Source organism: Talpa occidentalis, unplaced genomic scaffold, assembly GCF_014898055.3.
Source record: "Talpa occidentalis isolate TD23 unplaced genomic scaffold, MPIMG_talOcc4v2.1 talOcc4.10, whole genome shotgun sequence".
NCBI lineage: Eukaryota > Metazoa > Chordata > Mammalia > Eulipotyphla > Talpidae > Talpa > Talpa occidentalis.
The window spans coordinates 5,549,921-5,787,400 of NW_023600993.1; the positions used below are offsets into that span (position 1 = coordinate 5,549,921).

Consider the following 237,480-nt stretch of genomic DNA (forward strand, 5'->3'; position numbering starts at 1 on the left):
ATTCACTTTGCTCTTGTGGCCCAACTCAACAACACTCATTCCACCCCCTCCTTCCCCTGTCTTGCCTCCCTCCCCTCCTGTTCCGTTCCCACTGACCTAGAACCCTGGGTTTGTCCTCATGCAGTCATGGGGGGTGGGGACTTAGTTAAGCAGAGAGAGACAGCATCGATGCCTCTCAGTGACAGGCAGGCTGGCTGTGCTGTCCCCACAGGAAAGCACCAAGGCCGGGGACTCTCTCAGCCTCCTCAGATGGGTGCGAGGGTCGTGGAGGACAGGCACTGTGTCTCGGGTCCCCCATGAATATCTGTGACAAGTGTCCCCACAGAATAGAACCCCTTCTCTTTTCTGAAGCAAGTACCAAGCACTTTATGTCCCAGGCACTGTGTTCGGTGCCTCTTGCATTCTCATGAATCTCACAACCCTACCCACACAGGCGAACTGAGGCCATTTTTCAACGGCTGCTTCTATGTCCTCCGAATGAAACTAAGAATGAAAGAAGTCAGGCTCCATGGATAGAAGCTTCTAGTTCTGAACATTGTGGTGCGGATGGACTTGACACGCTCATTTTACAAATAGGGAAAAAAAGCCCAAAGAGGGGTCTGGGATACAGGAGAGGCAGCACTGGGGGGCCAGGGCCCCATCCTCTGCAAGCACATGGAGGAGGGGGCCGAGGAGGGGGCCGTGGCCCCATCATGCCTGGCCCCAAGAGGGGCACAGGGAAGGTGCTTCTATGTGGGAGACCCCTAGGACACCTGTGCCTGAGCAACATGAACCTGGGGCTTGGGAACTCAGTTCTGCTTCTTAATGGCGGCCTGAGTCCAGCCAAGCCCTCTGCACCCCGGTCTCCTCGTCCATATGCCTTCCTGCAGGGCTGCTGTCAGCACTGAGATAGCCCACTTAAGTGCCCAGCACAGTGCCTGACGCCCCGGCGCTGCCCACGGGTGCTGTGGGTGGCCGAGGAAGGCCCAGTGCTTCTGTACCAGCACGGATCAGAGCCAGTGCCTTCCAAGGACATTCAGGTCAATACGGATTTCTTCAGTTTAGAATCATCTTGGAACAACTTTGGAGGAACTTTGCTCTAAGGAGACTTAGTGAAAAAACAAAGAATTAAGTGATAAAATGATGGCAAGAAAAAGGTTCAAGGGACTCAAGACATCTGCCAGTTCCTAGCTGTGAGGGCCAGAAGGGGCATTAACGACAGCCAGGGGCCAAGATGTGCTGGCTCCTTCCTGTCTGCTGGGGGGTGGGGAGGGTGTGTGTGTGTGTGTGTGTGTGTGTGTGTGCGCGCGTGCGCACATGAGCACATATAAACACATGTATTCATTATCCAGAGTCAACCTCACACTCATCCCACATTGTGAGCCCTGTGAGGAAGGTAGAGGTTTTCTTCCCCACCTACTTATCCCAGCCTCAGTTTCTCCTGCTGTGAGAGGCCTGGGCACATGGCCCAGGCCGAGAGGTGATCGGGAACACCCTGAGGACAAGAGGTGAAGTGGCCCCTCAGATTTCTAGGAAGCAAGGTTGGGTCACTATTGCTGGAAGTCCGGGGTCTCTGACGAGACCCAGCCGCAGGGCCCAGTGGCCATGTGTGGGATGGACACCCCAATTCCCAGAGTTAGACCTGCTTCCTGGGAACCTACAGTCCACAGCTCCTGGAAGCACAAGCCTAGAACAAGGACACGTCCCTGCAGCCCGCACTCAACTCTGTCCTTTGTCTCAAAATCCTACTGTTCAAGATCCAAAGGGGAAACATTTTATTCAGAAATGAGTCTCAAGCCATTTTAGTTATAGATTTGTGTCTGCTGGCTTGGGCCAGATGACCCAGTTCTCCGAGAGCACCAGAGAAGGGAAATCGGCCCTCAGAGGGGAATGAAGGGAGGCACAGACCCTCTGGGCGGATAGACCCCCTGGCTGGACAGACCCCCTGGCTGGCGCCATCCCTCGCCAGGCCACCGTCCCCAACAGAAGCAGCCAAACCAGCAAAGTCCCTTTACAAAACCCACAAAGTGCTTATTCACCCAAACGCAGGCCATTAGCAACCCCTGGACGGGCAGGGGCAAGGTGGAGCCCTGGTCCAACCAGGATTGGGGGGGGGGGCAGCAGAGGGAGAAGGGACGTTTCCCTGGGAGCTTATGTGTGGGCCGCCATTTAGACACTCCTCAGACTCTCCTTTTGCTGAGGTGAAACCACCTGCACACCTGTCCCGCTGCTGTTAGTGAGGGACGGGGAAGGAGGCCAGGCCATGACTGTGGGAGGGGCCCCACTTCTGGGTAGGTGCTGGGGTTGGACCAACACTGAAAGCTTGGGTCTGAAGAGCCAAGCCTTCTCGCCATGAGTTAGCACCACTTTGCTAAAGGGTGACTGGGCCTCCCGGGGCCTAGAGAGGGAGCAGAGCCCCGAGCCACTGGCAGAAGTCGCAAACATCCCAAGAGGCCCACCCACCTTGACCATGCTGAGCTCTCTTGGAGTGGCCTGGGGCTGGGGGGCAGGGGAGGGCCTGGGCATGACTTAGAACAGGGCTTGACACTTGCCTTTGCCATTAGGAACTCAGGGGCAGCATCTCTTTGCACCTCCTTCTCTCATGCCTGCCCTGGGGACAACATTGTCTATTTTGCAGAATTGTTGCTAATGCTAATTAAGATGAGCACCTCCCCAGATAAGCTAACTCAGAGCTTCCCAGGCATAGGGATGTCCAGTAAAATTTAAAAAGCAAAGTAAAACCAACCAACTTGTCAACCAAAAAACATCAGGTAAATCAAGCTAGTTTTACTGAAATACAATGTAAAAAAAAAGATAAAAAAAGACCTCCAGCCACATCACAGAGGAAAGGTCATTTTAATATAGAAAGAGCAGGAAAGTCCGACTCTCAGAACAAAGGGTCTTCCTTTTCTCCTGGCTTTATGGAAAGTGCAACACCCCCTCCCACCTGGCCTTGGACGGCTGGGCCCACTGCGGGCCCAGCGCGGCTGCCAGTAAACAATGAAGACCATGTCCTCTGCACATAGGAGGCCCGGTGGCCATGAGCACCCTGCCCCATCGGCCACTCTCTGCCCTGCTGCTAAGGTATCCCTTGCACACTCTCCACCCTGCTGCCAGCTCTGTGTGGGCCGGGCCTAGAGGCCCCAAAGTAGGTGCTCAGTGAGGACAGGGAGGACAGGACAAGGAAAAGCATCCTAGAGACTGAGCAAAAGGCCAGCCCCAGAGATCACAGAGCGAGATCATAAGAGAAGGTGGGATCCTGCCTGCGGACACCAACACACCTGACCCCGCCTTGCCCTCACAGAGGACTCTGTCCTCACTCTGCGGAGCAGATAAAGGCTCAGGGGCACTTAAACTGCAGCAATTCAGTTCAGGGCAGGAGACTACGAGCCTGCATTCAAAAGTAGGAAGGGGATTGGAGGGAGCGAAGTCACAGCTGCAACTTTATTAATCCACTGGGACTGATGCAGAAGAGGCCAAGCCTGACTCTTGTATGGAGACCCTTTCAAGATCAACAAATTGACAGTCAATCCTCAGGGTGAGCTGGGGAACCTTGTGCCCCAGCACTCTTAACAGCTGACACTCAGCACTCACACATGCCAGATGCTCAAGTGAAAACGAGAGCCTTTCTTTTAAAACAAGAATGGAAACAGCACAGGTCTTGGGAAATGGGGGAGATCCTGGTCTAATCACCTGCTGGCTCTGTGAATTCTGGAATGTTCCTTAGCTTCTTGGGGCTCACCTGTAAAATGGGGCCATTGCATGACCACCAGGGACAATGCCCTGCAGGAGGCACCCTGGGCATGAGGACCCTGAAGAGGGCCACAGGGCCCCATCTTTATTACCCTCCCCAGCTGGTGTCCCGGGGCCAGCAGCTGCGGGGAACCAGACCACCGCATCTGGCCAAGAGCGGGCCCAGGCTCTTTGGGCCCAAAGCCAAAGACAGGCCTTCGGGTGTCCCCTCGTGGCACCCAGCTTAGTTTATTCTCAGGAGCTCCACCCCAGTCTCTGTCCTGAGCCTGACACAGCCCACCACCAGGAGGGAAATGTTCAGGTTTTCACCCATGAAAGCAAGTGGCTGATTTTTCAGAGCCTGCCCTGAACACAGGTCATTCTCTTTGTCAGTTGGGTGCAGTGCCCAAGGCCTGCAGCCGAAGATGCCAGAAGAGCCCCACGGTCTCGCGGAGCTGTCTCCGGAGGCGCTCGGCAACCTGTGAACGTCACATGGCCACTCCCCTCCCCAGACCCGAACACTGAGCTAGAGGAGGGAGATTTTCCATCCTCCCAGGCTTCAAGCAGATGAGGCCAGCAACCGTAAACTCCACCCTCGCACAGCGGCCCGCACCCAAACCTGGACGCCCCAAGCCCACGCTCTTCCTAGGGAGAAGGGGGTGGGGGAGGATGGGGTCTAACATCAACACAGGGGCTACAGGGCTGGGAACTTCCCTGTGCAGTATCTGGCTTCATCTTTCAACAGTGCTATGTACCAACCCCCATGTTACAGTAAAAAAAACCCCAAAGCCCAGGGAGGGACAGAAGGCAGGAGAGCCCACATGTGAACCCAGGTCACGCTGACTGCAGCCGACGTCCTGGCCGGCTCGGAGACGGCTGCGGTGAGTCATGCTAAGCGAGGAGAGTGGGAGAGGGAATGGGTCTCCACTGTAGCTGTTTTCTTTTTATTAATTCAAAATCTGCGTATCTCTACACGGCATAACACTCGAGGAGCTGGGAGCTGGCGAGCAAACAAAGTCAAGCCAACATGATTTCGATTTCTGCTCAAGCGATAGACAGTTAACGCAGAGGGAGCCCGAAACAGCAGCTGTCCTAGGCCTGCCTCTCCCCACCGTCATTCACTAATATCTGCTTCGTGGGCGCAGAGGCTCATGGGCTGCAGACGAGACAGCAGGCCCCACAGCCGCCTTCCGCAGTGGGAAAACGAATGTTCACAAGGACCTGACGGCAGGGACGCTGATGAGGGGACACCTCAGGGTCACGAGCACAGCCACCGATGCCGTGTTCAGGGGATTCCCTCGGTGACCCCAAGACCATCTTCATGTCTCACTGTCTCGGCCAGCACCTGGAAGGATGATTTATAGTCCTCTGCGGGGGGCAGCAAGGCGTCACATCAACTGTATTCTGCAGACACCCCCAGGATGTGGTTTCTGGAGACGACAGGGGAGTCGTGCGCCTGCTTCCTCAGCCAGGAGAGCGAGGGCCTAGGCCCAGACACCCGCCCAGGCCCAGACTCAGGCTGGCTCCACGCAGACCCTCGAGGCACTCACTGCACGAATGAGCAGGGGCGTGATGGAGCGAACTGCTCTGTGTCTCAGGGTCCTACTGGTTACGTCCAGATTATCTCTGCGGCGCTCGCTCTTCTTACTTTAAGAGCCATGTGCTGTACGAGTGCTGCTAGCGACTGCAAATTCAGTACTTGCCTTCTTAAAAAAATGCTACTCACATCAACTCAGCAAGCAGTTCCCAAGGTCTGTTCTGTGTTCCGTGCTAAGCCCCACCAAGGGGTGGGAGGAGAAGGGACTCAGGGTTTCGGGAGCCCCCCGCAGGGAGAGAGGAGCCCTCCCACCCCGTACATGATGGGTGAGCGCAGAGCAGAGAGATCGGGTGCTCACAGCAGCGCCCCAGTCACTCGCGCGGCTCCCAGACGTTTCTACGTGTCTCAACACGGATGCCTCTGCTTCCAGCCATCTGTCACAGGCCCAAAACCTCACTTGAGGCCTGTGGCCTGACAGCAGGTTTCTATCTGCTGGCAGAAGGATGAGGTGAGATGTGCGGCAGGTGAGCCTCACACAGCATCTCGGACCACGAAACCGTGAAACCAGCCCACACCAGCAGGGGCGAGAGGAGCAGGACCCGAGATCTGACCGTGTCAGCAAACCATCCCTCCCTTGCCTGACCTGGAGAGCAGGCACCATTTACTCATGCCTCCCAGCTTTTGAGGGATTGCTGGCTCTAGTCTGGGGGAACTGCCAGGACAAAATAGCCAAACATGAGCTGGTTGGCCTTCCGCGCCAGGGTGGTGGGCTGGCTCGATGGATGTAGTGAGGCCAGAGGCTGGTCTTGCCTTCACCTCACAGCGCATCTTTGTTCTTACAATACATGGCGTGCAGAGCGCCTGGTTCTTCTGCTTGCTCTCTGCTCGCTGTGAGAAGTTCTAGGGACGGAACCTATCAACGCACAGGAAGACGGTCTACCCCACTGTTTCCGCTCCATGGAATTCCTCAGTGCAGTGACTGTGGTTTCTTCACGCGCATGCCAACCCCACGGCGCCAAGGGCTCCAGCCACCTTGTGGCTGCACTGGACACACCAGGACACACGCTGGACACACCACTGCCACACGCACGCACCAGGCAGGAGGCTGGAGGAGGAGACATGCCTGGAGCAGAGATGCATCTCCCCTGCTGAGATCATCCAAGGCCAGTCCCGAGCCAGTCAACCCCCGGACATGTGAGCTGGCCCATGGCCATCCGCGGGGCTGCCTGCCTGACTCTGACATGGGAGGGAAGCTGGCCAGGCCGGGAAGAGCCTCCCAGCTGATCTGCACACGCGTCAGCACACTTAGTGACTGACGGCACCGAGCCCTGGGTTACACAGCATGAACGCACCGACACATCAGCGCCAGGGACACATCTCAAGCGTCGCTCCGCCAGCACGGGGACACCTGCTCAGGTGGGCCGGAGCCCCGGCCATGGATGTTCCAGCTATCTCTGCTCAATAGATGAAGTCCCAGACAAGTTCCCCCCTCCATCCCCAGCCCCCGGCCACCCACTCGGAGTAAGGAACTTTAACAACTTCTGTCAAAGACATGACAGTGGGTGAGAAACCCAAAGTGGAGAAGCTGCCTCCTCCCCAGTCTCACCCTAGGAAACACGGTGTTTGCAGTTAAAAATACGCCTTTCCCTCCTCTCCAACATGGAAGCTGTCCAGGGTCAGCCTCCCACACACTTCCACTCAATTTCTGACTCTGGTTATAAAACCTAGTGCCCAAAAATAGAATTTGAGGGGATTTCGTAGACATGTTCTCAGGCATAATTGCAGCGTTCCTGCAAACTTTGGAGAAATTCTGCTTCGGTCTTTGAACACACTCGTCAAAGCCTGCCCCCCAGGTACTAAATATCGGGCAGAGCGGTGATTGATCCCTCTCCTCCGGTTCTCCGGCGACCAGGGCGGGTCTCAGGCGCAGCTGTTCTCAACAGCTTCTGCCTCATTTGGTTCCAGACTGTGGCCTCCATGCCACCCCCAAATCGCCCAGCCCCAGGATCGCACACCTGCCTGGGCCTTGCTGGTTGCTGGGCCTCCTGTGGCTCCTCCTTACCCTTCCCTCCACCTCCGCCCTCCCTTAACCTTTGCCTCCCCGGAACAAAGGCACCCCAGACACTCCCTCTCGCAGTCCCTTGTCACTGTCGCCTTCCCTTTCACCTTGCCAAATGCAGGGTTTGCAAAGGAAGAGGGTGCTAGAAAGTAACCAGACCACCCCCTTCCTGTCCAGAGGGAGCCTGGAGGGCCAGTCTGGGAAGTCAAGGTCAAAGGTGGAAGCAGGGACCTGGCAGCTATGCAATGGTTATCATCACTCTATAGATGGGAGAAACTGAGGTACGGAGAAGAGAGGGTGCTGCTCAAGGTCACACAGCTATTAACTGGCTGAACAGAGAGCCAGGGTCCACGCCAAAGACCGGATACCCCAATCCAGCCTGAATCTTGCCGTAAATATCGCCACTATGGGCTGTCTGTGTGCGTTTCCACTGCACCAAGCCTACTTGGTGCCCTCCAGTGGGTTTCCAGACCCCCTCCCCACTGAGCCCTGCCCTCCACGGCCCCACGGCCCTGCAGCAGAGGGCAGCCAGCTCTTCAGAACAGATCTGCTTTCTCAGCCAAACTCTATCTTCTTGGCTTTGTAACATCAGGCAAGCAGCCTCACCCTCTGGGCCTCAGCGTCCCCATTTACAAAGTGGGGATGGAACAACCCACTTGCTCGAGACATGGGCAAGACGGGAGGAGCACGAGCATGGTGGCCAGCACAGAGCAGTCCCTGAGCAGCGGGCCCAGTGGCACCTCGACGCTTCAATCCCTCACACGCTCAACCACGCCGAGCACACCACTGCCGCCCCCTCCGCCTGCGCCCAGTCGCAGAATCTGTCCCTATGGAGCTCCAGCCTGTTTCTCGGGGCACTTACAGGCGTCACCTCCCGTGGCACATCCAGTCTGCGCCAGAGGCCACATCTTTTTTAGGTTACAGTGTTTTCTCCATGATCAGTGCAATGCTTTTGAGGGCAACGCTGCTCCCAGATCCGATGAAATACCCAAGTCCTCCCCCAGAGTGACAGAGCATGGTGGGGCTGGTGCACCGGAAATCCTAAAATCTGAAAGTTAGAGGTTTGATGGAGGCTCCAGAAACAGCTACTGAGTCATTTCATTTATCCAGTCAACCAGTATTTTCCTCACTACCTACCAGCACCAAACCCTGGGCCAGCCTGCAAGGACACCAGAAGGGGTGAGGCCCAATCCCATGTGCTCACATGGCCCAACCCAGGCAGGGTTAGGCAGACACAGGGCACCCTCCCAGTGGCCATTCCCTCCTCCTGCACTAGCCTTGTTGGGTGTCTACCTGTGTCCCCCAAATCACTCAGAGATAAGTTCTGGTTCTTTTAGACCCTGGGTCCCTTCCCCGGGCCGTGACTGGTTAGACCTGGCCATGTGACCCATCGTCAGCCTAGGAGGGGAAGCGGGCAGGGGACTTCTAGAAAGAACTCCTCCCTCATCAAAGAAAATCAGATACCCCTGACTTGTCTGGGCTTCCGAGGTCTGCAGGAGAGGGTCAGGACAGGGTGGTGGACAGAAGAGGGCAGTAAGATGTGGGTTTTCGATGGCATGAACCAACTCCCTCCCGTGGGTCACGTCAGAAGAATAGGTCTCACTTTTTGTCATCGAGTCAGGGAATCCAGTTCACTAAAGGCACAGCCGACTCCGGGCTCCACAGCTCCACAGCACAGCCAAGGCTGGGGTGGCTCACAGGACGCCCTTTCTGAGCCCTTGCTTTGGGAGTTGGTGGGGGGTGGTGAGCAAAGTTTCACAAAGCAGTCGCATGTGACCTATCTTCATTTCCGAGTCTGTCTTCATTTCCAAGACCTTTCAGAAGAGATGGTGTCTCCAAGGCTGGAGGGCCGGGGTGGCCAGGGGGTGCCAAGGAGCTGTCCTGGCTGGGAAGGAGCCACACGCTGGGAACGGATGAGGCCACCTCCTCTCCAGGCCTTACTTTGCTCCCCCGTGAAATGGGGACAGGGCCCTTCCTCAGAAGGAGCTGGTGAGGCGCCAGTGGGACCATGGCACAAAAGTGCCTGTGACCTTCGGGCTCGACACAAAACGCAACTGCCACCCGCAGCTGGCCTGCCCTGGGGAGGCTCATCTAAAACCAGCCCCCTCCACCGCCTCACCCCTCTCTTCTGCTCCCACCAGCCTCCCTGTCCAGCCGCAAGCTCCCTGTCATCTCTTTCTTCCTGTAGACTGACCCTTGAACATTGCCCTTAAGTCAAAAAAGATCTCTCTGCCTGATCATACCACAGCTCTCTTCTCCTCTTTCATTCCAAATAATTTTGCCTGATTCAGCGACTCCACTGCTAGGAATTCATCCTTGGGAGATGCCTGGACAGATGCCCAGGGGTCCCATACAAGAACACCACAGTGTGGATAATGGCAAAACTCTGGACACAACCTAAGTGCCCATCAGAAAGGGATCCATTAAATAAATGATGGCAGGGCTGCTTATAAAAGACAAGGCAGAGGTCTACTTGTTGATATTTAAGATGCCCACACTCTATTATTGAAAGAAAGGTACAGAAAAAAAAAATACCTATCTATTTACCTATTCATCATAGAGAAGCATCTGGAAGGACATTTGATAAAATGTTGATGGAGGTTAATGCCTGCATAGAAACAGATGGGCAGTGAGCTGTGTTTTGCCAAGGCAAAGGAGAACACTAAAATTTTGGTATCACACTTGAAGGAATGAAAAGACTAGAAAGCATCTCTGAGCAATAATCTTTTCAGCTCACCGTCTGCCTGCATCAGTCAGGACGGGCTAGGCTCTGCTACAGTAACAAGCCAGCCCCAGTGACAAATAAAGACCTTCTTCTCAGAGATGCTAAGCATCTACTGTGGGTTGGCTGGGACCCTGCTCTGCCTCATCTCACTTCAGACTCAGACATAGGGAGGCTCCGTTTCCATGTTGCCTCAACTGGTTGGGGAGGAAAAGGAGAAAGGGGCAAATACCATGTTGTTTATTAAATCTTCATCTCCTCTCCCGGTAACATGTCGCTTCTCAAAATGTGTTGGCCATAAAGTAGAGAAATGGGGGTGGGGAGCAAGAAAGGGACGATGGAGGGAGATGATATGTATGATCCAGTCTTCGCTGAACATAGTATATATTTACATATTTTAATTATTAAAACAATCCTATGCACTAGATTTGCTTTCCTTCTTTTACTGATGAGAAACTGAGGTGGTAAGCCACTTGCCCAAAATCACACAGCATACAGGCAGTTGTTCATAGGTACTCTTAACCATCATTTCAATACTGAATCATGAACTGTGAGTCGCTGTTGACAGAAACTTCCAGTTATTTCAGAATCCAGTGCCCTGAGTTGCTGAGAGATAATACCCCTGCCTCATGTTCTTATCTGCTCCTGATGGCAACATTTGGGAGATTCTGCTACATGTCAATCTCTATCTAATGCTGATACATCGCACGCTTATATCCCACCATTGTGTGAGCCTCCTTAACCCCACTGCTCCTGGCTCCCATGTCTGTAGTATGGGCACTGGGGGTTCATCTCCATGGTCCATCCCCTCAAATAGCATCAAAAATAGTAGATTTTTCTAGTTGGTCACATACTGAATACCCACAGTGAAAAGCAACCACTGCTTAAGCAAGGTGGGGTGCAGGAGGTGTGACTATTTGTATTTTATACGAAATCCACTCATTCAACACATTTATTAAGCCCCTACTATGCACCAGGGCCTGAGAATACAAAGTTGAAAATAAAAAATACCCAGCCATTTCCATCTTCAGAGAAGCATAGGGACAGCTGGGCCACAGATGTGGAGGACACTTCCTCTTGGGGGGCACACCTCCTTCCCCCTCAGTTCTCCCCTCCCAGGGCCTGACACTCCACTGCTCTCACATCCAAGAAACTGGGAAGCATCTGGCAGCAAGGTCTCTAGCTCAGTGTGCTTGCAGCCACCCAGAGCAGGTGCCACGCTAGAGGCAGTGCAGAACAGAAACCGGGGCATGGGGAGTGAGATGGGGCGGTTCCTGAATAACCACTGTGCGGGGAAAGGACACCATATTTGTTGAGCAGCTTGCCATGAAACTGACAGATACAAAGTAGGGAATGAGTGCTCTGTCAGTTACAGGTGACGATGGGAATGAGGCCAGCTGACATTTGTGAAGTGCCTACTGTGTGCCATGCCCTGTTCTAAGAACTTGGCCTCAGAAAATTGCCCACAGGTGTGCACTGCTGGACTCCTGTTTTCGAGAAGAACTAGAGCTGAAACCACCTCCCCCGGATCGCATGGACACAGCGAGAAATCTGGGTGCCAGGACCGCAGGCAGGGGGCTCGGCTGAAGGGCACAGGCTATTGTGTCCACTTGGCTGACTGCTCTCTAAACACGGGCTGAACACTTGTGGTTTCCTCCTGCTTAAAAACTTTTGATTCTTCAGAACTGGTGTTCACTTTGGGGGACAGGAGAGCTCATTCTTGCCTGAAATCATAAAGATTTACTCTCTCTTTGGGGTGCGCTGAAGGGTGTCCCCCGGTAGGTCTGCTGGAGTCCAAACCCCCGGAAGCTGTGAACGCGGGCTTCTTTGGAAATAGGGTCTTGGCAGATGCGATCAAGCCCCGGTGAGCTGTACTCAATGAAGGGGGGCCTGGCCTAACATGCCTGGAGTCCCCGAGGGAGGGAGGCTTGGGAACAGAGACAGAGACACTGAGAAGAGCAGACCCTGCAGTGATGGTGCCCCAGCGAGCCACGGCTGGGATCGCCGGCCACCACCAGCAGCTCAGAATTGGCCAGGAAGGAGCCTCCCTACAGGTATCCGAGGGAACGTGGCCCGGCTGACCCTGTGATTCCAGTTGTCTGGTCTCCCGAAGGGCGAGAGAATACACTTGTGTTGTTTGAAGTGGGTCCATGTGCGGTCCTTTGTTACAGTGGCCCCAGGAAACTGCTAGATCCAGGACTGCACATGTGCCATGTCCCAGACACACCCAGGACAGATGTTATAAATGACATGGGAACTGAGGCCCTAACAAGTTCGCAAGCTGGGGACCTGGCTTAGCCCTAACTTTTCTCTAGGATTAAAAAAAAAAAACAAAACCCATAAAAAAATAAACAAGCGGTGCAAAAGCCCCTTCCCTCCCTGGACCAATCTTCTCTACTTTTCTGCGAGATGGGAGTTGGTCCAGATACTCTTGCCAAGGGGCAACCTAACTGTAAAGTTCTGTGGCCTACTTGGGAGGAAGACGTGGACAAGGCTAGCTCACTTGCCCTCCCTCCTCTGGGAGGAGCTTGTCCGTGCTCCCTCTCCCTCCCCGAGTCTGACCTGGGCAGGACCTGTGTGTGGCCTCACTCAGCTGACCCACCTGACCCTCACCCAAACCCTAAACCACAACCTCCAGCTTGGCCTCTGTTCTGTAAGGGAGGGAGGGGATTCCATTTTGTTTCTCCGCCTGTCCTTCATTTGCTCTTCAAATGGGCAGAGGCCTGCAGAGGACAGGTGCGCTTTTGGGGTCATCACCCTGGTGCCCCACGTTGGCTGTGAACAACACAGCCCAGGGACTCCAGACGGGTCGCCCCCTTCAGCACGTAACCAGTTTATGCGCTGGTGTTGAGTGGGCAGTTTACACAGACCGCTCTGACTCCATTCCACATCTAAAAGTGGGGGATGTAATAACCAAGTTATCTAGTTTCCGTATCTGATGATCTGACCTCTGGAGCTTTTACTGGTGCTGGAGGGACAGACCCTCCGAGGGCTGGTCCTGAGTAGGGGACTTGGCTCCTGCGTGCCGTGATCAAGCAAACCAACCAACCCAGAGGGGTCCACACTACCTCCTCATCCCACCTTGATGGGCATTTACACCCTGGGTGCTATTCTGCAGGCTGAATCACCCCAGTTGGGTATCAGACTAAGGGCAGCGACTCTGCCCTAGAGTCACTGAAATGATTCAAACCAGCCCATCCTCACCTGCTTACACTGCCTGGCCCAGTCTTCACCCACACCTGCCATGCTCTCCTTCCTGCCAGCCTCCTGCCCCCACTGCTCCCCTGCCCACAGGGACAAGCCCCTCGGGTACCGGGGCTGCTCTCCAGTAAAGCAGCAGCCTCTCCTGATCTTCTGGTCTCATCATTATAAAACGTACAGTTTTAACACAGACAATATCCCCCATCTCATAGGATTCTCGTGAAGACGGAAATGGACAAACACGGGGAAGGGTCTCCCTGGCACGCAGCGGGGTGCTAACAACGCCTCCCCTCTCCACCCACCTCTTTTCCCTCCCCTCTTCCTCCCTGCGAAGACTGGCCACGTAATTTGTAGAACCCAGTGCAAAAACACAGTGTGGTGCCCTGTTAAAAATGATCAAGAATTTCAATATGGGGGGGGGCACAAAGCATAAATCAAGTGCGAGGCCTGTCTTGACGTGGAGCCCCGAGTGACAGCACTGTCACAGGCCCGCGGGGCTGGCCCTGCTCCCGCCTCCTTCACTACCTTCCAGCAAATTCTCTTCTGCTTCTTCAATCTTTCTAGCCTGAGTTTGCAATCCCAAGGCCCCACTGTTGCTCTCTATTAATGGATTCAAATGTTCAGCTCTCATGCAACCTTACTAATCCCCCTTCATCGGGGAGGGAGGGAAGCCATTCTGAATGAATGAAAAGTCTGAAAATTATGCCGTTTTATTACACTCAGACTTATACCGTGACAGAGGTGACATAATAAGGAGGGAAGAGAGGAGGAAGTGAGAGTTCCTTGGATGTGATTTAACAAATAGAAAAGACCTAATTTATAATGAACGTATGCCTTATTTGCAAATGACGCTACCAAAATATCCCTCTCCTTAAAGTAGGTTAATATTTCTCTTGCTGGCAATCAATTTGCTTGATGAAACCTTTTTGCTCCTATGGATGCTGGTAAAATTGTTCTGCAGCGATTCTATATAACAAAGTGATTTCTCTGACCTTGTGGGCAATCCATAGGATAGATCAGGTTATAGAAAACCCTCGTCAAAGGGAAACCCGGTGCAACAAATTCTCCCTCTGGCCCCTCCCCTTCAGAGCATCTAAAACACAGAGCCCACCATCCGCCACAGCACCCCAATCGTGGACTTGACCTTTGCCAATTTCCACTGTTTCAGATTTGACTCTTATCCTGTCACAATTAGAGCCATCTATTTTGGGGTGGCATTCCCAAACAGTCCACACACCCTATACCACCACGCCTTAGTATCCTGGACCTGGAACACCTTTCCCCAACCTGAAGAATATGTCAAAATCCCAACTTTTGTTTCAAGATCCAGCTCAAAGGTCTCCTCCTCCGGGAAGTCACCTCTGATTTTTCCAGGCAGAACCAGTGCCTCCATCTGGCCCCATGGCACATCTATACAGCATTTATGCTCCTACCTGTCACCCCTGGGTTTCTCTGAGAGGGTGAGGGTCCCCGCTCTCTCTGGGGAGACGGTGCAGCTCAACCGTTAAGGAACAGAGGCCATCCCAGCTCCACAACTAACCAGCTGCCTGCAGATGGTAACCCCAGCTTCACCATGTTGCGGGGATTAAACCAGATCACCCAAAAATGGTCAGTACAGAGCCTGACAAAAAGCTCAGAAAACATTACCAATTCTCCCTGAACTTGGGGGTATAAATTCCAGGAGGTCACAGGACGGCCACTCGTTCCAGTTTTACCAGACAATGCTGGTTCATGCCTGGGATCTTGACAACCTCTCTCTCTCTCAAAAGTGGCTCAGTTTGGATGACAAATTGTGTGGTGAACCTAAATAGTTGGAATCAGCTCTGTTTTATTTACCAGCGTGTCCCAGGCACATCAGTGTTCAGCCCCTATTCCGTACTTAATGAAATAACTGTCAGATAAATGAATGTCCCCGGTGCCTAGCTAGTGCTGGCACCTGCACCTGCAAGGGGCATCACGACTGCCAGATGATTTCTCTGTATTCCCAAGCACTTGACTCAGGCAGACATGACTCAAGACTTGGTGAGTGAGTGAGTGAGTGAATGGATGAATGAATACGCCTCCCCCCTCTCCTCTGTTGCCTGCAGTACCTCTGGGAGAAGAAACGACATCTCACGCAGGTCGGGAGAAGCGAGGGTCAGATGGAGGAGAGGCTGACGCTCCTACCACCAGCCTGGTGGGGAGGGGGTCTCAGATACAGTACTGGTGCCCATGACCACAGCCCAGGTGTGACCTGGCTAGAGGGTCCTGTGGACTGCAGAGGGTACCTTGAACCCTGATGCCACCAACTTTGCCACGTGGAACTGGGGGGCTCAGGGTTTCATCAAAGGCTGCCCCAGAGCCACAAGGGAGAAACCACCTAGATCTAGGTGCCAGAGGCGCAGGAAGAGCATAGGAATGATCTCTTCCCTTCCAGACTCAGAAAGAAAATGTCATGGGTTGGCAGCCAACATTTTTTGGACCCAGACCATACGCTAGGCATGAGGCTAAGAACTTTCAGAACATTAACCCCGCCATCAGAACAGCCCCGGCGGCAGGACTGCTATTTCACACACAGGTAAAGTGAGTCGGAGGGGGGAAGTGACTTGCAGTAGGTCACACAGCCAGTAACAGACCAAGCGTCCCAGAGTCCAAATCCCCCATATGCAGGAACCAAGCATGAGCGCCCTCCATCCCTCCCAACCTACTGTAAGAAAGCTCAGTTCTGTTCCTCCCAGGCTGGCTGTGTGACCTTGAGGCAGGCTCACCCTCTCTGGGCCTTGCTTCCCTTTTCCAAGGCCAAAGCTGTTCTAGAAAGCCAGGCGATACCTGATAGCCAGGATTGCTTCCTCCTGAGACCACAAGGCTTCAGGGTGACCAGGCTCTGGGTGAGTCCAGGGGTCCAGCACCTGTACTGCTCCCCCATGGGGCCTGGAGGTACCTGACCAAGCCCATTTTCTTTAGTCTTTGCTGATGGCTGAAAAATCAAGCCTCAGATTTGAGAGCCCAGCCGGCTATTGGGTCTTCGGTGCTCTCGGGTCACCAGACTGGGGACTCCTGCATCCTGCCTGGGGAAGGGCTGTGGGCAGGGCGAGAAGCCCCAGGAAAAGCCAAGGCCAAAGACGCAGAGAGCGCGGCGGACAGTGCTCAGCCTCGGCTCTCGGAGGCTCGGAAAGCGCCTTTGGGGAGGGGAGAAGCCCCCAGCTCTGGACCAGCGCCCGCCGGTCTGGCCATGTCCCCCGCTGTCAGGACCAGGGGCCTGGAGAAAGGGGGAGGGGAAAGGGGGGAAGCCAGGCGGAGAAGTCCGCGCCCGCCGGGAAGGAGGAAACAGAGGGGCGAGGACGGGGCTTCCAGCGCTCCGGCCGCCCCCTGTTTCCGAGCTTCGCTGAGCCCGGAAAGTTTGCGCGCGGCAGGCGCGACGCGCCCCTCCCCGGCCCGCAGGCGCCGGGTCCGCAGGCGCCCACCCCCGCCCGCCCGCGCCGGTGCCCGCTCAAGGTCACCGCTGACGGGCGCCGCCTCCGCGGGGCGAGGGGACCCCGGGCGCGCCCGGGCTGGGCCGCGGCTCCGGCGCCACGGGGGTCCCCGGGCCGGGCCGAGCGCCCGCGGGGGACGCCGGCGGGAGGAGACGGAGCCCGCGAGAGCGCGAGGAGGCCCCGAGCCCCGGCCCGGCCGCCCCTGCCTCACCTGCGCCGGCTCCGCGAGCGAGATGCTGCCGCTGCCGCTGCCGCTGCCGCTGGTGCGCGCCCGGCCCGGCCCGGCCCCGCTGCGGCTGCGGCTCCTGCGCCGCGGCTCCCCGCGCTCGCCTCGCCCCGCGGCCCCGCCGCCGCCCGCCGCCGCCCGCCGCCTCTGCCGCCTCTGCCGCCGCTGCACTGCGCTCCGCGCGCCGCCCCCGCCCGCCGCCGCCTCCCGCGCGCGCCCCGCGGCCCTCCCCAAACTCCGCGCGGAGAGCGCCCGCGGGACCGCAGCGCGCAGCCCGGCCCGGCCCCCTCCGCGCTCACGGGCGGGCCGGGGAGGGGTCCCGGCCTCTCTCCGGGCCCCGCCTCCAGGTGCCCGCGTCCGCCGCCCGTTCCCACCGGCCCGCCCTAGTCCTCGGCCGGGGAGGGACCCTCCCGCCGTCCCGAGCCAGGTGCCTCTGCTTCCCCAGCACGACTGGAACTGTGGTTGGGGTCACGCTGTGTGGGCAGAATTGAGGTGCAGGCGGGCACGGGCACTGGGAGGGGGTGAGGAGCAGCTGGGTCAGTCCTAGGGTGTTCAGCCCAAGAGCAGTCAGAACCCAGAAAGAGTGGGGTAGGTGAGGGGCACCTGTTGGCCCCTCACCTACAGCCTGCCAGGCCCAGGGCCTGGAGGACAGGCCAGAGGCTCTGCCCAAGGAGAAAGGCAGAAGAAAGCAGCGAAAGCACCTCTCCAAGGCAGGCTCCCCCCTTGGCACAGGCCCCCGGTCCCCAGAAGACTAGCCCCGCCGGGAAGCCGGCCACCTGACTCCCAGCGCCTCGGTCTGCTTCATGCCATCAATTAATCATGCCCGCTTGCTTATTTATTTATTGGCTTTATAAAAAGCCAAATGTGCTGCTCACAGGAAGAGAGATGTGCACCCACAGGGCTGTTCGGGAGGGAGGGCCTGACCCCCGAGGTCTCCCCAGGCCTTGGTTGGGTGTCTGAGGGCCAGGAGACCCCAGAGTTCTGCCGTCTGGAAATCTGCCCCCTGGGAAGGGCTGGGATCAGTCACCATGCCCGCGGCCAATATTCACATGGCCAGGGAGCTGCAGCCCTGGCCTGGGCAGAGGCTGTTCATTCTTGGGGGTCTGTGCCCTGCAGCCCCGGCCGGGGCAGGGACTGTTCACTCTTGAGCACTCAAGAATAGAAGGAAGAGAGAGGTCCGGAGGCCAGGAAGCCCAGCAGGTGTGAGAGGAGGTGTCTCTGGCCTCCTGTTGGCTGAGAGCACTGGTTCTCAGGCTCATACTCTCCTGGCAGGCTGCGTGGCAGCTCCAGCCATAGCTCCGCGCTAATTCTGGGGCGCCCAGAGGGCATCTCCCCATGGATGCCCCACCAACCCTGACCTCCCCCTACTTCATCTCAGCTAATGACACTCAGTGAGTCCAGGTGGCAGCTATGGGCTCCCCTCATCTCCAGGTTCTCATGAACGGGTCTTCTGTGGTCTCCTTGGATCTGCTTTCTGCCCTCTGTAGCAGGGCCTGCTCCTGGCCCCCAACACCTCTCTTCTGCAGTCTCACATGGCATCCTCTCAACTGCCATCCTCCTGCCCACTAGTCTTCAGGAAACCAGACAAGGAGTAGGACTGCTCCTGCTCTAAAACCTTCATGGCTCCCTAGTGCCCAAAGATGCCCCTGAGCCTCAGGCCACCTCTGAAGGCCTTTCATGTTCTGGTGCCCTCCCTGATACATATTTGGCAATAAGCCATGTATTTGTCTCTTCTGTTCCTTGGAAGGAAATGCCTTTCTCGCTTCCTCTCTGCCCAGTCGTAATCTCAGCTTTGGTTACTATCTCTCATGAAACCTTCAGAAACCAGCAGGCGAGTTGAGAAGGCAAAATGAATGGGCATGAAAAGTCACAGAATGTGAGGCAACTCAGTGTAAAAGTGATGCCACAAAAGTCTTAATGATATAACTCATGAGCTGTGTGACCTTGGGCATGCCCTTGACACCTCTGAGCCTGTTGGTTTGTCTGTTAAAAGAGCGATAAGTTCCATGATCTCCTCCAGGCTACGTACACCTAGTGGTGACTACAATTATTCTCAAGCACCTACTGTATGCAAAGGCTCTGGGACTTAAGGGATGATTTGGTAGGGGCTTGAAGGACAGCAGCGATTGCAAACGCAAATGCCTATAGGAACCTGGCAATCCTGAATGAGGTAAACCAGTTCTGACTCATGACTCTCTTTTGGAATCTCAGTAAGAAAAAGTGACACTGGGTGTGAGGTCACAGAGCAGCTGACACTGACTGTCTGGAGTGGTGGGGACTGTGGCATCTGCCCTGTGAAATGGGGCCAGTCACTGCTCAGTTCCACTCTCTCTGGCCAAGCAGGGATAAGTGCCTAGAGTGCCAGCTTTCTATTTTTTCGAGAGAAGTTGGACATCTGTATTTTTACATGAATACTCTTGATCTTTAAATGTCATCAACTAATTTAAAAAAATTTTTAAGCTCTTCAATGGAACAAATACACTACAGCTGTGCTAGGTTTTTTTGATCAGCAGGCTGGCAGTTTTGGGCTTTGGAGGAAGATCAAGGTTGTGTCCACCTCAGAGGCACACAGGGCCAGGGGAACGAAGCAAGGAGCGCCTCACGTGGCTGACAGGATGGTGGGTATCAGGTGAGGCACTGGGCTCAGGACCAGCGCATCAGGCCTGGCTCTGCCCCTCTTTCCCTAGGGACTCAGCTGAACCCCTTCTCTTGGTTGACCCTCACTTTCTTCCCCTGAGGCTGGGGGGCAAGGGAGGGGAAGAGCCAGCTGTGGCCACAGGTGTGTGAGGTGAGCACGGGAGATGTGTGGGCACAGGAGGTGCCACTGGCTATGTAGAAGGGGCTCTGGTAGTGAGGGAGTGGGACCACCCAGAGCTCCCAGCCACTAATAGAGCCCGATGCACTTGACACTGGAGGTTTTTCCAGGATAGCAAGTCCCCAGGGAAATGGCTGCTTCCCTCAGACACATGAAGAAGAAGAGGTGGATGCCTGGCCCTGGGGTAGTAGCACATCACCAAGTTCATAACAAGGGTGAGAGAAGAGGCAGCAGCCAGAAATGGGCAGAGCAAATGGAGATGGCACGGGTTCCCAGGGCCTGCGAGAGCGCCTTGGAGGTGGTTTTGATGGGACAGGATGAAAGCTGACTTTATTTTCCCATTCACCACAACTGACCATGTCTTATGACCTTAGTGGCAAAGCTATTAAATGCACCCACACCCCAGTGATAATCTTATGAAACAAAAGGAGAAACAGAAATCCATTGATGAGCAAGATGTTCATCTTGGAAGCCACTGCTAAGGCTTTCTTTAAGCTCCACCCTTCCCAACATACCTAAGAACCGGTCACCAGGATCTAGAGGGACTCCTGGGGCTGATGCAGGTCTCATGGTTGAATCTCCAGGATGGGACTGTCCAGCATGGACCTGACACCCACCTTGCCCCTACCCTCCGAGCGGGCAGGCAGGGGGAATGGGAATAACAGAGCTGGTCCCTCCTCTTTGGGAGGCAGGAAAGCCCACCCCCAAGACAAGGCAGGACCAAGTCACAAAGTGCCACCAAAGAAGATGAACATGGACACCCTCTGGGGAGGCCACAGAGCCGGAAGAACATTCTAGACAATGTATATCAGGCCCAATGTATATCAGGTGTATCCCAGCAAGAATGCTCCCATCTTCTACGTATGCGGTTTTAAAATTTAAGTGAGAAGAGAAACTGTCAAGAGCCGAGCAGCCTGGGGTGGGGGTGGGGGGTGGGGGTGGTAAGGGAGACAGGAGTGGTGGGTGTTAGTGAGTTTTAAAGAACGCACAAGTGACAGAAGCAATAGCCGGACTCCACGAAGTCTCCGTTACTCTTTCTAGCGTTTTAAATGCCTGTTGTCATCCTCCAGACAGAAGCTGCTGCTGGCCAGCCACAGCCCTGCGCCTGCAGCCCTACGGCCCCCTAATCTTCCAGCCCTGCCTGTAACTTCCCCCACGGTCCTGTCCTCAGCTGGTGGGAGCCACGAGGTGGCCACATCTCTAGGGTGAAATCACCCTCCGGTGCTCCCATGGGGCGGATCCAGGTGAGAGAGGACGCCTCCCCAGCCCATCCTTGCCCAGTGACTCCCCCTTCCCTGCCTGCCTCCCTCCTTCCCCTACAGCTTGTTCCCGAGCACACCCCCTCAACAAATTCCATGCACAAGGATGCCCGCCGCAAGCTCTAATTCTGGGAAACCAGACCCCAGATTATTTTCTGATCCCCATTTTGCACCTGAGATGCTGAGGGTGCTGATCTAGGAGAGGAGGCGTCACTGGTGCATCTCCACCCCGGAAGGAGCTCTCTCTGAGTACAGGGGAGCAGACACGGGGTAGAGGTGACAGGTGGGGGGTGAGGGGGCTGTGTGGCGAGGTTGTGGGTGTCAGAGGGAGATTTGGGGAGAAAGGCAGGGAGGCGATGGCCGTGCAGCCACAGAGGGTGTCAGACGCCCCTCAGGATTGACCATTTATGGGTTTGACATGGACGTGTCCATGGTGGGCCAGGCCCTAGCACGGTGTGTGAGCAGGCTTCAAAGATAAAAGTGGAGAAATTCTTTTCTTCAAGAGGGGGTGGTGGGGTAGCAAGGGGATAGGCCCACACAAGCTCAGGTTTGTCACAAACTCCAATATTGTTTTAGGGTGATTTCAGCTGGGTTCTGCAGTCAGCGGAGGGAAGGGCGAAACTGGTGTTTGAGCTCAAGGGTAGAAAGAGACAAAAAAGGCTGACTGCGCTGGACGCCACTTCCCCGTGAAAGAGAACGAGCCTGGCGCTGACCATAGGCCAGCCTGGCCAGAAGGGACAGGCCTGGCTCCTCCATCGACTGTGTTCATCCAGGTGAAGTTCAACCAGGACCAAGAGCCTGTCCTGCATGTGGTCCTAAAGATGCAAACCCTCGCGTTCTGATGGGGGACCGCAGCTTGACCTGGAGGCCTCGGACCTGATGGAGAAGCCCGGGAACAGAACTGGACGTGGCTGTGACAGAGGCCGGAGTTGGCTGCTGGGAAGGAGTGTGGCACACACGGGAAGCCTGCTGTGATAGGAGCTGCAGAGGACGCTGGGGAGGGCGTCCAGGCCGAGCGTGCATGGCAAGCAGCAGACCACACCGTCCTGTGAGCCAAGGGAGGGCAGGACAGAGCCAGCCAGGGAGCAGCCACAGCCCCGCCGGCTACCTGACCCGTGGAGCCCTGCTGAACCCTTCCCTGCGGGCAAAGGTGCCCGAGGGTTCTCTGGGGCTTCCTGGGCCTGGGGTGGGTTGTAAACCAGACCTTGATGTATATTAGGGGCCCCAAAAGTGAGAGGAAGGGAGTTTGGAGAGCTGCTGAGTCTGAGGAAGGGAGGAGGAAGGACTTGTCTCCTCTGAATATGTGGTCTTTAAATGTCATCTTTGGTGAAAATACAGCAACCTTTTAATGGTGAGAGTCTGTTTGGCTTCTCAAAAAGGCTGGGAGTGCCGCGCAACACTCCCTCGGCAGACGCGTGCAACTTCCTGCCCAAGAGTATGTCTGGGGGAGCAGCAGCCCACATGGGGGGCAAGCCAGACCTGCTAGCACTCACAGCACCCGGGAACAGCTGCGAGGGAGCAAGTTCTCCAACCCCTTTGCTCCTCGGGCAGGACAACTCCAGGGTGCTGTCTCCACCAGCCAGGGGCCCCAGGGGAGCTGACTTTGGTTGCCACACTGGAGAGCTGCGTGATGCTGCCCCCGGCCAGCCTCCTTCCCGCTCCCCTACTGGTATTCCCTGAATCATCTCCCAAATGAACTATCTGAGCTTGAATCTTGGTCTCAGGCTCTGTTTCTGGGGAGACCAAGTAAGGAGAGCATCACAATTCGGCCAATGGGCTTTGCCGTCAGGGGGTCACTCAACCCCAGTTCTAGCCTTTACCTGGACCAGGTACTTAAGCTCTCCCAACCTCCACCTCCTCTTGCTTAAAATGAGAGTGGGGTGACCATTGCATTTACTTCACTTCTTTCATGATCATTCGCTTGTTCTAAAATCCACTGAGCACCTACTATGTGCTGGGCACTGTTCTAGGCTAACGACACTAAATGTCTGAGCTTGTGACTTTACATTAGTGAGAAAATTCAGATAAGAAACAAACGTATCAGGCAGTGATTACAAAGTCAAGGGAAAAATACAGCTGGATAGAAAATGATTGAGGTTGTTTTAAATTTTAGCGAACTAAATGAAAGAACTCACACAAAGTGTTTAGCATATTGCACAGCACACGGTAAGTCTTTACCAGCATCCTCATCATCACCCTCTTTCCCCACCCACACCTGCCTATTGCATTTTTAATCAGTAGAGAAATATTTACTGGCCCCTCCTCAATGTCAGATCCTGTGCTAGGTGCCAGGGATACAAAATAAACATCTTTACCTTTGTGGTTTTATAGTCTGGTGGAGGAGAACAGTAACAAATAAAGGTAGATGTTGCCATACATTTGCATTCTGAAATAAGCACTTCTAAGGGAAATGAGCACTCCTATGAGCACTAGGAAGAAGAACCGTGAGCAGGTCTACAGGTCACAAAATCTTCTCAGGAAGGGAATGCCTGGGCTGAAGGCTAAAGGATGAGTAGCGTTAACAATGCAGGGTGAGAAATATCCAGGAAGAGGGAACTGCATGTGCAAAGGTCCTGTGGTGGAGAGGAGCAAAGGAGATGGAGAGACAGAAGGAAGGTAAATGTGGTTGAAGCAGAGACAGCAAGAGGGGGCTGTGGGCAGGGCCCAGACTTTATTCAGTGCCATTCAATGTTAGTCTCTGTTTTAAGGACTTTATAAATATCATCTCACGAAGCTTCAAGCAAACCTTGAGTATCTGAATGGTAAATTTGACACTCAAAGGGCTTGAGGCTCAGAAAGGCACATTAACTTGCCAAAGTCAGTCAGTGTGGGAAGCCGGGATTTGAACTCAGATCACTGTGATTCCAGGGCCAAACTATTACAATAACAACTGCAGTCTTCATCTTAAACCCTCAGGGGACAGTGTCTAAGATATTGCTATGGGGAGAAACTGGGTTTCAAAAGGCACACAGAACCTCTCTCCTTCTTGCCATTGCCTGCAAATTTACAGTTATTTCAAGATAAAAAGTTTAATTAAAAACTTATTATTTAAAAAATAAAATAAAATAAAATAACATGAGTCCCCCACTTGTCTCTAAAAAAAAAAAACAAAAACAAAAAACAAGCCATAGGGGGCCTCCCTTGGTGGCGCACGGTTGAGCGCTGGGCTGCGAGCCTGCCCGCAGCCTCTGCAGTGCCGGTTCGTTCCCCAGCTGCCGGCAAGAGTCCCACCAAAAAAACAAACAAACAAAAAAAAAACCCAAGCAATAGGGAGCCACTGAGAGTTACTCAGCAAGGCAGTGACCTGGTAAGAATGACCTTCAATAAAGAACCCACTGGCTTCCCCGAGGATCACAGAGGGAGCTGTGGGGAGGCGTTGATGCCATCTGGGTAAGAGAAGATGCTGGCTTGGCCCTGCAAGCGGCAGTGCAGTGGGTGGGAAAGACAGGGGACTGGGAGATTTGGGGTGCTGTGGTGACTGTTCACAGAGACGCTTTAGTTAGGCATGTTAAGAAGAGGTTCAGAGAAGCGGCCTCGAGTCTGGCTTCCTGGGGACCCAGGGTTGCCCCTTCTCTGACTCTCAGTGCTGCGACAGGTGAGAGGATGAGTCCAACAAGACAGACTCAAGGCACCCCAGCCGGAGAAAACGCCACGTGGCGCCAACTCTGCATCAAAAAGAGAGCTGGGGAACTAGGAGGCCACCCACATACCCCTCATCATATTAAATGCTGTGCTGGTGTCTTTTCTGCATCTGTCCAGGCTCCCAGCTAGAAACGCAGCTCTCTAAAGACAGAGGGACGCCGCCTCGCTGCCCTGGCCCCTGGCTCACGGCCTGGGGTGGAGGAGACACTCCTGCTCCGTCGGCCAAGCGCTGGGCAGGCAGCCCTTACAGTGTCCTGAGGTGAAAGAGCTGAGAGCCATGAACCAGTCCAGACTTGCAGGAACATCTCAAGGAACAACAGAAAAGGCTTTTGTCCACTGAGAGTCCCCGGGGTAGAGCAGACACCTGCAGCAGCACAAAGTGCCCTTCTGGTCACATCGACAGGAGAAAGAGAACAGGACTCCACCCCCGTGCTCTCCACAAAGAGAAACCCTCCTCTGCACACGGAAGCGCTGGGTTGGTCAGCAGGGTTTGACGTCTGGAAGAGGGGAGAGGTGAGCTCCTGGGGTTGTCCAGGGTCTGAAGAGGAGCCTCCAGCCCTGAAAAGACACCCACACTTACTGCAGGGCCACCCCCTGCGCCCCAGGTCCTGAGATGGCTGGGAGAAGTGCTGGAAACCTGGAGACAGGACAAGTGTTCTTGATTCCAAACAGGACAGATGTGATGTCCTGGGAGGTCCAGCGCAGCACGGCGGGCAGCTGTCATGGTGGGTGGTGATGAGTGGGGTGTCCGGAGCTTGTTTTTAAGAAGCCTGCAGTCTGTCGGGGGCAGAGACTACATACATGCAGAGAAGAGCTAAGGTTGTAATTGTTCAAGAATATCTCAGAAAACAACCTGGAGGAGGAACAAACTGGGTTTGTTCTAGAAAGCCCCCTCATGAAGGCAGGGTGGAAGGTTCACATCTCTGCAGGAAGTTGGTACACGATAAAAGCAGCATCTCAGATCGAGGGTATGACTGAGCATGATAGTAAATGGTGTTGAGACAAATGTAGTCATTTGGGAAAAGATGTGGTTGGATCCACATACAACCCTGTATGCTAAATAGTTCAAGTGGATCAAGATTCTGGTTTAATTGCAAAAGCATCAACTCATAAGTGATCAAAGTAAAGCTTGGGCAAGCTCCTTTAAAACTTCAGAGTGGATAAGATCTCTCTGGCATTCAAATCCAAAAGCCAAAAAAGATAAGATTAGTGAATTTCATAAAAGTAAAAAAAGAAATCTATTAACTTTCTGTTTGGGGAAAAAAAAAACACAAGAAAAATCATAAAAGCAAATAACCACCTGGGAGAAAATTATGTCATTTCAAAGAGGGTTATGTGCTGCAATATATAAAGAACTTCCAGAAATCAAGATGGTAAAGACCAGCAACAAATCAAAAACGGGAAAAGGCTGTGAAGAAGTTGTCTGCCCCACATTAACCCCAAAGTCTCTTCAATATGTGAAAACCTGCTCAACTTCACTAATTAGAGACATGTACTTTAAAACTGCATTTATAAGCCAAAAGGCTGAGACTAGCTGTCAGGGCAGCTTGGGGAAGTGGGTCCGCTCAGACATGGCTCCGGGAGTGCAGCTCTGGGAGGGGAGGGAGGCGCAAGAGCTGTCAAAATGATAAACGTGGCTACTCTTTGACCCAGCAACCCTCCCATGGAAATGTGTTCCAGGGATACACCAGCCTGCACACGGGGCATGTTATTCCTGTGGCTTTGTCCCCAAAGGGGTTGCGATGACCCCAAGCGACTGCCAGCCTCAGCCACGGTAAGTAAGAACGGGGCACTCTTACAATGCAGTGCCCTGAGCTGGGGGAAGAGGTGGGGAAGCTCTGTTCGCAGCGGTCCGGAGAGAGCTCCAGGTTACTGTGAAATGAAAAAAGCAAGATGGAAAACAGACAGCATCAGTTTACGTAGCACTCGACATTTTCTTAATGGATGTATTGAAATACAATTTGCCTGTCTTAAAATTCAGCTGCTTCAAGAGACCATTCCGCAGCTTTCAGTGTATTTACAGAGATGTGCAACCACTGCCATCATCTAATTTTGTAACATTTTCATCGTCCCCCAAAGAAAGAAATCTTAGTACTCTACCTTTCTTTTGTATGAGACAGGGGGAAACAAGAGAAGAGACACCCACACATGCATATATGGACTCTCACGCACACACGCACACTCCCATCCACACGCACACATGCGCCAAACATATTTGCAGGTGTTGCCGGAGCTCTGGAAGGGCACACCAGAGGCTCCCATGCTGCAACTGGGGATTGCAGAGCTGGTGACGTGGCTGCTGCTGAGTGGGCCTGGGGAACAAACGGATTCAGGGGAACAAATGGAGGCTGGACACAGTTGGAGGGGACGTTATCCAGACGGAGGGAACCCTGACCTGAAGGAGGGAACCCTGACCTAAAGCAGGGGCCTAGGGCTAGATACGAAAGGATGGGTTTGAGAAAATTCTAGAAGGGCATGTGGCTAGGGTTCCAGATAGTAAGGGTCAGGAATGAGTCGAGGATGACTTTGTAGTTGTATCTTGGGCAGCTAAGGGGATGAACATGAATGAAGGCGATCTTGGGGTGCATGGAGCAGGTGTGGGTGGGGCCCCTAATAAGCTCACATGGGTCTCCACAGTCTCAGAACAACTTGAGTGCATCCACATTTAGAACAGAGCCTCAGGTCCCCACGGGGCAGAGGAGAACTCCAAGGTCCAGCTACTACCATCCTTCTGAGCCCTCCCTTGCCAGCCGCATCTCCGTTGCCCAGTGCACAAAGCTCCCTCCTGCCTCCGGGTCTTTGCACTTGCCACCCCCGAGCCTGGACTCCCTTGTCCCCAGTCTCACATGACGGACATCAGATCTCAGCCGTGTCTCATCTCAAGGTAGCCATCCCTGGGCCTCCCCTGGTGGCACAGTGGTTGAGCGCTGGGTTGTGAGGCTGCCTGCAGCCTCTGCAGCACCAGTTCGATCCCCAGCCACCGGTGAGGGTCCCACCAAAAAAAAAACAAAACAAAAAAACAGAAACAAAGTAGCCCTCCCAGCCTCACCAGTGTCTTTTTCATACCCTACAGCTCTCATTCAGATTACCTTGCTTGGTCATGGGTTTGCTCACATGCTTACTGTCTCCTGTTAGGAGGGGATTTATGTTTTTTGTTTAGCTTCTGTATCCTTGTTTATTGCCAGGCCGGGGGCATAGCGGGGCTCAAAAATATTGGTGATGAATGAAGAAGACAAAAGGAAGGAAGGCCGAAGAAGGCCCTGGTCTCCCCAGCCTCTCCCAGCCAACAGCAGTGAAGATGTGGAAAGATCTGGAAAATCAAGCTGAGCTGACCTGCACACAGCCACCGCTGCTTGCTGTGGCTTCACAGTGAGACCCAAACTGCCACAGAAGCCTCAGGGAGAGAGCTGCGTGAGCACCGCATCCACCAGGGAGACTCTGGGTAAAGGGCCTGGCGGTGCCGGGCTCTGCTGCTGACGTCCCTGGTGTGTCTGCTGGCTACGCCTCCAGACAGCTGTGAGGTTGCAGACCTCAGCTTTCCCACCTGAAAACCAGTGGTAATACCCATTCTGCGGGGTGGGTGTTGGGAGTGGAGATGATGAATATAAAAGGTTTCTGGGAGAAGGTGAACTAGCGTTCAATCTTAGGGGACAGGCGGGAGTCTTCTAGAGGTGTGGCGTCCGTGTGCATGATATGGTGTATGAGGGGTGTGTGTGCACGTTTGGGGGCAGAGGGGCATACCTGGCTGCAGGTAGGACAGGAGCAAGGCAGGAGGTGGACTGCAGCAAGTACATAGTGGGGACTGGCTCGGCATTCTGAGCATGAAGGGCAGAGCGTGGGCATGTGGGTGCGAGGGCCAGGTTGGCAGATGTGGAGTCAAGAGAAAGATGAACATTCTCCCGATCAGAGCTGCCTAGTGGCCAAATTGGCCTCCTGAGTGGCTCAGCCAAGCTGTGCAGTGGAGCTGCTGGCCAGCCAGCCTGCATGGGCAAGTAGCTGGGCACCAAGGCATCAGAGGAAAGGATTTGATCGAGACCAGAGGGCTCCCTACATAAAAACCGACCCTTTCCTTCCCCAGTTCCACCGCTCTGCTCCTCCAAAGCTTGTCTCTATATTCAGAACAGAGCCCCTTAAAGGTTTGCTAAGAGCAGAGGAAGATCTGTTAACGATCTTGAATTGTTTGTTAAATGTAGCTGGTTGAAAACAGAAGCTGTTTTTATCTCTCTTCTTTTGTTTTGTTTCTACAGCCTGTATATATTGTCCCCTCTGGGAGTCAACCCGACCAAAAAGGAAGGTGATGGGAAAAAAAGGGGCTCTGAATAACGAGTTGTCCGTGGGGCAGACGAAATGTTCATTTCAAAAATAACCAGAGAGCACGGAGAGACAAGACTCATTTCTCAAAGAAGAGGCAAAATCTAAATGACTCTCTCGGGTGTTCAAGGGATTTTTGTGAGGCACTTAATAAATTGAGTCACATTTCTAAGGCCTCTCCTTCCTCCACTCTCATCACCAAAACAGCAGCTTCTCCCAGGCCAGGGCTTCCAGGCCAAAATGGCACACACTGGCCTCCGTTCCCAGCCGTGCTGGGCTCAGCCTTCAAGCCCTTCTCTCTCCAGCCATGTGCCACCCACTCCCAGGCCCCATCCCTTCTTTGTGTTGAAGCCCCTTGACCCTTTGTGTCCATGGGGCGGGGAAGCTCTGGCTGGGCATTAGAAGGCCAGCCTGCATGTGAGGCCTGGCTTTGCTACTTGGTGGCTGTAGAACTCGCGCAGGTGGCTGACTGCACTGGGCCCCAGGTTCCTTGTCGGCTAACTGGACCCAGTAACTTCTGCCTCCCACACGAGGGAGAAGTTGGAAAAGCCCCTCAGACACCAGGATGCCAGCTGCTCAGGCTGGACGACCATATGTGGTCAAGTCCTGGCCCCAGGCAGAGAGTCACCATGCTCCAGCTCGTCCAGAGGCTGCCTGCACTTGCCAGTCCCCCTCGCTGGTGGCGTGGGGCCGTTTGGCTGGCTCTGGTTGATGGGTTGTGATGCCATTTCTAGGCCAACACAGATAAGAGCCAGGGCACCTCCTCCCTGCAGGCCACAGAGACTGAGGGGGATATGCGTACAACGGCAGAGCCAGGTGTTCCTGAGTCACCACATGGAGAGGAGAGCCTGCATGAGCAGGCATGCACCTTGTAACCCCAAACCACTGTGATTCCAGGGGTTTGTCTGCTCATTTTACATCACGTATATCAAGAAACATTTATTGAGCAACTTCTATCTATCTTTGCATCTATCCATTCGTCCATCCATCCAGCGTCCTTCCATCCATCCATCCATCCATCTATCCATGCATCAATCCATCATCCCTGCATCCATCCAGCCGGCCAGCCATCATCCATCCATTCTCCTTCCATCCATCCATCCATCCATCCATCCACCCATCCATCTATCCATCCATCCATCTATCCATCCATGCATCCATCCATTCATTGGTACATGCATCCATCCATCCATCCATCCATCCATCCATCCATCCATCCATCCATCAATCATCTATCAGGCATGCCTTGTATAGACATCAAGGTCATAGTGGTGATCAGGGTGCCCAGTGTCACTGCACATACAGCAGTGATGGGGGCACAGAGACTAAGGTGGCCACATGAAGTACTCAAATTTTCCCTAGAAAACCTTCTCCATGACGATACTTTGGGGAGAGTTCTCCATGGGCTGCTCTTAGGTTGCTCGCTGGCAAAGCAGTGAGTCAGATGAGAGGAAGAAATGAAAGAGAAGTCTGTAGCCAGGGGTCTGGCCATTCCAAGGGATGGCAGGTGTAGTCCTTCCAAGAGGTGGCAGTTGTAGCCCCTGAGCTGGTGAGGGCCCATGTGCTGCTGCTGGGCTGGCCCTACTCCAACACAGCTGTGCCCCGCCCCGCCGCACCCCACCCTGCCCCATGCTTCTGGGGGAGGGGCTAGAGAGAGGGTGCGGCTTAAAGTCGCCTTAAGTTAATGAAATGTCAGTCACACCACTGTCCTTGCCCTGCAGGTGGAATGCGACTTATTTGGGAAGGTTCCAGCCAGTGAGCCTGCCCTGTAGGACTGGGGGGCAATCCAGTAGCATCGCTGCAACACGGCGCTCATCCCTCCAGTGGCCATTTTCTGAAAGCCTACTATGTGTCGCCCTGTCGCGGGCACCACGGGATAGAGAGAGGAGAGGGAGCATCTCTGACACTGAGATTCCCAAGTCAGCTGCTCGGGGCCCAGGGGAGGGGCTCAGAGCTCACTGGCGCCCATGTGCCCTCTTGGGGGGCTGGGGTATAGAGTTGGCCCCATGCAGGTTTATTCAGTGCGGAGTCTACCTACAAACCCAGAAGCTTGGTTTTGTAGGTAGAAGCCTGGGGCTCGCTTCTTGGGTCCCAAAGAGCTTTCCCCAGTGAGACTGGTGTCTCCATCTTACAAGCGGGAAGGCAAGCCTGGGAGAAGCCACACCGCCGGGTGGAGAGCATGTCGAGCCCACGCCCCTCACCCAGGCTTCCTTCCAGTTCACCAAGGAACAAGTGTTGAGATGCCCTGGAATGGGGAAGAGGAAGAGCCCTGTCCCCCCAACCCTGGCCAGTGCAGCAGTCTGTTTATACAGAGCCAGGGCCACGCCCCACGCATAGCAACTGGGACACAGCTCACCCCCGCCTCATGTTCCAAGGGCCTGGGGTCGCCTTCGCCCCGGTCTCCTGGAGGCCCCGGCATGGAAGGCGCTATTTGCAGCCCGATGCATTAATCATTTAGAGGCTGAGACCCAGTTGGGAGAGTGGCTGGGTGTCCACTCATCCATCCTCGAAAAGCACACCCCAGATCAATAATCGCCTCAGAGCCAAAATTGGAAACACAGCCAGCCTGGCCGGGCAGGCCATTACTGGGAGCAGCCGAGAGTGGAAGGATTCGTGGATTCGTAGATCGAGGGTTCTGGAGGGGGGCCAGCCTTCTTGATAATGCCCGATAATAGTACCCAGTGCCCACAAAGCACTCCAGTTTGCCCTGTCCCTTCACGCCCATTATCTGGTGCCACCCTCCCAGTACCTGCGGGGGGTGAGTCTACGGGGGAGGACGCGGAGGTTCAGAGAGGTTGAGTGACTGATGCCGGCACACAGCCCATCAGTGGAGCGGCTGTGAGGCACAGGGGGTCCACCCTCCCTCCCCACCTGCCACTGGCTTGGCCCCAGATGGGCCCCACAAAGGCCCTCCCCGCTCCCGCTGCCCCTGCCCTCACCCTTGGGTGGGCTCTGGCATCGTGAAGCTTCCTGGATCTCGGGCAGGCTGGCCGGTGCCCACCCAGGTCCAGGGACCTGACCACTCGTCCTTCCCATGAGCGAGAGCCATCTGCCCGAGGCTCCCAGGGAGGTGGCCTCACCCTCCCTGCTCTTCCCACTGCCTCCCCATGAACCTCTCCCCAGGGCCTATACTGCAGGAAAGGCTGGGGCAGGACTGGAGTGGGGGCTGGGATGCATGCGAGAGGTGCCACGGGCAGGCGTTGGGCTCTGGGCGAGGCCCATGCTGGTTCCAGGTTGGGGGAAGACCCCCGTGGCACTGTAGGGGCTGGGGTGGAAGGGAGGTGAGGGAGGGAGGGAGAGGCGTGCTCAGCTGGGTGGTGTGGCGGGAGGACGGAGGGCCCATTGGGCTGTCAACGGGACCGAGAGAGCATTTGGCCAGAGCTGGAGCCTGTGCCTGTGGGGCTGGTGGGCGGGGGGCAGGCTGCAACCATGCCGGCCTCGCCCAGCCGGGGCAGGAAGCCCATGGAAGCACATCCATTTAGCTGGCACATTTGCCGACACTGACTCTGGTGGCCCTGAGGTTGAGAATTTAGTCCAGAAGTAGAAGACAGGGTGGGGGAGGGGGCGGGCAGGTGAACAGTTCAAACCCACAGGCAGACACCGAGGTCAGAGAGGGGAGGAAGCTGACTCAAGTTCCCACCGCAAAGGCACTGAGCCAGGGGGCGCCGGTGTCTGGACGCCCAGCCCCAAGCCCTCAGTGCCGCCCAAAGGCGCCCTTCTCGAGAATGTGCCGGGACCCAGGCGCGTCCGCAAGGCATTGGGGCCTGGACCCAGCCAGCGGGCTCATCCTTTGTGTCAGTGAAGACTGAATGTTGGCAGACACATTTAACACCAGCATTCACCCTCCTGGGTGCAAGAGGTTGTTTTTTTTTTTTGGGGGGGGGGGTGTCGCAGAACATCCAGGGTCCCCGCCCAGCTCCCCTCTGCATTTTGGGGCTTTCCTGCTCTCTGCTGCATTTCAGATCTCCCTTGGAATAACCTCAGCGGTATTTCTCTTGAGATGACTGAGTTAAAGAAAAAAAAAGTTGGATATTTTGCAACCTGGCAAGAGGGTCACACCCAGTAGCCCCCAACACCCCGCCCCCGCCCTCCCCGCCACAGACTTAGCGCCTGTGTGTAAGAGGCCGGTCATATTTCCAGAGGCACAGAGCGGGCCGCGTGGAGAAGAAAGCCAGCTCTCTGGCCTGGTACGTCCCCTCCCACAGGCGCACACTACCTGGCTAGCTTGTCCCTGTCCTCCTGCCTTGATGCCCCCCATTACTCTCTCTCCAGTCTTCCAAGAGATTGCGCACCCCACCTTTAGCCCTTTCCTGGCTTCCGTCTGGAAGTCAAGAATGCCGACTGGAGGGGGAAGGACCCGGTGTCCTCTCAGGGAACAGGGAGAGGGATGCCGTCTCCCCTCCCCAAGGACCACAGGCCGTGGCTTAGGACAACATGAACTTATCCTTCCTCGCTTCTGGAGGACAGAAGCCCAAAATCAATGTGCAGGCTGGGCCGTGTTCTCTCTGAAACCTTCAGGAAGACTCCTCCCTGGCTCCTCCAGCGCCGCGGCTCGCCAGCACTCCTCGACGCTCCCTGGCCTGTCGCTCCAGCGCTTCGCTCTCCGCGGCTGGTGACGTGGCTCTGTCCCATGTGCTGTGTGCCGTGTCCCTCTTCATATTAGTTAAGGTCCCACCCTCCTGCAGTGTGACTGCACCTCCCCTCCCCAAGCGGTGACCCTATTTCTAAATCAGGCCATTCTGAGGTACACACTTTGAAGTACATGTTTTTGGGAGGACACAATTCAACCCACAATCGATGCCAGGAGCCAATACACAGAAGCTGCCATCTGCTCATCAAATGCTTATTGAATCAGTGGATGAGCAATGGTGACAAAGAGGGGCAGCTGGCCTCAGACTTGCAGTGGGCATGCAGATGTAGGCGTCGTCCATCCAAGCAACAGACACTCATTTGGGCACCTACGAAGTGCCAGGTGCAGTTCCAGGATCACTGCTTGGGGAGGGGAGGTGCAGTCACCCTGCAGGAGGGTAGGACCTTAACCAAAATGAAGAGGAGACCAGACATGTAACTGTCTGCAGACAGTGATGACCAAACCAAGAGGCCTGAGACAACAAACAAACAAAAAAAACCTGACCTAGCAGCGGGTACCAAGTGTTACCAAGAAAAATAAAGCAGGAAGGCAGAGTCACAGGACAGGATGGGGCAGGAAGGTCCCTCTCTGGAGGTGGCTCTTTCCTCCATCTAGGGCTTGTCCAGAGGGGGGCTCCCAATAGCACGGGGTGGGGGGGCAGGTGGAGAGGCAGGGACTGAGTTTCTGGAGCCAAAGGTTGGTCAACTGGAGGTGTGTGGGCAAGGGGACAGAAGGGTGTCACCACTAAGGCAGGTCGTGGCCCAAGAAGATGGATAAAGGGGAGACAGACCTTTCCTCTAGGTGAGATTGTCAAGTGGTGGATTTAAAAGTAATGGAGGACTCAGAAAACCGCCTTCTGGCCGGAATACTTGATACAGGCGCGAGCCATGAAAAATGCTAAACCCTGTGGGTGAAGGTTTGGTAGGGAATGGAACAGCCACATCAATCCAAAGTCCCTCTCCCCAAAATACTTATGAGTGACAAAGAGGAACTTTACTGCAGAGAAACTGCAGACACAGCCCTCATCAGTCCCCTGGTCCCCTGGTGGAAGTTAGCAGGGCCAGAAACAGGCAGAAAGCACATTACCTCTGGGCTGCAAGGAGCAGAAGCACCTTTTAGTCCTACCCCAGAAACAGGTGCTCTGGTCCCAGGAGTGGGAGACAGTGGCTCACGTGAGTTGTGGGACGAGCTACAAACATGTGACCTTCAGCAGTGTCAAGGTCGCACAGGCCTAGGGAAGATCGAGGAGTGTTCTAGAATGGAGGAGACCCAGGGCTCCAGAGCCATGACCCGGGACTAGATCCTTGCCATTCAGGGCAGCTTAGGCGGGGCCGCCAAAACCCAGGGAGCCCTGGGATTCCATGTCCTAATGCCCCATCTGAATTTCCTGATGGGGTGCTTGTGGTGAAGTAGAGAATGGCCTCACTTATAGGAAATACACACACAATGTTTGGGGTGATGGGTATTAAGTTACTTTCAATTGGTTCAGGGAGGAAAGAGCCCTTTGTTCTATTGCTGAAAAACTGTAAATTTGAAATGGATTCCGCCCCCCCCAAAACAAACAAGAAGCTACTTTGGGGGAACTTTTCTCGGGTTTTCACCTATGGGACTATAAAGGAAACAGTACAGGTATGGGGAGAGTCCTCAGAGGGAGGCTGACCAGTGCCCAGTAGACCCACAAGGACCCTGTCCCTTCTGACTGAAGCATCAGCCACCACGTTGCTCAGCCTCCCTACAGGGCTTTGCACTGATGGCGCCCCCTTGTGTCCACAGAAAGAGCTGCAGCTGTCTCCAGCCCAGATGCTTCCAGGGGACAGAAAGGCATCTCAGCTCATCACCCCCACCGCAAATTTACTCCCCCTTGAATCAGTCAGCCCATCTACTCTCATGGATCTAGTCATTCATTATTCATTTTATTTGCTTGTTCCTCTGTTTTACTCATTCAAACACAGACTGCATTCTAGGTAACTGTGTTTGACCCTGGAAGTTACAAAAATGGCTCCTTCCTAGGTTTTAACACCAAAGAGACCTACTACAGTGCCACAGGATCTGTGTCCCACTAAAGGTAAAGGTAGGACTTTGGGAGCACCAAAAACAATCTTGGAAGGCTTCCAGGAGGAGGTGACCACATTTCAGCTTCTTTCTGCTCCTTGCTTCCACCAGCCTGAGTTCTCCATAGATCATTACCCTCTCTTCCAGCCTTCCAGCTCTGTCCAGGCCTGGCTGATAGAAGGCTAACCTCTCAGGGTACTATCTGGCCATAACCAGGGAGGCATCAGTGCACCCCTCCAGGCAGCCCTGAGGCACAACTCCCCCTGTTGGTAATTGTACTGACGATGATGCCGATATTGATATTAATCAAAGCAGCCACCCTTCAGCGAGGCTTAGTTTGTTCCAGGCACCATGCTCAGATATGCATGGCAACAGATCACATCACGTAATCCTCACAACTACGCAGTGGGTACTGAGATTATTCCCCTTTTACAGATGAGGAAACGTAGTCTCAGCCAATCACCTTCCATTTACTGGGTCTATGGCTTCCTCTGGCTTGCACCCATCTTCCACATTCCCCCATTGAAGGTCAAAGGTCAGCTCTGGGACCCATCACCTCGCACATTCTAGTGGCTTGACCACTAGAATGCTAAACCCACGTGATCTAGCACCCCTCCCACCACAATGCTCATAAACAGCAGGGCCTGACTTGCACTTCGGTCTCCCCCAAGTTCATCACCCTGGACAGTCAATCAGTAACTTGTATGAAGAGAACTGCCTTCTGTTTTAACACCTGGTATTAGTCTCAAGCCATCAGAACTTTTATTTCCAACATTCAAGCAGATCCTGGACTTGACATATGGTTAGAGCCCTCTAGGAGATCACAGGGGCCACTGGGCAGGCCATGTTGGGACACGGGGACCATCTTGCTGGGGCCTGCTCTGTGCCCCAGGAAAAGGCTGCTCTGTCATCTCATCAATGGCTAGTTAAGGAGGAGTGACATCAGGCAGGTGAGACCCAAGGTGCCTGAATACCCTCCAGTCAGTTCTCCAGGCCTCCTGGCCCTCTCTGCTGCTCTCCCCCACCATGTTCACCTCGGCCTCCAGGTCTGAACACTGACTCTGCCCTCTGCCTGGCGTGTTCATTTTCCAAAATCTTCTCCTGGCTCGCTCCCACCACATAGGTCTCTGCCTACACAGTCACCTGCTCCACCCTCTCCCAGGCCACTCTCTGCCCCATCCTCCTGATCGTGCCTTGGCAGCCCTATTTCTTGGTTTATCTGTTCTCATTATCTTCCACAAGCACATGGGCCCCACCATCTGCAGCCCATGGCTGAGAATGGGGCCTGGTCCCCTGTGGGTCAAGTGGACCTCTGAAGCCCCTGCAACACCCAGCCCCACACCTCTCCCTGCTGCTTATTTGGCTGTGACCCCAGGAGATGATGTGCTCGAGCCACTCAGTTCCTAGTTGCCCCACAGTTGTGCCTTCGCGCCACAATGACATCCCGCCAGCGCCTCCTCGAGGGCATAGCCGTCATCACGATCGCTATGCCTCCTGCTTGAGGAAGAGTGCCAGCTTGCCGGAGTGCTAGACTAAAGTGCCCCCATCCCAAGGTTCTTCTCTCTCCCCCCTCCATTTTATAGCGGCGGTACAGAACCTGAGAGGGGTTAAGTGACCTGTCCACGTCCATGCAGAGGCTAAGGGGCAGGACTGGGATGTGAACCCCAGTCAGTGAATGCAAGGCTCTGCTCTCGGCAGCTGTGGGTTCAGTCGGCCTGGGCCGGGCCTGAGACGGTGTGGCCAGCAAGGTGCCGTCTCACACCACTGCCGTCTCACCGAGCACTGGTCTGGAGAAATGCACAGCCTCCAGGCAAGCGGGATTTGGTCTTCCGTTTCAGGGGTCACAGATGTTTTGCAGCCTCCCCCTGCATTTCATGGAGGGGGGTGCTCCATGGAGCTTAGTGGCTGAAAGGCCTCTGTTCAAAGAAACCGTGTCAGTTAGAGGGACGGTGTCCTGGGAGCTCTGTGCAGAGAGCTTCCACTAAGCGAGGGACACCCGCGTCTCAGTCCCTATTCCCTTCGCAAATCTGCTTCCTCCTTAATAAAGTTAATTATCTGACCTTGAAATGTGCCATAGCTGACACTCTGTGGAAAGGCCTCTGCTTGTCTTACGGACGCAAGTGATAAATATAGGGCCCAGAGCAATTTCTCGCAGAGATTTCGTGTCAGTATTTTAATAATCGTTGAGCAGAGCCTTGGGAACCAATTACAGAACTAGGACAGATTTTTTTTTTCTAAAATGACTTGGTTTCCAACTCCTAAAACTGTGGGTGTCTGATACTAACACGTCCAGACCGGCTTTGACATAGTTTCCCCCAAGAAGGAACGTGCAGGGGATTTAAAATGATCCAGGAAAAGCAGATGTACTGACGCGTCCCTCTCCAACCCTGTGCGCCCCCCCCACTCCCTCCTCCCCTGCTCCCGTGCTCCCCTCTCCTACTCCCCGCCTTTCCCTCCTTGTCCCCTCTCATCCCTCCTCTCCCCCTTCATTTTAACCCTCCCCTTTCACCAGCCTCCTCATCCAAACATGGTGCCCTAGGATCTGAATCTGGAGATGGGAAGCTGCTGGTCTGGGCACTGGAAACTTCCTTCTTGCTCTCCCTTTGTGGTCAGAGGCCAGGGGGGGCCTGGATTATCTGGCTACAGGGGCCTGGGGGCTTGAGCAGGACGAGCACCCTCTGGGGCTTGTCTTAGCTCTCCTGTCCACCTGTTGACTTTGTCATCCAGGTGCGGACCTGGCAGAGGTCAGTGCCCAAGTCTCCCAGGCCATCGCAGCAGCTGGGCGAGGCTGTGGCTGACGCTGGCACAGGTACCAGGTCTTCGTTGCCAGGCTACGAACACGTCAGTCAGATCCAGCTCTGCTCTTATACTTGCTCTCCACCGTCCACTGTCCCCGCTACACTTGCTGGAAACCCCAAACTCCCTCTCCATCCAGCCCCTACTGTCCTCACTTCCCGTCTTCCCTTCTCGCCCTTCCTCAGTCTGCCCCCAGACTGAGGGCTTTTCCTGTCTCAGGGCTTTTGCTCAGGGTTCCCTCCTCCCCAAAGACCTGCATTCCCCACATGGTTCAAGGTCAGCTTCCCTGACACCCCCAGCACTGACAGTGCCCCCTCCCCCACCCGTGCTGTAGCCTTTGCCTCACGTCTGTGCTGCTGTGGCTACTTACGGTGAGACTCTCACCGGAGTGCAAGGGCAGGAAGGCGAGGACCAGGCTTGGCCTTTGCCCACCACTGTGTTCCCAGCCAGTGCTGGGCTCACAGGAGGGTTTCCATAAATGCTGAATGAATGAATGAACAAACGAACACTAGCACTGATGGAGGAGACTGTGCTAGCTGGATGCCGCTGACCCTCCATCTATGGTGCCCATTGCCTGCCTTCCTTAACACAGTGATGGCCTGGCAAGGACAGGAGAATTCACAGGTGGGCGGGTTGGCCCCTGAGGCCCCTGCAGAACTGGGGCTCAAGTGTGGGCTCCTAAGCATTTCCAGGAGCCCATGCAGGCCAGGTCCCAGCGCCAGAGACTGCAGGCACAGGGGCTGTGAAGCTCGCCTCCGGGGTCCTGCAGCCTGGGGGAGGGGCCTTTCAAAGCAAGTCCCTTTGGATATTTTCAGGAAAAGCCAACCTTGGCCCCTCGGGCCCTGAATTCAATCCTTAACTACCTTCAGTTAGGAGGGCCAACGCAGAGGAGTAAGTGACCCAGCCAGGAAATCCTATAGCCCGCACAGGGCGGGGACTCGCCTGGGCTTCTCCCCCCATGCTGGGAAGTGCCCTGACTTCTACAGGCCTGGATCTCTTCTGCTGGGATGTGGGAACCTGGGCCTGTGTGAGGATGAAATGAGAGTCACTGAAGTGTGGCCTGTTCCCCCACCACCACCACCCCCCCCCCCCCCCCCCGCCCCCGGCATTTGCGGGATGGGGATGGGGGCTGTTATAATTCCTTTCTCATGCTGACAGGCTATGACCCCTGTGAGCCAGCCTGGAGGTGGGGGATCCCTTGGGGGAGCAGGGAAGGGCCTGGGAGGAGGAGGGCAGGGGCTCAGGCCAGTAGAGCCTCATCGTGTCCTGCGCTCTGGGCCTCAGGGTGGGGATACTGGAGTCCTTAAAAGTAGGACAAGCCTGCCCCCCAGTGCTGTCAGGTGCCACCACAGCCTCCAGAAAGCTGCAGCCATGTCCCAGCTTCACCCAGCAGCCCTGCCTGGGAACCCGGATGCCTCCCGGAGTGTGGAGTGTGGCTCCTTGAGGACTGCCTACTGCCACCCTTCTCCTCACCGGCAAGATCCCCTCACACCTGATCCTTCCATGGACTTGAGAGGAGGAGCATGAGACCTGGGAGGAAGCCCCACAGGCGCCAGGAAGGCCACATGGGCAGGAGTGACTCACAGCAGGGACATGACTGAAGAGCCAGGGGTCCTGGGGCTCCACGGAACACCAGGGCCCATGAACATGGTCCTCGGGAGGGATCAGGCGCTCTACTGGAAGAGAAAATAGCCCTAACTGCCTGGTCTTCTGGCCCCTTAGGCCATTCAGAGGGTTTGGATGGGGAGTAAGGACTGCTCGCCCCTTCCTCCGTATCTCAGTCTACCTGATGTTTCCATTGCATGGATTAAAATGTATATTATTTTTATACTCTTATTTTATTATTAATGCCACTCTGTGCCTAGCACAGTCCTAGGCAGTTAACGCACTTGAGCTCACTGATCCCAACGCCTGTCACCCAGGAACCCTCATCACCCCCACTGTACAAGTGAGGAAACCGAGGCACAGAGAAGGTGAGGTCGTGGGGCGGGTCACAGAGGCAGGCCGCACCAGAGGCTGGATGTGAACCGAGGTCTCCGGGTCCGGGGTCTAGGGCTCTGAGCCACGACCTCTGGGCCTCACAGTCTCACTGAGGGGACCCCGCAAAACCCAAAGATGCTGCCTCGGGAAAGTCAGTTCTCAACGTTCTGCCAGAAGACACTCACAGGTTCTCTTCAGCTGTGCTGTGTCGATGGTACTGTATTTTAGAGAAAAAGAGGGAAAATATCGCCCCCAACAGGGCTGCTCTGAGGCAATTTATGGAGGAAATCAATTCTGAGGTCTCTGCTCTCCGATCCTTCTTTACCTCACTCTCCCCTCAGGGGCCTCACCCTCAGCCCCTTCTCCTCCTAGTTTCTGGAACTTGCTCTTCTGCATGTCTGGGGCAAAGGATCTAAACAGAGTTTTAGGGGAGAAGGCTTTGATGGTGGGATTTCAGGCAGGAGGGTGGGGGGCAGGGGAGAGGCAGGACAGTGAAGAGGCACAGAGTGGGGCGGGGAGGCCCATTCCTGTGGAAAGATGACACCCCCTTTGAAAGATGAGGAGACTGAGGCTCCAGGGACTAGGGGGCTTGTCTGAGGCCACCCAGCTAAAAGGAGGCAGAACCAAGATTCACACCCAGTCTCCTGCCTTCAGGCGCCTGGGTCTCTGTCCCCTGAGCCCTGGAGAGAGCCCCACACGTGCTGGGACGAGGGGTGCCCGAGTGGCCATAGCCCAGCCCCTGGCCTCTAGCAGCTTGGGCTGATGGGACCTCCACTTCCAGTGGGGCTTGCGTGCACAGACCCATAATCCAGGCAGGGTCAATGGACAGTCAGTCTGAATATTACACACCCACTAAAAGACTCCTCGGGGAGACCACCTTCTCCCCTCAGACACTGTAGAGAAATCAAAGGGAGGGGAGAGCATGTGCTGGGAAAAGGCGAGGCCTGGCCTTGTAAGTGGTGCTGTCCCCGCCTAGCCGTGTGACCCTGGGCAGGTCACATGATTTCCCTGGTCTTCAGTTTCCTCACCTGTAAAATGGGTTGATGTCTGGTCTCAGGCTACCCGCAGTTTCCAGGAGTTTGGGGGGGTAACATAATGAGCGTGTAATCAATCTGTAAACTTAAAAGCATTTCACTCTGCAGACATTATGATGATATTAATAAAATAGCATCAATTGTTTTCTGACGTCTCCTGTCAGAGAAGCTGTTGCTAAAGCCCGGGTCTGGACTGCGAGGCTGAGAGCAGCCATGGCCGTGGGCGGCCCTCCAGGAGGCCCGGGAGCAGTGAAGGAGGGTCACCCCACTCCTGCTCCACAACTCCCATCATTAAAATACTGATAACTGCAACAACATGCAGCTCAGTGTGGGGGGAACCTCCCCATCTGCCTAACCAGTTCTGAAGCAGCAGGAGGCCGGGGGCTCCCCAGATTCTCAGTTCTTTCTATACCTCCCCCCACTCTTCCCACGCCCCTCCCCAGCCCCCACGCAGAGGCGAGGCCGGCATGAAAAGGCAGCCGGGCAGCCTAGGGCCGAGGTCCTGACAAGCAAAGACCTCATTTATAAACCAAAGAGAGTCCTCAGGAAAGCTAATTGAAGTGAACGAAATCCTGAAGAATTTAGCACTCAATTTGAGAAACTATTTTTGGCTGAACCAAGATGAAAAGACAAAAGAAAGTGCACCAGAATTGAAAAGAAACTAATTTGGAAGACATAATAGGGAGGAAACTTCTCAAACTTCCTCAGCGCCCAGGAGACGTGATTATTCAAGAAATAATTAGATGCTACCCTGGGGGTACTGATGAAAGCTAAAAATGAAGAGGAGAGAAATTGAAAACCGTCAGAAAGGTCATGGGCTGCTCTCAATATTTTTTTCCTTTACAGATTTGAAGATGCAAGAATTAATTTGCGAAAGAACAATAAAGCAGCGGGCCAGGAAGCCGGAGCGCAGAGCACGGAAAGGCCCCGCCCACCCGCCTGGGGAGGACTCTGCAGGCAGCGCAGAGGCTGGTGGCTCCCGAGCCAGGGGAGGGCAGCCAGTCTCTCCCCTGGACGCCTGGAGGGGCTCCGGAGCCAGAAAGTGAGTATTCTCAGGGTCAGATGCTCCCCGTTGCGCTCGCCCAGCGCTCTCCACTGTCTGAAAGCAAGAGCGGCGTCAATCAGCGGGCGGGCCCCGCGCCGGCCAGGCTTACCTCACCGGCCAGGCTTACCTCGCCAGCTCTGGGGGCAGATTGGATTTGGTCGGTGGGTCACAGTGGATGCCATCCTACCAGATTTACCTCAGTAACTGCCACCTGTTTGCAACCAGACCCTGTTCCTAGACATACAAAAAACGTGGTTATCAGAAGAATCTTTAAAACCTAATTAATAGTAATAATAAAAATAATGAACAGTAATAGTAAGTTTGCCGCAAGCGTAGAAGCACACAGTACTTGATATGCACCAGGCATGGTGCTTAGCGCTTACATAACCATCTTCACAAGGACCTGTATGAGGAAGGTCCAATTTTACAGAAAGGTCCAATTTTACAGAGAGCGACCTGACACCCGGAGCGTTGGAGGCAAGATTTGAACCCAGAAATAATCTCGCATCAGAGTCCAGGCTTCTAACCATCATGATTTACTGCCTCTCACATGACTGGCTCCAAGCGTTCAGGGCCTTCCCACTATTTACAGGGTCCAAACCAAATTTCTCAGCTCAGCACAGACCGCCATCTGAGCACTCGTGCATCTCAACTCTCCCGCTTCGTCTTTCTCGAAGCTTTGTCCCTGCCCTGTGATCCAGCACTGCTCGAAGAGCCCCGGCTTCCACGCCTTCAACCATTCCTTCTACCTGAGTGTGACCCTTACCACTTCATTCATGACATGGGTCTACTGCCCAGCTCAGGGCCAGGGCCGGCTCCCCATGACCCTCGTCTGTTCCAGGCTGATCGGGTCACTTTTCCACTTTGGGTCGTTGGTTCCCGTCCTGTGAGTGGGTGGAAGGTAGAAGAACACCTGAGCCCCCCCCCAATAATCACTACCACTTCGGTGTGAATTAGCCTATCTGATTAGCCTGGTTTCTTAGGAACATTTCAAAGGAATAAGAAACAGGAGAAATAAGTTGAGGTGTGGGGAAGAGAAAGGTTATATGTTGTATGACTCAATTTATGTTGCAAACTTTGATGCTTCCCGAATCTGGAATGTGGCTCTGCTTGGCTCGGGGGCTGATTCCCTGTCTATGCAGGGCATTCTTTTCAGGGCAGAGAGCTGTCAGCCTGAGCTCTGGGCTCTCTGCTCGCTTCACTGGTATCCAGATTCCCTAACTCCAAGAACAGAGGGGTTTCCCCTACCCCGCACTTGGTAAAGATACACACTTGACAGGCTGGGCAGCTTGATTAAAACATCCCTTCAGAATACCGACTCCTGCTCTAATTCTGATCCTCCAAGGAAACTCTGACCTATAAATTGGTTTCACCCATTCAAATCTGATTCCAATCTGTTATTCCCCAGTGCACTATTCAAGACTTTTTATAATCTTTCATCCATTCCTTCATTTAAAAATAACTTTTAACTGGGATTTCTGACTTCGATTCTGGCATGTTACCCTTCCATCCTGCTGTCCATGCATCCTTCCATCTCTTCTCCCACCCGTTCTATCCATCCATCCTTTCTTCCATCCACTCTTCCTTCCAGATTTCTTTCCATTCAATCCAACTTCCAGCCACCCTTTCAATCATTTCATCCATTTGTTTACTCAAAAATCATTAGGGTGCCAGGCCCATGACCAGGGGTTCAGTAGATAGGGGTGAGCTTAGCAGGGAAGGATCTGCCCTCATGGAGTTTACAGTGGAGTAGGGATGGCAGACAGGGAACAAGCACTTGTCTTCCTCCCCAGCCATGATCTGCAGGCAACTCTGAGTCCTGTTTCCTGGGGGGATCAGGTCTGTCTCCTGGCCTTTCTCACCTTCCCTCACCTCCTCCTCCATGTCGTCTACACCTCCTTCTTCCTCAGGGCAAGGCCTATGCTGCTTCCCTTTCCCTCACCTCAGCCCTCTTGATCCCCTTCTCTGCTCCTTCTGCAGCTGTGGCCTTATCACCACATGTTACTGCTTGTTTAAAGTTTGCCTCAATAACAACCCTGGTCTAACCACTGAGACTCTGGTCTCACCCATCTCTCCTGCCCCACTGCAGTCTTTCTCAACTCAGATCCAAGGTTCTCCATGTAAAATGCCCCAACCCCCTGTGGCTCCCATTTCATTCAGAGTAAAATCCTACCAGTTCCACTTGATCTGACCCAACCCCCTCTGATTCTCCCCCTACTGTCCATCCCCACTCACTGTTCCCTCAGCCACACTGCGCTGCTTCTCAAACATGCACAAACCTCAGGACCTTTACATGTGCTATTCCCTCCACCTAGAGTCCTCTTCTAATTCCCCCAGCTCACTCTGGTACTTCACTTGGGATATATTCAAATATCTCTCACCAGCAGGGCTTTTTCTGACTACCCACCAAAGAATAGCATTTCACTCTCCTTACTGCTCTCTGTCCCCATTTTCCTGACATTTTCTCATGACATTTTCTCTCTTGTGACACTTAATACGGTTGTTTAGTTATTACTTGTCACTATCTTTCCCCATTAGGATGCAAACTCCTAAAAGTGGGGACCTTTTCTGTTTTGGTTCATTGCCGTATCTCCACCACCTTGTAACAGGCCCAGCCCTGAGCAGGAGCTTGGTACACAGTATGGAATGAATGAACGTATGCATGAATGAATAAATGAACAAACATTCATCTCTGGACCATATCATCCCCTCAGCCTACAAATATGCCCAGGTCTCTCTAGTCTAAAACAAATGAAACAAACAAGCAAAAAAACCTGTCCTGACCTACTCAGCTTATCATCTTTTTTTCTCCTTCCACCACCAAATCAATTTTGAAAAGCTGTCAAAAGCAACTTCACAATGTTGCGAACCAAACCAAACCAAACCCCCAAGACCCTAATCTCATCACTGAAGTGGCGACTGTTTCTCTGGTCTCTTTTAACCTTAGTTATAATAGATGCATAACTCCTTTTCTTACATAATTGCTGTCAACGTGCCCACACAATTTTGAGTTCTTTCTCTCCATTCCCTGCACACACTGATGAATGTTCTAGATGCAAGAGAGCTCAGGCCAGTGTTTCCTTCTGGTCAATCCCCAACATTCACCATGTTCATGCAGCCCTTAATACTCTCCCATTCAATATCTTCTGCTAAAACAAGTCATCTTTTTATTCAAATAGAGTTATTTTACAGGAATCATATAATAATACTACCAGAAACAGGAAATCAGTGTGACTAAGCATAATTAGAATACAACTGTAGAAATGAAGTCAGATCAATGTGACTAAATTCTAGATGGAGACTGTCACCTGCAGGAGGCTCAGGGCAAAAGGTCTCAGCGAGGGTTAAAATTGCTGGCACCACAGCCTGGAGGCGGCAGTTCCGAATGCTGGATTGGTTACTTGAAATACGCTGAGAGGGGAGGATGTGCTCGTTAACATGTAATCAGTTCACGGTGTACATGCACATCAAAGCAAAGGTTTGCACACTTTAGACATGGACAATGCTATTTGCCAACCAGACCTTAAAAAGCCAGGGTGGGGCAGGGGGTGGGGGTGGGGAAACAACCAGACCTGAAGCTCCACCTGGGACCTTCGAGAGAGGACTGGAAGGTTTTGGTGAATTCATGGCTCTAATGTCCTATCGGTGATCCCCCCAAACCTAGACTCACTTTCCAAGTCAGGCCTGAGTCTTCCTTTGGATGCTTCTCGAATGGTGGGAAGGAGCTGGGTGGCCAGCGAGCCCTGAGGGCTGGTCCTTGCTGGCTCTGGACTTGAGTGTGATCAGCAAGTCCTTCTGTTGGGAGTCAGTGTCCTCGCCTCTGAGTGGCTGGAGGACTCCTGGCACTGGCACCATGGGCCTCATGCTATCATTTCAATGACAGATTTAGAGTCCCACCCCATAAATATGCTGCAACATACTGACCCTATAGGGTACTTGCATTTTTTTCTCATCTTTTAATGCTCTCATTCCCACTGCTGTCAATATCTTCTCCCTCCATGACAGCATTTTCCCTGTTCAAGAATTATTTCATAATTCCAGAATTAGTGTTCCCCAATCCAAGCATAGGGGAATCTAATCCTTTTTAGCCAAAGGCTTCCCAGAGGCTCATGCTGTTTCTCAACCATTCCCACAATGCTGTACTCAAGAATGGGTTGTGGGTGCTACAGTAGGAATATGGAAGCCTTTTAAGCCTTTTAGCAGCCTGGACTTTAAGCAGAAGAGCTGGTCTGATTTTAAACAAAGCTGTGTTTTAGCACACAGCTCACCCTTCGTGGAAACTCAGAGCTTCCCCAACATTCTCCCTCTTCACCCATCTGTGCTTCTGTGCTCTTCCTTCTCTGCAATTCTCTGACATCTGGAAAAAGGAAAGGACTTGTGGACCTGTCACTTAGAGTCCACCCTCCTGCCTCTCACCCGCCAGGATGGGGATCCAAGACCACACCAAGGCCAGCAGCATTGGTGGTCAGTTTGGCTGTCTGGGAACTTTTCATTCTTGGTTCTGAAGAAGAACGCGTGATTTTTCTAGATGATTCCTCAACTTGATACAGCACCAGGAAGGCTTCCCTCTAGCAGTGTGGACAGACCATCTCCCCGAGTGTGTCTGTTCCCCAAGGACAGGAATTTAGGTCTGTCTTGTTCACAGTTGCATCCCGTGTCTTCAGAGCAGAGCCAGGCACGCGGTGGGGTTCAGCACATAATTGCTCAAGTAATGGACGCTGCGAGCCGTTCCTTCGCTTTGATTTGGGCATGGACAGGGGTGGGGTCCAGCCATTCCAAGGCACAGCTTTCAGCCCCACGGAACAAGAAAATGTAACAAAACGGCAGCTCATTTGAGATAGTCTGCAGCACCTCAGCATTGTACAAATTCTGATCCAGAGTGTCTAGAAAACGAAGTCAGTGAAGTCTGTAGCCCCATTTCCACACCGCAGCCCGCCCACACTGTATCCCCGCCCACTGCAGCCCAGCCACACTGCAGCCCCGCCCACACTGCAGCCACGCCCACACTGCAGCCCAGCCACACTGCAGCCCCGCCCACACTGCAGCCCCGCCCACACTGTATCCCCCGCCCACACTGCAGCCCAGCCACACTGTATCCCCCGCCCACACTGCAGCCCCGCCCACACTGCAGCCCCGCCCACACCGCAGCCCCGCCCACACCGCAGCCCCGCCCACACCGCACCCCGCCCGTGACAGCCCCCCTACTCTGTAGCCCTGTCCATGCCTGTTAGGTCCTCGCCCTGATCCCTGACTTCAGGTCCCGCCAAGAAGCGCGAGCCTCACGGGCTGGGAGGAGGGCAAGTCTACAGTCCGCTCCCCTCATTGGGACCCCGGGGGCTGGGTGACCTTGTGCTGGGGACAGGGTCATTCGATTTGGGGACCCGGATGGCTCTCCTGTCAACTGCCCTCTAACTCGTGAATCCAGAACAGGGGCGCGCTCTCCCACATGCCCACCCACCCTCCTGCCCAATGTCCAGGCGGGAAGGGGAAATGAGTCCGACTAAGCAGTACGACCCCCGAGGATTTCGAGCGCCCTCGCGACAGCCGCGGACGTTGAACACCCGCCCTGGAGCCGTCCCACTGTGTGCAGCATTTATGTGGACACCTGCCTAGCAGAGGGCCCCATCCGGGCCTATCCACGTCGGCCCTTCCTTCTGCCGGTAACTCGGAGAGGTTAATCACCTTCCCAGCGTCACCAGAGGGGTCTGGCATGGCCTGGGAGGGGTGCGTGAGCTGCCACGCAAGGCACCTCGGGGGCAAATGAAGAGGTCCAGGTGAGTCCTGGGGCTTATTCAAACTCCCAGCTCCTTGCCACCAGCCTTCCGAGCTAGAGTGCGCGCGCCTCTCAAACAGTCTGCTCGTGGGTGGGGCCAACACAAGTCCGACATTTCTTCTAAGTCTGTGGGGGGTGGGGGTCCACACGGGTGAGCTGGGGAGTCCACACGCTAAGAGGTAGTATGCCAACAAGGGGCCCCGAGCCCACAGACTGAGACCCCTGCGGCGACTGGGCTTCCCAGTGTTTGAGTGTCGGGGTCCTTCCCCCGTGGGGCCAGGGGCGCCAGGGGCAGAGGCCCGTCCACCGCCAGTGCAATATTCGCTTTGGCCACATGATGGCAGCGCACACCCGCGCAAAGTCCGCCTTGGCCGCAGATTCCCCAGCCGTGGGGCTCTCACTGCCTCTTGCTCAGAAAAGGGGAGCGCTCTCCCACATGCCCACCCACCCTACTGCCCAGTGTCCAGAGTCCTACGTCCTGCTTCACAGGTATCAAATCCAAAGTAGGTTAAGTGCTTAGTGTAAAGCCACAGGATAGCCACCTTCCTGTCTCGTTCCTACAGCCATCCTGCTTCACAGTCACAGGCTCGCTGGGGACCCAGGAGCAACCAAGCCAGCAAAGGTCCCTGTCCACACTGAGCTCGTTGGCTACTGAAATTTATCAGTTGCCTTCTTCCATCATGTTATTCTGGAAAATTACAAACGTGCAGAAAAGGTGAAAGCATTTTACAGTGAACACCCTGAGACCCATCACCTTTATCACACACGTGCCCATTTACCCTCTATTCACCCACCCGACTCTTTGAGCATACCAAATTAAGCTGCCAGCATCTCTGTACCTCTGCTCTAGATCATGATGGGGAACCCAGGGTTTATTCAAGTTCTTTTACAGGTGAAAGCAACATGCAGTTAATGCACAGATGTCAGGTGAACCAGGCTATGGGTTTTGACAAATGCACATACCTTTGTGCCCAGATTTAATCCAGACAGAAGCCATTGTTAGCTTCCTTTTATTAGTTCTGTGGTTTTGGATGGTGATTTAATCTTTCTGGATTGCTTTCCTCTATTTTTTAAAGAACAATAACAGTGTTGAATGCATGAATTGAAATGATACATGAGAGTATTTGGACCGCAATGAACATGGGCCGCACAGTCAGCCTGCCTGGCGTAATCTCACTCCATTACTGCTGTGTGACTTTGGGCAAGTTGCTTGGCTTCTCTGAGCCTATGTTTCTGCATCTGAAGTCAATCATAAGCCTTAACTTTTTGCAATGATCTCAACTCTAGCTGGACAGTAGCATCTCCTGACCAACATTTCTTCATTATTTGGGGATTCATAAATACACTCTGAGGATGGGGAATGACTGGGGTTAGGCGGCCTGGCTTCAGGTAACTCTGCCAGCTTGGGCGGATTCTCTGGGGGACAGCCAGATTAGTGAGGCCTGAGGTGTCTGGATGAGGTCAGGGACCATTCCCTAGCCGGCCGTAGATCAGGGGACTGGGTGAGTATCCAAGGAATAAAAAAGGAAGACATGAGAAATCTACTCTTGGAGGTGAGAGGGCAGCCCGGCCCTCCCAGTAACTCGTCTCAGGTGGCTCTGTGTGGAGAGGCGATCACTCTGACCCTCGGCCGCATCTCCTGTAAAATGAAGGTAGCTATACCTATCTTGATGAATTGGGCAAAAGTGAGCCTCAGATGTGAGCGAGTTCTCCAGAGAGCACAGGGGATGGGCAGGGATGACAGACCATGTTCTCCTGGATGTCTACACTGCTTGGTTGTGGCTGCCTGCTCATTGTGTTGAGAGGGATTCTGAAGCTAAGGCCAGGCTGGCCCCAAGAGCTCTGGGATCAATTAGCTCTGTCTACCACGGGTGCAGATTGGCGGCGGCCCCTCCTGTGCTCTGCATTTGACACTTTTGTCTTCCATGGTGGCATCATTATTGTCATTTCTTCTGTAGCCCAAAGCCAAGACCATGCCGAGAAGAGACCAGTGTGCATATCCATGCAGGGCTCGGGGCTCGGGGGCTCCTCCCCCCTGTTTCTGTCCCCTCCCTCTTCCCTTCTCCTGGTGCTCCCCTCCCCCTCCTCACTCAGATAATACAGCCAGATGAAGTAGATTCAGGATCTGAATCAACATCATCAGACCCTGAGGAACAGAAGGAACTATCTGGAAGCCAAGGTCAAGTTGCATAAGTCAGATGCATCGAAGGCAAGACACAAAGGCAGCTAGTGGGCAAACGCCAGGAGCAGTGGAGGTGGGTATGAGGCTCCCTCTCTGAGCAAAGGTCGGGGATCCAGAGAGTTGGTCGGGGCCTGGGACATGAGAGCAGAATTCCAGTGAGCAAAGCAAAAGCCTGGTGTGTGGACACAGCGCGCCAGTGTGGGCTTGCAGCCACAGAGGCTCACCCAGCGCAGGCCCTGCCTGTGAGCCTGGTCCCTCACTCACAATCTGGAGATCACACCCTACCTCAGGGGTGTCATGAAGACTACAAGACCGGACAGCCCCCGCAACCCGGCAGCATCCAGTGTCCCAGGGACCCACCCCTCACCCACTCCTGGGTCCAATGATGCTGCGGGACCAGGTCAGTCTGGGTCCCTGGGGCCACAGGCAGGCAGTGGTCTGGGAAAGACAGGGGCGTGTCGCCTTCCAGGTCACTGGTCACCACTGGCCTCTTGTCAGGGTCCCCAAGCCCTGGCACCTCACAACCTCCCAGATCCCAGGTTTTTCAGGGGGTTGAACTGTCCCTGCCCAGGATTTCCAGCTCCTTCTGGCTCAGCTCAGAAGTGTTGGGAAAGAGAACCCTGAGGCTCTTTGCAATTGTTCTAGAACATTAGAGCACCAGGTGGGGCGGACCCGTCTGCTTGTCCCCAAGGCCTCAGCCCTGTCTCAGGATCTCCCAGCCTACTTGGAGGGCACTGACATCACTGGGCTGCAACCCCCCCTCCCCCGGGGGTGGGGAAGACTCAGCCCCTGCTCTCCAGTCAGGCCACTTCCGGTTCGAGACGGCTGATACTTGTCTGGGCCTCAGCTTCCTCACCTATAGGTTCCCTCACAGAAGGGTGCTTCCAGAACTAAATAAGATAACTCTGCAGACAGGGAGGCACTAGATCTATTTCCTCAAATTCACCACTCAAAGTAATTCCCGGGGGCCAATTCCAGCAGGGCGGCAACTGGGCAGGGGTGGGGGAGCATGGCCCTGCTTCTCTGAATCCTGACATGGTCACACGCTCCCTACCACTGTCTCGGTTCCAGCTGCACCCCTCTACTCCAGCTAGGAGATATTTCAGGTCACTCTCCATTCAGGTCTCGTACTTCAAGGCCTCAGGACCTTTGCTCAAGCTGTTCCTTCTCCCTGAGGTGCCCTCTGCCTTCCAGCTCAGCACACTCCTATGCATCCTTCAAGAAGGTCAAGGACAATTGCTCTGGCAGGCCCCTCCCCAGGCAGGAGGAGTGTGTTACTCACTGGGTGGGAACGGACCCCTCTTTTTTGGCTGGACTGAGCCTGGAGAGGACACACTGAGTTGGAGGGTGCACGCCACAGCCTTGCTCACGGTGCTTAGCTCGTGCATGGGCTTGCGCCCTTGGCGTTCACCCACTCGCCCAGGACCGCCCGAGACCACTGTGTCTGGAGCTCACACAGGCTCCCTCCTGCCCGGTCACAAGCCCATGGTTCTTTGGCTGGCCCCCAGGCCCCCAGGCACCCTGGAGCCAAGCCGGACCCGGGCCACCTCTGGCCATGGGATGCTGTGTCCCTGTGTGTTGCGGGTGTGCAGGAACCGAGGGGCAGTGGTCACGGAGGACCAACCAGGAGGGAGCTGCTAAGGCTGCCTGTCGCCTTGGAGACAGGGCCCCGGGGGCCAGCCAGGCCCAGGCTGGTCAGTGAATGAATAAACGTGGCCCATTTTTCGGCCTTTGTTCGGAGCCTCCCTGGGGCTTCCTGCTGTCAGCCCCAGCTGTGGGGAAGGCGGAATTTGCCTGATATCGCTGAGCCGCCGCCTGGCAGCGCCGAGCCTGGCCCGGGCCGCCCCACGCCAAGATTCATGCCCGGCTAACAAGCCCCACTTTGTTCCTGTGGGAAAGTCCAGCCCCCCAGGAAAGAGCCCTCTCTCCGGCCGGCCCCTGGTCTGGGGACTCAGCGAGGCAAACAAAGCTCCATCCGCTGGCGACGATTCATGGGCCCCAGTGTCCACCTCCGTGCCCAGCGAGTGGGGCGGATCTGCCCTGGGGGTGGGGGTAGGACCCTGGTGCACCTCTTTCCCATCAACTTGGAGGCCCAGATGCTAATCTTTGGACCAGGGGTCACCCCCAGCCCTGCCTCTAGTTTCAAAGTGGGGGCTGAATCGGAGGCAGGTAGGCCTAGGGGAGGTCAGCCCGGCCCACCCGGCGCTGGAGTAGACACCCAGGATTCCTGCCTGGCCCTGGTGCTGGCTGAGGTCCTGACCTTACCACCGCCCCACAGGTGACCTTGGCCTCATCACGCGGTCACCTCATCAGCCTCAAGGCAAGAGTGGCGAGCCTGGCTGCCTCTGAGGGCGCTGCTGCATGGACAGTGCTAAGGTGGACCCTGGCTCAGTGCCATTCCCGGGCCAGGCTCTTTGCAAGGGCTGTCCCTCAGGTTGTCTCCTCAGAAAGGTTCTCAGGGAGGAGTCACCAGCTCAGCTGTCTATGGGGGACAACAGGCAGTAGTGGAAGGGAAGCCACAACCCACCGGCAGGGGCGCAGGGAGAGCGCTCGGGATCCATCCTGCCCAGCAGGACTAGGCGATTCCACGGCCGCGCGGGTCCAGTCTGGCCCATTGTCTGACAGCTCATAAAGGAAGTGGAAAATCTGGATTTTGATGGGAAACTCAGTTTGTGAAAATGCAAACTAAACAATGTATCGTTTACATCTAAATTAAAACTGTGGGCCTCCCTAGTGGCGCAGCAGGTTGAACGCTGTGGGCTGTCCGCAGCCTCTGTAGCGCGGGTTCCATTCCCGGCCGGCCAGGGAGATTCCCACATGGCGCGGCAGACCTCTCCTGTCTCGCCTGCTCCCCTCAGCAGTGTATTTCAGTCAGTCTGCCTATTCGGTTCCCGCTCTGTCTCTGGTGAATCCTCTCACCCTCCCACACCCTCAGGCCTGTACCCCAGCTCTTGTATAAATAAATAAAATCTTAAAAAAAAGAGTTGGTTTAAAAAAATAAATTAAACCTGTGCATAAAATACGAGAATAAACAATACAAAGGGCAGTACGGTGGTGATGGGTGGGGGCGGGCTGGGGGGTCTGAGGGGGCGGGGACTCCTAAGTCATCTTAGGTTTGCTCTATTTCTTTTTTTTTTTTAGATTTATTTATTTTTATACAAGAGCTGGGGTACAGGCCAGAGGTGCGGGAGGATGAGAGGATTCACCAGAGTCAGAGTGGGGAGCAGAACAGGCCGGGAATTGAACCTGCGCTGCAGAGGCTGAGGACAGCTTCACAGCGCTGTGCTCAACCTGCTGCGCCACCAGGGAGGCCCCGGTTTGCTCTATTTCTTAAGCTGAAAGTAGGTACACGGATGTTCACCACATGGTTATGTCTTCTGTGCACTCATCTCACAGCCTTCCAGGGACCAGAGGAAGCCTCCTTGTGAGCCACATCTAATCCCAGGTCTCCTGTTAGTGACAGCTGCCCTATGGCTCCCCAACAGTGACCCCATGTCACAGATGAGGGAAGCCTGAACTCTGAGGCTTTAAGCCGCTGTCTTGGGTCACACGCTGTCACTGACGGCTGAGACAGGAGTTCAGGGCCAGTGGCCTACTGGGGGGTGATCTCCAGAACACTGCTGGGGAGTGAGACAGGGAAAGGAGGGAGGCCGACAGAGGGCATGTCCCCATGCAAGCCTCCCCTGCGGGTGGCTGGGGTTCAGTCCTGCTGGGGCCCCCGAGAGACAGCACGGAACATGCAACCCATGCTAAGTCTCCCTGTGGAGGAGGGAGCCGGGGCATTGATACCCCTTCCCACCTGCATTGGTTCTGGGCTGCTCGAGCAGACAGGCATCCCCCCGCCTTTCTGGCCTGCTGGTGGTGAGGGCAGAGAGGTCGGGAGACAGAGAGGGCCCTTAAGGAAGGGATTCAGGGCTGGCAGGTGGAAGGCAGGCAGGTGGGCACTGAAGGTGTGCCGGGCGGGGTGAGAAGAGAGAGCAGGACACCATTTGCGGCCTGCCAGGGCTTCCTACACGCTGATGTCACTCGCCTGAGTAGCTCCCTCTTCCACACCCACTGAAGAAAATTCTTGGGGAAACAGGGGTGGCAAAGGCAGATGGGTTTTCAACATGGCCCCACCTCATCCTCATAGACACTAAATCCGGGGTCTAGGAGATAAACCTGTCGGTTCCACTCAAGGTTGCCACAACACTCAGCTCCTATCCTTGCCTCCCTGCCTGTCGCTGTCTCTGCCAGGTCTACAGCCCCCTCGACTGCTGGCTTATCTCCTGGAGGCACAGCCAGCCACAGGAAACGCGATGTTTGCAGAAAAGTTCATGTGCAGCAATTTCAAACTTGTGGGACTTAAGAAACTGCCCAAATTGAGGGTTTCTGAAATTACTCCACTTATCTCTTCTTGGCCTTAAGATTGCTTTTTATAAATTGAGATGATGGAAATGTTTCTCTCTTGCACCGAGAGGCATAAAAGAAACCAATTCCATTTTGTAACCCAAAACACAGGCCTTAATTTTCTATTTCCTCTGCAGCCTCAGTCAAGCTGTTAATCTTTAAGCCCGAGCCGATGGTCCCCACCACGGCCATCGCAGGAATCTAAAAGCTTGTCTAGCTGCTTTTGGTTTGACTGATTGGAATTTAACCCTCTAAGACAGACATGGGCCTCATAAGCCCGGCGCTACAGGGGTCCCCTAAGACAAGACACACCTGGTGTATATTACCCGAGCATCTGCTATGTGCCAGGCACGGTGCCAGACCTCGGGAACTCGGAGAAAGAGCACAGACCCCACCTGGGACTCCCCAGGTAGCTGGGGCAGACAAAGCAGCAGTGGATGGAACCCCTGGAATAGCCACTGAAGGGTGTGGCTGTCACAGAGCTCTGGCCCCACCTCACCCAGTCTACACAACAGACAACCACGAAGTTTCCATGCTACCTCTTCTTTCCAGACTCTTCTAAAGACCACAGGTGAGAGGGACCTGAGCACCAAATACTTCTGAGATTCTTCCTCTGGGTTTCCACTCATGTTGCAGGGTTTCTGCATGTCCGAGGGGGTGTGTCCTGCTGGGAGCTAAGGTATGTTTAATACCCAGACTCTTCTGTTCCAGAAGCTCTGCCACTAGCAGGGCTCCATGTAAGGCTGCTCCAGCCCCTGGGAGTGAGCATCTCACTCCAGCGGGGCAGCAGGCCAAGGGGACATGAGGCCAGATGCAGGAGAGCTTTTCATTCAGTGCAGCTGCTGCAGGCCCAGCTCACTGCATAGTGTGAACAAGTCCATGGTGCCTGTAATGGCTTTCGGATTCAGGAAACCTGAGAATGCGTGTGGCCGTAGTCACAGGTCCCGGCAGGATGAACAAGGAGGGACAAGGACACCAGTGACATTGCTGCAGAAGGAATGTTACTTAAGGGCAAAGGCCTTGGCCTCAGAAGTGGGAGCATTTGGCGTCTGCTTCTGTGGGTGCTGTGTACCAGAGGGGTGCAGGTCCAGGACTGCCCGGTCCCCCAGCTTATCAAGAGGCCTGTGTACCCTTCTGCGTAGGAGGTTTTGTCAGCATCAGGGCCTGGAGTCGTTAGGTGCTGAGTCGTTCCATTCCTCTGGCCCCTCTAGGCTGTCCTGAAAATTCTGGCTACAGCTTTTCTGCTTCTCTCAATACACAGAAGGTCAATGGGGGCAAGAAATGGAAACCTACCCCCCTGCTGGGTGGGCCTGCGGGATGGAGCGGGGAAGGCTACTTTCCCAGGGAAATGACCCCCTAGAAGTGGTTCCCAAACATGGCTGCCACTGGGCCACTGGGGGCTTTCAGAAATACCCACACTGAGTCTTACCCCAAGAGATGCTTGGGCCACTAGTCTGGGGGACGGGCTGGGCTTTGGGCTATCTTTAAAAGCTCCCCGGCTGTTTCTGACGTGTACCAGTCAGGAGCAGTGGCCGAGGAGGACCAGACAGCAGCATCCTTCTTTACATTGGATGATGAGCCCCTGAAGATTCATTTAACCTAGTGGGTCCTAAACATATTTAACCATGGAACCCCTTCATCTCCCAACACTTATTGACCGTTGAGACATGTATTCTGCAGAATGCACCCTGAGACACGCTGAGGGCAGAATCTTCTGTAGGGTGAAGGGGTCCATGTAGTGGGAATGAAGCGTCTACACCAGCAGAACATCAGCTGATCTTGGCGCAGGACTGAAGGTTGTATAACTGACCCAAATATTTGCTTCCCCTACCCTGACCTCTGGCTTGGCCACGGCACTTGCTCTGGCCAATGGGATGTGCCAGGAAGAGACACATGTCCCTTCTGGTGGACGCTCGAAGAGCCATGGCCTGGAGCCACTGAGGTCTCGGGGTCTGCTCTGTAGGCCCGGCTCCGAGAGTGAGGTGACACAGAGCAGAACCACACACGAGCCCCAGTAGATAAGCAGCTTGCGCGCGAGAGAAACCCTTGTGGTTGTAAACTGCAGGGATGGTTGTCAGCCCCCCGGGGTTACTTGTCACCACAGCATCGCTTAGCTGATGCTGACCGACACTCCCCAGGGAATGAGGCTGCTTCCCACAGAGTGCTGACAAGTTAGGCTGTGTATTCAGGTCTTTGGTACTATCTGGATGTTTCCGCTTGAGTATGTAATTCATTAAAAAAATTGGCTTGAAGGTGTTTCAAATTTCACCTTCCTCCTGACCTTCCTAGACAAAATCTCCCCTCTGCTCAGGCTGGCAGGGCCAGGGGAAGCTTGGAGCACATTCTTTACTCAAGCGAGACAACAAAATGCCTTTCCCGGAGGAGATGCCTAACCTTTTAAAAATATCCCTCAGAACTGAAGTGCGCAAAAGGAAAGGTTTAGGGGGGCATGGCTTTAAAAGCAGTGGATGTTATTTCTGGTCTCTGCTCAATTCGCACAGGTTCTGGTCACCCACTGGAGGGGAAGTGGCTCCGGCAAATGTCCAGGCAATAACTTCCACAAGACCTTTTGGCTTCCTGCTCTGAGGGCAATCAGGCAGCAGAGCGGAATGTACATCCACCCTCCACAAAGATGTCGACATCAAAGACAGCCCAGAACTCACCCTTGTCTTGGCGCACTTAGGCCTGCTGGATTCAAAGGGACCCCTATGAAGCCCCTGCCTCATGGCCTCCCATGGTGCCCATCCTTCCACCAGGAAAGTCCTCTGACCTCCCCCACATCCTGTGACAGCGCTCAGCGGGGTGGAGTCAGCACGCCCGCTGATGTGTGTGTGGGGATGTGTGCTTGGCCGCAGGGTCATGGGGTGGGGGTGGGGGGCCAAGGCATCACTGGGAGCTGCTGCGACTAGGTGAGGGACCAGAGCGTGAGGCCAAGATGAGAATGAACCAGGAAAGTACCTGGCCAGGGCTCGGCAGCGACACAGCTGCGATGCCGCCTGCGCACGCCAGAGCACCTAACCCTGCGGCCCAGGCCCTGCCGCGGTTCCCTCGCGTCCTGACCACCTGCCGGCCCGGAGGAGGAAAGCTTTCATGGTGGAATCTGGGCACAGTGACTGGTGGTGGCACGGCCCTCACTGCCTTGTAAGGTGCAACTCCCCACGACTGCCAGATCGCCCCTCCATCCAGAAATGAAAGGAATGCTACCTCCTTGTCAACTGACATCTTGAAAGTTTTGTGTTTTTTTTTCCCAGCTGAGGGCAAGGCGGTGGAATGGAATGGTATTCAGGTGGTGAGCCCCAAAAGTGAAAAGGGCAGAGGGAGCTAGAGGGGGCCAGAGCAAAGTTCTCCAGCTTCTCTGTGTACCGAGGAGCGGCCCTGCACCCAGAAGGGGAAGGCGGCAGCAGGACGCGGCTATCGACTGTAGGATACTGCAGGGCTGTGCCTGGGACATGCTAAGGCAGACTGGCAGGGCTCGGGAGAGGTTGTGCTGGCCGAGGGTTGAAGTGTCTAGGAAGGGCACCATGGGAGCGTCTAGGGTACAGATAATAGACCCTTGTGTCTACAGGCATTAGTTTTACAGATGTTGTCAGTTAGTGAAACCCCTGGAGGTGACCGCTTGTGATCGGCACATTTTTCTGTACGTCTATAATACTTTTGTAGACATTAAGGAGGAAACCTTTAAGAAACTATTTCTGATTTCATGCCCTCCACTTTTACAAGAAATATTTATCCAACTACATCCCCACCCCTCCTGACAACACAGAAAGAACCACCCAGTCCACTAAAAGACATTCTCCAGAAACAATGCGCGGGCACAGAATCTGTGCCCCTCAGCTCACAGGTGACGGTCTTTACCGGCACCCCCACCTGCAGCACCTGGTGCTGGGCTGCCAACGAGCTGCGAGTAAGGAGGGCTACGAGGGGCGGCCAGCCTCACAGGCCATGCGGCCCTGGCCAGAGGGGATGTGAACAGCGTCCGTCTGCCAGGTCACAGCTGCCTGTCCATGTTGCCCAAACACTGTGGAACTTGAAAGGAAAGGAAATCCTAAATCCAGCCACATCTCTCACTCATTGTAAACCATTTCCCTTCCATCCATCCATTTCTTTTTCATGCTCACAAACACACATGCCGTCAAGGCGGTCTGCATGCAGGCCTGGCAGGGTGCCCCAGGGATGGGTCCTGCGAGAGGCAGACAGGGGTCACCTGGGGCGGGGGCTAGGGGGGAACCAGACGCCTGAGGCCAGGTGGCAGCTCCCTGAGGTCCAAAGTCAAGTCCGTCCACCTGTATCCAAGTTGAGGAAGCTCATCCTCTGCTTCCTCCCACCCTCTGGGCCCCCAGGTGCCCACACTCCTCTCCACCAGTCCTCAGAAAAGGGCCCCGCCCTTCAGATGTGTCACAAGAAGTGGGAGCTTCTCAGTCCTCATTAAACCCACCTGGCCGGATCCACGAAGAATCAAGATGGCATCCAGGTTGGGGTGGGGCTGGGGTCTGAACATTTCAATATAAGCCCAGAACAACTCCCTGATGCCTCTAAAAGCTGGCCTCTGTGACCAGGGCTCCCAGACATGACCGGGTCAGTAATTTCAACACTTTCCAGGAAGTTCCCATGAGCAGAGGCGTGAGAAAGAGTAGCCTCTCGTTAAGGGAGTTTCTGTTGACCATAGCTTCCGGAGGCCGCGTCTAGTTACCTGACAGTGCCCCAGTTTACCTGTACCTCAAGTGGAAACAATGGCTTCATTGAGCCTCTGGCTGGCGGGCACAGTGGGCTCCTAGAGCTCAGTGGCAGGGTGCCCTGGACCCCAGCAGCAAAAATTCTAGGCTGTATCTCTTGGACAAGGCAGAGGTGGGGCGGGAAGAAGGGAGGCAAGCCCAGCCCCACCTCATAAATCACCAGCCAGGAAACGCAGGGCAGCCGCCCTCGCCTGGGTCTATACTACCCATTAGCTGCTTCACTGGTGTCCCACAAGGGTGCTTTGTGAAGAGAGGGGCCAGGAAGAGGGGTGGGCCATTAACATAAATAAAACCTCAGGCCAGCTCACCCCCAGGGTCCTCCAGCTCGCAAGTCTCCTCACACAGGGGCTGAAACATGGCTTTTTTTTTTTTTTTTTTTTTTTTGGAGGGGGCGCAATTGGCTCTGGGTTTGAGGGCACACAAAAGGCCCTCAAAAAAGAAACAGAAATCTATTACCCTCCGGGCCAGAAAGAGCCCTGCTGGAGACTGGGCCGCAGCCCAGGGCAGAGAAGCCATCCTGGGGGCCTCAGAGGACCTGCCAGGGCAGCGGTGGGGGGGCCTCTTGAAGGGTCTCCCAAGGGGCTGGAGGGCTCTCAGGGGCCACTTGCACCTCAGGAAATCTGGGACATGGATTTCCTTGCTGGCATCCCTGGCCCAGGGTCCAGCTGATAATTAATTCAGGGGCACCTCAGGGGGGACCCTGGGGAGTCAGCGTCTGGGGTGTTCAGGCCCCTGGGGGACCTCCGCCTCTGGGGGGTGGAGGGCTCCTCTGCAGAGGCTGAAGGCTGGGTCCTGTGCCCTCCACACACACACACCAGATGGGAAGATGCTGACCCTCAGAGGGCTGACTCGCTCAAGGTCAAGCCACTCGCAACGGCAGACGGAGGCCGAGCCCATGTCTCCCAAACTCTGCACCATCCCACTGACCAGTCCCGCTCAGCCTGTCCTCCCGTGTCGCCTCCTGCCTGAGCTCCTCTACACAAGGTCCAAGGTCCGCCTCTGACAGTGCAGCTCCATCAGCCAACTCAAGGGCTTGGCCAGGGACAGAGTGGAGGACACCCAGCTGATGATCTATATTTAAGGCCCCAATGGGCGAGACCCCCATGAGGAACCAGACCACAGTCCTGAAGCTGGTGGGCTGCAGCCAGTTAGAAAGGAAGGGTGGGGAGCACTGAGGGCTGAGACCACCTGGCTGGGCAACATGTGGCTGGACGAGGAGCTCTCCCTGGGCAGAGCAGCCGGAGGAGGCTGGGATAGTGTGAGGGCGTCTTGGTTTGTTCTCCCAGAAGCAGAACAGAGGCCAGTGTCTGGGCAAAATCTTTTACTTGGAAGGTGGCCCTGTCAGGGGCATGAGGCAGGGAGAGAAGCCCATCAGCAAACAAGGGCCTGTGGGCAGGTGAAGTCAGCATTGCTGGGGGTTTCTGGGGGTGTCAATGTAGAAGGGGCCTCAGAGCTACCCTGACAAGAGCCCCCACCATTACCCCCCAAGAAGGCAGATGGCACATGAATGGGAAGCATAGTCACTTCCCACGTAGGATCCTGGGGCTCAGGGCTGATAGGAAGGGCTGGGTGCTGGCAGGTGTAATTCTTGCCTTATCAGGATGGGTATAGGAGCTGGGGGGAGTCTGTGGCTGTGTGTGCAGGAAGCAGAGGGCCAGGCATCAGCCCCCCCCCTCCCCCAATGTAGAAGGGAGGGCAACTGGGCCCTCCAAGATGGGGGAGGCACAGAGGCCTGAGGTGCCCCATCCCTGCCCCAAGGCTCCCACCTGCAGGAGAGGTCCATCCCCACTCTCCCTTTCTCCTCCGCCCTCTCCAAGTCCACACCCAGCCTGGCATCCAACAACACCGGCAACCAGCAACTCAGCACCAGTGAAGGAGGAAGTACACAGCCATGTTGTGGGTGAGCAGGAGAATTCAGGTTTCGGTGATGCTTGAAGGACAGCAGGCAACAGGGGTGGCTTAACGGAGATGTCAAATCAGTGGCTTGCATTGTCCCCACCTTCCAAGCCTGGGTCTCTGGCAGATATAACTAATCCACTCCAGAATAGTCCCCTGGGAGTCTCCCAGTGCTTTTTGATGCAAGTTGTCAAACAAAGTTAAATCAGCTTGGTACCCATAGATGCATGGAGGAGGGGTGGGTATGAGATACAAGAGTTCCTCACTGGACCCTGGGGTGATGAGCTCAGACCCCAGTCCTAGATGAAGCATGGCTTCTGCATGCCAGTGGGTCAGCACTCCTAATGCTTTGTGCCCCATAACATACACACCCCTGGGGCCAGGATTGACTCAGAACAGCCCTAAGGCTGAGTCTCCAGGTTCTACAGCACCAGGATGGCAGCCAAACAAAGGTCAATTAGTGCCTCATTTTCCCCATCTGGAAAATGCAGCCAGTGGAATAAACTCTCCAATGGCCCCCACTTGCCCAGAACCAACCTGGCCAACCCCATTGCAGGGATATCTCCAGAAAATCTGTGGCAAGGAACACCAACTTGAGTCTGGCCCCTGGGAGACTTCAGGGTGCAGGGCCAGGCAGGGAATCTCTGCTCCACCAGGCCCAGGTGGAATCTCAGGAGCTCTCCAGGCACCTCCCGGGGTGTGTTGCTGGGAATGTTTCCCCATTCCCAGCATTCAGTGGCCCAGCGACAGGCCTCCTCCTCGTGCTGCCTGCAGTATGATGGAGCAAGACTTGGCTTCCTCCTGGCGTTTGTTCTGCTCCATCCCAGCCTCACCATCCTCACCCTTCTTTTCCACGTGTATCTTTTATATTTCTTTGCTTCTGCTCCTCCCAGCTCTCTCAGCTCAGGGTTGCCCCACTGTGACTCCCACTGTTTGTGTGCATTTTGACCGCTGCTGTGTGCGCGAACGCCTTGTAGACCCATCAGTGAGTCAGAATGGGTGTATGTGGCATTTCAGGATGGGGAAGACTTGCCCATATCAAAACGTCAGATTATTGTGCAGAGTGGCAGGCCTTCTCACTTCCATCCAAAAGGCTCCTGCTGGACACACTGCTCCTCCACTTCCCACCATGCTTCATCCCTTGCACTGGCTCATTCCCTGCCCAGAACATTTGTGCGGCTCATCACCAGCTAGAATCAGCTCTAGGAGCTGGCGAGCCAGCTGCGGGGTGGTGCAGACACAGGAGCCTGAAGGGGTGCTTGAAGGCTGCAGCCAGGACAGGTGGGGGGAGGGGCCAGGGCCAAGGATGGAGGAATGCTTAGCTAGGATGCAGGGCACCTGCTGAGGTGAACCTGCTGCTGAAGCAAAACCAGGTGGGGGACCGAGAACCAAGAAAGGGTCTTGGGGTGAGGTCTGAAAGCAAAGCCCTCAGGTCCTGGACCTCACTGCAGACCCGCCTCTCCTGCCCACAGGGCCCTCTAGGGTGCAGTGTCATGGATCCCCGTGTCCCTGCCTTTTACATCAGCACTGGCTGTGGGGAGCAGCAGGAGGAATGGGTTATGTGGAGCCCCAGCTCCACATTCCTTCTGAGAGGGAAGCCTGTGCTGGAGAAGGCAGACTGTGGCAGCTGCGGCCTGGGCATCCAGGCATGTAACCCTTCAGGGAAAGAACTGGGGCCCTAAGTACCCCCAATCCCTCTCTTCTGTTGTCCTCTGGTCTCTTGTTTGTGCCTTTAATTTTCCACCTCTAACCAGTACCCAGAGGACACAGGTGCCTGCTGATGCCCTCTGCATGGATCAGCCTCCTGGGCAGAGGGTGACACAGAGGAACCACAGACACCCCAGCACTGGCGCCCAGGAGCCAGCAGCTCAGACAGTGGAAGAAGCCATGGATCACGTGCATGTCTCAGACAGTGGAAGAAGCCATGGATCACGTGCATGCAAGGAGGATGGAGGCCAGGCTTCTGGGCCAGGCACAGATCTGGAGAGCACAGAACTGCCCCAAACTCCCTCTCCACATGCCCGGTGCTAGTACCTGGCTCCATAGATGAACATCTTAAATGCCACCTCTTCTGGGAAGCCGTCCCTCACTCTTCTGGAAAGTTCCACTTTCTCACAGACCTAATTTATTTTATGCTTTTATTACATCATGCATTGCTTTCTAGTCAGATCTCTCTTAGCACATCTCGCCCCCTACCCCCCAGCACGGGCATGAATATATTTTGTCTGTACATCCCCAGCATCTGGTATCTATTAGATGCTTAATGTTAAATATTTAATAAAATATGGATCCCAGTCTCCCTGCCTTTTCCCTGGGATCTGACAGGACAGAATGATAAGCTCTGATCACTCCAAATACCTACCCTGGAGACAAGATTTTCTTTCCATTGCAAAAGGGGTTAGAGATTTTTTCATCTTCTGATGTTTAAAAATCTATGTAATGTTTTATAGACTTGAGATCAAAAGTTAACTTTTTTTTAACAGTAGACTATAAACACCAAGATAAGAGGCCCCACGGTGCTTCAAGTCGGATCTAAACAAAGGCAGAGGATGAGGCTGGCAGGGAGGTGTGCCAGCTTGCAATCCCGCCGAGCTTCTCACGCATCATAAACTAACGGCACTGAAAGCCAGTGTTTGGAAGCAGAGTTTACAGTCCACTTACCGATGGAGAGGCATTTTGTGGACATGGGCTACGAAACTTGTTTTCATTTTGAAGTTTTAAAAATCTAATTTCCATGCAAATAGGGAAGGATGTGTTCGAGAGTGTCGACTTCGCGATTTGTTTGAGCATCAAGCGGCATGACTAATATTTGGGAGGGTGGAAAGCGTCCAAGGACACTTAAGGAATTCCAGTACTACAAAGGATACCAAATATGTTGTGATTAGAGCATTCACCATCCCCAGCAAATAAACGAGCTGGCCCCGAAGAGGAGCCGTTCTGCACTGCCCGTTGGCGTCGGAGCAATTCTGTTCCCAAGAATCTGTAATCATGTCAGAAGCTCATTGTTCAAACTTTGGTTTAAAACCCATTTATTCAAGTGCTTTTTTTAATGGAGTATAAAATATTCAGAAGACGTAAGATTCAAACGTTAGGCCTGAGGGGCAGGGACTGGCTAATAGAGTTAGAGAGTTTTAACAAGCAATTTGTTGCTGCATCCTGCGACTGCGAGCCTGAGCTGGAAAGCGGGAGGAAGGCCGAGGAAAGGAGCTGATGCCTGGGATCGCTCCCCTCATGAAAAGGAGAAGAACACATGAAGAATATGGTGAGGAAATCAGGAATGTAATCCTGGGTTTTAAGGACCCTTCCTTGGATGATGGCATTCGGGGATTCGGCTTTGTCCTGGGTGGAAAGAAAAGCCCTTCTACTTCCCTGGTGGGGGTGGGGGGCTGATGAAGAGGGGCTTCGCATAGAAGTTCTCAAGTTGAAATCCTTGGAAAAGGGTCATTACCTCATTCCATCTGCTAAGAGTCAATGACTAGTTAAAGGCTGTTAAAATAATCCACTGGAGACCCCCACACAGAAAAGCACGATGTTGGGCTGGGGACCCCGGAGGCCCAGAAACCCACTGTGTCTTCCCAACATCACAGCAAGGACCGACCTCACCATCTCCGCCTCAGAAAGCAAGGGAAGGCGTGACTTAGTTTAGGCACTTGTCAGTTTCCCTGACTTATTCTAAATCTGATATCAAGATCTTATAGTTTATCATAGTTGAATAATGTTTGTTACTGTTTTGATAAAGCGTTAGACCTTCTCTCTGTGTGCACACACACGTGTGTGCAAAGGTGTGCTCTCACAAGATCTTAGTTACGCGCTAGGTCCCTTGCCCCAAACCTGCACGACTCACTACCTCCCCGAGTGGCCACCTCTGTCTCTAGGCCTCTGACACTGGAGACCCTCTGGCTATCTTTGGTCCCCAGGTGTCGCTGACACAGAGGCTGGATACCAAATGCTGCAGAGGTTCAAGTGCATAGGTCTGGGATATCATCGCTGCATGCTGGGGACTTGCAGTGTGAAGTCATTTCCTGGCTCTGGAAAGACATTGTCTTTTTTTTCTAATTCTGGGTAATGATGCTCCTGATTTCTTCCCTGATGACATGGTGCACAGCAGCACAGTGACACGCCCCTGCTCTGTCCCAAGAGAAGGGTCCCATTCATCAGTATTAGGTTCCCTCACACAGAGAGGGCTGGGCCTCATTCCTGGTGGGTTAGGCGGGCTGCACCTAGCGGTCTGCGCGGGACAGGACATCCACTGGTCTGCGTTTTTGTTTCATTCTTGGTTCTGCTCTAACAACTCCTGCTGTGCATTCCTGTGGCTGTTTTCACCTAGTATCCTGGCAACTGCCTCCCAGGTTCGTTCTATCTGCTGAGAAAGGCCGGGTGGAGAGAGGAGTTAGAGGCTCTTTCCTGAAGTTGGAGGGGAAGAGAGGGCGGGCATGAGGGAGAGTAAGGTGGAGAGAGAGGGAAAGAGATATCAGGGATGATGAGAAGGAAGAAGCTCGGGAGGAAAGGCAGTGAGACAGGGAGTCGGGAGGGAGGGAAGAGAGGCCTCAGGTCCACAGGCTCGAGCCACCACAGGCCCCAATACCTCAGAAGTGACCCAAGATGAGTAAGTGGGTACACTGTGTCCTAACACCTGCCCCACTCTGCCTGGAGATGGCTCACCTGGTGACCCAGGGAACCTGGCAGGCTGCCCTGCAGGGGTCAGCGCACCCTCAGTGAGGAGGTGACTTCGGCTCAGGGGTTCATGTGCCCTGTGGTCCTTCTTGCTTTCTGACTCTGACCTTGCTGTTACTCCAGCCCCACACCCAAATTCTGGGAGATTCTTCTGTTTTCTCTAGCCCTTTGCCTAGGTTCTAGAGAACGCTACTGGTTTCTAACTTGTGCCTATTTTTCCTACAGGAAGCTGTTGGTCTGAGTATTCTGGTAATGAAGGATGTGATTCTTGACTACTCTTGGCTTCTCTGGACCTGGTGTTGAAACTCTGCACAACAGTCTTCCTTGGGTTCCAGGAGGTTCTGAATAACCGGTATCTTCCACTCTATTTTATCACAGCAGGCAAGATTACCAAACAAATGCCTCATTCCAAAACTATAAACCAACAAGAATCTTGAAACATGCATTTAACATGTGGAATATTGTTGCATGTTCCTATACTTCTTTCTCTGAAAGTACTGACTTTCGTGGTCTTGCCCAGGGGCCACAGTGGACACGTGGACATGACAGCAAGCTCTCTGGTTCAGAAAGCTGGAACTGGATCTCATGCTGCTGTGTTGAAAGGGGAGTTTCTATTCTAAAAAACATGACTTGCCAAAATTAAAATAGGGAAGAGTAAATCTTAATAGTTCAATATTCTTTAAAGAAACAAAAAGGCAAACAATTCTTCATACACATAAAAAATACCAATATTATATCATCTTGTTCCAAAAATAAGCAGGGAACATTTCTCAACTATCTATTTTGAGATCAATACAACCCTGGTACCAAAACCAAACAAGACTATTGTAAAAATATCATCGGTCAGTGTGGTTTATGAATGAAGATTCAAAAATCCTATGCAAAACACAAAATGTAAATAGAGATATATTTTTAAAAGAACATGTCATGACTGAATTAAGGATATTCCAGCAAGGTTTAATAGTCAAATATTAATCATACATTTCACAATAACAAAAATTATATCTCAAATGATTTACAAAATCATTTGAAAAATCAACACCTATTCATGATAAAAAAAAAATCTCAGCATTAGGGAACATCTTTAATTAGGTAATGAGCATGTATAAGATATATACCACTGATATCATAGTTAATAATGAAATATTATACTTAATGGAGGTGTCAGTGGATTCTTTCCACAGACTCTTGAACAATTGAATATTTAACAGTGGAAAATGAACCAGTCATTATCATATCCAACTAGATACAAAAATGAACTCAAAATGGATAGCAGATTTAGACATAAAAGCATAAACTCTAAGACTTCTGGAAGAAAACATGAGAAAATTTTAGTGGCCTTAGATATGGGGAAAAATATTAAATAAGACACACCAAAAAAACACAAAATAAAAAAAAATTAATTGGTTTCTACCAAAATTTAAACTTTGGCTTTTTAAGAGGTCTGGCTAGAACCATGAAGAGGCAGGTGAAAATATCTGCACAACACATGTTCCACACAACATGCAGCAAAGGCCTTGAGTCTTGTATAAAGACTGACAATGGTAAGTCAACAATAGCACAAACGGTCCAATAAATAATGGGCAAATGCCGACATTTCACCAGAGAACATGGCCCGGTAAGCCCACAAAAAGAGGCCAGCATCAAAAGTCATCAGGGAGGGCCTCCCCTGGTGGCACAGCGGTTGAGCACTGGGCTGCGAAGCCGCCCGCAACCTCTGCAGCACCGGTTCGATCCCTGGCCGCCGGCGAGGGTCCCACATGGCGTGCAGACCTCTCCTGCCACACCTGCTGCTCTCCTCAGCAGTGTATTTCATCAGTCTGCCTGTTCTGTTCCCCACTCTGGCTCTGGTGAATTCTCTCACCTTCCCGCGCTTCTGACTACCCAGTGCTTGTATAAATAAATAAATAAAATCTTTAAAAAAAAAAGTCATCAGGGAAATGCAAAATAAAGTTAGCGACAAGACACTTCACCACCAACAGAATGACTGGGATTAAACAGACGCATCGCTCCGAGTATTAGGCACATGCCACAAATAAAACTTGTACACTCTGCTGGCGGGAAACGAGATGGCACAGTCACCATGGGAGAAAAGGCTGGAGTTGCTTTAAAAGTCAAATATACCTCTACCACATGATGCAGCATTTCACGCGAGGTATTTACCTAAGACCCGAGAAAGGAAAATGTGTACAGAAGGGCTTGTGCACAAATGTTCACAGCTGTTCTATTTGTAATAGCATCAAACTGGAAAAGCTCAACTATCCATCACTGATGAACAGATAAATGAACTGTGTTATAAGCACTTGATGAATATTCAGCAACACAAAAAGGAATCAACTCTGGATACGTGCACCACGGAGGCTAAATCTCAAGATAATTATCTTAGTGAAAGAACTTGGATCCTCCCTGCGGGAGCTGACAACTAAAGCTGCTTTCCCATCGCCCTCCCTGCAGCTGGGGGCAAGTCCTCCCTTGAAGGGGAGAGCAAGGTGTTGCAGGGTGGCGTGACCTGCCCAAGGTCACATAGCTGGGCAGTGGAGGGCAGATACAGTTCACCTGGTGTCAAGTACCTTTCCTCCTGCTGTAGCCCACCTCTCTGCAAAGTGATTACTGAGCCCTACATGTCATTATTCAAAGAAAAAATCAATGCAGTCAGACCTTCCGGGCAACTGGAGCACGCAGAGTGGCTCTTGCTCTCACACAGGGACATGCAAGACTCATGTTGCCAGTGCTAGACCCCTGACATGGACAGTCCCTGTGGCAGCGCTCCAGCCCCCATTTCGCAGACAGGGATCCGAGTTTAGGGTAAATGAATTAATCAGGCTTTTAACGCCACTAGCCTCCGTGGCCATCACCTGCAGCCTTGATAGTATTAATGCAGAAGCTGCTTGGGAGTGTGGGCGCGTGGGCTCATGGCACACGTGCCTGATTGCGACCCCTGGAGTATGGGTGTGCACGCATGTGTAAGTGTGCACACTTGAGCCTAGGGGCTGGGCTAAAAGTCCCAGCAGCAGCAGCAGGAGGAGGACAAGTGATGTGACTACAGAGCAGGTGAGGCCATGAGATGATGCCAGAGAGAATGCCAGCGAGAGCCCAGAGAACGTATGTAAAGACTTGTGGCAGGTAGGGGGACTCAGTTGCCTGTCTGCCTCCTAGCCCCCATGCCTGCCTCCTTGCATGCCAGCCTCCCTGCCTGGTGTGCCGATGTATCTGGTTCTCTGAGGGCATCAAAGCCTGTAAAACCCACTGAGAGCTCCGGGACTCTCTTCATCTGTCTGCCTGAATCGAGAACCTGTCCTGTGCCTGCTGGCACTAACTGAGGCACGGGGAAGGGAGGTGACTTGTCACCAGCCACACACAGGACTTCCTATCTTGGGTGGAGGAGTCTACCTTCCAAAAGCAATCACTGGGCTCATTTTTCCTTTCCTTCATCTTCCGAAAGCAAGGAACCATATAACTGTAAGCTTTTTGAAATATTTTAAATAACCCCGGGAGTCCTGACACAATCTTCACAGACGCCCCAGGCTGTGAAGGCACCGTTTGGCAATGATGGGCTTGGGAAAGGTGGGCTAGAGTGTGTCTGAGTAGGGCAGGGGGCAGGATGACACCCACTTGATTTGGGGGTCCCATTCACAGTCCACTGTTGGTTTGTTTCTGTTGATTTCCTCCTGGAGATTCTGCAATACAAGGGCAGCATTTATTTCCTTTTGTCCTGTTTTGTGAAACAGCATCCATGTGGCTTCTGCTTTCTAGCTATGTGACCTCCGCTAAATAGCTACAGCTCTCTGGCCTCAGTTTCGCTGTCTGTAAGGTCTGGCTTGTAAGAGCTCGGTCTTCTGATATCTATGGCTGGTGACGGAACTCAGCTCCCGTGACACTCGACAACCAGCCCAGGTCACTGTGGGCCCCAGCTCATGGTCAGACAGGTAGATGCCTCGTGTTTTCTGCCCACTGTGGCCCCCTTGGCACAGCAGCCCTGGCTTGGTTCACACACAAGGTCTCCCTTTCTCTTGTCGATGGCCAGAGAATACCCACCCCCTGACTCCTGCTCTCCTTGGAAGAACTGCATCTTGACGTGGGGGCAAGACGGTGCCTGCAGGCAGGCGGGCCTGAATTTCATCTGAGTTAGTCTTCAGCATGTGACCCAGCACAAGTCTCTCCGCCTCTCTGGGCTTCCAACTTCTGATGTGTGATGGGCTCACAATCACACCCACTTCATGGAATCGGGTGAGAGACCCACGGGTGTCCATAGAAGACTCCCACACATGGTCCGGGACCCAGGAGGTGCTGAGTAATGTCTGTTCTCTCTGCCTTTTGCCGTTCTGAGCCAATACTTTTGCCAGGTACCCCTGAAGAGCCCAGGCCTTTCTATAGTTTTGGTGATGATTGGGAGAGCGATTTAAAAAGACCAAACCTAACACCTCTCCTTCCTCCTCTTCTTTCCTTCTCTTTGTCCTCCTCCTTCACCCCCATGGTTAACCTGCATGTAGAAACTGCCCCAGGTCAAGCTTCCATGAAGCATACGGTGTAGTGGGGAAGGTGGACACTGAGCACAAACGCCAAGCTAGTGGAGCCAGAGGGGCCTACAAGGGTGTTCAAAAGATTCTGAATTAAAATTAAGTGAGTGGGGAAGGAGTTTCCCAAAGGATCTAGAAGAGAGAAAAGAAAGCCTTTTGGACAGACATATACAGCACCTACAGCCGCCACTATGGAATTCCTAGAAATCCACAGGAAAATCCATAAAGCACTGCAGCTGACCTTGAACAGCAGGGGTTTGAACTATACAGGTCCCCTTAGAGGCAGATTTTTTTCAATAGTTAGCCCTCCAGACCCAAGGAGATGAAGGGCCAACTATATGGGATCTGTGGATTTGGGTACGGGGTAAGGGTGTCCTGAAGCCAATTGTGCCAGATACCAGTGGGCCAATGTTTGAGTTTTTGAGGAGTCAAAAGTGATATGGAGATTTTCAGTTGCTGGGGGCAGGCAGTTGAACCCCTCCTCCCTGCCCAAAGATCAAGGATGCTTTCTCATCAGGAAAAAAGGGCAGTGAGAGATATGTGATCTTTGGGTTCTCACTTATCTCCCTGACAAGCCCAGAAGCTTCTTGTTGGCAGGAATGGGGACTTACTCTTCCAGGCTGGCTCAACACTGACCAAAGTTTGTACATCCTAGGTGCTTAAATAATGGTTTTTCATGAATACAGCCAGTTCTAATACCCTAGTCCTGGTTTCTGGAATGTTTAGTGTGCATTTGCATCCCCTAGGGATCTTATTAAGCTACAGATTCTGATGCAGCAGGTCTGGGAGTGTCTGAGATTCCTCATATCTAAGCTGCTCCCAGGAACCCCTGCTGCTGGTGTGAACCACACCTTGTGTTGTAAATCTGTCTTGTGGCAAGGAATCTGGGGGCATCTCACTATACAAAGAGACAAGACAAAGAACCAAGAAGGGATTTTCTTGGTAAAAGTAAATGGTAGGGATCAGGGAGGAGACCCAGATTCTTACTTCTTGACCTTCTGTCTATGAGCTGATGAGTTCAGACAAACTTCTGTACCCTCTGAACCTGGGTGCCAGCTGTCAAGTCAGGACCCTCCAGCCTGCCTGCTCTCCTCACACACTGTGTCTGAGCCGCCCCAGAGAGGGGTGGAGGCTGGCTGGCAGGGAGAACGGGTGCTTCTCTAAGGTTGAATCGCCCAGGGCCGCCCTGGAGAGACTCTAAGGAATTACCATCAGCCTGCCTTCCCAGGATACCAGGGCGGTGGGGAGGGCTAAGATCAGCACACACTGCAGAGAAGAATCCTTGCGTGCTCAAGGCTGACCCCTGAAGGCCGACTGCAAATGTTATACCTAACCCTACTTTATCAATTCTCGCTGTCCACATTCTGGCTGCTTTCCATTTTCTAAGGCTGCTCTCTCCCACTCACTGGATATGCCCTTACATATGTCCCCACCGCACCCCTTCAATAAGGATCTCCTGATCTCCAAATCTCACCCACCCTCATCCTGAAAACACACACAAAGTCTTAAGTCTTTGTCGATGCCCCACAAACAATAGTAAAACAATAGCTTAACATTTATTTAGCACCAGCTCTGAGGCAGAGGTGTGACCCTGACTGTCCCCCAGGAGGCAGGAAATATTGGTGACAGTGTGTGATATGCAGCCCAGCGTCCCCTTGGAGTCATGTCGTGATTAGGGGGTTGCTTCTGATTTGTGACAAGTAACACTGTCTTTCCACTTAGGGTAATGATGTAAAGTCGCCTTCAAAACTAAATATATGTAAAATGAGCTTACATAAAGGAAAAACAAATCAAAACCACAATGAGATTACCACTTCACCCCAACTAGAATCGTGATAAAAATAATAATAAAAAGATAATAAGTGTTGGCGAGGATGCGAGAGGTGGGAATAGTCTGACACTGCTAGTAGGGATGCTGAAGGGCACAGCTGCCTTATACAACAGGCAGACAGTGTCTCAAAAGGTTTGACATAGAATTACTGTATGACCCAGCAAGTCTACTCCTGTGATCACCCAAGATAACTAAAAACATGTTCATTACATTAGTCATAATATCCCCACACTGAAAAAATTCCAAATGTACTTTGACTGATGAACAGATAAACTGGTATGTCCATGCCGTGGAATAGTGTTTAGTCTTAAAAAAAAAAAAAAGAAAGAAAGAAAGAAAGAAAGAAATGTGACACCATGGATGAACTTGAGGAAATAAGCAGGTCACAAAGACAAATCCGGTTGATTTCACTTACATGCGGTACCCAGACTGGTCAGGTTCATAGAGACTGAAAGTACAATTGTGGTGTCCAGGGACGAGGGGAGAGAAGGGGGGAGTCAGTGTTTAATGGGGACAGAACTGAGGATGATGAAAACACAAGCCACACTGTTTGCAGCATGGAGTGAATGAGGGAATGTGCAAGGCACTTGAGAAGGATCTGCTTGGGGCATCAACAGACACGTGTCTACTCTCCAAAGAGAAGAACAGATGGGCATTTAGAAATGGGCACAGTCCATCAAAACTCACAGCTTGATGGGAAGCAAGGGGCCCACTGGGGGTGCCTGATCTCTAAGTGATGGCTGAGCGCTCAGCCTTGGGCGGTAGGCTGTCCGACCTGGATTTGACAATATCTTTGCTTCAAGACCCCTGATAGACCCTCAAAACTCACTTCAGTGGGACTCAGATTGGGCTGGCAGCATGGACCCACTTTTTTCTCAGATACCCAGGATGAGAATCTGGACTCTGTCCTACTCTGTCTCCACTGGGCGGTGCTAGTCTGGAGAAGCTGGGGCACTGGACATGTTGGCTGTCCCTTTGGGGAATGTGACAACCACAGGGGTGCCCACAGCAGGACCACAGTGCAGATGCTTCAGGAGGGGCACAGCCAGGTGAAGAGGCTGAGCCATACCTATTGCCACAAATGGGCACGTGCCTGATGCTGTGATTTGTGTGGCAAACGGGCTGTACCCACAGGCTCATTTCTACCCATGGCCAAACTAAAGACTCGACCCTAAAGTCACTGTCCTCTAGGGTTCCAGCTTTCCAGACTAGCACTACATAAAAGAAACAGAGAGCAAGCCACATAAGTAATTAAAAATGTTCTAGTAGCTATATTAAAAAAGTGCAAGGATAAAGATGCAATTAAACTTAATAATCTACTTTATATAATCCATATACATCTACTTTATAAGTAGATATATTTGCATAACATACTTTATTATCATTTCAACATGCAAGCAATATTTAAAATATTGATGAGAAAGACAATATCGATGAGCTACTTTACATTTTTTTAAATAACGACCTGTGGCCGACTGTGCCAGGATATGGAGGAGCTTAACTGTCAACAGGGAAACCACAGCACGAGATCCATGTGCCACCCAGCTCCTCCAGGACTGTAGCGCCGAGCCCAGGAGTCGAATCAGTGTTTTAGCCTTGGAAAGCATCCTCCCCCAGAAACAGGGCCCAGAGGGGCCTCCCTTCCCTGGTTGGGATCTGGAATATAACGATGACGTTTTGCACTTAGGTCAGAAAGGGCATATGCATTTCCTCTTTTGTCTTCAACTCATATCTATTCCTAGACGGGTGAAGCCACTGGCTGGAAGAGGATCACAGCTAGACCCAGCAGGTCACAGAGCAAGCCAGAGAACTGGATTTGAGTCCTGATCCAGTGTGATTTTGCACAAGCTGGTCAATGTCCCTGAGTTTCAGTTGCATTATCTATAGAATAAAGATAATACCATCCCTAATCCTCAGAGATTTTGTGCAGCACACAGAGATGGCGCTACATAAAGGCCCAAGCCCAGCTCTTGCTGCGTAACAACCTCAAAATCTCAATGTCCACATACCCCCCAACAAACAGTTACTTCTCGCTCCTGTGACCGTGGGTTGCCTGGGGGCAGTTCTGCTCCATTGTCCCTCCTGGGGCCAGGCTGAGGGGCAGCAGCTATGTGGGGTAATAATTCTTTTCATGGTGATGTCAGCAGATGAGAAGGCCCAACTTTGCACACATATTTCAAAACTGCTTGGTCAATGTGAATCACACGGCCGCGTGTGAGCCAAGGCCTGAAGAAGCGCTCCCTGCCCACTAGGGGGCCACAGCAAGCGTGAGGACCTAGAACATGACTGAGGGCAGGAGTCAGGCGCCAGCCCTCCATCTATGCCAGTGCGCGGAACTGTCATCTGCTGTGCTCGTTTAGCCAAGCAGCTGGGTAGAAAGCCTTTTCTTTGAATGGAAAGACATCCCCTGCTCATGGATTGGAAGAATAAACATTATTAAAATGGCCATCCTACCAAAAGCAATATACAGATTCAATGCTATTCCAATCAAAATCTCAATGGCATTCTTCAAAGAAATAGAACAATTATTGATGAAATTCATATGGAATCACCAAAAACCCCGAATAGCCAAAGCTCTACTGAAAAAAAAAGAAGGAAATGGAGGCATCACACTCCCAGACTTCAAACTATACTACAAAGCCATAATCATCAAAACTGCATGGTATTGGAACAAGAACAGACATACAGACCAATGGAATCGAATAGAAAATCCAGAAATAAACCCACAGATTTATGGTCAACTTATCTTTGACAAAGGAGCAAAGACTATGCATTGGAGCAAAGAAAGTCTGTTCAATAAATGGTGCTGGGAAAACTGGGTCGCTACATGCAAAAGAATGAAGCTTGACCACTACCTCACACCATACACAAAAATCAACTCAAAATGGATTAAAGAACTAGACATAAGACCTGAAACCATAAAATACATAGAAGGAAATATAGGCGAAACACTACGGGATTTGCACATCAAAGACATCTTTACAGACACATCACCCAAAGCAGTGATAGTGAAGAGAAAGATAAACAGCTGGGACTACATCAAATTAAAGAGCTTCTGCACAGCAAAAGAGACAATAACAAAAACAAAGAGAAACCCCACCAACTGGGAGAACATTTTTGCACCCAACACTAATGATAAAGGACTGATCACAAAAATCTGCAAAGAGCTGATGAGACTCAGCAACAACAAAGAAAATAATCCAGTCAAAAAATGGGCAGAAGAGCTAAAAAGAAACTTCTCTGAAGAGGAAATGAAAATGGCCAACAGACATATGAAAAAATGTTCAACATCACTTGTAATCAGGGAAATGCAAATCAAAACTACCATGAGATACCATCTCACACCAGTGAGAATGGCACATATTAAAAAAACTAGCAACAACAAATGTTGGCGAGGATGTGGAGAAAAAGGAACTCTTGTGCACTGTTGGTGGGAGTGCAAACTGGTCCAACCACTATGGAGAGCTGTGTGGAGATTTCTGGACCTACTAAACATAGAGCTTCCATATGATCCAGCAATTCCACTCCTAGGTATTTACCCAAAGGACACAGAAACATCAATTCCAAAGAGCACCTGCACTCCTATGTTTATAGCAGCACTGTTTACAATAGCTAAGCTTTGGAAACAACCCAAATGCCCAAAAATAGATGACTGGATCAAGAAGATGTGGTACATATATACCATGGAATATTACTCAGCATTCAAAAAAGATAAACACATGCAATTTGCAGCAACATGGATGGCACTGGAAGGGATCATGCTCAGCGAAATAAGCCAAAAAGAAAAAGAAAAATACCGGATGGTCTCACTCATAGCAGGAATCTAGAAAACTTAAATAAGGGACCAGGAAAATGAATATAAGAAAGTGAAAATCAAAATCAACAACAAACTATGAACCAGAGACACTTTTTGGGGGTGGGGGGCGGGAGGGGAAGGATTGGGGTCAGAATGGGGCGTTTGCAATTGTATGGGGGAATATAAAAATAAAATTTAATATTTAAAAAAAAAAAAAAAAAAAAAAAAAAAGAAAGCCTTTTCTTTGTTACAGTAGCTCCTTTCAAAGAATGTTGCCCTGGGCACTATAGCCCAGAAGATAAGCAGGGGCAAAGATTTCTGGAGAGTGTGAAGAGAAAGTGGGGAGGAAGCATTACAAGGAAGGGTCCTCCTTCTTCCATCCTACTTCTGGCCCTACCAGTGAAGAGTCGACCCAAACCAGCACCTAAGTGAGCAGAGCCGCTTCCAAAGCTCACGTGCAAAAGATGCAAAATGAAATTTCTCCTTGGAGGATAAGGGATCCCTGGTCACTTCAAGGGTGGAGAAATCAGCTTAGCATTCAGGAATTGGGCCTAAGAGAACGAGTCGTGTCTGATACACAAAGGGGAATGTGGAGATGAAGGATATGAGCAGAAATGTGTGTCAGTCCCCCTCCCCAAACTTTGTGCCTTGAAACAACAGTGAGCCGGGGGTGGGAGGTGGGTGACTGGGCTGGGTTTGCTCCTGCCTCTGTGGGGCCTGGGGCCTCTGCTTCCACCTGGGTTTGCCTGGGGGACACTCAGTGGGGGTTGTTCTGCTCAGTGTGCATCTGCTTCTCCTCCTGGACCAGGGGACGGACCAGGAACATTCTCATGGTGATGATGGAAACAGAAAGCAAGTTCCTCACTCCAGTGACCACCGTAGCTTGGTAACTTGTGGGACTCACGGGGCCGCTCTACGACCACGTGGTGGACGGGGAGGCCCCAGGGTAGGACAAAGGATTGGAGCCCTTATGCAAACCTGCTAGAAATAAAGGGTGGTGGTGCTAATGAAGCAAGGTTTTGGCAGAAAACCGTTCTCAGGCATGCTTGTGATTTGGAAACCCCACCCAAGTGCCCTTGTGGCACTGCGCTGAGTGCCAGTCTATCCTCCACTCACATCCTCAGCATCACAAGCGCCCCGCCTCCCAGGCAGGTGATAGAGGCCGGGTGGCCCCTACTAGGTCCTTTTTGCTACCTGACGCCTCCTTGCTTCCACTTTCAGATCCTGCTTCTCCCAGGCAGGTTTTCGGTTGCACAGAATTGAGAACATTTTGGCCCAGTGGCTCTAGTTTGTCCTCCCAAAGTGGACTAGCCTTGGGGGCATCAGCACAAAATGGAGGCGGCCCATCGCCCCCGGCCAAGTCTGTGCCTTTTATTCTCCACCCCCCCACCCTGATATCACTAAACGCCACCTGCCATCTCCCTCTTCACTGCCCCCACTGCCCCCCACAGTCCACTTCTCACCCTGCCGCCTCGGTGATCTTGTTACAATGCAAAGGTGCTCACCTCCCCCACTGCCAACCCCCCCTCCCCTCGGGGCACATCTTACCCACACTCTGCTCTGTATGTTGGCAGAGTCCCGTGACCTAAAGACGCCACCACAGCAAGGTGCCAGCGCCAACACTGTGGCCTGACAACCATCCTCGTGAGCTAACACAGACAGGTCCAGAGCAGCACTGGGTGCCCACCACAGGCTCCCCACAGCCCAGAGAGACAGAGTGCGCCACCTTGAGAGAGCTGCCCTGAGCTGCAGCAGCAGCTACCTTCAATGGACACGGAAAACGCTTGAGACTTCCCAGACCCCCCAAAATAGCCTCCCAAACCATGCCAAAGACCATGACCCTCAATAACATTGCCATCGAGTAAAGGCAGGAATTATGGGATACACACAGGTCCCGTATAAAACAGAAATAACGGTGGGCAGGTGGTTTCACTTACCAGGGCCAAGAAGACAGTAATAGGCGATGGCTGGGTGGGGGTGCTGCTGCGGGTGGCTGAGGCCCGGTGGCTGGTTGGGGGTGCTGCTGCGGATGGCTGAGGCCCGGTGGCTGGGTGGGGGTGCTGCTGCGGGTGGCTGAGGCCCGGTGGCTGGGTGGGGGTGCTGCTGTGGGTGGCTGAGGCCCGGTGGCTGGTTGGGGGTGCTGCTGTGGATGGCTGAGGCCCGGTGGCTGGTTGGGGGTGCTGCTGCGGATGGCTGAGGCCCGGTGGCTGGTTGGGGGTGCTGCTGCGGGTGGCTGAGGCCCGGTGGCTGGGTGGGGGTGCTGCTGCGGGTGGCTGAGGCCCGGTGGCTGGGTGGGGGTGCTGCTGCGGGTGGCTGAGGCCCGGTGGCTGGGTGGGGGTGCTGCTGCGGATGGCTGAGGCCCAGTGGCTGGGTGGGGGTGCTGCTGCGGGTGGCTGAGGTCCGGTGGCTGGGTGGGGGTGCTGCACCAGGCTGAGGCCCGGGGGGCTGGCCTCGGGGGGGTGCGGGAGGTCCAGAGCCGGCGTGAGAGGGCGCAAGCAGGCCTCAGCGAAGCCCTCCTCACCGGGGCCAGCAGGGCAGCAGCTCGCCGTGGCCACCCTCACTCCGTGCCTGTCCGCGCTGTGCCGGAGGCCGAGCGTCGCCGAGTGGGGCGGCTGCTCTGAGGGCCGCGGTCTCGGCCCCACGCGTTTCCCGGCGAACCGCCCTGGAGGCACCAAACCCGCCTCCAGCCCAGCGTCCGCGAGTCGGGCGGGGGCCGCCATGACCCCCTCGCCGGAGGCGGCCCAGGCCCCGCCGCGTCACGCCAGCCGCGGGCTCGGCCGCCCCGCGGGTTCAGGCCGGGCGGGACGCGCTCTGGGCGGTCCCGACTCCTCGGGGCCCTCCGGCCGGCAGCTCACGAAATAGGCCGAGGGGGAGCTCAGCCGCTCGGACCGTCCAGCGCGGGCCTGGGCGCGGCGGGGCGTCCCGGGGGAGCAGGGGGCGCGCCTCGGGGGCTGCCGTAAAGCCCACCCGGGCGCGCCGGCTTTGCGGCCTGTCGTAAAAGCGGAGGCCGCTTCCGCCTTGTCCTGCCCAGCGCGGGGCGGCCAAGGGCCCTCGAGGCCGCTGCGTGGCCCGTCGCCGTTCGAGCAGTGGGGTGCTGTGCCGGCTCTACCCCCAGGGTCAGGATGGCGTCCGGATGGAAACTGAAGAGCCGGGGTATTTGGTGAGTCAGTGTTGAAGTTTAAATGAGCCCCCAGGACAGCAAGTGCTGTTTCCAGAAGATGAATGAATGATTCCCCCCAGAAGGGAATGGGCCCCGAGCCCTAACATTTTGTTCTCTGAAGATGATTTTGTCACCTCTGCCGGCTCGGATCCAAGGGCTTTACAGATGCCCACCCACTCAACCCTCGTGGCGATTATAAGGTAAATCCGCGAGGACCCTCACAGTACAGATGCGGGACCTGAGCCGGCAGCCTTTGTGGAAGTGGAGACTGGAGCCCAGGGTGGGTGGCTGCAGAGCTGTGTTATTTGAGGGTCCGCACAGGATCCTCAAAACTGGCCCAGCTGAGGTCATTCTCCTGGTGGACCTGGCTGTGTGCGGTTCAGCTCACCATACCCCAAAAGGAAATGATGAGATGGAAAAGTTCCAGAGGTGAGGCTCTGAAATGATGGAGATGTGGACTCCTCTGCATGAGGACAGAGCAAAAAGGCTAAGGCGTTTCAAGAGCCATGAAGTAACCACAGGGGTGGGCTTTAAATATTTATTTGCTACATTCTAATAGGGAACGACCAGGCCAGCTGGAAGACAAGAACATCCAAGAGGTGAGTTTGACACATTAGTATTTGTACAGTGTCCTTTACTACACGTGGGCCTGCTTTACCTTTAAGACCACCTTGGAGATGAGGATAATCTTGTCTTTGCGAGTGGGTGGCACCAAAGCTCAGAGTTGAAGGGAGCACCCAAGGCCACAGCACTACCCATGGACAGGACTGGCCCCAGGCCTTCCAGTGCTGCTTCACTGTTACTTCAAGCAGGCTTGTAGAATCAAAGCTACACAGAAGCAGTGAATTCCTGTAGATAATAAGGTTGGGCAGCAGTACAAAGGGAAATGTGATTAGATTTGAAGCAGGTTTACCCAGGTTAAGCTGGAGCGATAACTTAATAGTGCAATGCTGAGATTCGGGAATGTTCCTCTGTTTTGACATAATTACTTATTTCACAAACGTGCCTCCTGTGTGCAAGGACCATCACGGTCACAGAAGAATTCCTCCCTTTACTGCTCAGTCTATAGTCAGCACCAAGGATCACCCCAAAGAAAATGAAAGTACTGCTGTAGGCTCAGTGTGGGAGAAATACTTCAGAAGGCAGGGCTGGGACAATCACATTGTGGGGTAACTTTGAATTCTAGGGCCAGCAATTTGATTTATCCTTTAAGACAAGGGCTATTGAAGGCTTTTAAGCCAGGGAATGGCATCACCATCATGATAAAAATAATAAGCACTTGTGGCAGTCAAGGCCTGTGGCGCTCACACCCAGCCCAGGAGAGAGAACTAGTAATTCCCTTGACAGAGGGGCAGCCCGAGGCAAGAGTTAACACACCCCCTAAATGGCAGAGCATGGGTCTGAAGCCACATCTCCCCGAATTCAGTTCATGTCCATCCTAAACACCCCACATACTTGAAACATACTCTGGGCAGCATGCAGGGATTGAGCTGAGCGGCTAATGGCACACGAAAGACCAGATTTAAGGGGTGAGAAAGGAGACCAGAGAAGCAGGGGCGGGGGAGCCACACAGGAGTGCACCTGAAGACTGGAAGGTTTAACCCATTGGGAAGTCATTCTTGTGAACGGCGTTAGCTAGTGGTCCAGTTTCTGTCCTCCTGTGTGGCTGTCCAGTTTCCCCAGCACAATTTATTGAAGATAATTTTCCTTCTCCATTGTATGCTCTTAGCTGGAGAAAATGCCAGATGATTTCATTCCTATGTGCAAGATAAAGAAGTAAAACAAACACACAAAACCTAAACAAATGCTTAGACTGTAAGAACAAAATAGCAATTAATGGAAAGAAAGAGGAGGGGGGAGAGAAAAATCGGGAAAAGGGGGTCAGTTGTAGGCTGGAGGACAGAACCTCTCGGTGATGTTCATCATGCAGTAGATACAGGTGTCGACTTAGAAGGCTATCCACCTGACACATAATGTTATAAACTGGTGTTTTTTCAATACAGTTTTTTAAAAAGGGAAGAAGGAAGTAAGGGTGCAGGAAGTTACCCAGGTGTGTGGCAGGATTGGCGTGGATGGAGAGCTGGCAGGTCTGCCAGAGAAATCTTCTGAGACTTCGCAGACAGCGTTTTCAGAGGAATGGCGGGGTGCAAGCCAGATTGCTGTAGGCTGAGAAATGAGTGGGAGGTGAAGCAGGGCCAGCAGCATGTAAACTTACTCTTTCAAGAAATATGATAGTGAGGGGGAGGGGAGGTAGGAGGCTTGCAAAGGGAAGATGGTGGCAGCAAGGGGATGGAGGTGCCGAGAGACCTGAGCAGTTGTGAGCTACAATAACAGGAGAAGCTGAAGCCCACAGGACAGGGAGGCTCTCCCTGTGGGAGCCCTGGAGGGGAGCTCCCAGGGTGGATGGAGACACAGCAGGTAACCTCAGTAAGAGCTCAGGGGGCAGGACTTCTCCAGGACTGAAATGACAGGCGTGGATCTGATTAGGTCTGTGGCCCTGAAGTTTGAATACTTTCTTCTTCTCCCTTTTGTATTTCTGGAACTATTTACTGAGCACCTACTGTATGCTAGATGCTGTGCTTGGCTCTGTGACTATGATAATGACAGGACAGTGCACAGCACCCCTAACAATTGAGTGGGGAGACAGATATTAAACAAGAAAATGCATTGAGTACATGCGGGTCTGGCTGCATAATATAATACTAATCCTTACTAATGTTCACTGAGTGCATCCAATACACTGAGGGCTTGCAGCGGTTTCCCATTGACGGCACACAAAACACAAGACCTCTAAGAAAGTCACCCCTGGCATTCCCTTTTGCAGATCAGAAAACTGAGGCACGGAGGGCAGGTCAGAGGACTTCACCCAACTAAGATAGGTGGACCATGAGAATCTATTTAGAATGGAGCTTCCAGACAGGGGCGCCTCACTGCCACAGGGTCCCGAGTCACTGTTTAAAGGAGGGGCGCCAGGATGAACGAGACCTGCTGGTGTCCCCACCCTAGGGAGCTACAGTCTCTGACTGGAGCACTGGGAAGAAACCAAGAGTCATTTACTTCCTTTCTCCAAGCCCACCCCTGGCCTAGCAACATCAGCATCACGTGGCACCCGTTAGCCAGGAAAACGCTCCCAGCCAGCGGGACCTACTACATCAGGGCCCGCAGCTTAACCAGACCCTGAGGTGCTGGGGTGCAGTGAAGGCTGGGGAGAACTGGCCTAGAGCCCACCCCTCTCATTCAAGAGTTGGGAAACCCAGGCCCGCGCCCCGGGTGCAGGTTGGGGTGATGGAAACACAGGGCTTGGCTTGGGAGCCCGGCCTAGCGGGAGCCGGCGCGTCCACCCTGGTTCCAAGGGGCCGCTGGGCGGGCACCCGAGGAAGGGCGCGCGCGGGGTGCCCGCGGGCTCCGGGCCGGGCCGGCTGGCGGCGTGGGCGTCTCGAGGTCCCGTCCGGGCCCCGGCCCCGCGCCGGCCCGGCCCTCGGCTCCACCCCCTGCCGCCCCGCCCGCCCGCCCGCGCGCGCCTCCTGAAAAGCCGGCCCGCCCGGGGCGGCGGCGCAGAGCCGGCGGGCGCACGAGGCAGCCAGCGCGGCCATGACGGCGGAGAAGGCGCTGCCTCTGGGCAACGGGAAGGCGGCCGAGGAGTCGCGGGAGTCCGAGGCGCGGGGCGACGGCGGCGGGGGCGCGGGGGGCGCGCGCGACCCGCGCGACAAGCGCGACAAGGCGGTCCACGAGCGCGGCCACTGGAACAACAAGGTGGAGTTCGTGCTGAGCGTGGCGGGGGAGATCATCGGGCTGGGCAACGTGTGGCGCTTCCCCTACCTGTGCTACAAGAACGGAGGAGGTGAGGGCCGGCGGCGCGGGGAGCCAGCACCCCGCCGCGTGGGGGCGGGGGCGCGCGAGGGGCGGGACGCGGGGCGCCCCCAGGGCCACCTGGCAGCGCCAGCGCGCACGCGCCTCTTCGCACCTGCCCTGCCACCTGCGAGCGCTCGAGCCCTGGGAGGTGAGGAGCCCCCTGCCCGCCTGCAGGGCGGACCCCTGGCTGTTGGCACCCCTGCTGCCGTTGGGGCTGGAGGCAGCGCCTCAGTGTCCCTCACTAGAAACCCGCCTGGGTTCGAAGTCTGGTCGTGAAAGGAGGCCGGGTTTTTGAGCGCCTGAGCCCAAACTTGACCCACATGACGGCATTTCATTCTCAGCCACCTTTGGAGGCAGTGGTTTGGCACCTGAGAAGTTAAGGCTCAGGGAAGTCACTCACTTCGGAAGTGATGGCGCGCGCTCTGACAGCCGAGGCCTGTTTTCATCGGCTGGGGCCAGGCGGAGAGCGCTTTGAGCTGAGGAGGCATTGCTGTTTGCTTTCCTGCCCCGTCTGGCATTGGCTCCCCGGCCCTTTGTGGGGCTAGTATTTGGGCCTCTCCAGTGGAAGAACTGGCACCAAGTGATTACTTTTACTGGAGATGCTTAGAGATGGTGAAGGGAGGGGACGGGAAAGGAAGGCCACGAGAGAGCCGTTTCTAGCACAGTGTGTCCATGTCCATTTGTAGGGACACAGCAGTGAAGCCTCTCATCTCCCAGCTCAGGGAAGGAGCCCCAAACTTCAGGCACCCTGCCTGTCCTGTGTCAGGACAGCTGGCGGGTCTATGGAAGGGACCTTGGGAAAACTTCTTGGTGGCATCGCTTCTCCAAGAGAAAGCTGGTGTCTGCGCCCTCCTTTTGCTGTGCCCCTACCCCTTCAGCAGATCCCCAGACCCCAAGGATGCTGCTTACGAGTTGGCTGGCAGGGCCAGGCTGTTAGCTCTGTGGGGCAGGACTTCCTGTGGGAGCAGCCGCAGCAGGAGAGAGGGTACTGCTTGGCCCCGGCTCTCTCTTGAGGGACATTCACCCTGGAGGCACAGTCTGCTCCCAGCCCGCTCTGCACTGGTAATGAACTGGCCGCTGGCGTTGGTGGCCAGAGAGGGCGTGGACTTGGAGCCTCCAAGTATGCCCTGTGCCCTCAGTGGTGAACCCTGCTCTCCTGGACTATTCAGCCTTTTAAGTTGCCGTGTCCACTTAGAAACCTGTGGAAACCTTTAGTGTAGTCCCTGGCAAACTGTTTTGACAGCTTTTTTTTTTTTTTTTAAATATAGAGAATTGTTAAGCCAAAACAAAAAGCATCCCTAAAAGCAGAAAGAAGGGTAAGTTGGGTTAATTACAAGCTCTGTCAACAGATTTAAAAAAAAAAAAGTTGCTATAAGTAAAGTTTTTAAAGGAGTCCTTTGTCCCCACCCCCAACTTGCCAAGGGTCTCCATTGGGTACATGGGTGCATGGCTTGCTACCTGGTTTAACCGAGCCAGTCATCCTAGGAATTGCTAGCTTTGCAAATACATAGGCGGAGAATTTCAGAAAGTGTCGACTGCTAAATTCAAGAGAATTCACAGATCTCCCAGGTAAATTATAACTCACCAGGGAAACTGCTCCTGCTGATCTTAATCCATTAGACTTCAGTTCAGCACACAGACCCTCTTATGCCCTTTCACATGCATTTTGCCATTTAATGTAATTGAGTACCTGCTTATCAACTATTTACCTTAAAAAAAAAATACCTACTCAGCTGTACTCATTGATGTCAGCATAGTATTGCTTTCCCGGTGTGAAACTTTAGCAATAGTCTCTTGCTCAGAAAAGCTAAATAAGACCCAAACCTGCTCAATAGGGCACTGCTCTCAGGATGGATCACAGAGTTTGCTGTTCACCCTGTGGTTAACGAAGCTTCGTTTAGCAAAAAAGCAGTTTCAGTGAGAGCCTGCAGTGCTGAGAGGGCGGGGACCGGCATGTGCTGCACGCTTTGGTATGAGATGGGCAGAGAATGAGGGATTTGGAAAAGCCTCTTTCTGCTTGGAATAGCTCCTGTTCACCTCAGTTATTTAATTTGTTTCACAGAAAGGCCCAGGCTGTGAGTATTGTGTTTCGAGATGGAGCACTAAAGCTCACCGCGGACTTTTCTCTGACCGATTCAAAGCCAGCCATTCCGGATATGTAGGTGCCCAGGGCCACTGCCTTAGAACTCAGTTCCATAACGGGGCCTCACGTTGAGTCCTGTGTTGCCCACTGCTTGTCTGCTTGAGAATGCTTTTCTTTAGGAAAAAGATTTTTTGCAGGTTACCTGACCTGTTGAGATTATTCTAGAATAAATGTGAAGGGTGCACTATTCAGGAAGGAAACAGACTTCACCTGTGCTAGAGGATGGAATATATAAATAACAGAGCCAAGCAAACAACACACTTTCAGTGACATCCTGGTCTTAGCTGTGCACCAATTCTGACTTTAGCAGAACAGGTACTCCATTTTACAGAGGGAGGAGGGACTGCTGGGGGGTGTGAGGTAGACTCAGGTCACAGCAGGCAGAGAGAGCAAGCCTGATGCTAGTCCTCCCAGCAGGAACGTGACCTCAAGCCCTGTGAAGGTGGTGTCTTGCCTGCCACAGGCCCCTAGTAGGATTTCTTGAGCTGAGCATGAAATGGCAGGTGCGATTTTAACCCTGGTCCCTTCCTTTGCATCCTCACAGGGGCATTCCTGATTCCCTACGTGGTCTTTTTTATTTGCTGTGGAATTCCTGTTTTTTTCCTGGAAACGGCTCTGGGACAATTCACCAGTGAAGGTGGCATTACATGCTGGAGGAAAGTCTGCCCTTTATTTGAAGGTAAGTGTCGAGTTCATTGGAAGGAAAATGGATGCCTGGTGTGATCAGGCTGTGGAAGTGGCAGAAGACATCTCGGGAAGGTGGAGAGACCCAAGTGGCCCACTGCTTTGTTCTTTCAGGCATCGGCTATGCCACCCAGGTGATCGAGGCCCATCTAAATGTGTACTACATCATCATCCTGGCATGGGCCATTTTCTACCTGAGCAACTGCTTTACCACCGAGCTCCCCTGGGCCACCTGTGGACACGAGTGGAACACAGGTATGGCCCGTGGGGTGGTCTCTGTGCTGATCCTTCTGGGGACTTGCTGTTGGGGTGTGTTCTTGTCCCGGAGACCCATCCAGGCTTCCTGCTGTGAGTTCAGTTTTTTGGGATGGCCTTGCTGAATCTGGGGGTCAGGTCTGGCCTGGGTTCATTTTGTGGCTGGCAGCCTTGAAGCCAGAGGTTTCAGTCGCTAGCCAAGGGATTGGCACAAGGAAAAGAAAGGTGATCCTTTCTTTGAAAGAGATTGAGCCCTTTGGGGGCAGAGTGGGGACATGAGGAAGAAGCACTAGACTGAGATCTCAGGGTTCAGGCTGTCATTCTGGCCCTGTCTCCCCAAGTGTCAGATTTTCCTGGGTTAAATGAAAACGTTAGATTAGATCAAGGGTTGCAGACAGGAGGCCAAAAGGCCCATTAGGTTTGGGATCAATGACAGACAAATTTGAAAAAATGTATCTGGTTGCCTAGATTGAAAAGATCAGATTTTCAATGAAAATCCAAATTTCTGGCTTCTCTTGAAAATTTTAAATATTTGCCAGACCCACATTGCCACATTCTTACTTGGCAGCAATGGTAGCTAAGAAGCGGCTGTTGCCTCTGGATGGGGCATCTGTCCTCAAGTTGGTCAGCGACCCCACCCAGTCCACTTGGATTGTTTGCCTGTCCATCCTGGTCAATGTTTGAATTCACCAACCTTCCCCAACCCCTTAGAATGGAGAACTTTTTAGATTACTTTGGTTTCTCATATACTGTTTGCTTTTCCACTTGTTATCCTATCTGTGTTGACTCTTATAACCCAGGGAAGGCAAATATATGTCCAACCCCTATTGACAGTAGCTGCTCTCTGGGCAGACATCACTAATCAGTCATAGAAATCTTCCCTTTGAGTTTAGTTTTGGCCTCAGAACCCTTTCCAGCATGCTCCAGAAAGCCACTGCCTTCTGACAAGAATTGGCACGCATGCTTTAAGCTATTCGCCCTCTGTGTTATAACCTGTAGTCAGGTTGTCTTGGAAATGGCCTGTCATTCTGAAGACTGAGATACTAGTTGCGAGTTTGTGAGATGCTAGTCACTGGCAGTCACTAACCTAGAACCCAGCTCCTACTCTGTGGGACTTTGTCTTGCCCCCTCATCTTCACTTTTTTCGGAGATCTCATTGTTGCTCTTTCAGATCTTGTTTCTTAATCTTCTTTGACCAGGCTCCTCATAGAGACATCTATCAAACTAAAATTCAAGTACAGATTCTTGGGAGGCTTCTGAGTTCTCTTCCTCCCCCATGATAATTTAATTGTGTATTTATTTTGAGGATACTCTAAAAATATGCACATGTTCTAGGTTGTCTGTGCAACCACCTTCCAACTGAGGACAGTTGGGATGTTTCAGTGCCTGATTTTGTATGTGTCTACAGTTGAAGATGCAGTCCTGGGATAAAGGATGCTGGTAGTCCAGGGGAGAGAGCAGAGAGATTGAATTAGAGTGGTGCATTGGCCCAAAGTGGTGTCTGTTTGAGAATGCCACAAACTCTTGGAATGAAGGTTTTGCGAAAGAATGATCAGGTAAAAATTGTGGAAGAATAGGCATGCTGACTCCATAGACCCTGCCGCCTACTGATAGTTCCATGTTTTTGCTTGGGAAATCCATTTAATTCACCAAATGACATTACCCATTACATCCACCATCCACTATCAATTTGAATTGTATTGGGTGCCTCGCAGAGAAACCCGAGCGTGGCTGGAGGTGATTCGCATTTCTGCCCCAAAGTGACTGGTGACTTGTGGAAGACGGAGAGGATGCAGATGTGGGCCCCATGATTATTTCTGTATTTAATTTGAAATTTTAATTCCGGTTGTATAGCTATGAGTGCTACAATGGCAAAGGCTTAATAACTCATTGCTTATGCATGATTACAAATAATTTTAATAAAAACACCTTGTCAACCCTGGGTGTCTGAGAAATTTTTTTATTCCAGAAAAGAAAAAAATTAAGAAACACTGTTTTAGATACTCCAGTCAGAGCTCAGGGCACCCCTGCCAGACTGAGGCACAGGACACAGCCCAATGTCACCAGGTTTCCCATCTCCTCGTAGTGCTGTGGACCCCACTGAGCATCTCCTTCCAGAATTTGATTAGCACTTGCCGAGAGCCAGGGATAGAGGCAGACGGTTGGGGTAGTGGGGTCGTTTCCTCAGCCGACTGCAAACCTTTTCCTTCCACTGGCTTGCACCCCTTTCTCTAAAGGTGTTGTAAACACTTGTGATGTGTAAACCATCATATAGAGGAGGTCCTTCCTGCCCCCAGAGGTTGCACATGCAGAATGAGGCTGAGGACTGGCTCCCTCCTGGGCTGAAATGACTGGTTGCAGGAGCTCAGCCCTCAGGAGCCCAGTCTGGTGGCCAGGGGATCTCTGCACAGGTGGGTGCTGAGGGAGGCCATGGTGGTGGGCAGGACTGGGCAATGACGACGGCAGAGGAACGGGAGTCTTGGCTTGAGGCGATTCCCAGTTCTGCCTGTAAGTGACTGGTGTCTTGTAGAAGAGAGAGAGGATGCAGGTGTGGCCCCTTGATTATTTCTGAACCTTAGATTCCGCCTCTTCGGAGTAAGGTTGTTGGAGAAGGTGGTCCCTCGAAGGACCTTTACATTCTCACTTTCTTAGAATTCACAGCAGGGAGACCAGGGAAGGCTTCCTGGAGGAGGAATTAATAGGTTGATTGGGCCTTAAGGGATGGACACTTAGGTGTCTTTTACTTGAGACTCAAATCTCCCTTGATAAAGTTTCATGGCATGAGAAGAGACATCCAGCAAATCCTTTCTTGGATGGATTGATCTAGTAAGGAAATAAAGTAGGAATTCTTTGTTCATGTAGACTGACATCATTTCTCCCCTAATAATCACCTCTGTATGAGGCAGATGTGCTTTCAGCCTCTTTTTACATGAAGGAAACTTAAGTCTCAACTGTTTTACTTCCCCTGGGGACCTCAAGGTGGACCCCCTCCTGGAGGGTCACTGAGCAGAGCAGGTAAATGCCATGGACAGGGCATGGGGGTAAGGGAAGGTCTGGGGACAAGGCAGGAGCAAAGAGTTTGATGGAGAAAACTGACTGGGGATATTGGAGAGAAGGCAGCGGGCCCACAACTTCCCCGGTCCACAGACCAGCCACTCTTACATTCTAAGTTAATGATTCCCCCACGGTGCTCTTTGAGATGTGTTTACTTGTGGCCGTTGAGTAAAACCGCCTGGTTGCACCATCGGCTTTGACTGTTTCCCAAGATCCAGCCCTCACGGAGGTCCTAACCTTCTTGCGTTTCTTGTCTTATTTCCACTGTAGATAAGTGTGTGGAGTTCCAGAAACTGAATGTGAGCAACCACAGCCATGTGGCCCTACAGAACGCCACCTCCCCGGTCATGGAGTTTTGGGAGTAAGTGGAAGTGACCCTTCTCGCTGGGCTTGTGGGAATCTGCCCTGGTTCTGCTCAGTTAACATCCCTGCCTCTGGAGAAGGCTGACCCTCCCTCCAACCTCTGCCTTCCTGGCTGCTGTGGGCGTTTGGTCATGTGGGAAGTCAGAGCAGAGAACTTTAGAGGTTTCCCAAAGGGGCAGCTGAGAGAAAGTCTTTGCCATTCTGGGATCAAGGTCAGCTTGCCTCATTGTCTGTGAGGGTAAGAAGTGCTGGAGAAATGATGGACAGTTGAAAAATTCATCTTTCATAAAAGAAAAGATAGAACTTGTTTCCAATAAGTGAAGTCAAGAGTATATTTAGCATGGAATGCACAAGTCTCTAGGGAGAACAGGTTAGCTCTCTTTGAGTAGCTGAGTGTCAGATAGAAAGCAAAAGGATCAACTTTAATGGAAAGAGATTATAAAGAGGCATGTTCAAATGTGATTAAGAAAGAGCTCAGGCCCATGGCTTTGTCTGCAAGTGCTTGTGAAGGGTGTGGGCACTCCTCCCTGGAAGTGTGTGGCTGGTGCAGGTGCTAATTGTCAGGAGGAATCCACTGACGTTATAGGCAGTAATTGTTTGGATGGGCATTTCCCCAGAAATGGGCATTGTTTTCCAAAGAGGCCAGTGACCTAGGAATGACAGCACTGTCATAGACAGGTGTATATGTTATTCTCTGTACAACCCGGGGCATCGTTTACAAAGAGAAGTACGTGCTTATGGATTGTGCAGTACCAGCCTGCATAACCATGTACTCTAGCCCTGACTTAGGAGCCTTTGTAAAAATATTCCTGGTTTTCAGTAGGAAAGAACAGTTTCATTTGTGGGTCGAAGGTTTTCCGAGGCTTTTTAATCTGAAAAAGTCTGGTTTTCTTGAAGCACCTTACCCTCAGTTTACAAATACATGTGAACATGTATTTATGCCCCAAATACATATATCCTAAATAGCACCTAGATTTTTCTTGTGTGTTTTAAAATTATATATTAAAAATGCAAACAATAATTTTATATTAATGTTATCCATTACTGAAATTTTCATAATTTTGTTTCTTTATTCAATATTGATTTCCAAACATACTCATATTGATACATGTGACTTTGATTCAGTTTTTCCTGCTGCATGGTACTTCAATGAATGAATAGATCACATTGTATTTAACCACCTCCCAATGGTAGGGCATTTGGACTGTTCCCATTTCTCACCATTGTGAAATACGCTGAAAGAATGTCTTGCCCATGCTTCGCCATGTGCATAAATGAGGGTTTCTAGGACATACCTAAGAGTGGAATCAGTGGGTATAGGGTGTATGCATCGTTAATTTTAGCAGATAATGTCAAATTGCTTTTAAAGGGATCATTCTAATTACTTTCCAAGCATGAGTGTTGGAGAATTCCCTCTGCTTCAATTCTAGATTGCACTTGCTCTGGTCAGAGTTTTTAAGGTTTGCCCATATAATAGAGTAAAATGATATCCCACTAGTTAAAATTTGCATTCCTCAAATCAGTTATGAGGTTGAGCATCTTTTCATGTCTTTCCCCTTTTGGTTTCTTCAGCTGTGACCTTCTTGCTCATATCCTTTTCTCTTTGGCTTATCTTCTCTGATAGGTAAGAATATTTGATACAGTCTAGATACTAGAATCTGTGCTGCAAATAGCTTTTCCTAGTGTGACTTATCTTGTTTCTTTATTGCATACAGGGATTTCAGTTTTAATGAAGTCAAGTTTGTCAATCTTTTTTGGTTTGCACAGTTGGTGTCTCATTTAAGATATATTTCCTACCTCAAAGTTGTAAAAAAAATTGTATTTTCTTCTAAAATTTTGAAATGCTCATTATTTTCATATTTAGGAATATAATCTGCTTGGAATATTATTTTTGCAGATGGTACAAAGCAGGAAACCAATTTTTTAAAGTATAATCAATTTCTCCAGCTCTATTTCCTGAATCATTTATCCTTTCCTTTCTGATTTGTAATGGCTTCTTCCACATGTAGTGTTCCTAAAAGCACAGGTCTGTGTGAGGGCCCTTCTTCCCATCAGTCTCCTTGGCTAATTGTGTGTCAAAACCACATCTATGATTGTACTGTAAGCCTTGTGCTGGTAAGGCAAGCCCCTCACTTTGCACGTTTCCAACATTGTCTTCCACATGAATTTTAGAATCAGCTTGTTTGGTTGAACAATTCCAAAACCACAACTACAGTAAAGAACTAACCAACTCCATGGGGATCTTGGTTGGAAGTACATAAAACCTATATGTTAATTTGAGGAAAACTGACATCTTTATGACTGAGCCACTCTGTCCATGAACATGGTATAGCTCTTTGTGGATTTAGGTCTTTTCAAATGCCTGATAGAGTTGTGCTCCTTAAATATTGTCTGCAGAGCAGCAGCATGTGAATCACCTGGTTAGAAATGCAGATTCTCCAATGCTCCTTAGATCTACAGAATCATAATTTCAAATAGAACATCTGTACCATGTGTTTTATAGAGGAGGCTGCTGCAGTGGGTGGATCTGTGTGTCCTTTCCAGCCTCATCAGCCTGTGGTTTTGCAGAGCAGTGCCATAGAGACTAGTCTGGTAGCTGTACATTTGAGGGTCTGTAAAACATGGTATCTGTGCTCTCTTAGAGAACCCATCTTGAAAACCCACACTGGGCAAGGTCTCTATAACTTATTATTGTTTAGAGCCATTCATTTCCTTTGTAGCATACACAGAAAACTTTGATGAAATCATTATTTGTATAATATGTTGGTTTATTTTCTGAATCTCCCAATCGGCAGGCATGAAAGAGCACTTTTTTTGGTTTTACTCATGAATGTCAAGCTTTGGAAGGCCCACAATTATTTACAGAGTGATTAGATGAGTGCAAAGATGGCATAAGGGCAATATTTTCTAGAAAACACTACATAAGGTGAGTTTAAGTGGGTTCTGATAAGAACTCATGCTTTCTTAAGTTCCCTGGTCAGTGGCATTGAGTATTTCTAGAATCTCTCTGCAATATATATATTATCCACCCACTTGGACACCAAGTGGTAGGAGGGGACATATATTCTGTGTCTTCAAGTGTAACTGGACCTTTCTGTCTGCTACTTGACCATTCAGTATAAATGTCCATGGGAGAATGGACCTGTGGGTCTAGTGTTCTGTTTAGATTGCACCTGTCTTATCTGTACTGCATCCTAAAAACACTCAAATGCTGCTGTGATGCTCACCCCTTCAAAGATGCTCTCATCAGACCACTCTGATTTATCTTTTCCCCGGAGGTCAGCCTGAAAGGTAGAGAGTGTGAGGCTTCATAACATCCTATGAGAAACTGTTGTAACCACATCGGTTTGAGAAGAGCTGAAAGCTGTATCCTTCAGCAAGAGCATCCATTTAACTCTCATGAACCCAAATGCATTTTCTTGTGCATTCTTTCAGAATTTCTGCACCTCTCTCCCCAGGCCACTCAACCCCCTGGAGGCTAGCCATGCATTGATGGTCCAAACCAGCACTTTGCTAAAAGGAAATTCTGCCTTGAGTAACTACTTATTTGTTTTTCCTTATATTAAATAGCTAGGAGGCAGTTATTCCTTAAGTAAATCCCAACTTGTGGCCGCATATTGGCTTCCTGGCGTTCGAGTGTTCGATCAGGTTTCCCCGAAGAGGTTCTTCTTTAGTCTCTCCGTTCTTTCCTTGTGTGGCTGGTTCATGCCTCTACACTGTCCCCTTGACTTTTCCTCGCTGCCTGTAACTCCAGGACCCCCTTCAGGGCTACGCTGCTTGGTCAGAATAGATTGCCCTGCTCTCTGCTTGTTTATCATTTGACAAATGTCTGAGTTCTCAGTGCACCGAAGAACCCTGGCTGTTTTGGGGAGGCAGAAGTGCTAGCCCAGAGGGCAGTACTAGCTTTCTAGAATCAGGGACAGGACAAGCCCACACAAGAACATAAAATCACTTATGGAGTTTCACTTCCCTGCCCTCAACTGGCTGATGCTTTGTCTTAACCACAGGCACCTGCCCCAATCCACCCTCATCTTGAAGGCTGGCATCTCTTCTCAGGGTGCAATTAAAATGATAGTTGTGAAGACCTCCCTGGTGGCCCAGGGGTTAAGTCTCAGAGCTGTCACCACTGTGGCCTGATTTTGATCCCTGGCCAGGATGGCACAGTACCGGGGAGCTAACCCATATATGGCAGACCTCTCTTGTCCTATCGCTGTTCCCCTCAGCAGCATATTTCAGTGGATCTGCCTTTCTGCTCCCCACTCTGTCTCTGGTGAAACCTCTCACCACCCACACATCTGACCTACACCCCAGTTCTTCTACACACACACACACACACACACACACACATACACACACACAAATTACTGGTGTGAGAGCTCAGGTCAGTCTGGATCCTGACTTGGGCAGGGGCCCCATGTGGCAGGGGCCACTGGTCTCTCTGGTAACATTTCAAAACAAGGCCATCCTGGTTTCCCCCAGCAACATGTGCTGCAGACATGCATTCATGTCCATATGTTTGCAGTTCTGTGTTTTCAGCTTGTGTCCTCTGGTGGGATTGAGTGTGGTTGGGTGAGTAACCCACCTGTGGTTTGTCTCCACTTCCCCTTCTCAGGCTCTTTAGTCAAGAGTTTGCAAGCAAGTCCACACTCACAGTGTGTACAGCTGGCATTGCTTTCTCCTGGTGTCCACTCAACAAACGTTTATGGAACACCAGCTGCTGCTGGGCCTGAATTGACTCTAGGGCCATTTGGTTCTCAATCTTTTTCCCAAAGGTTGAGGTCATGTCTTTTCTGGTTTGTCCTTATTGGAGGAGTTTTTAAAATTTTGTTTCTAAATCACCTGGCCACTTGAATTAATTTTCTTTGGACCTCTGATCCCACATTGGAAGAGCTGATGGGAAACCTGATTCTTTCAGTGGGCTGGGACCCAGCCCAGTATGCCCCCCACCCCCCAACTCCTCTTCCCCTATGCCCATGGCAGTGTCTCTCCAGGGGCTTCCTTTCTGTCCTTTGTATGTGTTAGTCTCTGGCGTCTGTTACTCCCTTCTTAGAAGATTCCTTATGAGTGCCAGTGAGCCTGCTCCTCCATGTCATAGAGTCTTAACTCAAATGCCATTTGGGAACCCCCCTGCCCTACCATCCAGCTGAATCAGCACTCCAGTACCTCTCAAGCCTGTCTGATTGTCCACATGGTACTTACCTGGCTCTTCGTGTCTTTATTTCCTGTCTCCTTCCATGAGAGACCCACCCAGCAGGAACTATTCTAGTTACCTGTTGGCTTGTCAGTGCTTTCCAGTGCTCGGCAGGTTTTGAAATGCATGAATGTTTGAAACACCGTGGAGTTCAGTGTCCTCCTCTGGAAATGAGATATGCCACCCACCTGCAAGGCACAGCCTTCGGGATTGTCTCCTCCGAGGACCTCTGAGGATTAAGTGAGACCTCACCTATCCTGAGCCGAGAACCCTTGGAAAGGTTTGAAGGCTTAAAGAGAATATTGGAGATTAGCCCCCATTTGTGAGATGGGGATTAACCCTGCTTCCTGCCTGCTTGTGTCAGATGTCCCCTGGGTGGGCCTTTCCTGATCAGGAGGGCAAGTGGGAGGCTCCGAATTTGCCTGTTCTCGTGGCTTTCAGGCTGCAGTGGAAACCCAGTTAGCAAGAACCTTGGCTCCCCAAATTCCATTTCTGAGCCTCTTCTGTAGACACAGCCACACTCTTTATGTCCAGCTCATTGATGGCAATGCTATTTGTGATAGTTTAAAGAAAAAAGGACCTACAAAATATTCTAAAATGTGGATCTGATTAAATCGTGGTATATTCCTGTAACAACTGCTGAGCAGGGAGAGACAGGAGATGGGTTCATCCGGAAAAGATCTCTAAGATGAAATTAAGTGGAAAAGGTGCGGCATGGAATCTTGCCTATAATACCATCTGTACAGAAATATGTGTCTCCATTTCATTAGAGCAATTTGGAAGGTGACACGAGGATCTGCTAACAGTGGTTAGAACCAAGAGTAGGGAGCAGGCAAGCAAGGGAAAGAAAGTTTACTGGTTGCTTTATACTTTTTTATACTATTTAAATTAAAAAAAATTAAAAGCAGGACTTAAAAAAATTAAAATCATGGTAACTTCATAATAGTAATTGACTAGGAACCCTGGGATCACTGAACAAACTGCCATGTATTATAAAGACTCCCATTTATTATAATATAAGCATGGAAGATCCCATCTCAGCCCCAATTTCACCTTTGTAATCATTGTTTATTTTACGAACCATTTCTAACATCGTCCCCGTCAATTCTTTTTTTTTTTTAATTTTTTTTTTTTAATAGAGGCATGTTTTTATTTATTTATTTATTTGTTTGTTTTGTTTATACATGCACTGGGCACAGTCAGAAGCACGGGAGGGTGAGAGAATTCACCAGAGCCAGAGCAGGGAGCAGAGCAGGCAGAAGGACCGAAGGACACTGCTGAGGGGAGCAGCGGGCGGCAGGAGAGGTCTGCGCGCCATGTGGGACCCTCCTCTGGTGGCCGGGGAGCAGCCGGGGATCGAACCGGCGCCGCAGAGGCCGCGGGCAGCTTCGCAACCCAGCGCTCAACCGCTGCGCCACCGGGGAGGCCCCCCTTCAATTCTTAAATCAGCCCTGTGAGAAAAACAGAAGAACAAAAATCCCCATTTTCCCATTAATCAAACATAGCCGTGGAGGCGTGGCGGTTCTGCCCAGCTCACCTGCCCAGGACACAGACCGCTCCATGTTCCCGCTGCTCCCAGCAGTGCTCTTTCTCTAGGAGGCCCTGCTGTGGGGCTGCTCCTGCCCCGTGGCCAGGGGAGCTCACTTAGCAGAGAGGGTCCTTCCTGCCAGGGCCTCCCACCAAGGAAGTGCTAGGGACCCTGATTCAAGAAGAACGGGGAGGTTCTGTTGAAGAATTGCGAGTCTGCTCCACCCAGTACCTCCTTGCAAGGCAGCCTTCCCAGCCATTGTGGTGCACCAGGGAACCCCAGATTGTCTCATGATGCCCAAACAGGGTGCTATGTCCTTTGTGTTCTTAGTTAATACATAAGTGATTGCAAAAACAGTGTTGCAAGCAATGACAACCCAACAGATCTACGAATATGCATCCTCACCCGCTGGGGCTGCTCGGCCATAGACTGGGGGCTTGGACATCAAACACTGATTCTTATCGTCCAGGAGGCTGTTGGTCCAAGTTCAAGGCGCAAGCAGTTTGGAGTCTGCTGAGACCTCCTTTCCTTTCTCGGAGATGCTCCTGTCGCTGGGTCCTCGGGGAGGAAGGGGCGTGGGGCGCTCTGGTCCAGCTCATGAGGCTCCACCCAGGACTTAGGCCACTCGCAAAGGCCCTGCCGACTAATGTGTCCCTTCAGGGGTTAGGACATGACATGCATTTGGGGGGGACACAAATATTCAGTGCAGTTAGGTGTTTCTGCAGCCGTTCCCCTGTTGACAGCTGAGATCCCTGCCTGCCAGCCCTCCTCTGGGCCTTTGGAGCCGCGCTTCTCGCTTTCCTGTTTGCGTCTGTTGAAGAGCAGTGTGTTCCCAGGGCCAGAGGCTTAATTTGCCTCCGGCTCTATTCCTTGTTTTATAGAAGGGGCTTTCCAGCAAACCCTTGGTTTCCTTCTTGCAAAAGTCATCTGGGTTTTTGGTAGAAAAATTGGAGAAACTGTAGGAAGTGTGTTTAAATAAAAGCAGAAACAACAACACATAAGAGGCAGGAGGGGTCACTGCAGAGCCCACTGCCCTGCAGTACCCACGCTGCCCGGTGAGCATTCCCGGGCCATGAACAGGCCTGGTTCATGGAGAGTGGGCCGCACTTCTCCAACTGGGAGGGAGTCTCCTACTTTGCCGCCCTCAGGAGCAACTGCCTTCAGTCATGAGCAGCCGGGTGCCTGCTCACCCAGCGCCCCAGCCTTGAGAGGGACCCATAAGTGGTTCTGGGATGCAGTCTGCATACAAGCCCGGAAGCAGCACAAGCCAAGGCTGGAGGCGTCACTTGCACATGCAAGGGTTGAAATGCAACGTGTAAGTTGCAGAGGTGGAGTGGGGGACATTGAGACCTGGGCATGGGGCCAGTTTCAATCCTGCTTCCATTTGATTGTCTTGGTCTCCTTCAATCTCTGCAGCTCACTGTGCACAGAATGGCAGCAGCAGTGGTAGGGATTAGGGTTAGCAAGCGCTGGAGAGCTTGCCCTCTGTTACCCACTGTTGATCATTAGCGTGACAATAATTGCATGTAAATCAGCCACAAGGGTGTTAGTTTTCACAGACTGTGGCTGTGGAGGCAGGAGCTCAGGCTGGGTTCTGTCTTCCCGACCTGCTGGGTGCAGCGAGGACCTCGTGTGGAGTTGCTGCTGCGTGTCCTGGCCCCATCTAGTCGTCTAGGTGCAGTTCTTCATGGGATGCCCCCATCCAGGGGACAGATCATGTGGCCTCCCTTTGGGAGTATTCTTGGGGGTGGGGGAGGCGAAGGCCCATGCCTGAAGTGTCTCTATTGGCCAGCAGGCACACAGACTGGAGCAGCCTGACTCTGCCTGCGTCCCGCCATGGTCTCTGGTGCCCCCAGAGTGTTCCCCGGGCAGAATCCCGCTGCCATGGCCATGTGGCACTCATGCTGCAGGCTGTGGGCCCAGGCTTTTGAAGGAAGAGTCACAGACAGGGAAGTGTAGTTGAGGGAAGGAGGGTGGGGAGGAGCAGGCAGGAAGGAAGAAACTAACAAGGAATGGCTTTGGAGAAGGTTCGAGGGCCTGCAAACCAACAAGCAACAGAAATTCGTTGGGTTGTGTCATGTGTCGATTTCAAGAGGTTCCTTTAGGAAGTGGCTTGGTGCCTGCCTAAGAACGCGGTGGTTTCCATCCCACAGGCGTCCAGCGCAGGCTGCACACTCTGCCCTGTGGGGGTGATGGGTGTAAACCATTGGCAGCCTCGGCATTTGGTCCTGCCCAGCACAGGGGGCTCTGACGAGAGACAGATCTGACACGGGTGAGGGAGCGGGCCCCTCGTTTCACTGAGTGTCATCGCCTCTGCTCCCATCTACATTGTGGCAAAAGGAGTAATGGCATCTTTTTTATTTTTTTTCCACGATTTAAAAAAAAAAGATTTATTTATTTATACAAGCACTGGGTACAGTCAGAAGCAGGGGCGGGTGAGAGAATTCACCAGAGCCAGAGCGGGGAGCAGAGCAGGCAGAAGGACCGAAGTACACTGCTGAGGGGAGCAGCGGGCATGGCAGGAGAGGTCTGAGCGCCATGCGGGACCCTCACCGCTGATGGCCAGGGATTGAACCGGCGCTGCAGAGGCTGCGGGAAGCTTTGCAGCCCAGCGCTCAACTGCTGCACCACCAGGGAGCCTGACATCTTTTTTAATAGCAGAGTCATGTTCCCTGAGGAGGTGCTCCCGGGACTGTGCTCCCGGAGGCGTGGTCTCATGGGGTGTGTGCTCTGCAGTTTCCTTATCCGCCACCCACTGCTGGGCAGGAGGACACTTGTGGCCGCACCTCCCGTGTCCCACTGTTGTCCCGTGTCCCACTGTTGTGACTGGCGCTGCGGGTGCGAGTATCTTTTTGAATCAGTGTTTTCATGTGCTTTGGAGAAATGCCCGAGAGAGGTAACGCAGGGTCATCTGCTCTTTCCATTTCAGACTGTTTTAGGTGTCTCCATCCCCCTTCCTGTGAGGCTGCATCCCCACCCCTCGCACCCCGCCAGCAGTGAAGGCAAGACCCCATGCCTGCCCCTTTCCACAGGCACATTCTTCCCAGAGAAGCCAGAGCAGGGCCTGGGGGCTGGGTGGGCAGGGGCAGCACATTGTTCTGGTCTTGGGCCCTTTCTTGTTGGCTTGTTTGTTTGTTGCTTTGGGAGCTCTGGAGGCCTGAGTGAGGCTATTTATAGCCCAGCCTCCTGTTGCCAGCGTTTAGGGCGGCCGCCCCATCCCTGGCAGCCTCTCCTCCTCGGTGGCAGGTTAGAGAAAGGTGGTGTGTTCGCCGGCTCCGTGCAGGCAGTGGCAGCAAGGCCCTCGCTGCCTGCCCCAGGCCTGCCTTCCCCACTGTCGTGCTGCGCCCTTCCGGGGTCTCTGGTGCGACCTGTTCTGGGCAGTGGGCGGGCCTCTTGGAGGGCGCCTTGGTGTGGGGCTGTGTCCATTTGTGTCCATCTCTCTCGTCTCAGCCCTGTGTGCTACCCGGGCAAAGGGTGTGGTGGGTCAGTGAGGTTAGTCCCTGTCTGCAGGCTGTGAAGGCAGAGAAGCCTGAGCAGCACATCTGGGTGGGCTTCAGGGATGCCCTGGGCATGTGGGGTCAGAAGAACCTGGTCTCAGATCCCCATCTGGACCAGTTGCTTCACCTCCCTGGGCCTTAGTTTCCCTATCTGTATCATGGGTATAGTAAGACCCTCATCGTGATCATGTTTCCAGGAGCTCCCCCCCGCCCCCTGCCATCCTTCTGTCCTTCCCTCTGAGGATCTCTTAACAAGGACAGTTTGCCTTTAGACTCATCTCCCTGTTTCCCCAGCCCTGTCCGCCTGTTCTGTCTCCACAGTGAATTCTTCCTCTGCCTGCCTCCCAGGGCCTTCTCCCCGCTCCTTTCTCTCTGCTCCCATCCCCTCTGTGCTTGAAGCTTCCCCTGCCCCCAGCTCTTCCCCTTTAGCTGCCCCTGTCATGCCAACCGGAAAACCACGCCAGTGTAAGTGAGGCAGCTGCTCCCGCGGCCCTGTAGCTGCCGGCAGAGCTGAACTTCCCGGGTCTTCTGACGGGAGTTGGGGCATCTCACCTCCCCTGGTCTGCTCCCCACCCACCCCGGCCCTCTTAAGTTGCCCTCCCCATGGGGCCTGCACCAGGGGCTCCCCTGGCTCGCCCTCCCTTTGTCCAGAATCCTCTCACCTCTCACTAGGCTGCTCTGCCTCCCCTTTCAGTGGGTGAAGCCCCTGCTGCTCCCCTGCCTTTCTTTGTCCCCCTCACCTCCCTCAAGGACACCTCCCCATCTTCTCCAGCTCTCCTGGCAACCGCACACTCCCTGTCTTCCCTGTGGATCTTCTTTCTGAACTTTGCTTCCAGAGACCCTGTGGCTTCTGGGTATTGCAGCTATGGGGGTGTCCCCCAAATACCTCCATATCATCTTGTTTAGATGATTGCTTCTCCACTTCCTCTTCTTCTACCCCACTTGCCAGTTCACCCATGCTCACTCTTGCTCCATCCATCCAGGTATAAACCTGGGTGTCAGCCTCTGCTGCTACCTCCCCTCTGCTGCTCTGAAACCCACCTGTTCCCCTACCCACCAGGGTCATTCCCCTACCTTAGCCCAGGCCCCATATCTTATTCAAATGGAGACAGAATTCTCTGCACCAGGTGCTCTGCCCTGCTCACGCTCATCTCCATTCTCCCTGCTGCAGCCAAAGAGAGTTCCCACATGTGCATCTGTTGGGATCTCTCCCAGCTTAAGATTATTCTGGGCCCCCTTCTGTCCTCGGGATGAAGCCCCAGCTCCTCAGCAAAGCTCAAGGTCTGGCCTGTGCTCACCTCTCCTGGCTCCCCTCCTCCCCACCCTGGTCCTGTCACACCACTTCCCCTGCTGGCCCCCCGCCTTTCTGAGCCTGCCTTCCACCTCCGGACTTTTGTCCTTGGTGGCCTTTTTGCCCCAGGCACCCCCTCTTCTTCGCTCACAACTCTCCTGCCCTTCAGGGCCACCTGCCTCACCCCGAGCTCTACATCCTCGGAGTGGCCAAGTGTTTAGGGAGGGTCCCGCTGTTCCCTGGCACGACCGCTCCACACCCTGCCCTGTTTCCTCACCTGCCTTCCCACAAAGACCCCCATGCTGAGCCCAGTACCTGGCCCACTGAAGACTCTAATTAGCATGACTTGAAAAATTAACAAATGCACAGACACACGCTTTCTCCCCCTTGTGCCAGCGACAAAAGCACGTGGAAGAGTTTGTGTTGGGGCTTGCATCTACTGAGGCTTTAAATTATAGAGAAAGGAAGGCGGTGCCCTGGCGTGGGCGGAGGTAGACACCAGCTTTGAGGCTGTAAGTATGGGCTCTGGAGCCAGGATCCCGGGTTCAGATCCAAGATCTGTCACTTGCTCATGGTGTGGCTTCTGGCAAGTTACTTAGCCTCTTTGCACCTCAGTTTCCCCCTTCTTTAAAGTGATAAGGATGAATGTACCTACTTCAAGGACCATGGGAAGGCTGATGAGTTCATGCTTGAAAGCCCACAGAAGGGAGGTGTCGTTCCCATTTTACAGATGAGACTGAGACTCCGAGAAGGTGACGACGTCCCTTTCCCCAGGCCACACAGCTGGTGAGGAGCAAGCTGGGATTTGTACCCAGCCCACCTCTGGCTGTGCCAAAGGCTAGAGAGGCAGAGGCATTGTGCCTGCAAGCTCTGAGAAAATCTCTAGAATATGCAGCTCTTAGGGTCTGTGAAAGATGCTTCAGGAAGTCTGCTTTGATGCTTGAGTCCTCAGAGGTGGACAGTGTAGCTCTAGTGAGTGAGGCCCTCGGAACAGTCCTCACCAGCCTGCCCCCCAACCATGTCGGGAGGTCTGTCCCTGGGTCCCTCTGGCCCGGGTATTGGCATGGAACTCTTCCTTATTCAGACCTTTCTTCTGTTCCAGCTTCACGGGGCAGGGCCGTGAAAAAAGCTTTTCCCAGGAAGAGTGGTGCCTTCTCCAAGTTTCTGGAGTTGAGCGCTCCAGCCCTGTGCACTCAAAGCAGCCCTTGTGGGTTTCAAAACAACCCCACAGCCCTGCAGGCTGAGGACCTGGCCCCCAAGACCCCTTTTTTTAGAAACCCAAGGTCCCTGCTCTAGTTCAAGTCAGTGCTGGTAAAACCTAAGAAAATAGTTTAGGATGTTTTCAAATAGTGTCTGGTGGAACAAAAGAGCAATTCATCCTGCATAGCTTTTGGTAATCTGCTTCCCATTCTGGGAATGAGATTGTTCAATTAAGCGAGAGGGCGCTGAAGCAGGCTGCATGACTCAAAAGTTTGCAGCATCCAAAATGTGGAGGAGAGGGGACCCGAGCCAGCTCCTCCTGGAGGTCTGCCCCCGCTTCTCCCCTGTCCCCGCGTGCTTTCCAGTTTGCAGATGCTCGCTCAGAAAACAACGACATCAACAAGAAGGCGTGTGCATGCGCACCTTGCCAGCTGGGGGGCTGCTGGAAGCGTCTCCCTAAGGGCGGAGGGATGGCCGGGCGCTGGGCCGGCTCCCCTGCAGTGTCCGCTCCTGCTCTGGGCTGTCCTTATCCACCCGCCCATGGCCTTTGGGACCTTAGGGTGCAGGGGGACGGTTTGTAAGGTGGGAATTATATGTCAGCTCCAGGCTTCTTACTTGGAGACAAGGGAGTTTCAATGAGCACCCAAAGGTCCCTGCAGAATTGTGGGAGTGAGTGAATGCATCAGGGAATTCCTCTGGGGAGAAAATATTCAAATAATTCTCAAAGGACCCATGACCTCCTCCCCTCAGAGGGGGAAGATAGATCGATAGATAGATAGGTATGTATGTATTTGGGTGGAGTTTCTAGGTAATTGCTGCACTGCCAGGAAACCCTCCTTCTGTGGTACCCAAAGTCCATGGCACATAAGGAACCCTTGGGGAAATGGCGAATGCAGCTCCTGGGGAGCCAGGAGCCAGTCCACAGAGATTCAGACTCAGTCGGCCCAGCATGGGGCGCAGGACCATGCTGGGACCCACTTCTCTGTTATAATAATAGGGGTTCTCCAGGTTTCGATTCATAAGGCCTATAGTTTCCAAGTGCGTCAAAGCCAGAGACAGGATGGGAGCAGCAAATCCAGCAAGGCTGGAGATAACTCCACATCGTGCCTTTCTCAGCTAACTTGGACTTCTTTTTTGCCCGGCTTCTTCCAGGATGAGAGCCTTTTGCCTCTCATCCTATCTACCTGTATGCCTTTTTTTTTTTTTTAAGATTTTTTTATTTATGCATACAAGACCTGGGGTACAGGCCAGAGGTGTGGGGCTGAGAGGATTCACCAGAGACAGAGTGGGGAGCAGAACAGGCAGACTGACTGAAATCCACTGCTGAGGGGAGCAGCGGGGAGACAGGAGAGGTCTGCTGCACCAGGTGGGTAGCTCCCTGGCCTGCCAGAGATCAAACTCATGCTGCAGAGGCTGCAGATTGCTTCAAAATGCGGTACTTAACCCCTTGCGCCACCAGGGAGGCCCCCTATATGCCTTTTTATCTTCAGTATCTCATACCCTGCTGGGCACATAGTAGGTGTTCAGTAAATATGTATTTAAGGGGATGTTCCCCTTCTTGTCAACAGGACTCACTGGCTTTCTTTCCAGTAAATTCATAGCCGCACATAGCCCACTTTTGTCTGGGGGCCTGCCTACTTCCCCAGCGAGGGCTGGGGCTGGAGACCAGTGCTAGTTGGTGTCACTGAGTAGTTAATGCAGACTCGGGCCTGAGTGGATTCTCAGGGAGACAGATACTGAGGGAGTCGCTCATGCTTGGTGGGGTGGGGCCTGCTTTCTCAAAGCACTCACTTTGCAAGCTACCCAGGTTACTGGCATGGTGCAGGGGGATTGGCAGCCAGAGTCTGTGGGACTCATGGAGCAAGCGGGGTGGGGGGGGGGCAGTGTCAGGGCCGTGGCCTCCATACAATGTGGAGCATAGAACGTTTGACTCTAAAGTATCACCAGCCCCAAGCATGGGCTCTGGGAGGCAGGCCTGTGTCAACCCTGGAGAACAGGTGGTTTCTGCGGGGAGAGGGGGAATGTCTGGAGGCATCGACTCAGCACGCATGGGGGTCCCCCTCTGCTATGGCTTGGGCCCTGAGCATGATATTCAAGGCTGCTACTGGTGCCTCCTCTGCTTACCTGTCCTGTCTTTCCCTTTGGTCCCTGTTACCAGTGTTCCCAGGTGCCCCAACTCTCTTGTCTGCCCTTTGTTACCTCGACCAAAACCAGTCTTTACTGTCTCCCACTCCTGCCTATATTACCTCATCCTCCCAGGTTGGCTGGAATGTGCCTTCTTCCAGGGAGCTCGCCCCAGCACCTGGAGTGGTTAGGACAGGGCAAGTGAGGCTGCAGTAACAATGCCCCCAAAGATCTCAGTTGCTTAAAGCAATAACATGTGTTTCTTGCTCACATGACATGGCATGACATCACATGACAAGGGTGGCAGGAGGGCTCTTGCGGTCCCTTGGGAGCTCAGGCTTCTGGAGTCTCCACCTTGACACCTTCTTCTCTCATGGAAGCCATGGTAGTGCCCTCACTGCCTGGCTGGGAGGGCTGCTGTGCAGTGAGACCAGTGCCACCGGCCAAAGCAAGGTCAGGGCCAGCTTTGAGTTCAGAGGCCTGGGTGTGGGAGGGCCCTGGAATGTGCGTGGGGTATCCTGCTGTCACCTGTCACCCCGAGGTGTGCTGGGTGCTGCTTGGGTGTCTCCCATCATATCCCTTCCACACTGTACCCTGAACCATCTGCTGACCCACCCATCACACCCTCGTGGGGTGAACCCATGAGAGCAAGACTGTGGCTGTCTCCTCTCTAAGGCCTCACACCCCACCCGGGCTTTGACTCAGAGAAGACGCTTGGTGGGAGGTGGGGCCTGTGTGAGAGGCCATCCCTGCCCCTCTGAAGCCCGGGCTGTGCCCGCTGTGGGGATCCAGGAGCCGTCTCCAGCCCCCTGACTCTTGCTCTCCCGCCCACAGGCGCCGGGTCCTGGCCATCTCAGACGGGATCGAGCACATCGGGAACCTCCGCGGGGAGCTGGCCTTGTGTCTCCTGGCAGCCTGGACTATCTGCTACTTCTGCATCTGGAAGGGGACCAAGTCCACGGGAAAGGTGAGAGGCAGCACATGCTTTGCAGAGGCCGGCTGGCGCTGGAGGCAGGGGAGCCCTCACAGCACTCCAGGGCAGGCGTCCTAGTTCACCACTTCTTTGCCGCACACCTCAGGGCTCCCCTCTTCTACTTCTGAGCCTCTCTTTGCTCCAACATGAGCTGACAAAGCTTTGTCCTGGCTTCTTACTGAGATGCACACTGGACAAGAAAAGGGGAGCGAAGGTGCCTTGAGAGCCGGGGGCGTGCGAAACTACTTCACTGGATAGTTCCTAGTTATGCTATGTGCCCCAGGTGTGCTTTGCCTGAGTTTGTGGACGGGGGGCTTCCCTGGGGTCGCCTCGCTGTGCTGATTGTACCATGTGGCGGGAGCCTCCTCAGGGAAGAGAAGCGGTGGAGACAGCCAGCGCCTAACTGCCCTGGCCTGGAAGTTAGCGTGGCTTTTCCTTTCTCAGTCAGAATCCTAGGCCTGGCTTACCCAGGTCAGAAATGTGGGCATTTGTGGGGGCATTGGGTGAGCGTCATGTGTGCCATAAGGGTTCACAGAAGTTATAAACATGATGCCTATGGGCCACTGCAGCTCACTTGTGTTTTATTTGAAAATAAAAAATAAAGGAAGGAAGGAATTAGTTGCCAACATTTAGAAATTAGATTTCACATGGAAAAAGAAATGTGATTCTGACATCCCTTGGAAAGTTGAAACAACCATGGAAAGTTGACAACCCTGGACTTGCATACACAGTATTTCATGGAGCCATTGTGTAGCCACCCCGTCTAAGGATACTTGTTTGGCCACAGTCTTCACCATTCCCTATCGTCTCTGAGCTGAAGGTCGGTGGCATTAGTTTTCATATTTGTGCTCATTTTTTCTTGTGGAAGTGAGAAAGATGAAGCTATTCTTGTTCCTGGGTCACCCTGCCACTCCTGGCCTGCCTGCTTCTCATCAGCAATTGCTGTTGGCTAGGGCTGGAAGTGAGACCTCTGAGGAAACAAGAACTTAGCAACTCTGGGCCCCCTCAGCTCCCACAATGGCAGGTAGACTCCAGAGGAAACAGGGGAACATTGGAGAACACTGGGGGTGGCTGGCCTGCAGGAAGGAAGTTAGGAGGGTGCAGAAGAGAAATCGAGAAGCCTCCCCCTACCCCGCCCCGCCGCCACACACACGCCAGGCTGTGAAGAAGCCAAGGGTGTAAGAAAAAGTCTTGTAAATGTGCCTGGGGGCCAGAGAAGTAGAATGGAGATTCTGCCAAGACGATGGCTGGTCCTTGCCTTCTCTGGTTGGTATCATAAACACAATTTTTCTGTCTCTCTGAATATAGAAGCCCTGATTCTTGCTGCACTGCTCCACGCTGTGTACGCACAGCTCCCGTCCTCCTCCTTGAAACTCTTCATCTAGAAGGAGGTGAATGATTGAGGGGTGCAGAACCAGGGTCCAGAATGGGGGTTCAGATGTCAGGCATGGCACTCACTTGCCGTGACCTCGGGCTCTTCACCCCCTCAGCTGTTCCCCTACGCGGGCGGCTGCAAGGACGCATGCAGGGCTGGCGGTCAGCGTCTGGTGGAGTAGTAGCGTCGGGTCTGTGCGAGTGACTCACAGGAAGTGCCAGGCAGTGGGGGCTTTAAAAAGTCTCAGTATAAGGATAGAAGCAGCTCAGATGATTCCCTTCCTGGCATCCGTCAGCAGGGACCCAAAGGTGAGGAAACACAGCCTCCACAGCAGTTCAGAGCTGTGAAGGAGCTTTGTGAAGAGAAGTAGGTGCCGCGTCTGGTGTTTCTGGCTTCTGCGGCTACACCGCAGCCCTGGGGCAGACGTGGAAGCAGGGCCACATAGCTGGGCCAGGCACTGGTCACAGGACGGCTGCTGGGACGAGGCTTTGGGCGTGTAACATGGGTGTGCCATCTGCTCTGTGGCCTTGAGCCCCAGGCCCAGCACTTACACTCAGCCCTCAGGAGGTGTGGGGCCCCGGGGCCGCTGGCCACTGTCTAAGCACTGAGCCCCCGGTCAGAGGACCCTAGCGTAGGAACTGGCTTTCAAGGAGGGACAGGCAGCGATGTTCTTGGGGGTTTCTGAAGAGACAGGTGGGAGCTTTCGTCTCCCTTGAATCCTCCCTGCCAGGAGAGTCCATCCACATTAGAAATTCAAGTCCTGCAAACCGGAGAGCAGTCCCCTCTGTGGGGATGGTGGAGACTAAGGCTGAGCATGCACAGCCTGGCTAGAGTTACGTGGTGACTTTGTACCCCTACTCTGCCCAGAGCTACTCCCAGCTTGCCTGTCCTTGGACATGATTAAAATTGGGAATATGTGGTGTCTCAAGTGACATCATACACCATCCCCAAAGCTGCTGTTCCTCATGTCCAGGAGGAAGGGTAATGGCAGCAGTAGGTGGTTTACCAATAAATGGTGGTAGGTGATGGCTGCTTAGTGCCTCCTGTGCCCCTTCCAGTCCCTCCTTGAGCAATCCCATGAGACCCCACAACCACACACGCATTGTCTCCAGTTTACAGACAAGGGGCTCTGGGGGGGGGTTGCTAACTTGCTCAAAGACCCTCAGGTGGAAGCAGAGGGCTGGGGTTCGCCCCTGCCCTGGCAGCTACATTGCCTGTGCTCTGGATGCTGTGGTGCCAGCACTCCGTGGCTTGGAGATAACAAGTCTTTCATGGACAGCCAATGAGACTGCTTAGCGCATAGGTGGGCTTGGTGATTCTTGGCCGTAGCTGGATCTAAGTGGTGCTGCTAAGGGAAACACTAAAATTCCAGGAACCAGTTGTGCATCTTCCTGAAGACCAGGCTGCTAGTGCCATTCCACTTGTCCATGCTCAGGACCAGGGCTGGTGTCCCGAGGAGAGCTGGGGCTTGGGTTTCAGTCTTTTTAAGGCACTATTAAGTGCTTTAAATGTTTATTATGCATCTAGAATTATTCCTTCTCTCTAGCTTGGGTGACTTGTTGGCCAGTGACACCATCATAGTATAGGAAGTCAGTGCATTCTTCACACAGCTTTCTGCAAGAGGTTGTTTCTTGTACAAATAATGGTTAGTCTATTTAACGTGAGAACAGTTCTTACAATAATGAAACAAGTGTATAGTGACACAGGCCATACCTTCTTGAGAAGGGTGTCTTCACCCTGCAGATTTTTGTGTGGACATAGGATTCTAACTCTGGGGTAAATACCATCGAGTCTTATTGCTGGATCTCATGGTAATGGTGTTGTGTTTTGTATGCATCTGCCGAGCTGTCTTTCAAAGGGTCGGGACCATTTTGCTTTCCCACCCGCAGTGAATGAGAGTTCCTGTTGCTCCACATTGTCCCCAGCATTTGATGGTGTTAATCAGTGCATAGTTTACCTTGTTTAGTTTGCATTTCCCTGCTGACAGGTGATGTGGAGTGTCTTCTAATATGCTCATTTGTCTCCTGTACATTCTTTTTGGTGAGATGTCAGTTTTGGTCCTTGTCCCACTTTATAATTGGGTTGTTTTGTTATTGTTGGGTCTTAAGAGTTCTTTGTCCTTTATCAGAGGTGTCTTCCCCAAATATTTTCTCCCACTCTGTAGCTTGTCTTCTCATTCTTTTGGCAGTGACTTAGCAGAGGAGGAATTTCAATTTTAATGAAGTCTAGCCCACCAGCTACTTCTTTCACGAAGTGTGGCATCACTACACCCAAGTCATCTAGGCATCCTGAGGAGATGCCTAATCTTCCTAATCTTCTAGGAGTTTCATAGGCTTGCATTTACATTTAGGTCTGTGATCCATTTTGAGTTAATTTTTGGGAAGTTTGTAAGGTCTGTATCTAGATCCTTTTTTTTTTTTTACATGTGGATGTACAGTTGAAAAGACTGCTTCTGTTCTGTCCTTGTGTTGTCTTTCTTTCTTTCTTTCTTTTTTTACATCCACCAAATTTATCGTGCCCATTTCTGCCCCTACCCCCGCACTCCCTGGGTCTCAAAGGTCTGACAACTTCTTCTCATTCCTGGGACTCCCAAGTTGACGATTCTTATCCAGTTATTGACCAAGCCTACTTTCGTAATCACCCTGAAAAACACTGTCTCCTCTCATCCATCCACCCACACATTCAACACCTAAGTGAGCCTTGGGCAGCCCCCAGGACCTTAGAATTCCCCAGTTGTGTGAACACAGTGCTGGTGTGAGAATGATGTAGTCAAAATGCTTTTTATTCTGTGAAACAGTAATTCCTAGTAAATTCAAGGTGTTCTAGCTTTCTTCTGTTTTATCATACTACCGCACACAGGCACCACTATAGTCTGTGATATTTCCAAGTACCTGCTGTACATATTTGATGAACACTGAAAAAAACTGGTCATTACTATGTGTCCTCTTGTGACTTTGCTACCTTTAGACTAATCTAGGGGTGAGCCAAATAGGGCTGTGGGGCAAGCCCACAGCTTGCTTTTGTCAATAAAGTTTTATTGGAACACAGCCACATCCATCCCTTATGCACTGTCCATGGCTTCCTCTGTGTTTCTACAGAGACCATGACCTGTAGAACCTACAAAATTCACTCTCCAATCCTTTACAGAAGAGTCTGTGGATCTCTAGTTTTATCTGTCAAATGAACTCATGCAAACTATTGCCCTTTAACAAGAAACATCTAAACTGCTATTCCCCAAAGCAGGGGGCATTTCAAACTCTGAAAAGTTGCTGTCATGTTTTATAGTGAGATCTTTTCTGAAGGACCCTTAAAATCTCACCCCTGCATTTCCAGTCCCCAAAAGAGCTATTTCTTCTACCCAGATGCTCTCTGTGCACCTACTATGTGCTAGACACCAAGCCAGGAACTCTTTTCAGTGTGAGTAAGCCACACTGTGGTGTTTACATCCCACCCAGAGAGGGAGTTGACGGGTGAGCCAAAGAGGCAGTCCCCTCCTTCTCGCAAGGGGTCTCCACCCCCCCAAGGGAAGGATGGGAAGGGGGTGACCAAACGAACAGCTTGTGTGAAGGTATCAGTGGGAAGGGCCCACTGGGCTCAAGAGGCAAGACGGGTGGCGGGGCTGCGGGAGGGAGAGATGGTGGCAGGAGGTCTGGCAGGGAGTGGGTGGGTCCAGCTTACAGGCCCTGATGAAGGGAGGGGCCTGGAGGAGAAGCATGCTGTGCTTCCTCCAGAGGCATAGCATGGTCTGATTTTTATCTTGCAGAGCTGGCTTTGGCTGCTTATTGTGAATGGAGGACTGGGGACAGGAAGATCTCGGCAGGTGACCAGGGCAAATGTGGCAGTCGAATGCAGAGAAGTGGCCAGATCAGAGACCCCTTGGGGTAGCCTCCTTGCTCCCCAGGGCACTCTGCACAGGAGTCCTAGTCCTGGCTGCCCTTGGACTTGCAATGGAGGGCAGGGGCTGGGGGAGGTGCGCTTGTCCTGTCATGGCCTCGATGCCCTACCCCTTGCAGGCAGCCTCCCTGCTACCAGATAGTCCCAGCGTCCCCTTGTGCTGCCCCCCTTCCTCCCCAGCTGCCCCTGCTCTCTGCTCTCTCGCCTGCCCTGTCCCTTCCTCTGTCCTACTCTAGTGGATGATTTATGGATTTTTCCCCTTGTTTCCTGGTCTCCAGGAGCAGTGGTTGAGAGGGGAGGGCGCTGCAAAAACAATTCGGGTCCCTTCCCCGCCTCCTCCTGTTGCCCCTTTAAAGGAAGCTGCAGGATTAGCTGAGATTTTAAGAAGAATCCTGCCTTTTCAGTGCTTTAGGGCTCTGTTTTTATTCTTTTCAGAGCTCTAGGACACCAGGGCAGGAAAAAAGAAAACACACACACAGACGGACACGCTCACCCAGAAACAGCTGCAAATAGCCTTGAATTGATTTTTTTTTTCCTTTCCTTTCCTTCATTCACCAGCAAGTAGAGGAATTGGAGGTGGCCCAGGGCTCTTAAACAGCCAGTGTCGTCTGCATGATGATGACAGTAAAAAAAAGCTTAGGTGGCACTTTGTGTGACGGCTCCGACGTTAACCAGGGGGCACACACAGCCCCACGAGGAAGGTGGGGTTGTCAGCCACACTTCACAGACAGGAAGACAAGGGCACCTGGGGCTGAAGCTGCTCATCCCGAGAACACGGGGGATCCGCGCCCACTGAGGTCGGGAGGAGCGGCCGGGCCCTTTGCCAGCCAGCCAGGCTTGAGCTGCCAGGGGAGACACGGCCTGGGGGGCCACGGGAGTGTGTGCCTGTCCCTCCCCCCCATCACTGCCACCAAGGGGGTTGGAGCGGCCAGCGAGAAACCATCAGGAGCCCCACACAGAAAATTTATTCTCCGGGAGCACCCTATAAAGTGGCTAATGGATTCAATGAGGCATAAAGCAGGAGTAAAGGGGGCAGGGAATGAAAAGGAGAGATGTGTGAAAGGGGAGAGAAGGGCCCAGGAAGGGAACTGGGCAGCGCTGCCTCTGGGCCCTCAAGTGGCCTTTGTTGAGCCCCGAGGGAGGCGAAGGCGCGGGAGAGCAGCGTTGGTGGCAGGGCTCCCCGGCGGCGTGTCTGCATTCAGCCGGGAAACTAGAGCGTCCCTGAGATGCATGCAGAGCGCCCGCACGGCGGCCGCTGCCCACAGCCCCCAGAACCGAGGACACCCGAGGGCCCTTTGTGCGGAGCTGGGAGCGCTTCTCACACGGTGTGGCTGGGGAGAGCCGTAGATTGTAACATTAAGTCAAAAGAGTTCAGCATCTTGATTCAGGCCTTTCTTTGGCCTTGAGTGACAGCGCTTCACCTTTAGCGGGAACCCTGGCAGCACGGAAGGTTGGAAAGGAGGGAAGCTTCGCGACTCAGTAATACCGCCTTTATTAAAGCACAAAGGCCCCCCCAAAGGCCAGTGATTGCGGGGGGGAGGGGGGTGTTCTGCAGGGCTGGCTGCCTCCTGAGAAAGCCCTAGGGATACTGAGAGAGGCCTCCTGGGGGAGTGGGTGCTGGTAATGCTCCTTGAGCTTCCCCCGGGGGGCGGAGCCCGCCCATGCTCTGGGGGCTCCCTGGGAAATGGGAATCCATCTCCTGAGTGGTGGAGGAGGCCTTGGCTTTCCTCCCAGCGTGAGTCCAGCGCAGCACAGTTGGAGACTAGACCAGAGAGGAGCGAGCTATTTATTTTGCGCCTTCTGAATCCTAGCAGCTCAGCTGGTACTAGGCGTGGGGAAAGAGTGTGATGAGGGAAATGGAATGAGCCAACGTTTGGGGCCCAGGGGTTCACCCCACCACTTGTCGACGGTGTGACTAAGTGCATGCTTCCATGTTCTTCCATGTTCTTCTCCGGCTTCTTCTGGGCTTCAGTTTTCCCTTCTGTCAAGTCCAGCATGACACTGGCCATGGCAGGGCTGTGCAGGTGTCACTGGTGTGCGATGGACTGAGTCAGGCCCTGGTGGCCAGGGGGTGGAGGGTGCAGCTGTGCTTCCTCCAGAGTGTCTGCTGGTTGCCTGCCTCCTCCCATCCCCATTACCAGCTGCATCCCCAGTGCCCAGACCAGCAGAACCCAGAGCCATATGAGTCCCACTCAGACTGGGCAGGAGGAGCTGGTGGCAGTGTTGGCCTAGTGGGCCAGTGTGACACCAAGGGACAGCTCTTAGGAAGGGGGAGCAGTGCTGAAGCTGCTGTCTGCAGGTTGGGGGAGGGTCTTTCTTCATGAAGGAAATCTCAGTCCTGTGCTCAGGCCTTTCAACTGATCTCACCCACCACCCAGGTCATTTGTGGTCATCTCCCTTACTTAAAGCCAACTTGCCATGCACTTAGTCAGACCTACAGGACACCATCACAGCAGCACTAGGTCCGAGAGTGAATAACAGGGGGGCTGTAGCCAACCTGTCCTGCACTATTTGTCCTGGTATGCCCCCGCTGCCTGCCTCACACCTGCCTGTGCGCCCTGGCCCTCTGGCCAACACTGTGTACTGGGCCTCCCTCCCGTGCTTGGAGAGCTGTCCCGCAGCCCCCCCTTCACCTGTAGCCCTACTCTGGTTTCTTTTTTATTTCACAAACAATATTGTAACAACAGCTGTTTCAAGAGAGAAAGAAATCACCTCCCCAAATCCATATACAGGTAACCATTGTTTGGATCTCATTTCATTCAATATCATAATAGTCGATCACAAAGCATTCCCCCCTGTTTTGCCAAAAGATGAATTTTAAATTCCATTGAGTAAATATCCTATGATATAATCAGCCCTTCTTTGATTCTTCCTTGATTGTTGGATTCTTAGGATATTTGCAGTTTTTCTGCACCATCGAAAAAGCTAAAGGAAATATTTCATTCATGTGGTTTTCCTTCTCTGTGGAAGATCATTTTGTTAGGAAGGTTAAAAGTTGTAAAAGCTCTGCCAAAAACAACCATCTTATTTGCCCAGAAAATCTTTGTCCATTCCCTGCCTCCCCAGGAGGCCACCCCCCATGCCCCGCCACCACCCCCCCCCAAACCCAGGACACACTGCTAGGATCTTGCCTGTCATTTGGGGAACAGAACATCAGGACTGATGGAGGCCAGACAGTCTCCCTCACCACTGCTGCTTTTCAGCCTGCCTCCCTGTCTCTGCCCACCCCCCCGCCAGACCCCCGCCCCCCACCTCACTCACAGGTGACCCGCAGTTCCCCTCTCTAGCCCTTGCCTCCCTGTCTGCTGCTCTTCACCCCCTCTGTCTCTCGCTCCCACTGCCAGCAGCACCCAGCAGCCCTGAGCTCTCCTCTCATTGTCCTCGATACCCGGGCTGGTAGGTCCAGAGAAGTTTCTTACCCCATGTGGCAAATATTTACTAAGTATGTCCCATGTCCTACGTCCTGTGTCAGGGCCCGCAGATATCAGCTCTGACAGGCATGGGTGTAGGCAGTAAACGGGCCATCCCTCAGCACCCCTGGGTTGGGGGTGAGCATGGTCCCGGGAAGGCCACAGCATCCAGGCTGGCCGGAGGTATAGATGACTAGTGATTGCTGAAGGCAGAGGAGAAAGGCCAAGGCCAACAGTGAGCTTACACCCAGCTGCGGAGGGCACCTATTGTTGGCGGGGGAGCCGCCAGGTGGGTGGGGCGCTTCCTTGCGGTTGATTCAGCGTGTGATGCTGTCACATGCCGGGATGTATTTGCTGGGTTGGTGTGCAAGTTCTGAACATTTCCTCAAGTCACACAACCAAGCCCTCTCCTCGCCTCCACCCCAGTGGCTATGGAAGCAGCAGTGGGAAAACCCTTCTTGAGGACGGGGGTCGGGGGGAGAGTAGAAAATTGAGGAAGGGCTGATAGAAACTGTGGGCGATTATCTGAAAATGAGGAGCAAATAATGGTATCAGTGGCCTGGGGATGCCAAGAATTGGGCGGTGGTTCTAGAAGCTGAGACCTGCCCAGCAGTGGAACTCGGGTCTTCTCCCCTTGCTCAGGAAATATCAGTCACAGAACCCCTACTATGCACAGACATTGGGCTTGACGCTTTACGATAGAGCACCAGCCGGGTGTTAGCAAACTCACTCGATAAATGAAGATGCTGAGGCCCAGAGAGGCCCGTGTGCACGGGTCACACGGCTAATGGGGGAGACGGGTTTACCTGCCAGGGTGATCCCCCAGCTGGTGTTCTTCCCCCCATGAATGTAGATTCCCAGTGAGTGTTGAGCCCCTTCCTCGCCCAGGGGAATACTCACCACCCACCAGTCCGCGCGCCCAAGCCGGGTGCCATCGGTGGGCAATGTGGACGTCAGAAGAGCAGGGCCTGGCGGTGTGGGTTTAGCTCTCGCTCTGCCTTGGGCATGGCTTGGGCTGGGGTCCCTGCGTTGTTTCCTCGTCCTCCACTGGGGGACGCCGCGGAGCTGAAGCGCCATGAGGGGGCATGCTCCTCACAGGCAGACATGCAGGTGACTTGTTTTCATTCCATTGCTCATGGTTATTATCGGCCTGCACTGTGACCTAAAAGCACTCTCAGCCTAGTGGGGAGGTGGGACTGGACCCTCTCACCTGACGACGCCCAGCAGGATCGGGCAGCACAGACAGTCCCAACTTACAGGGTTTTGACTTTGCCAGGCTGTGAGCACATTGAGGGGTAACCACGGGGCATGTGCCCTCGTGACGCAGCTCTCTGGGAGCATTTTCACCCCATGGTATTTTCTTTTTTTTTTTTTTTTTTTAAAGATTTATTTATGCATACAAGAGCTGGGGTACAGGCCAGAGATATGGGGAGTGAGAGGATTCACCAGAGACAGAATGGGGAGCAGAACAGGCAGATCGACCGAAGTACACTGCTGAGGGGAGCAGCGGGCGAGTCAGGAGAGGTCTGCTGCGCCATGTGGGTAGCTCCCTGGCTGGCCAGGGATCGAACTCATGCTGCAGAGGCTGCAGATTGCTTCATAGTGTGGTGCTTAACCCCTTGCACCACCAGGGAGGCCCCTATCCTGTGGCATTTTCAATCTGTGGTGGGTTTGTTGGGAACTGACCGTTATCAAAATCAAGGCAGATCCTTATATACACTGTCCATATCGGCACTGTCGGTGCTGGGAGTTTGGATGAAGAAGTTCCAGGGCGGACCAGAAAGATGTGGGATATGGGCCTCACTTTGAAGGACAGTTGGGTGGGGCTAGAGAGGATGATGAGGGCAGAGTCGGGTGGCCGTGGAGGTTGGGAAGCAACGGACTGGGCCAGTCTGTTGGGCAGGGGAGCACAATGCTAGGTAAGGTCAGGAGAGTAGTGAGGAGCCATAGAGGGTTCTTATAGGGGTGTTTTGGGAAAGTGGGGTGCGCACCTCATGCTGTGGTCTGTGTTGGGGCAGCAGCTCTCCCTCCTGATACCCCCCACTCCCCAACTGTGCATAGTGAAGTGGATCCCCCCCAGTAAGGATACTGCTGCCAGCAATTCACTCTGCAGAAGCCACACACAGTCTTTATCCTGATCACGTGTGCCCGCCCGTGCACACCCACAGTCATGGCACCAGACCACAAACAAGTGCTGCTCTGAGCCAGCCTGGTCCGGGCCTCTGCAGCCCCAGCACTTCCAAAGCTACTCCCAGGCGAACACCCCTTGTGTATGTCAAATATTGTCACCTCGCCCAGACCACCCAGAAATGCAGCAAACAACTCCCTGTGCAAGAAAATCAGGATGGCTCCAGAGAAGCCAGCAGGAAGCAGTGAGTGAGGAACGCGTTGCAGCAGGCAGATGCTGGCATCGCAGCAGAGATGGCAGGGGCAACCCCTGCCTGTGTCCCCACATAAGACAGGATGGCCCACGTCCCTCAGAGATGGCCACGAGGACCCGTGCACTTTTCTAGGGCACCATCCATCGCTGTCATCTGACCTCTAAAGGGACCTGTTTCCCATCAGAGGCGAAACCTGCGCCGCCTCCCCCACCAGGTGGAGCTCGCTGTGTGCTCTGTCAGTGCACCTGCCAGGAGGATGAGGCGTGCACCAGGCTCCCGGCGCTAGTTCTGCGTTGTCTTCATGTTGCTCCTGTGTCGCGTGAAGTGAGTTTCCTCTGCAGGTGCTTTGGGGTGTCTTTCTCTTTCCCGAAGGAACCACAGTCAGTGGTTGCTCAGGTGCTTAGACTCCTGCTCGGTTGTTTCTTTGCAAGCAAGTCTCCAGCCTCACCACCCTGATGCACCTGACCTCATCTTTGCAAGCCAATATGAACCCATGAGCATTTATGATTTATTTTTGCCTTATGGTATCAGCCCTCACCCTTTTCCATGTCTTTCTGTAGAAACTGAGTTGTTTTATAGACATTCTAAACATCAAACAGCATTTGATTAAATTCATTTAATTTAAAATATCTTAACCAACAAAAATGTAACTGCAATGAAGTGGTGGTATCAGGAGCAGCCCTGACCGATGTCCCTAATGCCTAGGGAGCAGAACGTCACTGTGGCCACCACCTGGGACATGTCCCAGTGTCAGAGATAACTTGGGGAATGGTCCAAAGAGCCTGCATCTCAGAGTTGATGGAACTGAAGGTCTAGAAATGGGCGGGATGTCAGGGAGAGTCTGGAGACAGAGTTGGGGGAGATGGTTTGGGTGTTGAGCCTGTGGAATTGCAGGGCTTCCTAGGGAATCTGGGTTTGCATACATGAGGGTAGAAACATGGGTCGGAGGCTCATTTGACAATTGTCAAACCCAGGTGGTAGGTGAGAAGCTGGGGCTGTGTCCAGGGAGAGTCGAGGCTTCTGGGAAACGGCCTAGACGTCCGCAGAAAGCTGGCCTCCCTGTGGGAGCTGGAGGGCAGGGCTCACTCTGGATCTGTCTTTGCAGCCCTGGCCTAGCAGACTGCGGCATGTAATTTACACTAGTCAAAGGTGGCTGATTGAAGGATGGATGTGAGATGGAAAGAGCAAGTGAAGAAATGAACCTGAGGGCCTCCCCGGTGGTGCAGCGGTTGGGTGCTGGGTTGTGAGGCTGCCCGCAGCCTCTGCAATACCGGTTCGATCCCCGGCTGCTCCCCGGCCACCGGAGGAGGGTCCCACATGGCGCGCAGACCTCTCCTGCCGCCCACTGCTCCCCTCAGCAGTGTGCTTCGGTCCTTCTGCCTGCTCTGCTCCCCGCTCTGGCTCTGGTGAATTCTCTCGCCCTCCCGGGCTTCTGACTGTACCCAGTGCTTGTATAAATAAATGAATAATAAATAAATAAATAAATCTTAAAAAAAAAAAAAAAAAAAAGAAATGAACCTGAAAATAGGTTTAAAAAATCATTAGGAAATTAGGTGGCAGAGCAGAAGTGTGCACTGAGAGAATACTTGAAAGCTGCGAACTGGGAGAGCAGCGAGTACCGAGATGGTGTTAGATGCCACGGAACAGGAGAACCCCAGTGTCCTCCAGGGCAGCTGTGGGGTAGAGGGCCAGCCGGGAGGCAAGACCAGGAGGTTGGCAGCACAGCTTCTAACAAGCAGTGGGAATGTTAGGAAGGCACTCGGGGCAGCCAGCACCAAGGGCTGGGTAGGCCTGTTGCTCAGGCCTTCTGAGGAAGGGTCCGGGAGAGCCCCAAGCCTCTGGCCTGTGGGTGGAAGGGAGGCAGTCGTGTCTGAGAACAGGCGAAGCTCGCAGCCTCCGAACTGCCCCCTCCTTGCAGCTGCAGACCCTACCCTGAGCACTGGTCTCTCGCCCACACCTCCGTAGCCAGCAGCGGCTTGAAGGCTGGGGTAAGAGGACAGGGTGGTGCTTCCCGCTGGACAGCCTCCCCCGCCGGTCAACCCCTGCCTGGAATTAATGGTGTGCTTCAATGGTGCCCCGGGTCGCCATGGCGACACCAGCCTTCTAGTCCAAGAGAGATGGATGGGGTTTAAATCATTATTAGCCAAGCCACCAAGTGTGTTTTCCAGGCGGTAAATAATAGCTCCTAAAACCGGTGTAAGCTTGGCTGGGCACTGCGGGGAATATTTATGTCGCCTGGGCTTGTTTGGAGATTTGTTTTTATTTTTGTAGTCTTCATGGTGGAGCTATGTAAAAATCAATAGTGCTGACTCTCTAGCTAATCTTAATTCACCGTGAAATAGGCTTAGTTCTCAGTCAGACTCCCCCATCCAGTGATTTTTAGCTATCCCGGGGAAAAGGATTTGATTCGGGCTCAACTGACTTAATGAGCATGATTGCTATTTAGTTATCTTGTCACCTCGGGACCCCCTTCCCTGCTGTCTGCAGAGGTAACGTTCCCAGGCTGAAGCCCCCCATGTGTTCCTGAGCCCTTCTTGCTCTGAGGGATGATGCCAGGAAATGTGAATCCCAAGGTGGGGCCAGGCTTTCTTATATTCTTTTAGACTCCACACACAGGCCAACTTCCATAGCTGAAGACAAACTACCTGTATAAAAATTATAATTATAGCTCCCCTTTGGGGACCCCACCCACTGCCAGAATGCCATGGCCTCCTGGAATAGTGACACTCCTTGTGGCCTCCTGGGATAGTGACCGTCCTTAGGATTGTGGAGTCATGATCCCTCATTTACTTAACATTTGGTTGCCTAAAACAAATGGAAGCCTTTTCGTCATCTGCTCTCTTTGTTATCATCACCTCTACAGGTGATAAAAGTGGTGAAGGTGTGTCTATGGCGACCTCTCTTCTTCAGATTCACTTTCTCCTGGCGTCTCATTCCCCAAGATCAACACCACTTTAGTCGAGTTTATGCCAGACCATTTGGTGTGTGCTGTAGTGTTCCATCCTGATAATCCGGGCGGTGCTCTTCCTGCTAAATGAAATCAGGGTTGTGTGTCCTACATGAAGTTAAAACCAAAACACTGAAGCGTTGGCGCTTGGAGCAGAGAAAATTGATTCGAGACAGCACTGACTGACAAGACAGGAAAAAATTCTTGGCTCCATCTTGCTGCAGTCAGCAGCATTACATGTTCGATAGGGGAGCAGCACCTGGGGAGGCACAGAAGGAGGGCTCAAGGGGAACTTGGATTTTCCCAAATTTTGAGGTAATCACTGAAGTAGACTAAGGGTCACAAGTAATGTCTTTTGAGTTACTTAATGCTAAGGAGGGATTCATTAATAATTACATGAAGGAGTTATTAATAATTATAGTATTGATTATTATTGATACTTAGATGAATTAATTATTATTAATAATTACATGAATAGAAAATTTAAAGTTTTTTTCCTCTTTTGTGCTCTTGGGATCTGAGAGCTATTTAACCATTTAGCTTCAGTTTTGTACTTTCAAAAATGAAAGCAGGAAAAAATATGTTGGTTTTTGAAAGAATGATCCTCCAAGAATTGGATGCTCATATCGTGCCTTCTGACCATAAGGAATGGGCAGCTGTAACCCAGATACAGAGGCAAGCCCCGCTGGAGGGGCCGTGGGGAGGCTAACACGGTATTTCCCAGGCAGGGCTTGTGAGTGATGGTGCATTGGTGCAGAAGTCAGGCAAACTGAACCCTTGAGGATAAGGGTGGACTAAGGAGAGAACAGGAGTTGAAAACAGGAAGGCAAGTCTGGCCAGCTTTGCAGCAGAGCGCATAGCAAGTGTAGGGGGAAGAACAGACTTTTGATCAGTGACAGCTCTGTGACCTGCGGTGAGCCACTTGAGTCCATCTCAAATGCTCAGCTTTGTCATTATCTTCAAAGTGGAACTAGAACCTCTGTATGAAGTGTGGAGTGGTATGGAGGCCATCAGAGATGCCACACAGCTCTGGCACCATAGTGCTCAATTAATGGCAGTTCTTCCAAAGCTCTGTGTCCCTGACTCACAGAAGGTTGAGCCTAAATCAGTGTCAGGACCCTGGATAGCTCCAGGGTGTCTTGAAAAGGATTGTGATTGACAATCCTCTGTTCTGGAAAACTGTGGCTGCTGGGAAGACCTCTGTGCTCAACCATCTGGTCTTTCACAGAAATATGGGAAGTGTGCTTTCTGCTGGCGGTCCACAGGACAGTTTCAGTCATACACAAACTCATATTTCAAAGCATCTAATGACACAATGAGGCAATATTCCCATTACATGCCTCTTCACGGAAAAGGTACAGTAAGGTGCTTATCAATTAGTGCCTCTCTGACACTTGCTGCTCTTGCTTTTGAGCAAAGAAAACAGCTGAGACTCTGGGTCTCTGGCTGGAATTTAATGACATTTTATTTTCATTTATTCTTGCATTTACCTCCTATTTGTGGTAGGAAAGGACATTTTCTGTTTATAGTGGTGATTCAGCTTACTCATTGCATATATTTATATAATGATATATAGAAAATGCTAATTAAATAATGCAAAGGTGATAAAAGTATATGGTAAGAAAAACAAGAGTTGGGAAAATGGCACAAGTGACTAAAGCTTGAGTTAGTCTATCCCTGCCTCTTTGTAGGGGTAAATACCCGCCCAGAGAGGGCATAGAGCTTGCCCGTGCTGCCTAGCCTGTGGAATCTTCAGACCCGCTGTTCCTGGGCTCTTGCCCCCACACCACCCTGCTCGTTCAGTGTCCTTTAAACAACATTCAGCTTTCCAAAGCACCCATCATCCTGGAAAACTCTGGATGGTGGCAGCACTCTGCAATTTCTGTGACTTTCTCAACAATCAGACAATCCCCTTACGATGAAATAAATGGCTGTGTCCTGGATGTGGGGGAAAAACACCCCTCAATCCCAGCATTGGAATGCAAATGAGCAATTAGAGTCAATTAAAACAGGATACAGTGTAATTACCACCAATTGTGCTAACCTTTCTATTCAGAAGGACTTGACCTGCTAAAAGGAAATTGAACAATAGCAAAAAAAAAAAAAAAAAATGTTCTTCACCAAAGGGGCATGCTCTGGGCAGGAGCTTTGTTTCAGGGGCCTGACAAATTGGACCCTCCTTCCCCCCCATCCACCTCTCTGAGCCTGAGTCAGGCTGCATCCAGGCGGCCAGGGAGGTCAGACTTGATGGTACCTTGTCACTGACCCTGTTGTGCCCAGCACTAAACACTGCATAATTTAGCATAATTCCTGGCCCTTCTTGGCAATTCTGCTCTCTGCTGCAGATCCTTGGGCCTCGGACATCTTGAAAGAACTCTCAGCTTTCCCCAGAGAGCACCTCGCACCTGAAATTCCTTGCCCTTTGTACCTTCTTTAAAATCAAATCTCTTGTGATTGTCCTGTCAACATTCATCCTAAAATGTGCTTCGATTTTCTGAATCCTATTTTATGTGGCTCGAGCTTTTCATGTGGATGAAGTGAGCCCGCCATCTAACCTTGGGACTCCAGATCTCAGCCTGCTGATGGGTTTATCCAGCCAACCATATTCACGGGCCTGTCTTATGTACCGCATTGTGGGCGCTGTGGATACAGCAGGGAAAGTCAAGGCAAAACCCCTTTCCTTGTGGGGTTTATATTTTGAGAAATCTTAAACTTGCCAGGCACTAATAGCTGCTGGTGAGCATCTAGCGGTGCTGGGAACACGCTGGTGTGAGTGGGCATGGATGTGGGCTGAGGGAGGGGAGGATGTTACAGTCCAGCCGCTTGACATTTGGGCAGAAGACTCGGACCACTCTGGGCCCTGGTGCCTGACCTATGAAGCAAACAGGACAATGATACTGTACCTTGCAGGCAGAGCCCTGACTTTGAGAGTGGAGGGTTAGATCTACCCAGGACTGACGCCCTGGGTGGCTGAGGAGCTGGGGATGTACACTGTGCACAAAGGGCGGCATGAAAAGGCAAGGAGACTGAAGGAGCTGGCGTGCTCCCAGCAGCGAAGAGCCCAGCACAGCAGAGAACAGAGCAGCTGGGGGAGGGGTGGAGACTGGTCAAGCCACACAGCGAGCTGGAGCAGAGCCAGGTAGGGGACCCGGGTCATCTGACTCAGCCCAACCCTTTCACTAGTCCCCACAACCTCCAGTGTGGAGCTGCAGAGGGTAGACTCAGGAACAGGACACCACAGGCCAGGTTTGTCCATGGTGTGGACAGCATGGGGCTGTCGCTTGACAAAGAAGAGGGGTAATAACCAAGAAGGGCCCCAGTTATGAGGCTGGAGGGGTGTAATTTCAGCAAAGACTTGGGGACCAACTGGGCAGGACTTGATACCACGGGTTGAAGGTGGGAAAAGAGGTGAGGCAGACTCGAACACCTGGGGGCAACCTGGAGATTTTGAGAAGATATTCTGTGTCCTTTTCCATGTCCTGACCTAATTCCACTTCTCCCCTATCTGAGTGGCTTCTCCCACCCCTACTTATCCTTGGGACTCAGCGTTGACCCCCTGCCCAGTCACAGCCTTCACAAAGGCCCTTCCTTCCAACCTGTCTGTCCAGCCTTCTTTTCCTGCTTCAGTGGGTGCTGGCCCCTCCCACCACTGTGTTGCACTCAGGCCAAATTCAGTAGTTCTGAATTCAGCCATTGAGCTTTGAGCACCAGACTTGGGTCTTACCTTTCCAGGGCCAGGGACTAAGGCCTGAGGAAGACTCTGAACACAGAGATGAAAAATGGAGTAGATCAAGGCAGCAGATCTCTTCCCCATCAATCATGACAGCTGCCTAGGGTAACCCCGGTGGAAAGGTCTGAGACTGTATCCAGGCTCCGGCTGACAGTGCTGTGATTGACTAGTGATGTCTGGCATGAGCACAGCATGGGGAGGCAGTGTGCATGCCATTTATGTGCAGTCTCTTGCTGACTAGGCCTGGATGATTTGGATGGTCTGCAGCTGTTCTCATGAAAAATCAAAGGTGATGTCCAAGCATCTGTGACTGAGGTAGAAACAGATCCAGAGGGGCTTTTAGGAGAGCTGGGGCCAGTGAAGATGTGAAGATGCAGACCGGCCTCAGCATTCCTTTCACCTTTCCTCCCACCTCCACTTGCTGTGCACTCCATAATGTTGCCCCTAAGCCCCCTCTGTCCCCTGACTGGGGGCTCTGCAACCTCAGCTTACAAAGGAATTTCACTTTAACAGCCTGACTCCTGTTCTGCACTGTAGTCTTTGGGCAATTGATCTGAATATTTTATTTCCCTTATGTTTTTATAAAAGGACTGTGACAGTGAAGATACCAGGGGTGGGAATGCTGTTCTCCTAAATGACTGTAGCAGCAGAGCACACCAACCATGGAATTGGCCTTGGTATGCTCACCAGCTTTGGATAAATCACGCCACTCATAATCAAAGAGCACTCTGCATGCTGCTGGGGGACCCGGGAGGGCACATTTGGCCAGATTACAAGTGGCCCTTATGACACCTCAGTGGCCCAGTCCACTTGAAATAGACTGGGAAGAGCATGACCAGCAAGTTCAGTCCCCTGAAGATGGCCCCATGGATGAAGGGCAAATTCTTATGATTTTTAATTCCTCTTATGTTTTGCATGTTAATGTTCTTTCCCTTAAATTTTGTGTGCATTGGGGTAAGCTAAGCCACAGAAATATCATTAACCAGGCATTCTGGATAATTCATCTTCTGCCATACAAGTGGAAATTGTTCAATGAAAGCAGTAGATTTGAGGTTGACTTTTCCTAGACTTGAGCTATTTACAGGAGGCTTCATTTTAAAGGAAGAAAAATCAAGGATTTTCATAAAATGCTGAAGCTCTATGGTAAATTATACCTGCATGGTTAAGGGGAGCAGATTTTTCTCTTCCTGCTCTCTGACCAGGAACCATCAACCCTTATTGATTGCTGGTGTCTAATTTTTTTTATCATTATTATTATTGTTATCATCATCATCATTATCATTTTAACTGCTGTTCTCTTACATGTCTGACCTGTGTTCACCCTGTCTGTATTATATTATATATGACAGGGAGAGATTGTTTGTATTGATGATATGACATATTGATTGAGATGCTGGTTATTTGGAAACAGGCATGCTGAAATTGCTGGGCAAGGCAATGAGTGAATGGGCTGGGGATGGTGCCATCCTCTTGGGTGGATTCAGTGTCTGGGTGAAATCACCTGGCCTTCCAGGTTGGAGCCACAGGACCTGTTGTCACTGCCCCCTGCTGGTTCTTATTTCCTATCTTTTAGGGCTGGGTTTGTCCTGCTTTGTCACTGTGAAGTGAATGGTTTATGCTCATGTTTATGTACTGTAGGGTCTCTTACCTCGTGGTTTTAAGTGCAAAGAAAAGGTAGTAGTTTTGTTCTGTAGTCTTTCTGTCTCCTCCAAAGGATATGCCTCAATGAAATGAGAAGGCATTTGACAAAGATCACTTTGTGCACTGGATTTGGTGTCTCTATTTCAACATTTCTAGGTTATTAATTTACATGAAAATAAAAGAAAGAAATCATAAATTTATTTTTCATTTGTCCCTTACTCCTTTGGTTCCCCACATCACATTTTCTAAACCTCTATTCATCCTCTATAGGCTATTAGAACTGGATCGCCTCCTTGGGAAGCCCTCCCTGACTGCCCTCCTCTCTGCTCCATAGTCCTTTGCACTCCCCCAGGTACATGATGCATCTGTATCTACCTCCCTCCATGTCTGTCTGTTCTACCAGTAGGGAAGCCTCTTGAAGCAGAAACCTCCAGCCTGTAGAAATGAAAAATTGAAAGCAGAAGCTTCCATTCTTACTTGTACCTTCCAGAGTCTAGCTCAGTGCCTGGTATGAGGAGAGCTTTTCGTGTTTGACTGAGTGACTAGGTGGGTGAGTGAGTAAATGAATAAATGAACCAGTGGGGTAAGGGCTAGTGAAAAGAAGCGAGAGGCTACAAGAGGGGAGAGGATCGCAGAGCTTAGAGCACAGTTTCTTTATCTAGGAACCCGAGTGTCTGAGCCATTCAGACACATGTGCACATACCTGTGTCCATGCATATTTTGGGGGAGGGGAAGAGGGACCAGAGCTGCATCAGATTCTCGAAGTGTCCATTCCCCCCTCCCCCAGTGTTGACAAACAGATGGACTGGACAGGACCAAGTGATTGAGGAGAGGATGTGACAAAGCAGAGCAAATCTGGGGGCAGGGTTGGGGGTACACTGGGTCCTGCTGAGATCTCAGACTCAGGGCAGGAACCTGTGAGGTCTGGGAGGTGCTGCCCTTACTGTCTGAGCTCGCGTGTGGGGAAGTTCAGGGGAGATTTCGTTTCAGAATCGTTCCTGATTCTGAACCAGAATTGTGACCCAAAAGTGCCTCTTGGGTTCATTGGGTCCAATCACCAGCTGCCAAGCAGACCCAACCAAAATGGTTCCAGCAAACATTGGGTCTTCCTGCCCCACAGCTCCCCACACCGGGTCCCCTTCCCTCGCATCCCTCCCCCACGTGTCCCTTTCCTGTTCTATCCTGTTCTATCTTTGGCTGTAAAAACTCGAGCTTTATTTTATAAATTGTGGTTCTCGGCCTGTTGGTGAACTATGACCTGCATTTAGACCATCAAGGCCCACCTTGTAAAGGTAGGAGAGAAAATCCTAGACGCACCCCACAGGGGAGAGTGAGGATGGCTTTGTGTGATTGCCTGCCCAGCTCCATGTCTACAGAATCATCATATTATCAGTATCTCCTCCCGCGGCTGATGCTCAAAATGTTGGAAAGATACGGACACCCGCCTCATCAAGGGCTCCCAGGGACCCTTGCTCACCAGCTCTTGCAGGGTGGAGGCGAGAAAGGGGGCGGGAGAACTGCCATCTTGCATTTCAGTGCTGTTCCAGGAATCCTCTGCTCCGGGGAGAAGCTGGGGGCCCTGCCACATCGCCCACATGTCCCCACAATTGTCACACCCTCTTGATCCTCTCTTCTCCTCCCCTGGCAGGTCGTATACGTCACCGCGACGTTCCCCTATATCATGCTTCTGATCCTCCTAATCCGAGGGGTCACATTGCCAGGGGCCTCCGAAGGAATCAAGTTCTACCTGTACCCTGACCTCTCCCGGCTCTCTGACCCACAGGTAAGTGCTCTCACCACACGTGGTGCCCCGTGCCCCATGCCAGCCTGCTGTCCCTCCGGGACCATCAACTGCTGTGAATTAAGGCCACAGGGAAGCAAATCTGGAATCACCAGAACATCAAAAGCAACAAATTTGTGACCTGACAATGTGTGTGCTTCTTTATTGGTGCAGTAAATAGCAATTCTGACAGCAAATTTAATAATGCTTGCAGGCAGAGAGGCACAGAGTGGTGTGGGGGGGCATCTGTGCTGTGACCGGGAAGCCTCTGCTTTGTGCTGCTGTCGGGGCTGTGGCTCGTCCCTGCCTCCACAATTGAATAAAATGCTAAGTTTCGGTTAGAGGCGAGTGGCAATAAAAACACACAGAAATCCTCACTTAATGTGGTCCTTAGGTTCTTGGAAGCTGTGACATTGAGCAACGTGGTGGTTCGTGCAGTCAGGCCCCCAGCGAGGGGCTTTGTGTTGGCGTGGCCAGGGCTCCTTTATTCTCACTGGCGTTAATAACAAAATGACCTTGAGTGAATCTCTTGTCGGAGGCCTGCTGTGCAGTCTCTCCCCACCTGAGCGCCAGGTCTCTGAAGTCAGAATATCAGTGAGACAAACTGGATGTTCGGTGGTGATTTTCTCTGTGGTGGTAGCTCAGAAAGAAAAGGATCGGTGAAATCAGGCTGACCCGTGGTTTGTCTTTGGTGAGGCCTTGGCTGTTCTGCATGGTGAGTAGTTACTGTTTACACCTGCCTCTCTGCGTGGGTGGGATGGTGTGCCTGGGGTGAGGTAGACAAGAGATGAAAACAGCATCTCCAGCCCAGGCCTTCTCAGCCTCTGCAACTTTCTAGAAGCTCCTGGGGAGCTTTAGAAAATTCCACTTCCCAAAGCACCACCCAGATTGGTCAAAATGAACTTGTTGGAGGAGGGTCCCAGATATCAGTGTCCTTCAAAGGCCCCCAGATGATGCCCGTGTGAAGGGAAGGATGAAGGGCTCCAACCTTCACCTGACCCTGCCCCCCACTCCATCCACATTGCTCTCTGCCTCTGCTGCCAACAGCCAGGTACCAGCTTCATCATCTCCTACCTGACAAGTACAGCAGCATCCATACTGGTCTTCCAGAAATGTTTTTGATCCCTCTAGGCCACTCCCCATCCAGCAGTGATATTTCTGAGATATAAATCTGATAGGTACCCCTTTGTTTTAATTGATTCTGGGGTTCCTGCTGTCTTTGAAATAAGATCCAGAGGATGGGACCTCAAAGTCTCCATCACTCCCTTCCTTCCATCTTATCCAGGTATTGTGCCTTTCTGCCTCAGGACCTTTGCACATGCCTTTTCTGTGCTGGGAAACAAACACACCTTCTTCCTCTGGCCTTTCTTCTCTACCTTGCCTGCCTTATATCCTACCTGACTCTAATTTTTTTATTGCCTGCTCTAGCTAGAATACAAATTCTGTGGGGCAGGGAAGCTGCCCCAAGATACAAGGTTTGTACCTGTCTTGTCCAACTCTATGTTCCTAGTGCCTGGCCAGCCCAGTGCCAGGTGCATAGTAGGTACTCAGTCATTGTTTATTGAATGACTGAACAAGAGCTCTATTGATTTTTGAAGAAAGATTCTGTTGCTTCAGCATGAAGCCTAACACCATCTAGTTCACCAGACCGGGGTGCTGTAATCTTTTTTGGTTCTCTGTTGGTGATGACTGGGAAGATGGGACAGAGAGAGGGAGAGAAGCAAATGTGATAGGCTGATGAAGTGAGGAGGTGGTGGTGGGCATACTCCTCCCATCCCCCCAGCCAGTGATGCCGGACAGCCCCAGAAAAGGTGTAAAGAGAGATCAGCTGTGGGTGCTGGGCAACTGGGAGCGCAGCTTCTCCTTGGTGGCTGTGAGGTTGAGAGAGAGCCATGGGGCTGCTTTCTGATCCAGAGACAGTGCCCCTATGGCTGGGGTCTCAGGGAGGGTCCCCCCCCCGCCCCCTGCATACCCTGTTGACCAGCCCAGACTCAGCTTTCTCTTGACACTTCTCAGCATCCCAGATGCCACCTGTATCACCATCCTCTGCTCGCTAAAATGCAAACTCAGTGGGGGCAGAGAATCGATTTATCACACACTGTTTCTGCTCCACCCCTGGACCAGGCTGCGCCTGCCTTGCAGTGAGTGCTCAGTAGTGAATTTGTGAATGAATTGAATGACTGTGTGGACAGATGGACGGACAGACAGATGGACAGATGCATGGCTAGATGGTTGGATGGGTGGTTAGAGGACATTTTCAGGTAAGTCTGTATGACTTTGCATCGCAGCGACACAGCAGAAACTGTCGTGCGTGTTCTCCCATGAGAGGGGTTTTAGGTGCAGCGGAATCTTGTATCTAGAGAAACATGAGAACTGCTGTGTTGAACCCCTGGGTGGCCCCAGCCTGTCCCTCCCTGTCTGGGCTCCTGGTTCTCGCCTGCTGGGGGGGTGAGAACACCACAGGTCAGGGAAGTTGGGAACTAGTGTGCACATAATGCAGAAGCACCTTGAGTTTGTTGTGGTGCCCAGTTCAGGGCCTGGCACATAGTAGGGATCCCTGAACACTATGGGATTCCCCACGTTGGTTCCTGTCACTGACTCCAGGCAGGACGAGCCCAGGCCCCACAGCCCAACAGGGAGGCTTTGAACTCGGAACCTAAGATTACAGATCCAGTAAATTAAGTTTCTTGTCAAGAACTTGAAGCAACACAGCATTTCGCCTTCTTTGTCCCTGGCAATTTGCATTCCGTGGTCTGTTATAACTTTCTAAACATCTATTTGTCCTCACTGTCAGCCCTGTGTTCTCTCTCAAGTGTGAAGTGCCTCCACTCCATTTTTTTCCCCGCAAATTTTTATTTTCTGTCTTTTCAGCCTTTGGGGAGCTGAGGGACTCTTGCAGGAAATCACATTTTCCCTGCCCCAGATTCCTGCCACTCTCCCTCTCCATTGTGTTTCAAGTGTGTGTTTTCAGGGCAAGAACAGAAGGCCTGTCACAGATCCAAATCGCGGGGTCTGCTTTCCCAGGGCGCGCATGAGTTCCCCAAGTCTGCCTTCTCTCTGGAAGGAGCTGGAGACTGAGACCAAGGTGTCTGATTCCCTGGGGATGGGGCAGAGGATGTTCAGACAATGAGGGTGCCCCAGAACACCAGATCCCCCCACCTGCCCGCTAGGAGCACAAATGAGGGAAAACAAGCCCCTGGTTTGAAATCCCACTTGATCAACCTCCTGGATATGGCTGTGGAATTTGCTGCCACCTGGTGGCAGTGTACTCTGATTCCAGGCCAGGCCCCAAGGACAAATGGGCCTCTCAGCTATTGGGCTTTCAAGGCAAAATTTACATATGGACATCAACTTAGAGGGATTAGATATGTTTTTGAAAATACTGCAAACAACACTGATGTGGGGGGGAGGCACTTCCTAGAACTGAAAATCCTCCAGGGTTTCTTTTCAGCATATTTGATTCTAGGTCAAGGTTGCTTTTCCCCCAGCATCAGTTTGTTATCCACTCTGCAGCAGGCCCTGGAAAAGCCAAATCAGATCCCATGTAGTTCTTATCTTCAAGGAGATGGCAGTCTTGGGGAAAGACAGTTAGTCAGTGTAACAGGAGTGTAGGACAGTGCTGGGGTACAGATGGCCTGGCACAGGTGTGCCCCTCCACCCAGTAGATAAGCCCCTCAAGAATTAGAAACAAGTTAGTGACCTAACATCATGTAGCCTGAAAGGACGCCAGTAAACATTTCTTCTTTTCTTGACTGCTGGAAACTCCATAAGAGTTTCCTGTGTGGAACCAGAGTTCCCGTGCCCTCCACTGAGATTCACTGGGGCACCCCTAAATTGTTTGAGCCACAGGCTTGCTCAAGATGTGGGTTTGGAATCTTTCATTCTCAGCAGTTCCAGAAGTGCCTTGTTAATCTGCAGCCTGAGTGATCCAGGAACTGCTGGCTTCCCGTGACTAGCAGCGACAGTGGTTGTCATCTCTGTGCCTGGCCAAGCTGAGCTTGTTGGCATTTAATGTATCTGATTCACTCCATCAGCAAATAGTCCGTAATTGAAAGTTATTATGTTATAGACCCAGGGGTTAAGTGCTCTTGTATACAAGTACTGTTTATCCTCATGGCCACTGAGATAGGGCCTTATGGTCTTGCAGCTGTAAGGAAAGTCCTGGCTTATAGGTTCTGAGGCTTTTGAAACTGCTATCTTACCGTAAGGATACTGACACTTACAGTGAGGATACTGACACTCCGAGAGGTTGAAGCTCTTGCCTCCTCTTTACACTTGAACCTAGTTACACATGACTCAACCAGGTAAAAGGTGCAGTGCTAAAACTTTGTTGTCTCTAATTTCTCTGGGCTTACCTCGTCTCTGCCCAGCCCGAGGCTGGCATTCCTCGCTCTGTCATCTAAGCATCCCACACCCCCGTGACTACCTTGCAAGAATCCTGGCATTCGCATGGGGCAGGTCTAGTGCCAGCCTGCCCAGGAAGTCCCTCTGTGCTAACCTGTTCAGCCTCTGATTGGCCCCTCCTATGCGTGGGAAGCCCCCTCACCTCCACTTTGGGACCACCCTCGACTCACCTGACTCCCAATGTTGGCACATTTATTCATTGTCTCATTTCCATATTCTTTCTTGATTTCTTTGCTCTTATTTGTCAGTGCCCCACCCTCAGTGTGGGCACCAGGGTTGAAAACCCTAAGCAACTGAGGCACAGCCAGTCTCTTCAGGGATCGCTGCCTCTTGCTCTCCACTGCCCGCTTCCTCCTACCACAGACAGTGGAAATAGGCGAGTCTCCATGGTGAACAAAATGGTGATAGTTCCTGGTGGCTCAGGGTAGGCTTTGTGTCAGGGAATCATAAATAAGGTGTTGATAGCAGTCTGAGGCCCCTTCATTGGGGCCTTGGGGGCCAAGTTCAAAAAGTTTCACCCCATGATCTTCAGGGTGCTGATGAGTAATTTGGGGATAGAAATTGGCCAATCTGAACAAAACCGTTGCTTCAAAAGATTACCCTGACAAGAGAGAGGCTCGGCAAAGCTGAGAATTCTGGGGTGAAACAGAGCTTCATTGGAATGTGTGCTTTTTCCTGTGTGGCCCTAAACAAATGACTTGCCCTCTCTGAGCCTCAGTTCCCTCCCTTGTAAGCTTCTAGAGGGCAGGATCCAACCTTGTACTAGTCTCCTGCCCCCACCACCGCGCTGTGTATTAGATGCAACAGCACATACTTCTCCAGGTGCACAGAAAGAATGAGAAAATAGTGATTTTGGAAGAGAAGAGGGAAGATGTGGAAATGGCCTTAATGGGAGGCGGGTGAGTGAGGAAGCAATCTGGCCACCAAGGACAATGGAGACTCTGCAGGACTGTGGGCACCAAACAGCATGACAGCCATAATGTCACCTGTCCATGGCAGGTATGGCCAGAATTAGTGCCTTTGTGGGGCTTGTCCAGCTACTTCCAGAGCCCAGGAGGCTCGACAAAGAAGAACAGTGGGGTTCATTTCAAAAGGTGTCAGCAAACATTCAAGATGCACCTTCTATGTGCAGACCTGACCACTTGGTGGGGTGCCAGGGATGAACCACTGGTTTTGTCCTTGAGGATTTGCAGTCTCATGGGAGCAGCGATGGTACCAGCCACGGAGGGTGGCACCCTAAGCTGCATCAAGCAGGAGGGGGACAGTGTGGCCTGTCTCTAGGGAGTCTCACCGGGCCATTTAAGAATGGTAGCCTTGTGATTGTTCACCAGCAAGTACCATTGAGCACCTACTGTGGGCCAGGCACTGTGCTCGATCTTTGCTTTTCTACTGAATCAACAGAAATGTACAGTGTATCTGCCCTTGCTACATGGTTGCTGGGCTCTACTGGAGGAGGGAGGAGGAGGTGGATGAGTGATCTTTTCAAGGACAGGGATTTTTAATTGGGGAAAGCTCTTTGCCCTCACCCCACAGTAGGACATAAAATTTTGTACATTAAGCATTTCTTAATTAATATTTCTTAATAATTTCTTGAGATGTAGAGCAGATTTAGCTTTACATGAACATGAAGCAGAAAGTACGGAAGAGTCCATATACCCTCCTTTTTCCAACCCCCCTTTCCTCTGTTGTTAACACCTGGCTTTCGTGTGGTACATTTGTTACAACTGGTGATGCAGTATCAACACATTCTATGCACTAGATGAGCCCATAGTCTGGGAGGGTTCCCCTTACTTAGTGTTAAGCAGCCTGTGGGTTTAGCTGAATGCAACAAGCCATGAATCCACCCCTACAGAGTCTGTAGAATAGTTTCACTGTCTTCAGAATCCCTTGTGATCCACCTATTCATCCCTCCCGCCTCCCACTAGCCTTCTTCCCTGAGTCCCTGCTTACCTCTGCCCTTCTAGTGTCTCCACCATTCTGCTTTTCCCAAGTGTCATTGTCATGCTGAGTCTAGCTTGTCAGACTGGCTTCTTCCACTTGGGGTGATATGCTTGTAAACTTCCTGCCTGTCTCTTTGTGGCTTAATAACTCAATTCTTTTTTTAATCATTGACTAATAGCCCATTGTCTGGATGTGCCACGGTTTGGTTATTCATTCACCAATTAATGGGTTTTTTTGATATTTCCATGTTTGGCAATTATGAATAAGGCTGAGTGTGTGCAGATATTTCATTAAGGATGTTTTTTCCTGAAGTGAGTCCTCCCACCTCCAAAACTCAAAATCCCTGCTCGTGAGTGTTCAGCCAGAGTTATCGCGTGGTGCTGGATTGGCATCATGGCTCATCCACTTCCTACTGTGTAACCCTAGACCAATCCCATTACCACTCTGTCCTGTGCTCCTTCTCTATGATAGGGTTGCTAGGAAGTTTGAACGAGATAATGCTCAATCATGATGTCACATTCAGCACGTAGTAAATGCTTGGCCAACGTTAGCTATTTATTTTACAAGATGAATATAACTTTGATTTTATTTTCTTGACTAAAACATCAGGTGTTTGTGGCACTGCATGAGCTGATTTAACCCATCCTGTTCTCACAGAGCATGCTTTTAAAAGCCTGTGGAAAATAGACCCAGCAAAAAGAGAAGTCACAGATGCTAATGTAGGGCATTGCTGTGCTAGCTCTCACTGTGCATACAGACAGGCGCACCTGGCATTTCAAGACAATGTCTAAAACCTTGCTTTTCGGAGTACAGTGCCCAGCCCAGTGGTATCAGCTGCAAGGAGAGCTTGTGAGAAAGGCAGACTCCCACCCCAGACCTGCCCCATCTGCTACAGCCCTCACTGGCTCATACACACTTGAAAGTTTGAAGTGCTGGCCTAAGAGACTTCCTAGGCAGGCTGAGACTGTCAGACACATGTGTCTGTGTCAGAGGAGCTACAGGAGCTAGGACAAGTAGGTGCAGCAGAAGGTTCTCCTGGGGTGTTGGGCTACCCACCTGCCATCACTCACGCAACTGGGAAGAGGGAAGAGAGCTCATTCTTGGGATCCCTGCAAAAGGTTGCCTGTCTGTCATGGTGGGGGTAAGGGGAAAGGGATGCTGGTTATTTCCAGAAGCATTCAAAGAATGTCCATTGAAAACTCAGGACCAGAACTGTGGGCATAGTTGTCTTGGGCAGAAAGGACTGGAGGTCCATCCAGTGAAGGGCTGAGAAAGTTGTGCCAGGAACATGTGCACTGGGCCTGGGTTGGGAAGGAAGGATCTCCCCTGAGTACAGTGGAAAGATAGAAGATACAGGGCCCACTTAGAGCAGCTATTAACTAGCTTCATCCTCTGAAAATATCATAGGACACAACTTTCTTCCAAATCCCACATTCCCCCATCATCCTTGTTACTGTTACTATCATCTTTAAAATTTTGCCTTATTACTTTTTTGAATTGATAATTACTTGGATTTAATAATTTTTTTTTTACCAATTTCTTTGTTCTCTCTCTTTTTTTTTTTTTCTTTCTGCTGGATGAAATTTCCTTCTTATTGAAATGCATCCTTTGGTAGTTCTTTCAAGTAAGCTCTCTTGGTCTGAATGTGTCTAATGAGATAATTATTTTACCATCACTCTGGAATGATTGGTTCGCTGGGTATGGAATTAGGGTGGCCATTTTAAAATCCATTTTAAACTTGGGTGTAATATGGATTACAGGAATAGTGTGTGGTCATGTCCACGCCTGGCACTGCCATATTGAGTCCTAAGCTGAGTAGTGAGATTTCTAACATCTCACTCACAAGATGACAATCCCTTTCTGGCTCCTGGCTTTGTGTCCCTCTCAACTTGTGGTCACATATATCACTTAATAGATTATAACAGAATTTAAACCTCAGCTTCTAGGACTTCTCTCTGCTTGGATAGCCTCAGGGATTACTAGGTTTGTTCTTCCTCATCCCCAGCTCTGACTTCTCTCATTTCTGCCATCTGGGAGAATGTTCTAACTGCCTTTCAAGCCAAGCTATGCATTTAAAATGGCTATTTTAGTTCATAATTATGTGTTTTCTCTGTCCTCCCATAAAAATATGTTTAACCTTTGATATTTGCTTCTCTTCATCTGCCAGTCTTGAACAGGACATACTGAATTTTCAAGTAGCAAATTAATATTAAGGGGAGGAGGCTGTGGTCATTCTCATTTCATTCATAAGTTCAGTTTTATTTATCAAGTTGTATTTGTGGTGGTGACTTCATATTTCATACTATCATCATTATATTATCTGATAGTAAACTTGTTTTGGAGTAAAATAATATTCATCGAGGTATTTGATCAAAAGTCCCATGAGCCCATTTACTTTCTATTTCAACAAGTTTAAAAGTCAATATCTAGGTTCACTTTCTTCTCTTGTGGACAAGGAGCTGAGTCCCATAGAGAAGTCAGCACGTGACCAAGATCATAACTTGTGCAGAGCCAGGATCCTCAGCTGAAACATCTGTCACCTCTCCACCCCTTTGTGTCTGTTTTCTCATCTATGAAATCCAGAGGTTAGACCAGACATGGGATCAGGTCCTGACTCACCAGCTCTGTGATCTCTGGTAGGCTCCTAAACTCTCTGAACTTCCATCTTAATCAGCCCTACCCTCTCCACTGCCAGTGACTTTCTTGACATCAAGCAGGCCAACATGTACAGAAGAGCTCTGAGAAGCCCAGGGCAGCAGAGAGGGTTGGGAAGGTCTAGTCACTGAGATGCCAGGGCTGCAGCTCCTCTGTGATGAGAGGTGTGCTTTGCAAATGCAGTGTGTTGCACTGCTTTCCGGCCCAGCACGGATTGAGCAAGGAGAGCAATTTTTCTGTCTGTGAGCAGCTCAGCTACATCTCAGTTTGCTGAGTTATTGACATTTGAGGTTCTTATCTGTGAAAACTCACTGGTGTGTTAAGCTCACGTTCCACTTCCCTCACTTCTCATGTGCAAGCCAAGCACTGGGCAGCCCAGCAGGGCAAGCGCCAAGCCCCTGTAATGCTCACAAAGAGTTGAACAAAGTTCTGTCTCCTTGATTAGAGCCTTAGAGACAGATGTTCCCAGTCCTGGAGCCCAGTGGGCTAAGCACATGATATCAACAGTGCCCACTCCACCCCCAGGAAGTAGTGTTGTATGGTGGGAAACTCCCCGCTCAGAATCAGGGGACCCAGCACCATCCCTGACCTTGAACAGTCATTGTCTCTCCTGTGCCAGAGTGTCTTGGGCCATAAATGAGGCATCGGGTAAAATCACTGGTTTTCATTCCCAATCAGTGGCCCTTTGCTTTTCTTTCACTCTCCTGAGCCAGCCACGGGCAGCTTCACACTGCCAGCAAATTCCCTCTGGCAGTACGTGCATCTGATTAATCAAAGGTGGCAGAGCCCAGGAACTGTTCCTTAAAATGTCCTTTGTGGAAATGAAGCCCAAGAGAGACGCGGTGCTGTGGTCGCGTGTGTGGTCCTGGACTGTACATCACCCACACGGCACCAGGGTTGCAGACGACAGCGCTCAGGCTTGCCCAGGGTGACTGGCGTGGGGGGGAGGGGCCGTGGAGGTCACTGTGAGCAAGTGCAGTTACGAGGTGGGGGGCCCTCCAAGCAGCATGGGGCCACTGCCCCCGCCTGCCCTCCTGGAGTGCAGTGTCTCTCTCAGACCTTTCCCGTGGTGGCTTGCGTGTAGCCATGCACGTAGCACGTGCTCACCAGCACGGGTCAGGCATGTGGTCGCCATCTGGGAGCCTGGCTCCCTCCCTGGACAGCAGCACCTGACCACTGTCCAAGCTCAGAGCGGGTGGCAGGGGAGGAGGGACAAAGAGGGGAGAGGGGTTTGCGAGACATGGCCTCAGTGAGTGCTTCAGCCACGGAATGGAAAAGGAACCCATGAAGTCAAGCTTGGGGTGTGTGGGTACGTGTACCTGGCCCCTCCTCCTCTCTGGAACCCTGGAAGGTGGCGCTGCCTCACCACAAAGATAAAATTATGGCTGAAAATGAGGTTGAGGAACTCAGATAAACCCACAGGCTGCTCCTGGCTGATGGAAGGAGTTCAGTGTTTTTAATCTTTGAGGTGATGTCAGCAGGAGACCACTGAACCCCTGGAAGTTCCAGGTGTTATGGCTGGAGATTAGTGCTATGGTGGCTTCTGCCTGTCACTGGGGTAGGGGCTTCCCCAACTACCCCATTAACAGGGCCTGAGCTACTGGTCTTCCTGTGCCCCCCCCCCACTGCTGTGGACACCCCCCCGGGAAGTGTTTCCTTCCCTGTTTTGCAGACACAACTGTCTTCTCAGTGAGACCCAGCTGAGGTGGGAGCGCCCGCTGTCTCTGTTGGTTCTGCCTACCCAGGGAGCACCCACTCACCCCACCCCATCTTGCTGAGTCTGCTCAGTCGCACACCCTCCCTATTCATGCATCCATTTTATTTTACTTTTTTGATACATTTGAGACTAAATTGCAGACATCGGCATCCCCAGATACATCAGCATTCATGTCTGGATTTATTTTTTAAAATGATCATGCTGGGTTTTGTTGCTCAAGCCCAGCCCCAGGGGGAGTTGGGAGGGGGGCTGTGGAATGAGGACAGTCCTTCCCTCCTGGAGGACCATGTGGGGGGTGGGGGCGTTGTGGCAGTCACAGGGTCCCCTGAGGTTAGCCAGCGCTCCTGCCTTCTCTAGCCACACCTTGTGCTGTAGGAAGACAGTGTCACAGCTCACGGAGGAAGGGGCCTGCCACACACTCACAGAGTCACCAGAACTGCCTCTGCCCTTGCGCTGAGCTCTCTGGGTGTCATGCCCAAGGAGTGGGTGTCCTCTAAAGTGGTTGCCTTTCTGGAGAGCAGGGGAGCAGGTGACGAAGTGACCCTGCAGGGTGGCAGGCATGTAGAGATGGAAGGACGTCTGTGTGTGCGGACATGAGCAAGCTGCCGCGTGCCAAGCACCATGCCGTGTCCACTTGGCTGTACTCACCACGCCTGGTGAATAAATGATGCTCAAAAGATACTGTTGGAGGGAATTGCCCTGTTGACGGTTACGTTTCTTAGGAGCAGAAAACCTCAGTGATCAGCCTCATGTCCAGTGCATGTGGGCATTTCCTTAGTGCTTGATTACCTCTGGCGGCAGGGATCTCACCCCAGGCCTGGCCACTCAGCCAGGAGGAGGCTCTTGTGCTGCTGCTGTGGCTGCCCCTCCCCTAGCCCGTGTAGGCCCTCTGGGAGCTTCTGGGGGCAGGAGGAATTTGAGTGGTTTCCCTCTCACTGTAGAATGCTGTTTCACTTGGAGTTGAGCTGCGTCCTCCCACGTCTACCCTGAGGCCTCCGTGGGCGTTTCCCATGCCCACTCTGCGTGGCCAAAGCTATCTCGAGGAGTGAGATCCCCGCTCTGTGAGTCCATGGATTCCAGGAAGCTGCGTGGCATCCTCTTCCTCAGCCCTTTGCTAAGAAACGTTCCTGCACACACATGTCCTTCAGACACATCTTTCCCTGTCTCAGGGCCCTGCTCATACTGTTTGTTCCACTGAAGAGCCTGCTCTTCCTTGCAGACATCCGGCCCAGAGCAGAGAAACTCCCCTGAAAGCATGTATCTCTGTGAGCGTGGCCCCACCTCCCCTTCCTTTTAGGAGCTTCCCTGCCCTTGTGTTTGACTTGAAGTTTGTCTCCTGTGTCTTCAACTCCATGGTGTCTTCCTGGGCTTACAAGACTACAAGGTTGAAATACCTCAGGGAAAATGAGCTTCACTGGCCCCAAAACACACCTGCATGTCTCTGACTGGTGGTGGACTTTTTTTTAGGGGACAGAGGGCAGGAGAGTGCAGTAGTTGATTATCATGTCCAGCCCTGGCAGGAATGTGAGATTGATTAGCAATGTCTGCCATAGGCAGGAATTGGAATGGGATGTGTGTGCAACATATTCATCATCTTCTTTGCCATCCAGGTTCCTTATTTTACAGATTGGAAAACTGAGGCCAGGAAAAAAAGAACCTTAGGGAGAATGTACAGAAATTTTCAAGGCAACCTGGACTAGAGCTGGGTGTCCTGACCCACTTAGTTCAGCTTGTCCTTCGCTGTCCTGGGGACTCTAAGCAACTGTGGGTCTTCAATATTTTTTGAGTGCTTGCCATAGGTCAGTATTGTGCAAAGTTCTGGGTGTATATCAGTGAAAAAAACAGATGAAAGTCTTGCTCCCGTGGAGTTTCTGTTCTAGTAGGAGGAGACAGACGTCAGCCAGGAGTGTGATGATTTGATTGAATCATCTGGCCCTGGGCCAACACCCTGTTGCCTTCACCAAGGAGGTGCTCTTTTTGGGTTTCATGCCCTCCCCTCCCTGGCTCTCTACCTCCGAACCAGCTCCATGGGACTCAGAGGAGGGAAGTGGTGATGGTGGGGGAGGCTCATCTGGGCTGCTCGCTGGGCTGACACACAGGGGCATGGCAGCCCGTGACCCCGTTTGGTCTAAAGACCCAGGCCTGTGTTCCCAGTGCAGGAATTTGGGTTCCACTGCCCCTCCTCAGTGCTTCTCAAATGGGGGTTAACAACTACTCAGGAGACAGTGGAAGCAAGTGGGGCTCAGTTCTGGTGTTCACTGTGATGGGGGCCACCCTCAGCATCTAGAGAGTGGGCGCTGGTGACCCTACAATCAACAGGGCACACCTGCGCAACAAATTGTCCATCCAGAGCCCATAGTGTACCCCCAGAGGAAGGTTATTGGGGGGAGACTTTAATTAGCACCCCCATCCTGAGGCCACATAGACAGTCCTGGGAGAACCTGTCCTGGAGCCTCACCCACACTTTCTATCCTCTACCCACCCGTCTAATCCCGTGGTAAAACGCAGCTCAGTGTCTCCTGCAGTGCATAGGGGTCGGTGTGCACAGCCAGTCCCTCCCCCGGGTCCTACCATGTAAGGCACCAAGGTCACTGCTATTGGCCCCTGGCCAGGGACTGTCTGTCCAGTCCCTGGATGTGGCAGCCAGCCCCTGGGCAGAGGCCCAGCCGCAGTGACCTGGCTCCCTGCTCCACACAAGGGGCCATAGGTCAGCCTACGCACCCTGACTCCCTCCATCCCCCCACCCCACCACGCTGAAGGGCCTCCCACCACCTGCAACCTGCCAGCCAGTGACACTTCACTGGCAGGGCCCGAGTCAGCCCCGGGGCTGGCTGCTGGGGAAGGTCTTGGCTTCTGAGGCTGCAGAACATATTTCCAGGGGGGCTGCTGGGCCCAGCGCCTCTGCCTCTTCCCACCCCTGTCCCACTGCCTGCCCAGGACATTAGCATTGAAATCTCCCCCCTCCCATGAATCCACCAGGGAGGGAGCCTCTGAGCCCTCGCCTCCCTGCTCCGTCCTGCATAATGGCCACACTGTGTTCCCCAGCCTCTGTATGTGGCATTAGCCAGAGCAGGAGAGAGGGCGCCTAGCAACCCCGAGGGGGCTGAGGAAGAGGTGGGAAGGAAGCGATTTTCATGTAATTATTCACTTCTACAAAAGCCGTTGTCAGGTACACACTGGAAACACAGCTGTTGTATTCTTCTCTTAACCTACTTTTAATCTTTTGAGAATCTTTCCCCATATAAAAGACCGAGAGAAAGAGCTTAATTCAGCCATTTTCTGCCGGGCCATATAAGTTATGTTCTTGCCTCATGGAAGGCTCTATTTACAAAAGTTGTGGGGTGTGTGTGTGTGTGTGTGTGTGTGTGTGTCTGGCTATTTGAAAAGAAAACATTAATGAAGGAAAGGGATAGAGCTCATAAGCCACCGGGCCCCAGCCCTGTCCTGGCTGCTGGACCCAAAGCCAAATGCCGCATGTGCTGTTGGGTCTGGAGGTTTTCTCGCATCTTCTTGGCTGGCACTGGGACTGCAAGGAGTCTGAGAGCAGGGAAATACTGGCTCCTCCCCCGACTCCCACTGTTGTGCCCACGTTCACTGTGCCAAGGGCAGGTGACTGCTTTCGTGATGGGGGTCACGCCCACGGGTGCTTCTCAGCGGTCTGACTCGTTCCCCGGGTGGGGACGGGTTGGCAGTAGCCAAGACACAGGAACTGGTTTTCTTTTTTTTTTAAAGATTTATTTATTTATGCATACAAGAGCTGGGGTACAGGCCAGAGATGTGGGGGGTTGAGAGGATTCACCAGAGACAGTGGGGAACAGAACAGGCAGACTGACCAAAGTGCACTGCTGAGGGGAGCAGTGGGTGAGTCAGGAGAGGTCTGCTGCACCATGTGGGTAGCTCCCTGGCAGGCCGGGGATTGAACTCGTGCTGCAGAGGCTGTGGATTGCTTCATAGTGCGGTGCTTAACCCCTTGCGCCACCAGGGAGGCCCGGAAACTGGTTTTCATAGTGCAGCTGAGAGGGTTAGCCTTGGCGAGCTCAGAGGAGGGGAACCCAGGTAACCTGCAGCGTGCCTGCAGCCCCTATCCTTCCTTCAGGAGCTGGAGGCAGAGGTTCAGGGCAGGGAAGTGGGAGAGCCGGGCTCCCTGCTGAGCATGCCCCCCTGCCCACCGAAGCCCCTGCCCTTCCCAGGGAGCCCCAGCCAGGCTGGGGGCCAGGCACCTGGATCCAGACTTCGTCCCCCTCTGCTGGTGTTCAGTGCCTTCCCTCGCAGGCCGCCAGGCTCCCGAGGGCAGTTCTGAAGGCCCTTTTGTCCCTACTCCGAGGAGACTCCTCATGCAGTGGCCAGTGTGGCCGTCTCCCCAGAGCCAAGTGGACCAGCGATGTCCCCGCTCTGGCTTGCGTTGTGTCACCTGAGGAGACAGTGGGGGCACTGCCTTTGCCAGCAAGCCCGATGCCTGGGCCGCCACCCCCGGTATGTGGTGTAGCTGCTGGGCTGAGCTGTGTGATGATGGCACCAACCTGCAGCGGGGCGCGAGCTGCCCTCGTCAGCCCTCAAGCAGGACACCCCAGCTCCAGGGCGTGGGGAGCGTGCGCCCACCTCTGATGACCACGGGGTGCTGTCCCTCTGCTCTTGCCAATGGCCTGAAATCTTGATTTTAGGGGAGCTTCTTTCTGCGGCCCAAGCTGCCTTAGAGGCCATAGAAAATCACACTCCAGCTCCTGTTCCCCCGCAGCCCCTCGGGCCAGCAGCTGCACCCACCCCTCCCCGAGTGGCCCTGCGCCCCACTGCGCCTCGCCCTCCTCTCCCATGGTCCCCCCACATGCGCCTGCCCAGCGGATGCTGTGCTGTAGCTCCTCTGCCTTGGTCTGTGGTCTTCCGAGGGCAGAGCTCCAGGGCTGTGCCCAGCACGTTGCTGGCACACGCATGTTGACTGCGGGGCAGAGGGAGGAGGCTTCTTTCTCCCTCCAGATTTTTGAAGACTGCTTTGCCTGGCGTGGGCTAGTGTTAGCCAAGCCCTGCCTATGCTCCGAGCTCCTCCTTGCTGCCCTGCAAGAGCTGGATACTCTGCTGAAGCTGCATACACAGGCTGTGACTCTAGCGTGGGGAGGAGAGAGGGAGGGAGGCTCTCTGGAGGCACCCCCTCCTGGGCCTCCCCAGTCAGGCAAGCCCCTTCTGTCCTAGAGGTGGAAAAGACATGAAGCCTTCACCCCAAACTTCTGAGACAGTTGATATTCCACTAGTGGGGTCCAGGTGGAAATGGGGAGGAAAGAGGGTGAGCACATTTCCACCCCCCACACAGCTCTCTCGAACCTGGGAGAAGTTCTGCTGCCCGTCTGGAGGGGGTGCAGGTCACAGGACGTGGGGAGCTTTGTCACTGTAAAGTGCTGTCTGTGTGAACTGGGGCCTCTGTTATGGCAAATGTGGTTTGAGTGTGGGTGGAACAGTTTGTCCTCGCCCAGCCAAACTGCCTTGCTTTCCTGCCTAGTGTCACCGAGGGCTACTCCCTGCGGGCATGGCCAGGCCCTGAGGGATTGCTGGGGGAGGTGGTTCTGTCCCTGACCCGTTGCTTTCTGTACCTGCTGTGCACCCAGGCTCAGGGCAACCCGCTGCCCTGAAGGAGGTGAGGTTGCCCCAGAGCTAGAGGGCGGGACCACCTCTCTTCTCAGGGTCTCGGCTCCCCTGTTCCCATGCAAATCTGTCCTCCAACCTCTGAATGTGCGCTGCCTCTGGCTACGCTGCCAGAACGCCCCCCATTCATTGCTGCAGGGGAGTGACCGGTTCCCAGCTCCTGACCCAGCTTCCTTAGGGTTTGTTCTGTCGAGACTGTTTTCCCTTCAAGTTGTGTTGAGAAATAGGAAGCCCTTTCTCTGGAGCTGCCCCCTTTGTAGCGCCCTGGGACAGGCTGGGCAGCTGAGCAGGGACAGGCAGGCTCGGTTGCCTGCTCCTCCATTCACCGAGGTGGGGTGGCCTTTGTCCTGTGCGACCTGACAGCACAGAGCTGTTCCCGTCCCAGCAAAGGCTCCAGCCTGCTCTGCGCGGGTGGGAGTGGGGCAGCTTTTCTCTGAAACTTGGTGGCAGAACGCCTGGGGTTCGAACCTGATGCTCGCTTACTGGTTGGTTTGGCTTGTGTGGATCGGTTTCCTCTTCTGTAAAACAGGAGATGCAACTACTTGCCAAGGGAGATGGTAGTGGAAACCGAGCCTTGGGTACGTGGTAACCTTTCAACAAATGACAACTTAAGCCCCCATTTCTTAGGCCACCACCAGACAGGTAGGAGGGCTCATGAACGTTGTTAGCCTGTTTTGTTAGCTTGTCTTTCCCCATTTGATCAAGTCACCCCAATGGCTACCGTGATCCTGTGTGCTCTTGGGTGTTGGTGGAATTCCTCATTGAGGAGAGAAGTGGCCTTTGTGGAAATGGACTCAGGGTCCCCTGTGGCATAGTCAGTGCCATGCTCTCGCCTGCCTTTGTTTTTTCCCTCTGGTAAACGGGAAGAGTCCATTTCCCAGACTCCCCTGGTACAGATTGGGGAACAGGAGACTTGGTTCTCCAGGTTCTTGAAGGCTCCCCAGGCGAATCTCCAGTTGTCTCTCTGCTGTCCTAGTGACTGGATAGAAGCTTGAGGGGACATGGTCATGTCATAAAGCAGAAAAGCTTGCCCGCTGGTCATTGGGTGGAAGAGAACCTCTATGTGAGTCTGTGTTGGGCTTTGTGTGGCAGGAAATGAGTTTCTGTTGTGCTGAGCCACAGAGATTTGGAAGTCACCGTTACCCCAGCCTGGCCTCGTGGTGACCATCTAACCAAATCCAGCCGCTGCTCAATGCATCCATTAGTTCCCTCCCAGACTAGGGGAGCTCATAACTGGAGCCCTGCATTTTCAGGACCACAGGCTTATGCCGAGACACGTAAGGATCATGCCCATCCCCGGGCTCTGATGGTGCAGACCCTATGCAGGTCCACCATGTTCGTGCATGGGATATTCCCAAGGAGTCTAATCTGGGAGGTTCTCCCACTCTGCATGCCCAGTGTGCACACATCTAAGCAGAAGAGTTAGTATCAGCATGAGCTTTAGAAATGTGCAAAATAGAAAAGACCAGTGGAGGGAGTTTTGGATCCAGAGCAGTGTCAAGTCATAGCAAAAGTCCCAATGGCCTTCGGAGCTGTGTCTCCAGCCCAGACTGCAACATTTTGCTCTAGACTCTCCCCCCGTCTCCTGAAGAGCTTGCCTAGACGTCTCAAGCTTGCCTTGCCCAGAACTACACTTATCCCCTTTCCTCCACCTTATACCACCACCTGCCCTTTAAACTGCCTTGCCCTCCAGTGTGTCCCTTTGCTCAGCGCTGGGGATTCTTCTCTCACCTCCAATCAAGACCAATCTGTTTTCATCTGCCCACTGAGGATTTCTTGAGAATCGGGGAGAAGCAATGGAAATCAATCAGAGAAACTAGAGGAGTCAAGCAAAATCCCATGGACAGCACCATCCCTCCAGCAGGCCGACTCCCCAGAGCCCAGCACATGAGCAAATGGGGCCACGCTGGCCACAGAACGCCTGTGTGGTATTTCCCTTGGTAGGAGAGAGAGAAGAGGTGCAGACACAGGGAATTCTGGGGGCTGAGGCCCAGGAAGCCCAGGCCCTGGCATTGCCCAGAAAGGGAAGATGTGGTCTGAGAATGCATCACGGCAAGGAGGGGTACGTCCGGGCTGTGCTGGAGCTTCAGCTGAGACTGTGGTTCGGGAAACCCTAGGCCTGACCAGTGAGGCTCCATGAGCAGAGAGAACCCCTTATTGAGGAGAGCCCCCGGGTACCTCCTCTTCTGAAAGCTTTTTATCTCACCTGAGGATAAACATGGGCTGCTGTATATAATGTACAGTGCTGCTCTCACGGGGTGCTCCATTAATGCTGGTTCATCACTAATTCAGGATTCATGGAAGGATTTGGGCTTAGAAAATCTGGGGTTTTTTAATCCTAAAAACTTAATGCTGCCGTTAGTCAGAATTCTTTCCATTTGAAGTGACTACAATCTCCTTCAAATTAACTTAAAGAGGGGCCTCCCCGGTGGCGCAGTGGTTGAGCGCTGGGTTGCGAAGCTGCCCGCAGCCTCTGCAGTGCTGGTTCGATCCCCGGCTGCTCCCCGGCCACTGGAGGAGGGTCCCACATGGCGCGCAGACCTTTCCTGTCCCCCGCTGCTCCCCTCAGCAGTGTACTTCGGTCCTTCTGCCTGCTCTGCTCCCTGCTCTGGCTCTGGTGAGTTCTCTCTCACCATCCCGTGCTTCTGACTGTGCCCAGTGCTTGTATAAATAAATAAAAAAAAAAAATCTTAAAAAAAAAAAAAAAAAAAAAACAAATTAACTTAAAGAAAAAAAGGAATTTATAAGCCACTGAAATTGACGTGTTCAAGGTTAGCTCTGACTTCAGGCATGGCTGGATCCAGGGACTCAAGTCATGTCACCAATATCAATCTTTCTTTGCTGTCAACTCTGCTTTCCTGCGTGTGGGCTATATTGTCAGGCAGACTCATGGCCAGCAGTGTCCCAACAGTTTCAGGCTAAACCCGCAGGAGAGAAGAATGTACCCCATTTGCTGTGACTTCACTCAGAGGGCCAGCAGTTCAACCATGCATGCTTATCCCTGAGCAGTCACTGTGGTCAGGCCTGGGCCATGCGGCCACCGAAGCAACCTCTGAGCTGGGGAGAGGTGGTTTCCCAGAGGAAAAAGGGGCGTGCGGTTCCCTGAAAGGGGGATGTGAATGCTGGGTGGGCACAGGCGGTTGCTGCCTGTTTTAGTGTCGGTGTGCACAGTGAGCCACCTGCAAGAATAGCTCCCTGCAAGTGAAAATGGTTGTTTGGTCACCCCGCTGGGGACTCGCAGGTGGAAAATTCTCCTCGGTGCTTTGAACATGCAGGGAGTTTATTTACATGGTGGGGGGCATCACTCGCCAGGAGACCCAGTGGTGATGGGGGTGCTTGGGGGCTCCTCTCACCCATCTGTGCACTTGCCAGGGGACAGGGAGGAGTCAGGAGATGACGCAGTGTGCAGAGGCCTCAGAACATGCATGAGCAACTCCACGTGGAGACCGAGCAGCCCCATCACAGTAGTGTGTGGTGGTTCCCCTGCCGCCCTGTCTCCCAGCTCCAGGCCTTGAAAAACCTTCAGTTGTAATAAGTGTTTGTGGAATGACTTAACAAACTCAAGTAAATCCGAGTTGGTGTGTGCTGTCTGTTCAGACCCGAAAGAATGAGGAAAGAAAGATTTTTGTGCAGAGGGGAGAGTTCTGAGACACAGGGGGCTGGGGGAGCTTTCTTCAAATCTCCAAAATGAGAAGAGAGCTGGCCTCAGAACGAGGAACAGAAGAAGAGTGATTTCCTCTCATTTAAAAAATAAATATTCTTATGGTCAGACCGCTCGAAAAAACATTCTGGTGATTCAGGGAACTCTTATCCATCAACCTCCAGAAAATTCTAGAATAAAGACACTTATATTTGGTCAAAAGGTACCTAATAATCCAGTTCCTTAAGAGATGCGTCCCCGAGGAGGCTGTGAAGTTTGATGACCCCTTGGCAGTCTTTTTGGAGGGGGATATGGGTGGGGGTTCTGAGAAGGGGGCCTCCCACCCACCCACCACTTTCTGATCTCTCTGCCAAATTCTTTTTGCCTTCCTGCAGGTCTGGGTAGATGCTGGGACACAGATCTTTTTCTCCTATGCCATCTGCCTGGGTTGTCTGACTGCTCTGGGAAGTTATAACAATTATAACAACAACTGCTACAGGTGAGCATTCCCAGGCCTGCTGGCTCCCCGCACACTCCACCCTGCCCCACCAGTGCCCATGCATGTCCCTCCCCCAACCTCGGCAGGGCCAGGAGGAGGCAGGTGGGCTGTTTCTCAGCCTGTCCCCACCCTGAGGTCAAAGGTGGCCCCCGATGGAGGTAGGATGATTACAGATGTGATCAAAGCATATTCCAGGCTGCAAAGCAAGCCCACTCCTGAAATCATATACAGGCTTCCATCCCACCCTTTGAGGCAAAGATCCATTCCCAGGTGGGTAAGCGGCTGGCCCAAGTTACAGAGCGAGGAAGAGCAAAGCCAGGATTTGAACCCTGGCCCTTTGCACCAGGCTCTTGTGCCTTCTGTTCAGAATCCTGCTCCCTGCCCTGCTCACTTAGTTGTGGGATCCTGTCCTGTCCCACTGGAGTTCTGGCGCCTGTCTTGTCCTTCAGCCTGCAGTTGGCCACACCAGCACTGGGAGGGACCCCCAGTGGGGAGGGGAGTCCATGTTTTGAGTGAGACTGAGGGCAGGGACCGGCCCAAGGCTACCAACAGTCATGTGCTGGAAATGAAATTGCCCCCTGGCCACTGGCTCCAGGCTGGTGGTATTCTGCTGAGGTCCCTGCACCCCGAATTCAGTGCCTGGTGACAGAGGTAGATGTTCAGGGACGACTGCACAGTGCATCTCATCCTTAGAGACAGACAGCTCCTCATTTGAATATGAGGGTTTGGTGTCACGGTGATGAAGCCATTGCTCACAGCTGAGGAAGGACAGATTTTCCAGCAAGTGGTTCAAAGATTGGAGTGTTTGGGGGAGATAGTCAGGGTAGACCCCATTCCTTGCCCCAGGTTTGCACCACAAAAGGTGTCAGATCAACAAAAGAATGAAGTGTACTCTAAAACAAAACCAGGAAAAAACTGATTTCACAACAGGAAAAGATGGAGAAAACAGTAAAACCCTAGCGTCACAAAGGAAGAGAATAATAGATTGATCCCCATGAAAATCTTAAACTTCTGAAAAGTTTTAGAACAAAACACAGGAAATTATTGAAACTCGCCTCCTCTGGAAAGTGGGGCTTGGAAGTCAGAAGTGGAGAGACAGCTTCTTACCTGTATTCACCTGGAGAGTTTAGATGTTTGTACTCTGAATACATATTACTTTTATAATTTAAAGTTAAAACAAACATCTACATGCCCTTCCATATTATATCTCCAAATAAACTCTTGTGAAGATTATCTATACAATGAAAGGGTACACTAACAACATACAGTGATACTGAAAGGATCTGTAGCCATAATATGTAAAGGCAAATAGATCAATATGAAAACCAATAGGAACATCAACAGACTCTAATAATGACATCACTTTCCTCAACTAGCAGGTTTGCCGTGGTGCTGGCCTTGGTCTTGGCATGGTCAAGGAGCCCTGTTCTCCACAGGCCAGTGTTCTGTGGACAGCAGTGTTTACACACACTCAGGCCAAGCTACCATTCAGCTTGAGAGCTGGGTGGTCACCTGGGATCAGGCATTTGCAAGAACTGTCAGTGATGAAGTCCCTCCTACTTTAGCCCATCTGCATGATAGGAAAGTTGAGGCTCATGCTGGTGGACCCCCCCAGCTGTGGTAGCACCTAGACTCCAGCTGAAGTCTCCCAGGCTCCATCCCAGCCTGCTGTTATGTCCTTTCCAAAAGCTCCCATTAACCCACGTGTCACATCGACCATGCTCACGGTTTTCACTAAGCAGGAGATATCTTGGGAGATAAACACAGGAGTGGCCCCTTCCCAGTCTATAGGTTGTAATTGGGGGAAACTGAGGCACTGAGGAGTTGAAATACACAGACCCAACCTGCTGAAAAGAAGAACCACTGGGGAATCCAGTTCACCATTATGCAGCAAGCTCGTGGTTCCTGGGGACCTTGGGGCGGATCAGAGGGCTTCAAGCCAGGTTGTGCCCAAGGTCCCAGCCGGTGCTGTGCTCCCGGGGATGAAAGGGGGCACGCCGTCAACCACAATACAAAATGGTAACTGCAGGCAGGAGGCGAAAGGCACAGGGACAGGGGGAGCAGCACACCTGGTCCAGGTGGAGGCGCCCCTCAGGCGCTGTGTGCGCACAGTGATCACTGCCAGCCAGCGCTTGGTCACCAGCCATCCCCTCCGGCTAGACTGCCACCTCCTGAGGACACAGACTGGGTCTCTTTGCTACCGTCCCTCATGCCTGTTACAGTGCTGGATGCCGGGCAGGAGCCACACCATTGTTCACACTGCCAGCGATGGAACACGACTCTCTGGTTCCCGCGCCCCTGTTCCTCTCCATCAATGCCCAGTCCTTCCGCAGTCATGGCTGGAGAGGATTTGGCCAAGGTGCCTCCTCAGGCTGTGTCTCCAGGCACTGGAACTTTCCTCCCCACTGAGCTCATGGGTGAAATATGCTGACCGCTGGTCTCCCTTCTGCTTCCCCATCCCACAGGCGGGGGTTTCATCCTCTCCCATCAGCAGAAGAAAGCCAGTCCCCTGGGTGACACTGCAAAATCTGAAGGCTTGATTTATTTCCATTTCCCAAATTGTTCACAAGCAGGTCTTCCTAACTCGGAGGGAGTAAATTAATACCCTCCCTTCAAGCAGCATAATAGCTTCTGGAGGTCTTCAAAGCCCAGCTTTCTGCTGCCAACTTCAAAGCGCTCTTACATAAGCCTTTCACCTAGAAGGTGGGGGGGTGGGGGATTAGCAGAATGGGGATGGAGCAAACCCAGCAGCAAACGTCTCACTTCAGAACACAGGCCACTGGATCCTGTGTGCTTGGAGGTGCGGGCGCCCAAGGCTGCTGAGCGGTCTGTTCACTGCCCTCTGAGGAAATCACTCGGGAGCCGCTGGGGGCAGGCGGGGCCTTGCAAACAGGGAATTTTTTTCCGAACAGTCGCAGGGATGCCCAGAGGTAATTGACCACAGTCTGGGGTTGGACGTCTTCGTTCTTAGAAGTAGCTCCTAGAGACAGCACGGGCACTGGTGCAGATGATGAGGTGCACGTCCCAACTTCACGGTTGTGACCTGGGCAAGCCTGGGTGTGGCTTTGTCCCCGAGGCTTGGGGTTCAGTGGCGCAGTGGCCAAGCATCCCGCACACGGCCCAGGCACATCACGGTGGTACAGTGATTCCAAGCCATATAGCAGAATCCCAGAGGATGCGGCCAGAAGACTTTCTGGTTCCCATTGCCATTGTTTGATAAGTCAGGGTCATTGCGCCTCAGACTTCAGGAGCAGATTCATCCCAGTCCAAGGAATGACCCTGTCCTTACCTAGGCTGAGCTGAATTTTCTTTTGAGAGAAGAGAAAGGCGGCTTGCGGAAAAGATCCCCAGACCCACCAGTCCAGCCCAGGTCCACGTGCCAGAGATTCCTTTCAAGGAAGCTGTATTGGCTGCTCACCACCGCAAGGAGGTGGTGTAGCAAACACCCGGAGGCGCAGCACAGCCCTCGCTTGCGTTGCTCATGAGCCTGTTGGTGGACTAGCAAGACACCTCCAGACTTGGTTCTCTCAAGACTCAGTCCTTGGCGGTGTTTGGCTCCAGGGTCCAGACCTGACTCAAGTCTCCTCCATGTGGAAACATTCTGGGGTGCAGGCTGCAGGGATAGTAGGTCCCCTGAAGAAGTTCTTCTCATGGCAGATCACAGAGGGCTAAAGGACAACCCCCACGCACAAGCATATCTCAGGCTTCCGTCTGCATCACGTCTGCTAGTACACTGTTGACCAAAGCAAGTGACGCAGCCAACGCCAGAGCAGAGGGGCAAAGTGACATACTCCAAACCAAGGAAGGAGGAGGGAGGGTGAGTATTGGCTGGAAGATGATGTACTCGAACAAAGACCAAGGATCTGGTCATCTAGCAGAGTCAGGTGCAGAGGAAAGATATTGCAGGGAGAATTGGCACCCAGACTGCCAAGTCCAGTCTAAAGCTCTCTTCACTATGCCCTTGAATCCCAAGATCACTGCAAAACACCAGGGGGTTACAGTCACCAACATGAGTGTGCCCTTCGGTTGCATTACAAAAAGTATGATGTCAGGAGAAAAGGAAGTGACAGTCCTACCCTGTTCTTGAGGCCTGTGCTCAGTCCTGGCTATAATACAGATAATAAGCTATATTACAGGTCAGGAGCTGGGACATTTCACTGAGAATGAAAACTCAAGGAGATATAGAACCACTGGCTTCAGGTCTCCCAAGCCTGAGGGAGCTCCAGAGAAGGCAGGTTTTAGCTGAACACAACACGAGGAAGTTGTAGCTGCTGTAAGCAGCGAGAGCCATTCAGCAAGCCCTTCAGCACCCCCCCTCTATCTTGGGGGAGTGAGGTGGCCGCCTCCTACTCACCCCACCAGCAGTACTCCAGGCCCATGTGCTCCAGTGCTCCGTACCTCAGGCAGAGGTTGGATCAAGCTCCCGGTGCCTGCAAACTGGAACATCAAGCGTACTGTCAGCCTGGCCGGCAGCGCAAGCCCTGCAGCAGCGCAGGTCCTGGAAGCTGATGCGGGCAGTCAGGATGTGGCCCTGGAGTAGGGGTGCTGAGGGCGTTAGGGCACCTCCTCCTTCACCTTGGCAAAGCCTGGTGGTTTGAGGTCTGATTTCTCCCTGTCCCAGCTCTGTGCCAGTGCTGCTTTGCTGGGGACTAGGGGACAGTCACTGCTTGAATTAATCCCCTGTGAGGGGTCCGACCTGGAAGGGGCTGGGCCCTAGGAACAGCAGAGCGGGAACGGAGTGTGGGGGTGCCACTGTGATGAGTGGCTTGGCCAGGATGTATGTCTCCCCTTAAGCTGCTGCAGAGTGAAGTCTGAGGTTTCTCCTCCCCTTCTCCTTTGAGCTCTCAAGAAGTCAGTCCCCTCATGCTCCCTGCTTTTCTCTCTGACCAGAAACTCGGAACAGTTGTAGTTGGTCTCCGGTATTTTCTCACGGGTTATGCATTTTCCCACTTGCCAGCCTCCCATCCTCCTCACCCCTCTCCCGCTTTGGTCTGTGTTCTGCCTTGTCTTCTGGAAATGCAGGGGAGCTGGGTGGCCAGGCCTCAGCTCCTAACCTCTCTGAACTACAAGCATTATTACCCGAGGCACACAGGACTGTCCTCACCTGCCCTGCCCTGCCCCCCCCCCCACCTTCGCAGGGTGACCTCGGGCTCAGCCCACAGCTTCCACCTGCTCTGACCAAGCCCCTTCCACCTCCCCGCAGGGACTGCGTCATGCTCTGTTGCCTGAACAGCGGCACCAGCTTCGTGGCCGGATTTGCCATCTTCTCCGTCCTGGGCTTTATGGCATATGAACAGGGGGTGCCCATAGCTGAGGTGGCAGAGTCGGGTAAGTTGCTGCAGGTGGAGTGGTGGAGATAACTACTGTTTTTCTCCCCTGCTCATCCTTTTCCTGGTCCAGCTCTCCGCAGATGGCCCTGCCATCACTCCCAGATTCCTGGGAATTATCTGGGAGGGAAGCCATGATACCTCCTCACTCCTGAACCCAAGGCGTCCCCAGAGCCTCCATTTCCTCCACTTCCCCTGCTCTACTGTCTTGCCCACCCCCCCACTGCAGCCCACACTACCCCCACTGCTCACCTTGATGGCTGCAGGAACCTCTCACTGGCCTCCCCACTCTACCATTGGCGCCCTCTGTTTGATGCACAACCCTGCACGGTGATTTTTTTTTTCTCAAATTGCAAATCTGAACATGTCCTTCTCTCATGAAAAGCCTTTTTTGGGCTTCTCATGTGGCTAGACTCAGCCTGGCCCACAGGCCCTGTGTTGCCAACTCCTGCAGCCTCACCACCACCTGGTTCTCCCATGCCCACACTGCCCGCTGCTGCTGTGGTCTACCTTCCCTTGCCTCACCACATTCTCCTTCCAGCCACAGGGCCTTTGCACATGCTGCTCCCTCTGCTGGTGGAAACCTTGTCTCCCTTTCCCTGCCCTAGATGTCAAATCCATGAGTGTGACATTCCTAAGTATGAATTGACATATGTATGTGTGAAGCACAATACAGGCAGGGTCACTGTCACCGAGGAGATTGTGTGAAATGGTTAATCGCTCTTCCCTCGATTTGCAGGGTGTTTGAATTCTGGAAAAATTCATGATTGGTTACATGTTAGCATTTATTTAAAAGTACAGAGTTTGATTCTAACCCCAGGTAAGTGTGAATAGGTTTCTCCCCTAAAGGAGTATCTAGTGAGACAGTCTGTTGAGAGCCACTCAGGGAGCCTGCCTTTCTGGCCTCCACTGAGTAGGCCTACCCCAGGTACCACAAGACCAGACTGCCTCTGGTCCTGTTCCACACAGGCTGTTTCTGCCCAACGCACAGTCAGGGGTGCCTCTGCGGCGAGCTGAGCCATGCACAGCGGTGGATGTGGACACAGAGCAGGACACTGCACTCCAGACTCTGCTCCATGCCGCTCAGGGTCCACCTTCCCTGGGTAATGGATGCCAGAGGTAGACACGGTCCTGCTGAAGTCAGGGGTCCAGAGCTAGGCCAGAGGGTGCCAGCACCATGGAGCTCACCAGCACCCAGCACCCAGCGCCTGCTCTGGGCAGGGACTGTCTCCCACGGTCCTCGGCTCCACATTTCCAGGAGGCACTCTCTCCACCCCCCACTTTTTACACATGAGGAAGCTGAGGCTCAGAGAGGTAGGTGGCTCACTCAAAGTCACCTAGCCTGGAAGTGAAAGAGCTGGGGTTTAATTCGGGCCCTCTGGCTCCAGGGGCCACTGAGGGGGAGGCCTCTGGCACTTGATAAAACAGCCCTGCGCTTCCTCGCATGGAACCACTCATGGCCTGTGAGGAGGGAGCACTGGAGCTTCATCCTCCCCAAGAATCCGCTTGCTCTGTTGTGAAATGAACATCCTAATTCCCACCTAAGTGTTGAGCGAGCGCTGAGCGAGGAGGCATAGACAGGAAGGGGAAGGGCCAACTAAAAATAAATTTCCTTGGCTTTTATTTTAAATTGAAAGCATATTCATTGTAGAAAAATGTAAAAAGGGAAAAAAATCTCCAATCCCTGGCCGACAACACTTTGGAGTTCTGCCAGAACCTTCCATGCGTCTATTTGTGTTGATGAAAACTGGCTCGTGTGTCCTCGGCCTTGGGCAGGCTGCACCTTTCCATTCCCAAGCGAGCGCGAGACGCTGAGTTTGCCTGCAAACTCAGAGGGGCTCGGTCATGACCGCGTGGCAATCCCCTGAATGGGGGTGTCACCCTTGATATCTCAGACCTGGGGGGCGACCTCATGAAATGCTCGCAGTGCAACCACAAGGTGGGCTTGCTCAGACCCCCGCCCACGGCTTTGCAGAGTGCACCACCCCACGTCCCCATCACAGACCTCAGAGCTCAACCTGAGGCCACCTGGACCCCCGCGGCTCAGCCTGATACTGGCCACTCCTGCAGCACCTCCCTAGGCTGCTCTGGGTGCCCTCAGGTAGCTCTGCCCGCTAAGCAGACTTGGGATATGGATCAAACCAGGGTCCTTTGTCAGAGTCCCTGCATATGGAGAACTGCAAGTTGCAAGTGTGTAGCCACCTCACCTTGCTCAGAGGACCTGGACTCACTGCTGAGGGTTGATTTGGGGGGGATTAGGTATCAGACCATTCAGGGGGCTGTCCCAGCACAGCCGGAGCCAGGAAGAGGCACCCACTTCTCACAGGCTCAGCTTTGCCCACTGCGAGCCCAGTGCCCCAGACTCGCTGCCCTCCCTGCAGCCCCTCAGGCTGGGGCTGACTCTCTCCCAGTCAGGATGCCCTCTCCAAGGGAATGCTGTGAACACCTCCAGCCTCTAATACGTTTGATTATGTAGATTAAATGGACAGCTCACAGGATGAAAGGATAACATCCTGTGATGTTTTCTATGCTAACAATAAACAATCGGAAATTTTTTTAAAATTCTGCTCTTGGGCCTCCCTGGTGGCGCAGGTGGTTGAGCGCTGCACTGTGAAGCTGTCCACAGCCTCTGCAGTGAAGGCTCGATCCTGGCCAGCCAGCGAGAATCCCGCATGGCACAGCAGACCTCTCCCGTCTCACCCGCAGCTCCCCTCAGCAGTGTATTTCACTCAGTCTGCCTGTTCCGTTCCCCGATATGTCTCTGGTGAATCCTCCCATGTATCTGGCCTGTGCCCTGGTTCTTGTATAAAAATAAATAAATCTTAAAGAAAAAAACCAAACTTCTGCTCTTCACAAGATACATTTAAGAAAATGAAAAGGCGCATCACAGATGAGGAGACCTGCTCTTCTCTGATAGAGGATTTATTTAGATTCCAGAAATAGAGAGAATTCCCACAGCCCATAAAAAGGAGACCACCCAATAAAAAGAGGGCGAAGATTCAAACAGGCGCTTTAGACAAGGCATATGAGTGCACGGAGAAGACATGCGAGGATACTCCACATACAATAAAAAACTAAAATGACATAACTCCATTCCTGATCAATTTAAAAAACTGACGATATGGAGGGCTGGAATAGACACGGAGCCCCTGGAATGCCCGACTGCGGCTGGTGGGATGCAAAACCACACCACTGCTGGGGAAATCATCGTCCTCAGTTTTGGAAACAGATCAAAGAAAGAGGGTTTGAACCCAGGCCGTCCTTGACACTCTGTGCCAGACCTGCCACGGCTGGCGTCTCCCCTGACAGCAGTAAAGCTCATCCTGCGGGGACACTGCCGAGCTCTCTATTCAGAGCAGCCGAAAGACGTGAGGTGGACCTGGGAGGGGAGGGGAGAAGCCCACAGCTTGGGGGCGCAGCATTGGTCTAGCCTGGACTCCTAACTACCTGCGTGTGGGGGGGCTGGGTCCTTGCCTCCCCCTAGAATCAGAATCAGCCGCTGGGCGGGCCTGGGAGCCTGCATTTCACCAAGACCCTGCCTGTGCCTGTGGGGAGGGTAGAGGCAGCCTGTGCAGAGGGCAATTTGTGTTGTCACTCCAGCCCCGGACTGAGCCCCACCCTCCTCACTCCTGCGTCTCTCTCTATCTTGGCTCTCTCGGCTGCAGCGTGGCAGTGCCCGGGCGCCCAGCTCATGGGGTGGTGGGAGAGCTGAGTGACCCGGTGAGAGGCAGCAGGGCCAGCGCAGACCCAGCTTGGGTTGGGTAATGGCTGGAGGGACCAAGCGCTTCCCATCACCTGTCTCTCTCTCCTCCCTCCAGGCCCAGGGCTGGCCTTCATCGCGTACCCCAAGGCTGTCACCATGATGCCCCTGTCCCCGCTGTGGGCCACCTTGTTCTTCATGATGCTTATCTTCCTGGGCCTGGACAGCCAGGTAAGCCCTGGGGGCAGCGGCTGGGGGTCCCAGTAGAGGGCAGGGAGCCGCACTGCTCTGGGAGGCTCAGGTTGTCAGGACCCGCTCACCGTGCCACCTGCTTCTGTCTACCAGGCTCTCCCCATTCACCCCCAGACACGTCTGTCTGCTCAGGCCCCTCCACGACTTCCCTGACTCTGTCTCCCTCACCTGCAATCCCCTACTCGCCGCCCAGGTTTCTGAGAAGTTGCTCAGTGCTTCCATGCTGCCAGCCTCTGCCCACCAGCACCGCCTGGCAGAGCAAAGAAATTCCCAAGTGGGCAATCCTCCTGGCCTCCAAGGGCCACCAGCACACACGTCCCTGTTCCAGCCCCATCACTGAGGACACAAGACATAGAAAAGTGCTCGCTTCCTTCTTCCATCTCTGTCTGTTGCCACCGGGATGTGCTCCAGACATCGATGAGGGTCCTCTGTCCCACCCCCAGCTCCCCCAGGCCCCCCACATCCCACCTGACTTCCTGCCTCTTTCCTCATCCCCAGCTCCCCCTGCAAAGGGTTAGAGCTGGCAGTAGAGGTTCCCTTCTCCCTTTTCCTTATCCACATACAGGCAGGGGCTTCCCAACCTGCCCCAGCCATTTCCCTGGTTCCCTAGAGAACCCCTCAGCCGCTCCCCAGCCCCAGAGACCTGTGCTTGGTCCTGCCACCCACCGCACTGGCTCCACAGAACCCAGTGGGTCTTCCGGCCCAAGCCAGTGACCACTGTCAGCCTGGGGCCTGTCGACGAGCTGCTGCCCTCACCCGTGACCTTGCACAGGTCACTTAGCACCCAAGCCGTGGCCAGTGTATCTGTCCACCCTGCCAAGTCCAATTTCTCCCCCTGAACGGTTTCTCAGAAACCGCTAAGCAGAGCCACTGAAGCCCCGTGTGTTTCTACTGATAATCCTCCCTGGCGTTGTCACGGGCGGCCTCAGGAGAGATGATGTCAGCCGTGCGTGACAGTGACATGCGGGCGTCCTTCTCAGAGCGTGGTGGGAGGCGGGCCCAGCTCTGCACGTCCCGGGCTGGCCCCGCGGTGTTTGCAAGGGCCTGGGCCCCAGAGTTCCGCCATGGAGGGCGGATGAGCACCCCTGCCCCAATGCAGTGCTTTGCCACCATAGCCACCTGGGCTGGGACTCCCTGCTTTTATCCCATGTTACAGATGAAGAAATTGAGGTTCGGTGATGCTGAGTGACTTGCTGGGACAGCGCCAGGTCTCTGCCTCATGGCCCACCTGCTCTCAAGTCACTTCAGTTTCGATCCTGGGTTAATGGTCCCCTTGGAGTCCCCCCCTCCTTTCCCGGGGACCCTTTCCTGGGAGAAGGGATGAGCACAGCCAGCCCCGCTGGAGAGACAGGCAGCCTGGAGGCTGGGGCCGGGCTCTGGAGTCAGACAGGGCTGCGGGAGTCCCAGCCCACGACTTGCCTGCTGCGTGACCCTGGGCCGGGCCTCACCGCTCTGTGCCTCCCTTTGCCTGCCCGGCGAGGCTGGAAATACCATTCAGGGGGCAGCAGCGAGTCAGAAAGGATTTGGGGCCAGGAAGTGGCTCAGGGAAGGGAGTCTAGCCAGAGGCCCCCATCGTGTCCTCTGTGTCCTCACTCACGAAACAGGATTAGTAACAGCAGGTCAGCAGTCAGCGCAAATAACCTCATGTCTGTGAACTACTCAGATATGGTGTTTGCCATTGTTATTATTTATTATTATTTACTGATCAAATATTTTCTGAGCTTCTCCTCTGTGCCACTAGAAATAGAAAATGAAAATGATGTGGCTCCTGCCCTCCAGGGTCTCACCTTGTAGGGGGACAGACATACGCTAGCATAGGCCCCGGGGGTGAGGGACCCTGGCCCCTCTCTCCGAGAGGGAGGTAACAAAAATCATCATGCAGGAAATCTGCCCCCCATGCGGGGAGAACCTGGGGGCTGATTGGTTTGCTGGGTTATTTGGACTGAGTATTGAGGGCTGAGGAGGAGTGTGTTCGCCTGGCCCCGTCTCAGCAGGGCAGGTACAGCAGGGCATGTGGTCTGCGGTCCAAGCCAGCATGGTCTGCCCAGGGCCAGAGACTCACAGCAGAAACCAGAGCTGGGTGTTGGCTTAGCCCTGAGTACCCTCCACTCAGCAGAGGGGGGCTTGCCCCCCACCAGAAGCAAAGGGCAGGGGAATGAACACATTCCTACAGAGCAGGTAATCAAATCTCGCCCACAGAGCCTGACTACAGCCTGCCACCCGCAGGACACGCAGCCCTTGAGACAGTTACAGACATTCCTGGCTCACCTCCCTGAGAGGGACCGACTGGGTCTCATTTAAATCGTGGACTCAGGACAAGGCGCAGCACAGAGGCACATAACAGGCAGGTGGGCAGAAGGGACACTAGCCTTGGAGTCAGATCCCAGTCCAAGTCCTCGCGCAGTCACGTCCTCTCTGAGGGACCTCGGCCTGGTCACTTCCCCGCTCTGAGCCTCGCTGACCTCATCTGTTTAAAACAGAGCTCTGTAGGGGTGGGGGTTGCTGCTGCTCTCGGAGCCTCTGTGGGTCTGAGTGATGGTGGGGTACAAGCCCAGCAGGGTGGGGCTCACGCTCATACCTGCCACGCTCGCCTGGAGCCAGAGCCACCAAGGGCAGCCTCACTCCCCCGTCCCTCCCTCCCCAGTTTGTGTGCGTGGAGAGCCTTGTGACGGCCGTGGTCGACATGTACCCCAAGGTCTTCCGGAGGGGCTACCGGCGCGAGCTGCTCATCCTGGCCCTGTCGGTCGTCTCCTACTTTCTGGGCCTGGTGATGCTGACAGAGGTGAGTGTTGGCTGGCGACACTGGGCGGGGGCCCGACCTGGGCTTTGGGTGCAGTGGGGCTGCCGCCACATCCCGCTCAGAGATGCAGGAGCCTGTGCCTGGCCAGCCTGGTGGCCTGTGCCTCGGCGCTCGTGGACGCAGTGGGCAGCTCTGCAGGCCTCAGCACAGGGTCTCGCTCAGCAGAGGCTCAGCCGAAGCGCCAGAGGTGCCTGCTCACAGAGGGAAATGCCGGCTCCCCTGGCCATTGTGAGCAGGGGCCCCTGGCCTGCCCCAGCCCCTCCTCCTCAGCCCTGCTGGGACTGTGAGGCCTACCAGGACCTCCAGTTAAGGCTGCCTCACAAAACCATGTCGCCCTCCCGTCCTGCAGCTCTCCTGTCTGATGGTTTCTCAAGTGTCGTGGGAAGTTGAGATCAGCCATCATTCTTCCCAAACTCACAAGATTAATTTAAAAAGTGGGGTTAAAATAATAAAAAAAAAAAGATTGCCTAGAGACAAGAAGAGGTTTTGTACAAACCACAGAAAGAAATGCAGGAAAACAGAACCCATCAGAGCAGCAGATGTGGGCCTGGGGAGCACGTGGGTGACGCCACCTGGTTGAACCTCCTCGTCCTCCACCTCTCAGCTCCAGTGCCACCTCCTCCTGGAAGCCATCTCTGCTTTCCTTCCCCCCAACATCTGGTTCCAAGCTCAGCTAACTTCCCACCCTTATGATGACCCATCTGTTCACCTGTCTCCCTCAGCAGATCCCGGGCTTGCTCTGCTCGGTGCCCCTGGCAACAGGTTGGGGCCTGGCACGGGTGGGCAGTCAGCATGCGGCCGCTGGGGCCATTTGTGCTCCTGGCCACCATCACGTTAATGGGGGCGATCATCAGCATTTGAGCAAACGGCAGCTACGCATTTCCCGTTTCCACCTCTCCTCTCTCCACGCAGGGAAGCCGTGAGCAGGGCCTTATTAAGGGCTGGTTAATTACAGAGGCTTTGTCACATACAAATTGGAGGGGGTGGGGTGCCTGATATGTTAGAGACTCACAGGAGAGCAAGCAATGGCCTGGTGGGCAACCGGCCGGGAGCAGGCAAGGGAGACATCTCCAGGGTCGCCGGCCCCAGGCACCCCCTGCATAGCCTTCTGCCCACCCCCGCACCGGAGCCTCAGGTCTGCCGGGGTGCGGCTGGGGTCCCTCAGGAGCCAGCGCTTGACTGCCTGAGGTTGTTCATCAGCCTCCGTGGACAATGGTCTGTGAGCGATCACACCGGGGAAATTCAAATTGCCAAATGGGCCGTGTCCACCCACCTCAGCCTTCACAGTAATTGCTGGCAAGAGCTTCTCCCTCATTTATCCACATTTAAAACCCAGCTCTAGGGGAAAAATAGGCCACATACTTCCTTTCTCTCACCAAGGCTTTGCGGTAGCCTGGGCTCTGCAGTCAGGCCCCCGGGGCTCGGTGCTCCATCCACACCCAGCAAGCTGTGTGACCCGGTTCTTGCTGCTCTGGGCCTCAGTTTCCGCATGTGACAGTAATCATCACCGTGAAGGAGGAGCCAGACTGAGACTTGCGGGGCGGAGGGGAGAGATGTGAAATGGAGGCTGGAATGAGGAGAGAACATGTTCTCATTTCATGTGTGATGCGCATGGAAGGAGAACAGTATGATGGAGCTGGTCCGCACCGTTCCTGCACCTCACAGAGTGTGACTGCTCACCTACTGTGTGCTGAGTCCTGGGCCAGAAACGGACACAGCTGTGGACAAGATAGAGTCCTTCCCCAGTTAGCACTTACTGGGCAGTCAGGCCTGCTGCTGAGAGCCAGAAACACAAGGAGGACCTGTGTGGGGCCCTCCCAGTGGGAGCTCAAAGTGTCAGGGCTGCTGGTAGAGGGAACCCTTTTTTTTTTTTTTTTTTTTTAACAGTGAGTCCATAAAACATGCCATGAAGTCCATAAAACATGCCATGAAGGCCCAGGCTATCAAGGAGGGCTTCTTGGAGGAGGTGGCATTTGGGCTGTGCTTTGAAGGAACTTAACCAAGTAGAAAGAGGTAGCAGATGTGAAGGGGTCTGCCACTTCTGTTGCAGAAGTGGGACTGTCCCTGGGTCAGTTCAGGAGGGAGTGTGTTGAGGGTAGCTGATAGGAGGGGGAGATAAACCCTGACAGGCAGAGAGAAAGAAGCCAGGGGTGATTTTAAGTGGCAGAATGATGTCATCAGATCAGCATGTTAGAAAGTTCTCTATGGAAGCTGGTATGTGGAAGGGTTGAGGGAGTCAGGCCAGCGGCAGGGAGGCTGCGAGCTGCTGCTTTCCCTCCAGTCTGATTTTCTGTGTCTCCTCTGGGGCTTGGGGAGCAGAGACAAGACAAACCACCACAGACCCCGGGGTCCCTCCTAGGGGACACCCAAGTGCCAGGTTCTGAGGACACTGGGCAGCTTCTAGCCAATGGTAACTACGAGACAGAGGACCCTTCCTGAGACCAGCCCACTGACCCTGCTCTCATGTGTCTGTTCATCCCCGTCCATGCATCCGTCCTCCCGCCTCGCAGGGTGGCATGTACATTTTCCAGCTCTTCGACTCCTATGCTGCCAGTGGCATGTGCCTCCTCTTTGTGGCCATCTTCGAGTGTGTCTGCATTGGCTGGGTGTACGGTGAGTCCAGGCCCAGACCCCCATGCCCCAAGGCCACGGCCATGCCGGGTGCCCAGGCTCAGTGGCTTATCTCCACCTACATCAACCTCCACCTCCTTCCCCTTAGAGACTCCCTGACCTTCCTTGGGAGATCTATTAGATCTACTAGAGATAGATCCCTTGGGGGATCTATACCTGCTTTCCCACCCCTGCAGAGCAAGGGCGGGCTCCAGGCCCCTGGCACAATCACCTTGGCCAGTCTCTGTGTCCCTAAGGCTTGATTCTCTCTTATGTAAAGTGGACTGGTTAGCACCCTGTATCCCAGAAGGAGATAATGTAAGCAAGGCAGCACCCCTCTTTGACCCCATCCCCCAAACCTGATGATGAGGAGGGCTGTCACGCGCCATGATGGCCAACACCCCTGCCACCGCCTGGCTCAGAACGGACACCCCTGCAGGCCATCTGGTCCCTGTGGGACAGCCACCCCCTCCCCTGCCTCCCAGTGGCACCACCTTCCACACCATTCTCTGGGTTCGGGTCTTTGTGATGTCGGAGCAGAGTCCCTCCTGCTAAGTTCACGCCACAGCTTGTCTCCAGGTGGGAAAAGCAAAGCGCTCCCCCGCCCCTGCATCTTGTACAAAACTTCTCTGGGTGTCCCTCTGTTTCATTCTCAACAGGAAGCAACCGCTTCTATGATAACATCGAAGACATGATTGGCTACCGGCCACTGTCACTCATTAAGTGGTGCTGGAAGGTCGTCACCCCTGGGATCTGTGCGGTAAGGACCCTGTCAGGAGCCACCTCTGGCCCACCCACCCGCCTTCCCACACCAGAGCCCCCCAGCCCCGCTGAGGGGACTAGGAGGCACCACCCCCGGGGAGCCTGCCATCCTGTGAAGCTGGCCACATGGGGACAGTCGGGCTGGAGGCAGCACCCAGCTCCGCCACCTGTTTGTGTGTGACCGTGAACAAGTCACCTCCCTTCCCGAGGCTCTATTCTCACCGACCAGGCAGCTGGGGCCAGCTCATGGTAGCGTGAGGCAACATGTGGCCTTGTTAACTGTAAGAGCAGCAAGCTAGGGGCAGGGGGCCATGCTCTGCCCCGAAGGCCAGACTCCAGAGAGGCATGTGTGGAGGACACTGAATCTCTGAAACCCCCTCTGCCCTTCACCGCCTTTTGGCCTCCAAGCATCTCTTCAGAGCTCTAAAAGGCAGCTTGGAAACCAGTCCTGAGAAGCAGCTAGGAAAAGAATAAAATCTTGACAGGCAGGGGTAGTGAGCGTCCCCCAGACCCCGCGAGGCCTCCAATATGTGGGCTTCCCTTCCCTGTGTGTCCCCATTGCGGGGCTCTTCACAGCTGTCGGCGGCTGGCCCCTGGCCCCTCCAGCCTCCCTCCTGCAGGCCTGGCCCATGTGGTCACTCGGGGCCTGGCCTGTCTCCACAGGGCATCTTCATCTTCTTCCTGGTCAAGTACAAGCCACTCAAGTACAACAATGTCTACACCTACCCGGCCTGGGGCTATGGCATCGGCTGGCTCATGGCCCTGTCCTCCATGCTCTGCATCCCACTCTGGATCTTCATCAAGGTGTGGAAGACAGAGGGGACACTGCCCGAGGTGAGACAGAGGGCCCGGAGGGCCCAGCCTGGGTAGGCTGTGGAGCAGGGGCCAGCCAGGGCCCGCTCTGGTCTCAGCTTCTCACCTGGGCAGGGGAGTGACGAGACCCGCCGTGTGGCCAGCTCCTCCCTGGCAGGTATGAGGCCTGGGGTGGAGCAGTGTCTCTGAGCTCAGCCTTGGTCTCCTCGTCTGTAAAATGGGGTCAACAGCAATCTCTGACAGAGGGCACTGTGAAGATTCAGTGAGTTTATTCAAGGAAAATACCTAGACCTAGACACGGACCTGAATTGAGACTAAGCATTGGCTCCTGCTGTTCTGTCCATTCTGTTCAATAACGACCTTTGCCATTCCCAGGGCAAAGGGAAAAGGTCTGGATTTGGGGAACAGTGACCCATGTTGTCCCTCTGCCCAGCTCTCTGCCCTCTGGGGCTTCTCGAATCCTCCAAGCAAACTGGGATCCCAGGCATCGTTTCCCACATGTAACAGATAGTGAAGTGGAAGCTCAGAGACACTAAGTCCCTCGCCTAAGATCACACAGCCCAAAACTAGCAAATCACATATTTTAAAATTATGTTTATGGAGGTGATATTGGTTTACAGCACCCTGTGTCATTTAGGGGCATCAGACTCACACCTCTTCAGGTGTATGTTACCACACCCAGGCCGTAACCCCCAGCGCCATAGGCCCCTCCCTCTCTGATGGCCTCAGTTCTGCAGCCAGATCACAAGGGTGTGTTCTAAGCTAGACCTTTTTGTTGTTGTCAAGATAAGTGTCCTTATGTGACATTGTTAGTGGAAGGTGCAAGACACGATCCAGTGTCTGCAGTGATGCGTGAACTGATCCCCACAGGGTTTAGTTGCATCCATCACCCTGCACAGTTATAGGCTTTGTTTCTGGTGATGAGAACTTTCAGGGCCTGCTCTCAATAATTTTCAAATGTGTAGTATTGTTAACTATAGCCCCTTGTTGAACATCGCATCCCAGGACGCGTTTACTTTACAACTGGAAGTTTGTACCTTTTGACCCTCTCCACCCCATGTGCCTGTCTCGCCGCCCCCTCCCCCCCACCCCAGGCAACCACCAGAAGGTCCTGTGTCTGTGGGCTGCATTTGGTTGGGTTTTGCATTTGTTTGTTTGTTTTTTTAATATTTATTTATGCATACAAGAGCTGGGGTACAGGCCAGAGGTGGGTGGGGGGGTGAGAGGATTCACCAGAGACAGAGTGGGGAGCAGAACAGGCAAACTGACCAAAGTATACTGCTGAGGGGAGAACCAGAGAGTCAGGAGAGGTCTGCTGTGCCATGTGGGTAGCTCCCTGGGGGGGTATTGAACCCATGCTGCAGTGGCTGCTTCATAGGTTGCGTCTTAACCCCCTGTGCCACCAGGGAGTCCCTTGCATTTTTTTTTTTTTAATTCCACATGTAAGTGAGATCATACAGTATTTCTCTGACTTCTTCCACCTAGTTGAATGTCTTCAAGGTCCACCCGCGTTGTTGCAAATGGCAAGATCGCCTTCTTTTTTGTGGCCGAACAACATTCCAGGGACAGAGAGGGGTGGAGCTATAGCAATCTGATTTCTTTCACCCGTCTGTGGCACCTGAGCTGCTTAGCTTCTGTGTCTTGGTGGATGGTTATGCCACATTGAAATGGGGGTGCAGATAGCTTTTAGGTTAGTGTTTCCACTTCTTCAGATAACAACCCAGAATTGCAGGATCATGTGGTTCGATTGCTGATTTTTGGAGAAGATGCCATACTGTGTTCCATCGTGGGTACCAAATTTTTTTAAAACAGCGTCATTGTAGTCTGTTTTATGTATCATAGCCCTCGCCTCTGTTGGTGTATGACTCTATGAGTAACTTTCCGTGTCAGGCCATCACCCCATAGACCAGTTTCAGGACACGCCCACCACCCTAGTGAGGTCCCCATGCCCACCTGGCGTCACCCCTCCTGCCCATGCCTTTGCGGGTTCTGGACATTTCCTCTCCAGAGCTTGTGGGCGTGGCCTGCAGGCAACAGCGTGGATCCCACGTCTTACTGCCGAGCACATCCTCTGTTTACTCTCCTGCCCGCCTGCTGGTGGATCAGATGGTTGGAGTCGGTTTCTCGCTGGCTTAGCAAACTGTTTGCCGGGTGCCTGACACTGTTGCCAGCAGTTTACAAACACTGGGGCATTACATTCCATGCAAGCAAGCCGGGGAGGTGGAGGCTCCCATTGTCGCCATTTCACAGGTGAGGCACCTGAAGCACAGAAAGGGGAAGCAACTTGCCCGAGGGCACGCAGCCTTTGGGTGTAGAGCAGGTGCACTGCGGTGCTCCGGTCCCCTCTTCCCTCTGCCGGACTGGACACACCCGCGGCAGGATCTGGTCTCTGCCCCTGGATCCCCAGCATCTTCGGTCAAGCTGGGGCCCGGGCCTCCATGCGGGGCGGGAGAGGGCGAGAAAGCACCCGACCCTGGCGGGCCTCTCAGACGGCCCTCCCTCCTCTCCCACCGTCTAGAAGCTCCGGAGGTTGACGATCCCCAGCGCCGATCTGAAAATGCGGGGCAAGCTTGGGACAGGCCCACGGACGGTGATGGTTAATGACTGTGACGCCAAACTCAAGGGCGATGGGTCCATTGCCACCATCACAGAGAAGGAGACGCACTTCTGAGCCGGCCGCCGGGGGACCGCCGCCTCCCGTGTGCACAGGACTCCCTGGGACACCCACTTCACCTAACGGTAGCCGCGCGCCGACCCGCACGGGGTTTATTAACAAGTTAATTTTACAGTGGCCGTGCCCACCCTGGCTTGAAGTCACAGGCCCCGCCTCGCCCCCCGTTCTCTGGAAGTAACACTACGAGAGATAATACTGTACAGTGACTAGCAGCACCCCCTTGTGCTCCCACGCTTTTAACCAGTGTTTTCTAGGGCTTAGGAAGAACTGTATCATATGGCAAACTTTGATATTCGGGCTGTGGCGCGGGCGGGGCGGGAGCCAGGCCTGGCCTCCTCGGCAGCCTCGGAGCGCGCCATTCCGCGTCCCGGGCTTGCCCCCCCCTTGCAGCCTCCCCCCTTCCTCACCCCCCAGGACTGGCTCCTCCAAACCCTCCCTCCACCAGCCCCACCTCCCAGCAGCGGGTTTGCAGACGGCAAGGCTGTGTCGAAGAGAAAGTCCCACCAACTAGGGGCTCCTCCGCCCTCTCCCACTAAGTGACCTTGGGCACCCCCTCTCCGACCCCAGACAGTTTTCCCATCTCCCAAGTGGGAGGACTGGGTCGGCAGCTCTCGGAGCAGCTCTCCAGGACCCTCTGTCCCTCCACGCCCCCTGGCCTGCAGACCTGCCCTGGGGCTTGGGTTCTCCTGAAAACTCACGCAGTCACCCCTCTGTCCTGTCTCCGCTCCCACCCTCAGCTCCGCCTCTGCAGCCTCGAGGTGCTGGCTGCGGGGGCCGGGGGCTGGCTGCGGGGGCCTGGGGCTGGCTTGGCCGTGGTCGGGAAGCAGCTTCTGTTCTCCTGTGGCTGTCCTGCCTCTGCCTGGAGTCTGCATCCGAGACCCCGGGGACCTGGAGCTGGTCCCCTCCCCTGCCACCTCCTCCCTCTCACCGTCCCTGGCCCTCCTGTCTCTCCAGCACCTGCCCTGCTCAGTCTCCTCCCTGTTCTTCCTATCACCAGCAGAGCCTTCTAGGAGGCTTCTTCCTACCCTTTTTGGGGGAGCCATCCCACCACCTCCCTTGCCAGGGGGCCCACCCTCGGCCCTTACTGTAGGGGAGACCCTCCCTCCTTGCCGGCCTGAGGCCTGGCAGGGCGGCTGCTGCTGCGGCCTGTCCACCTCATCTTTCTCCTTCCTCATCGGATCTGACATCCAGCCTCTGCCTCGGATGCTGAGTTATTTGAGGGCAGGGAATGCACCACCTTTATCCTCTTCTGTATGTTCCCAGTTGTATTGGGTGGAAACTCAGGCTTACTTTGCTGTGATGAACCCACGTGTCTGATTCACCCAAAAGTTTCCAAACTCCCAGCCTCTCTGCTCCGGCCAACCTGGACTGAAGCCTGAGTTTGCTCAGAGGGGTACCCAGCGCCCCCTGGGGCCTGGGGACGCTGGTTCTGGGCCCTCTTATGCACGCACAGCTGGGCCTCTGACCTCTGGCCTACCCCCCTCCCCCATGTCTGATCCCAGGGACCCAGGAAGACCCCCCTGGGAGCCCCTGCTCGTGTCCGTCCTCGTCTGCTCCTCTCCCGACAGGCCCAGGAGGGTCCCGCTGCTGCTGCTGCTACCGGCTGCCCACCCTAGCCGCTCCGGCCCCTGCCTCGGGCCCGTGCGCGGCGCTGCCCTTGACCCGCTCATCACTGCTCGAGGGCAGGGCGGCGGGGGCTCCTGTCCTTTGGGATTTTGTAATTTCCTACTAGTATTTGGGTAACTCGGGGGTGGGGAGGGAGACGTGGGGCCGGGTTGTGGTGACTTTTTTGATATTCATTAGAAACAATACATCCTTTCTGAGATATTTACAGTATTATTAAAAAACGAAAAAGGTTGTACTGTTTTGCAGAATGAACGTTTTTATTGGGTATCCCAAGGGCACACGATTGTCTGCTTACTCATTTTTAAATATTAAAGGAATGAACAAACTATCTGTGGCTGTTCCTGTGGTCCGGGGCGCATTCCCGGCGTCCCCCGGCGACCCCCGGAGCCCTCTCGGCCAGGCTCGAGGGCTGCAGCCCCAACAGGCGCTGGCGGATGAGAAACAGCCCCATAAAGTCGACCCTTCCCCCGTTGCTCCCCGCTTTACAGATAAGGGAAATGGAGGCACCCGGGGGAGGAACCTGCCCCATATGGCACAGACAGCGGAGTGGGGGGCAGGTCTGTCAAACCAGAGTCCCTGATGTTCTGGGGGGCTGTGGGGTGGGTCTGGCTGGAGGAAGGAGCCTCCCTCCCTCATCCCGCCCTTGCCCCAGGCCTCCCGGGCCCACAGGGCCGCCGCCGCAGCAGTTCAGACAGCAGGTGGCGCTGCGGCGAGGCCCAAGCCCCTCCCTGGGGTCCAGCTCTGCCCAGGGAGGTCATGCTGAGCCCGGGGTGGGGGGTGGGGGGGCAGCTGAGGGACAACAGGGTTCTTGAAAAAAATTCTACAGTTCACCCTTTTCACTGCCTCCCCCCAAGCCTAGCTCCGGTCTGCAGCACACAGAGCTCAGTGTTCATGCCCGCCCCCCACTAGCTGTATGACCTCAGGAGAGTGACTTCCCCTCGCCGACCTCAGTGTCCTCATCTGTGCACATGGAGGGGTGAGCTCCTTCCAACGGAGTCACCGAGAGGCCGAAACGAGACCGAGGCGCACACCCCAGTGTCCACGCGTGCACTGTGGTTCTCGTGACCTGTCCTCTAGGGACCACGGTCAGAGGGGCCTCGGACAGTCGCTCTGCCTCCCTGGGCCTCAGTTTCCTTGTCTGCAACATGGGGCTCCTCTCAGGGCCTCTCACTTTCCGTCATCCTGGGGAGTAAATGAGAGGGTGGTAAATGGCATTGGTTCATAGAGCTCCAACTAGACAGAAAAGTGGTTACTGGAAACCAGGTTATTAAATTTTCCATGGGGGGCGGTCAGATGAATCTGCAGGCGTGTAAGGTGTGAGGAGCAGGCAGTCTCCCAGGCCCGGCCTCGCTCGCGCGCTGCCGCCCTCACCCAGCCCCTGCCTCTCCATCCATCCTGGAGTCCTGCCCACAGCCCACTTGGGCATAAACACAGAACAAAAGGAGGAGGCCCACCGTGGGAATGCAGGTGATGATTACCTCTGGGTGACAAGGTTTGGGCTGGTTTTGTTTTTCTCTTTTTCTGTATGATCTATTTTTTTCTCAAACAAAGAGCATTTATTGCTTTTATATTCTAAAAAGTAAAATCAATAAAGTTATTTTTAAAAATCATCCCCACACCACTGGGAGGCTGGCTGGAAGGTGGGGGGTGGTCTGGGACCCGGGAGCTGGACCTCAGGGTGAGGGAGAAACGATGGAGCAGGACACCCCTCTGGGTGGTATAATTACCCACAGCATTCATGGGCTTCCAGCAGTCTCCAGCATGTCTCAAACAGCTTGTTGCCGCTTTGCAAAGGAGTGAAGGAAGCCACCCTGTGAGAAGGCGGACTGTGTGCACCCTGGTATGTCAGCGGACCCCTCGCCCCCACACACCCATTGAAGTGAGGCCAATTTTACAGATGAGGAAACTTGAGTATGTTTTCAGATCTGACCGCCTTCTCAGTGCTGCCTTTCGGGTGTCCGTTTGGGGCACTTCAGACTCCGTTTCCTAATTGAATTCATCCACCCCAACATCCACCGGTCTCTTCCCACCTCAGTAAAGGGCACCATCATCCAATCCCTTCCTTCAGCAAATGCTGATGGGGCACCCCCTATGACCCTGGCCTCCAGGAGCCTACATTCTAGTGGGAGAACAAGGTGATGCACATTTTAAAAACTAAAAATATATAGTGTGGCAAAAGGGGTTAGTCAGTCTGGCTAAAATCAAAGTGGAGCTGAACCATAAAGAGGGCTGGGAGTTCGGGGTGGGGGGGGGTTGAATTTTTAATAGGACGGTCGGGGGCTCACTGAGAACGCGCGAGGAGTCTGCGGCTATCTTGGGGAAGAGCTTTCCGGGTAGACGAATGGCACATGCAAGGGTCCTGAGGTGAGGCATCAGGAGAGTTCCCAGTGACAGAGGCCAGGGTGGCTGAAGCAGAATGAGCAAGGGAGGAGCGTAGGGGAGGTAAGAGAGGTGTGGGCGCCTGCGGGGTCTGGGAGGCTGATTCAAGTGTGAGGTGAGGAACCCCAGGAGGCTGGGAGCAGAGGGGAGACTCTGGCTCCTGTGTGGAGCTTGGGTGGAAGCAGGGAGACCAGGGGGAGGCTGTGGTAATGCAGGCGAGATGATGCCTGGGCCAGGGGGAGCTCAGGTGGAGCACATGCTGACGTGGAGTCAGACCACAGAATGGACTGGAGGAGGCCAAGGGTGCTTGAGAAGTCAAGGACGACAGGTGTGAGGCCTCCTCGCTCCCCACATTCCATCCATCAGCCAGTGTCCTCGGTTCTCTCAAATCTATCTGCAGCGCTGCCCTGGACCTTCCTCCAGCCCTGCTGTGGCCTCCTGCCTGACCTGCTGCCCCCAGTTCCCACCCCTAGTGCCCACACCCATGGGCCCGCTACACCTGTCTGTGCTCCCGGACACTCTGCTGGAGAATTAACACCCCAAAAGGAAATCAGAGGAGGGGGTACACCTCCAGCAACCCCTCCTCAGCCTCAGTTTGCCCCATGCCACTTGATCCTCAGGCCCACAGTTGCTGGCAGGGCCTGGGCGTTCCATCAGGGTGTCGGGTCTTACCTGGGATAAGGTCTCCCGAGGCCTGGTGATTCCCACCCGCCCCCGCCCTGCCCACCTGCCATGAACGGAGCAGGCGCCCTTGGAGTCCCCGCCGGATTCCGCCCAGCGCCACCCCTGTCAGCAGGGGGACCTAAGGCAAAGCCGGCTCCTCGGAGCCTCCCCTGCACAATGCAGCCCTCCTCTCAGCACAGCAGGACCCAGCACACAGTAGGTGCCCAGCCAAGGTTCAAAAGAGTTTACCCTCCGCCCTGGAGGCAGCTGGACCCACGGCCTGCACGCCCCCCTTCCTGGGCCTGGGCAGCTGCAGCCGAGGGAGTGTTTTTATCTCCCCAGCGCCGTGGGCTCCGCGCAGCTCGGCAGAGGCCCTGCGTGTGGACAAAGAGCTCTTGTTCCCGCGGATCTAAAATTGCCTCCCTCTGATTGCCGCTATACAACCCGGGCCCGCTTCCCCCAGCCAGTTGGGTCTATTTCAAGAACGCGCTGATGAGCGCTGATTGCGCCTTGATTGTGGCGCGCGCCCAGCCCCCGCCCAGGCTGCGTGGGGAGTATTTGCTCCCGCACCCACCGACCGCGGCCCAGGCCGGCACCCAGGGGCCACCAGACAGGTGGAGGGTGCTCGGTGCTCTGCCTGTCCACCCCTGGGCTTTGGGGGTGCCCGGCCCCGCCTGCCTCCACTGCACTCAGTGGAGGACAAAATCAAGGAGAGGGCCACCGGGGTGGGGGGCCTGGAGGCGCGGCCAGGGCCTGTGGGGGCGGTGCGGTTGTGGCCAGGGCAAGCCGCACTCCCGGTCACCCCACCACACCCACGCACGTACGCACACCCACACATGCGTGTGCACACACGAGCTCCCTGAGCTCCTGTCCCCGCCTGTACTTGAGGCTGCCCTTGGCCGGGGGATGCGGCTTTACTAACCAGGGCCCCCCTCACCGGGCAGCCCGGGCTCACTGTCTGCCCCGGGTCCCCTTTCGAGGCGCCATTTTGTGTCCACCTGAGGCGAGGATCCTGCAGAGGTAAGGGGACTTGTCCTGCCCCCCAACTAGGAAATGGGCCCTCAGGATTTGAACCCAGGGTGTGTCAGGGGCAGCCAGTGCTCCCCACCATCCCGCAGGCTGATCCGGGCCCTTGGCGGTGCGGGGAGCCCTGGAGCAGAGGTGCTGGGTATCGGACCGTAGTGCTGCTCACTCCTGCCGAGCTGGCGCCGTGGGAGCCGGGGAACTTCTCCCTCCCGGGGTCTGTTTCTTCCTGTGCAACATGGGGGGACTGTTCAGGGCGCCCCAAACTCTAGGCCATTGCCTTGGTGGACGGCCTCATTCTTGGAATCACTTGGAAATACAGAGTCCGCAGAGACCCGAGGTCAACAGGCCTGTGGCGGGTGCAGGAACCAGTGATTTAGCAGAGGGTGGGTGTGGCACCAGCCAGACACCCTCCCCACCCCCAACCCACCCATCCGCGAGGCCTATCTGCTCTGCCCTCAGGTGGGCCTCCAGTCCGTGCCCCGCTGGGCTGCCCCGCGGGCAGTGAGCGCCTGCGCCGGGGAGGACGCGGGCAGCTCCCGGCATCCGCCTGGAAGGCCGTCGTGGAGGGACGTCTGCCTGGGCCGGGCTGACCTAGAGCCCCTCTGCTTCCCACCTAGGAGAGCTTCCTGTGAAGCTCCAGGACCAGGGGAGTCTGCGCTCCCGGGGTGCGGGGAGCAGCGGGGAGAGCGGAGACCGGGCTCCGGCCCCGGCCCCCAGGGCCCCGAGCAGTCTGCACACACGCCCGTGCCCAGTCTGCACACACGCCGTGGCAGCAGCGCGATCCGGAGCTCCGGCAGGCGCTGGGATCTCCTCCAGTTTCCCATGTGGCCCCTGGGCCCCAGCAGCCCTGGGAAGTGGACTGGTGGGCCCCACTCCTCGCCGGGGGCATGTGCAGCCCCCAGGGACTGCGGCGTGCAGTCCAGTCCCCTCCTGAGACCCCCTGCTCGCTCCAGCCTCCCCGACCTTTTCCCTACCCCCCTGTTCTTGTTGCCCGATGCGGCTGCCCCTGCTCCACCCCGTCGCGTCTCCCTCACACCCCCTCAGGCTGCGTCCCCTGCGTATTCCTGCTGCCCCCTCATTTCACACCTTCTCATCCCTCCTGTCTGATGACCTTGGCCCTGTCCATGTGTGCAGCCCCCCACTCCCATCTGTTTACCAGACCTGGACCTCTGGTCACCCAGCCCAGGGCCCCAGCGAGGCTGCAAGGGCAGGGCCAGGGCACAGGTTTCTGCCAACGGCCTGTGGGGATGACCTCCCGGATGTGGACAGGCCAGACGGACACTTGACCTCTGCTGTTACCGGGTGGTTCCAAAGCCCCTCCACCCCTGTTGGGGGATGGGCTCCAATGTTAGGGTCTCTAGGGAACAGAAGGGGAGGGAGACATGGGCCCAGGCGTCCTCAGGTGTCCCTATGCAGAGAACAGCCACGGGGGGCGGGGGCAGCCTGCTGAGGTGTGAGGACACAGAACCATGGGACACAGAACCACGGGGCAAGTAGGGGAGGCCTTGTCAGGGGGAGGGTCACGCACAGAGGCTCTGTATGACCCTGGACCAGTCACCTGACTCTCCAGGCCTCAGTTTCCCCATGTGTGACATGGGAAGCTCGTTTCTACCTCCAAGGCTTGTGAAGAGTCCATGAGCTAATGGGTGCGTAGTGCGTCACACCTGGCAGGACACGGTGGTGCTCAGGGACTGACCTGTGTCCTGTTGGATGTCTGGGTGGGGTGCACAGCTGGGCCAGCATCTGACCCCTCAATAATGGGGAGCTCCAAGGTGAAGACTCACCGTAATGTGGCCACTGGTCAGTTCAGGGAGATTTACTCCAGTGAGCAGACAAAACCAGCCTCAGAGAGATGCAGCCGCAGCCCCAAGTCCTCTGCACATCTAGCAGGGCCAGGGCCTGAGCTCAGGTGAGTGGCCCCTCAAAATATGTCACACACATTTTCCAAAATATGAAATGGTGCTAGGTCCAAACTCGGGGGACCCACATGGGGCTGCTGTGGCGTCTCCAAGGCCCATGTGTGGGAGGTAGGCTACAAGCAGATGTTAGCCCAGATTCTGGGATCCTGCAGACCCCTGGAGCACCCACCCTGTTGCTAGGCAACAGCTGCTCCCTGCAGCAGAGGATGCGTAGAGGGAGGCTGAGCAGCAGCTTCGTCCTCCAAGGAGGCCTATGGAAGAGCTCCCAGGCCGGGCCAGTGAGAACCGGAGCTCAGAGGGGTGTGGGGACTGTGACAAGTTTACCTCACGGCAGTACCAAAAAGCAGGGCTGGCAGGACTCTTAGGAAGTCGACACACAACATGAACACTGATCCCAGTTCTGGGTTAGGACAGACCTTGCCAATCCATGCCCATTCTCGCCAAGAGCCAGCCTTGGCCTGAGAATTCTTGACACAGTGGACAGGACGTTCTACGGTAGATCAGAGCTGGCATGAAAGGGAAACTCGTTAATTACCTCTAATCTGCTCCTGCCTGCTCATTTTACAGATGGGGAAACTGAGGCCCAGAGGAACGAAATGCACATGGGGTCTGGGAGCCAGAAAACCTCAGTTCTTGGCTCTGAGCTGTCTTGCTGTGGCTACAGGCAAGCTCCTTCACCTGTCTGAACCTCAGACTCCAGAGATGTAGCAGGGTTTGAACAAGGGGTTCCCTTATACAGACACACACACACACACACATTTTCCTTAGAGAACCCATATTGGGGGTTTTTCCCTCTGAAATTTTCCACGGTCTTCTTATCTTCTCATCTCAAGCATGATCGTTCCAGGCCCAGCCACCGGGACACCGGAGGTCCTCTGCTGGGCAGGAAGCCCTAGGGCCTCCGGAAGCAGCCTGGCGACCAGAGCAGGGCCCTGTAGACACCCCAAGACTAAGCACAGGGGAGCAGTGTTCAGCTGGACCCAGGACTGGGCAGCTTGTTCCTGACACAGGGAGGGGCTGGGGGCCTTGCTGGGGGTGGGGAGCGGCCCTGTGGCTGCCCCCTCTGGCTGTGTGACTCTTGCTGCCTCCAGGCGGGACGGAGGACTTCGTCTCATCTGGCTTCTGTTTGGATGCGCTTGGGCTCGCCCCAGAACCAGCGCCTGCAGACCTCACTCACATCCTGTTAAAGTCGCCTTTTCACCGTGGTTATGTCGGCCTTACCTGCCTTTGTCACGGAAGTGGCCGTGAGCCTGGAGCAGGAAGAAGGTCATCAGCCAGAAGCACGGGTTTGAGAGCGTGGGGTAGAACAGGATTTCGCTGAGCACCTACCGCGAGCCAACCGCCATGTCCCTTGCGAGCTTCTTGCCTCTCGGGGTGCGCACCCTGACAAACCCATCAGTCGGCAACTAAAATGACGATGATGCCTGTGCGGAAGAGAGCAAGGGCCTGGGCCAATGAATCTTCAGGCTGGGGGTGGGATGCTCCTGAAGGAGGGTCCAGCAAGGTCAGTCTCAAGGACGCACCCAGGAGAAGGGTCCAGCCAGGGGGAGCAGAGAGCAGCAGCCAGAGGACGGAGCAAATGCAAGCCCGGGCAGGAGCGGAGCTCCTGGAGGGTGACGAGCAGGAGGCAGCCCTGGTGGAGGCTAGACAGGTGGGAAGGCCTGGCAAGGGGTCTGGGGTGGCGGGCGGAGAGCAGGGCACAGGCGAGAGAATAGACTGGAGGATGGGTCAGCTTCCGGGCAACAGGAGGCCCTCACTGCGATATGTTGAGGGCCTACTGTGTGCCAGGCTCAGATGCGTGGGGAGCCCATGCCTGCCCCCTGCACCCCCACCTCTCAGCCCAGAGGCTGAGTTTCCTGTCCAGATGGGGACTTGGGGAGTGTTCAGAGCAGCAGCTGCAAAACACCCCCTCCCACATCCCTGGCATGAGCACGTGGCCCTGGGCAGTCAGCCTCAGCCTTTCAGGAGGCCTGGGCTCAGAGAGCAAATTCCCTCGGGTTCCACAGAGTTCTGTCATTTTGTTCCCTGGTCTCCCAATTTGGGGAAATCAACCCAGGCAGGGACAGATGGACACCTGGTGACTTGGACTCCCATCTAGAATGTCTATGTTCACGTCAGGTCCTGCCTGAAAATGGGCCCCCATTCCACCAGACTCCTAAGAAATCCAGGGCCCGGGGCCCATTCCTGACCTGCCTGTTCAGAATCCCCCAGGGAGTTCTTGACTGTTCACAAGTTTGTCAGGACTGGGAACCCCTGACGAGCCCCGCAGAGGAGAAGGGGACAGCTGGGGCCCTGGAGGCAAGAGCCCCAGGCTTGAATCCTAGCAGACCTGTGTGACGCGGGCAAGTCGCTGAACCTCTCTGAGCATCCCTCCATGACAGTGGGAGATGGAAAATCACTTCCTTCCCTCCAGCCACCGCCAGGATTCTTCCCAAGGCTTGAGAAGCTCCCAGCACAGTGGGGGTGCATCAATGCAGCAGCTCTCCCAGCCGTCCTTGAGGTGCGTCCTTGTCGGTGTTTAGACAGAAACCGCTGGCCAGTAATGACTCCCCAAAAGATTGCCGGGGCCTGCCGAGTGGCCCTTTGTTCCTGCTGGTGGGGGCAGGCTGGGATCTCTCAGACGGGGTCCCTGGGCACCGAGGGCCCCGGGCACGCGCTCTCCCCGCAGGGGCACCGGGGAAGCAGCGTCCTGGTGGCCGCTGGGCGGGGTCAAGCCCGCTCAGCCAGACCTGTGGGCGGGGAGGAGACCACCGAGGAAAGCTCAAAGAGAAGGAAAAGTCCCCAAGTGGGTCAGCCTGGCCTGGACACTAACCCCGTCCCTCCCACCTACCCGCAGGCCCGCCAGCCACGGGCTGTCATCTGCACTCGCTCCTCTCCTGCGGGCGCCTCTGACCCCGTTTTCTACCTCTTGGCAGTGCAGAGGGAGGGAGGTTCTGATCTGCTCTGATCTGGAGCACAGGTGGGGGAGGCCAGTGGTCCATGCTGGGTGTTCCAGGCGGCGGGGGAGTGTGTCACCCAAGTGTCTCAACATTATTTGGATGGATTTACGGAGGAACCTGGGGAATAAGGTGGTCAAAGCAATACAGACTTCAGGGCAACCTGAATAGGTTCCAAACCCAACCCCCCAGTTTTGAGCCATGTGGTTGCAGGCATTGGCCTAAGTGTCCTCGCCCATAAAATGGGGAGTTGCCAAGGTTACATGAAATGCCCGGGCCTGGCACTTGCTCAGAGCTGCGGTGTGTGTCCGAGGCCGGGGGTCAGGCTCGGGAGTGGGCAGACCTGAGCTGGGGTCCTGGCTCTGTCCGTAAGAGTCCTGTGTGTTGAGACAAGTGGCTTCACTTCTCTCCACCTCATCTCCTCATCTGTGACACGGAGATGCACGCGCCAGGCTGCGAGTGTGCTGCCAGCGACGCATGTGCCAGCCTCGTGCAGAGCCACGCTCGGCCAGCAGTGGCTCCTGGGGATCTGACTTCATTTTGCTGAACGTACACCCTGTGTGCAGCACTGGGGCCCAGCAGGGGAGAAGTGTCTGGGCAGGTAGTGACCCCACTCTGTCCTCCACGGCCCTGAGCGAGGAAACTTGGCTCAGGTCAACCCCTTTGTTCTGCAGAGGAAGGGTGAAGGACCCCAAGTCACCCAGTCAGTGAAAGAGCCAGTCCCCCCACCCTACCATACACCACACTGCCCACCCCACCGCATCTGTCCCGTCTGATAACCCTTGACCCCAGCCCGCCTAGACAGTGACCCTGGAGCTTCCAGGGAGGTGCACTCAGAAGACATCAGCAGGTGCTCATGGCCTGGCCAGATTCCTGCTGTCAGCGACGGAGCAGCTGTGGAGGCCACGCCATCTGGGCAGCTACTTAGCAGCGCTTATGCCTGCCCTTCCAGGATGGGAAGCGAGGTTGTGCTGCGACACCCCCAGGCGTGAGCACCAGAGGAGCCCCAATCGCCCCAGTCTGGGAATGCACTTTGCTCAAAGCCCTCCCCACGAAGTGACCCGACCAGCCACTGACCATGTGCTGCTGAAGTGCAAGTATCCCAAGACTCACCTGGGGGTCAGGAAACTTGGACTGCGGGGTGACATAGGAGAGGCCTACAGGTTGCCTGTCTCCACCGCAGACTCTGGAACCAGGTTTGTATCCAGCCTTCATCGCCATGGAGGCTGTGCCTCAGGCTTCTCACCTGTAAAGTGGAAACAGCCTCACTAATAGCTCTGACCTTGCAGGGGCTTGGCACTGAGCTAGGGCTCAGAGCTATCTGGCATTGTTATTCAGAGAGAGCAATCCTGCGGCTGGGGTGGGTGTAGGGGGTGTAGGGAGAGCCCCCGGGGATTATCATGGAGTCACCCCAAGGGAGCTTATGTAAGTGACAGATGCATTTTGGTGCCCAGAACACCTCTGACTCCTCTGATTGCGACTCACAAGCTCCTGACCTCTTAATTTCAGCTGCCTACTACAGGCAACCTGTAGTAGGCTCCTCACTTCTCTCAAGCAACACCGAGGTCTTGTGTAAATGTGGGGCATCTCACTTCCTGCTCCCCAACCCTATGCCCTGCGTGGCCTTTCACACAAACCACCTCCAGCAAGTCCTTGCCTCCACTCCGGAGTTCAGGGGAACCTGATCCTGGGCCAGGAGCAGGCTCTGCCTGGCTCTGCCATCTACACCAGTGTCCCCTTTGCAAGGCCAGCCTGTCCGGGTCTCAGTTCCTTCATTTGCCATGTGACTGTGACCTGTGGCCAGAGGATGCCGATATCAGTGGGAAGCCTGGGTGTTCCCTGGGGAGCTCATCCCCCACTTGTTCCTCTCTACCCTGCACGCCTCAGGGTCTCTCTGTCTCCCAACCTCAGTCCCAACCCTCTCTCAGCCACGAGTTCCCACCTTCTTGCCTCAAGCTCTCCCAGACCTCTGTGTGATGGTTGGGGGCAGAGGGGTCTGTCCACACACAGGTGACATGTGGGAGTTCCCACCCCGGGCATGTTTGTCCAATCCATGTGAACACCACATGTGCCAGTGCATGTGCAGTGATGTGCAAGCCCACTGTGTGCGTGTGTGTGTGCACACCTACATGCATACACTTTCTCAACCACAGTGTGGCCTGGGAGCACTCATGCAATTCAACCACAGGTAGACAGAGGGGATTCAAGGTGCCTGCAGCCTGAGCAGGAGGCCACAGGTCTCCTGTCTCCACTGCAATCCCAGCGAGGAGCAAGGAGGCAGAAGCATTTTGGGCAGGGAGGTTGAAAGAGGAGGAAAAAGGGACTCAGTTACTGGCACCAAGTGTTTTAGGACTGTCCCCTCCCCTGCCCCTCACAATGACGGGGGAATAGGGGTTATAAGCTCACTTACAGAGAGGGCAGTGGCGTGTAACTCCGAAGTTCACATCCTGGATCTTCTGCTCACGAGTTGTGGGAAACAGCCTTGATGAATCCGACTCTCAGTATCCTCATCTGAAAGTGAGGCTGACGATTCTCAGGTCTCAGGATTCTGGTGGAAGTCAGGGGAGCATGCAAAGCGCTTTTAGCCCAATACCTGGTATAAGAAAAGGGGTTGTCAATGAGGGTTATGTTTATAACTGTGATCACACAGATGGAGGCCAGAGACCATCGACCTTGTGCTCAGGAGCCTCATGTACTTGCTGTCCCTTTGGGGGCACTGGTCACCCCGTGCCCTCTGGCCCCTGAAGTGGAAGGCAGCATACCTGGATGTCTTCCTTGGCCGCTCCACTCCCAAGAGCCACCTCTGCTCAAAAGCAAAACATTGGGAAGGCAGCCAAGGTCACATGGGCACCCCCTCCCAGCCTCTCAGAGACAGAAATAAAGTGTATAACTGTCAGAAGCATTATGGAACTGTCACCGGTATGTGAAATCACTCCTGTGAATTATTAATAAGTCACGGGCCTAAGTATTCAGTGACGGTATAAAAATGACAAAAATGCTTATCAAGAGATAAAGAATAAAACACAACAAAGACAGGTGTGAGCGGCAGGAAACAGGAGCCAAGAGTTGGGAGAAAGCAGAGCGAGGCCACCGTGTTTCAGGACCATGGAAAGCGACGCGGATGGGGACAGAGGCCTCAGGGCGCCGGGGGGCGCAGGAGCTCAGCTGTCAGGTCGCCACTCCAGAGCTGGCTTCCTGCTCCACTTTCAATGGGCCGAAACCATGGCCAGAACTGAGCACGGGGTGGGGGCCCCATCCCCAACTCCACAGGAGAGGCTGGGGGTGCATCCTGCTGATAATTGTCTTTCTCCAGCAATTTGAGATAACTAATCAGCACCATGATATTGGCAGCTGTGACTGCTAATGGAGTTAGAAACTGTCAAACTGAAGGTAATAATTGTCTCCTTTAAAAAAAATCTAGTTAATTAGCATAATCAAGGCATAAATGGGCCAATATTCCTAACCCAACGGGGGGGAGATGAATATGAATTATGATGCCTTCAGGGTCTCCAGCAGAAGTATTGACACCAGCCAGGAGTTGGGGTCAGAATTTCACAAGGGAGAGGGCAGGACATGCGTGTGTACTCGGGATGTTACAGTGTGAGTGCCCCAGAAGATGTTATTTTATGCGAAGGGCACCCCTCTTTTCAAGGCAGAGATTTCATCTTGGCATTTTTCCAACCCACCCTTTGATGTGTTTTTACTGAGCACCTGCTGGGAAGGCAGCCAAGATTCATTCTTGGCACCAAAAAGAAAAGAAGTTTTTTGAAGTTCACAGAGCGTGCTCCCCCTCCGTCACACCCCTCCTCATCTATCCTACTCCCAAAAAGGTTTATGATGTCAGGGTTAGGTGAAAGTTCATTCCAAGTTATGCATGTCTCTCTCGTGAAGCCTCCTAGGGCGCTTTGGGAACAGAAGAATATCTTATCTCACTTTTCTCAAAGGCATCTCCCAAATCAAGGCAGATGATGGCTCCCTGAGCTGTGTGCCCTGTGGGTGAGGATGTACAGGGAGACAGATGTGAAATGATCCTATTACATGGCACATCGTATGTGCTGGACATTGACCAAGACTATGTGACCACTGATTTAATCCTCCCCGTGGCACTAGGTGGTAGATGCCCCTTCCATCTCCATTTTATAAATGAAGAAACTGAGGCACAGAAATGTTCAAACAACTTGCCCCAAATCACCCTGCTAGTGAATTTCAGAGCCAGACACTCTAAATCCAGAGTTCATGTTATCAAATTTTAATCCAAAGCAGAAGAGTTACACTTGATGAAGTCAAACACCCATAAGAAAGGCTGGGAACAGAGAAGCAACAAACGCTCACTGAGCACCTAGTGTAGTCACAGGCACTCCCCATGTGGAAGTCACTGAGCTGGCTGCTGAGGCCATCAGGGGAAGCCTGGCCCTTGCAGGCTGGAGGTGAGGGTGACACGTACTGCCCTGGGCTCTTGGTCAGTCAATTCATGTGCTCTGGGTCTTCCACTTACCAGGCAGGTGTCCCCTGCCTGGAGTTTGAGTTCCCCCCAGAGACCATGTCTCTTGAAATACGGATTCGAGTTTAAGCCATTTATATGGGAGGTGAATCCAGGAAACACCAATAGTGATGTGAGAAAGTGTGTTCATTACCTGTTGCCATAAAAAATTGTCTCCAAAATTTAGCAATGTGAAATAACAGATGCCTTTGATCAATTGTTCTCGGAGGGCCAGGGAGCTGGAAGTGATCTGACTGGGCGGTTCCGGCTCAGGGAGTCTTGGGACAATCCAGTCAAGCTATCAGGACTGCAGTCATTTGAAGACTCAGCTAAGGCTGAAGATTCACCCCAACCTCACTAATGGCTGTTGGAAGCCCTTGATCCATCACTGGCTGCTGGGTGGGGGTTCAATTCCTCCCAATGTGGTCACCATGACAGGGAAGCAGGCGGTCCCCAGAGTGAGTGATGAGAGAGAGACACACATCAGGAAAGAAGCCACAGCATCTTTCAGAACCTAATCTTAGAAGTGACATTCCATCACTTGTCATATTGTACTGGTCACACAGAATAACCCAGATGCAGTGTGGGAGAGGCTATAGGGGATGAATATCAGGAGGTGGGGAGATCATCTGAGAGTCTCGATGTCCCAGAAAGTGAGATGGGAGAAGCAACAGAAGACAACAGAGGGTGTGTTATCAAGCCAGGTCCACAGGACATCTCCAGCTTAACCCCATCAGGGAGACAGACACTTCAGAATCACCCCAACCTGCCATGAGGACAAGGGTATTTTTCCACCAATCTCACCTGCCATGGGTTGAGGGCTGCTTTCTGGGCATTGGAGCCTACACTGCACTGGGTAAGTATGACGAGTGCTGAACTCTTGGATTCTCCTGCAGGGATGATGTTCTGTCTTGCACCCCAAGTTTCCTCATCTGTAAGTGAGGATGGTTATAGTTCTACACGATAGAGCACTGCACAGCGGTTGTGCCTGACACATAGTAAGTGTTCGACAAAGCATATGACATGGCTAAGTTGGTTATTCTGATGGATGGTTGTGAGTGTGAAATGAGATGTTGTCAACACTACGCTAGTTAAATCCTCTTTTCCTGACTCCTCTCCCTGTGTTCTTTCTAGCTCAACACATCATTTCCCCAACTCCAGGCAATAACTCTGTAGATCTAAGTGCTTTGATGCTTCTAGCCCAGAGACATACAGGGAATAGGAGTGAATGATTTCAAAAGTCCCCGCAAGCCTCGGCATCCAAAAGGTGGGCAGGACTGAGGACAGCACCTTGGACAGCTCCTTTGGGTGTCGTCCAGGTGAGAGCTCACCTGCCCTGCTTTCCCTCCATCCCTGATAGCCCTTCTGCGAATAGGTAAAGTGGTTTGTCCGAGATGCCACAGCTAAAGAGGGGCACAGCCAGGACTCAGAACCAACTGTCAGGGATGGGGTGCCTTAACAGCTCTGGGCCACAGTTCCTTCATCTGTTACAAGGGGACAAGGTAGGTTTCATGGGCTTATGATGTGATTTAATTCTTCTTTTGTCACTGTCTTGAAATTCTTAATAGATTTTTTTTCAGCAAAGATATCAGTATTTCCTCTTTGCCCTTGGCCCTGCAAATCACTTCGCCAGTCCTGCATGGAAATGAAAATAATGGCACCTCCCTCCACATGTTCTGGTCCGTGCCCCAGCTCCATACTCTAGCTGTCCCTACCGTGCCCTGTGGCCCCAAAGGCTGGTCTGTGAGGACTATCCCCTCAGGCTCACAGGGGTTGGGTTCAGCCAACAGGAGGCCCCACCAGCAGAGGGGAGGGCTGGAGGAGGGTGAGCTTACCCACACCACCATCCCCTGAAATGTAGCATCAGGCATCCACTGTGAGGACGGAGTCTGGGATGTGCGTCCTTGCAGGCTGTGTCCCTGGGTCACATGACCACTGTCTGTCACGTGACTGCTGTCTCTGCAGTGCTCTGCCCCTGGGTCTCCCTTACTCCAGTCATCACAGAGCCCTGCAAGGAGGACCTGCTGCCTTTACGTTACAGATGAGGAAACCGAGGCCATTTCCTGACCTTCCCAAGTTTTCATAGCTAATAAGTGAACAAACTAAAGGAAAGTCACCGCTCAACGTGGCTTTAATTCTTGGAGAAGATGGCCGGACAATAAGCACAATGGATAAGTGGATGGTGTAGGGCTTTAAAAGGCAACAAGTGCTGTGGAGAAAAGCAGATCTATATAAAGTAAAGGGGACCTATATTATATAAAGGGGATACATAGAAAGAAAGGGGATAAATACAATAAAGGGGGTGGGAATACTGGGGGTGAGGTGGAAAACAAAATAAGGTGATCAGAAAGTTTCCAGGAGATGATAGCATTTCAGCCAAGTCTTGCAGGAGGTGAGAGTAGGGGGACCATGTGAAAGAACTAAGTCGTAGGTAGAGGAAATGAGAAATCCACCCCCCTGGGGGAGGAGTCTGCTGGGCGTGGAGACAGGGCCAGCCAGGAGGCCAGCGCGGAGGCCAGTGCCCTGAGGCCAGGGGGTGGGTTTTCTCAGTGAATGAAGGAGTGAGTGCGTGAATAAGTGAATGAATTAGCGGGTGAGTGAATGAATGAGTGAGTGAATGAGTATCACGTAGCTTTTCAGATTGTTCTAAACCACTTACTCTGTGGAAAGGAGAGCATGAAAGGCTGGTGGAAACCGCAAGGCCCCGGAGTCTGGAGTCCAGGCTCAGCAGATCGGCAGCTGGGCCTGGTGGGACGCTGATGGTCTTTGCTGTGTTCCCAGCTGCCTCTGCCAGCCCTGTGTTCCCGCCGCCAGCACAACCTCGGGGAGCTGGTGTGATCACAGACATGAAAGGGAGCCCCATGCAGAGAAGATGATCAGAAGCCCGGAGACAACTGTTTTCCCTTGGAGTGAGCTTTCAAGAGGCCCCAGGCCCTTCTCATCCTCCCTCGTCCCCCTGGCGGCGGCCCCCCAGGCAGCAGGCTGAGGCCAGCTCCCCAGCAGGGCAAGCGGCACATGGTTGCTGAAATCAGAGCACTCGGTTGGTGCCTGCAGGCACCCGGCTCAGAGGAGGGGAGACCCCGGGAGCCTGCAATCCCCACAACAGAGCACTGGGCCTTTGAACCAGACATGGGGATCTCTCTGTCTGACTGTGAATTGGGAGGGTGGCGAGAAGGAAGAGAGGGAGCTGAAGGGAGGGAACATAGGAAGGAGAGAGGAGGAACAGAAAGGAGAAAGGGGGTGGCAGGGTCTGGTGCGGACGTGGGCTCAGGGGACACCCCACCAAAGGCTCCTGTTCGTGATTTCTCTCCATGCCCGCGGCAGCCCTGGGCGGGAGGGCCCGCGTGTGCTCCCTTTGCTGGAGTGGACAACGACAGCCAGAGAGGGTGACTCACCCGACCGAGTCACAGAAGGGCGGGACAGAGCTGGGTCCTGCGTCCTGCCTTCGCGCAGGGCTCGTGCTGTGCCTGCTTCCTGGGCAGGGACCACTGGGCAGCCCGAGGGCCTGCAGGCTGGTGTGTGAGGCACCAGAGAGAGGGAAGGGTGCGGGCGAGGGGCAGGGCTCCTCCTGCCTTTGGCCCCAGAGCATCCCTCTCATCCAGACAGAGGCTCACTCGGCAGCAGATACCTGGTTCCTCCACTCGGCCACTCCCGGCCCCATTGGGCCATGCCGGGGAAGCCGGAGAGGGGTTGGATGTGAGCCCTGCCCTCGTGGGAGCACCGTGCACGGTCCAAGGGAGAAGAGCTGAACCACCCCCAAAGGACCCGCTTCAACCCAGTCCTGCCCCCTCCCCTCCAGCCCCTGAGCTCATGCTACACCCCCCCGCCCCGGGCCTCCCTGGGCTGCTCCACTGACTGAGACAAGCTCCCTGCCGTCAAGCTCAAGGCTTCTGGGGGCCGGGGGCGGGGGGATGTGCACACACGGAGACTCAGAGCCAGAGCGCAGATGCCTCTGAGCACCCTTTTCAGAGATGGGTGGAAACCCAGAAAGGGCTGATTAGAGGTGGAGTGGACTTTGAAGCATAATTAGGAGTTTTCTCCAACCAAGAGGTGAGGCCTGGGCACTCCAGGTGGAGGAAACAGCTTGAACAAAGGCCCAGGGGGGCTGAGGGGTCATGTGTGCCCTGGGAATTGCCAGGAGACTGCAGGACAGGGGCAGCCAGAGTGTCCTGCATCTCTTCCTGCCTCTCCTACCTGTTAGTCTCTAAGCCTCCCCTCCGCTGCCGGAGGGGTTCCACCCTGTCCTCAACATTCCCATTGGAGGTCTCACCCCAAGCCCTCAAAACACATACAACCATTCACCCAAATTAAACACCTCTCTTCCTAGAGAGAAAATGAGCTTCTCCAAACCCGTGATCTTCTGCACACTGATACCAAGAGATGGGGAAGGGGGTGTCATTCAGCTGGAGCCGGGAGTAGGACGAGGCCACCGTTCCTGCGGGGAGGTGGGGTGATGGGGCACGCCATGGAGGGGATCCGGAGCAGGAAAGCAACGGGCGGCAGGAGAAGAAGGCTGTATCCAGACTAAAGAGGCCAAGAACGCAGTTGACTGGGGGACACGATGCCAGGGGCAGAGCGTGCCGTGGGCAGCTGGACCGGCCTGGGCCCTGGGTGGCTCAGCCAATGACCACCCCAGGCTTGCTCAGGGTGAGCACACTGGGCGCTGGGAGCTGTCAGAAGTGATTAATTCATCAACAGCACCGAACACTGGGAAACTGGCTCTGACTCAATGGTTCATTCATATCCACACTGAACTGCCCAGCTATTAATGCAAGCAGCTCAAAAAAGGGGTGGCCTCCTGGAAGCCCCCCGCCACTGGCTTCTCCCCACTTCCCTTGGTATGGCACCCTGGGGCTAGAGAGGGGGACAGAAGGGGGACGTGAGTCTGTAGGTGGGCCTGGGAGAGGCCCCTCAAGGGGATGGGCTCTCGGTCACCAGCACAACTCAGATCCTACAATGTGGAGACAGATGGCGTCCGGCAGCAATCAGGGACAGAGCCCAGAAGCACCCAGAGACCACCAGGCCTTACCCCTGCCACTTTGCAGAAACTAAGGCCAGGGAGGTGCAGGGGGTGCCCAAGGTCATTTAGCAAAAATAGAACAAAAATAGAAGCAGAGCTGGGGCTTGGCTCCAGGCCCAACCCCTGCCCCCTGCTCCTCTGCCTGCCAGCCCCTGATGTACATCATGTGCCAGTCACCGCCGCAGACAAGGGAAAAGGCAGGTGTGGCCACAGCCCTCTGCAATCTCATCTCATTCGACTCCACACCTTAGTCAGGGGCCTGGGTGTCAAGAAATGTGTACACAGTGTGTGCAAGAGCCTGTGAGTGAATGGACAAATGTGAGTGTGTGTGCAATGGGAAGAATACAGGTCAGAGGAGTGTGAGCACATGGGTGCGCATGCACAGGTGTGAACTGTGGGGGCACATGTAAGCATAAGTGTGTGCATGAATGTATGAACATATGTGTGCATGCATGTGTGAGCACAAGTGTGAATATGAGTGTGCATGTGCACACATGTGCACAAATGTGTGGGTATATGTGCATAAATGTGTGCATGGGTTTGTGGGTGCGTGAGCCTATGTGCAAGCAGGTATACACAGATGCGTGAATGTGTGTTGATGTGCTAATGCATGGGTGGACATGTGTGATCACATGTGTGGTTATTGGGCACACGTGTGTGCACACACCATTGCCTGGTCCTTCTATCATGCATCTAAACACCCGCTTTTCCACTGCTCACACCCAACATACACGCCCTTCCAGAGGGAAGAGGATCTCGCAGATGGGAGGTGAGATGCTCAATTTCCCACCTGATGATTTAGCAGGTTCATTCACCCCTCATTTGTGGCCATCTGCCACCTTGCACGTGACGCTGCCCCACCTGGCCTGCGCACTGTGGCTGCAGAGGAATGGCAGCGAGGCTGGAAGGCCGGTGTTACCCTCACTACCAACTCCAGAGACAGGGCTCCTCCCCATCCTAGGCCTGACCCTTGGGAGCTGTCCTTGGGGAGAGGAACCCAGGAGGGATCAGACCCATCCCTGAGCCATGCCCCAGGAGAGAAGGGAATTGGGGGTCTCCAAAATGCCTCAGACTCCCCCAAACCTCCAGTTATTCCTTTATTCCTGTTCACCTCCTTTAAGGACCCTCAGCTAGAATAAGCCAGACCCCAAGAGTCACTGAGAGGTGACATTCCTCTGGGAGCCGGTCCCGAGCCAGGCTCTGTGCTAAGCACTTTGCTGTCTCCTGTAACCTTTGCAACACCTGAGACGCAGGTGCTACAGCTCACCCAGTTGGACAGATGAGGAAACTGAGGCACAAAGGATGCCCAGGCCCACACAGCCTGCTTGTGGTGAAATCAGTCTTGCACTCAGCTCTCCCTGTTCAGTGTTTGTGAATAGTCTGGACCTCAGCTGTTGCAGGAGGGCATCCTGACTTCCCCAACACCCACCCCCTTCCCAGGGCAGAGACCTGCCCCTTGGAGAGGCCCCTCCCCTCGGCTCAGTCTTCTGCCTCTGTGTCTAACACACCCTTGAAATGAGCCTTCCACAGGCAAGGCTGATTCGTCATGTCCCTGCCATGCCCCACCTCGCGTCCCAGCCCATCCCCCCTTGGGATGTAGACCAGTCTCCCTACCAGGGGGTACCAGGCCATTCTCTTGGCCCTGGTCCGCATGCCCATCCTGCCACCCCACCACCCTGCCTCTTGCTTGGAGGTCCTCGCCTACTCTCCTTCACCTCTGACCCTCTGCATACACTGCCCCTCCATCCCTCTCCCCCGCCCTTTCCTGGCTAAGTCCTGACACCCCGGCCTTCTCAGGACCTCAGGGCCGTCTTTGGCGGGGCTCCCGTCTCTGTGCCACCACCGCAGACCCCGCCCCCTCCTACATGGTGTCTCCTGCGCCCAACTCTGTGCTCCCAGGGCCAAGTGCTTTTCCTCCTCACTGCTGAATCCCCCGTTACTTGTTTGACAAATATTACTGGCCGCCCCTCACCCCGGCCCGGGGGCTGGTCTTGAGGCCAGTGACACAAGAAAGCAAAAAGGCAGATGAGACGAGGATCACGAGGTCCGGGGAGCAGCTTGAAGAGAGGTGACCAGGGAAGGCTGCGCGGAGGCAGCGACAAGTGTGCTGAGACCTGGAGGATGAGCGGAAGCCGGCCGGGCAAGCGCCAAGAGGAGGAGCCTCCTGGCCGAGGAAACAGCCCGTGCAAAGGCTCTGGGGTACGAGCGGCTCTGGCACGTTGGGGTTACGACGGTGTGGCTGGAGTGGAGCAAGCTGGGCAGGGGAAGGGTTCAGAAAAGTAGCAGCGTTTCCTGAACACTTTTTTTGGTTGTCTTTGAATGTTCCAGACCTCCTCCGTCAGACTCCTCGGTGGTCCACCCCTCGGACCTCTGAGCCCTTCCAGCCCCTGCCTGATGACCTGGACTGTCCCTCAGCCCGCTGGAGACAGAGGACTCTTCACACCCCGCTTTGTCTTATTCAGAGGCTGGAAAAACCATTTTGCAACTGGGTCCTCCTCTGGTCCCAGGTCCCAAGGCCAGGGGGAGTCTCTTCAGGATTGGGCGGGGGGGTTCCCCGAGCAGGTCAGTCATTCTTTGTGTCAGCTCCACTTAGAATATCCCTCCGGGAGGCGGGCTGGACTGGCTGGGATACGAGGCTGGGTTATTTATGGATTTCAATTTCCCCAGCTCCCTGACACTCCCAGGAGCAGAACAAGAACAGAATTCTGTCTAGGTGAGGAACTCAGCTGCTAAATGAATCAAGCACCCCCAGAAGGACCCAGGCACATTTCAGGGCAGTACCTGAGGGACCAGGAGAGACAGAGCAGAAGACTCCAGGCTGGGAGTCAGAAAATAAGGGTCCCCCAGCTTCTGCAGCAGCATGTCCCCCCGGCCTGCAGGCACAGCATGGAGGTTGCAGGGGGCCTGTGAGCTTTCCATTCTGCCCCCTCCATTGCGAGTGGCGGTGGCACAGTCGTGTGGCCGCTCCGGAGCTGACGTGCGGTCAACAGAAACCACATGTGTTTCCGCATCACCCGTGGCTGCCGCAGAAACTGCTTCTCCTAGATCTCGTTTCAGGCATTAATGGAGAAGGATAAATATTGTTCTTAAAGTGCTCTGCTGAGTTCTTTTGGTACCTTGTCCTGATTTTACTTGACGAATGTAAAGACACTATTCTGAGAAGGGCTGGTGAGTCCCACCAGCACGCCCGAGGGCCCACGGCGCAGTCCAGTTACACGTCAGGATTCTCGGCATCCAGCCTCTCGGCCCCTTCTCTCTCTTCCTCCAAATGCACGCAAAGAAGGGCAGCTCAGTGCTCAGTGGAGCCTAAAGCAGTCATGTCATGGCTGTGAGTGGAAGCCATGCTCATGCCTGCGCCCCAACTCCTGTGCCCAGCTCCACACCCCCCCTCCTGGCACTTTGCTAAGTGAAAAGCCGGTACCCACTGAATTGACGTGAAGAAGTCACACTCAACCTCCCTCAGCCTTTTGCGTCCTTTCCTGCTCTTGGTTCACACGAGCTCACTCATCACATTCATGTGTCTGGAGACAGCCTGGAGGTGGCTCTACACGCAGGGCTGCGTTATACTCCCCTCTCCCCGAAGCACTGACCACCCCCCCAACCCCCGCATCATGGCCCCTAGGAGTTAGGTTTGGATCATCTGACTTAAAAATATGACGGCCAGTGGGCTCACCAAAAAAGACAGAGACATTTATTTTCTCTGCTCCTCTCTTCTTCTCCTAGGAGAAAGTAGGAGTGTGTTCCAAAAGTTGGGGGTTTTCCTGGGCCTCCCCAGTGGCTCAGAGGTTGAGTGCTGGGCTGCGAAGCTGCCCTTAGCCTCTGCAGAGCCGGTTTGATCTCCGGCCGCCAGCGAGGGTCCCACATGGCGCGCAGACCTCTCCTGCCGCCCGCTGCTCCCCTCAGCAGTGTACTTTGTCAGTCTGCCTGCTCTGCTCCCCGCTCTGGCTCTGGTGAATTCTCTCACCCTCCCGTGCTTCTGACTGTACCCAGTGCTTGTATAAATAAATAAATACATCTTTAAAAAAAAGAGTTGGGGGTTTTCCCCATTAAGTTGGAGGCTGGAGGAAAGTAAGCAAGTGGGCCCCAAATCTGTCCAGTGAGGCGGAGCTTCATGGGTCCAGGCAGACCCGCCTGCAAGCACAGCTGAGGGGCGCATGGCGAGTGATTGAGCAGGTGAGGATTAAGTGAGATGCTGGAAAGGAACATCTGTCTTAATTATAATAATTGGCAAGAAGTAAACATAAGAAATCCTCCTTCATCAATAATATTTTTAAAGAGGAAAAATGAAGAAGAACAAAACAGAAAGAAGGAAAGGAGAAAAGAAGGGGAAAAGGAAGTCAGGAAGGGTCAGAGAGAAAGGGAGGGAGGGGGAGCAAGAAGAGCCCCTCTGAAGAAGCCCCCTCTGGCCCCCTCCTCCCGGCTCGCCAGGATTGCTACAGCCCCAATCAGCCTGGGGCAGACAAGCGGAGGTCCCAGGACTCTGCTCTGCTCTGGCCCAGTAAGAAGCAACCTCCTCTCCGGCTCCCCAGCCTCCTGCTGAGAGCTTTGCACCCTGTTACCAGAGAGAGCCAGCAAGGACCACATCGCTGGCCCCTCACCGGCCCACTGATTGCAAATTGTCTCTGAAGGAGCGTTTTGCAAAGGGCTTTCCCTCTCCCAGGACTATTCTAGGCATGTCAATAGCTTCCGCTTGGGATGAAAATGCTGAACCCATTTTTCTCATAAATAATGCCATTGTGATTAGCTGCCATTCTGATGGCGGATAATGGAAGTGGAGCAGGCCTTTGCTGCTTCTGGATTTCCAAAGATAGAGATGCACGGACGCCACAGCCCTGATGGGGCATCCACTCCACGCCAGGCTTGGGTGCCATGAACCCCCCTGCTGCTCCCCCTCTGCCAGGTGGTCGTGGCAGCGCCTAGCAACAGAGGAAGGACCTGTGACCAGGCACGTGCCCCGCTGTGAAGTCCTAGAATCAACCAGAGACTTCTGATCCCAAGATCAGTATTCACGCCCTGCACCCCTGCACCTCATGACTCCTGGAAGACTGAAATTCCAGAAAATGACTGAAGTTGAGTAGACCTGTCCTTGCTGATGATGCACATCAGGCGTAAGCTGTCTTTGCAGGCCCCACCCCCACTGGAGAAGCCACAGTGTGTCCCCCATAACCCTGGGCCTGACCATTCCCACAGGCTCTGGCTGACTTCACAGCAGAACCTGAGACTTTGTGCCTGAGGCTTGCACAGAGTCCCAGAAGGGGGTGCTGCCAAGCGCTTGCCACCCGGGAAATGCCAGGAAATGAGAACCCTGGGAGCAGTCTTCTCCAGTGCTGCCAGGAGCTAGTGCTCAAATGCCCCCTCCCCTGAAGCAGGATAATTCTCAGGTGATACATTGTTTCCTAGAGACCCCCCCCCCCGGAATTTAGCATTCATCCCCACCTGGTAGTTGGCATGGTCATGTACCCTAAACACGCACCCTGAACCCTAAACCCAACCTCACACACCACTTCCCTATATTGTTTCCTGTGTCTCCCAAATGAACCTGTCCCGGGTGACCTCTGGGGAACCCAAACAAAAAACCCTGTGAAGCCAAGATCCAGACATGTGCTAACAGACACACTTCGGTCACCAGCAACAAATCTTCTAGAAGGAACTTCCTGGGATTTAGATCCCCTCTAGGGCTCCCACGTTAAGTTCAAGCTCCGGAAGGTGGAGTGTGGATGTGTAGAAGTTTTGACTCTTGAGCAACCATTTCCCCAGATCTGGTGAACCCCTCCATCTGGGCATAGGGTGGAAACACGGCATCCCCCAGACTCATAGGACGGAGGAGAGCACCCTAGTCGACACTGCGGTTGGGAGTATGTGGGTTTGAATCTGGAGTACTTCGCTCCACTGAGCGAGATCCTTTCTAGGTGGGCAACAGACTGAGGCCTTCCCACCCAGGTCTCATGTGGGTTACATGGGCTCTCACACCAAGGCCTGGATACAGCACCTGCCGAGGTGTTAGGGGCGCTTCATGGAGCCAGGGTGTGTGTCTCAGGACTGGCCAAAGAGAGACCAAATCCTCCTGGTTCCTGAATGGGCCTGTGGTCCAAGTTAGTCCAATGAGAGTCAACCCTGGGAACTGCCTGGGTCAAATCAAAGGGTCTTTCCAGATAACAGCATTAGGATGTTGGTCTGGAGCTGCTGGTAGCCATATTGTCAATACTGTACCCCAGTTCTTGTATGCATAAATAAATAAATATTTTTTAAAAATAAAAATAAAAATAAATCATCCCTCTCCTTCAAACTACAATAATTTTTGTTCAAATGGCAACATTTCACCACTGCAAGTAGAAGGCACAGTATCCTTTGCCAAAACAGAAACCAACTGGAAACAACTACAATAACAACCATAAAGAACAATGTTATTAAATTCTAGGTTCAGAGGGAGGCTGAGGTTGGTTCTATGTTAAAAAGGGCCATTGGCAAGTATTAGAAAGATTTAAAGGCCTGCTAGCACTTTTTTTGATGTGAACAGAAGGGAGTGAATTGAAGAGGAAATCACTTTCCACCTTTGTGGGTCTAGGTTGCTTAAGGCCAAGTCTAGGTACCACCTGGAATCCCCCCACGACCCCTCAGGTGGGTAGACATCTGATACAACAGGAACTTCTGCCATAGACCAGTGCACCTGAAACCTTAATGCACACAACAGGACTTTCCTGGAAATTTTATTAAATGCAAATTCTAATTAAGTAGTGTGGGGGAGAAGGGAGTGAGATTCGATTAACAATAAATGAGCTCCCAGGAGTGATGCCCAGATCACACTTGGAGAAGAGTCTAGACTAGGGGTCAGCAAACTAGATAATCAACAAAATCTGGCCTCTTTTGTATATAATGCTTTATTAGAACACTGCCACACTCATTTGCTTATTTAATCTCTTGCATGTTACAACAGCAGTTGAGCAATTGCAGCACAGACCGTGTGTCTGGCAAAGCCTACTGCATATATTGCCTGGTTCTTAGTGGAGAAAGTATGATGGTGTCTAGTCTAGACCATGACCCCTCATGCTGGGGAGAAGGACCAGACACTCCCAGGTCCCTGGCTGCCCAAGGGCCTGGTGACACCCAGGCTGAAGGAAGACAAGGAAAGAAGTCCACGGGTATCTTTGTCACCTTCTCCCTAGCTAGATTTGGAGTTGAAAAACTTAGCAATAAATTTTTTAAAAAGGATAAATAATGATGGCTGTATAGAATGAAACATCAACAAGAACCTCATCAGACATTTTGCTGGGATGAGGAGCAAAGCTGTGAGGTGAGGGGATTAAGCAGCCTTGAACTCTCTGAGTCAGTTACAGGCACTCAAGATCAGCTGCTTTCTACACACTTTGGTGTATGTGTTATACCTCAATTTGAAAATCTGTATATAGGCTGCTGGCTGGGCCGATAGGGGAGGTGTGTTGGCTGCTACAGTTTCCTCCCCTGTCATAGTATCTCCCTCCCAGGACTAGTCAGGAAAACAGCTGGAACAGTGAGGCTCACTGCTCAGTATGCTCAAGATCTTGCCAGATATCTGCTTGCTATTCAATATAAACCAGTGTGGACCAGGCCCTTTCCTTGCAGGAAAATGAAATTATATGCAATTGGGTAAAAATCAGGCAAGTGTCTCAGAGGTAGTGTTATAGGACAGGGAGAGGGGCAGCCCAAACCCCGCAAACCTGTCTATTTTACATGGGTTTTTTCATCTGCCGCATCAACACAAAACATAGGAGACTTTAATGGGAAGGAACTTTAATAAAACTAGGAAACAATACAGGTAAGGCAAAGAGTCTAGTTTTTAAATGAAGTATTTAGAGTTACCCGTCCCCTCGTCCCCTCGTGGGTAAAAGTCCATCCAAATGGGAATGGCCCAGAACAAGGCCCCAAAGCCTGCCACAAGTCTAAAGCATCTTCCAGTGGGGACCCACAGAAAAGGGTCACAAACAACTGGACAAGCCCGGAAGGAAAAGAGCAAAATCAACATCAAGATAAAAGCTGCCATGGCCACCTCCCCACGGGTCTCACCCACATCTGTGTCACCCCGTCCACAACCAAAAGACAAGCGCAGTTTCTTCACGTGTCTCTAGGCTCCATGTGCCTCCTCCAGGTCTCCTGGCTCCATCCTGCTTCCTTCCTCAGTCTCTTCTGCAGCTTCTCCTCTCTCTGCTCAGCTCCACCCTCCCTTGGGTGGGGCAGGGAACCTCCCCCTTTCCTGGGGACCTCCCTGTTACAGTAGTAGTATTTGAGTTTAACTTCAAGGCTCCATTAGAATTCGGGCAGGTGGGTGGCAATTCCTTGAGAATGGCAGTTCCTGGCACCAGCGGATTCTGGCCTTCTCCTAGTGAGCTGGCAGGTAGATGCTGCCTAGTCTCATTCTACAGATGAGGACACTGAGGCCCAAAGGTGAGGTCCCCATTCGGGGCTGTCCAGCTGCAGAGCCTGCATGAGTCCCCTCCTCATTTTCACAGTGTCACTGTCCAAATGCTTAAGTATTGACCCTGCACCTCATGACACGCACAAATATTTGAGCATCCCACAAGGAGGCAGCTGCTGGGGCTGCCCCAGCGAGACTCGGGGACAGGATGACAGAATGATCTCAGTCCTATTATCTCCCACCAGGCTTATTGTGGTTTTTCAAGTGGTTGCACACATTAATCTGTGGCTCTTTTGCTAATGGGGGAATTTCCTGCCTGGAGGGGGGTGTGGTTAAGGTAATAGCATCCCTTCTGCAAACAAAGCACCAGGTCTTATTTCCCTGCAGGGGATATTTTCTTAGGTCCAAGAGCACGTCTCCATTTTACTGCAGTTGGGGAGAAGGTGAATGATGGAATTCTGTTGTCTTGGAGACCAGCAGCTGAGGGGGGTTCAGAATAGGAGGCCTGGGCAAAGGGGGGAGTCACTTGAGCGTGGCCTTTCTTGGAGCCCTTCCTGCAGCAGCCTGGTGACTTGGTTGGCAGAGAGGAGGTGCAACCCCTGTAATTTGCAGGCGAGGGAACTAGGGCACTGGGGAGGCAGTGACTGGCTCCAGGCCAGGTCTGGGCCTCCTGACCTCCAGGTCAGATCTCTCCGCAGGGCATCACCTGTGCCTGCTGGAAGTCCATTTGAGGAGGCAGGAAGGGAAGTCCCAAGATTATGTGTTTCCTGGCCTCAGGCCCTGGCTTTGGAGGAGGCCAGCCCTGAGGTGGGCCCTAGTTCTACTGTTTTCTACTGTGTGATGTAGGACCAGTGAGTCTCCCGATCTCTGTTTCCCCAAGTGCCAGTAATCATCACCTTTCTAGCTTCGCCCCCAGACAGCTGGGTGACTTTAGGAAGTCATTGAGTCTCAGTTTACCCATTTCTAAAATATAAGGATTCATAATAACAAGGGGCTGTTTTTGTCTGAGATCTGTAAATCTGTGACTCCATGAATTACCCCAAGTTCAGGATAGGGGAGGACGGCAATCATTTTACTAACAATAATAGCTTCAGCCACTTGTCGTGTGTGGCCTGTGAGCTGGGCGGTTAGGTGCCAGCCCCCTCTGTACTACACCATCTCCTCTGGTCTCCTGGTTTTCAATGTTGTCCCCTTTGAGCCACCTTGCATATCTGGCCAGTCTCAGTTCTCTGAAATCGTACCTTATTCCAGCACATTCAATGGCTCCCGGGTGCTTCCCAAGGTCAAGTGCCAATTCTTTAATGTCACAGTTAAGTCTACATGCTCTGACCCTGCCCCCTCTGATGGACTCTCCCATCAACTGCCTCATCTCTTTGTCTAGTCCTCCTCCACGCTTCGTCCTCAGAGGTGCTCAGTAAATATTCGTTAAGTGAGCAAACACATGGGTGAAATGTTTCCCTCAATTAGGCTACTCAAATTGAGTCATTTGCAAACCAGTCACAAGAGGGTTTTTTTTTTAAGCTGTACAGAGTCTATTTTTATTTACTTAAATATTTTCCTTTCTTAGATTAAATAAACCATACATCATACTATAACTAGAAGATCAGAATGACTTGCTAGAAATAGGTCTCCGTTAAATAAACACAAGGACAAATGAGCCATCTATTCAGTTCTCACTGCAAAGGCTGAGGGCCTAGGGCTCACCCCTCTAAGTTAAATGGGATAGCCAGTGCTTTAAAGAAGTAGTCAAGGCAAAGGAGCACCAGCTAGAGACCTGGCCATGGCTGAAACCCCAACACTGGTACAAGGGGAAGAATATAAAAGTTTTCTCACCCCAAGTCATTTACTCCACTGAAAATCATCCTAGCTACCACCACTGCTTGCCAGGCCACATCTCAGGAAACCTACTTGCCAGAACCCTCGCTCTATCCCTCTACGCATGTGAGATCTCTGGAAGAACTAACCGGGGCTTTTAGGAAGCATTGGGATGGCCCTGTGCAGCCGTCTCCACGTGATAATGCCGTGACCCTCCTGAGGCCGTGCAGGAGCCCACTGAGATAAGAGTTGGTTGTTTGAATTCATCTGCCCTGACTTAACGAGCTGGCCACTGCTGGAGAGGCGCAGACAGATGCTAGACAGTCCCGGGGGCTGGAGGACCTGGAGCAGGGGGCATTGTTGGAGAAAGCTCGCCCATCAGATGGTCACCCTGTGGAATGCCCTGCTAGCCAAAGTTGGCTTTCTTTTGTAGGCAAAAAAACACTTACAGCAATGAAAAGGGAAGGGAATTAACTTCGGAACAGGAATATAGAAAAAGAAGCGTGAGTAAGCTTAGCAGGAGACTCGAGGACGAAAGCAGCACTGAAATTCTTATTATTTCTTTATATAAGCAATGCTTCCCCATTTCTGTACCCAACGCTGGATTCATCGGGTCTATTTTAGTTTGAAACAACATAAACTGAACTCAAATGTGTATGAGTGACCAAAGGGAACTTAATGAGATTTAAACAACTGCACTACCTTCAGGCAGGGCTGGATCGGGGACTCAGACAATGTTGATCAGGACTCAGCCCACTCTTCCGTCCCCTTGGCTCTGCCTCCCTCTGCTGTGGCTTCGTGTTCAGGTGGGGTCTGCTCCAGGTGCGGTCAAGGTGGCTGCCAGCAGAAGTGGGCTTCGGGACCCTGGTGGAGTTGAAGCTTCTGTTTGACAATCGTTTTAGCAGAAGTCTGGGAGGGAGCTGCCGCTGGCACAGCAGAGGTCATGGACACCCCCCTCCCAGGTCAAGGTGGTGTGCTCTGGCTGATAGGAAGGACTCAATCATCCAAACGTGAGAGGAGGAGGGGACACTCCCCCAGTAAAAATTGAGATGCTATCACCTGACGTTGAAATGGATGTCAGGCAAGTAAAAATAGCTTCCAGTTTTGCTGCCCTCATATCCTTGCTCAAAGCTCTGCCCCACATTGCCCTCCAGATGGCTCCCATATACCCTTGGGCCCTCAACTCAAATGGCACTTCCTTGGGACCTTCCCAGACCCTGGCTGGCTGGGCTGAGAGCCCCCCAATGTACCCTCCTACAGGGCTGGACATTTGGGGTTTGTGTGGCTACTGAGAGAAGCCCCCACACTGAACCAGGACCACCGGGAGGTGTGGGGGCTGTGTCTTGCCCACCGCTGTGTCCCCAGAGTCTAGAGTAGTGCCTGGCAAGTAGAAGGAGCTCAATGAGAGTTACCTGAAGTAGCAGTGGGGGTGACAAGCATGAAGGCCTGGCAACCAGGGAGCCAGGAGGGCTGGCTGGTCAGGATTCCAGGCTTGGGGTTGATGGTGTGGGTGAAGGAGAGGTTGGGTGACCCCAGGAAGCAGAGCTTTGTGGGACCCCAGGAGGGATGGCCAGAGGGGGAAGGTGTACAAGGGCGTGGGGGGTGCAGAGAAAGTCAGCAAAAGGCAGTTTGGGACACAGGAGGTGAAGACTCGGTCAGGGCTGGAGAGAGGGAACCCTGTCTGAGAGTCTTTGGGGAACCAGGCGGGAAGGGCAGTGGTGGCCCGTTCCCAGCGGCCTTTGTGACAGGGGATGGGGCGTCAGGACTTGGCAGGGCCGGGAGGGAGTCCGCGGGCACTGGGCTGGGATTGGCTGGGAGAGGCTTCTGGGGGCATCCTCAGGCCTCAGGAACCCGGAGGGAGTTGGGTGTCTTAGGGTTCTTCCGCCAGTCACCCCGGGGTGTCTCCCCAGGCCGGTGCCCTGTCAGCCGTGGTTTCTCCACGCGCCCACCCGGCCTGTCCGCGCCCGCCTCTGCAGCGGGGTCTGGGGCCGCTGCACACCCGCCGGGCGCGGGGCCTGCGCGGGGCTGAGCTCTGGCCCCTGGAGGGCACCCGGGGAGGGGGGGTTTGGGGGGTTGAGGGGCCAGCAGCGTCTCCCCCTCCCCCAAGACAGGGAAGAGGGTGACGAGGAAAGAGAATCAAAATGGAGCAGCCGGCAGAGCGGCCCTACAGGCGGGAAGGTGGAGCCGGAGGAAGGGCCGGGACTGGGGGCCAAGGCCTCGGTGCAGGGGGAGACGGGGCGAGGCGGAGAGGGGGGCAGGGGGAGGGGGTCAGGAGGGAGGCGGGGAGGGGAGAAGAAAGGACAGAAGCGGGGAGACGCGCCTGGGCGCGAGGAGAGGGGCGGCGGGAGGCGCGCAGGGGCGGGAGCGGGCCCGGGAGTCGCGGCGGGCACGGCCTGCAGGGGCGAGGGGGGAGCGCGGCGCGGGCCGGGGGAGCCCGGGGCGGGGGCGGGGCGGGGCGGGGCGGGGGGGGGCGGGCGCCCCCTCCCCGGGCTGGGCGGTCCGGGCTCGGCGGCCCCGCCCCCGCCCGCCGCGCTCCGCGCTCCTCGCCCCGCGCGCCCTCCCGCGTCCCTGCTCCCGCCCTCGACAGCGCGGCGGGCGGCGAGGCTGCGGCGGGCGCGCGGCGCGAGCGGAGGACGAGGAGCCGGAGCGCAGCGCGGGGGACCGGAGCGGCCCTGGCCGGAGCGCACCGCGCGCCCAGCCGCCGGCGCAGCGCCCGCCGCAGGTAGGCTCGGGAGCCGGCGTCGGGGCGCGGGGCGCGGAGCCCCGGACCTCCCGGGCGGGACTGGGGTGCCCCGAGCGGCGGCCGCGGGCCGGGCGGGTGGGGGCGGACACCCCAGATTCCCCCCCGCGCCTGGCCTCGCGGAGGCCGCGGGAAGGAGCCGGGGCGCCGCTCGGGCCGTCGGTCGTTGGGCACCCCGCCATCCCCGGGGCGCGCCGGGCGGGCGGAGGACTCGCCGAGGGTCGTGGGGCGCTCTGGCCCCTCCCGGTCGCGGGACGCCTTGGGACGCACCCCCTTGGGTTCTGCTGGAGCCGTCGAAGCGCCGCGTCCGTTCCCAGGGGCTGCCGTGGGACGGAGCATAGAGGGTACGAAAAGCTCCGGGGGGGGCGTGCGCGCCGCTTCTCCGTCTGTGGGGTCAGCTGGGCCGAGAAAGGGCCTGTCCCCTGAATTTATTCCCCAGGGGTTATCCGGGGCCGGGCGGCTTGGGTGTGGGACGCCTGCTTCCCACGGGGGCAGTTCAAGCGCTCGGCAGATCTTGACTAAAACGCACAGCGCAGCTCCGGCCAAGCCACGGAATTCGCGCTGCTCTCCTCCCGCGCTTCCCTGAGGGCTGTGGGTGGGGGAGGGTCCCCAGAAGGGTCCAGGAGACTGTCTTCTTGCTGCCCTCGGAACCCCTCTCACCTTTTTGCCTTTGCCCAGGTCCTTATACCCTGGGTATAGGGAAACGGGGGAGGGGGGGTGCCATGGTGCCTGTGAGTTGAGGTTACCCCTAGATACGACCATCTCCATTCGTGGCCTCTTTGTGTGCACCCGTCACCTCTGGTGACACCCACAGGTGCTCTGTTCTGGACTGACTTGGTGTTCAGACAAAAAGCTCAGACACTGGGTAGACACCTCTCCCCCCACTGAAGTCCTGAGCCAACCCCCCCTCTAACTAGATATGAACCCTAAGAAGAAAATTGGATTTTAAAAAGCCGAATAATAAACACCCCCTCTCTTCCAGGTGTGGGGCTCGAGCACTCCCTGCCTCCCAGGAAGCTCAGTCTCATCCCCATGAAGAACTGGGGAGCGAGCTGGGTGCTGAATAAAATGGTTCCTAAGCTTTGATGGTACCCCCAATTCGTGGTACACCAATCAGAGATGGTGTCAGGCTTTGGGAGTGGACTTTGGGGTTGACCTTCACAGGTGGGTGTTTGTGGAGAGAGGTATTGGGTACTAGGTATTGCCTAGAGTCTCTCTTTGAGAACTTTGGGGAAATTGTTTCCATATGACAGTCTGAAAGGGCTCCCCCTACTCCCAAATTCTAGAACAAAGGAGGTCAGTGAGAAAAACAAGCATCTTGCCCACTCAGTCTCTTTCTCTTTGGAGCACTCTCTGGGAAGTGTTGACCCAGCCCCTGCTCTGGTCACCATCAGAGCAGCCTCAGACCCTCCCCTGAGCAGGCAAGCAGGGAGAGGGCAGAGAACTTGCCCCTGGAGAGGCAAAGGCACTGAAGGCTAGGGGCCTTTTCCCAGAGCAGACTGGGCAAAATGGCTGAACCTCCCCTGAGTCTCAGAAATAAATTGTCAGGCAGGCAGCAAACAAAGAAAGCGTTCTCCCTCCAGCCAAGCACTGGCTCAGTGGCTGGTCCTTGGAGGACAAACAGTGAGTCCCAGGCAGTGGGACACAGCCCGGCTTGTCTGGCGGGACATCTGGAGAGTGGGGGGATCCCCAAGCAGCATATGGGACACAGGCAGCCACCGTGGGGGAGAACGCGGGAACCATCTCCCCCCATGGAGACCCTTGAGCCCAGGGCTTGGTGAAAAGGGAGTCCTGGGGAACTCGGGAAGGGTTGCGGAGGGTCATCTAGAGGCCCAGGGGGAGGAAGCGCAGAGGGGAATGCCAAAAGCCGAAGCAAGCTAGCTCTGTCTCTCCTGGCTCCCAGGAGCTCCAGATGCTCGGAATTTGTGTACGTCTGTCTGGCCCACCACACAGCGGACATGCGTAAATGTCTTAGGGGAGTCTGTATGGGTGGGAGGTGGTGCCATCGCTAGTATGCATCTACCTGCAGCTCTGCTTTGTCATTGGGTCAAGAGGTTATAAAAGGTAGCCTCTGAGGCCACGGCCAGGAATGAGTCCTGATGGATTGGCTTTGAACTGCTGTGCTGCCATTTTCTGGCCAAGCATGACCTTGGATAAATCCTGTCCCCTTTTGCAAGGAGAAGTACTGAAAGCTCCCTGTGCACCAAACTTATAATTTCTACAAGAACCCTGTGCAGAGGGTACTTTTCTGATCCCTGCTCCAGAGGTGAGGAGGCTACAATGCAGGGGAGGGAAAAGGACTTGGCCAAGGTCATGGAGCTCGGCGGAGGCAGGGATTGCATCCTGCTCTTCTGGTTCCCAGGCCAGGACCTTGCCCGTGGCTGGGTCTCTGGGCCTCAGTTCTTACCGCCAAAAAGTGATTTATTGGGGTGATGGAGATGGGATTTGATGGTTGACACTGAGAACCACTGTTCCCAGTGTTGGCTGGGAGCTCAGCAGCTGAGATGGAGCTGTCCCAAGTCACCCAGGTTTCAGATGTGTCTTCTTTCCCCTCTTGTTTGTGTACGGGTCACAGGCTGAGTGTCAAACCCTGGGGGTTAAGTCCTGCTCACTACCTTCAGCCCCGGCCTCTCCAAGTCCATCCTTTTCATCCTGAGGAGCAGGTGGGCTGTCACCTCCCTGTCACCTGGCCTGAGGTGCCGACTTCCTTTGATTGCTGATGCCTCCTGCTCCAGCAGCCCCCTCTCTCAGCCGCAGACCTAAAGTCAAAGCCTGCCAGAGAGAGCCCCTTAATTGCCTTGCTCCCCAAATGGAAACAGAGGTGTCAGAACTGCTCTTCCAGTTCAGCAGTGCAGTCGCCAGCCTCTCTGTGCCTGGAGAGTGGCAGGCCAAGCATTCCTGGCCGAAATGAAAACAACCTTGAATTGACTCCAACTGCAGACAACAGCAGGCCTCGCGGGAGAGTGGCAGCTTCCTCGCTCCGTGGTGTTCAGCCCTGGTGGTCCTTTTCCCATTCCCTGCAGGTCTGTGGGAATTGGAGGGGCAGAGGGGGTACGCGCAAAGAGAAACCACTGCATATAGGGCTCCCCAGGAGATGTGCCTTGGGTGAGCTTTCTGAACACCCAGCATCTTCTCTGAGCTCACCTGGAGACTCCTGGAATGAAGCAGGGGAGACGAGAATCAGAGCGGAGACAGTGCATCACAAGGGTGCCTTGCCCAGCTGGTAGGTGTGAACCAAGCTGTGATACATTAGCACAGGCGTGGATTCGCTCCTCACGGAACAAAACCACTAAATATGGTTTATTTAGTGATAATGTTGTCAATAGCAGCAATAAATTATTTCAAGTTGATAATCTGCCAGGAAATGGGCTGCTGCTTTGCTTGGGTTAGTGCATTTAGTTTTCATGAAGCCCAGTGAGGTAGGCAGTAGAATTTTCCCTGGTGTACCTGGCCCTGGTGTCCAGACCTGACCAAAATGCGCTGATATCACTGCCTCAGAAAAGCCCCTGGCCTTGCTCTCTGGCTGTGACCACCACGCCCTTAGACAGTGCTGCCCGTCCCTAGTGCAGCATCCCTGCAGGCTGGTGCTGTGACAACTGGGCAAACAGGCCCAGAGAGAAGAGTTTGGTCCCAGTGTCCCTCCGCTACGAGGCTGCAGATGGGGTTTGCACACAGCACCTGTGTGACTGACTTGAACTTCATTTGAAGCTGGTGTTAATGTTGTGCATTCAGCCTCCTGTTCCTAATTTTGGGTGTCCCCCAATCGGTCACCCCCTTCTCTCTGTTGTTTAGAGCCGCTGCTGAAGCCATCAGCTCCGTTTACCGTGATCTGACATGACACCAAAGTGGCATCCGATTTGATGCGAGCTGCCTGCAGCGAATGACCTTCTATTTTTACATTTCTCATAAATTGGAAATTACAAGGAGGCCAAGTCTTGCAGAGCGATTGGCTGTGGTACTCAGCAAGCAGGGGATGCACATCTAGGTGGAACAGGCCACATTAGGGTGCCAAGGGCCCCGTTGTCTGTGAGAGGGGCCCCCAGCTTCCGGGAACAAGCGGGATCTGGTGCTCGGTCAGGCTGGAGGATGCAGGCGTTCGTGGCTGTCTCGGACAGTGACCTGCAGCTCTGCCCACCTGTCAGCTGCGTGGTGTCTGCAGAATCAGTGTCGCACGCCAGCTCCTGAGATAACTGGCCAGAGGGACGTTCAAGGTCAAAGATGCCCCAAAAGGCGCTGACAGCAGGTTGCGTCCATGGCCTTATTGTTGGGGAAGAAGGTTCTGTGCGGGCAGAGGGCAGCAGCCACAGGGAGGTGAGCAATGACATTCGGTGTCAGAGCCGCTGTGGGCTGTGACACGGTGCCAGTGACAATATTCTCGTCTTCAGAACAGCGCTTACAGTTTGCCGAAAAAGCCAAAAACTCTTGTGACTGTTGTTTCATTGATTCTGTACAAAGTATTCCAGGGGAAGAGAAGATGGCCCTTCATGTTGTAGAGAAGAATCCTCTTTCAACCAAAAAAACATTTTCTTTAAACCTAGTTTTTTCATAAAGACCAAATCAGAATGACCTTGACTCAAATGAGGTCTTTGCACACACATGAGCATATGCACACTTAACCCTTGAGTGGAATCACCGTCAAAATGCTTTTTCCATTGATGTTTGCAACTGCCCTGGGCGATCCAAGTGAAAACAATCATTTTATTACTATTACTGTCTCCATCTTTGAATGGGGAAACTGAGGCTCAGCAAGCCCTGAGGCTCATCCCCATCCCCGAGCTCTGGTCTCCCAGCTGGTAGGGATGCCCTTTACTCAAGTCTGAATTAACCAGGTAATTGTCTTGCCTTGAGCGGGAGCCCGGACAAGCCCGGGTCTGTTGGAGCCGCCGTGGGGCCTGCCAGGTGTATGGGAGAAGCATCTCCTTCATGCCTCTGAGCTCTGACCAGAGGTGACATCTCCTGGGCCACGCCCGAGCTTGGCATCTGATGTGTGTTCATCTGGCCGTGTACCCCAGCAGTGGGGGGAAAACAGGGGATGGTGGCTGCAGACACACATGCACACTCAGGCGTGCTTGTCTAAATAGTCGTAGAAGAAAATGAACCCAGGGCTTCCGTGAAATTGTCTAGAAGGATCTGAGGGCCTCGGTAACCAGGAAGTCGGGGCGGGGAGTGGGGACCACTGGAGGAGCCGACTGTGTTTCTAGGTCTGGCCAGCCAAGTGGGTAGGGAAGGGGAACCGGTGTGGACTGGAAACCAGACTCCCTGGCCATTACCCCCCCCTCCCCTCTGCCCTTGGATCGCTGTCTATGCTGAAGGCTATGAACTTTCACTCATTCTAGGAGCTTCTTTCTGGGGTGCTTGGAGGAGCAGGGACACGGAGGGTGTGACCCGTGCCTGGGCTGTGTGACCCATCCTCAGAGCATGGAGTGCCTCCTGAGCACCAGTCCTGGGCTGCCCAGGGCCAATGAGGATGATGCCAGGTGTAGGTGCTACTGTCCCCATGGGCCAGAGGGAACCCCAAGGCCCAGCGAGGTAGAGTCACTCACCCTGGGTTGCACAGCAGAGTTTGAACCCAGACCTTGATACCAACTCCACGTGCTGCGCCCCCCACCGGGGTAAAGGACGCAAGACAAAAGTAGCCAGAGCCAAACCCAGGTTCCCAGGCGCTGTCTTTGTTCCCTCCTGCCACCCAACCCACCTGCCGCTGGAGCCCCGTTGGCTGTTTCTTGGAGATGGGGAGGAAGTCATCTTACTGAAGAGCGTTGTCAAAGAGGTGTTTAAATGAACACACTGTTTTTAACAGGCTGACTCGTGTGGTGACGCGGATGATCAGATCCACACACGTGCCAATTCTGAGCTTTGCTGTGACCCCGGCACCGGGCAGAGCCCTGGCAGTAGCATCCCAGGAGCCTCTGGGAGAACTGACCAGGGAGCTCGCGTACCTGCCCGAGGTTGGCCCCCACATGCAGGAGAGCGGGTGCTCATGTCCGGTTCTGTGCCCCCGGCCTGGGCCTGCAGACCTGAGAAGGAAGTGGGAGCTGCCTTGGGCCCAGGCAGCCTGGAGCCTGTAGGGGACGGAGGGCAGGTCCCTGGCTTTGCTTCTCAGCCCATCAAGCCAAAGGGTTTGGATGGGATGGGAGTTTGGGCTTCTCCCCAAGGCCGGCGCCACTCTGCGGGCGGGGGACTGGGAGCTGCCCGCCCACTTCCTCCTCCATTTCCCCCAGTGTAGCCTCCCAGAGACTAATGACCGGGGAAGATAAGAGCCCTTTCTCCAAATGGCAGTGAATACCACTAATGACAGAGCAGAGGCAGCACTGTTAATTATGCCGCGGGTATTAAATGAAAAACGCCAGCCCCAGGAGTTAAATCACACCCCAGACTGGCAGTGACCAAGCCCTGCATCAGCCCTGGCCAAGGCACAACCGCCCCTCCCAACCTTGGAGTCAAGACAGGCATATTAAGGCCCTGCTCACAACGGTCCCCTCCCCTGCAGGAGTCTGCAGGGCTCCTAATGGTGTATGTGTGTGGGGGGGCGTGGAGGGTGCTCAATATCTTGGCTGCTCTGGGTGATTTTCTTACTTTCTTAGTGGCCTCTGGGAGTCTAGACAAGTTACCTTTGGGGCAGATGTGTGCCAACAACTGGACCAAATAAAAAGCGCCTACTATGTGCCAAGCTCCTCTGAGTCACAGAGGTAAACCAGGGGCTGTTTCTGTCTTTGAAGTGGTACAGCTGGAATGCGTGTCTTCTGGTGGCTCTGGTGCCCAGAGGGTGGGACACATAGTACTTGCTTCCCTGTCTGTGTGGCTCCTAGGAGAGAGCCAGAGGGCAGAGGGCCAGGCAAGGACTGACTCTCTTCTGTGAACCTGGCCTTCTTGGACAGCTGCACTTTCCACTTGCTGGGTGACAACCACTTTCCCCTCTCTGAGCCTCAGTTTACACATTTGCAAAATGGGAGTGAGCAGGCTGAGCCTAGAGGGTCAAGAGATGACATGAATGTCTGAAAAGCGACATGTTAGAGGCAAGTCAACAGAAAGAGAGAGGTCACCTCACCGCAGGTGGCTTGTGAATTTGAAATGTCATTCAAACCTCCAGCTTTCTCCCTTAGTTCTGATATCCTGGTTCCCACTTCCTGGACCTCAGAAGCTGTTTCTCAGATTTGTTGAGGCCAGAGAAAGTCAGAAAACCCAGCTGAGTCAGACACACCTGTGTTAGAGATGGGTAGACTGAGGCTTAGAAGGGGCACCCGCAGGTGCTAGGACCCAATGCCTCTAGCCCTTAAGCCAGGGTTCTTTCCCTTGCCCGGAGCCAGCCCAACTCCACTGTTGAGAAATTATTAAACGGAGTTGGTGGAAGGACTCTGGTTGCCGTGACAACGGAGCCGTGTCCTCGGGAGATAATGGCGTTGCACACGGCGGAGTGATGTGTGTTGAATGCTGATTCGGAAGCTGCTGGAGCGAGCAAGCAAGGGAGCAGAGGGATCTGGCTCTGGGGTTTGAGCTTCCCCAAGAAGGAGACTCGGGGCTGGTGGGGGTAGGGTGGGGGTGGCGGTGGAGAAATGAGCTTTGTCTAGTGCCATCCTCCCTACAACCTCAGCAGAAAGGGGTGATTATCTTGACTTGGTGGAGGCGCAAAGTAAGGTGAAGAGAGGCAAAGTGGTTCCTCACCCAGGTCGCTTAGCCAGGCAAGAGTTGGAGCTGACATTGAAAACTCAGAATGCTCCGGGGAGCCCGGGCTATGGGGAGAGCCTGCAAGGGTCCCGGGAGGGGAGGTCTGTGGGTGGGAGAGGGGCGCAGAGGGGTGCTCGCTCTGTACGCAGCACCTCGACCACACTAGAGGGCTGGGGACAGCTCCCCTGGGGACTCTGATGTGCAACAGTTCTAGCCCCAGTGGAATGGGGCGACTATAAGGCCAGGTAACTATTGATACCAGCTGTGGGACCAAAGTCACATCCCACTCCACTTCTTCCTTAGCTGTGTGACTGTGGACAAGTCACTTTACCTCTCTGAGCCTCTGTGTCCTCATCCGCAAAACGGGGATCATAACAAATCGATCTTGTAGGATTCTTGTGAGGCCAAATAAAGTAAGATGGGTAGAACATGAAGCCCCGCTTCTGGGCATCCCTCAATCACCATTAGTGATGGTTATTAACTGAGGAGGAAGAAGGAGCAGGTAGGGGAGGGGTCCTTCCCAAGCAAGGACCAGCTTGAACCTGTGGTGTTGAAGTGTGGAACTGACTAAACCAAGTGAAAACATGACAGGGCTCTTCCACAACCCGGCAGGGAAGGTCAGTGGAGTGAGTGAATAGCCCCCATCACCAAAAATATACACAAATATTTTGCATGTGAAAGTGATTGATGGACCTCGCTGCAAATGCGCTTTCCCTAAAAGCCTCAGTGCCAAGCACACTGGGGGAATTGCATTTTCTCCAGGTGGCCAGCTACAGGACCCCATGCGGCGAACCCTTTTGGAAAGTAAATACTGTCACCCGCGCTCTTCATGCCTCTTCTCCTGCACAGCTGGCACATTACATTTATGTTCCTAATTGGGGAGCGGAGAGCATGGGGTTAACACCCTGAGAAACCCCAAAGTGCATCATTTGCATTCTGGCAAAGATGTGATGTGAGCTGGCAGACAACCCCGTTCCGTTTTGGAAGCAGAAAGAGGGTGCTGGGCCATGCATTGGGCCTTTTCAAAGGCGATGTGAGTGCGGGCTCCCAAGGACGGGCGTGCGGATGCAGGCAACCATTTTGTGGGTTTGCATAAACCTGTGTGAGCAGATCCACCCCCAGCGACTGCACTGGGCTCTGGCTTCGGGCTGGATGTCAGGGTGTGAAGCGGTGAGCGGAAGACCTCCGTCAGATCCCAGCTCCTCCGTCCCAGGCGGGCAGAGGAGGGTCAGGGGAGGCTCATTCCATGCACAAATGAGGACAGTTGACATTTTACCAGGATCTGAACAAATGTGCTAATTGCGGGAGAGGTGCACGGGTCCACTCCCCGCTGGGAGTCCTGTTCAGTGAACAGTTTGCACGGAGACGTGGACGGGATCAGCGTTTCCCAGCGGCTCCCGCTTTTCCCTTGGATCGATTGCCTGTGGGTTAAGATAACTGTTCCTTCACAGCTTGTGAGCAAGACAAAAAACAACACTAGCCCTAGTCAGGTGATTTACTAGAAAAATCTGCCAGATACCAGAAAATTCAGGCTTTAAAATTCTAAGCTGTTGCCGCTTGCCCAAACACATTTGTCGGACCCATTTGGCCCCCCGGGGCCACCAGTTTGAGATCCTTGTGTTCTCACTGTGACCTTATCGGTCCAGACTTTACCCTTGGTGCTTCAGTGTGGTCACCTAGAAAATCTGCCAGATCCCAAGCATTTACTGTGTGCTGAGTTCTCCACTGAGTAGTTGACATGGTCTCCCTTTTAATCCTCACAGTAGCCCTAAAAGTAGATTTTATCACCTCTGTCTTAGACAGAGAGGTTAGGTGACTAGCCTGAACCCACACAGCATCCGAGCTGTGATTCTTGGCCAGTGCCAGCGCCTTGCCTTCTGCCCAGTCCGCCTGCCCATCCCAGCTCACGACAGGTTAACCTCTGAATACCTGGTCACGTCCCAAATGGAAGCTGTTGGTGTTCATGGGACTTAAGACTATTTGATCAATGAAAATTCCATTTTCCCAAATGAGTAGTTTATTCTTGTTAAATGGGATTTCTCACTCGACAAAGAAGGGGGTGAGATTCATACTATAAAGATTCTTTTGAAACCTAAGTCGATGATTGCAGAACAGATGCCTGGGCTAAGTGAGCATTCGTTTGAGTGTTCTAAAAGGAAAATCAGCTTTCTCTTATGGGAAGTATTTCAGGCCCTAGAATCTGACCCTTATCAACTCTAGAAATACAGGCCTTCCTCATATTTTTGCAAACTATTCTAAAACTGTCTCAACATTAAAAAAAAATTCCAACCAAACTCATATTCAGAGAACAATAGCATTTGTTGTTTTCCATATATAAAATTATAATACTGAATGTGCTTTTGTAAGTGTCACCAGCCCCACAGCTTTGCAAATCCTCTGGGAAGGGGCACCATTAACCTCATTCTCCTTCTATGCTTGGGGAAGAGCTTTGTGGCTTGACTGTGTCACATGTGTTTGGATTGCAAACTCAGAGGCCACTGAGGACCAGGCAGGTGAAGGACATGAGTAGAGAGGCTGGGGACAAAGTGACAGTGGCGGAGGGACTTGTAGCCTACTGGAAAGCACATCCCCCCTCCTATTCCCCAAAGTCAGAAAATTCAGGCTGTAAAATTCTAAGCTGTTGCTGCTCCACCGAACACGTTTGTCAGACCTGTTGGGCCGCCGGGCCACCAGTTTGAGATCCTTGGATTTTCTTATTGTGACCTTGTTGGTCCAGACTTTATCCTTGGGGCTTGGGGGTGGTCTTCTCGGCAATGGGGCTGACAAGGGCTGAGAGCTGTGAGGAGGAAGGGGTCCAGGTGGGTGCTGGAGCCAGCTGTCCAGGGCGCTCTTCCGAGACTCGGAGCCCCTCTCCGCTCGGGCTGCCCCTCTGCCCTTGGCTCATGGCAGACGCATCGCCATCCTGTTCAGCCTGCCCCTGCAGTGGTGTGCTTTTCTTTCCCCCAAATCCCAGTTCTTAAAGGGCCTTTATCCTGATGCCCTTCAGAATCCTTTAAACACATCTTGAACAGGCGAGATGGTCCTTTAGCTCCCTGGTTTTCTTACACGTGTGCCCTAAAAGACAAAGAACGGGGTAAGAGAATGCCAGGTAGTCATCTCGCCACTTGAATTCCCTGCTCTGGAGTCATCCTCTCTTGTTTGTTGAGCCTGGGGGCCTTACGGGGAGACCCCTGGAATGGAAGTCCCCGAGGAGTTCCCCACACCAGCCAAAGAAAGGGAGGAAGGAAGAAGTGATCTGGAACAGACCACCGGGGCCCGGAGACTGGGAACCCTGACCTGTTCCACTGTGGGGTCCTGCGGTGCTGGCACGGGCTGTGTTCTCAGCAGGGCCCGGAGCCCTCCATGGAGGGCTGGGCTGATGGGCTGGCCATAGCAACCAAGGGCTCCAGTCAGGGGGAGACATGCCTGAGGCCAGGGATCCAGTCTCAGCTCCCCCACCACTCCTGACTTCTCCTGTCAGCCCCTGGCAAGACCCTTTGCCTGCAGACAGCCCCTCAGGCCCTGGTTGAACAGGAGCCTCCAAGGGCATCATCCTGCCCCTGGGGCTGGCTGTCCCCTGGGGAGCTCTAATTAGAGCCCCAGCCCCTAGATCTGGGGAAAGCTGCTCAGCCTGGCTCCCACGTGACCTCTTTTGGCTCTGGGCACCTGCTGGCCTTGCCCAGCACAACCGTGGGGACCATTTAGCTTTTCATGGAGCCAGGCCTCAAAGGGTACAGTGCCAGCACCCCCTCTTGGGTTTCTTAAAAAGAGCAGCAGGCGAAGGGCCACTCTGACCTACCCCAAACAAAAGTGGATCTTGGGGGGGGCCTGCAGGCATCCCTGCGGAGATGGTGGGATACAGGGGTCATGAGCATGGACACAGGAACCAAGTGCAGGGGGACAAGTCTTAGCCCCTCTCGTTCCTAGCTGGGAGACCTTTGGCAAGGTATGCTTTATCACGCTATCATGCTGTGCATCAGTTTGCCCATCTGTAGAATGGGGGAGTAAGAATAGCAAGTTAATATACGAAAAGCCTTTGGAGAGGCTCCTGGCGTGTCTGTGTGCTGGGCTCACTTCCTTCCCTCACTCTGAGCAATTCTTTTCCTTCCTGCTTTGTGAATGAAAACTTGGGTTGGTGTAGGTTGACTTTTTTGTTTTCTCTGTGGCATCCAGAAAAAGAGGAACCTAACTCCTGTACAGGTGGTTCATTTCACTTTGGAGATGGCTATTAAACCTCAGGTAGCTCTAAAGCTGATTTTGTTCTCACTCTGGTGGTTGAAGAGGGGCCAGCCTCTGACCTCCTAACTTCCACTTTTGAAGGTGCCCTAAAAATCAGACTTTGTGATTCTCAAAGCTGCAGGCAGAGGGGACTGGCTTAATTCTCAGTTTCCTTCTCTGTCCTGGTGCTGTGAGGCCAGGTGAACCACAGCTCCACAGTCACATATCCCTCCGGCACCCATCAAGCCAGCGCACATAGGTGCCAAGGCCAGATCCAGAGGCTTCCAGAATTTCGCACAGATCCATGGGTGGGAGACATCCCATGGACTTGAGTGAGAAGATCCCAGCAGACTGTGAGCCAGGGGACCTGGGGTCAGTCCTGTGTGACCTTGGGCAGGTCAGTGAAGCTCTCTGAGCTTAATGCCGTCAGCTGCCAAATGGGGACTAACAGTCATTTTCGCTTCAGTGAGTTGAGCGCTTGCAGAGCCTGGCTCAGTGCTAGAAAATTCAAACCCAGTCCTCATACTGCGTACAGTGGTTACTGTTGGCCCCATTCCTGAAGAGAAGACAAACACTGAGAGAATAAGTGAGTAACTTGAAAGTCACCCGCTGTTGTGAAGAGCAGGCATCAGTGGAGCTATTGTGAAAGACACCTGGGTCTGCCTGTGACTTCCTGGGTGTGTCAAGGCAACATGAGGGGTTTGTACCAAAATGAGGAGCTGAATCTGTTACAGGACAGAGAGGGGGCACCCCAGACCCTGCAAACCTGCCTGCTGTAAATAGGTTCTGCCATCCACTTTGTCAACACAAAACCATATGAGACTTTAATGAAAAGGAACTTTAATACAATTAGTAAACAATGGAGGAAAGGCAAAGAATATAGTTTCTAAATCAAGCACCCAAAGTTACCTGTCCCCTCGTGGGTAAAAGTCCACCCAAGCAGGATTGGCCCAGAGCAAGGCCCCAAAGCCTGCCACAAGTCTAAAGCACCTTCCAGTGGGGACCCACAGAAAAGGGTCAGAAACAACCAGAGAAGTCTGGGAGGAAAAGAGCAAAATCAAAATCAAGACAAAAACCGCCATTGTCACCCCCCCCAACGGGTCTCTCACCCACATCTGTGTCACCCAGTCCATGACCAAAAGGCAAGCTCAGTTTCTTCACAGGTCTCTCTGCTCCATGTACCTCTTCCAGGTCTCCTGGCTCCATCCTGCTTCCTTCCTTCCTCAGTCTCCTCTGCAGCTTCTCCTCTCCCTGCTCAGCTCCACCCTCCCCTGAGTGGGGCAGGAAACCTGGAACCTCCCCCTTTCCTGGGGACTACCCTGTTATAATTCCATCATTTCTTGAGGAAGAGTGTGCCCTGGCTGGGAATTGGGGTGGTGGCGGTCTGCGCAGTTCACAACACACATGTGCTGTGTGACCTCAGGCCAGCCACCAACCCTTTCTGGGCCTTTTTCTTCATCTGTAGACTGCTGCAGTAGACTTAGTTCACCAGTGTGGCATGGGACAAGTCTGGACCAGAAGGTGGTTGCCCAGGCCCTGACCCAAGCCCCACTGGTCCAAGAATGGGGGTCTACCCTCTAGAACCCCCAGCATCCGCTTTGCATACAACTTGTACCTGGCAAAGGTCAACTCCTTCCCCCGCACCCACCCCCAGACTGGGCTGTGCCCTCGAGGCTGAAGCGCTGAGGCCCTAGAGCCCATCTCTAGCTGTCCCTTCTCCATCAGAGCACCTGCTCCAGGAACCCTTCCCTGATCTGCTGCGGCACCACTATCCGCCTGTACAAGCTCCACCCCCTCTCAGCTCTGGCACCTAATCATCGTCTGTTGGTGGGTCCTCGCATTGTGCAAAGGTTCCCAGTGGCCCTGCTTCCAGCGGCCCTTCCTCTCTTTGAGTGGCCAACTCAGGGGCTCCTTATCAAGCATGTCCTGTGTGCCAGGCCTCAGCTGTCTCTGGCCACTTTCCTTGCATTAGCTCTCTTTGGAGTTTCAAGACACTCTTAAGAGGTATAAGAGTCCAGATTTATAGAAATTCAAATCAAACTTCGTCCAGTTGCCAGGGCCACCCAGCTCACAGCTCTGAAGTTGTCTGTGCACCCAAGTCACTAGGACCTTGTTATAATGCAGCTTCTAATGGCACAAGGTAGGGTGGGGAGCTGAAGTCTGCATTCCTACCAGGCCCCCTGGGCAATGCGGCCAGTGCAGCCCCAGAGACCTGCACTTTGCAGGAGAAGCAAGGCCCTGAGTCACTGAGGAAGCCCGGACTCCTCTAGAGTCCCCAGGCTCACAGGCCTCAGTTTCCTCACCTATCAGATGGGAACTAGCCCTAGGCTGATAGACACAGAATGAGGACTGGAAGATATGGCACCTGAGAAGTGCCTGGCACACAATAGGCACTCCATAAATGCTGGCTCTTCTCCCTCCAGAAGCTGGCGTGGGTCTGGGTACACAGCAGATGCTCAATACAGCCTTGTCTAATGAATTGAGCCTAGCATTTCCCCCTGCAGCGGAGAATAAACTGCATTATGTTTCCCCTTGACATAGAGCCAAACCCAATATTAATTTTTTTCTTGAACCACAGAGTTTCAAAAAAGAAAGAAAAGCGAGTAGAGCAATCGCAGTCTGCAGCGAGGCTCTGTAATTTCTGTAATTACAGAACCGGAGCAAAACAAAGCAAGAGCATGCACAGCGTCATGGGAGCGGCGGGGGTGGGGGATGCTGCTCCCAGCCCCTCAGCTCCCCCTTCTGCCTTCCAGGCTCTTCATGTGCCCCACTGGCTCAGAGCAGGTTCTGGACGCAGACCGGGCCGGCCCCGCACAATGGCAGCCCTGAAACTCTAGCTTTGGCCTTTTGGCCTCTTCCTAGGTCCCCCACCCCACGCAGCGGCTGGCCCTTCCCTCTGATGCAGTTGGACAGAGGGGGATTGTCCCGAGCGGCTGCCACAAGCTCCCCTCCCCCCAGCCCACCATCTGCCCCAGGGCTGGGCTGCTCATAGCCTATCAGCCATCGATGGGGGGGCACCTCTTAAACAGATCCCCACTGCCGCTCCCCACCACCTCTGCCCCAGCTGCCACCATTCAAGTCACCGTCATCTCTGCCTGGACTCCTAGCCTCTTAATGAACCTCTCTGCTGCCACCCTTGCCCTCTGCAGCCTCTCTGGGCAGCCATAGTGAGCCTGCATTACATGCAAATCTATCACCCGCCTCCCACACCCTCCGCTTCCTCCTGTGCCATTTGGAATAACATCTGAACTCCTTTCCTGGGCTCTGAGACCTTGTGCGATGGGCCCCTGCCTGCCCCTGACCGCGGCTCCTCCTCCCATCCTGGACGTCAGCCACCCTGACCTCCATGCTGTCTCTCAAATATGCCGAGCTCATTCCTGCCGCAGGGCCTTTGAGCTTGCTGTTCTTCTGTCTGAATACTGTATCCCGGAGACTCACATTTCTGGCTTCTAATTCAAACTGAAAAAATTGTTTGTTTAGGCCAAATAAAACAAGCCCAAGGGCTAATTTTGACCCATTTTGCCACTTCTGATCTAGAGCTCCCAAACTCTGTGTTTTCTTTCTGCTACAAAGCATCTCCTCATTCAGGGGTTGGCAGAGCTATTCTTTCTGCATGGTTTGGCCCCATTTTTATCGATGGCTTTAGGACTTGGTCAAGAGCACACATCGAGGAAGGATGGGGCATCCTGGGAACATTTTCACCATCTTACCTCAAGTCTTTTTCTTTAACTCCATCCTTCCCAGAGCTTGCCTGAGTGTCTTCATTGAAACTCATCTGATCATGTTATGACCCTTGTCCCATCCCTATAACTGACCCCAAGTTCCTTAATCTGGGGGCCCTCACAAACTGACTTTCCTAGCTTCAAATCTACCTACCTTTTTTTTTTAAGCCTCATGAACACCTATTCAACCTTCAAAACCCAGCTCAAATGACCCCTCAACTGGGATAACTTCTCTCGCTGAAACAAGTCATTCCTTTAAGGCCTGCAATGTCTTGTTCATATATTCTGGCAGCACTGATAATGCCCAGTGATAACCACTGGGTATTGTGATTAACTATAGGCATAGCTATCTCTCTTTCTGACAAGGTTGTGACCTTGTCAAGGTCAGGGACTTTGCCTTTTTTTTTTAAGATTTATTTATTTATGCATACAAGACCTGGGTATAGGCCAGAGGTGTGTGTGGGGGGGTGAGAGATTCACCAGAGACAGAGTGGGGAACAGAACAGGCAGATTGACTGAAGTACACTGCTGAGGGGAGCAGCGGGGAGACAAGAGAGGTCTGCTCACCATATGTGTGTCAGCTCCCTGGTCAGGGATCGAACTCGTGCTGCAGGGGCTGCTGATAGCTTCATAGTGCAGACACTTAACCCCTTGCACCACCAGGGAGGCCCCGACTTTGCCTTATTAATGTGCACACTGGGCCATCAGCAAATATTTACGCAATGGGATCTTGCTGTCAGCACCTGCTCGTTCACTGATTCAAACCCTGGTGCCCGGGGTGTATTCAGAACACCAGACATGCAGAAACAGCATCTCCTTGTCATTTGAGCGTGTAGCCTATGCTCAGCAAATGCTGACTGAGTAGATGAATGCGTGAACTGGTGAGTGGAAACAGGACTCACTGTGGCCTCACAATTATCAGTGCCCTGTGAATGGTGCCTCAGTAGAACTCGGTGAAGGCTGACATCTTCAGGACCTGGAGGAACCTACAGCCATTCGGTCTGCAAGATATTGTCATCTGGTGAGGAAGAACTGGAAGACTCTGGAAGAAGACCTTGGAATAATGCCTGAGGCGTGCCTCCCACCCCCTCTGCTCACTGGCACCCTCAGAAGGGGATTAGATGGTAGCCTTGCAGCTGTGAGCCCACAGCCTCCAGCTCCGACAGAGCCACCCAGATGGTCCCCAAGCCGCAAGGCTCAGAAGCCTGTTTCAGAAAAGCGGAACTAACAACTGGCCAAAGGATCCTTTTGCTTCAGAGATCATGAGATTTCTAGAAAGACAGCTGAGTTCCCTGGCTGTGAACTTGCACGTGTCTGTGCTTTTCTTTGTGCTGCAGCTCAACCAGCTGGTGTCAGGAATTCACATTCCCCGAGTGCCCTTCTGAGCCAGCATGATAGTGCAGCTTCCAGAACCCTCCACATCCACTGGAGGGCCAGGCTTTGCGCAGACAGGCTGCCTGGGTTCTGTGCTTCCCTTCTACTGGATATTTTGGATTTCTGTTCCTTACCAGACCTTCTTCATTGCAGACTAATTCTTTAACCAGCCACACACATGAATGCACCCTCTCAGCTTCTGACCAGCCCAGGGTGATCAGCTGAACCCCTCAGAGTTGTAAAAAGAGAGGACCCAAAGCGAAGAGACTTGACATTTGTATGAGCGAGCATTCTCCCCGGTGAGTAGAAGGATGACTTCCACTGGGCTTTTGAAATAGCTGAAAGATGCTGAAGAGCCTGAAAAACAAAGCCCTCGATTGATGTGAGCTGCTCTTCTTCTTAGTGTTATCATTTCTTGACCTTCTGGGAAGTTGAGAACACAGCTCAGAACCCACCATCCGCACGGATAGCAATCGCAGTGATAACACAGCTGAGGTTTCCGAAGCCTGTTATGAGCCAGGCGCTCTGTTTCACGCTCTTTACATTATTTCAGCTCCTCTTTGCCACATCCCTAAGAGGAAGGGGTACTGTCTCCCCATTTTATAGATAAAAATCAAAGAGGGGAAATCACTCACCTAGGAAGTGTCAGGAACTGGGGCTGTCAGACTTAGCCGGGTGGCTGGCTGCCTCCCCACTCTGCATCCTCAAGGAAGCATCAGTCACGTTCATCTGTGACTTTCTGTGCTGACCATCATCCACCCATGTCTTTGGAAAGGAGGCGCCTTCCCTAGGGAAGTCACAGGCACTGGCTGAGCCAGGATACACTTTCCTGTAGTCTGGGATGGCAGCATGTCTACCACGTGGGGGGGGGGGGGGCTCTACTCATCCATCTGATCCCCCGTGTGGCAGGAGAGGGTGTGTCATGGGGAAGATGATCAAATAAACCCATGAACTGGACTCTGCTTCCCCTCTTCCCTTCTCCCTCCCTGTCGACATTGGATGGTTTCTTCAAGAACACACCGGCCAAGTTTCACCCTATGAACACGCTCCGTTGCCTGCCTACCTGCTGGGTGGTGGCAGGTGACTCGGTGCTCTGTCCCATTGTAGAGCCCAGGATTTCAGTTTGCCTGGAGTCTCAAGTGGATCCAGAGCGGAGGCCAGTAGTGGTTGTCCCTCAGGCCCCTGGTCTTCCTGAGCACTTGGCCAAGTGGTGGACGAGACAAAGAGAGATCCACACAGGATTATGCTGGGCTCCTCTGAGCCCGTGTAGCAAGAACGGGGAATTTCTTTTACAACTATGGGGATGTTTTGTAAACTCCAAGAGCAGGGGCCAGTCTTAAGAAAACTTGGAATGTAGAGTGTCTTCACGACTCTCCTTTTGATCCCTAATTTCCTTCCTTGACAGCCCAGCTCCCTGCTGCTCTAGGTATAAGGTGGGCAGAAGATGGCTGCCTGAGTGGCCCCAGGTTGCTGGAGAGATGGCCTCTTTCCAGGCCAGACTCTCAGGGAAGGAGCTTTGACTGGTTGGCCTGGGTGAGGTGATTGTCCTGCTCCCAGATGACTGGATTGTTTTGAACAAATATGGCGGCTGCAGCCCAGCAGGGTAGATGGAAACAGTCACGTGTGTGTTTTGACAGGCTAGTGGTGACCCCCCAAAGGGGCCCCACTATAGCTTTCCCCCCTTCCCTGTGGCTGCTCTCCATGTATGTCAAGACTCCCTGGGCAACCACAGACCCTGCTGTCTCTTGCCTCCTGCCATTCCCGATGATGAAAGGTGGTCTCTCTGCCAGAGTCCAGAGTGCCCTCTGATGGTGCCATGCCCAGGCCAGGATCCAGACGGGCATCCGAGACAAGCCCCTGGGCCGGCCTTGGGAACGAGAAGCAGGGTTGGCAGTAAAGTTTGGATTGTCCGAAGGTGGTCTGGTTCTCCAAGAACTCTCGGAAGAGACAATGGTGTTTGGTAATGGGGGACTGCATGTGAGGGCCCGGAGAGTGAGTGCACAGCAGACCCCCATGGGGACAGAGCCAGGGAGGTGGCCCCGGGATGGGCGGGGCCCACACCGCATCGCTTAGCTCAGCGCCACATCTGAGCATCCACGCGCCAGTGCTTCACCTGTCCCCGTTTGCTCTGAGGGTTCCATAAGTTTATTCTGGGTTTTATTTATTTATCTGCTATTTATTTGGTTTGTAGAACATTATAGGAATCCAGAAAAGTACAAAGGAAAAAATAAATCCCATAGATACTAATCACTGTGACTATAGTATAATGTTCTGGTGTTTTAGATATTTCTTTTAATGAGTAAATTGGGGAGGGGGAAAGGAATAGGATCACACCACAATAAACTATTTTGAAGCCTGCTTTTCTCATGCCACCAAAGCCGGGGCTCTCCCATTCTTTCCACATGGTCTTTCACAACATTTCTGCACGTTTGAAGGGGCAGAGGAAAACAGCTGCATTGGTTGGCTCCCAGGGGACACTGGGGGAGCTGCCGCCCCCTGTTGATTTCATTTCCTTCTGATAAAATTATGGAACATCTTCCTCACATAGCCTTCAGCCCACCCTACACTGTGCCGAGGGCCGCCAGCCCACACCCGCATGTGGCCAGCTCCGGGGCCAGCGCCGCACTGCATGGACATGCTGTATTCACAGCTGGGGACTCTGCGGGGGCTTCCTGCACCCCTGCTGCTCTCTGCCCAGGGCCACCTTTGGCTGCCAGCTGCCTGTTCACTGTCCCTGCTGTCCTCTGCTTTGCAGGCTCTCACCGGGGTTGCAGAGGGCACCTCTCTGGAGCTGACCTCCCAGAACACCATCAGGTAACATCAACAACCAAAATAATAACCATCGTGGAGCTCTCTTTCCAACCTGGTCAGACGAAAAACACTCCCACAGCCACTAAGGCTTATCCTGGCCACTATTCTACAGCTTGGATTCTCCCCATTTTTATAGATGGAGAAACTGAGGCTAGAGCAATCAAGAGCAGGGTCACTCCACTGTTAAAGAGTGGACTGGAGATTTGAAACAGGCCCATTCTTACACTCCCTTGTACCCCGCATGTCTCTGGAACTCAGAGGGCAAGTGGAACATTGTGGGGTAACCGAAGGTCAGAGAGGTCATCTAAGCCCTGGACAGAGGACTGGGCCTGGGCTCCTGGCATATGAATCTCTTTGAGGAATTTGTTAGAAGTATAGAACCCAGGCTTGTCTCCTGGAGATTCTGATGCAGCTCCTCAGGGGAGGGACCTGGGAACTCTGTCCTTATAAAGCTCTCAAGCGACTAGGAAACAGTGCTGGGCTTTGGAGCAGCTGGTGAAATGGCAACAGTCCTCACCATTTGCCCAGGCACAGGGTGCCTTCGTGAATGGGTGAAGAACAACAATCTGATGAGGATGTACTAGCATCATCCTGCACAGAGACAGAGTAGAGCCCAGGGAGGTTTAGGAGTTTATTCAAAGTCACACAGCTTCAGAGTGGCAAAGAGGACTTCTTCACCATCAGAGCCTGTGCTCACATGCCCCTTTCCCTCTCCTGCGCCCAGGAGATGCCCCTGTGCAACCACACATCGAGGCCCTCCCCCACCTACCCCCTGCAGCTGCTGCAGCCTCAGGGGATGAAACATCTAATTGCATCCTGGGAAGCAAAGATGAGGAGCACTTCCTATTTCTGCATAGAAGCTGGCCCCCCAGTTTCTCCTTGGAGCAGGATGTACAAGAAAGGGCACGTGGCCCAGGTGGGCAGCTGGAGCTAGTCACCCTCACACCCCTTCTCTGGAAACAAAAGATGTCTCCCCTTTCTGGATAGCCTTCCTGGGCCCCTGGTTGGTGTGTGGGCTTATTTTGTTTCTGTTCTTTTGGGACCATCCAGGCTCTTGCTGCTTTCTGTGCCTGTCATGCCTGCTCTGTCCTCCCAGGGTGACCCTGAGCCGCAAAGCTGCTGTCCACGTGGACAGGGGCCGACGTCGCACGCCCACCTGCCAGGACCCCTGCGTCCAAACTGCGAGACATGGCGGCCAACGGCAGCAAGGTGGCTGATGGGCAGATCTCCACGGAGGTCAGCGAGGCCCCCGTGGCCAACGACAAGCCCAAAACCTTGGTGGTCAAGGTGCAGAAGAAGGCGGGCGACCTTCCGGACCGGGACACATGGAAGGGCCGCTTCGACTTCCTCATGTCCTGCGTGGGCTACGCCATCGGCCTGGGCAACGTCTGGCGGTTCCCCTATCTGTGCGGGAAGAACGGCGGTGGTAGGTGCCTCCTAGCTCAGCCCGCCCCCACCGACAGTGTGCCACTGGGGGAGTTTCTGAGGTGACCTTAGGGGAAAATTTTCCCTAAAGACTCCAGAGCCCCATTTACTCTCTTTTCTTGTTATCAAAGGATTCCCAAAGGTCAGTCATGACTCTTGGGGGCTGACCTCTTCATCTAGCAAAGGGACGGGGGAGTAGTTTGAGTCTTGCATGTGGGTACAGCCCAGAATACCCCACTGTGGTGCCCACTCTGGGCTTCCTCCAAAGCCTGGAGCCCATGGGCCTCTCTCTCTTCAACCCCACAGGGGCCTTCCTGATCCCCTACTTCCTGACGCTCATCTTTGCGGGGGTCCCGCTGTTCCTGCTGGAGTGCTCCCTGGGCCAGTACACCTCCATCGGGGGCCTCGGGGTGTGGAAGCTGGCCCCCATGTTCAAGGGTAAGTCCAGAGGGGATCTGTGGGGGGGCGGAAGCATTCCTGCCCACAGAACCTTGGGGAGTCTTCCCAATGCCCTGACCACAGGGAGAGCAGCCTGCTCGGCACGTCTGAGCTGATGCAGCCCTTGCCAGCAAGCTGCTTCTGGCCAAAGTAACTTGGGTTGGAACCTAGAATACAGGAGGTAGAGAGAAGGACCATCCAGAGGCCGCACACACAGCAGCCACCCTGTGCTGTTCGCTCCTTTCCCCGTGAGGGCTGGGAGTGACTTTCTTTGCTTCCCGCTCAGTGCCTGACGCTCAGGTGGGCTCAGTGCCTGATGCTCAGGTGGGCTCAGTATCTGACACCCAGGTGAGTAGCATTGCCAAGAATCGTGCTTGGCCGCAGACCAAGACCCTGCCCCAGCTGTACTGGGCCCACACGCCCATCCTGGCCACCTCCCTTGCCAGACACCGTGACCTTAACCAAGTCCCTGCCTCTCTGCAAGGTCCAGCAGGGGGTAGCCGCGGTGGGAAATAGCACCACGTGCTGGCAGGGCTGCTCACTGTACCGAATGGCTCCCTCCCCCAGGTGTGGGCCTCGCCGCGGCCGTGCTCTCCTTCTGGCTCAACATCTACTACATCGTCATCATCTCCTGGGCCATCTACTACCTGTACAATTCCTTCACCACGGTAAGCGGCCGCAGGGTCCGCCCCTCCACAAGGAGCCCCCCCGTACCCACCCTCCATGCACTGGGACCATGTTCTGCCCACAAGGCTTGTCCTCATCTTCCCTGTCTCCCCACAAGTCTTCGTACCGGCTCCAGGCTGGGCAGTTGGTATCTGGCTGGTCCCCTGCTAGAGTGGCACTGTTAGCCCATTCCATGTATACCCAGGAGGCTGGGTTCAAATCTTGACCCTGCTGTACACCAGCTGTGCAACTTCAGGAAGGAGACTGAACCTCTTTGAGCCTCAGTGCGCTCATTTGTATAATTAGGGTGAAAATAGAACCTGCCTCATAGGTTTATTCTGAGGACTAAGTAGTGAAGGTCAAGGTGATGAAGAGCTGAGAACCGTACTGCAGTGAACATTGCAGACATTAATTGTTAACATCATCAGCACGCACGGGGGCAGGTGGGAGGTTTCTTACCAGGGTCACATGCCTGGGGGTTGGTCCCAGGATGCACACACGTGACCTTATGGTCCAGCTTGGAAAGTGAGAAAGTTGAGGTTCAAGTTTCAGCCATGACGCTTAGGAGCTGTGTGGCCTTGAGCAAGTTGCTGCTCCTCGTCACACAGCCTGCCCTGCGTCCCTGAGCTGGTGAGGAGGGAGGGGAGATAGTGACTGAGAGGCGCATTGTGGGGCTGGACGGGCAGCCCCAGGCGCTCCTGGGACGTGCCTGTGCTCTGTGCCCTTGCAGACACTGCCGTGGAAGCAGTGTGACAACCCCTGGAACACAGACCGCTGCTTCTCCAACTACAGCATCGCCAACACCACCAACATGACCAGCGCCGTGGTGGAGTTCTGGGAGTGAGTCTGGGCCCTTCCATGGGGGGACAGAGGCCCCTCAGAGGGGGATGGCAGAGGCAGGTGAAGGCTGTCTATAGAGATGTGGGCTGGGCTGTGGGAGCCACAGGGGAGGGCGAAGGCCTTTCGTGTCCTGGGGAGAGCTGAGCCACGGAACAGGTCCCTGGACATGAGCTATACGACCCTTGGTAACAAAACTGAGATGTGGACAGAGCACACACCAAGCACCCCCTGCATGCTGGTCTGGTTAAGCAAACAAGCAGGAAGGAGGTGGCAGCCCCAGGTGGCCAGTGCTAAGAGGAGGGGTGCTCGGGAAGCCGAGGGGCCCAAAGAGGCATTTCAGGGTGAAGCAATGTAGGGGAGACAGCAGAGACAGAATGCAGGTGACAACAAGATGAGGAGCGGCCCGGGAAGCGGGAGGTATAAGTAGTGGGATGATGAGAGTTTGAGAGGCCTCAGAGGCGACAGAGCCTGGTCAGAGTAACGGGCCAGCTCTTCAAGGACTTGCAGAGGCAGCCTGGGAGTGGGGCCTCATTCTGAGGCCACAAGAGGCGTCACTGATTGCTTTGACACAGGAGACATGAGGAGACTGGCAGTTAGAAGGACCATGGGACTGGAGGGGGCAGAGCGCTAGTGAAGGGGACGGTCCAGCCCGGAGGCCACTGCAGCCATCCAGGGGAGCAATGACAGTGGCTGAGCTGAGACACTGGCAGGCTTTGTGCAAAGAACACTTTCACTGATTCATATAAGGGGCCCAACAGTCCCCACTGGCTCTTGGATCCCAGTGATCCCAGATGTCAGTGGAAGAGGTCGCTTGTGTCCATGCCTGGGCACCCTCAGGTCGCTGCAGCCCTCTCCCCGCTCTGACTGTCCCTCACCGGTCCCCAGGCGGAACATGCATCAGATGACAGATGGACTGGATAAGCCAGGTCAGATCCGCTGGCCCCTGGCCATCACCCTGGCCATCGCCTGGGTCCTCGTGTACTTCTGTATCTGGAAGGGTGTTGGCTGGACTGGAAAGGTAAGGGCTGTGTGCACAGTGGGGAGCACAGAGGGTGGGTCTTCCCCCTGAACAGGGAGTCTATACCCCACAGGAGTCCCTCCCAGCCTTGCATTCAGCAGGCCCCTGAACTCTCTCTCTCTCTGCCTCAGTTTCCTTTCCTGGAAAATGGGAATAATGACATGTCTTACTTTCTGGGAAATGGTGAGGAGTAAAGGAAATAGTGCAGGTCAGACCCTTCGCACAGCGCCAGCTCCCGGTCAGTCCAGTCAGTCCCTTCAATTCCCCCAGGGCCAGTGCAGAGCAGAGGGCCAATGTCGCTCAAGGGCTGTTGAACAGGCATTCCCTGAGCACCTGCTCTTAGCAAGTCTCGTTCTGGGTGTTAGGTCTGGAGGCGGCCTCCCAGCCTTGGAGGAGCAACAGAGATGGCTGGGTGGGTGGCTTAGTGCTCAGACTCTGTATTCAGATAGTCCTGAATTCAGATCCCAACTCAGCCATTTACTTGGCTGTGTGACCTTGTGCGAGTCACTCCACCTCTCTGAATCTATTTCCAGCTCTGTAAAATGGGACTTACCTGCTATTATATATATATATATTTTTTTTTAAAGATTTATTTATTTATTTATACAAGCACTGAGTACAGTCATAAGTGTGGGAGGATGAGAGAATTCACCAGAGCCAGAGCGGGGAGCAGAACAGGCAGAAGGACCGAAGTACACTGCTGAGGGGAGCAGCGGGTGGCAGGAGAGGTCTGCGCGCCATGTGGGACCCTCGCCCAGCGGCCAGGGATCGAACCGGCGCTGTAGAGGCTGTGGGCAGCTTCGCCACCCAGCGCTCAACTGCTGTGCCACCTGGGAGGCCATATATATATATATATATATATATGTATGTATGTATAATATATATATATTTTAATGAGGATCAAATGCGATGGTGATTTTTGTAAAGCACTCAGCAGCTAGCAAGGGGCATTGTGGTTGCTTTTGTTTTTATTACCAGCCAGTGCAGAGCAATGCAAACTGGGGTGTCCAGTCTGGAGGTATCTGCGGAGGTGGCCAATCAAATTAGGGAAAAATGACTGGCCTTACCCCACCTCTGTCTCCCTTCAAATCCCACTTCAGGATTCTGGGGACAGAAGATAATTGAGTGTCCCCTCGCCCTGGCCTGACGGAAACCTGGAGGGCAGATGTGTGAGGTCTTACAGCAAGTAAGGGAGCAAGTAAGGGGATTTGAACTGAATCAGGCTGGAGGCAGGGAGTGCAGATCATCCAGGGAGGTTTGGATAATCCAAGAAGCTGATATGAGGAAGAGAAGTTTATGAATTCCACTCCTGAGCATGGACACACTGGTGGAAAGCTGCCCTGTTTCAATCACGTTGGAGTTTTGGACTCAATGGGTTCTCAGGTCCAAAGCTGGTTAAAACGTCTCTGCTCTGTTCCTAGGCGGGGCAGGCAGGAGGATGCAGGAGCCTCCCAGCCCACCTTTAGGAAGCAGAGAATGTAGGGCCTCAGGACTTTGGAGGAGACACTGCTGAACTTGAATCTCAGTTCTCTGGTTCCTAGTGATGTGTGCTTGGGCCTCTGAACCTCAGACTCCTCATCTGTTAAGTGGGCACAATAATAGTACCTTATGAGGTTGTCACAAATATGAGGGGGATAATCTATTAAGCACTGTGTTGTAGTGCTTAGCACATAGTAGGTGCTCACTCTCTATTATCTAGTATTAACTATTTTGGATGGTATCTAGAATTCCTTCTAGATTAGGTGACTAACTACTTCTTGGGACGTGAAGAATAGGGCCTCTTACTACATCTTTTGAGGGAGTCACTCCGTCAGGAAGCACTTACTGAGCACCTACTATATTCCTGTTACATTCTGAACATGGAGGACACGTTGAAAATTGGGACCTACACAAATATATCAAGCACGTCCTATGTCCTCTTCCACCAGTGTCTCCAAGTAGCAAGGTTGATTATACCCTTTTCCGAGGCAAGAAAAAGCAAGACTCAGAGAGGATAAGAAATTGACCCCATGTTACACAACTTGTCGTTAACAGAAATGGTTTTGAATTTTCATTTACTGATTCCAAGTACAGTGGTTTTTCTGCCAACTCTTGGCCACCTTTCCTAACCCAGAGGAATCTCATAGTCAGGTCAGAGAAATGAAACTAACCCAGAGAACGATTCATGCTGACTGTCATGTCAGACACTAAGATAAAAAGATCGTTGAATGTGAAAATTGCTCTTTCACACGAGTGAGCAAAGAAATGCAACTTCAGACAATGACATCAGTCTTTTGAGCATCAAATTGGCAAAAAATAATTTTTTGAATGATTGCACTCAGTATTGGCACCTTTGTGGATAAAACGTGCTCTGTGATGTTAGGCGAAGTTCAATTTCTGGAAGGTAATCAGGCATCATGGGCCCAAAGCCTTTGGGAAGTTTATTCTTTTTGACTCTGTTCTTCCTCTTCTAGTAATTTTCTCCAAGAACGCTGCAGTAGTTCTGTAGATAAAGTCTCATAGTCAAGAATACTCAGTGTGGTACTGAAAGTCACCCAAATGGATATCATTAGGGAAAACTTCAAAAAGGATGGTGGAATGTCTGGGAGGGTTGTGTTGTTTCACTGAGAATCACTTTTTATGAGATAATAGAACAATGAGTAGTAAACAAAACAAGAAACCAAGTGATGTGTACTGTGTTTTTTAACTTTAAACATGTGAAGTGAAAAGGCAGATACATAATTGGAGCCCCATTTTGTACAGAAATGTAATCATATGCAAAAAGAAGTCTCACAAGGGGAATATTCATGCATCTGAGTGTTTGCCAGGCATTTATTTAGAGTCTACTTAGATCATGGACAGTTCCAGACTCTCGGAAAACAGAGAAATCAACCTGTCCCTCGTGTAACTTACATTCTAGGAATCGCTGAAGGGAACTTAAATTGTGTGTGTTCATATATAATTTAAAAATTGCCCTGGCCCCACATGTGTTACTTGAATGATTTAAACAGAACGCAAAAATATAGAAGGGGGAGGGAGGCGGGGAAACTAGCTGCTGGGGTGGTTGCTTCAGACTTCAGAGGAGGTTAGGAACCTAGGAAAGCTTCCTGGAGGAAGAGGAACTTGAGTAAGTTCTGAACGGACATGGCTGCAGATGAAGTGGGGGAGGGGACAGCATTGTCTCCACCAGGGGGCACACTGACTGTGAGGCCCACTTTCCTCCAGGTGGTCTACTTCTCAGCCACATATCCCTACATCATGTTGATCATTCTGTTCTTCCGTGGAGTGACACTGCCCGGGGCCCGGGAGGGCATCCTCTTCTACATCACACCCAACTTTCGCAAGCTGTCTGACTCCGAGGTGAGCAGCCTTCTGCTTGGACCTGGTCCACACTTGAGTCCTGAGCCACCGTTTACCTGGCTCAGGATAAGTTACAGCTTTACCTAGCTTTAGGATAAGTTACAGCTCCTCTTTAACCCTCAGATGTAACCTGGGGCTGTTGCCCCACAGAGCAGGTCAGCACATGAAAAAGGCCGTGGAGCTCAGTGGCTGTGATTATCATTTTGAGTGTTTTTTATGATTCTGCCCGTAGGTGTGGCTGGATGCGGCTACCCAGATATTCTTCTCCTATGGGCTGGGCCTGGGCTCCCTGATTGCTCTGGGGAGCTACAACTCTTTCCACAACAACGTCTACAGGTGCCAGAGCAGCTGGGTGCCCATTCCTTCCGGGCTACGCCCTCGCAGGCCACGCCCAGAGACCACACCCTCTGCAAGGCCACGCCCCTGGCCTTTCTCCCCTCCAACTCCTCTGAGCTCATCCCTTTTGGTCTTCTGCCCCTTCCCTGGCATTGGGGAACCCTGCCCTGTAGTCCCTCCCAGCCCCCGGGTGAACACACCAACCCCTGTCCACTCACAATCCTGCCGTCCCACCCTCCTTGACCTGGCCCCTCCTCCGCAGGGATTCCATCATTGTCTGCTGCATCAACTCCTGCACCAGCATGTTCGCGGGGTTTGTCATCTTCTCCATCGTGGGCTTCATGGCCCATGTCACCAAGCGGTCCATTGCTGATGTGGCAGCCTCAGGTCAGCTCCACCCCGGGAAAGGGGGGAAGCAGCCGTGGGAGTGGGGCTGGGAGGGGCTCACCGAGCTGGCGTCTGTGGTCCTGGTGGTCGTCATTACGTGACTCACCGCACTGAGCCCGCTATGTGCCAGCATAAGGGATGGAGCCCCGAGTCCTCCCAGCACCCCAGGTGGATGCTCTCCAGCCCATTTCCCAGATGAGGAAACAGGCTCCCTCGTGTCACCTGACCACCACACACAGCTAGAAGGGGGTGCAAGTGGAGCTGAGCCCTGGCTTGGCGGGTGGGAAGCCGGCGCCATCCTAAGCTTCTGGGAGAAGACCCATTCTTTGCCCCCTTGGAATAGAAACTGCAGCCCAACTCAGACACGCGCCCTGACACAAATCTCCCAAACCAGTGCTTTTGTCCCAGTTCCAGAAATGTTCTCACAGGGGTGCTGTACCCTCTCTGCTAGCCACACCCACAGCAAGGCCACAGGCCCATAGGAAATTCTGCACCCCTCCTCTTGAATGAGAGACAGGAGGGGGCTGTTGCATGCATGGCAGAGTGCGTGGGGCTCCAGGAGGCAGTGTGATGTATCCCCACCCGTTATGGGAACTGGGCAGATCGGGGGAAAGGAATATATTCTGCACAGGTCCTGCTTGCCTCTGTCAGGGTGGCCCACCTTCTCCCTTCTCTGGAATTCCCCAGCACTTCCCTTTCCAGAGCCAGGCCCCAGGTAGCTCCCTGACCTTGAATACCTTCCTCTTCAGGTCTCTCCTCTCCTGGACTCCCTGTTGCAGCAAAGGGTCCCCCCATTAGTGCCCAGACCAGAACCCCAGAATCATGCTGGACCCTCCCCTACCACCACTCGCAAACTAACTGGTACCTAAGCACTGCCTCCTAGGCACCGCTCCATCCGGCTGCCTCTGCCCCTGAAGCGTCCCCACTGCTAGCCAGGCCACCACCCTCCCTCATCTCATCTTATGGGTGCCCTTGCCTCCGGACCCTAGCCTGCGGCCTCCCTCAAACTCTTTGTTGCCCCATCTAGAGAAGGCAATACTCACCTGAGAGGTTTCTCCAAAGATGAACTGCAATAAAACTTAGAAGTGGGTGCTGTGCTGGGTTTGCTTAATACTTAGTACTCTGCTTAGAAGGTGCTTAGTACTTTGTTTTACTTTCCTTTCTGCCCTTCCCTCCCCAGGCCCTGGACTGGCCTTCTTGGCATACCCAGAAGCTGTGACCCAGCTGCCCATCTCTCCCCTCTGGGCCATCCTCTTCTTCTCCATGCTTCTGATGCTGGGCATTGACAGCCAGGTAAGGACCCCCTGGCACCTCTAGGAGCCCCCCTACTCAGCCTCAGCAGGCCAGGAGCAAGCAGGGAGAGGAGGTCACGCCTGAGGCCCCAGGAGATGGCTGTTTTGACCCTTAGAGTGTCCTACACATGACAGCTCATTGTCCCCATTTTCCAGATGGGGCGCCTGATGGCCAGAGGGGAAGGGCTCTCCTGAGGTCACAAGCAGAATCGGGCTCAGATCCGGGGCTCCACTGGCCGACTGTGCCCTGCTGCCAGAAGGGTCAGGCTTGGGTGGATGGGGTTGGGGGCTGCAGCCAGGGGCTGACCTCCATCCCCCCTGAAGTTCTGCACTGTGGAGGGCTTCATCACCGCCCTGGTGGACGAGTACCCCAGACTCCTCCGCAACCGCAGGGAGCTCTTCATTGCTGCCGTCTGCATCGTCTCCTACCTGATTGGCCTGTCTAACATCACCCAGGTGAGCACTGTCGAAGCTGGCACACCTCTGGTGCAGCCTGCCCCTCCTGGCCCCAGCCTTGTCCTAACCACCTTCATCATCCTTAGCACTCCAAGCCCTGCACACACAGCGACAAGTCTGATGGGGTCGCCCTGCAGGGATTCCCAAGGTGCTGGGAGATACAGACACTGGCTAGAAGAGAGAGGGCAGAGCTAGAGAATGCAGCCCCTAAGCCCACCTGGGGCATCAGGGACTGCTTCCTGGAGGAGGGGCTGCAGGGACCGAGGTGTGAAAGATGGATGCTAACTGGAGAGTTGAGCAGGAGGTGGGCATCTGATGCAGACACTTCCTCCTCCTGTCTCCCCACTTTTCTTTTTTATTGACATTCGTGAGCAATGCCCTTTGCCTTCAAGCCCACCTCCATCTAGTCAGAAGACATGCAGGGGAATGACTCATTGTGCAATGATTATAAATGACCCCGAAGCCATGAGCTCAGCCTGGAGGTTCTGATTTCCAATCTGCCAAACCACTCCTGGGTCCATAGACAGTTCAGACTCAGAACTCTTGTTCTTTCCTTCTCTCCCAGTCCCTGACACCTGCTCTACTTTGGGCCTGACGTGACATGGATTCAGATGCTACCTGCTCTCCTAGAACTTAAATTTTGTGCACAAGACTGACATACACATTAAATCCTTAAATGCTGTGAAGATAACAGGATAGTGATCATAGAGAGTGACCAGCAGGAGTAGGAGGGACACCACCTCAGAGCAGTGATATTTAACCTGAGGCTCAGATGATGAGGAAGAGTCAGCCAGAGGAAGCTCTAGCTGGGGAGACAAAGGACAGCAGGAGCAAAGGCCCTGCAGTCAGAATGGGCTTGGCGAGAGAGGGTATTGCGGTGGAGGTAGAGTGAGGGGCTGGTTGGTCCGTAGGGGATGCAGAACCAGATCATGCAGGACCTTGCAGGCCAAGGCGTCTGTATTTTATTTCGTTATTTTATTTTATGTCACTCTACCCATCTGTGCGTTATATTATCGTCTTGCTTAAGCCATGCAAGTTTTAAACAGGGTAGGCACATGGCTGTTTAACGTTGGAGGAAGAGGGCTCTCCCGATCTACTCCATTTTCTGCCCCTCAGCCTTAGCGGAGTGGGATGTTCCCTCTGCCACTTGGACACTCTCCTCCCAGCCCCCGGGAGTCGACAGCCACATCCATGGTCTCGAGTCAGTGCTTCCTCTCACCTGCTCTCAAGTCCTCTTGCTACAGGGAAACCCAGTCCCACCCTCAGACTCCAAGCCCATGTCCCCCGTGAACTGGGTGCTCTGAGCACTGGGAAGGGGACTATCTTCACCTCCTTTTCTCCTGCAGGGGGGCATTTATGTCTTCAAGCTGTTTGATTACTACTCTGCCAGTGGCATGAGCCTGCTGTTCCTCGTGTTCTTTGAATGTGTCTCCATTTCCTGGTTTTACGGTGAGCATCAAGCCCTTTCTCTCTCTCATTCATTCATTCATTCATTCATTCATCTTTTCTTCAATCCTCATCCATCAAATACAACCACCAGCCCCCCACACATGAACTTCTTTCATCCTTAACAATTCAGTGACATCAGGGCAAGAGGCCTCGTGTTTAGAAGATCCCATGAGAATAGTCAAATCAGCTCACTTATAATGGGAGCCAAAATCTCTTCCTGAATTTTGGGATGAAAAAGCTTATTTTTTTTACTGGAAAAGTGAAACCAAAACTGCAGGGGAAAAAAAAACGATGACTGAGATATAGAAAACGAAACAGGGCTGTAATTAAAAGTGGTGTGCTGCCTTCAAACAAGGAAAGAAGGAAACAGTAATTTTACTGATTTTGTTGCCTCAGTTTCCAGATCCCCCTGCATGATAATTAACAGGAAGTCTCTCCCCGCAGGTCATCACAGCCGGGTGACCTGTGCAAAGGGGGGGGGGGGGGCCTTTGTCCTCGATACTCACTGTATCTTCTTTGCAGCACCTGCCAACCCACCCTCCTCATCACTGTCCCGTCCTCACTCCCTAACGGGTCTGACGCTGTCAGGGCCTCCCGGCCAGTGGCTCTGCTTACGTGCCCAATGTTACTTTCCCAGTTTGACAGCACCTGCCCTTTTTGCATTTGCAGTTCCGTGCAAGCTGCAGCCAGTTGCCTAGTCTCAGATCAGGGGGTTCAGTCCTCCTGCCCAGCCAGGCTTTAAAGACCTGGCAGATAGAGATTGATGGGGAGGGTGTTGAGAGTGGTAGGGACACGTGTCATGAGTTTGTCCTGAATTCATACGTGTTTTCACGTTCAGGTGACTTGGCTTCCCACAAAAACCCACTTGCTGGGGATTTGGTTACCTAGAGAATGATGTGTCCAGGGGCACAAGCCATGTGTTACAGATAAAAGCTGTGGCTCAGAGAAGTGAGGTGACTGAGAGAGAGGGGCTGATTGGGACTCTGAGCCTGCAGCCCCCAGCCTCATACATCCTGCCTGCTCGGTCACAGGTGTTAACCGATTCTATGACAACATCCAAGAGATGGTTGGCTCCCGGCCCTGCATCTGGTGGAAGCTCTGCTGGTCCTTCTTCACCCCAATCATTGTGGCGGTGAGTGAGGCTTGAAGAGCCCTGTTAGAATGAGGCTAGACCAGGCCCTGGGCAAGTCAGGCCCAGAGGGAAACTTCTGCAGGCAAAGGTGAATGGGAGAAGCCCCCATGCCTCTGCCCCTGCTGCTTCCCATTTCTGAGCACCCACACCCTGCATGGTATATTACTCGACCCTGACAAATCCCAGCAAAAATAGGCAGTGGCCCCACTGAGGACCCGATCACCCAGCCAGCATCCCCTACTCAAATCAGGGCCTGACTATGAAGCCCAAATTATTTGGGGGAGGGGAAGGTGTTTCTCATTCCCAGCATCCTTCATTCCTTCTGCAAGAGGAAACTGAGGCAGAGCAGACCGGGAGGAGAGGCTGCCCCAAGTCTTTGTGTGGGGTGGGCCCCTGTATATGTCTCCTGCACAGTGACACCCGCTCCCAACTGGGGGCTGATATCCAAGCCCTGTTTTGCTTGCCAAGCAGGTTAACTTGGAAAAATGTGCCTTTATCTATTGGGCCTCCCAGGGAAACCTCCTCTTGTTATTGGTCTTTCCAGAGAGGACACCTTTTACTGTTTCCTCGCAGTGAGAGCACCTCCCTCACCCTGATTCTCTAGGAAGGTGTCCCTTTCTATCATGCTCACAGAGACCGCTCCTTTTGCTCCTGGTCCTCCCAGAAGGGTCCTGTCCTACTATGCCGAGAGGTGCCTCATGGGCCAGCAGTGGCCTTGGGAGCAGGATTCCCAAGATGCTGAACCCAGTGAGGTTTGGCCTCAGGGCAGGGGTGAAGGGCAATGGATGTCAGGGTCTGGGGAGGGGCCCTGGTTGTCCAGTCTGGGCCTGACTGCCTCTCCTCCTCCGCCCTCCCCAGGGTGTGTTCATTTTCAGCGCAGTGCAGATGACTCCTCTCACCATGGGGAGCTACGTTTTCCCCAAATGGGGTCAGGGCGTGGGCTGGCTCATGGCCCTGTCTTCCATGGTCCTCATCCCCGGGTACATGGCCTACATGTTCCTCACCTTAAAGGGCTCCCTGAAGCAGGTAAGTCCCTTCACCTTGCAGCATGTGACCCCTTCCCTCGTGGAGCTTGTCGTCTAGCAGGGAGACAGGCAAGTCCATGGCCAGTGACAAGAGTGTTATGCTGCATCATGACTGGGGTGATGGAGGTTAGGGAAGGCATCCAGAAAGAGGGGGCAGCTACAGAGAGGCTAAGGCTCACCCAGAGTTATAAGTAGAAGAAGAAAGATGATCCCTCGAAGAGGATGGGACGCATGTGCCAGGGCCCAGGGGTATAACTGACCAGCGTGATTGGAGAGCAGAGTGGGGAGAGGGGCAGGTAGGGTGGTAAGAGATGTGAGGGGTGGAGAATCAGAACGTGAAGGGCCACAGCCCAGAGGCCCTGGATCGGTGATTCTCAAACCTTGTTTCCCAGAGCCAGAAGTGGGGCCTCCACAGTCTGCAGCATAAAACAGAGTGGGGGACAGAGGTGGGTTTGTGTGCCCAGGCTGGTCTCCTTTCACTGATGGAGAAACTGAGGCCAAGCAGGGAAACCACTGGTCCCTCTCTTGCAGTAAATTATTAGCAGAGTTGGGGCTTGCAGTCCTTGCTTCCAGCTCCAGGTTACTTTTGTTTCTCATGACCTGCTGACAAGCGGCTCAGATCTTAGAAAGGCGCGCTTGAGAGGAGGGCACAGCTAGTGCAAAGACCCAGCGGTAGCAAAGGGTGAGGCATGTCTGATGGGGCAGGATTGAGGGGTGTAGAGAAGGTAGTGGGAATTTCATTCATGCAGCAAATATGCGTTGGAGACCTACTGTGTGCTGGACACTGATGTCAGTGCTGGGGACACAACCTTGAACAAAACAGTCCCACCCTCGTGGAGCTTCCATTCTAGTAGGGGAAGATCAACAAGTAACTAGGGAAATCTGTTAGTGGGGGTGAGTTCTCGGGAAAAAAATTAAATGGGAAGGAGGTTTAAGACGCATTGAGGGGGCCCCCCCGCCAAGGAGCTAACACCGAGTCAAGACCACCTGCCCAGCCTGTGGGAGGCGCCGTGGGGAAGCCAGTGTGACCGGACTGGGGTGAGGAGGGGAAGGAGGACCCCAAGTGAGAGGAGACGTGGCTTGGGCCCAGTAAGAACCTGGGGGCTCCAGAGAAGGGGAGCCTGGCTGGCACGTGGGAGCAGTTTGAAGGCCAGGCCGACCGGAGAGACTTGAAGGGGAGGGGAGGGGGGCGGCCACCCTCGTCCCAGTGCCCCAATCCTCGCGGTGCCCGCAGCGCATCCAAGTCATGATCCAGCCCAGCGAAGACATCGTGCGCCCCGAGAATGGTCCGGAGCAGCCTCAGGCCAGCGGCTCAGCCAGCAAAGAGGCCTACATCTAGGGGTGCGGGGCGGCTCGCCGACCCGACACTCTCACCCCCCACCTGGCTGAAGGCGACCACCACTTGATGTCTGAAGATACCATCTGTCTCAACCTACCTCGAGTGGCGAGTCCAGACACCATCACCACGCAGAGAGGGGAGGTGGGGGACAGTCACACCCCGGTGGGCCCCGCCGTGGGCAGGGATGCACCTGTGGGCTGGTGACCTTTTTAATCCAGGCCCCATAGGCATCAAGCAGTCGGCCTTGACTGCCAAGTAGATCATTTTATCCTGCCAGTGAGCGTGGCACGGCCAGGCCGCACGCTCTGGCTTTTAGTCGTGTTCCCGACTGTTCTTTTACTGCCGAAACCCATGACTGTTATCTTGGACTTTGCAGGAGTTCAGTTCCGACGGAACCTGCTCTGTACACATGAAAAGGGCGTTTTGTATAATGGGATTTCCAGGGGGAGCTTTCTCTCCAGCAGGGGGGGGGGGGCCAGCGGAGCTCTGACTTTCTTTTTATGGTTTTCTCCTTCCCGAGGCAGCTTGACAAAACCACCCCCCAGACCTCAGTCAGTCCCCCAGGGCTGCTGCTCCAGTCCTCTGCACCCCACTGGGCTGCGTGAGCGGCTCTGTGGCTGGGCTGCTCCCACCTTGCCAGGCGGTTCTGAGGCACCTGGCCTGGCAGTGGACCTTTCCAGCAGGCCCCCGCCGTTGGAAAGCTGCCACGAGCACAATCGAGTGTTTAGATTGCCATTCTGGGGGCCTGGGGTCCCACTGGGGAAATTTCCTCAATGGGAGCCCTAGTATCTCACAGGCTGTCCAGTTCTGTTGGAGTCAAAAGAGGGACCGGACTCTCTCTTCTCCCTCACTGCCGCCCCTGGTCTAAGCTGCCACTTCTCACCTCGAAATTCCTCAGCTGGCGTCTGCTCGCTCACTGCCACTGAAATCTACCCAGCCTACTCACTGAGGCGCGAGTGTTAATCCCCCAAAGTGCTGCTGAGATGAAACCCCTTCAGCGGGAAGTACTATTTGTTCCTTTCTGGAATCAAGCTCCGTGGTGGTGGTGGCAAAGTGGGTGAAGGCCGTTCCTTGCAAGCTCCAGTAACTCAGCGTTTCTCATTTGCCGGGAAGATGGGTTCCCATGTAGCAAACCCTATGTTTTCCCCTGTAGCTCCTTAGCTAGTTAGCTCACAAACTGTGTTTTATGACTAATCCTAAATAACTATGGTAAATAACTGTGACTGTGGGTTTTTTAATCTCTTGTCATTCTCATCCGAAAGTGACCAGCACACACCAGTTCTTGCAATAAAGTATCACCCTCAGAATATTAAGCACATTATCGTAGAGAGAGAAAAAAACACAAAGTACGTGTACCCACATAGCTGCACACACCCGTACCTTCATCCTCACGCGTGGTAGACGGGGTCTCATCTGCTATTGTGTAGGAAACCTGAGACCTTCTCCTGAGGTCATCTGTAAAATAGTCTCATTGCTAAGGCATCCCCAGTGCCAGCTGGTAAATCCATGATCACACAGCGTATGTATTGTTCAGTTCTAGGGTTTAGAATGAAAAGAACCCTTCACTGTGTCTCACAGCCCCACCCCCATCCTGTGTGAATTCCTCTAGAATAAGGGCAGGAAGACTTCTAACTTTTCTCTTTGTTCTTCAATGTGAAACTAAGACCGAGTCTCTCTCAGACAAATGCAGTGTATTTGATGTTTGTAAGCGAATCTAAGTGAGATGTTTGGCAAGAAATCCCTTCACTGATTTCCATCCAAACCTACTTATATAGCACAATATGATGTGATGTACAATTACTGTGAGAACTGTGAATACGTGTAACTTTTTTTAGTATTTGCCCTGGGGGAGGGGAAAGATATTGTATTATCATATATGCTTTTTTTTTTTTGCAATAAGGGTTTATTCTCAGAACACCAAGTAAATCTATCTCTATATTAAAAGATATATGTAATATATACATATTCAAACTATATACAGAGCCTGTTTTAAAAAGAAAATTACAGTATTATTTAGTAAAACTATCTGTTCTATGGACCAAATGTAAAATATTTATAAATGAAGATGCATTTTAAATGTCTATAAATGGTGTCATGACTACAGCACGGGCGTTATGTATGTTTCTAAGGATCTAGAGGAAAAATAATAAAGGTTCTATGAGATACAGCGGCAAGCCCTCCTTCTTTGGGGCGGGGACACAATGGCCCTTTTCATCAGCACAACACACATACACAGGCCTATTTTCCCCCACAGAGAGGGAGGCCTGGGCTCAAAATCCAGTGAGATGGAGCTGGGCCTCCCGAAAATCTTGGGTGAGTGGACAGAAGATGACTCTGAGCTGGTGTGGGGCTTTCAATGCTCTGAGAGCGGCTTTGATGTGGCCAACATGAGGAATTAGCCCCTGACCGGCAGTCGGGACTGGGTCCTGAGAGAGATGTAACAAGAAGGAAATACCAGAACATCACATCATGGGAGGACAGGCCCAAAACAGTAGCGAGAGCATATTAGGATGAAAGTCCCAAGTCACCAATCAGCAAGTGCATGACCAGCTCCCCCCTGACCCAGAGCCTGACATGATGTAACATTCCCTGGACGGCCACCCTCCTTTGGCCCCTTCCCTTGCGGGAGCTGTTCTGCTTCTTTATCTGTCCTCACATAAATCTTCTCAGGCCTGCTGGCTGCTGGCAGGAGCTGGCCTGTTTCTTTAACAAAACACTTGCTTTGCTCACTGTTGAGCGGCATGGAAGTTCAATCTTTGTTCCTCTGGCCACGGCTCCCGGTTCATCATGTGTCCAACTGAATCTACACCTAACGCTAAGGCCATAGGAGCACGTCTGGTTAATGGTGGCATTCACTTGCTGAGTCACGCCTCAAAATATTTACTGTTAAATCTTCTGTAGAAAACATTGGATTCTGCAGAGAGGTCGGATGGGGAGGTGGACATCTGTGTATGCTCACTCACAGTCACCACTTGTTGCCACTTTATCTCTCTGTGTTGGTCAAGCTTCAGCATGGGAAGCAGACCCCTTTGGGTCTTATGGAGTGAGGGATGGGTAACAGGGACAGGACCTTACACCATTATGGGAGATGGGTCAGCTGCACCCGAGCACATAAACTGAGAATCGGGGGAAGGTTAGTCACCAGAGGACAAAGGGGGAATGGACGCTGGGCAGGCCAGCACTACAGCGAAATCCCACCAGACGAAGCCACTGTCTCCTCGAGTAAACATTTTGAAAGCCTTCCTTGACCTGAGTCTCCCCACAGTTGCTCCCATTGCTCCTTTTCTAGTGGAAGTCCTTTGTAGGGTGCAGGCAGACAGAAAGGAATGGGGTCACCATTGGGCAGACCAGAGGTGGACATTAGGAATGCTGCCTCCACCTGATCAGGCCCTCA

General features: G+C 53.5%; 2 protein-coding genes and 2 long non-coding RNA genes across 9 annotated transcripts; 3 read left to right on the plus strand and 1 right to left on the minus strand.

The window, feature by feature from the left end:
* Window positions 1-19,173: 19,173 nt before the first annotated feature.
* Window positions 19,174-22,332, plus strand: LOC119252450 (uncharacterized). 2 transcript variants are annotated; one of them, XR_008552558.1, is made up of 3 exons: window positions 19,174-19,537; window positions 20,794-20,967; window positions 21,559-22,332. It is a non-coding gene; the product is annotated as an uncharacterized LOC119252450 (long non-coding RNA). The 2 variants fall into 2 exon arrangements; XR_005126820.2 differs by having other exon boundaries at window positions 19,174-19,526.
* A 60,623-nt stretch (window positions 22,333-82,955) lies between these two features.
* Window positions 82,956-166,952, plus strand: SLC6A11 (solute carrier family 6 member 11). The gene is made up of 14 exons (XM_037522781.1): window positions 82,956-83,264; window positions 85,963-86,097; window positions 86,217-86,357; window positions 89,682-89,772; window positions 105,440-105,572; window positions 126,605-126,739; window positions 147,120-147,223; window positions 152,427-152,551; window positions 156,369-156,481; window positions 159,147-159,284; window positions 161,813-161,915; window positions 162,572-162,672; window positions 163,338-163,508; window positions 166,006-166,952. Exons 1-14 carry the CDS (start codon window positions 83,015-83,017, stop codon window positions 166,156-166,158), a joined length of 1,893 nt encoding a protein of 630 aa, XP_037378678.1. The 5' UTR covers window positions 82,956-83,014; the 3' UTR covers window positions 166,159-166,952.
* Window positions 166,953-176,454: 9,502 nt separating this feature from the next.
* LOC119255542 (uncharacterized) lies at window positions 176,455-198,154 on the minus strand. 4 transcript variants are annotated; one of them, XR_005127495.1, is made up of 5 exons: window positions 197,827-198,154; window positions 197,117-197,278; window positions 179,121-179,303; window positions 177,824-177,956; window positions 176,455-176,830 (listed from the first exon to the last, which is right to left on the minus strand). It is a non-coding gene; the product is annotated as an uncharacterized LOC119255542 (long non-coding RNA). The 4 variants fall into 4 exon arrangements; XR_005127489.1 differs by having other exon boundaries at window positions 176,455-177,378; XR_005127490.1 differs by lacking the exons at window positions 197,117-197,278; window positions 197,827-198,154 and adding an exon at window positions 179,473-179,682 and having other exon boundaries at window positions 176,455-177,378.
* A 942-nt stretch (window positions 198,155-199,096) lies between these two features.
* SLC6A1 (solute carrier family 6 member 1) lies at window positions 199,097-236,371 on the plus strand. 2 transcript variants are annotated; one of them, XM_037522814.2, is made up of 16 exons: window positions 199,097-199,136; window positions 218,889-218,947; window positions 220,041-220,370; window positions 220,676-220,807; window positions 221,375-221,475; window positions 222,204-222,313; window positions 223,199-223,331; window positions 226,536-226,670; window positions 226,903-227,006; window positions 227,269-227,393; window positions 228,574-228,686; window positions 229,010-229,141; window positions 230,488-230,590; window positions 231,622-231,722; window positions 232,581-232,748; window positions 233,982-236,371. In XM_037522814.2, exons 3-16 carry the CDS (start codon window positions 220,133-220,135, stop codon window positions 234,084-234,086), a joined length of 1,800 nt encoding a protein of 599 aa, XP_037378711.1. In that variant the 5' UTR covers window positions 199,097-199,136; window positions 218,889-218,947; window positions 220,041-220,132; the 3' UTR covers window positions 234,087-236,371. The 2 variants fall into 2 exon arrangements, with proteins under 2 accessions (XP_037378711.1, XP_037378702.1); XM_037522805.2 differs by lacking the exon at window positions 199,097-199,136 and adding an exon at window positions 206,683-218,093.
* The last annotated feature ends 1,109 nt before the right edge of the window (window positions 236,372-237,480 follow it).

What these genes read in the sequence shown, in the direction of transcription:
- SLC6A11 (XM_037522781.1), top strand. Translation starts at nt 83,015, where the DNA reads ATGACGGCGGAGAAGGCGCTGCCTCTGGGCAACGGGAAGGCGGCCGAG. An exon ending in AGTCTGCCCTTTATTTGAAG is followed by an intron (nt 86,098 to 86,216) that starts GTAAGTGTCGAG and finishes TTGTTCTTTCAG; the next exon opens with GCATCGGCTATGCCACCCAG. An exon ending in CAGAGGGGACACTGCCCGAG is followed by an intron (nt 163,509 to 166,005) that starts GTGAGACAGAGG and finishes CCCACCGTCTAG; the next exon opens with AAGCTCCGGAGGTTGACGAT.
- SLC6A1 (XM_037522814.2), top strand. Translation starts at nt 220,133, where the DNA reads ATGGCGGCCAACGGCAGCAAGGTGGCTGATGGGCAGATCTCCACGGAG. An exon ending in GTGCGGGAAGAACGGCGGTG is followed by an intron (nt 220,371 to 220,675) that starts GTAGGTGCCTCC and finishes TCAACCCCACAG; the next exon opens with GGGCCTTCCTGATCCCCTAC. An exon ending in TGTACAATTCCTTCACCACG is followed by an intron (nt 221,476 to 222,203) that starts GTAAGCGGCCGC and finishes GTGCCCTTGCAG; the next exon opens with ACACTGCCGTGGAAGCAGTG.